A 271,517-nucleotide genomic window follows, 5' to 3' on the forward strand; every position below is an offset into this window, starting at 1 on the left:
ACAGACATGAAAGAATTAACTAACACCACAGGGACTCACTTTCCCTGGGGGAGAAAAAATGGGAGGGAGAGTTACTGACCTCCTTGCTCACTCTAGGTCAACAACTCATAGGTCTGCCACATTTCTTTACCCTGAATTCTAGGCTAACAGTCTCTAAGTATAGTCTGCACTGCCTTTCCTCCTCACCTGCATGGCATCTCCTGAGCTACCTGAGATACTCTCCTTAAGTCCTCAGTTGCTTGACTTAACTGCAATTCCTACCCACCAAGTCCTTTACCAAAGGTTGGGGGAAGGGGAAATAAATTTGGGAATCTGAGTTTTGTCTTTCTAGTGGGTCTCTGCTTTCTAGAAATGAATAAGCTGAGGTTATATTTCTCCCTTCCAGGTCAGAAAACTTTGTATATACTAGCAAAACATCAGATGCAATACATCTGGTATCAGCAAATATACATCACAAGCATCAAAATAAATATCACCATACAAAAAAGAAAAGTGATGATTATCCCAGAATTCCATTTAATCATCTTAGGGTGCCATTCACAGCAAATATGCATCAGTAGTACATGCTTGACACTTACTAGCTGTGTGACCCTGGGCAAGTCACTTAACCCTCATTGCCCCACCAAAAAAAATCCTATACTAGTAGTACATGCAATTAAAAAGTACAGTGCAAAGTTTTGTGTAAGAGGTTGCTTCAATTACTATAGTCTAATTTACATTTCAGACATGTTACAGGCACATAGATTATATGTAGTCCATGAATATCCATAGAATACAAATAAGTATATCAAAACAATGGAAACTACCAATATAATAGCAATAGGCCTATAAAAACAGAATATATTTCATCATTAACATTCAAGCAAATAAACCCATAGCAATACAAATATATTACTAATAAACAAATGTTCCTGAGTACAGATTGAGCCTCAGACTCTTATTAGATGTGTGACCCTGGGCAAGTCACTATTTGCCTTGGTTTGCTCAACTCTAAATTGGAAACAATACGACTACTGTTGAAGGTTGTTGTGAGGATCAAATGAGATCATATTTGTAAAAAGCCTGGCAGATAATAGGAGCTATATAAATGCTTATTTCCTTCCCTCTTCCTTCCTCTCCCCTTCCCCCTCCAATGTAACTATCGTACAAGTATTACACTGGGACAGAAAATAATCATGGTAAAAAAAAAAAACAAAACTGGCCTTATGATGTCACTGGTATAGAAAACTCCCAAGTGATACAACTACCTCTACCAATGCAAGTCAACACCTTTTCTGCACCTTAAGAGTCTTAGTTGCCTGGAGCAATGAGAGAGGTTAAGCCAGTATGTGTCAGAGGAAGGACTTGAAACCAGGTCTTCCTAGCTTTGAAGCTGGCTTCCAAGCCACTATGACATAGTGCCTCTGGGAGGGTGGGGGCAGGATCCCCCAGAAAAATAACAAAATAGCAGTGTAATTTAAGGCATTCAATAACTGGCACAGATCACCAAATCTCTGCAGTTACATGCAAGGCACATATTACATGGTAAACTTTCATTGGGCTACATGTGTAATCCCTTGTCAAGGTTCATCATAGGTTAATCCGGAAACAAGTTGGATAGATAATCCTACTTTGTGGACCTGCCGATCTATCTGTTCTTATACTAGCTAGTTGATGGAATGGGCCAATCATAGTCCTCATCAGGACTATAGGCCCACATTTTTAAACTTGAAGTGGTATGGGAGTGCAAGTTACCCATCAGCATTACTGCCCTCTCTGCGGTATCTTGGTACTCTAGCGGGTCTCCATGACTAAAGTTCTAGGCAAGAAACATGCTGCTTCAGAACAGTGCTGGATCTGGAGTCAGGAAGACCTGAGTTCAAATTTGACCTTAGACACTAGCTGTGTGATCCTGGGGAAGTCACTTAACCCTGTTTGCCTCAATTGCCTCATCTAATGAGCTGGAGAAGGAATGGCAAACCATTCCACTATCTTTGCCAAGAAAACCCCAAATAGGGTCACAAAGAGTGACTGAAATTACTGAACAACAACACTCTCCTTGCCAGAAACAGGCTGCTTGAAGGTGCTGGATTATAGTACACATATATCACACATTTATTCACTGGAAATGTTACTTTATGAGCCAGTGTCTGGTTCAGATACTGTGTGTATAACTGGTACCCACCAGATGTCTTTTGCTGAGGTAAATGATGATCCCCTATCCCCACCAGGGAAATCAGGGAATCCTATGGGCAATAAGTGCTTGTGGTGAATTATCTCTGCAGGGACACTGTTTCTGGGCTATTCTGTAAACAGGCAAGCTGCCCAGTATCTCCAAACTAGGTATGGAGTACCTTTCCATCAGTCGGCTAAACTTACGTATCCCTTGAATACCTAAGTTTCTCAGGAGAACTCTGTCTCCTTGTTGAAGGTCCTAAGGGTGCACTCAAGCATCATACTGTTGTTTGCTTCTTCAGAACTCTCCTGAGCTGAAGTCATGGCTAACTGGTATGCATCTTTCAGCCTCTCTCTCAGCCAAAAAAAAAAGGTACTCACTCATTGTGTTTGTATCCACTTCATCCTTGAAAGCAATGAGAAGCCATGACTCTCTCACACATCAGCAAGTATAGTATAAAACCTGTGGTTATTCTTTGGTGAAGATACACACACATATGCTTATAGGTATATGTGTAGATATGTATAGATACATATTGATATGTGTATGTATTAGAAATAATTAGGAACTAAAGCAAAGGTTTAAGGGAAAAATAGGAAGTAGTTAAGTAGGAATTAACTAGCACCAGAGAGACTACTTCCCCTGGAGGTAGAAAAATGGGAAGGGTAGAAAAGGAAAGTAAGAGGGTTTACTGTTCTCCCTTTTCTCTTGGGTCAGCATTGCCTGTGCTTGCTTTGTCTGGATTCTCAGCAGTCTCTGAGTGAGATCTACCTCAAACTCTCCTTCCACACAATATTGCATCGTCTATGACCCATCCCCTCCTTGTGTTCTCTCCCTTACTTGGCCTCCAGGTCTATTTACCCAGAAACCTCTTTCCAAAAGGTCAGGGGAGCCTAGCTTGGGGTCCATTTAGTGGGTCTAGTCCCTTCCCCAACTCTTTCTGGCCCTTTTCTAAGCATGACTAAGTACACACCTACTATCTGCAAGGCATTATGCTCTGTGTCTTCTTTTGCACTTGATATAGCACTATTTGTACAAAATATAATAGCATATCTGGAAGTGAAACCTTAAGTAATATTAGTCACTCCCACCCTAACCCTACACCCAACACACACACATATATGCTTTAGTTCAGTGACACTGGCCTCCTTGCTGTTCAGGAGGCAACTAGGTGGTACAATGAAGAGAGGAATGGACCTAGATTCAGGAACACCTGATTCCAAAGGTGATCTCAAATACTTACTAGTTGTGTGACCCTGGACAAGTCATTTCATCTGTTTGCCTCAGTTTTTGCATCTGTAAAAAGAGGGAAATAATAGTACTTACTTCCCAGGGTTGTTGTGAGGATCAAAGGAAATAATATTTGTAATGTTAGCTATTATTATTATTATTATTATTATTATTATTTGAACAAGATGCTATAACTCTGGACTCTGGGTGTTTTCACTGGTTATTCCCCATGCCTGGAATCTTCTTCTTTCTTATCTTACCTCCTGTCTTCCTTTAAGTCCAAGCTAAATCCTATCTTCTATCTTTTCCTGACTCCCTCCACCCCCACCTTAATACTAGTGCTTTCCTTCTATAGGTTATCTCCAAGTTATCCCATATATAGCTTGTCTGTACACAATTGTTTATATGTTATTGCTTCTTGTTACACTGTGAGCTCCTTGAAAGCAGAAACTGTCTTTTATTTTTCTTTGTATTCTCAGAGCTTAATATAGTGCCTGGCACATAATAGGTGCTTAATAAGTGTTTGGGGCAGCTGGGTGGTCACAACCCTGTTTGGCTCAGTTTCCTCCTGTGTAAAACGATCTGGAGAAGGAAATGGCAAATCACTCCAGTATCTCTGCCAAGAAAACCCCAAATGGGGTCACAGAGAGTTGGACATGACTGAAAAAATGACAAGAAGAACAATAAATACTTATTAAGTGATTGACTCAAAGAGGCCAGACACCTCTTTGTTCTAGAGGCCTTGGCACCTCCCCTCTTCACAAAACAGCATTATTATGCATAAAGACATAAGGCCTTGGAGATATAATGCATTTGGCAGAATCTTCTTACAGAGGCACAAACTCTAAAATACTAAGTTTCTAAATGATGTCTCAAAGTCTGCAAATCCTTTAATAGTTTAATTCTGCCAAAGGAGAATAATAATCTCCTCCTGTGTACTAACTCCTCCATCCCAGGTATTCAGTCTAAAATGGAAGCTTCATGACCATTCTATTTTCCTTCCCAATTTTTATCCCTATTAGGACCCTAATTCTCCACAGTCCCATTCTCAGCCAAATTCACCACTTTTTGGTGCTACTGTTTTCAGCCAATATTCTTTCTACCTCCTCAATTTAATAGACCTAGAACTCCCCGAGGACATCAAATACCTTGTAGTGACAGTGCTTTTTCCCAATAACAGTTCCAGACTAATCCTCTGCTATCTTTCTTCTTTTGAGATTGATTTAACTCACTGATACCACACTCTCACCACCCTTGTTGCTGCTATTCAACTTTTTCTATGGTTTAGAAACTACTTCACGATTTTTCTCACCATCACATACCCTGACATCATCTTTGAGGACTACTCATCTCCAAAGACCTTTCCTTCTAGATTTTAATTCTAACATGCTAATATGATCACACCTTAGATCTCACTCTCTCAGAATTCGGCTACATTACCAGACCTTTGAAGTTCTACTCTCTAACTACGACCTCCTAACATAGTTCTTCCACTCTCCTACACTAAATCTACTTTTTGTACTGAATGTGACCTTTGGTCCCTTGAATCATAACTAGTCTCTCAGCCTATCTCATCTACTACATCTTTAGTTCCCTGAACCAATTAATTCTTGAGGATGGTTCCAATACCTTTTAAGGAAAATTTAGTCTGATTTCTCTTAACTTGTATGGGGGGGTGGAGATATTGTTCCCATCACATCCCATCAGAAATAATAAAATAATAAATAACAAATAAAGATAAAAAATGAAATTCAGAATAGAGAAAAAGAAAAGGGAAGTGAAGAAACCACAAAAAGGATCAGTAAGAGAAAATTGATCAAAATAAGTGGGTTAAAGGGAGGAGAAGAGGGAAGATTTTGTATTAATCACCTGAGTGGGGGAAAAGAAGTTTAAAAAGATAAGAAATTAATAACTATGTTAATAAATAAACATACATTTACATATATACACATACACATACATGCAATACACATGCATACATATATATAAATTTAAGTTAAATCCAAGAATTTGGGACACAGTAGGAGAGGGTAGAATTGGTAGAAGTTGATGAGAAGCAAAGTAGTTTAAGCAAAGTTAATCATTGGCTTACATGGGAAATGTGATGTTTGATTGATAAAGAGTTCAGGTTTTTTTGGTTTGTTGTTTTTTTTTTTTTGCAGGGCAATGGGGGTTAAGTGACTTGCCCAGGGTCACACAGCTAGTAAGTGTCAAGTGTCTGAGGCCGGATTTGAACTCAGGTACTCCTGAATCCAGGGCCGATGCTTTATCCACTGCGCCACCTAGCCGTCCCCAAGAGTTCAGTTTTAAGAAAAAGTGCCACAAGAAATTGCCTCTATTCTATTGGGTTATTTTTGGCCAATGCATAGCTACTTTTACCTAATTTATCAGAGATAGGAGTGAAAGGATAGGATTTTTAATAAGTGTAGGCAGGTACTTAATGAGGTTTTAAAACTTTTAAAAAGTAAATTATAATTTATGGCATTAATCCGGGTTTTTTTCACAGTGAAATAAAATAGTGCTTTCATTTTTTTCTCCTAAGTAAAGAGTTGGGTAAAAAAAAGAAGAATGAATTTAAATTTAACTGCCCAAATAAGAAAAAAAGAGTATATGAATTGTTCAAGTGGTTATTTTTCTCAAGGAAATCATATTTATCAAATCTCCAATGCTACTAAACTTTAAAGGAGACATAAAGCTAAGTCAGACTAAAGAATAAAAATGCTCCTTGAATAGCCATTTATATCTGAGAATGGCTTCATTTTGCAATACTTTACATGAAATGAAGCAATTTGAACTCTCTAGGGAGGATGAGAGTATCTATCTGGCATAACATGAGCTTTTCCTTTGTTGATGGATATAGGATACCTTTAATCACCAACACAGTAAAAGACATTGGATAGTGCCCAGAAAAGGGAATTTAATACTTATAGACTAATTAATATGAATATTTATGCTTAATGAACATTGGATTAGTAATTTTTTTAAAAAACTGTGGCCCTCCATCATCATTTTTTACAGTTCTCTTTGAAAAGAGAAAACATAGGATTTACATTTCTTTTTATTTTAAAAAATGAGAGGAGAATGAGAACAAAGCGAGACTTTGTCCTTATCACTTTTTGAGCATCTTGAAACGTGTTATAGAAATTAAGTCAATAACCCTTGTGTGGTAGATCTCTCTGAAACAGTATCCCAGCTCTTTAGATAAAAAAATAAAAACCCTGAAGCCAGAGAGATTAAGTAATCTGTCCTACATCAAATATTAAATCAAGTATTGAAAAAAAATAGAGCCATAGAACTTTGAGCATTCAATCCCAGTTTTTTGGGACAAGTATGGCAAGTTTTTTCCCCCAAGACTAGGGAAGCATTTTTCCCTCCAAGTCTAGGGAAGTATTATCTCCAAGATACCAATAATACAGAATTAAATTTAAATATCCTTTGTATGGACATGAAATAGTAAGCTCCTATGCTGCCAAATACTTTAACTCTAGGCCCCATGTGAAATATGTACCCTGTCCCTGTGATATCATTTGGGAATTTTCCCATAATAATAATAGCTAACTATTATATAGAACTTAGTATATGTCACGCTTTGCTTAAGCACTTTATAATTTTATCTCATTTGATCCTCATAGCAACCCTGGAAATAGATGCTATTATTATTCCCATTTTACAGATGAGGAAATTGAGGCAGAGATTACATAACTTGCTCATGGTCATATAGCTAATTAGTGCCTAAGGCCAAATTTGAACTCAGGTCTTCCTGATTCCAGTCCTAGTCCTCTATCTACTATACCATGGAGCTGCCCATCCTTCCCCTGTTGCCTTTAGACATCATGTGGGTATTTTCTCATGTTTTCTGCCTTCTGGGACATCATATGGATATTTTCACTTATCTATTATAACACAGGAGGATTTCTCCACCTTCTGCAATGTTCACGCTTCCCTTGCTAAGCTGTATAAAAGCTGTCTGGAGAGCCAAGCCTTTCCTACTTTGGGAGTACTGTTTGTTTGTTTTTGGCCCACCCTCCAGCAATGGGGAGAGGCCTCCTCAGTTCCAAATTCCAATAAACAGAGTGCTAAACTAAGCCTGCTTTGACACTGTCCCTGCCAATGCCCACTGCTTCTGGGGCCTGCACCACTCCCCATTCACATACTTAGGCCTGTGTTGTCTCTGATGCTGGAGCCTGAATTCTGTGGGCCTGCCATGATACTAATGCTCCCCTGATCCAGGGCAGGCCCTGCCACTTCTGAGATCAGATTCTTCCTCCCTATCCTGGGACAGAACATTACCTCCTCCCCCATCTGAGGTCCTGACCGGACATCTCAGTGCCTGGGAGGAGTGTTCCCTAGCACTTTTGCTTTACTGCTGAGGTGGCTTTGTTCTGCTCCCCTTAGCCCCAAGGTTAGGGCTGACTTCTGGGCTTTGGCCTTAACATTACCCCCTAGTACCAGGTATATAGCACTGCTCCCTGTATGAGGGTGAGTGAAAGAGTACAGTCAACGCTGGGTATTGAATTCTACTCCCTATGCCAGGGTCCAATCATGCCTTTCTGTGCTGGGCTAGTTACTGCCCATGCCAGGGCCCCACTCTCCACTGCTAACAACACAGGCCAGGGCCTCACTGACTGGCTAATGGTCTAACATATTGCTAAGGTCAGGTACAGCCTCACAGGAAGACTCAGGCAACTTCAAGGGGTTCTGGTTAGCCAGGCCAGAGCTTGGATACCTCTTTCTGTCAGTGGTCATCCTCTCTTATGCAGGAAATTTTCCCTACTGCCTTTCATCCCCAATTAAAGGACCAGGGAGCTTCTGATGTCTTGAATGGGACTGCTATGAATATTCAGCTCAAGACCCACCCCACCCCTCAGGGAATAAGACACAAATCAAAAGAGGTGCCAAAGGTGCCTGCTGACCAGGTGAATGTCTGTCCTATATCTGCCATGTGCAAGCCCCTCCCCCATCTATTTCTGAAATAAAGGTGGAGGGGCGGGGAATGATACTTCACAGTTACAAAGCAAGAGCAGAGCATGTCTTTAAGGGTTTACTTAAAGCACATTTGTCCTTATCCTCAATACCTGAAAGGTTTTGGATCTTCCAGAAAGGATAAAGCACTGTCCTTTCAAGTACTTCCCCCAGTGCCTTGGAGTCCTAGCACGTTTGGCCCAGAAAAGAGAAGACCAGAAAGTACATCATAGCTGTCTTCAAGGATTTAAAGGACTATTATATGAAGAAGGGACTGGAGTTGTTCCATTTGACCCCAGAGAACCAAATCAGGGGCAACTGGTGGAAGCTGATAAGAAGCAAAATTAGGCTAGATATGTCAGGAAAAACCTATTAATAATGAGAGCTGTCTAATCATAGCAGAGGCTAGACCAAAGCTTCTTAAACTGTGGATCACGACCCCATATGGGGTTGCATAACTGAATGTGGGGGTCATGAAAAATTTGGGAGTAAATATTTGATTTGTATATCTATTTTATATACCTATATACCTAGGGTTGCATAAAAATTTGTTGGGTGAAAAGGGGTTGCAAGTGGAAAAAATTTAAGAAGCTCTGGGCTAGACAACTACTTGTGAGGTATGCTATAATTAATAATTTAGGTTGGATTAGATTAAGTTCTCTTTCAACTCTCAATTTTTATGATTCTGGGTCCCTTGGGTTTAGAGTTGGAAAGAACTAAGACTATCTAACAGTTAACAAATCAAAGGAAGTAATTTCAGAACAGGGAACGAAAGTCCACTGAGGGTATATAGTTGCCTTAATTGAATCCAGTTTTCCTGTACCACTGTTGGTTGAACAATCTAGTTCAGGAGCTCCACCTCCTCATGCATGGGGGCAGAGAGAAAGCTATATGCTCTAAACCAATTAAATCTTGAGGATAGTTTCAATACTTTTAGGGGAAAACTATCCCTATCTGCTTGAGGCAGAGCCTTAAGATATTACTCCAATACCTTACATGTGCCTCCAGTAATACACCTGGGTCCCTATTACAACTTTCTGAGCAAAAGATAGTTGTGCCTGATGGCAAAGACCTAGGCCTTGGGCAGTCTTTCTTTCTTTTTTTTTAGAATAAAAGTATTTTATTATTTTCCAGTTACATGTAGAGATAGTTTTCAACATTTGTTTTTATAAGATTTCCAATTTCCAATTTTTCTCCCTCCCTCCCCTCCCTCCCTGCCTCCCCTAGACAGCAGGTAATCTGATATAGGTTTTATATATATATATAAAGAATTCCATTACATTCATATACCACAACTTGTTCAGCCATTCCCCAATTTATGGACAGTCCCATAATTTCCAATTACATGCCACCACAAAAAGAACAGCTATAAATATTTTTGTACATGTGGGTCCTTTTCCCTTTTTTATGATCTCTTTGGGGAAAAAGACCCAAAAGTGGTATTGCTGGGTCAAAGGGTATGCACAGCTTTATAGCCCTTTGGGCATAATTCCAAATTGCTCTCCAGAATGGTTGGATTAGTTCACAGCTCCACCAACAATGCATTAGTGTTCCAATTTTTCCACAGCTTCTCCAACACTTAGTATTTTTCCTTTTTTGTCATATTAGCCAATCTGATAGGTGTGAGGTGGTATCTCAGAGTTGTTTTAATTTGCATCTCTCTAATCAATAGTGATTTAGAGCATTTTTTCATATGGCAATAGATAACTTTGATTTCTTCATCATAAAACTGCCTGTTCATATCCTTTGACCATTTCTCAATTGGGGAATGACTTGGATTCTTATAAATTTGATTTAGTTCCCAATATATTTTAGAAATGAGGCCTTTATCTGAAGTACTGGCCATAAAAATTGTTTCCCAGCTTTCTGCCTCCCTTCTAATTTTGGACGCATTGCTTCTGTTTGTACAAAAACTTTTTAATTTAATGTAATCAAAATCATCCATTTTGCATTTCATAATATTCTCTATCTCTTGTTTGGTCACGAACTGTTCTCCTTTCCAAAGATCTGAAAGGTAGACTATTCCTTCCTCTCCTAATTTACCTATGGTATCACCTTTTATGTCTAAATCATGTATCCATTTTGACCTTATTTTAGTATAAGGTGTAAGATGTTGGTCTATGCCTAATTTCTTTGGGCAGTCTTTCTTGAAAGAATGAGGAGATGAGAAATGAGCCCATTTAGGGACAATGACCATTGTAATGAATTAAGGTTAATCAGTTTAAACCTGTAAATAAAGATTTTTTCAGTGTTTTTTAACATACATTCCATATTCTATTTATTTATTTCATGATGGGGATGTGTGATGGAAGGAATCTGTGTGGGGAACTTGCTTTATTGTAAGATTCTTGGTTAGTGGCCTGGTGGGTAAATAAGTAGGGGAATGAGAGTTGGCAAAATATAGGGATTAGAGTGTTATACTTGAAAGATCTAGATCAGAGGTGAAGAAAAAGAGAGGGGAGAGATCTGAGTCATGGTCCTATATGTTTAGTTTTGAATCTGTTTCAGACAGAAAAAAAACAAACAAAATAAAATACCATTTTTGGCTGATGACAATGTTTTGTTATCACTAATGGTAAAATTTTTGGCAAGAGACATGATTCTGCAGAGGATTAAAAACATCCATCCTGTGGAACACTCCAATTTTATCATGTAGTATTCCATTAATAAATTGAATAACTATCTCATTATTTTGACCAACCATCATTTTGTCTTCAGAACAGATTCACAATCTGATCAAAGGACAGCCACTTAAAGTGATAATACATGTAAAATATACAATGGTAACCACAGTTAATGGCCATATTATCTTGGATCTATATATTCTGAAATACAATGCTCTTGGCATTTTTATCAAAGTTAAGGACCTCAAATGATGCTGAACTCAAGAAGATAGGGCATCTTCCAGAGAGTGTTCATAGAAGACAATAAAGATGCCCTACTCCATTTTTAGCCAAGCAAAGGACCATTCAGATGTTGCTAGATTTGGTGTGAGAACAGATATTGACCATAAATGTCAGGGATTTCAAGAATAGCTTTCCTCTCATCAGAACAGCAAAAAGACAGACATCCTAGAAAGTCCCCTTGTGTCTGGGGATGCTTTGATAAAACAATTGCATATTTATATACAGTCAAAGAGCATGTTACATTGCTATGTGATCTCTATTACATTGTCAAGCACATCAACCAGAATCATTGTTAATCCTATTGAAGAGATATGTATCTCCCAATTAAGGAAAAACTACCCCAACCTGCTTGGGGCAATATGGATCTCCAAATTCAGATTCCTGACTTGATTTTGTAATAGTAGACAGAGCATTCCTGGTTAGAGATCAGACCAAAGACAAAAAGAATCTATCCATGTCTGTTCTCTTCATAATTCACCAGGAACACATTATCCTTCATGTGGTATATACCTCCTCTATACCAGGTCCATATCTTTGCTAATATAGGTCCTAGCTTCCAAATCCATCTTCAGAAGTTTTAAGGGTTACCACTCACCTTCCACATACAAAATAAATGTCATAATGTTTGAAATTGAAGTGGTTTTTGGCCCAATCCCCACTAAAGGTATCATTATCCATAAATTGCAGGACAACTATCTTGGGCTGCCGACCCAGGCGCAGGCTCCCTAATTACAGATGATGCTGCCTCTGGGGATACTAAACACTTATTTGAGGTAAACAAGGCCTTAGTGTGACTCAGACAAACGCCAGGTGCTACCTGAAACCTCAAAAAAAGTAAAGAAAGAGACACAGTTTTAACTCCTGGGCCAGTTACACAGTTGTCAGACAGAAGGTACCCTTGGTCCTCATCAGCTTGATTTCTATATGCACACTGTTGAGAAACCATTTTTTACAAAACATATTGTTAGAGACAAGATGTCAGAGTAGCAGGAAAAAGTACAATGAATCTTTCCATCCAAACTACTACAAACGTATCTACAAAAATACTCCAGACTGACAGAATCAATATGGGTTGAATGAGAGAGGGAGCATTAGAATTTAGCTCTCCCAACCCCCAAACATGCCAACTCTTAAAAGATCATGATAATAATATAAATTCTAAATTGGACTACATTCTAATTGGAAAAGCCAAGAGAAGTCAAAGGGAGTCATTTTTCCAGTCTAGGATGGCTTAGGAATATGGATAGAGAGGTCTTTAGACATTAGGGAGGGAAGGGAGATAGAAAGGAGCTAGACAGAGAGGGCTGGCATAAGGCTCTTGACAGAGATCCCAGGAGATCCCAGAGAAATCACTGAGTGTAGTAACATGTGCCATCTGGCAGGGTCTATTGTCTGTACCCAGTGACAGATCATAGATCCAGGGCAGAGAGGGGTGGTTCTAAGCAGTTGTCATCGATGTGAATTTAGCAGCAGTCTACTGGAACTCTGAATGAAACAAGCTTATAGGCCTATTGCTCAAATCCCAACTCAAGTCAGGAACTTACAGCTGTCAGACAAAAGGTACAGAAATTAGACTTTGCCTTGGATGAACCCACTATGGGAGCATTGGAAGTTTGCAGGTCCCCAGCCTGAGTTGTCCCTGAGCTCCTAGAATAACACAACCATTAACACTCCAAGAAAGCAGTAATAAGATGAGGCTAGAATTTCCCTACAGAAGTGTACAGAACCTTATCCTAACAACTCCAAAGTTAGGAATTAAGTTTGGAGAATGAGCAAACAAAAGAAGACTCTTACCATAAAAACTATTGTGACAGGGATGCTCAAGACACAAACCAAGAAGAGAATGATGCATAAGACAGACCCAGAAGAGGAGGATGATTGCAAAACATCTATGAGAAAGACTTCAAAGAAAAACATGGCTTGGGCACAAATTCAAATATAATTTCTAGAAGAAATGAAGCAAGAGTTAAAATAAGAGTTTTTAAATGGTTTTATCAATTAAATGAGAGCTGAAGGGAGGAAATGGAAAACAAATGAGAGTTATAGAAGGATGAGTGAGTTAGCAGTTTGGCACAGGAGATACAAAGTCATACCTGAGCAACAAACTCCCCGAAAATGAGAATGAACCAAATAGAACTTAATGAACTTAATGATGAAACATTAAGACAAAGTCAAAAGACTGAAAAAAATGTGAGGTATCTTATATTAAAAACAACTGACCTAAAAAGGAAATCAATGAGAAAAAACTCAAGAACCTGAAAGCTATTACCAAAAATATAAGCCCAGACATCATGTTTCAAAAAATCATGAAACTTTCTACATCTTCTTAACACCCAAGAGCAAAGTGGAAATTAAATATATTCATCACTCGCTTTCTGAGGGAAAAAAACAACCTCAAAATAAAAACTCCCAGAAACATAGAAAAATCCAGGTTAAAAAAAAAAGATACCATAAGCAGCCCAAATTTTAAAAAAAATCAAGGAGGATGCACTGTTAGAATTTAAAACAATTTAACAATCTAAACAGGAGTAGAGAGCTTATAAAACTATATTCCAAAAGGCAACGGATATAGTCTAACAACCAAGAATAAGTTACCCAGAAAAATTGGGTATAATTCCACCAGGGAAAAGATAGGGGAAATTATCTCACATTATCAGAATGTGCAAGTAGAATGGGTTGGGGGGCGGGGTGTGGAGTGGAGGCAACACCTGAATCTCACTTTCCTCTTGGCCGGTTAAAGGAGGGAAGATACATGCACGCACACAGAATTGGACACAGAAAAACATTTCACTCAATAGGGAAATAGGAGGGAAAGAGAAGGTAGAAGAGAAAATAAGAGGGAATGTAGATTAAGGGAGAGATTAGTCATAAATTACAGTTATTTTCTGCCCTGAAGCACCTGAAGTACTTATTTGCTTTTCTGGTTCAAGGGACACTTATTTTGTCTGGAAGAGCAAAGATGGGGATGGAGAAGTGCATGAAAGCTGTCCTTAAGTATATGAATAGTTGTCACATGGAAGAAGTATCCTACTTTTCTGTTTAGACCAAGAGGACAGAACTAGAAGAAATGAGCAGAAGCTTCAGAGAAGCAGGTTTAGGCTTGGTGTAGGGGAAATTCCTAACAATTAGGCCTATCTAAAACTTAAATAGGCTGCCTTAAGACATGGTGAGTTTTTCTTCACTAAAGATCTTCCAGCAAAGGCTAGATGACCACTTTTCAGGTATTTTGTAGAGGGGATTCTGGGTCAACAAATTGGCCTGGAGAACACCTGAGATTCCTTCCAATTCTAGGATTCAGTCATTCTGTGGAGAAAATTTTTAAAAAGACAACACATCAGGTTGATAATTGTACAATCACACTGAAAAATACTCATTCCCAGGCTATAATACTACTATAATACTAGCTCAATTACCAATTACTAATGCTATTACTAATATGATACTAATTCTTTTGAGACTATTCTAGTCACTCTGAAATAAAAATAAGACAAAGAGAGGAAAAAGTTATTCCTCAGATAACTGAGAATGTCATCTGGAGTTAAGAAGTAGATGGGAGGGGACAATGAAAGAATGCAGAAAACTAGACAGCATTAGGGGTAGTAGCCCTATCATGAGCTATATTCTGGATACAGAGGAAAAGGAAATGACACATTGTGACTCACAACTTTTCCACTCCCTGCTATTCCTATTCAAATGCAAATTTCCCACTAGGATGGGACACATGTTCTCTGGTACCATGGAAAAGAAGTGACTTCACACACCACAGGGGAATAGACTATCTAGCAATCCCAGCACCTTGGAAGCATATGATCTCTCTGAAAATCCAATTGACTCCGGTAGGGCAGGAGGACCCCCAGTGATGGGAAATAGGAAAAAAAAAGACAACTCACCAAAAAAGAAAGTCAGAGAACATTAAACAATGGTTGTCATTAGTTGATTATAGCAGCAAACAAATCAATCAAGTTGGAAAATATGTTTACTCATTAAAATGAATCATAAAAAGTAGCCCTTTTAGGGACATAGATAAGCATTTATAAAAACAAGTTATTCTGTCAACATTATTTAGTTATGAGAAATCTTTCCAATCACAAAGTCTATGGCAGAGCTCAACTTGTGTAATGGAAGGAATACTTGTTAGCTTTCTTCACATCTCTCTCATAACTGAAATTTTTCTTTTTTTACATTTAATTTTGACATCAGTGAATCACCCTTTCAGGTGCCAAGGATATATATACACACTGAAGACAGAAACCTGTTAGGATAGAAGGTTCTATAGCAATTCTCCCTTTGACCCTCAGGGGTTACATGAACTGATTTAAACAACTAATCTCTGTAGCAAATGTCTGGCATTTTAATTAAAGCACTTCATTAGGAAAGGGTCTTTTGGTCTATAAAATCACAGAGGTAGTGAGTGAATCCATTAACACATCTTTTTCATAAGCTATGATCATTTTCATTTTATTACTATTTCTAGAGCAAGAGGTAGAGATCAGGAGTGGGGTAGTATGTGTGCTGAGGTAGTAAGATGGCCTCCAACTGTCCTTGGTGAAGCATAGTTGAGTGTCTGTAGCTAGCTAGATTTGTTATTGTTCTTGTTGTTCAGTCATGATCCCATATGGGGTTTGTTTCAAGTAAAAAAAAAAATTGATTAATCTGCCTTTCCCATTCCCACCCCTCTCCCTGCCAACTAAATAATTTTAAAAAATACATTGTCCAGGGGACAGCTAGGTGGCACAGTGGATAAAGCACTGGCCCTGGATTTAGGAAGACCTGAGTTCAAATCTGGCCTCAGATACTTGACACTTACTAGCTGTGTGATGCTGGGCAAGTCACTTATCCTTCACTGCCCCACAAAAAAATAAAATAAAATACATTGTCCAGCATTCAATAACCTTCTAACTGGTCTCCCAGCCTCAAGTCTCTCTCTACTCCAAACCAACCTCCATTAAGCTGCAAATATGATTTTTCTAAAATATAGGTCTGACCTTTCCCCTCCCCCATCCTCAGTGAACTCTAGTGGCTCACTGTTATCTTGAAAAGTAAATGGATAAAAGAGCAAAGTGCCTCTGTTAGACATTTAAAGTCCTTCTCAACCTGGCCCCTTCTTCCCTTTCCAGTCTTCTCATACTTTATTCTCTTCTATGTACTTTTCAATACCACCACACAGATCTATTTGTAGTTCCTCACAAATGACTTTCCATTTCCCATCTCTGTCCCTTCCCATTAACTAACTGTCCTCTGTGCCTAGAATTCGCTGGCCCCCTCATCTCCACCTCTGGATTTCCCTGGCTGCCTTCAAGACTCAGCTCAAAAATTACCTTCCATAGAAGACCTTACCCACCCCCATCTTCTAATACTTTCCCTTTTAGGATCACCTTAAACTACTCTGTATATATCTTGTATATATCTACTCTGTATATATCTTGTATCTATGTACTTACATGTTGGGGTTCTTTGAGAAGAGGGTTCATTTTGCCTTTCTTCATATATCTGCCACAGTACCTAGTAAGCATTTAATAAATGCATCATGAACATAACAAATGCATTTTGGCTGAAGAACTATTAATTTCTATATAAGTGTGATATGATGGTGGTAACAGCAGCAGCATGTGTGACTTCAGGCAAGAAACTAAACTTCTGTTGAGCATTGGACTTTGAATCAGGAAATCCTAATTTCAAATGTTGCTTCAGAAACTTCCAAGTTCTGGGAACTCTGGACACAATACACCCTCTCTAAGCTTTGGTTTTATCATTGGAAAAATGGAGAAAATAACAGTACCTATGTCACCGGGTTGTTGTAAGAATAAAACAAGAAAATACATGTAAAGTAATTTGCACACTCTACAATGCTATAGAGATATGAACTATTCTCTATTTAAATTTCAACTATAAATAGAAGCTAGTAATATCTGTTTACCTGCCCTACCTGGCATTTATGAAGATCCTAAGAAATATTATATGTAGAAATACTAATCTTTCTCTTCTAATCCAACCTGGACCCCTCTTTCAAATTATTCTTCAGATCCATAAGGTAAAAAGCAGAAAGCCCTGGACTTGGAGTCAGGAGAAAACTGGATATGAATCCTTTCTCCAACAAGCTGTTACCTTAAATAAGTCACTTAAACTTGGGGCAGCTAGGTGGCGCAGTGGATAAAACACCAGCCCTGGATTCAGGAAGACCTGAGTTCAAATCCGACCTCAGACACTTGACACTTACTAGCTGTGTGACCCTGGACAAGTCACTTAACCTTCATAGCCCTGCAAAAAAAAAAAAAAACCAAAAATCAAATAAGTTACTTAAACTCTCTGAACTTCAGTTTTCTCATGAGTAGGTAGCAGGGTTAATCAGAGGACCCCATACCACATACCTGCTAGACTGGGGCTAAGCATGCATCATAGACCTTCCTGGTGGGTGGGTCATTTGCTAATAGACTTGAACAACTAGAGGCTGCTGGTGTACTCTCAGTACCCCCATAACTAGATGTTGTAGAGAGAATGGACTTTCTCCACTCCCTGTCCCTTTCTGTCTCTGTCCATCTTTGACTCTGTCTCAGTTTTCTCTCTGTCTCCTACCACACATAGACCTTTCAAGTGCATTGCAACTCTTCAGTCTTTCCATAAGAATTCCAATGAGGAAGGGAGAAAGCATAAGTCTCCCTTCTCCCCAGCCACTATGGCAGCAAGAGCATGTGATTGTCTAGGTGAGCTAGAGACCAGAAAGTAAGCCAGGCCAGAGGGTTTAGTTCTTTCCCTTGTCAGTAATATCCATAGCAATTCCTCCTGTAACCAAGGAATACACATTCTCCAACTGCTCAAACTCACAGTTATATCTAAGTTCCTACATATCTATCCCAGCAGCAATTTGATCACCTAAGTTTAGAAGAAGAAAAAAACAACTATACAAGACAATCCAAAACCCAAGTTCAGTGTTACCTAAGTTACCTAAACAGGGTATATTCATTAGCTTTCATGTGCTTAAAACTCACTATTTGGGGAAGCTAGGTGGCTCAGTGGATAGAGCACTGGCCCTGGATTCAGGAGGACCTGAGTTCAAATCCGGCCTTAGACACCTGACATTTACTAGCTGTGTGACCCTGGGCAAGTCACTTAACCTTCATTGCTCCACAAAAATAAAATAAAATAAAACCTCACTATTTCTGCTGAAGTCTGGAGAAGGGTAGGCTGTCTTCCCACCTTTCATGGGAATAGTGTTTCCATACTAAGAACTGAAGAAGGAAGAAAGACAAAGAGAAATTACTCCCACTTTAAAGAGCCACAGTCATCAGCTCTGCCTGCTCATCCCTCAAACACCTGAGTCCTTCAGCACTGTATCACACATGACCAACTAGAAATAGTCAATGGCTTTTTCTTTCCTCAAAGTGCCCAAGCTCTGGACTGGTACACATGGTTGCAAACAGATAATTACCAAAGTCCATCTTGGAGTCATTAAAACTCATTATAACATATGTAAACATAAATATACTTATGTATATACATATAAAAGATATCTTATGAAAAGACTGATCCCAAAATATCCTTTTGCTTGATACCATATTTTTAAGGAAACAATTCCATTAGGCACATTATAGACACATATATCTCTTCAATTCTACTCAATTGTAAGCTCCTCTAAAGGCAAGGCAACACAACAACCTTTAATTAAGCATTTACATGGGCCAGGAACTGTGCTAAGTACTGAGGATACAAAGACAAGCAAAAAGAAAGATCCCTGCCCTTAAAAAGCTTACATTGGAATGGAGAAAAACAACACACAAAAAAAAAGGGAGCTGAAAAAATTGTGGAGGGAAGGAGATGGGGATGAAGCACTCATGAAGGAACATGATATAGGAGTCCAAAAAGTCAAAAGCAGAGGCAGAAGGGGAATGAAGTTTAGCCATCCTGGATCCCTCACCAAAATGGAAGTCCTAGGAGGAACTCACCAATGGGAAAAGGAGGCTGGTTTGGTGTTGGGATGAAAAGGTTGAAGGGGAGGATGGGTATTTCAGACTGAGGAGAACTGAGGTGCTAAGGAAAGTTCCAAAGTAAAATGGCAATTGAGGTATGGTAAGAAAGAGGAGCAGAGACATTTCTAAGAGCAGAGCTGAGAGGGAAAAGTAGGGTCCTCATCTTACTTATTTTTGTATCCTCTGACACAAATAACAATTTAGTAAACATAGTAGGCACATAATAAATATATTTAAATGAATGAAAAGCATTATATTATACGAATGCAAGATATGATTAAAAGTAAGTGAAACATGAAAGTACCTATCAATAAATTGAAATATTAAATCTTTGGCAACTGAAAATACATTTACCCCTTTTATTGGCAAATTCTGGCCTTGCTAATAAAGAAAATATGCTCAGAACTTTATTGCTTCAGTTTACCTTAATTTCTATTGTGACACACAGAGATGACAACCTATCTATGCCTTAGCAGATGCCCTGAAAAATTTCATCCTGTACATAGCCTAGTCACTGATGACAGATATATAGATCATCATTAAACCTATATTCAAATCCCTTTCCATTTGCTAGAATCTACAAGAGTTTGTACTCTGCTAAAACAGACTCATAAATGCAAGGATACCTCCATGCTCCAAAAGGTATGCTTCTATTGGGCAATACCTTTTTCATTTTCAAAAAATATATTTTTCATTTTTATATTTAAAGTATACTAAAACTGTTGTAATGGTTGGGAGAAAAGGGTACTAGTTGGAAAATGACATGTGGAAAGAAACAAAATGCATCAGCAAAAACTTTTTTTAAAATATGTTTTGACATTCTTTTTGTTTTCCAGTTCCAAGTTCTCTCCCTTCCTCCCACTACTCCCCCCAGTCAGTGAGAGGCCAAGCAATATGTGAAGTCATGCAAAACATTTCCATATTAGCCATGATGAAAAAGGAATGATAAAACAAAAAAGATAAAGTGGAAGAAAATATGCTTCAAAAATAGATTGACCTATTAGCACTTGTTACCCTCTCTCATCTGTCTAAACTCATGCTTTCCTTCATTCTTGAAATGGAATTGCTCCTCTTTGTTGAAATCCTTCTCTTCCTTCAAGGACAACTTAGAACTAACTTCTTCATAAAATCTTTTCCTGACTCCATACCAGGTGAAAGCACTTTCTCTCTCTCTCTCTCTCTCTCTCTCTCTCTCTCTCTCTCTCTCTCTCTCTCTCTCTCTCTCTCTCTCTCTCTCTTTGTTTTGTTGTGGTTTTTTTTGGGGGGGTGGGGTTTTTTTTTGCAAGACAATGAGGATTAAGTGACTTGCCCAGGGCCACACAGCTAGTAAGTGTCAAGTGTCTGAGGTCGGATTTGAACTCAGGTCCTCCTGAATCCAAGGCCAATGCTTTATCCACTGGGCTACCTAGCTGCCCCTGCAATCTCTCTTTTCTCAAGTTTGCCACAGTGCTTTGCCTTTTTTTAAGCTATAAGTTTTATTTATTATATATATATTTCTAAAAACCTGACAAAGTGGTTCATGTTTGTAATCCTGATACCAGGGAAGCTGATGACTATGGATCACTTGAGCGTGGAAGTTCTGAGTTGCTATGGACTAAGATGATTGAGTATCAACACTGTCTGGCAGCAATATGATAAGCTCCAAGGATGGTGGGGAGAGGGGTCACTAGTCGGCCTAAGGAGGGGCAAATTGGCCCAAGTCAGAAATTAAGCAGATTAAAAGTCCAATGACAGTCATCAAGAAGTTGCTATACCTTGAACCTGAGTAAAATATAGAAACCCAATCTCAAAAAAAAAAAAGGGAAAAAAGAGAATGATGTCTATAAGAGACCTTAAATTTTATGTATTTTTATACTTATCTGATTTTCCCTTGTATCATAGATATTTGTGTCCACTTTTCCCCAGTAGACACTAAGCTTCTTAAGAGCAAGATACCTGTTATACTTTTGAACATAGTGCTATATATATAGGTGAGGCAATGAGGGTTAAGTGACTTGCCCAGGGTCACACAGCTAGTAAGTGTCAAGTGTCTGAGGCCAGATTTGAACTCAGGTACTCCTGAATCCAGGGCTAGTGCTTTATCCACTGCGCCACCTAGCTGCCCCCTGAACATAGTGATTAATATTTTTAATGAATAAATCGGTTTTGATAAATTTGATGATGCATGCCAGCCTAAGCATACACAGTATATTCCTCCCAAATAGTTATGTAAAACAACATGAGTGATCATAACTGGTGTTAGATCTGACTTCACATTCTTCTAATTTACTATTTTTTTAAAAAGGAAGGGTTTAGGGGCAGCTAGGTGGCGCAGTAGCTAAAGCACTGGCCCTGGATTCAGGAGTACCTGAGTTCAAATCCGGCCTCAGACACTTGACACTTACTAGCTGTGTGACCCTGGGCAAGTCACTTAACCCCCATTGCCCCACAAAAAAAAAAAACAAACAAAGAAAAAAAAAAGGAAGGGTTTGTGTTTTAACTTTAGCAAGTATAAATGTTTTCCATTTTATTTGCCTAGAATTTTGCCTTAATATAATGTTGTCTGCATTTAAATAGTCAGTGGAAATGTTCTTTTTGGTTTTGCTTTCTTTACTCTGTAAAACTATATAAAAATCTTCCCATATTTCTTTGAGTTCTTTGTACTTACCTTTCCTTATTGCATTGCAACATTCCATAACATTACTAAGCTTCATTTTGTTCAACCATTCCCTAGTTGTTGGAAACATATAAATAGAGCTACTATGAATATTTCTGAACATATAGAAGTTTCCTTGCTGTCAAAAATCTTCAGTTAAAAACCTTGTAATGGGATATCTAGGTCAAAGCATATGAATAAGCAGTTTTCAAAAGAACAAACAGAAACTGACAAATATAATAAAAGACCTAAATATTCAGGGGTGGGTAAGCTGTGGGCAAACAGGCACACTAAAACACCACTAGGAGAGTGATGAATTGCCCAAATCATTTTGGAAAGCAATTTGGAATTATACAAACAAGTTACAGACTTGTTTATAATCTTTGACCAAGCATCTGAACTGAATTAAATAACCTTTTGCAACCAAGTTATGTAATTAGTATAAAGTAATTCCTTTATTAACAAAATGGATACATTCCAACATACTGAGAAATTCCTCTAAACTGCATATTATGATATGTACAAATTCATGTTTTTATTAAGCAGATCTAAAATGCTTGCCACCATTTGTGACGTGAGTCCAGAGAGTTTGTTTGAGATCCTGATGGACTGCTGGTCTATAGGATAAAGTTAACTTGCTGACTTTGTTTTTATTTTATTATTTTTTTTAGTGAGGCAATTGGGGTTAAGTGACTTGCCCAGGGTCACACAGCAAGTAAGTGTTAAGTGTCTGAGGCCGGATTTGAACTCAGGTAGTCCTGACTCCAAGGCCAGTGCTCTATCCACTGCGCCATCTAGCTGCCCAACTTGCTGACTTTGAAACCCTGCTTAATCTTTTTTATGAGCCCTATAGCTCCTTGAGGTTTCTGTCTATATTTTATTTAAATTGCCCTACTTATCTTAGCAAGAGGCAAGTAACAAATTCCATTTGAATTGCCCTTGTAATGATGGTGATCCATTGGGGGTAAATTGCAGGTATCCTTTGGCATGAGGACCCAGAGGAAATTGAAATGGACTTCCAAGGGAATTGCCTACAGGGACCCCTGGATAAATGTTGATTCTTCCTCTTGTAAGGAACTGCTTTCTTCAATTCAGAAACTCCCCTTGCTCCCAGTCAGCTCTAACCAATGGATCTTGGATCTCCAATGTTTTCAATTCCAGAGGCTGACTCCAAGACCAAGCCTATCAATCTCAAGATTGTTATTTACTCACCCATGATCACACTAAGAACTAAAAAACATAAATCTAAGCCAGGGGCCCAGGATCAAGCTTGCCTAGTTGAATCACCTTGTCTAGCTGTCACTTAGGAGCAACTGTCATATGACCAGGCCCTTCCCCTACCCTTTCATCAAGAAGCTCAAGGGTATTCCAACACTGCAGCCATGAAGAGAAAAACAACTGCAGTTGGTTCACTCTCTTTTAAAGGTCCATTGAGTCATCAGCTCTTCCTACTTAATGGCCAATAAAAAGATTGTTGGGTTTTTTTTTTCATCTACAAAGCACCCTTCATTGGTAAGCTAGCATATATAGTTATATGGAATCTGGCAACAAATGCATGCAACCCCTAGTTACACTCTTGTGTAAAAGGTAAACTCAGGTACATGGTTTTTAACTTATTCAAAATCAAACAGCATTGTGTGATAATGCTAAAGAATATATCTCAAGTCTCCTCATTCACACTTCACATTCACACTTCAGGATTAAAGTATTCTCTCTATATATCATCAGAACATGTCAAGTCAACAAGCATTTATTAAACACCTACTATATGCTAGGCAGCATACTAAGAGATAAGGATAGAAAGGGAGCAAAAAACATTCCTGCTGTCAAGGAGCTCACAATCTAATGGGGGAAGCAACATATATACATATATAAACAAGATATGTACAAGATAAATTGGAGATATTCTCAGAATGAAGGCCCTGGAACTAAGTAGCATCAGGAAAGGTTTATTGAAAGAATGTGAAATTTTAGGTGTTGTTAAGGAATCCAGAGAAGTGAGGAGGCAAAAGTGGAGAGAAACAGACAGAGAGAGACAGAGACAGAGACATGGGCAACAGCCACTTAAAGGCCACAAAGTAGGGAGATGGAGTGTCTTTTGAAGGGCAACAGAAAGGAGGCCAGTGTCACTAAATTATAAAGTATATGAAGGAAAATGAAGTATAAAAATGCTGGAAAGATCATGAAAGACTTTAAAAGACAGAGGATTTTATATTTGATCCTGAAAGTAATAGGGAGAGAGACAATCACTTGCTTTTTATCGCTTATCATATCGCTTACACTTTAGGAAGTCATTTTCATAGCTGAGTAGAGGATAGTGTGAAGTGAAGAAAAACTTGAGACAGGAAGACCAACCAATAGGGTATTGCAAGTAATCCAGCAATGTGGTGGTCAGCCTGCATCAGAGGCTGAATGACTGAAGACAAAGGAAGATATACAAGTGATCATTGTGAAGGTTGAAATGACAGAACTTGGCGATATATTGAAGAGAAAGTAAGGACTCAAGGATGGTGCCTAGATTGCAGTACTTAGTGGAATAATAGCAGGGCTCTTGACAGTAATAGCAAAGTTAGGAAGAAGGGAGGATTTGGGAGGAATAATCATGAGTTGAGTTTTGGACATATTGAGTTTAAGATGTCTATGGGAATCCAGTTCAAGATATTAAATAAGAAACTGGAGATCAGGAGAGGTTAGGGATGCATAAATAGATTTGATATTCATCTGCAAAGAAACGATCATTGAATTCATTGGAGCTGATAAGATTATGAAGTGCAATGATATAGAGGAGGATGAGAAAAGAGCTGAGAACAGGACATCTGAGAACACCCAAAGTTAAGTAGTCATGAACTGGATGAAAATCCAGCAAAGGAGGCTAAGGAAGTTAGACAGGTATGTAAGGGGCTAAAATTCTAGCTAGTCTGTCTAAAATATCTAATGAGTGGTCACCAATAAATTAAAAGCTTTAGCAAGAGTTAGACTTTTAAGCATTTATTAAGAAGAATAAGAATTTGGTGAAGAGAGAGAGAGAAAAGCCTAGATTCATCTATCTATCAAAGGGAGATCACATCTTTAGCTCCTCTCTCCACCAGAGTCCTCACGAAAGAGACCAAGAGTGCCAGCCTCGCCCCCTCTCTTCAAAAACTGCCGATGGAGAGTTCTCCTTCTGACCTCGGTAGCATACGTAACTTCAGAGTGGGCCAGGTGTGGCCCCTCCCAAATGAGTCAGCTAAAACTCCAATAATTTTTACCACAGGTAGAAGAAGCAAGAGAGAAAAGTGTTATGAAAAACTAGAAGAGATTATCAATAAGACAATGTCAAAAGCTGTAGAAAAGTCAAGAAGATGAGGGTAAGAAAGAGCCATTAGAATTGGCAGTTAAAAGATCATTGGGGGCAGCTAGGTAGTGCAGTGGATAGAGCACTGGCCCTGGATTCAGGTGGACCTGAGTTCAAATCCAGCCTCAGACACTTAACACTTACTAGCTGTGTGACCCTGGGCAAGTCACTTAATCCCAATTGCCCCACAAAACAAAAAGAGATCATTGGTCACTTTTGGAGAGAAAAGCATTAGTTGAATGAGAAGGTTGGAAAACCAGACTGCAAGGCATTTAGAAGAGGCTGAAGACAGTGAGAGGAAAAGAAAGCAAAGGTACTGGTTGTAGATGACCTTGAAAGATTTTTCAATGACTACCAAAAAAAACCCCATTTGATCTGACAAAATAGCACATGATAGGCTCTTGATGGCAAGGTATTGATGTATGGCATACATCAAGATGGTTCAGAATTCCTTGGAAGTTGTAACAACAGAAATAACCCTATTCAATGATCCTCTAGTAATAAACATCAGATGAGACATAACACCAAGATAAGTAAGCTTGCCAAAGGTATTTGCCACTATGATGGAGAAGATCCAATGCAGAGTTCAGGTTTCATAAGAGTTCCTTGTGGATGGTAAGCTCCTCCAGGAACTTCTGTGGGCTGAAGTCACTCAGCTGTTTGCATCAAGCCCCAAAACATTGCAAAGACATTGCATTGAAAGGAGTCTTTGAAAGTTCATTACTATTGGGACTGTTTTCTACCTTTGCCAGTCCCATACTTCTAGTTTCATCCTCCTCCCTACATGGATTTTAGGGGGCTAGAGTTGAGAAGGGGTTAGGATTGTCTCCCACAAGAGACTACTGAGCTGGGTGGCTTCAAGAAGCCCCTGCAATTGGGAATTTTCTCCACTTTTCTCTGACTCCTGTTTACTTTTTTCTCCTATGTAATACCAAATAGTTGTAACTAGCTTTGCTCTCCTGAGTCCATCTTTCCTCCAGTCCTTCCTCTTGGGGCTTCACATTACTCCATAGCCATCGATTTTCCTTTCTCCAGGCTAGTCTAATTCATAGGCTTCAAAATGCCCTGGCAATGGCAGTCCCTAGAGACACCAGCAAGGAGTAAACTGTAAAAGTTAGTGCCTAAAACATCAGTAGTCATATGTGTTACAAAAATGTGATGGTATAATACAGCTTTGAAGAAACAAAAACAAAAAGTCTAATTCAGAAAAAAAGCAATATGAGGGAAAATATAAGCCTAACTTTTATAATTTTAAATGTAAATTGATTAAACAATCCGATAAAATGAAATAGCTACAAATTAGATTTTAAAATTGCTGTTACTTATTAGAACACAGCTATAAGGAATAGAAATGCATACACACTCACACAATGAGAAGCAGGAAGAAAATTTACTATCCATTGAGTGAATCTTAAAAAAAGCCAGAATTGCAATCATACTATCAGACAAGGCAAAACCAAAAATACACAGAATAAATAGAGATAAATGAGGCATTATATTATGCTGAAAGGAACCAAAGGCAAAAAACCAAGATCAGAATTAAATTTACATGCTCCAATTGCCTTAGAGTCTAAATTCAAAAAGGAAAAATTAACTAAAGTACAAAAGACACGGATAGTAACCCAACAGAAGTATAACCCAACAGCAGTAATATAGTTTTCAGATTTGGATAAATTTAACAGAAAGATCAAAATGGAAATATTCAGAACTGAATAAACCACTGGAGAAGATAGTTGAAATACTTAAAATGTTTTAAAAGGGACTATTAAAGAACATATATATTTCTCAGCACCACATGGAACTTTTACCAAAAGTTGTACATTTATTAGGGCAAAGATATGTTGCAAATAGATTTTAAAAGGCAAAAATAGTAAAAATGTCTCTTATAAACCATAACACCATAAAAATAGCTATCAGCTAAGAGTACAAATGAAAGACAAAGACAAAATCCTAAAAAAAAAGAGTGGGTTAGAAAACAAATTATAAAAACAATAATTATGTGAAAGGCAATGCTAAAATTTCTGGGATATATCTAAAACAGTGTTGCAGGTGGGGCAAGGGGGTAGAAGAATTATATCCCTAAAAACATAAATTAACAAAATAGAAAAGGAGAGGATTATTGAACTGAATATTCATTTTTAAAAGTTGGAAAACCCAACAAATAAACAAATCTAAAATAAGCACCAAAAAAGAAATATTGAAAATTAGAAACATGGTTAAATTAAAAATCAAAAAGAGTACAGAAATTATAGACCAAACTGAAAAGTTCATTCTTTGCAAAGACTAACAAAATTGATTAAAAAAAATAAAACCTTTAGCCACTCTGATTAAAAACAAGGCAGAAAATCAAATCAACAAAAAGTAAATGAACAAGGTAGAATCACAACAAAACCAGAAGAAATAAAAAATAATTATCTGAACCTTCTATGCATAGGTATATGTTAACTGAGAACATGAAAGGAATAGAGGAATACCTTTAAAAATATGAACTATCCAAACTAACAGGATTACAAATAGAAAACTTAAATTATCCAAAGGAATAGAATGACCTTTCTGTGATATAATAAAAATATATATCTAAAACCAAAAGCAAGAATTATATGCAATGAGGTTATATTAGAAGCTTTCCCAATAAATATAGGGGTAAAATAAGAAAATGTACTTTCCTCACTATTGTTTTATATAATTCTAGAAATGAAAGAATAGCAGTAAAATAAGAGAATGATATTAAAGATATAGACAAAGAGAAGAAACTGTTTGCTGATGACATGATTGCTTATTTAGAAAATCCATGGGAATCAGAAAAAAAATTGAGACAACACATAGCTTTAGCAAAGTTGCAAACTACAAAATAAATCCACAGAAACCAATAGCATTTCTACATAATAATTTTGAAAATCCAAGAGGCAATAATAGAAATTAAAATATTATTCAAAATAACTACAAAATGCAAAAAATTTAGGGGTACTGATCTACAAAAAAACACAAAATTTTTTAGAGATCCAATTAGAAAGTGTTCATTAAAGAAATGAAGAACAACTTAAAGAGTTTATTAAGTGCTAATGGCTGGGCCAGTTCAATATAATAAAAATTATAAAAATGCCGGAGTTAATTGACAGTTTTAATACTACACCAGTCAAGCTAACAAAGGGATACTTTATAGAATACAACAAAATAATATTTATTTGGTAAAACAAAAGATTTTTTAAAAAAAGATTTCAATTATCAAAGGAAATAAGGAAAAATACATGGAATATAGGGGGAAATAGCATTTCCAGACCTCAAATAACATAAAACAGCAGCCATAAAAAAAGATTTGGTATTGTTTTTTAAAATAAGGAAGTAGGTCAATGGAAAAAACTAGACTCAGGAGAATCATAAATACTGAAATCAAAATATCCCTTGCTCAATAAATCCCAAAACATAAATTACTTAGGAAATAACTCCCCATCTGATAAGAATTGTTGCAAAACCTGGAAAGCAGTCTGGCATATATTAAGTCTAGGCCAGCACCTTATACCATATCCACAATATATTCATAATAGATACATGACCTCAGAATTAAAGATCATACTATTAAAAAAATTAGAAGAGAAGCTGCTCATATACCTTTCACAACTATGGGTAGGAGATGTTAACCAAACAAAAGATAGAAGCAATTACAAAAGATAAAATAGATAATTTTGAGTGCATGAAACTGAAAAGCTTTTAAGAAAGAAAAATTAATGCTTCTAGAATAAGAAGGAAAATGGCCAATTTTTATTTTATCATATTTCTCTGATAAGGGCTTGCTCTTTAAGATATATAGACAATTAATAGATACATAAGACTTATTACACACATTTCCCAGGAGATAAGTGGTCAAAAGATATGAACAAAGAGTTCTTTAAAAAGAATTATAAAATATTAACAATATATGAAGGAATGCTCCTAATCACTAATTTTAAGAAAAATGCAAATCTAACCAATCTTGAAGTTTGATATAATAACATCCATTCTCACATCCAGAAAAATATCAGAGATAACAAAAATGGGAATAGGCAAGGTTGGACAGGTTGTGGGAAAATAGACAGTCTAGTACATTATTGGTGGAGCTGTGAATTAGTACAACTATTTTGCAAAACAATTTGGAAAAGTAAAATTCAAATAAAGTTACTAAAATGTCTATACTTTTTGACCCAGAGATTTCACTATGAGGTATATATCCTGAGGAGGTCATTGATAAGAAGAAAGTCCTCATATATATCAAAATATTTTTTGTAGCACTTTCGGCCTTGATTGAATGTAGACAACTGATTTGTAAATGATTGTCACATTGCTAACCAGTCATCTCCTATTAAAATATAATCAGTTACATTTGTTGTGACATTATTTGACACTCTGCATATCCAGGACCTCTCAATTAGCTTTTCAAATAGAATATTCATGATATATAAGTATAGATTTGAATAATCTATAAGCCCTACAGTAAAGGGTAGGGAATACAAAATAGCAAGGAGGAAGTTAATGAACTGAGTGAAGTGGGAAAAGTTAAAATGAATGAAGGTTCTACAGAAGGTAAAGAGATATTTTGGTATGTATGAAAGAAAGAGGCACTAGGTAAGGCCAGTTGTTAAAAGGAGTTCTCAGTTAGAAGTTTCAGAACTCATAACTTATGATGATAAACACCAGAATTTAAGCATGCTGAAATGTGAAACTGATATGGGAATGGCTGTGAAGGTTTGAAGGCTCATGAATGGTACAATGAAAAAAACCACATAAGCCAGAGGACATCAGTAGTTGGCATCCTGGCTGGATGTGGCATGAGGGGAGAGTCAGTAGAGTTAGAGTCAAGACAGACCTGCATATGGATCCTTCCTCAGCTACCTCCTAGTTGTGTGACCTTTGACAGATTATTTAATTTTTCTCAGCTCTCATTTTCTTTTCTGTAAAAATGGGGATAATAATAGCATCTACTTCACAAGATTGTAGTGAAGATCAAGTGAGATAGTATGTATCAGGTACTTTGCAGATCTTAAAGAACTCTATAAATGTTAGCTATTATTGTATTTACCATTACTACCTGTATAACCTTGGGCAATTTACTTTACCTCTCTTCTAGTCCTCAAACTAAAAGAGGGGAGATGCATTTGTACAAGGAACTGGTATCTGGAAAAATCTGTCCAACAAGAATGTAAACTCTAAGAACAAAGACTATCATTTCTTCTTTGGTACACATGATGGGGCCTATTGTGGAGTTAGGTATTACTTTGATAATATTCTAGAATTCACCAGGGAATTGAAATTAGGTTTATAGGTCCACAGATTGAAGAATCTGCCTTTTCAAAATTGGAATATTTCCATTTCTGAAGCCTTGGCGCGCGCGCGCGCGCGCGCGCACACACACACACACACACACACACACACACACACACACACACACACCAATTTTCCATGATTTTTTTTAAAGATCTATGATAGTAACCCACCAATCCTATCCACAAATTCTTTCAGTACTCTGGAATGCTGTTTGTATGGCCTGTTAATTTGAACAAGTTGAGGACAGTTGGGTATTTTCTTCTCAATTATTTTGAATTTTAATTCCTTGCTAACCCTTTTTGTTTGTTTCCTTTTTGCTTCCCATCCTGAAAATATTTTTTTCTTGGTAGAGAAAAAAGAAAGAAAACAGGATTCAAGCAGTTCTATCTTCTCTTCACTATCAATTCTTTGTTTTATCTGGAACAGTGGTACTTTGGGTTACTTTGACCCCTAGTGCCATTCACTGCCAGTCTTAGCTGATACGGAGTTTTAGCATTCCTAATATTCTTGTAGGTATGTGCTACTTTTTAAAAATCCATCCTCATTTACCTATCTTTGCTTCCTTCTTTGGTACGTCTTTCAGAAAATATGAGTACTTTGTTCTTGTTTTGCTACTGTCTCCTTGTGTTTTACCTCCCACCGACCTTTTGTAACTGGATGCCTACCAACTACCAAAGCAACTCAAGGTCGCTCAGAGATCTAGTGGAAGTAGGCCCGAGATATCAGGCTCATTTTGCTACCAGCCTGTTCCCTCCTCCAGAAACAGCTAAGAAACTGTAGAATGGCTATTTTTAGCCTCAGAGCATTTACTCCCTTTGCCTCTGGGAAATGTCAGAGTGAGCATTCAGATACTCAGTTAAAACCATCAGAGGTTGGCACCATAAAGAAGATCAGCAGTTCATATAGTTTCCTTCTGAATCTACAACTGAAAGGTTTGGGATTTTTTTATGGCTCAGTCTTAGGCAAAAGAAGCCTAGAATCTGTCTCATTCATTCCTGGATTTAAATTTATTTAATTACATTAGCTAATTTATATTAATTCTCCAAACCTGCAAAGAAGGTATCAACTCATTTTAGATACTATACAGTGTACCACCACATAGAGTTTGAATGTATACAGAACAAAAACCATGAATAAACAAAAATTAAACTTAGGTTAAGGAACATTCTGTGTGTTTGCTAAGGGCAAGTCTCAAATTAGATCATCTAAATAGCTGTCTTCACTTTGAAGGGGAAAAAAAAGAACCAGAATGTAAGATCATATTGTCCTGTCTTTAGCTAGCTGATGTTTTCATTCAGGACAGGCAATGAATCCAATGAACAAAAGCAAGGTTAATTGGAGATACTTTTAGCTTGAGTCCAATTTGACTTATGATGAATTCTCTGTCCCAAACTATATTTTATCCGAATGTTCTAAAATGTGACAGAAAGGAAGTTTAGTACTGGAGAAGCAGAAAATGCACGTTTCCACAGTAACAAAGCACTCCTCAAAGAGGATTTTTTGTCTACCATTCCACCTCATTCCATAAACTTTTGCAGCTGTTCCTGTCCCTGTTTATATAATAATCAGATGTACCTGAAAACCAGATTATACGTTCAAAGTTTCATCTGCAGTTAGGAACATTGTCATAATCTAGTCAACTGCTTTGGGAGTAGCTAGAGAAAAGTCAAATTCTGTTTTCTCTGTCCCCTACTGCCCACTTTCCCCACCCCACCACCACTGCAAACAAAACAAAACAAAACCCACCAAACTGTTCTAAAGTGTATCTGTCAAGAAGAACATTCGAGGTGTTGAAAAAGGATGTGCTGATAATTGGCTGATCTTTAAATATGTTTTTAAATCACAGCCTCACTCTAGCTACACTTTTATTCACAGCTCTGAAATATCTATGTTGTCAGATAGCAATGTGCCATTTAATTACTTTACTCTGTAAATGCAAATTAATAAACTGGCACTAACTTCCTTAACCAGTGTATTAACAAGGAAAATAATTCATTCTAACTGTTCAGTCTTCTAGGGTGGAGTTTTCTTCAGTGAAACCTGCAAAATTTCACAGATTCTAGTCAAGTCATTTACAACTTTGCAAATGACTTGATGCTAAAATATATTTTTCCCCTCCTGAACCATTCACATTATAACATTCATTTTACACCTGAGATTTTTACTCTATTAGATTAATTCCTTTCTGACACATGAAGAATTTGATAAATGTAGTTACATGAGATTTTTTAAATTGAGATATTAAGAATTTTGCATGACTATATTGCATGATTAAGAAGAAATCTCTAATGGCTCTTCTCACCATAATCTTTTTTGAAAGTTCAAAATTGTGCATCTTTTAGGAAATATACCCTGACATATAGGAAGATAAAAAATTTATTGAAGAAAATGAATGATGTACATGTTTAATTTTCTTGTACTGTGTTAGAATTCATGAAATATAAATTAATTATACTATATGTTTAGTACAGCAATAGGCACCTTAGGGTATACCAAAGAAATAATATAGTTTCTGTTTTTAGAGTTTAGAATATCGTTGGACAGATTTATTCAGATACCAATTCCTTGTAGAAAGACATCTCTTCTTTTTTAGTTTGAGGACTAGAAGAGAGGTAAATTGCCCAAGGTTATACAGGTAGCAATAATAACCACAATAATAGCTAATGTTTATAGAGTGCTTTAAGATCTGCAAAGTACTTGATGCATACTATCTCACTTGATCTTCACTACAATCTTGTGAAGTAGGTGCAATTATTATCCCCATTTTACCGAAAAGAAAACGAGAGCTGAGAAAAATTCAGTCATTTGTCCAGGCTCATAAAGCTAGGAGGTAGCTGAGGAGGGATCTACACCCAGGTCTGTCCTGACTCCAAGTCTACTATCCCTTCATGCCACTTCAAGCCAGAATGCCAACAACCTATGTCCTCTGGCTTATGAGGTCTTTCCATTATACTATTCATGAACTTTCAACTGTTCATGGCCATTCCCATATCAACTTCACATTCCAACATGCTTACATTCTGAAATTGATCATCACAACTTGTGAGTTCTGAGACTTCTGGGAATTGCTCCTTATCTAAATGGCCTTACCTAGTCTCTTTCTCTCATATAGACCAAATCAGCTCTCTACCCTTCATTCATTTAACTTTTTCCACTTCACTCATTCCATTAACTTCCTCCTTGCTATCTTAGATTCCTTCCCTACCCTGCCCTTGACTCCCAGGTTTATAGATTATTCATATCTATGCCTATATATCACAAATATTGTGTGTGAAAAGGAAATTGAGAGGTCCTGGATACATAAAGTGCCAAATAATGTCACCCAACAAATGTAATTGATTATATTTTAATAGGAAATGGTTTGTTAACGACGAGACAGTTATTTCCAAATCACCATCTACCCCAAGGTAGATGGTACCCTTCCTTCTTTGAGGGAAGGGAATATTTTTGGTTTGGCCTTTGAATCTTAGTCTTGCTAGCCCACGGTCTTTTCCAGAATAGGTATTTAATATATTCTTGTTGAATTGAATCTAATTGCTTCTCTTTTCCAGTCATTCCACCATAATCCAAGTCTATCTGCTGGTCCTACACTATCCCTATATTTCTAGATGGCTTCTAGCTATCTTATCTCCAAGGATATCATGAGACTTTGTTGAATAACTCAACTGAAATTGCAGCATTCTACTGATAGAATAACCCTGCCAAAAAGGAAATAACATTAGCTTGGCATGAACTAATTTTGATGAATCCATACAATCTCATAGTGATGACTTTCTATTCTAAATGCTTGCAAGCCTGGAGAATACTTCAGATGATGATGATAGGTAGCATAGATATAGATAGCACTTTAAGGTATTGAAGTGTTTACCTATTATCTCATTTGATTCCACAACCATCCTATGATTTAGGTACCATCATTATCCCTATTTTGAAGATAAGGAAACTGAATCCGAGAGGGGCTAAGTGAATTGCTCAGGTCAGTGACACAGCTATTCAGTGTCAGGGGTAGGATTTGAACTCAAGTCTCCCTGACTCCAAGTCTAGTAGCTCTTATCTACTACACCGCCCAGACACCATTTTTTTTTTTTGGTGAGGCAATTGGGGTTAAGTGACTTGCCCAGGGTCACACAGCTAGTGTTAAATGTCTGAGGCTGGATTTGAACTCAGGTATTCCTGAATCCAGGGCCGGTGCTCTATCCACTGCCCCCCCAGACACCATTTTACCTTGTAATTACCTAATTATCAAATATGCTCTGGGACATCAGGGTTCCCCAGTTTTTAATATAGGAAATTCCCCTACATCATTCCCACATGTCCATGTAAATAAGTGGGCAAGGCATTTTCTCAGCTACCAGTTAAACCATATTCTTGGTCCCTGGATATGCAGATACAACTGTACCATGTCTAAAAGAAACACTGTCCAGCTTGTTACATTGTAATATCTTCAGTCACTAGAGGGAAGCAGGAGAAAAGGTGGAATAATACTGACAAGCTTAGAATAATAGAGGAAGGACATTGAGGAAATTCACATTGGATTGCTTGTCTTCCCAGTGATGCAGAAGGCTTCATCATGATCTCTAAGAGTAAGTGGTGGGACTTCATCTTTACCTGTGGCTGTAAGTAGTGGAACTGCTACTGATGGAAGGATGAGAGGACAAAAGGTTGTGAACAGCCTCTGGGAGAAATGAAATAAAGAGTTCATAAAGTTAGAATGGAAGGTTAAGAATAGGAGCAGTGGTGAGAATCCACCCAAGGTTACAGTGTATGAATCTGTAGTGGGTGAATCACCTCCCTGGATACACAGTAGCTACAGAACCAGAGCAGAAATATAGGAGGGTGAGGATTCACAGGTTGGATAGAGTAAAAACTCAGGAAGGCAAATAATTTGAAATTTTTAAGGTGCTAGACCATGTCTTTACCCAAGACTGAGCTTGGAAATGCGTGATTCTAGGTAGAGAAAATAAACTGGGAAAATGAATTGAAGGACCTTATAATTTCCAGATGAGAAAAGGCAGCTTTAGAGGAATAAAATGACTTTCCCAAGTTCTCACAGTTGGTTTGTAGCAAAATAGTTGGACCTAGAAACCAAATCAATGGGTCATCATTCTTCCTAACCTACCATGTTGCTTTTTGTGGTCTTCTTATACCTTACTCCCCAACATGTACTCTTTGATCCAGTGACACTGGCCTCTTCTTGGCTGTACCATGAACAAGACACTCCATCTCTCTGTTCCAGGCATTTTCTCTGACTGTTCCCTATACCTGGAAAAATCTCCCTCCTCTGCTCCAAATACTGACCTCCCTGGCTCCCTTTAAGTCCCAATTAAAATCCCAATTCTACAGGAAGTCTTCTTCAATCCCTCTTAATTACAGTGCCTTCCCTCTGTTAATTATTTCTTGCTTTTCAGTTGTTTCAGTAGTGCCTGAATCTTTGAGCCCCCCAATTGGGGTTTTCTTGGAAAAGACACTGGAGTGGTTTACCATTTGCTTCTCCAGCTCACTTTACAAATGAGGAAACTGAGGCAAATAATGACTTACCCAGGATCATAGAGCTAGTAAATATCTGAGGCCAGATTTGAACTCAATACTTCTTCACTCCAAAACTAGTTTTCTATCCAGTGTGCTACCTACCTGTCCATAATTATTCCTAATTCTCTATTAGCTATCTTTGCATATATTTCTTTGCATATTGTCTCCTCAGTTATATTTTAAGCTTTTTGAGAGCAGGGACTGTCTTTTGCCTCTTATGTATCCCCAGTACTTAGCATCATTCCTGGCACATAGTAAATGTTTATTGATTGCTTGGTAAGTACTTATTAAGTCTGAATGGGGACAGTTCAGACAAGTCTTGAGGCATGATCTCATTAGTAATTCAGTGCTACTGCTTCCTATAATTAAACATTTTCAGGACAAAAAACCATTCCAGTAGTTCACTTCAGGTCTTCCCTAGTGTCTATACCAGTTTTTAGAATATTCTCTGCCTGTTTCCAATACAGCCACATGGAAACTTGAGGGAATCTATTTCCAACCATGCATTCATGGGAGAGTGGGGTTGTACGGTGCAATATCAAAAAGTTTTCTAATTGTCTAGTGAGCCAAAGAGCTGATGACTCAGGAATTGCTGAGCATGAACTGAGTATGAATACCAAAAGTGGGACCCACCCATCTCTTTCCTTCACGAAGTGAGTGAAACAGGGTTACTTTGAGCTTCCAAGTTGGGGAGGGACAGCTGACCATGTTCCTTTACCTTGCTGTCATGCATTCATTGGCATGTGATGCCTGTCTCTTTATGTTCTCTCCTGATTTTAGTGGACGGATATTTCAAGTGAGGAGTGTCCAAATTTCTTTAGTTACTCTAGATCAAGTTACTATACAGTGAGGCTGAAAGAGTCTGAGGTTTCATCATATTACACTGGTGACCAGGGTTGGTAGCAAAGTCCATTGGAGTAGATAGAAATAGCTACAGGAGTTGATAGTGACTAAGTAATAATTTTGTGATGAACATCTCCAGTGTGGCAGAGAATCTACTGTGATGGGTGAACAGCCTAGTCCAGAGGTAACAGTTCAGTAAGAAGCTAGCACACAGCAACTGAGCAAATTGCTTGACCCAGCCCTGTAGTACCTAAGACATCACACCCTATGAAGAGCAAGACCAGCTGAGCTGCCTTTCCAGTGAAGAACTCAAAGCATGTGGCGAGCCATCCCAGATGAATATTGGAGCAATTCATCTGTCACCAATGCCAAGTCCCACAGCAAATTTTACGAGGACTCCACAAAAAGCCAAAACTCAAGAAGTGCCCCTTTGTTGAATGTTTTCTTTACACAGGTCCCTGACTGCCATTAAACTTTTAAGTTTGAGCTCACTATTGCTGGGGACCTTGTGTTTGCAAAGGGATGGTGAACTCTTAGTTTGGAGAAATACTTTTAAATAAATACAGTGGCTGAATCTAGAAGAAATGACATTGATTATGCCTCTTACACATACAATTTCTTGGAGAACCTTCTAAAATGTTTTGATAACATCCTGTGCTTGGACTATGGTATCTATTTCATAGGATTCTTGTGAGGATCAAAAGAGGTAATATTTGTAGAGTGGCACGGTTCACAGGCACAGTGCCTGCCACATACTGAGCACTTAAGAAAATGTTTGCTCTCTCCCTTTCCCTATGATGCAGTAATGCATTTTATCAATACTAATTTCACTGCCCCTGAATGAACCTCAGAGATCATCTAGAACATTTGCCCCCATTTTAACAATAACAACCACTGTTGGTTCCAGGGTAGCTGATTCACTGACCCTCTCCCTCTCTGTTTAGGAAACCCTCTCAGTTTGGAACCACATACACACACACTCAGACTGTGTTCAATTATGGGAAAACATGACCATCTAAAGGAAGGGTTTAGGATCTTTCTTGAACTCTGGCTCTTTATACCCACTCCTCCTCCCTGGGAAAAATTACTTGAAGTCTAGGTTTGGCTCCTATCTAAGGTCCCCTAGAGAAGGGGGAGTAGAAGGGTACTCAATGTACAATGTAAATCATATATATGATAGCTATTTATTTTCCTTTACACACAAAGAAAATGCTAAATACAAAAAACTCACAAACATATATGGAAAGAAAAACTTAAACAAGTAGCAGTCATTTAAACTACTATTCCATTCTCTTTAAAGGTAAAGACCTAAAAGCATGAAGCAAGATTGCTGAATCAGTATCCCTCATTTCACCTTGGCTCTGACTATCCAAAGAGTCCTCTCCAGATCTCTGTCTTCTGGGAAGCTAGGTCAGGTGTAGTACTCAATGTCCTGCTGATAATCATGTTGTCAAATGTAGAAAGTCCTCTGGCTGTCAGTCAGCTTTGACTGAGGGGGCCAAGGATCTCTGAACCGCTCAAACTCACAGTTACATGCAAGGCTGAAAACATATATCTCAGGATTACTATCCAGTCTAATACTCAGGAGAGAAACAAAAAAGAAGAGGCAGTCCAACCCAGGTTCAGGTTTGCCTAGTCAGGACAAGTACTTTAGCCACCATATGCTTAGTACTACCATGTTACCTGGGGAGGGGGAGAGGATCCGGGGAAGAGAACCAACACCCCTGTCCCTCCTTTCCAGAAAGAGGCTCAAATAATCTTGACAAGCTTGGCCAATGAGGAGAAATACAAACAGAAGATATATTCATTCTTTTTAAAGCCCACTGTCAGTGGTTCTTGCTGTTCAGTGGTCTATAAAGCACCAGGCCTTTCAGTATTGAACCATGTGTGTCCCCAGAAGTTGGTAGGTCAAAGGCTCAGCAACCCTAGACAGTAAAGACCAGGGAGACCTGATTTACCTCCCTTTATATACAGATGAGCACAGGCTGGAAGTGACTTTCCCAAGTTCACACAGGTGGTAAGGTTCAGAGGAAACTGAAGCCAGGGCCAATGACTCCAGAGCCAGTATACTTCCTACTGTATCATGCTGCCTTCCATTGGCATGAACCAGTTCCTTCCTAAAAGATTTTTGTACTTCCTCCATGCCAAGATGAATGGAAACTACTCCACTGAAAAATACTGTACATTTATAATACAGCATCTAAATAATCATTAAAATCTTGAAGAAATTAAGGTGGCCTCAACTATGGCAAAGACTTTATATCAAAATATTGTGGAAGGTTTGTTGTTCAGTAGTTTAGTCATGTCTGATTCTGTGACCCCCATAGACCATAGAATGCCAGGACCTTCTATCCCCCACTATTTCTCAAAGTCTGTCCAAGTTTACATTCACTGTTTCAATGATAGTATATCCCATCCTCTGGCATACCACTTTTCCTTTTGCCTTCAATCTCTCCCAACACCAGTGGCTTTTCCTATGAGTCCCATCTTCTTACTATGTGGCCAAAGTATTTGAGTTTCAGCTTCGGTGTTTGACCTTCCAGTGAATAGCCTGAATTAATTTACTATTGACGAATTTGATCTCCTTGCTGTCCAATGGACTCTCAAAAGTCTTCTCCAGCCCCACAATTCCCAAGTGTCAATTCTGCACACTGTTTTCCTTACAGGCCAGCTCTCACAGTCATATGTTGTTACTGGAAAAACCATAGCTTTGACTATACAGACCTTTGTCGGCAAAGCGATGCCTCTGCTTTTAAGTAACCTGTCCAGATTTGCCATAGCTTTACTTCCAAAGAGCAAGCAGTCATCTGCAGTGATCTGTGAGCCCAAGATTATAGCATCTAACACTGCTTCCATTTCTTCTCTCTCTATTTGCCAGGAAGTGATGGGACCACTTGCCAAGATCTTAGTTTTTTATGTTAAACTTCAGGCCCTTTTACTAATTACTGATATAACTAAGTAGGCTGTGGAAGGCAGCATGGCACTGGGGGAAGAGTTATGTCTCTGGGAACCAGAAGACTGGCTTCAAATCAGGCCTCTGGTGTTTATTAAGTATTTGGCCTTAGACAAGTCGTTTAACTTCCCCGTGCCTCAGATTCTTCATGTGTGAAATAAAGAGGTTGGACTAAATTCTCTGAAGTCTTTCAGCTGTAGATCTATGGTCCTTTAAACATCCACAGTGTGCTCATGGCTTTGCTTGAATAATGCTGCAAACCAAGTGATGTGCCCTTCAATGACACTTCTTTCACTTTCATCTGATGGATTTTGCCCTTTTTCTTACAGAATTTGAACATTAAGTAGGGTGTTGATATAAAGGTCTACAACCTAATCAGCACTGGCTATATCTAAACTGATTTTAAGTGGGGGGCAGAGGGGGGGTGGAAATCCATGATTTTTCCCTAACCTATTTCTAAGAGTCCTTGGTGTTATGAACAGAATTCTTATCAGAAACACTTCTTTTTATTTCTATGATATAAAGTAGTGCAGTCTCACTGACCAGGGCCTTGTCTTCAGCTTTTTAAAAAATATCAGCTTTGCTTTAATAAAGAGGTCTTTAGAGGATTTCACTGTGCATTTCTAAAAACAAGGCAATCCTTCAATATTTCATGTTGAGATAAATGGCGCAGCTCTTCAGTGTAAGTAGTAATGTCTTCATTTTTAATGATTCCAGCTCTGGATTTAATGACAATATCTCTAATCATGACTAAGAGTGAAAATAAGAAGAATGTTTTTAATCATCCCACAAACTTATCTAACATCTCCTTGTTACCGGGCACAAGGGCAGTGAGGCATTTCGTTCTGCTTTTCAGAGGATGCCGCTCAGAGAGTCAGATGTACAATACACTTTTCTTCAGAACTACCTACCTTGTTTTCAGGATACAAGGGAAGTCTCCCCTAAATATTAACCCGAGGAAGTTGGCTTATTAACTTTAAATTCTTTCATATATTTCCAAATAACCATCTTAAGTACAGGGTCTGCTCAGGTGCCAGGCAATAGGCAACTACTGACCAATTTTACTTGAAAACATATCCAAATAGTTTACTTTGGATAGCTTTAAAAGGACCTCACTCTCTTGTTCAGTCCCTTTTAAGTTGTGTCTGACTCTTTGTGACCCCATTTGGGGTTTTCTTGGCAAAAATACTGGAGTGGTTTGCCATTCCTTCCCCAGTTAATTTTACAGATGAGGAAACTGAGGCAGATGGGGTTAAGTGACTTGCCTAGGGTCACACAGGTATTAACTGTCTGATGTCAGATTTGAGCTCAGGAAGATGAGTCTTCCTGATTCCAAGCCTGATGTTCTACTTCACCGCCTAGCTGCTCCATCAGAGACGGTTGTCATTCAATTAGGAGAGTAGTATGTATAGTGTATGTACAGTATGATAGCATTCATACCCTCCATAAACTCTGCAAGATGACTTCCCTGTTGCTGCTTCTCATGACTTCCTCCTTCTCAGAAATCTGCTCAAGTTCAAGGGGCAAGAGGATAGGAAACTTGAAAATTCTAAGTGTCCTATACTGTCCCATAAGATAAGAGTAGTCACAACTTTAGTTGTGAGCCAGGTGACTTTGAGGATTATGGTACCCTCAATAATGATAGGAAAATTGGAAAGAAGGTAAGGTTTTGGAAAAAGATAATAAGTTCAGTTTAAGGTCTCTATGGGACATCTAGTTTGAGATGTCCAATAGGCAGTTGGAAATGCAAGGCTGGAGGTCAGTAAGGATGTTCAGGCTGGACAAACAGAGTCATCTGAATAGCAATGATAATTGAAAATATTGGAGCTAATGAGATCATGGTGTGAAATCATAGAGAGAAGATGGTCCAGGGCAGAGCCTTGGGGGACACCCATGGCTAACAGGTATGACATGATAAAGATTCAATAAAGAAGACAGAGGAGTGGTCAGATAGGTAGAAGAACAAACATAGATCAGTGTCACAAAAACCTGAAGAGAAGAAAGTATCAAAGAAGAAAATATCAATAGCACCAAAACCTGTATAAGAATCAAGAATGATGATTAATCATTTTCTTAATCAGAAAAGACCATTATATTTGGTAACTAAGAGTATGACATTTAAAAAGTCTGAGAGAGGGGGCGGCTAGGTGGCACAGTGGATAAAGCACTGACCCTGGATTCAGGAGTACCTGAATTCAAATCCGGCCTCAGACCCTTGACACTTACTAGCTGTCTGACCCTGGGGAAGTCACTTAACCCCCATTGCCCTGCCAAAAAACAAACAAAACAAAAGTCTGAGAGACATAATTTCTGGGTAATTAATCATTTTATTAATAAAGTCAGCATATTATTAATAAAAGGGGTCAGTGACATTGTCAAATGCCAAAGACCCCTCATGGAACCCACTCAACATTTATAGGCCCTTGGAAGAGTGGGTGTTTCTGAGGGTGGTAATTGATGCTGATTGGTTAACAAGTAATGAGAGAGAATGAATATTATAATGAGAGGTGGACCTATTATAATGAGGGGCAAGGAATGTGACCTCGATCATGCCATTTACTTCCAAACCAACCCCAGTCTTGGGCAATTTAATCAAAGAATTTATCCCGACCCAAACCTGAAAAGAACCGAATGGGCAGGAATTCACCTAGATAAGATGGTATAGGTGGGGCAAATTTTTGGTAGAGGTCAGTAATGTCCTACAAAAATGCTGGCTTGTCCAAATAAGGTTTCAGAAAGGAAAAAATATTGTATCTCCCCAATATTAACCATTAGTTATTTAATAATCATTTCTCTCAGGAGATCATTAGTAACTTTGGAAAGAACAGGAAGAAGGAAAGAAGGTAAGAGAGGAAAGGATCACCATCTCATCCTTCTGACTTATACCTGATTAGAACCAAAGGTTCCTACTTGTATCATCTTCACCATCCATCTACTCTGCTCATTAGTTCTTCTTCAGTTTCACAAACTTCATTCATACCCTCCATAAACTCTGCAAGATGACTTCCCTGTTGCTGCTTCTCATGACTTCCTCCTTCTTCTCAGAAATCTGCTCAAGTTCAAGGGGCAAGAGGATAGGAAACTTGAGAATTCTAAGTGTCCTATACTGTCCCATAAATACCTATGGTCTCAGCAAAGGTGGGTTGCATAATTATAATACAAAGCACATTATTGTCAGAGAAGAGTATGATGAAAGTTCAGAGGAAAAAATTATAAGTTGTTTACTGGAAAGTAATTAGGCAGAACGCTGGGCCTGAAGTCAAGAAGACTGGAGTTCAAATCTAATCCCAGATATTTACTAGCTGTATGACCCTGGGTAAGTCACTTATCCTCTGTTTGCCTCACATGCCTCATCTGAAAAATGGAGATATAATAGCACCTACTCACAGGATTGTTGTGAGGATCAAATGAAATAATGTTTCTGACATACTTAGCACAGTGCCGGACACATAGTAGGCACTATATAAATGCTACTTATTATTATCATTGAGTACTATATTTGGAGGCAGAGGACCTCAGTGTGGATTCTGATTCTTTCACTTTAATGCAGATCTTTAAAAACAGATGGTATTCTAGTAGGTGAAAGTGAAGACTGGGAAAGTCATTTTAAGCATCAAGCAAAGATGATGACCAGACACAGAAATGGGAAAGCACATAAAATGTTCAGGGAATAATAAAAAGGCCAATTTCCACATTCCTGGGATATCCAAAGTCTAACACATGCTATTTCTATACAAACAGCCAGTTATTGACCCATCAGTTAAATCCAAATAATTACATCCATTTTATGAATAAACAGCCACAATCAGTAACTCCTAAATCTGCTGAGCTCCTGTCATGTGCAGTATACTGTATAAAGCCCCATCACAGCTGTCCAGACATTGCGACATCCTCTATAGGTCTAGCTCTTATTCAACTAATTTCCATTACTCCTCTCCCCTGTTCAAAAAAGAGAAATTGAATTTGAGAGGCAGAGAAAAGAAACACCAAATTTCTCAATCAGCATGTTTAAAATTAATATAAAAAAATATAGTGGCCCATTTGGAAACTGATTTTAAAAAAGAATTGTGAAGATGGATCTTTTCCTATTCACAGGGAACTCTCTCATTTACAAAAATAATGCATGTCTAGTCTTTGCATTTACCTGGTGAGTCACCACATATTCTCAAAGAGCCATGAAGTATTAAATTAAAGGAACAGGGCTCCAGCACAAAATTCAGTATCGTGGGGGATTCAGAAAACTTAGCAACCATAATAAAATGCCATAGGATCACCAGGTACTTTACAAAAGATGTACAATTAATTAATAACTGTGATGCAATATGTAGTTCTAAGATGAGTGAAGGCAGAAAAAACACATTATTATAACTATGCAATTGACTTCTATTTTCACAATGATTACAAGGGATTTGCCTTCCTTGGGTATTAGCTGCTTCCTATAGGAATCTATGGGAAGAATGTAGGTGTGGAAATTAACACAGAAGGAACTTTTATATATATTAAAATATGTATGTATATGCTTTAACATTTTACACAAAATCTCAAATAAAGTTTCTTTATCACCTTCTTATATTAATAAAACAAGAATAACACTCTTCTAAATTATTAAAGGTATATACTCTATCATACTATTCTCTATATATTTTTACACTACTACTCTCTATATAAAGCTGCAGCTTTAATATTCTAATACTTTTCTTCTCCCCTACCAGAATCAGGCATGTGCTGGCAAATGTTTAACAACTGACTCTTGATGGGGGGAGGGGGATGGGAAGGAGAGTACACAGAACACATTTTAAATTTAACCCTCATTATTAACATTTTTCTTATGTCAAGATAATAAAAAAAATAATAAATCTACCTCTAATCTGTAGTGTTGAGAGATTTCTGAGGGATAAATACACTAAAAATTTAACAATCAGCTCTCCCTATATGAGCCAGTTCCAATACACCACTGAATAGCTAATGATAAAATTGATGACTCTTTAGTTATGGCTTCTAGTTCACCAGGCCAAAGACGCAATTAAGGAAAGATTTAGTAAAGATAAAATTTTCCTGAAAGTATATATTTTTTCTGGCCTGTTTTACTCCAGGACAGAAATACCATATAAAAACAACAATAGCAAACAAGAAGAATCTACTGCCTGCTAGGTGCCATACTTTTGTTCAGTCCTTTTTCAGTCATGCCCTACTTTTTATGGTCCCATTTGGAATTTTCTTGGCAAAGATACTGGGGTGGTTTGCCATTTCCTTTTCCAGCTAATTTTACATCATATGAGGAACTGAGGCAAACGAAGTTAAATGACTTGCCCAGGGTCACACAGCCAGGAAAGGTCTGAGGCTAGATTTGAACCCGTGAAGATGAGTTTTCCTGATTCCAAGCCCCATGCTCTATCTACTATGCCATTTAGCTGCCCCAAACATTGTACTTGGCATGAGAATACAAACACAAAAGAGAGAGTCCTTTTTTCTCCAGAAACTCACACTATCTTTCTGGTAGCTCCCCGGAAAGACTATCGCCTCCAACACCCTAAACATTCAGTTTGGCCTTAAGAGCTTTGGGCAGGTTGCCACTAAAACATGAATACATCCCTTGAAAAGCTGACAAGGCATCATGGATTTAGAACTGGAGGAGAGAGAACTTGTGAATTATCTAGCTCAATTTCATTGTACAGATGAGTAAACTGAGACTGGGAAAGATTAAGTGATTTGCCCAAGGTCACACAGAGAGTAAATAGCAAAGCTGAGATTTAAAAACAATACCAGATCCAGTGTTCTTTTTCACTGTACCACAATGCCTTAGGAACTGGTAGTCTCTGACTTTCATTGAGAGTTAGGTTTCTTATCTGAGGCAGCTGGTAGCATTGGGCCTGGAGTCAAGAAGGCTTGAGTTCAAATTCAGCCTCAGATACTTAATTAGCTATGTGGCCTTGGGCAAGTCATTTAACCTCTGATGGACTCAGTTTCCTCAACTGTAAAATGGAGATAATAATAGCTCCTACTACCCAGGGTTGTTGAAATTATTAAATGAAATCATATTTGTAAAGCATTCCTTTAACTTCAACCTAGGAACCAAACATAGTATGTTAAACCTGAGGCAATTTCTGAAAATAGGCAAGCCCCATATCTGACATTGGAATGGTGGCCAGTGGTAATATGTATTTTTTAATTTTCTCAGTATTTTATATTCTTAGACTGAAGTGCTCTCATATAGTTAAAGCCTTATCTGCAACAAGAATTTTAAAAAGAAGCTTGAAGAACATTTTAGAGCCACTTTAAATTTATAAGTATGAGAAGGTTTCTTTGTTTATTTTTGCTTCAGAGCTACTTGTTCTCTGAACTTGGTTAATTGAAAATTAGGTTCATTTTGAACTCAAAACTTGGCATGCATGAAGGCTTAAATGAGGTATGTGTTTTTTTTGCGATGGTCAAACCAGTTAATTAATTAAAAATTAAATAAAATAAACATAGGCCTCTCCAGTTTGCCAGTTTAGTGAGTGTAACCATGGCAGCCAAGCTAATTTTTATGGCATTCACAAAACCCATCACATTTACACTCAGAGTTGAAAGAGGGCCCTGGGAAGAAAGAATCTTTGGAAAATCCATCTTATAGAGCTGTAGGAGGAAGAGCAAGAGGGGAATGTTGGGAGACAAAGGAATGCACCTTTTCTCCCCCCCAAAGTCCATCCTTCCACAGTCCTCCCACCTCTACCACGCGACTTGGCTTCTAACTTCATCACACAACTGAAACTATTCTTTCCAATGTTACCAATTGTTCTGGGCTGAGTCTAAATCAGGACAGACTCTAGCAATTCATGTCTGATACCAGATATGAGAACAAAATAAAACATACATTAGTCATTCAATGGTTAGTAAAAGAGCTTTTAATTAGCCGTAGAAGGATATCAACAAGATCAACATTAAGGACATCACAAGTTGATTCAGCTGAGTAAAGCTCCTTTGCCTGAGTTACCCATCCTTTCCCAAAAGGAAAGCACTCACATAGCCATGAAATGATGTCAATTCTTGAATTTTTAAACCCCTCAGACAACCAAGCCTTGAATACGCAATACTTTTTAAAATAATTTAACCTACATGGGGGCAAACGAATATGTATCCTACCATAGTGATTTTGATCAAACCAATAGCCCTTTCCTCAGTCCTCATCCTTCTTGACCTCCATTTTACATTAATCCACCAAAGTGATTTTCCTAAAGCACAGGTCTGACTATGTTATCACCCTCTACCAAAAAACTCCAGGGACTCTCTATCTCTAGGATATAATATAAACTATATTTGTCATTTAAAGTTCTTCACAATCTTCTATCATCCTGCCTTTAAAGCTTTATTACACATTAATCTCATGTATTCTATGGTCCAGCCAAATTTCTCTGTTCCTCAAATATGACATTTCATCTCCCATCATCATGCTTTTGCACTGGCTATCTTCCATGCCTGCAATGCCCTTCATCCTCAATTCTTCTTAGAATTCTCAGTTTTCTTCAAGACTCAGTTCAGATACCACCTTCTTTATACATCTTTCCTCATTTCCCTAGCCTTGGTAGACATCTTGATAGCTGGTCAGAGAGTGGTGACATCTTCTCCTGAAGGGAACTTTGGGTATGGATCCTGAAACATTGAATTGATAGCTGGGTCATGGAGGTGCTAGTAAAGCTATACAGGGACAGCTAGGTGGCACAGTGGATAAAGCACTGGCCCTGGATTCAGGAGGACCTGAGTTCAAATCTGGCCTCAGACACTTGACACTTACTGTGTGACCCTGGGCAAGTCACTTAACCCTCATTGCCCTGCAAAAAAAAACTATACAGAGAAAGTCAGCACCAAGGCACCGGGGGCCTTTCAATCCAACTCAAGTCTGAGACATCCCATAAAGCACCTGCTCCATGTGGATTATTCCAGGAAGGTTACAGAGAGTAGACCATGGAGGGAAGGGGCATCATGAGCACTTGGGAGTAAGAATCTGTAAATACCCTTTGAACAATCTCTATGCAGGTTATTGTGGGCCAGCACAAATGGAAAGCTTGAGAGTTGCTCAAACCATCCCATGTAGTTAACAAGAGGGGTGAAAGATATGGGTAAAGATAGTTTTCCACATTCATTTTTTATAAGATTTTGAGTTCCAAATTTTCCTTCCTCCCTTCCCTCCCTCCCTGAGACAGCAAGCAATCTGATGTAGGTTAAACTTGTAAAATCATGTTAAACACATTTCCACATTAGTCATGTTGTGAAAAAAAGAATCAGGGCAAAAGGAAAAAGCAGAAGGAAAAAGAAACCAAACCAAACAAACAAAAAAACAACAACAACAAAGTCAAAATAGTATGCTTCAATCTGCATTCAGACTCCATATTTCTTTTTCTGGATGTGGAGAGAACTTTCCATCATGAGTCTTTTGGAACTGTCTTGGATCATTTTATGTCTGAGAAAAGCTGTCTTTCACAGTTGATCATCATACAATGTTGGTGTTACTGTATACAATGGTCTCCTGGTTCTGCTCACTTTGTTCAGCATCAATTCATGTAAGTCTTTCCAGGTATTTCTGAAATGTGCCTGCTACTCGTTTTTATAGCACAACAGTATTCCATTACATTCATATACAACAATGTGTTTACCCATTTTCCAATTGATGGGTACCCCTTCAATTTCCAGTTCTTTGCCACCACAAAAAGAGTTGCCATATTTTTGCACATGCGTATCCTTTTCCCTTTTTATGATCTCTTTGGGATATAGACCTAGTAGTGGTATTGCTGGATCAAAGGATATGCACAATTTTATAGTTTTTTGGGCATTGTTCCCAACTTGTTCTCCAGAATGGTTAGTTCAGTTCACAACTGCACTAACAATGCATTAGCGTCCCAATTTTCCTGCATCTTCTCCAACTTTTATCATTTTCCTTTTCTGTAATATTAGCCCATCTGATAGGTGTGAGGTGGTATCTCAGAATTCTTTCAATTTGCATTCCTCTAATCAATAGTGATATAGAGTATTTTTTCATGTGACTATAAATAGCTTTAATTTCTTCATCTTAAAACCACCTGATCATATCTTTTGACCATTTATCAACTGGGGGATGGCTTGTATTCTTATAAATTTGACTAAGTTCTCTATATATTGAAAAACAAGGCCTTTATCAGAAAAAAAATTGATTGCAAAGATTGTTTTCCAGCTTTCAGTTTTCCTTTTAATTTTGGTTGCATTGGTTTTGTTTGTGCTAAAACTTTTAAATTTAATGTAATCAAAATTATCCATTTTGCATTTCATAATGTTCTCTATCTCTTGTTTTGTCATAAATTCTTCCATTCTCCATAGATCTGAAAGATAAACTAGCCCTTACTCTTCTACTTTGTTTATGGTATCACACTCAATGTCTAAATCATGTACCCATTTTGACCTTATCTTGGTATACAGTGTGAGATGTTGTTCTATGCCTAGTTTCTGCCATACTATTTTCCAGTTTTCCCATCAGGTTTTGTCAAATAGCGAGTTCTTATTTCAGATGCTGGAGTCTTTGAATTTATCAAACAGTAGATTACTATAGTCATTTAGTACTGTGTCTTATGTGTGTAACCTATTCCACTAATCTACCACTCTATTTCTTAGTCAGTACTAAATAGTTTTGAAGATTGTTGCTTTATAATATACTTTTAGTTGGGGTAGAGCTAAGCCACCTTCCTTTGCATTTTTTTTCATGAATTTCTTTGATATTCTTGATCTTTTGTTCTTCCAGATGAATTTTGGTATTATTTTTTCTAGCTCTATAAAAATTTTTGGTAGTTTGGTTGATATGGCACTGAATAAGTAAACTAATTTAGGTAGAATTGTCATTTTTATTACATTAGCTTGGCCTACCCATGAGCAACTGATATTTTCCCAATTATTTAGATCTGACTTTATTTGTGTGAAAAGTGTTTTGTAATTGTGTTCATATAGTTCCTAGGCTTATCTTGGTAGGTAGACTCCAAATATTTTATATTGTCTCTAGTTATTTTAAATGGAATTTCTCTTTCTGTTTCTTGCTTCTGGGCTTTGTTGGTAATATATAGAAATACTGATGGTTTCTGTGGGTTTATTTTGTATGCTGCAATTTATCTAAAGTTGTTCTTTATTTCTATTAGTTTTTTAGTTTATTCTCTAGGATTTTCTAAGTATTCTATTATATCATCTGCAAAGAGTGATCATTTTGTTTCCTCATTGCCTAGCCTAATTCCTCTAATTTCTTTTTCTTCTCTCATTGCTAAAGCTAACATTCCTAGTACAATATCAAATAATAGTGATGATAATGGATATCCTTGTGTCACTCCTCATCTTATTAGGGATGCCTCTAACTTATCCCTGTTATATAGAATGTTTGCTGATGATTTTAAGATAGATACTACTTATTATTTTGAGGAAAACTCCATTTGTTCCTATGATCTCTATTGTTTTTAATAGGAATGGGTCAAAATTTTTATTCTTATACTGCCAAATTATAGTGTCAAAAGCTTTTTCTACATCTATTGAGATAATCATCTGATTTCTGTTAGTTTTGCTATTGATATGGTTAATTATTCTGATAGTTTTCCTAATATTGAATAAGCTCAGCATTCCTGGTATAAATCCCACCTGGTCATAGTGTATTATCCTTGTGATAAATTGTTGCAATATCTCTGCTAACATTTTATTTAAAATTTTTGCATCAACATTGATTAGGGAAATTTGGTCTTTGTCTATTTTGGCTCTTCCTGTTTAGGTATCAGCACCATATTTGTCTCATAAAAGGAATTTGGCAGGAGTCCTTTGCCTATTTTCCAGATAGTTTATATAGTATTAGAATTAATTGTTCCTTAAATGTTTGGTAGACTTCACTTGTAAATTCATCTGACCCTGTAGATTTTTTTTCTTAGGGCATTCATTGATGGCTTGTTCAATTCTTTTTCTAAAATGGACTTATTTAAGTATTTTATTTCTTCTGTAAATCTAGGCAATCTATATTTTTGTAAATATTTATTCATTTCAATTAGATTGTCAAATGTATTGACATACAGTTGGGCAAAATAGTTCCTAATTATTGCTTTAATTTCATCTTCATTGGTGGTGAATTCACCCTTCTTTTTTTGCTACTGGTAATTTGGTTTTCTTCTTTCTTTTTTTAAATCAAATTAGCCAAAGGTTTATCTATTTTATTGTTTTTTCATAAACCAGCTCTTAGTTTTATTTATTAGTTAAATAGCTTTCTTCCTTTCAATTTTATTAATCTCTCCTTTGATTTTTCAGAAATTCTAATTTGACATTTAATTGTGGATTTTTAATTTGTTCTTTTTCTAGCTTTTTTAATTGAATGACCAATTCTTTGATCTGCTCTTTCTCTATTTTATGCATGTAAGCATTTAGAGATATAAAATTTTCCCTAAAATCTGATTTGGCTGCATCCCATAAATTTTTATATGTTGTCTCTTTATTGTTGTTCTCTTTGATAAAATTATTGTTTCTACAATTTGCTTTTTGACCTGCTCATTCTTTAAGATAAGATTATTTAGTTTCCAACTGATTTTAATCTACCTTTTCATGGCCCTTTATTACATGTAATTTTTATTGCGTCATGATCTGAAAAAGATGCATTCAATATTTCTGCCTTTCTGAATTTTATTGTGAGGTTTTTATGCCCTGATACATGGTCAATTTTTGTATAGGTGCCATGTACCACATGGTATATTCCTTTCTATCCCCATTCAATTTCCTCCAGAGTTCTATCATATCCAACTTTTATAAAATTCTATTCACCTCTTTAACTTCTTTCTGGTTTATTTTGTGGTTAGATTTACTTAGTTCTAAGAGGGGAATGTTGAGGTATCCCACTCAATAATATTCCTTGGAGTTTTCCTTCTGGGGTCTCTTTCAGGATGTGATTGGTGGATTCTTTCAATGACTATTTTATCCTCTACTTCAACAACATCAGGGCAGTTCTCCTTGATCATTTCCTGGAATATGGTGTCTAGACTCTTTTTTCTGATCATGGCTTTCAGGTAGTCCAATAATTCTTAAATTATCACTCCTGAATCTATTTTCCAGGTCAGTTGTTTTTCCAGTGAGGTATTTTACATTTTCTTCTATTTTTTCATTCTTTTGATTTTGTTTGACTGATTCTTGATGTCTCATGGAGTTATTAGCTTCCACTTGCCCAGTTCTCATTTTTAAAAAATTATTTTCTTCAGTTAGCTTTTGTACCTCCTTTTCCATTTGACTGATTCTACTTTTTTAAGAAATTGTTTTCTTTCCCCCAATTTGGCCAATTGTATATTTTAAGGAATTCTTTTCTTCTATTTTATCCTTTATTTTCCGAGCTATTGATTCTCTCTTACATAACTCTCATTTCTTTTCCCAATTTTTCTTCTATCTCTTTTATTTGATTTTTTTTATAATCCTTTTTGAACTCTTCTAAGACGGTTTTTTGGTATTGAGACCAATTCACTTCCCCTTTGAAGCTTTGCATGTAGGCATTTTGATATTGTTGTCTTCTTCTGAGTTTGTGTTTTGGTTTTCCCTGTCACTGTAGTAGCTTTCTATGGTCAAGGCTCTTTTCAGTTTTTACTCACGTTTTAGCCAATTTCATGACTTTTAAAATTATGCTCCACTCCTGGATCACAGGGGGCATTGTCCCAAGCTTCTTGTGCTGGGGCCAGTGGTCTGGTCATTGACTTTCTGTGCTGGGTCTTTGTACTGACAGCTTGCACACTGTACTGGTGAGGCCCAACCTAGTCACACCTGCTGTGCATGTATTCCCAGGTTGGCAGTTTGCCTTCCATGCTGGTGTTGGAGGCCTCACAGCTGGCTTGCTATGCCACTAACCTGCTGAGCTAGAACCAAGGGACCTCAGTTCCTGATCTGTGCTGTGGCTAAGAGCCTCCTGTTGGCTTACTTGCAAATTGTCTGCACTGGACTGTGTTCCCCTTTTACCCAAGTGAGATATACAATTCCTAAAGTCCTTCAAAATTATCTTAAGCTGGAAAATTGCTTCACTCCATGTTTTTGTGGGTTCTGTAGACTCAGAATTTGTTTAAATGTTTGATTTCATGTTTTTTGTTTGAGGGAAACTGGGGAGAGTTCACGCAATTTCCTGGCTTCTCTTCACTATCTTGGTTCCATCCTCTCTCGGAAATATCTATTAAGAATCTACGGGGCAGCTAGGTGGCACCAGCCCTGGATTCAGGAATACCTGAGTTCAAATCTGGCCTCAGACACTTGACACTTACTAGCTGTGTGGCCCTGGGCAAGTCACTTAACCCTCATTGCCCCTTCAAAAAAAATAATAATAAATTGTCCTATGTTCATTTTATTTTTTTTTGCAGGGCAATTGGGGTTAAGTGACTTGCCCAGGGTGACACAGCTAGTAAGTGTTAAGTGTCTGAGGCCAGATTTGAACTCAGGTACTCCTGAATCCAGGGCCGGTGCTCTATACACTGCACCATCTAGCTGCCCCCTATGTTCATTTAAAAAAAAGAATCTACTATATAGGCCAGCCACTCTACTAAGCACTTTGAGATACAAATAAGGAAAGGAAAAGGAAGAGGAGAAGAGGAAGAGGAAGAAGAAGTGGAAGAAGAGGAAGAAGAAGAAGAGGGAGGAGGAGGAGGAGGAGAAGGAGGAGAAGGAGAAGGAGAAGGAGAAGGAGAAGGAGAAGGAGAAGGAGAAGGAGAAGGAGAAGGAGAAGGAGAAGGAGAAGGAGAAGGAGAAGGAGAAGGAGAAGGAGAAGGAGAAGGAGAAGGAGGAGGAGAAGGAGGAGGAGAAGGAGGAGGAGAAGAAGCACTAGTACCTGCACTCAAGAAGCTCACAATCTAGTCTTTTCCTTACAGAAACAAGGAAGCCTGTATCTAGCCAATCTTAATACTATTTTATACTTGTATATTTTTTTGATATTCAGGTTAACCTTTTTTAACAGTTAAATGACTTATGAGTGCTTCATTTTATCCCAATATGAAACCTGAACTAATAAGGCACTAGCCTAACATGTGACATAGTTGATAACTAAATGGACTGGCCTCAGGGCTTACATTGTGCCTAAGTTGGTGGAAGGTCAGCTATGAATACAAAGGATGGGGAGATTGAATGTATAGCCAAATGTGGCATCATAGCACATGGTAAAGGACCTTCTAGTTTTGTATACTAAGTTGTTGTTTTTATGTAGGATAGAGAGAAATTCCCGTTCACACAAAGTAGTTCAATGGGTACTGGAAGAGGCTACAGGAAGATTAAAGAAAATGCCTTAGCTTCTTCTGGAGCATGCCATGGTTGGTACTGATGGTTCTGGAAAAGTTGGACTGCCAACACAAGACTGAAACTGGCCCAGCATAACTGGTGCAGTGCATTCAGTGACTAAAGGCAGTGTTCTTGGTTTTAAAAACCATACAATGGGGGCAGCTAGGTGGCACAGTGGATAAAGCACCAGCCCTGGATTCAGGAGGACCTGAGTTCAAATTTGGCCTCAGACACTTGACACTAGCTGTGTGACCCCTGGCAAGTCACTTAACCTTCACTGCCCCGCAATTAAAAAAACAAAAACAAAAACAACAACCATACAATGAAGACCCCTTAGTCCTAGCTCAGCAGGCTAGTGATGAATGATCTGATGAATGTGCAAATGAAGACAGTTCTCCTAATAGGCTTCCCAATAAGCCACAGACAAGAACCTACAGGCCTGAGAATGGAAGTATGATTTTTAAATTGAGAGATATTGCTGTATTCTTCTGAGATCAGAGTCATGAGATAGCATAATGAAAGCCGAAGTGAGGAAGAAATTTGGGAAATCTTACCAGTGATTTAAAAAAAAAAAAGTCCTAATCTTATAACCACTACAAAGAGGAAAGTGATTCCTTCTTTTAAGAGAGCAGGGGTGGACCAGCTTTCCTCACAAAAGAACTGGGGAGGTTGCAAGAAATGTTCAAACAGCAATTTGATGAGTCACCGGAGCAGTGCCTCCTAAGGGCATGGTCTAATGAAGACAAAGTTGAGACACTTTCTGCAGCAGAATTCCATGGGCTTGGGGGGCTGGCTCCCTGAAGACTTACTGTTACAAATACAGCTGAATCAATTAGAGGCTCCAGACAAGCACAGCACCTTAGGCCCTTTTAGTTTACTGAGATGCGGGAGAGGCAGGAAGACTTATACCTGACCTCATAAAGATAAATTCTTGTTGGCATTCTGCAAAGGAGAAGGTGATTGGATCTATATGTGCACATTCCCTTTTTCTTAGGTCCTTCTTTATTCCTTTTCTAGTGTAGTCACCTGGATCTCCAAGTACCTTCAGAGGACTCCATACACCTGGAGAGATAACTCCCAGTTGGCTTCCTTCCCCTTGGAGAATCCGGTTAGGACAATTCCTTCCCAAAAAGGGCAGATGACCAAGACATGGTAATTTTGGGAAGTACCTTGTTTTGTAACAGCATGGCAAAGGTCAAATAATTGCTATATAACTATGGTGAATGTGTATTAACTTAAAATTAAAAGGATCCCCTAGCTGACTTTATGGTATTTCTGAGTTCTTGGAAGAAGTTGAGTTAAAGTCCTAATTTAGTCACCTATGGAAGAAAGAAGGGCAGCTAGGTGGTACAGTGGTGTCAGGAAAAAAAAAAACACCTGAGTTCAAATCCAGCATCAGACACTTACTTGACATGACCCTAGGTAAGTCACTTAATCTTGTTTGCCTCAGTTTTCTCATCTGTACAATGAGCCACAGAAGGAAATGGAAAATTACTCCAGTATCTTTGCCAAGAAAATCCCAAATAGAATCACAAAGATTTGGACATGGTTGAAAACAATGAACAACGCCAAGGAAGAAAGAAGCAGCCCCTCCACCAAAGCCTTTGAGAGGAAAAAAGAATATGCCCCTGATGTAGCTCAGGGATGAAGAGATTTTAGTGAGTGAGCCAGGGAGTATTGAGTGGGTGGTACTATTGAAAAAATTTGATATTGTTAGATCCTATGACAGGTTGCATGAAGAAGCTTATGATCTTTTAGCCACTTTCCTACAGATGACCCTGTTGCCTGAGGAAGAATTGATAAATACCTTTGCTGGAAAAGAATACCTCTGCCAGAGGTATCATCATCTATGCTGTCTCACTGATATCCCTGATACTGTTCTTGCTTATCGTAAACACTTTTGATCAGAAGGTCCATTGTGAACTGCAAAGTTTTGGCATCACCTCCTATTTGGATCAGGTCCAAGATCTGAGATTATGATACTTCTAGAAGGAAGAAGAAAAAAGCCCAATATTTCAAGTTTTTGTTCTCTTCCACATGTTTTTTCTTCTTTTTCATTATGGTTACTCATTTAAAACAGCTGTTAAAAATTATTGTTGGAGGGGGGCAGCTAGATGGCACAGTGGTTAAAGCACCGGCCCTGGATGCAGGAGTACCTGAGTTCAAATCCGGCCTCAGACACTTGACACTTACTAGCTGTGTGCCCCTGGGCAAGTCACTTAACCCCCTATTGCCTGCAAAAAAAAAAAAATTATTGTTGGAGCAGCTAGGTGGCACAGTGGATAGAGCACCGGCCCTGGATTCAGGAGGACCTGAGTTCAAATCTGGCCTCAGACCCTTGACACTTACTAGCTGTGTGACCCTGAGCAAGTCACTTAACCCCAATTGCCTCACCTCCCAAAAAAATTTATTGTTAATGTTGTTCTGTGTCTATTTGGGCTTTTTTTTCTTTCCCTTTTTCCATCAGTATTATATATGCCAGGAGGACTGTCTAGCAAGAGCTCTAAAAATCATTTAAATGATGAAAAGTCCTCCAGAAGATCTTTAGGACCTTCACACTATAGGGTGATATGTGATAGGACCAGAATCTACCAAAGTTCCTTCCTACCCCTTGAAGCATTGGTTAGATTAGTTTTTCCCTAAAAGTTGACAAAGCTTCCCCAAGACTTGCATGGTCAAGGTTCAAGGTTCAAAATCTCCCCTTGATGCAATTTTTTAGTAGCTTCTGATCATACTGACATGATTATCTGGTCACCTAAGAGCATAAAAAAGATCACCCATATAGAGTCAGGTCCTTACAGACTTAGAAGATGTCCCAGGACCCCAGGAATCACCACAGCCTGCACTGTTGACCAGGCATATTTCCATGAGGCCAAAGAACGCCTACCCAAGCTAACTTTCTCTTCTGTGTTAACTTCCTTTAGTTAATTGTTGAAGGATTAGAAAGTGACTCATTTCATCCCAACATTGAACCTAAACTAACCAGGTGCCAGCTTGAATTAGACGCACCCTCTGATGATAATTATAATAGTAACTAGAGTATCTTAGAATTAGTCTCTCAGACAAGAGCAGACTTGGTCTAGCCTAAAGTCAGATTTCACTGGTGGCAACTTCCCTTAGTAATCAGACTAGTTCACAGCAGCTAGCGGCAGAATCTCATCTATCTATAAATAGGCATTGGCTAATGAGTCTCCTTCATTCTCCCATGAAAGAATATATACAATATGGATTCCTGGACTCAAACCCAAATAATGTGGAAGACTCAGCAAACAGAATTCAGAGCCATAATTACCTGAAACTAAGCCTGGTATGAATTCATTTAAGCTGGATTGAAAATAGAGGATTTCAATACAGAGCAGCAACTGACAGGACCACTGAGGGTGTAGTTGTTCCAGGAAGGGGAAGCCAATTCCCTCAGAGTATCCAGTCCTCATGTCATAGAGGTTGGGGGAAAATGGAGAAATGGAAGGTCCAGAATGGGGCATCATAAAGACAGTACCTGAGGGTCTACTACTACAGTGGTAATTGATCCAGGTTTAGAAGAAATAGACCTTCTCTGCAAAAACTCTACTTGTGCCCTTAATCTTATCCTCTCTTATTTCCTTTGTGAGCTTGTCCCTTTGATTATCACCTCTCCCTAATTTTTAATATCTCCTTATCCACTAGGCACTTCCTTAATTCTGTATCTTTTTTCTATCATTTGATCCTACCATTTCCTCTATCAACCTATAATGTTCTACCTTTCACATCCAAACTCCTAGAAAAAGTTATCTATCTTTGTTGCCTCTATTTTCTCACCCACCCACCCCCCATTTATGGAAAGGAATGGAAAAATATTAAACACAATGTGCTAAAGGATTCAATGCAAATAGAATACAAATAGTTATACACATTGAAGACAAATAGAAAAGTGAAATTGTTCCTGCTCTTGAAGAATTCAAATTCTAATTAGGGGAGACAACTCATATAGAAGAGTTAGGCTCTAGAGGCCTATTGGTCCTGAGGGTACAGTTGTAGGTGGATTTGGAGAGCAGAAGATAAGGCATTGTGGTCTTCCATCTTGCCAAAAGCATTTTAGCTGGTAACTTTCCTATCACCAATTACCAGTTGGGCACATCCAACTGGACATCCCCAAAATATCTCAAACTCAACATGTCTAAAACAGAACTTCTTTATCTTTCCCCACTAGTCTTCCATTCTTCCTAACTAGCCTATTTTTGTTAAAGGTACCACTAGTCTACCCATCACCCATATTCACAATCTTGGAGTTATCTTCTTTTTCAAGGTTTGTGTCTTGGTCATCTCTAGCAATATAAAAGTATTTTATTTTGTTCTATTTGTTTACTTATTTTCATTGCTGATTTCTTAAGAGTTGAGTTCTACTCCTATCCTCTGAGGATCAGGCCAACTTGAGGACTTTTCCTTTACATTGAGTTTTTTTTTCATCTTCAACTCCCTCTTTTCAAAGGGTCCAGACTAATGAGAGATATGGAGGAAAAACTTGGGAAAAGAATAAACAGCTTAACACAAGAGGTACAAAACCTCACCCTAGTAGTAAACTCCCTAAAAATTAAAGTGAATTGAAAAGAGGTTAGTGACTTTTGTTAGAATTATTAAAACAAAGTCAAAAGATTGAGAAAATAGTGGGAAAGATAAGGTATCACATTAAAAATGAATGACTGAAAAAAAAAGAATGACTGAGAAAACAGATCAAGGAGAGATATTGTAACAATAATTGTATTACCTGAAATCTATGGCAAAAAAGAACAGTTGGGGGCAGCTAGGCGGCACAGTGGATAAAGCACTGGCCCTGGATTCAAAAGGACCTGAGTTCAAATCCAACCTCAGACACTTGACATTTACTAGCTGTGTGACCTTGGGCAAATCATTTAACCCCCATTGCCCCACCAAAAAAAAATATTTCTAAAAAAAAATTTTTGAGGGAAGCTAGGTGGTGCAGTGGATAAAGCACTGGCGCTGGATTCGGGAGGACTTGAGTTCAAATCCAGCCTCAGACATTTGACACTTACTAGCTGTGTGACCCTGAGGAAGTCACTTAACCCTCATTACCCTGCAAAAAAAAAAACAGTTATCATAGTTAAACAAATTATTAAACAAAATTGGATTTTTAGAAAAAGAGTATATAAAAACAAAAATAATTCTTTATCACCTTCTGAAAGAATGCCCCCCTGCCAAAAAAACTTCCAGAAATGTCATTGCCAAAATTCAAAGCCTCCAAATAAAAGAAAAAATACTGCAAACATCCAGAAAGGAAGAATTCAAATATTGAAGACCATATTTGGGGTTGCACAAGATTTAGCAATGACTATTATAAAGTAGAAAGATAGAATGAGATATTTTTAAAACAAAAGATAAAAGCCTACAATCAAGAAAAATTTACCAAGCAAAACTAAGTATATTTCCACAAGGAAAAAAGTAAAATATATCTTTCAATGAAATAGAATACTTTCAAGCATTTCTGATAAAAAAAAAACAGAGCAGAAAAGTAAAGGAAAATGAGGTAAATATAAGTAAACAAAAAGACTGATTATGTTCTAATGGAGAGTAGGTGATAAAAAGAGTACTTTCAGAATTTTAATGTTATAAGGGGTCACAGAGGTAGTCAAATGAGAAAAAAAGATCTAAAAATAGTTTGTTTTTTGTAAACAAAAAAGTTTATATTTGTTTATAAAAATGTTTATTAAAACAAAGACAGTTTTTGTTTATATTTTATGATGTTAAAAGAATAAAGGAAAAAGATACACTGAGGTATATGGAGAATGGGAGAAAGTATGGAGGAACTTATATATCACATAATCAGGGGAAGCAAGTAGAAATATGTATAAATGTGGAAGAGATGAAGGGAGCAGATGTCACATGAACTTTCATTTCATCTAAGCTTGTGAAAAGAAAGCAAAATACACCCATACAAATACAATACAAACACACACATGAAAAGATTTTGGTGTAGGAATACACTCAACTCAAAAAGAATACACAAAAGAACTGTTAGTGGGAAAGAGGAAGTATTAGGAGGAAGGTAGATTTAGGGAAGAAAAAGTCATAAGCAAAACAAATCTTAAGCTTGGAGAGGAGATAGTAAAGAAGAGGTTTACAGGAAAGAAAGAAAGGATAAGAACCTGTAATAAAAAGGGGAATAAGAATAGAAAAGAAAAAGTATAAGAGAACAGGATGGAGGAAAGCATACAATTAACTATCACAACTGTGTATATGAATGGGATGAAATCAGCCATAAAATGAAAGAGCATAGTAGAATGGATTAGAAAGCAAAATCCAACAATATGTTGTTTACAAGAAATATACTTGAAACATACAGATTCATACAGAGTTAAAATAAAAGGTTGAAACAAAATCCATTATGCCTCAGCTGAACACAAAAAGCAACAGTAGCAAGTATGCTGTCAGACCAGGCAAGAGCAAAAAGAGACAATTAAAAAAGATAAAGAGAGAAACTGCATTTTGATGAAAGGTAATAGACAATGAATTGATTTCAATACTTAACATATATGAGCTGAAAGGCATAGCACCTAAATATGGTGGGCCATAAAAATCTAATCCACAACAAAAGGAAACTGAGGCTGAGGTCTGAGGACAATTAATTTATTAAGGATACCAGTAGTCCCTAAGCAATTGGATTCAAGAATTTCCTTATAATGAAGGATGCCTCTGCTCAGCAATTAGACCCTTTTATAGATTTTAACAGGTCACTAATGACATGATTGGTGATCTACAAAAGTATGGGAACTCCTATGATTGGCTAAGGGAGATGTCTGTCAACCACTGGTACTTTGTTGTTAGTATTCTGGGGATCTCCATGGGCTATTCAGAACATTTATACCATAGAACAAGGAAACTAAGGAAGCTGTAATTTTTCAAGCATGGTTCTCATTAGGATGATGGTGGGGGGATAGTGCCAGTACAGCAAATTCCTAACACAAACTAATATAAATCCTTATGACAGCCCTAACTAATATAGTACAAATCTATCTTACAAATCAAATAAAAGTAATACATGGTGGGTTAATTAATTATGACTCATTCTTATAGCATTAACATTAACTAAATCTATTCTACTTAATTCACTAATACAAGCACTGACACCCTTTAAATGATAATAAACTGTATACTAATTAAATTAAGTAGGGATGTCAACATTATTTTTACAATTAAAGTAAAAGCTAAACAAATTACATAGACAAATAACTAACAGAACAAAATAATGAAGTACCTGAATGTATGCCTTTTGGCCCTAGATAAATATAACCAAAAAACATACAAAAAAGAAATCATAGACCAGAATAGAATTTTAGAAAAGTTAGATATGATAGACCTCTTGTGATTATTGAATGGAAATAGAAAAATATGCAAATTATCATCTTTACAAAAACTAACAATGAATAAAAAATCCTCACCCCCAAATGGAGAAAAACAGAAATATTAAGCACATCCTTTACTGACTACAATACAATAAAAAAATATTCATTAAGAGTCACTGGGGGAAGAATTGTTAAAAATCAACTGGAGACTAAATAACTTAATCTTAAAGAATTGATAAAAGAACAAATCATAAAAACAATAGATGTTTCATTAAAGACAATAACAACAGTGAAAAAACACCAAAATTTCTGGAATATAGCCGAAGCATTCTTTAGGGGAAATTTATATCTCTAAAGTCTTTAATTAATAGAAAACATAAAGAACAGATAAATGAATTTGACATGCAATTGAGGGGAAAACTAAAAATAAAAATCTAAAACCTCAATCAAATACTAAAATAGAAATCTCAAAAATCAAGGAAGACATCAACAAAATAGAAAAACTAACAAAAAAACACATTAAATTAATAAATAAAATGAAGGAGTGGGGCTTTGTTGTTTTTTTGTTTTGTTTTGTTTTGTTTTTTTGGAAAGGAAACAATAAAATAGCAAATCATTAGTAAATTTGATTCAAAAAAAGAAAACAGAGGCAAGTAGGTGGCGCAGTGGATAGAGCACTGACCCTGGAGTCAGGAGTACCTGAGTTCAAATCCGACCTCAGACACTTAATACTAGCTATGTGACCCTGGGAAAGTCACTTAACCCCGATTGCCTCACACACACACAAAAAAAAACAAAAACAAAAACAAACCAAAATTTTAATCAAAAGGGATAATTTATAACAAATGAAGAAAACTAAAGGATATTTTGCGGGAGGAGGGGAAGGGCCGGAGGCACAGTGGATTCAGGAGGACTTGAGTTCAGATCCGGCCTTAGACACTTAACACTTACTAGCTGTGTGACCGTGGGCAAGTCACTTAACCCTCATTGCCCCACAAAAAACCAAACAAAAACAAACAAAAAAAAATGATAAACAGCATATATCTAAAATAAAGTTAACATTATATATATATATATAATGTTGATAAGCAGAATCTTTTCTAATAAAATAAGGTGAAACAAGAATGTCCATTGTCATAATCTCTATTTGACCTAGTAATCAAAGTGCTAGCTATGGCAATAAGACAAGAAAAAGAAATTGAGGGAATAATTATAAGTAAAAAAGAAACAAAATTATCACTTTTTGCAGATGAAATGATGATGTACTTAAAGAACTCCAAAGAGTCAACTAAAAATTAATTGAAACAATAACTGCAACAAACGTGTAAGATATAAAATCAATCCACACAAATTATTAGCATTTTGTATAATACCAATAAAACCCAGCAGGAAGAGAAAAAGTGAAAATTCATTTCAAATAACTACAGAATGTATAAAATATTTGGAAGTCTACCTACCAAGTGTCTCTCTCTCACACACACACATTTATAAACCCTGTATGGTTTTCTTCCTTCTTTTAAAGTCAGACTGTTCCTCAATTTTCCAAAAAACTCTCCCCTCTTTCTAATTCCTCTATTACTATCAAGAGAACTATCATCTTCCCTGTCACCTAGGCTCACAATCTAGCTGTCATCCTCTCAACTCCTCATTGGCTCTTACCACCCCCACCCCGTATTCAATCTTTTTTCAAGTCCTTAATATTCTACCTTCATAACATCCTCTCTCCACTCATGAAGCCACCATTCTAGTCCAAATAAGATAATTGTGTCCCTGTACTATCAAAATAGCCTGTTGGTTGGTCAGCCTTGGTATTCACACCTCATCAGTACCCTCAACTCCTCTGAGTAGAGGGAGTAGTAAAGAGCTCCTTTCCTAAATCTCCATTTAATGAGGCTCCCCAGGCCAGCCATCTCTTTATTTCCCACCCTGCTACTCCTTTGGATGTCTTCCTCATGCTCCCATGCTAGGTACTACTCGCCCCTTTTCAGTTTTCTTTTGTGGGTTATCTTCCTCCCATTTGATTGTAAGCTCTATGAGGGCAATGAATCTTTTTCTTTTTCATTTTTGTTTCCCCAGCATTTAGTATAGTTCTTGTTACATAGTATTTGCATAATAAATATGTATTGATTAACTGACATGTCTATTCAGTCCATCTTCTATTCAGACGTCAAATTAATTTTCCTTAAGTTTAAGGAAAATTACCACCCCACCCCACCCCCATTCAATAAACTTTCACCTCCAAGATTAAACATAAAGTCCTCTGTTTGGCTTTTAAAGTCCTTCATAACCTGCCTCCTCCTCCTATCTGCACCCATTTCCACAGATCCAGTGCCACGGGCCTCCTTCATCTTCCTCACATAAAACACTCCATCTCCAGACTCTAGGCATTTTCACTTGTTGTTTCCCATTCCTGGCATGCTCTCCTTCATCTCTGCTTCCTGGCCTCCCTGGCTTCCTAAAGTCCCAGCCTAAACCTCAACTTCTACAGAAAGCTTTTCTGTGTTCCTCGCGATTCGAATGTTTTCCTTTGGTTGACTTTCTCCAATTTGTCCTGCATCTAGCTTGTTTGTACATAGTTATTTGCATGTTGTCTCCCCCATTACATACACTGTGAGCTCCTGGAGAGCAGCAAGTCTTTTACCTTCATAGCAATTGACATTTTCATGTGCAATACTCTCCTGTCCCATAATGGATATGGAAATACTCATTTTATTTAGTGTTCTTTAAGTTCAAAAGGAAAAATGAAAAAAAAAATAGAGAATTAACTTGAAGCTTGTTGGAAGTGAATAGCTACTCACAGATACCTAAAAAGTTAGCAGTCTAGATCATTTAGGTAGAGATGGTTTAAATTATTTAAGTGGATAAATACCTTTATAATTTTCTAAAAATACTCTAATAATAATGATTAGGCCAGAAGTCTCCTTATTTAGTCAGGACCTTTTGGAAACAAAGCAAATAGATCTTTTTGTATATATTAATTCCCAGCTTCTGGCTTCCAACCTCATTATTCAATTATTTTATTCTGAATGTGACAGTGAAGTTTAGTGTTCATCGATCTTGGACTAGTTGTAGTACTGCTCTTCCAATATTATATTCTATATCCCCCCTCAAAAACAACCCAGACTTTTAAGTAGTTTTCAGAAATCATTCAGATTTGAAAAGATTCTTTTTTATCCGCAAAATATATTCTACCTCAGACCAACCCTTATTAACCCCTTTCCCCTCCTTATGTTTCTTTTTTTACCATGCCTCTTTTAGTATATTAAGAATGGAGGGAAGGGGCGCAGCTAGGTGGCGCAGTGGATGAAGTGCCAGCCCTGGATTCAAGAGGACCTGAGTTCAAATCAGGCCTCGGACACTTAACACATACTAGCTGTGTGACCTTGGCCAAGTCACTTGGCCCTACTCTTGCCATTCATAGGGGAGTTGGAAGGAGAGGAAATTTGGTTTTGGGACCTCCAGCCCAGGAAAATTTACATACAAGTTCTGCCTCTGACACACACTGGCTATGTGAACTTCTCAGTGTTATAGTCAGCTTGCTAAAAATATGAATTGCAGGGAAGATGCAGAGTTACCTTGCTACTTTCATCACCTGGGAGTTTCCTATATCATTGAAATCCCCAGTCTGTAACTATCCCTATATTTGAGATATACCCATATGAGATATATCCATAAAAAAAATTATGATAGTTAAAGAAACTAATTCAATTAAGGATCAAAGCAAGATGGAGAGAGACAGACAGAGGCAGAGAGAGAAGCATCTATTAACTAGCAACATTTTCTTGACTGAATGAATAGGATTTGTAGTTCAAAGGTCTTTAAAAGTAAGATTAGCACCTACAGGAAGCTTTCTTAGAGCCAGAAGAACTTCAGGAGCATCTCTTAGAGGAATTAGGGGTTATTTGTTCCTCTCCTTGGATACCTGCAGCATTTGCTGTGTGTATCCTTAAATATACCAACAGGTGAACTAAAAGGATTTCTTGTCCATGGAACTACCCAAAATAGACAAATCCAAAGTTTCCCAGTGAACATAGATTCCCATGAACAACAAAACTCAAAGAGTGAAAGAAAAGGAATGATATTGAATTTTTCTTAGGACTCATGCTTCATTTCTTTTTATACTTGACCTGATTTATTTGAAGAGATGGATAGTCAAATCTCTTATCCACATGACACTTGTAACTCAAAGTGTAATTTCCATTGATCATTTATAAGATTATCTTTTCAGGCAAAACATTCGGGTGTTAACTGAGTTGATTAATATCTCCTATTGCATTTCACTGCTTGGGCTTGACTTATTTATAAGCTCTTTAGATATAAAAAGATAAAATTGTAGTTCCAGTGAACTTGTATTAGGCAAATAACTTTTCTGGCCACTTGAAGTTACTTGTTTGGTCTTGTTTAGGATACAGTCATCACCACATATCCAGATTCTCCTCCCCCCCTCCCCGCCTTGATCAGAAGAAAAGTAAAGGTCACTTATTAAAAATGGTACTGAATACATTGCTTGCTCATAAATGGTTCTCAATATGTACTTGAGTGAATGAATGAATGAATGAATAAATGAAATATCACATTTAACATAACTATAGATTACTAATTTTAACTAAACTCAAAACTGTAAAATGAAGAATGTACAAAATTAGTAGAGAACTAATTTCTTTTCACAGAGGTTGATGCCTGAAACTTAAGGATTTTTCCAGATGGATGCAAAATGTCAGGGTGGTCTGACAGACAGGAGTGCTGTTTTCTCATCTAGGCTGTACCACGAGAAAACAGTATACTCCTGTGTAAAAGCAGAGGGTTGGAATGGATGAGTTTTAAGGTCTCTTCCAGCTCTAGCATCCTGGGATTTTATAAATGTGTTAGAATACCACTCCTACTGGCAAACTTTATCATTTATTTCCAGCTTGAGAAGCATTTTTAATGCCAAGAAAAAGGGAAGCTCAGAACAAAGTTTCAGGAGCAGAAAGTAAGGAATTCCTAGAGTTACGAGGAAAATTCTGATGTCAAGAAAGAGGACAAAAGAGAAACTGGGGCAGGGGAGGGGGGGGATGAGGAAATCTTAAGATTTGCAGAAAAAATTGCAAAGCATCTTCAGAAAACGTAAAACTACTTGTATAATATGTATGTACTGGGGCAGCTAGATGGCGCAGTGGATAGAGCACCGGCCCTGGAGTCAGGAGGCCCTGAGTTCAAATCCAACCTCAGACACTTAACACTTACTAGCTGTGTGACCCTGGGCAAGTCACTTAACCCCAACTGCCTCACCAAAAAAAAAAAACTACTACTAATAATAATATGTATGTACTTATATAAGTGTGTGTGTGTGTGTGTGTGTGTGTGTGTGTGTGTGTGTATGCTACATAGGCTGTTCAGTCATTTTCAATTGTGTCCAACTTTTGGTGACCCCATTTGAGGTTTTCTTGGCAAAGATACTGGAATGATTTGCCATTTCCTTCTCCAGTTCATTTTATGTATGAGGTAACTGAGGCAAATGAGGTTAAGTGACTTGCCTAGTATCAAACAGCTAGTAAGTGTCTGAGGCCAAATTTGAACTCAGGAAGATGAGTCTTCCTGGCTTCGGGCCGGGCAGTCTATACACTGTGTTACCTAACCTAGCTACCTCATGCTACATATTCATATACAAATATATGGAGTTGGGGAGATATATGAAAGCATATATATATATATAATTCTTTAAGGCTTAGGGATGACTCATGCCACCTACCTCCTGGCAGAGAGGTGATGGAATTAAAATTCAGAGTAAAGCATGCAGTTTTGGTTATGGCTAATGCGAAATTTTACTTTGCTAGGCCATATCTATTGGTTATGAGAGCTTTTGTGGGTTTTAAAAATCATTCAACTGGGGAGAAAATAAATGTCTATAAAAATAAAAGGAAAAATGAATGCTGTTAAAAAAAATGAATGCTGTTAGTAGCCACAGTAAATTAAGGTTAATTGACTTATATGAAAATGGATTCTAAGATCTTGTTCTCATTATTACCACATTTCATCCTACTGAATTAACTTTAATCTCATATGTTTTTTCTCTGTCATAGACCATATTTCAAAAACTTTTGGATTGAAGTCAACTTTTTCACTTGGTTTAACACTATTTTCCGGTTTATTTACTATCTTTATACCCTCGGCTTACAGTATAAACATACATATTTTGCATTCTCCTTTTTAATCTATTCCATCAGGGAGTGCTGGGAGGTATTTAGTATCTGAAGATTAAACCCAAGTTATGTGAATGAATTTGAACAATGTTTGTGTTGTATACTAGAGAAATCATCCAGAAAATATAATCTTGGAAAGGACAAACTCTTATTTTTCTCTACTATGCAAGACAAAAATCACCGCATTTCATCAGATATTTACTCATGTCATGTGTGGCTCAGGGGCCCCAACAAAGGAGACTCTGAGTTCACATGGACCCAAGGTTATCCTTGGGATCTGATCACCTAAGATTGCCAATTTTTCTTTGATTGTTAATGTCTACACCTAGATTTTTCCAGGAAAATCCCTAAAACAAAGCTTAGGTATTGATTTTGTTTAGAGTCTTTCCCAAAAACAGGAGTCCCTTTCCAAAAAGGTGTTCAATGTACAATATAGATATCAGGTATAGGTCAGATTTTTAAAAATTTCTGCCACCAGAGAAATTGCATAAAATGCACACACACAGAACATAAACAAAAACAAGAATTATAAAAGTCTCAAGAACCTCATTGTACTCATTACCTCTGAAAGGTAAAGAAGCTTTGTGGGGCTGCTATATATTTTGCATTCCTCTTAGACATGTGCCTATCTGAACATTTCTTAGTCATTTTCATGGGAAATTGGCAAGTTGTAGATCTCCTGGCCAACTAAGGCATGACTTTATTCCTTTAGGTATAAGAATAGCCTCCTTTTGATAGCCTTCTTCTCTGAGAAGCATAGAGTTAAGGGAATTTCCTTCTTAATGGTAATTACCTGACTTAGAACTCAGGATTGCCTATGAGCCAACCACTGAAGTTGGAAATGTACATTTTTCAAGATTGATAGTCACTGTTCTAGGTGTAGAAAAGGAATAAAAAGGCAGAAGCAGCAGCTAGAAATTCGGAAACCTAAGAATTCCAGTCTCAGATGTGCCAATATATTTCCCCCACCATGTAATAATGATAATAATAGCTTACATTTATATAGCACTTACTATGTGCCAGACACTGTGCTAAGCACTTTACAATTATTATCTCATGCTATTTTTATCCCCATTTTATGGATGAGGAAAATAAGACAAACAGAAGTTAAGTGACTTTCCCAAGATCACATGGCTGGTACTAAGTGTCTGAGATGAAATTTGAACTCAGGTTTTCCTGATTCCAGGCCTACCATTCTATCCACTGAGCCACCTACCTGCCTCATAAACTTCTGCTATAAGTTACCATTGTTGCTAGGGTTTAGGGAAATGAAATTCCCACATCCCTTAATGGAAGACCAAGGGAGAGCCACTGACAGGGAAAATACAAAAAGGGGAATAGATATTTCCCTAGTTTATTTATAGAGCAAAGAGGAGAATCCTCCTATAAAAAAAATTAGTTCTGCCTGAGTCTCAGTAGTTAATCATCAGAAGGCAATGCAGTCACTGGGGACCAAGTCATAATTCTTCTCTATGTCAAAGCTTCTTAAGCTGGGGGTCATTACCCCATATGCAATTGTAAGGGCTAAAATTCTAGCTAAACTACTAAAATCTAATGAGTGGTCACGAATAAATTATAAGCTTTAGCAAGAGTATTTAAATGTTTAAGTATTTATTAAAGAACATTAGGATCAGAGAGAAAGGTAAAAATCTAACTATTGCTAAGAGACCCTATCATCCGACCCACCACGCCGAGGTCAAGAACCAAAAAGAGAGCACACCCCTCCCCCAGCGTCCACTTCCTACTTCGTGTCCTCCTCCCAGAAATGGGAGGCTCTGCAAGTTGATTGGCTGGTAGCCTTGACAGACAGTACCCATGAGCAAATGTCACTTCCTGATGCTAAGGACCTTGACCACATGGCTTTCCCTCAGAGGCCTTCTCCTCATGGCGGAGCTTTGCTACAGTAAGTCTCCAGCAGGTGGCGTCATTCCAATCATTATATAATCACATAACTGAATGGGAGAGGAGGTTGTGAACAATTTGGCAGTAAATGTTTGATTTTTATACCTATTTTATAATACCTATATACCCAAAGTCATGCAAAAGTTTCTTGGGCAAAAAGAGGTCATGAGTGGGAAAACTTTAAGAAGCCCTGCACTATCATTCAGCAACATTTGCTAGGGCACAGGGCTAGCTCCACAGGACATGCCTCTTTCTCATCCAGACATTCTTTCAAGTTCATTGGGAGACTCATTACACTGATTAGGGGTTCCCTTTATCACCTGTGGGACACTAAGAAAGGAGACAGTGTTAAAAACCTTTGGTCTCATGGGTTTATACAAAATCATCTGAAGTTTAGTCAATGAGTAATAGAGGTCCAAATGTAAAAAGGCAAAGTTGACTTCATAGATATAACTGTGATTTGGTGGGACAACTGGAATATGGCTCTGGCTGGGTTAGCAGGGGGGGAAAGTGTTTTGTTCTGGCAAAACCTTCCTCCCGGCCGGTTTCTCTTGTACCCCAATAAACCTGTTCTCTTATTCCTAATTAGGTCTTGTGTGAGAGTGTAATTCTTTACAGAGGAATCCTAAGGACCCACGTGCTTTCTCCTATCGGTTCCCCCCCCCCATATCATTTGCCTCTCACCATCACTTCCTTATAAAGACTGAGATGGAGAAAGAAAGGAAAACGTAAGAGGTATGATGATGAGAAACAGACAATTAACCATAGTGGTTATGACAGTGAATGGATTGAAGTTACTCCTTAAACAGAAGAGGATAGCAGAATAGATTAGGAAGCAGAATGCAACAATTTTAGATTTTTATAAGAAACATGAAACAAATATCCACATAGAATTAAAATGAGAGGTTAGAGAAGAATTGATTATGCTTCATATGAACTTAAAGAAACATAAAGATAGCAATAATCACTAAGACAAGGTAATCATAAAAAATAGATATGTGGTCTCTGGTGCCAAGATGGTGGAATGAGGCAGGAACTCCCTGAAATTCCCTTCCAAACAATATGAAACCATCTCAGAACTGATTTAGGAGCAAGGAAGCAGCTTATCACCTCAGGACCTGCAACAAGGTACTGAGTCCCACCTCTCCCCCCCACCCAATCCACCAGACGGGCTCCACCTTCCTGCAAGCCAGCAACCCCAAAGGCAAGCCAGCAGTATAGCAAGGCCCCTCCCCACAGAATCCTCACTCCCAGCACAGACTACCAGCTAGGCCTACCTGTATTACTGATGAGTAGTAAGGGCTGCCCTTGGGGCCAGCCAGCAGTGAGGCCCTGCCTCCATAGCAACCCAGCAGCAAAGACCTATCGCTGGATCAGGCCAGCAGCAGCAAAACCTCATACCTAAGGGAGACCAATAAGGAGGCCCTGCCCCCTAGTATAAGCCAGCAGAGAGCCACCCCCATCCTTACTGCAAGCCAGCAACTAGCCCCTAAGGCCCAACACATGAAGCTTGGGACAGTACAGTAACAGAGCCCAATTCTCACATAAACTTACCAAGTCACAAAATAGGCAGAAAAGAAAAAAGGAAGAAAAAACTCTCAGAAGAGATTAAAAGGACTTTTTAAAAGCAAATTTTAAAAGCAGAAAAAAATTGGGAAAATAAATTAGAATAATGCAAAGGAATCACAAAAAAAGAGCCAACAGATTGGTTAAAGAAATGTAAAACATGGAGAAAAATATACAAAAATTCAACAAAGAAAATAACTCCTTAAAAAAATAGAATTTGCCAAATGAAAAAGGATGTACAAAAGCTTACTGAAGAAAATATTTCCTTTAAAATTAGAATTGGGCGGGGGCAGCTAGGTGGTAGTAGATAAAGCACTGGCCCTGGATTCAGGAGGACCTATAAAAGGAGGTAAAAGGGGATGGGGATAAGAGAAGGGAGAGAGCACTGATAGAAGAAAGAGCAGGCAGATTGGGGAAGGTGGTGATCAGAAGTGAAATGCTGAGGAGGGACAGAGTGAAAATAATAGAGAAACAAGAATGAATAAGGAGAAAACAACAGGGAGGGAAATACATAGTTATCATAAATCTAAATGTGAATGGGATAAACTCACCATAAAACAGATGTAGATAACAGAATGAATTAAAAAGCAGAATCCTACAATATCTTATTTATAAAAAAACACATTTGAAACACAGAGATACACACAGAGTAAAAGTAAGAGGCTAGCACAGAATCTATTATGCTTTAGCTGAAGCAAATAAAGCATGGGTAGCAATCATGATCTCAGACAAAGCAAAAGCAAAAATAGAACTAATTTTAAAAATAAGGAAAGAAATTATATCTTGCTGAAAAGTACCATAGACAATGGAGTAACATCAATTCTAAACATATATGCATCAAATTCTTTTATGACACAAATATGGTGCCAATACCTAAATGAGGAAGAGCTAAAACAGAGAAGGAAAACTGTGGATCAATTTCCCTAATATTGATGGGGAGAAAATTAAAATATGATACTAGCTAAGAGATTACAGCAATATATCATAAGGATCACACACAGTGACCAGGTGAAATTTATCCCAGGAATGAGGGTATAGTTCAATATTAGGGAAATTAACAGAATAATTGACTATATCTATATCAATAACAAAACCAATAGAAACCATATGATTACCTCTATAGATGCAGAGAAAGCCTTTGACAAAGTACAAAACCCATTCCTATAAAAACACTAGAGAACATAGGAATAAATAGAGCTTACTTTAAAATGATAAGTAATAGTTACCCAAAACCATTAGCAAGCATTATCTGTAATGGAGATAATCTAGAAGCCTTCCCAATAAGATCAGGGGTGAAGCAAGGATGCCCATTATCACTTCTATTATTCAATATTGAAACAGAAATGCCAGCTATAGCAATGGAAGAAGAAAACAATGAAGGAATTAGATTAGGCAGTGGAGAAACAAAACTATCACTCTTTGTAGATGATATAGTGGTGTACTTAGAAAATCCTAGAGAATAAACTAAAAAAAAAAGAAAATAATAAGCAACTTTAGTAAAGTTGCAGGATACAAAATAAACCCACATAAATCATCAACATTTCTATATATTATGAACATAGCCAAACAACAATAGGAAGAGCAATTCCATTTAAAACAATTGCAGACAATATAAAATACTTGAGGGTCTACCTGCCAAGACAAACCCAGGAGCTATATGAATACAATTACAAAACACTTTTCACAGAAATAAAGTCATATCTAAACAGTTGGAAAAATAATAGTTGCTCATGGATAGGCCAAGCCAATATAATAAACATGATTATTCTATTTATTCGGTGCCATACCAATCAAACTACCAAAAAGAATTTTATTGAGCTAGAAAAAATAATAACAATTCATCTGAAAGAACAAAAGGTCAAGAATAACAAGGGAATCAATAAAAAATATGAAGAAGTGTGATCTAGCCATAACAGATGTCAAACTGTATTCTAAAACAGTGATTATCAAAACAAGCTTGTACTGTCTAAGAAATAGAATGGTGGATCAGTGGAATAGATTAGGTACACAAGACACAGTAGTAAATGACTATAGAAATCTATTGTTTGACAAACCCAAAGATCTAAACTTTTAGGACAAAAACTCATTATTTGACAAAACTGCTGGGAAAACTAGAAAACAGTATAGCAGAAACTAGGTATAGCCAACAGCTTATATCACATACTAAGACAAGGTCAAAGTGAGTACTGATTTACACACAAAGGGCGATACCATAAGCAAAGAGAACAGTTTACATGTCGGATCTATGGAGAAGGGAAGAATCTGAAACCAAACAAGATACAGAAAGCATTATGAAATGTAAAATAGATCATTTTGATCATATAAAATTGAAAAGGTTTTACACAAACAAAACTAATACAACCAAAATTAGAAGGAAAGCAGAAAACTGGGGGAAATTATGCAGCAAGTATCTCTGATAAATATCTCATTTCTCAAATATATGGAGAATTGATTCAAACTTATAAGAATACAAGTCATCCCCAATTGATAATGGTCAAAGCAAGCAATTTTCAGGCAAAGAAATCAAAGCTATCTATAGTCATATGAAAAAAATGCTCTAAATCACTATTGATTACAGAAATGAAAACAACTCAGAGATACCACCTCACACCTTTCAGATTGGCTAATATGACAAAAAGGGAAAATGATAAGTGTTGGAGGGGATATGGAAAAACTGGGACATTAATGCATTGTTGGTGGAGTTGTGAAGTGATCCAACCATCTACATATAATACAACTAAAAGTTAGCATTATATTTAACGAAGAAATGCTAAAGGTCTTTTCCAATAAGATGAAAAGTAAAGCAAGGATATTTATTATCATAACTGTTATTGGATATAGTTCTAGAAATGTTAGCTATAGCAAAAAGAGAAGTAAAAGAAATTGAGGAAATGATAATAAGCAAAGAGGAGGGGAATTGATATAATTTTCTTCTTAGAAAACTCCAGAGATTTTACTAAAAATTAACACATAATAACTTTAACAAAGCAGTAGAATGTGAATGAAATAAACATGAAGAAATCATCGGCCTTTCTATAATATTGACAATAGAATTAATCAATAAGTGATGGAGAAATTCCATTCAAAATGGAATATACAAAATGTCTAAAATATTTTGGAGTCCACCTACTAAGACAGTCACAGGAATTATAGGAATACAACACTAAAACACTTTTACAGAAACAAAAGTAAGGATAAAATAATTTCAAATGTCAATACTGCCTATATTAATTTACTTGTTCAACACCATACCAGTCAAACTAACAATGGGTAGTTGTAGATAGGGAAAAAATAGAATCCATTTGGAGGAAGAAAAGATCAGGAATCTGATGGAAAATAATGAAAAAAAATGGGGAGGAAAGGGTATCAGATCTCAAGTTATGCTACAAAGAAGTAATTATCAAAATTATTTGTTCCTGGGTTTAAAAAATAGAAAAATCAATCAGAGACAGATTAATAACACAAGATCCATAAGCAAATGAACATAGTAGCATAGTGTTTGGTAAACCCATGGTAAGGACTCATTATTCAACAAAAACTCCTGGGAAAACTGGAAAGCAGAAATTAGGTTTAGACCAAGATATCACGCCACAGAGAACAGTAATCTCCAAATGGAAAAATGACCTAAATACAAAAGGTCACTTTATAGATAAAACAGAGGAACAGGGAAAGAAATATATTATAAAAAACTATGGACAGGGGGAAATTTATCAACCAAATGAGGAGATCACAGAAGAGAAAATGGTTAATTCTGATGATCAAAAAATGAAAAGCTTTTACACAAACAAAATCAATGCAGCTAAAATTAGATCAGTGAACTGAATAACCAAAGCCAGAATCCCAGACCAAAGGGATGTTCACAATTCTGCCACTTTGAACCAACAGTGCTTTCTAGCTGACAAACAAGGGTTAATGAGGGTGGATTCCAGAAACAGTCTTCTCTTGCACAGATACAAACTCAGGTCAGAAACATGCAGAGCTCAGACCAGGAAGGAACAATCAGATTTTGCCCTGGATCAGACCCCTTTGAGAGCACTGAAAGTTTACAAGTCCCTAGTTTGTCCCCGAGATCCTGGATTAAGGAAAGCAGCAACAAGCCTAGTCCAAACCTTCCCCTCCCCACCAAAAAAGTGTGGCAGAACCCAGCCCTGATAAAAAGACTGAAGTCAAGAAGGTAGCTGGAAGAATGGGCAAACAAAAAAAATCTCACTATAAAAATCTATTATGATGGCAAGGACAGTCAAAACACAAACAGAAGAGAATGACTCCAAAGAATCTATAACCAATGTCTCAGAGAAAAACACTGTTTGGGTACAAAGTTAATTAAAATACCTAAAAGAGATAGAATTAAATAAATGATTTTATAAATGGAATGAGAGTGTAAAATTGGACAAGAAATGAGAGGGATGGAAGAAGGAATTGGAAAGGAAATGAAGAACTTGGCAAAGAGGTACAAAGCCTAGCCCAAGCAAAAAACTCTTTGATAATTAGAAGGGACCAAATAGAAACCAGTGACTTCATCAGACAATCAGAAATATTAAAATAAAATCAAAGGGTTAAAATAAATGGAAGAAAATATAAAGTATCACATAGCAAAAACAACTCACCTGAAAAACAAGGGGGGGATTAAGAATCATTGAATTATCTGAACACCACGATGAAAAAAAAAAAAAGAAGAGCTTATTCATCCTATTTCAAGAAATTCTAAAAGAAAACTACTCAAGACTTACATGAATTGATACTGAGTGAAATGAGAAGAACCAGGAGAACATTGTACACAGTATCTATGACATTGTGTGCTGATCAACTGTGATAGACTTGGCTCTTCTCAGCCATACAACGATCCAAGATAATTCCAAAGGACTCATAGTGGAAAATGCTCTCCACATCCAGAAAAAAAGAACTATGGAATCAGGATGCAGATTGAACCATACTGTTTCTACTTTGGGGGGGGGGGTTGGCTTTCTGAGGTTTTCCCCTTTTGTTCTGATTCTTCTTTTACAACATGACTAATGCTGAAATATGTTTAATGTGATCGTACATGCTGTCTTGGGGAGTGGGGAGGAAAGGGAGGAAAAGAGAAAATTTTGAAACTAGAAATCTTATAAAAACAAATGTTGAAAACTATCTTTACATGTAACTGGAAAATAATAAAATACTTTTATGATTAAAAAAAACTACCCAGATCTCTTAGAAACAGAAAGCAAAGTGGAAATAGAAAGAATCCACCAGTCACCTCCTGAAAGAAACCCCAAATAAAAACTTTCAGAACATCCCAGCCAAAATTAAGAGCTTCCAAGCCAAAGGAAAAATACTGCAAGCAGCCAAAAAGAAAGAATTCAATTGCCAAGGAGCCACATTCAGGATCATACATGATTTATCAGCCACCATTATAAATCAGCAAAGAACTTGGAATGCAATATTCCAGAAGGTAAAGGATATGGGCTTACAGTCAAGAATAACTTACCCAGCAAAATTGAATATAATACTGTGATGTTTAAAATCTATATCGTGAAATTGCCTTAAATTAGAAGCTTCAGCACCAGTCTTTGGTCATTAAACATTTACTGGGGCAGCTAGGTGGCGAAGTAAATAGAGCACCGGCCCTGGAGTCAGGAGTACCTGAGTTCAAATCTGGCCTCAGACACATAACACTTACTAGCTGTGTGACCCTGGGCAAGTCACTTAACCCCAATTGCCTCACTAAAAAAAACCCAACACATTTATTAAAACATACAGGTATTAACATGGAGTTCAGAAAGTTAAGAAAAGGCCTGTCTCCAATAGAGTTCCAGCCTGGTTGGGTTCTTCCTCAAGTCCTCCTCCACGAGCCTGTTTTAATCAGGAACTCTTCTGCAAACTGCTTGTGGAAGCTTTTTATAGATCTGGAATAGAGGCGGTCCTTACACACTGCTTCAAGCTGATTGGTTGGCATCCTCCAAATCCATTAAGGGCTAGCCAGGTGTGATTACAATCTAGTTAACTTTGAAGTAGGCTAATCAGTAGTCAATCACTCTCACTTGATTCAATCAGTTTAGATTAATCTCCAGGTGGGTCTTTGAGTATCTGCTAAATCCTATTATTTTATCACAATACCATGGGGTGAGGGGAAGAAGGATTTTTTTTACAAAATAGAGGACTTCCAAGCATTCCTGAGAAGACCAGAACTGTAGAGAAACTTTGAAGGTCAAACATAAGAGTGAAGGGAAGCATAATAAGGTAAACATAAATGAAAAATTATAAAGGACTAAACAAGGATAAATTGCTCATATTCAAATGTGGGGAGATGACACATGTTCCCTCTGAACCTTGTCACTATCAGGATTCACAGAGGGAATTCAATTAGACAAAGCCTGGAAGTAGTTCTGTTACATTTTGATGATCTTAAGCAAAGAAGGGAAGTGGTGAGGGGAGATAAATACAGTGTGGGGGTGGGAGGGAAAGGAAGGTTAGGGAAAATCATCTCACATAATATATAAATATATATAAATATAGAGATACATATTATTATACATGTATATTGTGATGAAATAATGCAATTTAGCAGATACTCAAAGACCCACCTGGAGATTAATCTATACTGATTGAATCAAGTGAGAGTGATTGACTGCTGATTAAGCCTACTTCAAGTTAACTGGATTGTAATCACACCTGGCTATCCCTTAAGAAGGTATTGTTCTCAGAAACTAGACTGTGAACTCAACTCCAGAACACCTTCAAAAACAATGGGTTTGGATGATGCCAACCAATCACCTTGAAGCAGTGTGTAAGGACCACCTCTGTTCCAGATGTATAAAAAAGCTTCCACAAACAGCTTGCTAGGAGTTCCTGATTAAAGCAGGCTTGTGGAGGAGGACTTCAGAAAGAACCCAACCAGGCTGGAACTCTAGGCTAGACTGGAGCTGAAGCTTCTGATTCAAGGTGACCACAATTTAGATTTTAAACATCACAATATATAGATATGACTATATACATTCAGATCGGTCTGTCTGTCTATGTGTTTCTTAGCACATGAGTTACCTTTACAAAAACAGACCATGTGCTAGGGCACAGTGTAATTATAAATGAATATTTTAAGAGATTCTAAACTCTTCCTTACTAAATTATACTTAAATGAATCTGTGCTTTCATCAATCTCAAAACTGCATCTAATGATACAAGTCATAACCCATCCATGCCTTCCAATCCTATGTGACTCATCCATATCCTCCTATATATTTACTATGAGCAACCCAGTCTTCTTGAGGTGGGCTTCTTCAATTTCTCTTACCTTTCTTCAAGGGTACCAACGTATCACTATGGCTGTCCACTTGTCATCCTTCACCCTTGCCACGTGACCATTCTATCTCTTCTTCTTAAAATATAATTTTTCAACAATACCTTTTATTCCTGTTCTTCAAAGATCTTCATAGGTTGTGTATGATGGCCTATAACACATTCCATTGCCTCCTGTGTGATGTCCACTTTTAATTCTTCAGATCCTTTTGTATTCCATATTTCACTATTAAATAACTATATGAGGTAGCTAGGTAGTTCAAAAGAAAGAGCACTACAGCTGGCATTAAAAGACCTGAGTTTAAATTTGAGCTCAGACGCTTTTAGCTATGTGACCCAGGGAATGTTATTTAACTTCTTCTGTCTCAGTTTCCTCATCTGTAATATAGTGATAATAATAGCATCTCCTTCCCTGGGTTGTTATGAGTATAAAATAATATTTGTAAAGTACTTTGCAAACTTTAAATCACTATATAAATGTTAATCATCTTATTGTTATTACAGCAGCACCACTACAGTATTGGTATTTTTTAATGGGCCCTTGCTTTCCAGGGAAATTTAGGGTGATTAAAGAAGCTTTTCAATTTCCCAAAAGCAATCTAGCCTACTCTCTTCCTATGGTTCAATTATGGGGTCAACTCATTATCCATCTGTGCTGTCTCAGCTAGATATACTGATGAAGAAATGCCAGTGGTTATCAAAAAAAAATGTTGTAATATCATGTTGTAATCTGAACAATAAGCATTCTTCATCCACTTGGTCTTTCATGTGTGGCTAGTTAAGCCAAACTATTTTGAGTAAGCACAGATCTCATGTAGGAGGCACTGCCATATTATGGAGCCTGATGCAATCAAGATAATGTCATCCACAAAAAAGAACATTGTAGAGTCCCTCACCATCTGCAGGAAATCCCTCTTTAACTTGAATCCCTCTTCAACGTTCTGCTGGATCTCTTCCATGTTCTGCTGGATCTCTTCCATCATGATGCTAAAAACCCTTGATGAGGACTTAAACCTTTTATCTTTGTAACTCTTGCCCTAGAGTTCTTCTGCACTGATAAAAGAATCCTTCCTATGGACCATATCAGGTCATGCTGGCTTCAGTCATACTTCACTCTACTCCCCAGACTTCTCCTCAGCAACTACTTTACTGCCTCATTTGTCCCCTCTTCTTCCCCTCCCTGCTCTCCAATCCTAGACCATTTTCCAGTTCTAGAAACATATTCGAGCTTTCCTAATAAATACAGGAATAAAGCAAGAATGTCTATTCTCTCTACCATTATGCAAATTATTCAAATATGATGACTAAAATGTCCATCTCTGGAAATGCTAGAAATATCAATAAAACAAAAGAAAGAAAATAAAGGCATTAAGATAGGTGAGAGAGAGGTATTTTTACGTGTTCATGATAGTGATGATTTGCTGAGAAAATCCTAGTGAATCAATCAATAAAGATATTGAGACAGTTTTAGCAAAGTTCCAGACTATATATTAAACCACCAGAGCAGCTAGGAGGTACAATACAGCACTGGCCTTGCAGTCAGGGCTTGTGACCTTGGGCAAGTCACTTAACCGAAACTGCCTCTAAAAGAAAACAAAACAAATTAAACCATCAAAATCACCAGCATTCCTGTATGGTAATTTTAAAAATCCAAGGGGTAATAATACAAAGGGAAATTCCATTCCAATAACTACAAAATACATAAAATACCTGGGCTTCAATTTACTGAGGTACACAGAAGACATAAAGAGATTCAATTACAAAATGTACCTTAAATATAAAATAACTTAAGTAGCTGGGGAAATAGTAATTGTGGCTGGGCTAGGCTAATATAATAAAAATGACCATGCTATCAAAGTTAATTTGCAGGTCTAATACTATACCAATTAAATTATTAAAGATCATATCTTAAAAAATTAGAAGAGAAGCAGATCATATACCTTTCATAGCTATGTGTAAATATTTTCTCAAGCAAACAAGGGATAGAAGCCATTACAGAAGATAAAACAGATAATTTTGATTATCTCAAACTGAAAAGCTGCACAAACAAAATAAATGCAAATAAGTTAATAAGAGAAATGATTGAATGGTAAAAATCTTTGCATTAAATTTCTTTCCTAAGGGTTTGTTATTCAAGGTATATAATTGATTGACCTTTCTATACAAATCCAAAAGTCATTCCTTGATATGTGGTCAAAGAACATGAATAAGCAGTTCTCAAAAGAATTGTAAACTATTAACAACATATTTGAAAGAATAGAAAATTCTTTAGAAAACTATTGAAAAGAATAGAAAATTAGTTGACTAATAACAAAAGAAATACACATCAAAACAATACTGAGGTTTTACCTCAATCCTGAAAATTGGCAAAGATGACAAAAAATGGGAATAGTTAATTTTGGAGAAGTTGGTTGTGGGAAGATAGGCATATGAGTGCATTGCTGGTAGAGCTGTGAATAACTGTTTTGAAGGCAATTTGAATTATGCAAATAAGATGACTAAAATGTCCATATGCTTTGATCTAGAGATTCTATTACTAGGCTACACTGCACAGAGGCCATAGATAAGAAGAAAGTCCCCAAGTACATAAAAATACTTTTAGCAGCACTTTTAGTAATAGCAAAGAATTGGAAACAAAGGGGATGCCTACCAACTGGGGAAAGACTAAATAAATTGTGGTACATTAATGTAATGGAATATTACTGTGCTATAAAAAATAACAAATGTGGTAAATACAGAGAATCATGGAACTAATGAAGAGTGAAGTGAACAAAGCCAAGAAAACAATATACACAAAGACTATTACAATGTAAACAAAATGAACAACCACTCATTCCCCTTCCCTACCCCTCCACCAAGTGTGCAGGAGAGTGCAAGAAAAAGAAAAATAATAGGAAAAAATTCTACCCTTTTACAAAAGTGGGAGATCCATGGGTGTGTTACATTGCACATATTTTTAGATTTTTTTTTTGATTTGTTGATCAGCATTGCAATTTCTCCTCTTCTTTTCTTTTTCTTCTTTAAAAAAAAAAGAGACCAAGGGGCAGCTAGGTGGCACAGTGGATAGAGCACCAGCCTGGAGTCAAGAGGACCCGAGTTCAAATCCAGCCTCAGACACTTGACACTTACTAGCTGTATGACCCTAGGCAAGTCACTTAACCCCAATTGCCTCACACAAAAAAGACCATTAGTTATTTGGGATGGCCCTCATGGAAGGGAGAAGAATATTTCTATAGGGTTCTAAACTATCATGTCAGCACTAAGTTCAGCATTACTATTTTGAGTCCCAGAAGAAGGGAGGGGTGAACTAGCCTTGGTCAAGAATGGAGTAGCTCAAGGCTCCTATGCCAGAGGAGAGGAGAATGAAAAGGAAGAGATGAAAGAGGAGGAGGAGAAAAAGAAAGTGAAGAAGAAAGAAGGGAGAAGAGGAAGAAGAGGAGAAGGAAGAAAAGGAGAAAGAAAAAAAGGAGAGGGAAAATGGAGGAAGAACAGGAGGAGGGGGGAGAAGAGGTAGAGAAAAATAGGAGGAAGAAAAGGTAGAGAAAGAGAAGAAGAAGGAGGAGGAGGAGGGAAGGAGGAAGAAAGGAGGGAGGAAGGAAGGAAGAGAGGGAGAGAGGAAGGGAAGGAGAAAAGGAAAATCAAAGCATAATCTGTCTGGATGGGATTTTGTTTGTTTGTTTTAATATTTTTATTGATGTCTTTTTTAATCCCCATAATTTCCCCTTCATTTGAAGATGGATTGAGGGGTGATTGGGGGTGTCTTCTCATAACTCTTCTTTCAAGCCATACTTGTTCTTCATAATTTTGCAACATTGCTAGTGCCCTAGATGGGGATTTGAATGAACCAAGGCATTTTTACTAATAACAGCAAACCGTAACACTGTTATAATAATTAGTTTGTTTTAAACCTAGGCTTAACTAATGGCTCCTCAGAATCTCATGGTTGCCTGCTTTTTGCCTTTAGTGAGTTTATTTTAGACAAATAGTTACAAATTAAGTCACTCTGAGACCTCAGGAAAATTGCTAATGTTAAGGCAGATGTTAGGCTTTCTACTTAATTTCACATTAATATCTATGTCTAGTTAACCTCTAATCAACCTTGTGGTTAAGGAAAAATTCGGTTTGCTGGAAATGTTTAGGTAATTAAACAGAAGATTATAATATAGTGTCAGCTCTGATTGATTAAATTATCCTCTTTATGCAGATCTAGTTATCCAGCCTTAATCTCTCTTCTACCCTCCAGTCTCACTTCTCCAACTGCTTTTGGACATCTTGAACTAGATATACCATAGATATCTTAAAGTCGACCTGTGCAAAACCGAATTCATCCTTTCCCCAAAATTCCTTCCTTTTCCTGACTTCCCTAGTCACCTAGACTCACAACCTAGAAGTCATCCTTGACTCCTTGGTTTCTCTCACTCTCCATATCCAATGTGTTGCCAAATCCTATTTTACCTTCACAGCATCTCTTTAATTTGACCCCTGCTCTACGCTGATAATGCTACCACTCTGATGCAGTCCTTTATCACCTCACACCTAGACTATTGTGTTTACTTCCCTGACTTAAGTCCCTTCCCATTCCAATTCATCCCCAACTCAGTTGTCAACCTTATTTTTCTAAACCACAAGTATGATTATATAATGGCCATATGGCTCTCCATTGCCTCCAGAATCAATTAGAAAATCCATTGGTAGATTCTAAAACCCTTGATCACCTATCCTTTTCCTACCTGTCCAGTCTTATACTTACCCTCTTCCGTGTATATTACAATCCAGTAACTGGCTTCCTTGTTGTGCCTTGTACAATATACCCCATGTCCTTATTTCATGCATTTTGAGTGGATGTTCCCCATACCTAGAATGCTCTCCTTTACTTCCTATTCAGCACTTCCCTGGCTTACTTCAAGTCTCAGCTAAAGTCTTACCTTCTTCAAGAAGTCTTTTCCTGGTCCTCCTTAATGTTAGGGCCTTCCCTCTAAAATTATCTCTAATTTACCTTGTATATGACTAGTTTGTAAAATTGTTTGCATGTTGTCTCCCCCATTAGATTATGATTTCCTTGTGGGCAGAACTGTTTTCAACTTTTTAAAAACTCTCTACTCTTAGCACAGTGCCTGGTACATAGTGGTCACTTAATAAATGCTTAATGACATGTTAACTTGACTTGAGGTAAGGCTACCCATACTTCTAAGTCTCTTCAAGGCAATTACATTACACATCATCATGACTCTCCCAAAAGCAGACTCCTTAGGCTCTTCCATGTGATGAGACACCATCAGAAATACAGTCCCTGTTGAAGCCTCACCTTTAAAACAGTATTGTAACTTATCAAAATCAAGGGAAAATATTAAATCACCTTAATCAAGACCATTGTCTTGATTGAATTTCCCTTGGCAAAATATAAAATAAAACAAAAAGTGAGCTAAGCAGAGAAAAGGGGGCTTTGTAAGTGGAGAGTTGAAATTACTTCCCTCAAGGGTAGTTCTCTTTGTGATCGGAGGGAAGTCTTTCAATCCCCACAACAGATTCAAGGAGCCCCATCCACCTGGTTCTGCTCTGCATCAATTCATAGGTCTTCCCAGGTTTCACTTAAGCTTACATTACCATTCATCACTACATACTGGCCCAATAAGATTAAATGTTATACCATATCAGCTATTTCTCAATTGATACTTGCTTTGTTTCCAGTTCTTTGTTACAACAAAAACTACTGGTATGAATACTTTTGTACATATGAGTCTTTTGCCTCTGTTTCTTACTTCTTTAGGGTTGATGTTTATTAAATGTATCACTGAATCAGAAGGTAATATAGAATATAATGATTTTTGGGATAGAGTTTTCAATGCTTTCCAAAATTATTGACTGTTTTGTCGCTAAAGTAGTGCATTAATGTGTTTGTCTTCTCATACTCCCTCCAATAATTGCCTTTTTCTTTTTTTTGTCATTTTTGTCAATCCGATGGGTATGAGTTAGAACCTTAGAGTTGTTTTTTTTTGTTGTTTTGTTTTTTGTTTTTTGTTTTTTGCAGGCAATGGGGGTTAAGTGACTTGCCCAGGGTCACACAGCTAGTAAGTGTCAAGTGTCTGAGGCCGGATTTGAACTCAGGTACTCCTGGATTCAGGGCCGGTGCTTTAACCACTGTGCCATCTAGCTGCCCCAGAGTTGTTTTAATTTATGTTTTTCTTATTGTTAGTTATTAAGAGCATTTTTTCATATGGTTGTCGATAGCTTGCAATTCTTTTGAGAAAGACCTATTCATAAATTTATCATTTGGTGGCAAGGTAGCATTGCTTTCTATTTTTGGTATTGCTTTCACATATACCTTGAATATCCAATCTATATCAGAAAAATTTGTTGTGAATTTTTTTCTAAGTTAACTGTTACTGACATGTCTAATTCAGACTGCATTGATTTTGTTTGTGCAATTTTCAATTTTATATTATCAAAATTGTCCATTTTTATTTTATATAATCATCCCTATCCCTTGTTTGGTCAAGAACTGTTCTCCTATCCATAGTTATGAAAAAATTTATCTTTCTTTTCCTATCTAATTTGTTTATAACAAGAATGTTTATATCTAGGTCATGTAGCCATTTCAAGTTTATTTTGGTATGTGGCATGAGAAGTTAGTTTAAACATAATTTCATCCAGAGTGCTCTCCAGTACTCGTAGCAATTTTTGTCAAATAGTGAGTCCATCAGCCAGTACGTGGGCTTCTTGTATTCACTAAATAGGATGTAACTATGTTGGATTGCTTCTGAGTCTTGAGTGTCTAGTCTATTCCTCCAATAAATTTTTCTTTTAAAACAAAACCAAATGGATTTAATGATTATGGCTTAGTAATATAGTTTGAGAACTGGTATTGCTGGACATCATAATCCTTGTATTTTAGATTATTTTCCTTGCAATATTTGCCATTTGTTCCCCTGAATGAGTTTTGTCGTTTAAAATATATATATATATATATATATATTTCTATGAAATGACCTCTTGGGAGATTAAATCGCATGCCACCATAACTGAAACATGTACAATTATTACATCTCTAATCATTTATCTACCATTATTTCAATAAATAAAGCATTATAGTAGCATTTATATAATTCCTGATAAATGGACTCACAAATATTATACATTTAAAAATTTATTCTGACTAAAATAGATTTATTTTTAACTTTCTCTACTCAGTTTAATTGGTGATCTGCAGACAAACTGATGATTAATTGTGAGTTTATTTTATACACTGCTACTCTATTAAAGTCACTTCAATTAATGTTATTTGGCTCTAGGATTTCTCTAAGTAAACCATCATATAAATTCAAGTGATGATCTTGTTTCCTATTTGCTTATGTTTATTTTTGCTATTTGTTTTTCTTTTTCTACAGCTACAGCTAACATTTCTAGAACTATATCAAATTATATTGGTGATAATAGAAATACTTGCTTTATTCGAAATATTATTGAATTTCTTCATTTCAGACAATGCTGGCCCTTCGCTGTTTATCACATATTTCTACTGTTTTAAACATAAATAGATATTGTATTTTGTCTAAAAACTGTGCATCTACTATCATGATCCTGTGATTTTTATTGTTTATGGTCTATTCTTTTCATAGTATCCCTAATTTTGAATCAAGCCTACATTACTGGTTTGATATTGTCTAATCTTTAAAAATAAAACATGTTGTTGTCTCTTTGTTAATATTTTATTCAATATTTTTGCATTGGTAGTCATAAGAATTATCTTGTAGTTTTATCCTTCTGCTTTATCTTCCCTGATTTGTCTCATAAAAGGAGTTTTTTGGGATTCCTTCTTTTTCTATTTTTGCAAACAATTTAAATAATGTTTCAATTAATTGTTCTTTGAATGTTTCTTTGAATTAATTTATAGATATACTGTGCCAGGGATTTTTTCTTATTTGAGAATTTCTTTATAACTTATTCAATTCCTTTTTCTAAGATTGGATTATTTAAATTCTCTAGGGTTTTTGTTTGTCTGTTTAATTAATCTGGACATTTTACTTTTTGATAATTTCCTCTATTTCATCTTCATATGTTGGGAATTTTTTTTCATTTTGACAATTTAGTTTTCTTCTTTTTTATAAAGTTAATCTTGGTTTGTCTATTGTAATGTTATTTTTTTAAACTTGCTCCTTATTTATTTTATTTATCAATCCCATTCAGGCATAATGAGAATTCTACCATATTTAACTTAAAACTCTATTTGTGTTTCTTTGCTCCATTCACATCTGAAGGAGCTGAGTGATTCTTCCTCTCATGGCATCATGTGGGAGACTGGGCAGTAAGAAGAAAGATCTTAGGACCTTCTTCCCCTCTGAAGCCATATCAACCCTGAGAAATAGGCCTAAGTGATTGGCTTTTTTGATCATTAGATTGTGGAATCATGTATCCAACCAAAAGAATCTGATCCACAGGAATCCAGAAATCATGATTCTGACCAGGTTTAATAGTATCAATAGCCCAAAGTTTAAGGAGCAATCATTGGGAGCAAGTCTCAGGATCCTCGAACAGCAAAAAGACTCATCCAGCAGCCATGCCACATCAAGACATGAGTTTGGTGGGGCCGATGCTATGGAGGAACTGAGCTAATTTTTTGGCCTCCTACACCAAAGACTGAGGTGGTCTAGCAGAGAATATGGCCCAGAGGTATGGAGGAAAATGTCTGTACTTTGTCCTTGGGATATCTTTGAAAATATCTTTTTTTTAAAAAGGTTTAAAAAAATCTGTTCATGGCCTTAATTTCTTTCTTGTTTATCTTTTTGCTAGGGTGGTCTAAGTCTCAAAAGTGGTATATTGATGTCCCTAGCTGTTATACTTTTCCCCAGTGATTCAATTAGCTTTTTCTTTAGTACTTAGATGCTATACCATTTGATGCACATATATTTAGTATTGATGCCATTTAGTTATCTAAGTTCTCTTTTAAATAATATTTTATTTTTCCCACTTACATGTAAAAACAATTTTAACATTCTTTTTTCAAATCCTGAGTTTCAAATTCTCTCCTTCCCTTCCTCCTTTCCCCCTCCCATTGAGAAAGCAAGCAATTTGACATAGGTTAGTTATATGTGTATAGTCATGCAAAACATATTTCCATGTAAGTCATGCTGTGAAAGAAAACAAAGACCAAAAAAAAAAAACTAAGAAAAATAAGGAAAGTAAAGAAAAAGTATCTTTTATATGCATTTAGGCTCCATCAGTTATTTCTCTGGAGATGGACAGCACCTTTTACCCTAAGTCCTTCAGAATTGTGTTGGATCGTTGTATTGCTGAGAATAGCTAAGTCGTTTACAGTAGACCATCACACAATATTGCTGTTACTGTGTACAATGTTCTGGTTCTGCACATCCCACTCTGCATCAGTTCTTGTAAGTCTTTTCAGGCTTTTATGAGAGCATCTTGCTCATCATTACTTATAGCACAATAGTATCCCATTACAATTTGATACAACTAGGGGCAGCTAGGTGGTACAGTAGAAAAAGCACCAGCCCTGGATTCAGGAGGACCTGGGTTCAAATCCAGCCTCAGATACTTGACACTTACTAGCTATGTGACCCTGGGCAAGTCACTTAACCTTCGTTTCCCTCCCCCCACAAAAAAAAAAATATATATATATATACAACTTGTTCGGCCATTCCTCAATTAATGGACATCCCCTCAATTTCCAATTCTTTGCCACCACCAAAAGTTGCTATATTTTTGTACCTATAGGTCCATTTCCTTTCTGAGTTTTTTTTAATCTCTTTGGGATACACACCTAGTAGTGGTATTACTTGGTCAAAGGGTATGCATAGTTTTATAGTCCTTTGGGCATAGCTCCAAACTGCTCTCCAGAATGGTTGAATAAGTATACAACTTCACCAACTGCATTAGTGTTTTAACTTTCTCATGTCCCCTCCAACATCTGTCATTTTTTCCTTTTCTTATATATTAACCAATCTGATAGGTGTATGGTGGTAGCTCAGAGTTGTTTTAATTTGCATTTCTCTAATCAATTTAAAGCCTTATTTTGGATAGCTTTGATTACTTTGAAAACTGCCTGTTCACATCCTTTGACAATTTATCAATTAAAGAATGGCTCTTATTTGATACAGTTCTCCATATATTTGATAAATGAGGTCTTTATCAGAAAAACTTGCTGTAAAATTTTTTTCACAGTAATAATTACCAATCATGTATTTTCCTCCATCCTATTTTCCCCCATTTATCCAACTCTCTCTCTCTCCTTTCGTCCTATCCATTCTCAAAAGTGTTTTGCTTTTGACTTTTACCTCCCCCAATATGCCCTTCCTTCTCTTACCATCCCACCCTCTCTTATCCCCTTCTCCCTCCTGCTTTCCTGTATGGTAAGATAGGTGTTGGCACCCAACCAAATATGTATAGTGTTCCCTCTCTAAAGTAATTCCAATAATTGAAAGCTTCAGGATACACCCAGGAAGCTGAGTTCAGGGAGCAACTTGGAAGTCTTGAGTCACAAAGATCTTCCTTACTTCCTTATCAGCACTGACGTCTCTCCTTCTATGAGTTTCTACAGAGGAGGTATGGATGGCCAGGATTTCAAATAGCACATTCTTATTTACTACATATTTTTTCACATCAAACATTCTGAAGAGGATGGACTTTGTCTCAATCAATCAATCAACAAACGTTTTACCAAGCACCTACTATGTTTACTAAGTGCCAAACTCAAGCATCTCTGTCAATGACTTTTATAGTATCCAACTACTCTCTTTATCTATTGACTTCACCTCCGATCAATTTGATCAATTGTGAGTAACTGAGGAGGAGAAGCAGTGGAGCTTGGTCCGTTATAGTTGCCATAGTAATAATTTGGCATCTAAAATGTCCCTCCCAACCCCACATCATTTGGGCCATCCTAATACAGAGTAGCAGCTACATTGTCCTCATTCTAGAACACCTTATCCAGTATTTTACCCACCCAAAACGTTGATAGCAGTCTTTACTTTTTTCATTGGTCTTACTGAAACCTACAGGTATACACACACACACTCAACAGTTCTTTGTAGAGTTTATCCTCATCCCAGTGCTTTTAAAAAACAAACAAACAAAACAAAAACAAAACAAAAAGAATTAGTATTGTTATTTCTCACTCTCCCTTCACCTCAAGAACAAACATTAATTGTTTAATTGTACAATACACATTAAGTGCATAGGTTTTACAAGAGGTGCTCTCTTGACTTACTCTATAAGCTTTCATGAGAGAGACTCCCTCCTGAAACAAAGGACTCAAGTACAGGTGAATAAATTCAACTTCTCTATCTCTTTGCCTTACCTTGCCCCACTCTCTCTCCACTTCTTAATCTGAAAACTTCTGATTCACAGTGATATCTTTCAAATAAAGTTAAGGGGGTGGGGGGCAGCTAGGTGGCGCAGTGGATAGAGAACCAGCCCATGAGTCAGGAAGACCTGAGTTCAAATCCGACCTCAGACACTTACTAGCTGTGTGACCCTAGGCAAGTCACTTAACCCCAATTGCCTCATCAAAATAAATAAATAAAGTTAAGGGGTAAGAGGAATGCACTGGAAGAAAGAGAAAGGGAAAGGTGGGAGGGGATAAAGTAGCTCCCATAAAAGAAACAAGAAAAAGCTTATGGAGTGGAGGGGACGATCAGGAAGAAGTGGGGAAGTGAGTAACCCTTACTTTCATTAGAATTGGCTCAAAGAGGGAATAACATACCCACTCAAGTGGGTATAGTACTATATTTTGCCCTAAGGGAAAGTGGGAGGGGAAGGGGAAAAGGTGGGGGGAGAGGTGAAGGAAGGGAGGGCAGATTGGGATAGGGGACAGTAAAAATCAAAACACTTTCGAGGAGAGATAGGACAAAAGAAAATAGAAAATAGAGTAAATATCAAGGGGAGGGAATAGGATGGAGGATAATACAATTAGCAATAGTAACTGTGAAAGAAATGATGAGCAGAATGCTATCAAAAGGATGTTTGAAAAATACAAACCATCAACAGAGGAAGAATTGATGGTATTTGAATACAGATTGAAGTATAATTTTATTTGTTAGTTCCTCTTTCTATAGTTATTTTGTCTATTTTTTTTATAACCTGACTAATGTGAAGATATTTTGCATAACAGCACATGTATGACTTATATTGAATTGCTTGATTGCATAGGGAGGGTTGAGGAAGGAGGGAGGAAGAAAATTTAGAACACAAAGTTTTAAAAAATCAATGTGAAAAAAATTGTTTTTTTTCTTTTTTTACATGTAACTTGGGGGAAATTCTAAATAAAAAATTAAAATAAAATAAAAATCTCAAAACTTCTTTGACACCACTCAATGGGTTGTTAGCTTCTGGGATTCTTTGGAAATTATGCCATATTCCTGATGAATTCTTTGGTTCTTTCTCTTCCCTAATCTCTTGTAACCTCTTATAAAATTCTAAAGTGAAAGTGCTGTTCAGAAGAAAAAAAAAACAGAACTAGGTGTTTCTGAATGCTTTCTCAGGTCCTTAAGGTAAGAAAGGCTTTGTGAAGGATGGCTACAGAAAGTCAAGCACTATCTGCAATGAAGTTTTCTTAGGAAAAGAATTTTCTGTTATCTGAGCTACATTTATAGTGAGGCTTTTCCCTCACAGAGAAAAGTCATTGTCTTCTTTTACTGGTCTGTAACATTTGATTCGATTCAAATCAATCAACACTTATTGAGGCAGTGAGGTGGCATAATAAGTAGTTCACTAGACTTGGAATCAGGAAGATCTGAATTCAAACCCTGTCCCAGATATTTACTTGCTACATGACCCTGGGCAACCTCTATCAGCCACTGTTTCCTCATTTGTAAAATGAAAGAGTTGAACTAAATGACCTTCAAGGTCCTTCTAGTCCTGACTCTATGACTCCACATGCCAGGTACCATTTGCTAGGCACTGGGGAAACAAAGACAAAAATGAAACCATTCTGGCTCTCAGGGAGCTTTTGTGCTATTGGAGCTATACACCATGTATATAAGTAAGAAATTACAACATATAGAAAAGAGTGTGAAATGTTTTTAGGGGAAGAGTGAATTAACAACTGGGCAAGTATTAGGAAAGGCCTTTTGTAGGAAGGAGCACCTGAACTATGCACTGAGGCTTCTGTATAGCTGAATTCTATTAGTTCTCTGACAGCTGACTGTGCTTTCACCAACCCTCAAAATGTGGGCATCAATATTTCTTCAATGGCACTTGCACATTCTTCCTTTTGGAATTGTTTGAACATTCCTTTTTTCCTTTACTAGGTAGTAAGCATCTAGGGTCTGAGATTCTTATTCATCCTCCACAGTACCCAGTGCAATGGCTCACAAAGAGTGGGTTACTCACTAGACGTTTTCCAATAGCTACAAGGTTTGGATAGGATAACAAAATAGGTGTAGAATGGTACATTTCTAACGTTTTCCTTGACTTAGATTTTGTAAGTCTTATGACTTTTTTACAGGATAAGAATTAAGGTAATATGTATTTGGAGGAAGTAGAACTATTGCTTTAGAGTCAATAACCTTACAAAGCGAGAAACTGCTTCAAAGCCATAAAGTGGAAACTGATAAACTCACTTTAATTTCTATGTATCTACGTTGAATTTTCATGTTGGGGGAATTATCCTTAATTTATATCTAACCACCAGGGGGAGACAGTGAATGAGAACAGGGGTCATCTAGCTCCAAGGGCTGACAGAGACCTCCAACTCAGACCAATGGCAACATAAAGTCTTAACCCTATCAGCCTTGATTACTCTAGGCTGTTGATTCTCATTGTATAGTCTGGGAATATCTGAGAGCCCAAGGATCGTACTGGGCGTCCAAGAGGTCAAAAGTATTTTCAAAATAATACTAATATATTTTCATTTCTAATATGGTAAATATTGATGAATGTAACCCAAATAAACAAAAGCTCTTTAAGGATCCTCCATAATTTTTAAGAGTATAAAGGAGTCCTGAAACCAAAAAATTTGAGAATTCCTAGTCTAAGCTATTCTTGTTTGTTTCTTTGTTTGTTTTTGCAGGGCAATGAGGGTTAAGTGACTTGCCCAGGGTCACACAACTAGTAAGTGTCAAGTGTCTGAGGCCAGATTTAAACTCAGGTCCTCTTGAATCCAAGGCTGTTGCTTTATCCACTGCACCACCTAGCTGCCCCCTAGACTATTCTTTCAAGCAGCGTCACAGAAGGCTTTCTTCATTCCACAGCATGGCTTTTTCTCTGAGTCACTTTTCAAAAGAATAAGAAAGTCAAGAGTTCAAATTAGAACTTAGTTTTGTAAATATAAGATTCACTCCTTTTCTCTTCAGTTCCTCTGTCTCCTTACCAGTTTGCACTAAAGGGAAAAGTACCTCATTCCCTTTAAAAGTATAGCCCCCCCCACCCCTGCCATTTCTGTCCTTTTAGATTATTTGATAAATCAATTCAAAGATCCAGGTTTTATTGGACAACAAATTTTCTGATTTGGGGGGGGGGGGTTGGTGAGGCATTTGGGGTTAAGTGACTTGCCCAGGGTCATACAGCTAGTAAGTGTTAAGTGTCTGAGGCCGAATTTGAACTCAGGTCCTCCTTAATCCAGGGCCAATGCTCTATCTACTGTGCCACCTAGCTGCCCTCATTTTGTTTTTTAATAAATAACAAGTTGACAAATAGCATAAGCATTTAACATAGTAGACAGATGAATCATCTTAAAAAGAGCAATGGAAAAAAGAAAGAGTGAAGGGATGTACTGGTATATGGGTGGAAATGTCCATATACACCCCAAGTATTGTAATCATAGAAGCCCCGGATACTTTGGATTAATCAAAATTAAACTAGGTGTGAATAAGTCTTTAATCAGTTTGAAAGGACCATAGGACTTTGAGTCATTGGATAAAAGCAAAAGATACCATGTAGGAAATATCTTGTGATTGGTTGATTCAGATATAAGTCTGGGCCTATGTATATAACATAGTAGGCCAGTTTAGAATCATTGAGTTGAGTGGTAGTCATAGTCAGTGGTGAAGGACTCCTGGCAAGAAACTACCCTTGGGTTGTGGAGAGAAGATTGAGTCTCTCTCCTCTTTCCTACCCACAATAAGCATGTGATAACCTATATAAAGGGTTAAAAGGTGACCTATAAAGGGTTATAAGGCCTGGAGTGTTCACTAGAGCCAGGTAACAGTTCCCCCAAAGCAACAGTGGGTAGTTGATCTGAGCCACTCATCAAGGACAAACTAGAAACACTTAAGAAAGGCAGCTTCAAGACTATAGGACAAGGGGCAGCTAGGTGGCACAGTGGAAAGAGCACCAGCCCTGGATTCAAGAGGACCTGAGTTCAAATCTGGCCTCAGACACTTGACACTTACTAGCTATGTGACCCTGGGCAAATCACTTAACCCCCATTGCCCAGACAAAAAAAAAAGACTATAGGACAAGTGATATTCAGATACCAGCAGAGAACTATACTTAAGGGCAACATCATGAGAACTCCAAAAGAGAGAAAAGGACTTCCAAGAACCAAGAACTGTGACTTTACCCTTCGGTCACATATACTTTCTAAGTTTGAGCCCAGTCTCCCCAAGGACACCCTTTTGTGTGAGCAAAAGGAGATAACATCTGTAACTTGGAGGGGATATTTCCATAACAACTGTTTTTGCTTAATAAATATCTTTTTTTTTTTAACTAAGTGACTCTGGTTGATAATCAAGAGGCAGCACATTGATAGGGGCTCATGAGCAACAGTACAAGAAATTCTATTCTCTCTCAACAATACCACTGGAGGAAGTGGTCAGCTATCTTCTTTGTAACAAACCTACCGGTTGGGAATTGAGGAATTAGCTAGCCTTCAAGGAGCTGCTATCCTGGCAAAAAGAAAAACTTGACTTCTCCTCACGGAGAGGAAGGGAGGGATAGAGGATCCTGATCTCTGTTTCCAGCATTTTTGGACAATAATACAGGTGCAATCTCTCCTTAACTAAAGGTCTAAACAATTTCTTGATCCCTTTACTCCTTCCCATGATTCTTCACCATTCTCTAAAGACCTACCCTCCAATAGTTCTGCACAGTCAATGCACTGCCAACATTGACTAGTTGAATGTCATAAGCATTTGGGAACTCTTGAAAGTCTGTCACTGATCAAGTATAAGGCCACCAGAACCAGTGGAATTCTAGGTACATTGACCAACCAACAGGAAGTGTCACTAGCTCTCTCCAAGATTTCTGTGGCAATGCTTCTATAAGTATGGCATATAAATTCTATAACAATGGAATTCAGTATATGAGAAGTGTACTCCCAAATGTTATGCTAATTCTGGGTACTATTGGCTTAGGTTATTTTTATTTATTTATTTATTTATTTATTTTTGGTGAGGCAATTGGGGTTAAGTGACTTGCCCAGGGTCACACAGCTAGTAAGTGTTAAGTGCCTGAGGCCGAATTTGAACTCAGGTCCTCCTGAATCCAGGGCCAGTGCTCTATCCACGGCGCCACCTAGCTGCCCCAGCTTAGGTTATTTTAACTTGATATTAACTAGCAAGTCTTCTGTATTACAAAGAAATTGACACTGAATTAACACTTAAGCTTAATTAAGCTTTAGGTTATTTAAGATACATAAACAAGGGAAATGGGGGAGGTAAATAATAAATGCCAATTATGTAAAAAGTTTCAGCATTATGATGCTTTTGGATTTTATGTTTGGCATCTAGGGTCTCCATAAGTTCCTCAGGAATAGAGTTTTAATACCATTTGTATATTAGGTTTCATTTTGCATGATTTCATATACTAGAATAGGAAATATCTTAACCCTATATTTAACGAACATGAAGATAAAAAGATAAATGGCAGTTTAATTATTCTCTCTCTCAAAAGAATCCAATGTTTATTCTAGACTTTATCATGGCTACAAGTTGCTGATACCAAGGCAAATTAGCTTTTAAAAATGAACATTCAGAAAATTTATAGTGGGAATAATATTCAAGTCAAATGCAATTTCTAAATTATGAGGAAAATAAAAATTTTTCCCTGCATAAGTTATTCTGTAGTTTTCCTCTCACTTCAGCAATGTCTGGTCTTTGATAAAAAGTACTTTATATCTCTGAAGCGCTATTTTAATGTCATCTATGATTATGGGTACTGTATCTAATAGTTTTTGGCTTGCAATTAAAGAAAGATTTAGGGCACTTGGAAAGTGTGTGGAGGAAAGTAATAAAAATGATTAAATATTTAGGAATTTAGCTTTAGGAGAGAAGTTGAAGGAAGGAGAATTATCTGGTCTTGAGAGGAAAAACTAAGTATATGAAAATATATTTCAAGAATTATGGTGAATAGATATTCACCTTTTCCACTGGACATTCTCTCTTCTTCCTGTATACACTTTTTTCTCTGATTTTTTTTTTGAGTGGGTGTGTCCCTGCTTTCTTGGTTCTCCTTCTATCTGTTTGATCAATCTTTTTCAATCTCCTCTCTTGAATCATCATCCATGTCCCACTCCCTAACTGGAAGTGTTCTCCTAGGTTCTGTACTGGTCCCTCTTCTCCTCTCTTTATACTCTCTGACTTGGTGATCTTATTAGCTCCCATGGATTTAAATATCTCTGTGCAGGTAACTCAGAGATATGCATATCTAGCCTCTCCCTCTCCTAAACTCCAGTCTAACATCACCAAATGCCTATTGGGCATCTCCAACTTTACATTCTGTAGGCATCTCAAACTCAACATGCCCAAAGCAGAATTCATTATCTTTCCTTAAAAACCCACAATTCTTCTGAATTTCCTGGTTTTTTTTCTTGTGTGGTAATAGATGGGGGGAGGGGGCAATGAGGATAAGTGACTTGCCCAGGGTCACACAGCTAGTGTCAAATGTCTGAGGCCGGATTTGAACTCAGGTCCTCCTGAATCCAGGGCTTGGTTCTTTATCTTCTGCACCACCTAGCTGCCCCCTAAATTTCCTTTTTTCTATAGAGGGTGCAATTATACTTCCAGTCAGAGATTTACAAACATGAAGTTATCTTCAACTCCTCGACTTCACCCTCAATATCTAATCAATTATCAGATCTTCTTGATTCTACTGTCACATCTTTCATATAGTCCCTTCTCTTCACTCATACAACCATCAACCTAATATCCTCATTAATTTTCATCTGCACTATAGTCTAATTGGTGTTCTTTGTTCAACTTATCTTCTGCACAGCTGCTAAAGTGATATTGATGTTCCTAAAGAATAGGTCTGACTCCTTTTCTTAAGAAGCTACTACTGCTCTTAGGACCAGATACAAACTGTGTTAATCTACTTTTCCTGACTTAATGAACACTACTCCTTTTCTTTTCTTTTCTTCTTTTTTTTTTTTTAGGCAATGGGGGTTAAGTGACTTGCCCAGGGTCACACAGCTAGTAAGTGTTAAGTGTCTGAGGTCGGATTTGAACTCAGGTCCTCCTGACTCCAGGGCCTGTGCTTCATCCACTGTGCCACCTAGCCGGCCCCGATATTACTCCTTTTCAATAAGGAGTGCTCCAAAGCTTAGCCAAACTAGACTACTGTTGTCCCTCAGATATATGATTCCAGTACTCATCTCTTTGCCTTTGAAGAGGGTATCCTATATGTCTGGAATGCCCTCAATCTGAACCTCTTACCCTTCTAATCCCTTCAGCCATTTTTCAGTTATGTCTGACTCTTCGTGATCCCATTTGGGGTTTTCTTGGCAAAGATATTGGAATGGTTTGCCATTTCCTTCTCCAGCTCATTTTACAAGTGACTAAATGAGGTAAACGGTTGAGTGATTTGCCCAGTGTCACACTGCTAGTAAATTTCTGAGGCCAAATTTGAAGTCAGGAAGACTCATCTTCTTGACTTCAGGACTAGCACTCTATTTATTAAGCCACCTAGCTGCTCCTCCTAATCCCTTAGCTAGTCTCCATTAAAGCTTAACTTGTAGATGCCTCCTACTACTAATATGTCCATCCCAAGCATCCCAACTGCTAATGCCTCCTCATTTCTACCTCACTAAATTTACCTATGTTTACGGCAGTGTAGTGCAGTAGAAAATGCATTGGCTCTGGAGTCGGAGGACTTGGGTTCAAATCCTACCTGCATGATCTTCAACAAGTCATTTAATCTCCCTGGACCCCCTTTTTCCCCATCTATAAAATGAAGGTATTTGACTAGATGGCCTCGGGGGTCTCTTCTACTTCTCAATATATGATCTTAAATGTTAAGAACTTCCTGAATATAATCAGTCAGTACATATAGAATTTATAATGTGGTCTAAACTGGAAAGTGATAGGGTTTTTTCCCCAAACAATAATCTCATCTTTTGGGATGGTATAAATTGTTTGTTGTTTATCTTTCATTTTCAAAGAGGACCATGACATCAAGGTGATGTCATGTCTTGCACTGAATTGGATTTAAGTGAGGGAGGGCTATACAAAGTTACCAACCTCACTCCCTCCTCCAGAGCCATCTGGGTCCAGTGGCAAGATACATTTCAGGATGATTGGATTGGGGTTAAGTGACTTTCCCAGAGTCACACAGATAGTAAATGTCTGAGGTGAGACTTAAACTCAGATCCTTCCAACTTCAGGGCCAGTGCTCTCTATCCACTGTGCCAGCAAGCTGCCCCACTGTTGATACAAGTACTATACCATTCAAAGGGTAGGTATTTACTATGACAGCCATTTGAGATTCCTTATATCCCTATGATTCCATTATCTTAGGTACAAAGGAAACATTTTGGAATAGCACAATCAGAAGTTTCAAAGATAAATAGCTAATTGTTGTTGTTTGTTCTTCACCAACAGCACTATGACATTGGGGTGATGGTATGACTTGAAATGAATTGGATTTAAATAAGGGAGGGCTGTGCAAGGTCACCAACATCACTCTCTCTTCCAGAGACATCTGTCTGGGTCCAGTAGCAAAATATAAATTAAGACAACTGGAGATGGTCCCAGTTGTTTAAGACAATTGGGGTTAAGTGACTTGCCCAGAGTCATAGTTAGTAAGTGTCTGAGGTGAGATTTGAACTCAGGTCCTCTTGACTCCAGAGCCAGTGCACTATCCACTGAACCACCTAATTGCCCCATATTTCACCTCAGACACTTACTAGCTGTGTGACCCTGGGCAAGTCACTTACCCCCAATTGCTTAAATAGCTTATGGGAAAAAGAAATTAATATTAGCTAAGAGATCAAAACAGAGAATGGAAAAATCGAGTGGTTCAATATAAAATTCAATTAATAGACTAAGAAAGAAAAGAAACATATTTTAAAGTAACAAGGAATAGTACTATGCTTCATTAGTTAAAAGAGTGGAACATTTAGAAATTTTAGTCATGAATGGAGCTGTTACCAGGACTTTTTACACTCAGGGCAAACAACATGAAAGATGCCTTGTGAGGCAAGTGATGAGGGTGGAGTGAATATAGTAGAAATAAGCCAATAAGCCCAGAAAACCACAAGTCCTCTTCTAAGAGAGGTTACCCACCCCTAATCCCCTGAATAGAGGAAGACAACCTTTAGTTAGTTTCATATATACACCTGCCTTAGTACCTAGTTAGTTACCAAGAATAATTAATTCTTTCTTCACACGGCACACAGGAAGTATGATTACTGAAGCTTAGAAAGTAGAGTGGGAATTGTTATAACAATTTTTTATTCAGTGATTCAGTTGTGTCTGCCACTTTATGACCCCACGGACCATAGCATGCCAAGACCTTCTATCCTCCACTTTCTCTTGATGTCTGTCCAAGTTCATTGTCGTTGTTTCCATGATACTATCTATCCATCTCCTCCTCTGTCATCCCCTTTTCCTTTTGCCTTCAGTCCTTCCCAGCAACAAGGTCTTTTCCAATTAGTCCTGTCTTATTATGTGGCCAAAGCATTTAAGCTTCAGATTCAGTATTTGACTTTTCAGTCAATATCCTGAATTAAGTTCTTTAAGTACTGACTCCTTTCTGTCCAGGGCACTCTCAAAAGTTTTCTCCAGCACCATAATTTGAAGGCATCAATTCTGTAGCACTCAGCTCTCTCACAGGCATACATTGCTACTGGAATAACCATAGCTTTGACTATACACACCTTTGTTGGCAAGGTAATATGTGTTTTTTTTTTTTTAGTATGCTGTCCAGACTTGCCATAGCTTTCCTTCCAAGGAGCAAGTGTCTTTTAATTTTAGACTGCAGTCACCATCTGCAATGATCTTTGAACCCAAGAATATAAAATCTGACACTGCTTCCATTTCTTCTCCCCTGATTTGCCAGGAAGTGAATGAGACCAGTTATCAAGATCTTAATTTTTTGAGGGTAAGCTTCAAAAATTTTAAAAGTCTGTTACAGTGAATAGATTTGGGGTAGGGGGTGCTTTAAAAAAAGACTAATCTAAAATCTTCCAAATCCTTAGAGACCATTTAGTATAATGCCTTGTAGAATAAAGACCTGTAGACTAGACCAGACTCAGGTGGGTATCCTGGTAGTTTAGTTTCAATATTGGAATAAAATGAGATGTTCACAAGTCATTCAACAGTTAACAAAAGGAGAAACATGATCAATAAGAACTGACATCAAGGACACCATGAGTTGATGCTGCTGAACAAGCAAAACTGAATTGTTCATAATGGTTGGCCAGGCAAACCTCAGACTGAGGTTGGGGATCTCATCTTGATGAAATCAAAAGTCAAGTACAGTTTTACCATTTAAGGAAAATCTAGATTGTCATGAGGGTGCAGGTTTGGATATTGCTCCCACCATACTCTAATTTTATAGGAGAATAAAATGAGATCCCCAAAAGGCAAATAACTTGTTCACGGTTAGAGAGGAGAATATCATCTTTTACTGAAATTGAGGCTGAACTGAGGTAGAGGCCTAATCTCTTAAACCCCTTCATAATTATGTAACAGGGAGAAAAGAAAGACACGGTGTTGTCAGAACTGGGATCCATAACCTTTTCCTAACTCTCATGTTCCAGGTTTTTCATATTTGGCCTTCCTTAGGAGAATAGCCCTTCTAGAGCAGAAATTACTGGTTCAAGACTCAGGTCAGGCAACTAAGGGAGGAAAGGTCCTCTCAGTCTTTCCAGGAACACCTTGGCATTAGCTGTATCCCACAACTCACTACCCCATCTCTCCCTACAATGAGAAAGTTTAAGCTGGCAAAGCTTATAAAATGTAATGATGGGGGCAGCTAGGTGGCGCAGTGGATAAAGAACTGGCCCCAGATTCAAGAGGACCTGAGTTCAAATCCAGCCTCAGACACTTGACACTAGCTATGTGACCCTGGGCAAGTCACTTAACCCTCATTGCCCCACAAAAAGAAAAAAAAAAAAAAAAGATGTAACGATGGCCTACCCATGGAGCGGACCCTAGTGGCATTATTCTGCTAATAAGTGTCTGGCTAGGATTTTCTTTGATGGACATATGAATGTCCTTCAATGAAGTTCCTCAATACTGAAGAACTTGGGTTTTTGCAACTATGGGTTCCCTCGCCCTGCAACTTGTGTTCCATCTCTAACTGTGGCAAAGGACTGGAGTGATTGGTTGCACAATATTGTGTCAGAGAGGATTGGCCACTGAACTAGAAAAAGTTGCCTACTTAGTATACTTTAGTCTCATTCTAAGACTTCCCATAAGGGGTAGGGAGGGGCTTCCTCCTCTTTCCTGGCAAAAATGATCACTGATCATGTTTATCTGCTTCTGTACTAGTAGCATGCATACAGTATAGTTACATTTGTCTATTAGCTATGGATATAGAAAAAGAGAGGGGCTCTATTCACCTTGATTTGTGTTAACATAGCACTATATACCTCAAATGAAACAATCCCCCTGAAAGTAATAAGAATGTAAAACAGGTTTGGAGGAATGTTCCTAGACCTCCATCTCATGTGTGGATAAGTCCTTAATCAATCTGAGAGGATTATAGGCTTTGTTCATTGAATGAAAGCAGATAATGCCAAGTCCACAAGCACTTATTAAGTACTTGCTATGTGCCCAGCTTTGGGGATATAAAGAAAGGCAAAAGACAATCTGTCCTAAAGATGTTCACGGTCTGAAGAAGGACACAATGTGTAAACAACTATGTATAAACAAGATATATACAGGATAAATTGGAAACAGTTAGCAAGGGGCAGGCTAAGGATTTTACTCATGAAGACAGCTGTTATTAGGACCTTTTTTTGCATTCAGAGCAAATGACATGAAATGTCCTAGTAACACTAGGAGGAAGAAGAATGAAGGTAGCCAGCTCAATGAAGAACAAAAATACATTTTTTTAACATATCACCACATGTAGAAAGAAAGATAAAGGGGTTTTTTGTTGGCCAAAGTATATAACCACAATTATGGGGTTCTGCTGCTTCCAGATATTGATTTTTTTTTTTAAATGTAGGTTGCAGGGGCAGAGAACAATGATGTTGCCTGCTTAGCTTACTTTTTGTTCAGGCTCAGATTCATTTACACGCTAAAACTGTGAGGATTTTGGGAATATCTAACCTTATAAAGAACTAAGAAAAGACAGTCTTTGCCTGGGGGCAATCTGCCAGGCTTTTGTTAGCAGGGTGTGGTGTCAATGAAGCTATCAACCTGTCCTTATCAGGGAGAAGTTGGACCCCATATTGCAGTCAGACTTATGCTCTCAGCCTCCACCATTCACCAAGGGACCAGCTGAGCAATATTCAGCTGAGATGTACCCAGCAGAGGCACAAAGCCCAGGGTGGAGTAGGTCCAATGAGAGCAGTGCCATGAGATCATCAGATGATATCAGTGTTCCTGCAGCACTGGAGGTGTGAACTGCCTTTGTATGAGTGTCCTGGCCACAGGTGATAACTACATGTGAGTCCCTCATATAAAATATGCATTCTTACTCTCCCGACTAATGATGTTTTTATTTATGGAAGTATGCTCTGGGTTTACAATTAGTCAGTGGGTCAGTAAGCATTTATTAAGTGCCAATTATGTGTGGGGCCCTGTACTAAGAACTGGGAATACAAAGAAAGGCCAAAAAACCCCCAAAAAAACAAAACCAAAAAAAAACACCTCTTAGAGCTCACAATCTAATGGAGGAGACAGCATGCAAACAGCTATGTGCTAACAAGATACAGACAATATTAATTGGAAATAATAGAAGGAAGGCATTAGCAGTAAGGAGAATAAGGAAAAGCTTCTCATAGAAGATGGATTTTTTTTCTTACTATGCCATTTCATTAGATGCCTTTGTTTTGAACTAGTTTTGCTCTGGTTCTCAATATTAACTCATTGATGAGGGTTTATGAACTGTAGTTTTGAGTGCATGTGGATCTATGGAGCATCTTGAACCTAAGTAGCTAGTTTGGAGACTCCATGTAAGAGAAATGGGTTGGTCAGATGCAAAATATAGAACTTTAAAGTTGGAAGGATTATGAATTGGGTTGCCTTATTACTGAAATACCCTGCTGGAAGAAGCAAGTCAGAAATGAGAGGGGAAAAAACACACATTCATTTTAAAATACTTATCTTGTGTTTATTATTTGGGTAAAGTAAATACAAAGCTTTCATTTTAAAAAATGTGCCTGGCTTTTAGGAATACAAAATCATAAATACAACATTCTAAAATAAAACTAATATTGTTTATTTAATCTTTATTTCTATGTGCACAGAAAAAATCTTCATATTGGTTTTACCTAAGGAAGAATGTCCCTTGGATATAGATAAGAAATAAAAATTAGAGCAATTACAACAAAAACAAGTTTCTCCAGGGATAACCAATTTCCCCCACCAGGATAGGGTATCAATTTGTTTCCCAAAAGGTCATACTATTGACCTGAATAGTATACCATACTCTAGTCTGAGAAAAAAACAAGGGGCAGCTAGGTGTTGCAGTGGATAGAGCACCGGCCCTGGATTCAGGAGGACCTGACTTCAAATCCAGCCTCAGACACTTAACACTTACTAGTTGTGTGACCCTAGGCAAGTCACTTAAGCCCAATTGCCTCACTAAAAAAAAAAGAAAGAAAGAACCAAAACATGACTTAGTAACAGTATTACTACTAATAATAATAGCTAACATTTATTTATATAACACTTTAAGGTTTGCAAAGCTCTTTACATATGCTATATCATTTGATCTTCAAAACAACTCTATGAAGTAAGTGCTATTCTTCTTCTTCTACAGATGAGGAAACTAAGGCTGAGAGGTTAAGTCCAAAATCACACAGCTGTACATGTTCAAGACGACATGGTCTTCTTAACTCCAAGTCCTGAGCCCTATACACTGGGCCCCTAGCTACCATAGTAAATAATCATGAATATATGTGAAAGTATAACACATAATTAATGTTCACTGTGGAAGCTGGGACTTCTCTCAAAGAGCCTTCAAGTATCTGTGCCACAGGTGAAAAGTCATCTTTTTTTCCCCCATTTTTAGGCTTTAAAATAATTATCTTGAATTTAAGTAGTCCTTTCCATTATAACTTGTAAAAGTGGAGGGTAAATTTAGATGATTTGTAGAATCCATTCTGATTCTATAAGTCTATGATGGGGGGGGCGGGGCAATGGGGGTTAAATGACTTGCCCAGGGTCACACAACTGTGTCAAGTGTCTGAGGACGAATTTGAACTCAGGTCCTCCTGAATCCAGGGCTGGTGCTCTTTCCACTGTGCCACCTAGCTGCCCCCTAATTCTATGATTTTAAATAAGTTCACAATAGGCAGAAATTAAGAAGGAAGTAAGCAAAATGTATATACAGAGACTGACCTGACTTAGATACCTCAGATAGGCTTCCCCATTCTTAGTCCAACCTCTGTTTGGTCTCTCCCTGTTGCCATTGCCATGTTTCCTTCTTGGGCAAAGCTCTCAGTGCTTTTCAAGGTGAGTGTTAATTTGACAAAGTAGTTTGTGTTAAAAGAACACTAGGGGAGATAGATTTCCAAGAGCGCTACTTCCCATGTATAAATTTCAACAGTGAACTGCTTGTTGACTGTGCATTTTTTGTGGGTTAACAAAGGCAGGACTAAATACAGGGCAGAAAGTAATGGCCCAGTGCATAGTATTAGCTGGGCATTGCTTCCCAATACCATCTCATCTATTCAGGGCCACCCTCTGTCCTTTTTTCTCATATAAGAAAATGCTAACTTGCCCGTTCTGAACAACTAACTATATCATGTCCCTTATCTTCACATTATTTCTACCAAAATAGAAACAGGAATCATTACCATTTTAGATATAGCTGTTGTTCAAGCAACTTGGGATAAAAATCAGGTAGATCTGATGCTTTAATAACAAGAATAGTAATAATAACACTTCATTTTAGGGTTTTCAAAGTGCTTTCCTTAATAGCACCAGTGGTTGTGGGTTTTGTTGTGAAGGGTACACTATCCTCTCCTTTTTACCCCTCTTTGTTTCTGGAAATTCAATTAGTTCATTTTTTTAGCCCGGGGCAATAAAATGGTCTCTCAGTTCCAGTGGTCCCCCCCTTCTGCTACTTTACAGATTATACAAGTTAGGATTATAAAAACAATGTCTCAGCCTCCAGTTAGGAAAGTTGCTAACATTTAGGCAGAAGTTTGTCTTTCTGCCCTAATTTAAATTTATTTTTATCTCTAGCTAACCCCTAGCCTTTTTATGGTTGAGGTAAAATTCAGGTTATAAAAAATATTTGGGTAAAAAAGCAAACCCTATTTCTTGGAATTTTTCCTAGGCCTTGAAGATCTGGGTACAGTCAGTACTCACAGGCTTCAGTATGAGTCTTCTTCTCCTTTCTAGCTCTCCTTTCTCTGCATCACCTCAGTCCTGTTTCTTCCTGTCCTTGTATCAACAATTCTTTCTAACTCAACTCATTAAGTGCTAGGCAGAGTGGGAAGGTTGACCTTCATCCATTGAGATGCCCCTCCTTCCTCTTGGTCTGTCTTTTAAAGACTGTATATGTCTTACTTTACAGATGAGGAACTGAGGCAAAGAGTAAGTGACTTGCCCAGGGTCACACAGCTAGTGTCTGAGGCCAAATTTGAACTCAGGAAGATGAGTCTTCCTGACTCCAAACCAAGCACTCTATTTACTGAGCTCCTTATCAGGACGAATAATGGAGGCTCTATCCCTCCAGTTCTAGGGACTACATTGGCAATTCTCTTCTTTCTCTCTTTTTAAAAAAGTTTTATGAAGTTACAGATTTCTTCCACTTCATGAAAGGTACCTTGGAACAAAAGAAAACAGTTAAATAAAACTAATCATATAGTAACCTCATCTGAAAGCAACATTTTACATCTACAGCAACACCCCCTCCCCCAACACACACACAATCTTTTAAAATGAGCAGAAATTTATTTTCTCTCTCCCATCCCCCATACCATTGGGAAACCAAAAAAGAAAAAGGAAAAGGAAAAAAAAGAAAATTTCTTATAAAAAAAGATGAATAGTCCCAAAGACATCCAAAAAGGGGGGCGGGGAGGAAGGACCTATTTGTACAAAAATATTTCTAGCAGCTCTCTTTGTGGTGGCTCAGAATTGGAATCAAAGGGATGCCCATCAATTGGAGAATACCTAAACAAGCTGTGGTATATGATTATAATGGAATATTATTGTGCTATAAGAAATGACAAACAGGATAATTTCAGAAAAACCTGGAAAGACTTACATGAATGAACAGAACCAAGAGAATGTTGTAAGCAGCAACAGTGATATTGTGACTTAGCTATTCACAGCAATATAATGATCCAAGACAATCCTAAAGGACTAATGATGAAGCATACTATTAACCTCCAGAGAAAGAACTGATATTGAAGCATGCTATTTTTAACTTTCTTTCATTCTTTTCTTTTATTCAGGTCTTCTTATACAAAATGACTAGTATGGAAATGTTTTATATAATTGCACATGTATAACCTATAATCTGATTGCTTACTGCCTCGGGGAGCCAGTTGGTAAGGGAGGGAAAGAAGGATAGAATTTGGAATTCAAAACTTTAAATAAAAATATTTTGAATATATGCATAGTAAAGTAAAACAAATTTCCTCAATGGTTCTATGTTGTTTTTTATTTTTAAAAAATCTAGTATTGGTTAAAAATAGAGAGATCAATCAGTGGAACAGTTTGGGTACACAAAATACAGAAGCAAAAATAATGAACACCCTAGTTTTTTATAAATCCAAAGATCCTCATTATTGGGATGTGGATTCACTATTTGATTAAAACTAATAGAAAGGGGCAGCTAGGTGGCGCAGTGGATAGAGCACCAGCCCTGGAGTCAGGAGAACCTGAGTTCAAATCCGGCCTCAGACACTTGACACTTACTAGCTGTGTGACCCTGGGCAAGTCACTTAACCCCAATTGCCTCACTAAAAAAAAAACCAAAAACTAATAGAAAACTTGGACATCAGTATGGAAGAAAGCAGATTTAGACCAATACCTCACATCTTATTCAGGTAAGCTTCAAATAGGTACATGACCTAAATATAAAAGATATGACATAAGAAAGTAGAGAAACACAAAAAACAACGCAACTATCAGATCTATGGATAGGAGAAAAGTTCATGACCACAGAAGGATTAGACAGTATTAAAGAAGATAAAATGGATAATTTTGATTAGATAAAACTTAAAAGGTTTTGCAAAGATAAATCTAATATAGCTAAGATTAAAAGGGAAATAATTAACTGGAGAAAAAAATCTTTGTAGCTCTTTCTCTGATAAGCACCTCTCTGATAAGGTCACCTCCTTCTGTAATAAGCACCTTATTGAGGAAATCTCTCCCTAAGGGACTGGTTCCTGAACTCTGGACATGAAAAATTCTGCACCTGAAATTACCTGCAAGTAACTTCCCAAGTTGGGAAAGCCCACTCTCAGGATATCTCTTCTCGGGCTGTACTCAAGCCCAAGTCTACCTCTGCCATGTGCTTTCGGAGGAACACTGTTCTTAGTTGCTGTCATATTTTGGGCAGGGGAAGTTCATTCGTCTGACATGTGTTAAGAATGGTATGAAACAACTAGTAACTCGAAAAACATTACATTTCTTCTCAGGCTCCCTTGACAACCACATGCACCAAGTGTTTTTTCCTGCAGGTCATCATTAACTGTTGTTATGGGGGTGTGTAGGTGGGAGAAATACTCTCAAATGCTGCACTCTGGAAGGAGCAAGGGAAAAGGTGGAGTCCTAAGAGCAGTTAGCTGTCTGTATTGACTATACTTGGAGGTTCTGATGAGTTTATTTCTCCCGACTCTCAGTTGCCTTGAAGGTAACCCCATTTACTGGGGACCAGCAAGGTACAGGGTGAATGCTTACCCTCCATGAGAGATGCCTTTTGGATATCTCTAAATAAAGGACCATGTTGTTTGACTCATCAAATCCTGATCATTTCCTCTAACATTTCTATAACAAAAATTTATCAAATCATTTATATTTAGAGTTGAAAGAAGTTTCAGATATATTGTTTAACTCTTACATCTTATCAGTTAAGGAAAGTGAGGCTTATAAGTGACTTACCCAAAGTTATATAACTGAGTCCAGGCCTAGGGACAAGGCCCTCTCCCCAATTCTTTCTACTAAATCACATGGCTTCTTCATGTAGTAAATTTCTAAAGGCAATAGATCCATTAATTATTCTCATCTTTTAAAAATAATGTTTTACTGACTTTTGTTTGTTTTTACATTGAAGTCATTTCTGGATATAACCTGCTGGCCAGAAATTATAATTTAACATATTGTTTTGATTTTTGTGTAATTATTGTATATTTTGTTTTCCATAATCCTAATACTCTACTTTTGTACCAGTTTATGTCTTCCCATGTGTCTCTGTATTCTACAGTCATTTTTTTTTTTTTTTTTAGTGAGGCAGTTGGGGTTAAGTGACTTGCCAAGGGTCACACAGCTAGTAAGTGTTAAGTGTCTGAGGCCAGATTTGAACTCAGGTACTCCTGACTCCAGGGCCGGTGCTCTATCCACTGTGCCATCTACAGTCATTTCTTGAAGGACTATTCTATTCATGTACCACAATTTATTTCCATCTCCAATTCTCCATTTGAGAAGCCATTCTCCAATTAAGTAACATTATCTTGTTAAGTAATTTATCTTGTTAGTTCTTTGATAAAACAAAGAGTGGAACTACAAATACTTTGCTATATATTGGACTTTTTGTCTTTGCCCTCCAGAGGGCAAAATAATGAAGATCTCTGGGTCAAAGAGCATGGAGATTTAATTATTTTCTTAATATAAATCCAAGATGGTTCAGCAATCCTTAAATTCCTCCAACATGGAATTTTCAGGGTGGGAGATAAAACTACAAAACTATTTTGATTTACATTTCTTGTTCTAAGTGATTTAGGTTGGGCAAACTTTAATATTTTGTTAACTATTAACTATTTAACTAATTAACTGTTGTAAATAGGTTATAATGTTTCTTTTGAGAATTGTTTCTTCATATCCATTGACCACTTATCTATTAGGGAATAGCTCTTGGTGGTGTTATATATTTATTTTACTTGCTGATATCATAGATATCAGACCATTATTAGCGATATTAGATGTAAATATTTACCTCTCAACAGATTGATTCCCTTATCTTAGTTGCCTTGATTTTGTTTGTGAAATTACTTTTCAATTTTGTGTAATCAAAATTATCTATATATTTTTTTTCTGACCACCTTTATAACTTGTGCAGTTAAGCATTCTTCTGTTAGTCACAGCTATGAAAAGTACCTCATCTGGTTTTCTTCTAATTTCTCTATGATGTAATCTTTAATATTTAAGTTTCAGGTGCATTTTAATCTTATAGTGTAAGACATTGGTTTAAATCTAATTACTGCCATATTTTTCCAGAATTTCCAATTTTTTCAAATATTCCCAGAAATTCCTGTCAGAAAGGAATTTGTTCCCCAAGTGATCGTGTGTTTCGGTTTATCAAATGCTGCATAATATTGAATTCAATTTTTTGATTCTTCCTTATCTAGACTGTTCCAATGATTTCCTTTTCTATTTTTAATCAATCAAAACTAAAGAAGTTTAAATGATTTTAATGATCAATGTATAGTATAATTTGAGGTCTGGGAGTGCTAGTATTCCCCTTCATTCCTATTTTCTTTGGATTATAGATCTTTTATCCTTCCTAATGAATTTTATTTTGTCCAACTTTATGAAATATCCCTTTGAAAGTCTGGCATGGCACCAAACCTGTAAATCAATTTAGATACTATCATCTTTCCTTGGATTTTGGACATTTTCTTGGATTTTGTTTCTGCTATGAAAAGTTATGTTTGTTTAAGTGGATAGGAAAACAAAGTTAAAGAAAATCTCCACTGTGTCTGCAATACTTCATACCAATTAATTTCCTACTATGCCAATTAAACAAGGGAATATTCCCTCACCTCTTGTCTCAGACCAAGACTGCTCAATATAATATATTATATTCATGTTTTTCTGCCTTACATTATTCCATTTTTAAAATTATTTTTTGATTGAACCTGTGATTTCACTGGTGTAAGGGACTTCCATTAAACAAATTCTACCTTTGCTGGTTAGAATGTACCCTTCAACTTAAAAGAGCTGCCTGGGATACATAGAATAGAAGTGACTTTTTCAGCTAAGGTCAAGAGCCATATGTGTCAGAGGTCAACACTTGAATCTCCATCTTCCTGATTTCTAGGTTGGCCATCTAGCCACTAAACCAAGGTGCCCCTCTTTCCCTTTACATTCTGGTGGCCATAATGAACAGTTTTGATGGTTCTACTCTCTTTGCATCACCTCATATGTCTTCCTATTTCTCATACTTCCTCACATTTGTCCTTCTTATAATAATACACAAAAATGTGTATAGCCATTTCTCAATAAATGGGCACTTACACTTTATTTCTAAGGTATCTGTTGCAATAAAAAATGCTTCCAATGGATGTCTCAGTGTGTGACATATATGTCATATATGACCTTTTTTACCCTTTTACCTCCTTGGGATATATTCTTGACTGGGATTTCTGGGTCAAAGGTTATATATAGTTTAGTCCTTATTTCCGCACATAAATTCAAATTGTTTTCCAGAATGTACCAACGCATATATCCTCCAATGGTGCATTAGTTGCAGTCTTCCCACAGTTCTTCCAAGGTATCATTTTTTTTTTTGGTCTTTTGATAACTTTGCCAATCTGATGGTTATGAGGCAACTTAACACATCCACGCCAACTTAAGATTTTTTTTCTTAAATTGTAGGGCCAGGAAAGTTAAGTGACTTGCCCAAGGCCACAGTTCAGACAAACCAAGATTCACACCACGACCCTCAGACTCCAGATCCAATCTTCCACTGGAGAATAGACAAGATGGCCTCTGGGATTCATTCCAATTGTTAAGATTTAGTGAAAGCCGTTTAATTTTTTTTTTACAGATAAGAAAACTAGCGTTTGATCCACTATTACACGACTAAACTCCAGTTAAATTAATCTATTTAAAACATCAATTCAATCGAAGGGCGTTATTGGGAATAGGTTATCCTTTGCTTTGTTCTTAAAATAAACCGGGAGTGGGAGGGAGGAAGTGTGCATTCAATCATATTCTATAAATGACCTCTCCACACCATGGGTGGAAAACTAAACTAAGTGTGAGGCCGGTCGATGCGGCGAGCACCATTGGTCAGAGCTTCGGAGAGCCATTCCCCGGGAAGATGCAGCCCGGGCTGCGGCTCCCCCTCCTCCCGGCCTCCCTTCCTCCTTGGAGACAGTCCTTGGGGCGCCTCGGGGCTCTCGCGAGATTTCGCGAGCGCCGCCGGAGCGAGTCCAGAACTTTGAAAAAGAAAAGAGCGAGAAGAGCGAGCCCCAAGAGCCTCCGCGGTAGCGGGGCCGTCATCCCGAGAGCATCCGCCTCCGCGGCGGCGGCGCGAGTGCTAGCTTGGGGGGGGCGTGCTACCCTGCAGGGAGCTGGCGCGAGGAGAAGCTTGGTCCGGTCCCTTCCCTTCCCTCTGCACCCCCAGGCCTCAGCCACTCAATCAGTTCCATCCCTCCCTCTCTCCGGGGGCCCGTGGCAGGACCGGCTTTTCATCACCAAGTGGAGAGGAGGAGGAAAGAAAGGGTTGGAGGAGGACGGAAGGGAGGTAGCTGCGGGGAGATCGCCTGCGGGCTCTTGCCGCAGTTAGAAGGAGCCTGCGGTGGTGTGGATCCTTTAGTACTCAGGTCTCCGAAGGTGGAGGGAGGGCGGTCTCCCTCCTGGCCCGAGGTGCTTAAACGAATCTCTAGCGAGCCCCGAAGGCAGGAGCCGGAGCGGCTGGAGATCGCAGCTATAGCTGCTCGGGCTCCCATCAGCCGGGTCGGAGCCGGCGCGCGCACGCGGAGGGCCTGGCCGCGTGCGTGGAGAGCAGCGGAGGGGTCGGGGGTCGGGGGGACTAGGAAGGGGCAGGACGGGTGGGTATGTGTGTGTGGGGGGGTGCCTGCGTCACCTCAGTTGGGGTCGCCGGGTTTGAATAGTGGAGGGAGGAAGGCACTGGCTGAGCGAGGGAAGGAAGCTTCCTATGTTCTGCTGGTTACTCGGGCACTGCCGGGCCGGGCCTGGGGCGGCGCTTAGAGACAGCAACTGAGCGAGTGGAAACGAGGGGTGGGTGGGTGCTAGACTGAGGGTACTGCCCGAGGAGGGAGGGGAAAAAGAGCTGAGAGGAGGGAGCTCTGGGCCCCGCCTCCCTCGTGTGGCCAGTGCTGCCGCTGCCCCGGCGGAGGCTTTAAACAGCCCCGACGCTTCCAGCTGGGCCCCACGGCAATTCCTTTCCTCCTCTTCCCCCCCCCCCCCAATCCCCCCAGGCTGGGATTTGGGACCCGCGGTGACCGCTTTGGGAAGCCGGACGACGGGCTAGCTGCAGCACAGCAGCCTCCCCAGGAGGAGGAGGAGGAGGAGGGTTGTGTTTCTAGTGGTTAGCGGGCGGGCAGCGTTCTCCTCACCTGGGATTGCAGCAGCAGCAGCAGCATCACGCCGCTGCAGCTCTTGGTGACTTGGGACGTAGAGGGCGCCGAGCCTGCGGGGTTTGCCTGGGCGGCCGCGCGCTGCTGCGGTTAAGGCGGCAATGGAGGTGGGGCAGAAGCCACAACACCCGGCGCCCTCCTCCAGCGCCCAGAGGCTGCCTGCCCCCGCCGGCGCTGAGGAGGCGCAGCGCGGTTCTGCCGCTGCAACCCGGGTGGACCTTCCCGGGACGGCCTTGCAGGTCCAGGAGGATGCTGTGGCTCCCAGCCTTTCGGGAGGAGCGGACAGGGGCGGGGTGGCTGCGGCGGCAGGAGATGGGTTGGGTAGACCGCTGGGTCCCACCCCAAGCCAGAGCAGGTTTCAGGTAGATCTGGTCACTGAGAACGCTGGGCGGGCGGCGGCGGCGGCAGCGGCAGCGGCGGCTGCTGCCGCTGCTGCCGCGGGGAGCACCACCGAGCCCCCGAGGGATGGGAAAGCCAGCGGCGAGAACGCAGCGGGAAAGAGCAGCGAGGAAGCCAAAGGCCGGTTCCGGGTGAACTTCGTGGATCCGGCCGCCTCGTCGTCTGCGGATGAGAGCCCCTCGGACGCGGCCGGCATCGGAGGAGAGGGGGCCAATGTCAGTTTCCAAAATGGGGGAGATACGGTGCTCAGCGAGGGCAGCAGCCTCCACTCGGGCAGCGGCGGCGGCCACCACCACCACTACTACTACGACACCCACACCAACACCTACTACCTGCGCACCTTTGGCCACAACACCATGGATGCTGTGCCCAGAATCGATCACTATCGGCACACCGCCGCCAACCTGGGCGAGAAGCTGCTCCGGCCCAGCCTGGCTGAGCTCCACGATGAACTGGAAAAGGTGAGAGAGCTCCAAACTCGCGCCACCTCTGCCTCCTTCTGCTTCTGACCCTCTGTCTCTCTTTCCTGACAATTCGTCGTTACCTCTTCCTTCCTCCTTGGTAAGGTGGCATGAATGCATAGTTTCCTTGCTTTCTTTAAGGCCAAACGTCAAGATTGAGATTGCATAGGAATGGAATTTAGTCTACAAAGTTTGCAATCCATTATGCAGTTTACATGGCACTCTCTTTAACAGCCCCATATGGTTTATTTCTGTTAACTCACTAGTCTTGAAATTAGTTCCTAGTCCTCAGAATGACCATAAATCTATTTTTTTTTTATTCCGGAAAAGTAGGGTCAATTGGTCAAAGCTTCAATGCAAAAGGAAAAAGAACACTTTAGAGTTTGTGCCCTATTTATAGTTTTTTATGGATCAAGTAAAGTATTTAGGATTTATCCTGCTTGAGAACGTAGAGGTTAATAAGTCCTAAAAGAGAGTCTGACAGGGTGTGTTAGTGGCATATGAATTATTTTAAAAATCACTTTTTTGAAGCTTGAATGTGCTGAAGATCGCAGAAATCTTAAGCCTTAGAACATGTTGTTCTTGATAAATTAAACACATTTGATGATAAACCTATTTTATTTGGGAAGAGTTTGAATGCAGAACATTTGTCTTCTGTTCTCTCTCTCTTTTTTTTAGTGAATAGAGGAAGATGAACTAGCTTACAGTATGAAAAATATCCAAGAAGCTTTTTGGGGGTGGGGGATAAGGGAGAGGATTAGGATATATGTATATCCTAATATGTATATCCATTGTATGAGCTATTGTGCTCTAAACATAAGTTTCTTGTTCATCAATTCACTTGCATTATTGATTTGTATTCTTAGCACAATGCAATTTATATGGCAACTTTATAGTAATGAATAACAAACTATCCTTTAAGGGCATAAATCTTTATCTTAAAAATCTTTCTATTTATGAGATGATTATTCATGTTTCCTGAATTAAACTTATGTAAAATCCCTTTTTACTTTTAGCCTTAGGAAGAAACCATGGTAGGTTGAAATAAAATTTTTATCAACTTGTGTAAATACGTTAAATCCAAACAATATGAAAGCCCCTTGACTCAAAACATTTCATACATTCAGCATTCTAGGGCAGTGTGGGGCTCCAGTTTTAACAGTGAGTTCATTACAACTATTCCTCCAGTCTGGAGTAGTTATGGAGGACCCAGTTTCTTATTGCTAGTTCTTTAAAAGTCTAAAGACAATTTTGCTTTAAATGACTGTTTCTTTATTGTTGTGACTTTTCTGTATACATCCTTAGTTATTAAGAATTTCTTATAAACCTTTTTGGTTTTCACACTGCTTCCATCTTTTCTCTCATTTTCTATTTTTTAATTTAAAAAAACCAAATCTGCAAATTTAAGATGGACAGGTAACTAAGTCATTTTATTAGTCTGATCCTTTCTCTGCATTGAGTCTTTACTATTGTAGAAGTATCATAAAAGTGAATTTCTAATTCATTGTTGGTGCCTGATAATTTACAAGTCCCAAACTTCCTTTAAAAGTCTGTTCCTTGACAGCAGTTGTGTATCTGGAATGCTTTCAAATTAGAATTTGTGGTGTTTTAACTGAGCCATCAGAATCTTGTCTTTCTGAAGAGATTAAAATGCCCTTTGTGCATTGCTTTTGACATATTTAAGAATTATTTTTTAAAAAATGTTTGAGCTTCTTGTATTTTTTTTTGGGGGGGGGGTGAGGCATTTGTGGTTAAATGACTTGCCCAGAGTCACACAGCCAGTAAGTGTCAAATGTCTGGGGCTGGATTTGAACTCAGATACTCCTGACTCCAGGTCGGGTGCTCTATCCACTGGGCCACCTAGCTGCCCCTGTTGTATGTTTTAAAAAATCTTTTCTTTCCCTCTGTAGGTCAACCTTTTTTTTAAAACAATGATTCTGGCCCAAGTTCAAACAGGTTGTTGAAATTAACTTGGTGTATAAAAAGTTAGTTAACTTTTTGTTTCTTCAAGTAGATTACCTACTTCATTAATTATTTGTGGTTTCCTACTTTCCATCTATGGGTCTAGTTCCAGACTGTTAACAGAAAAGAGATGAGGAGGTGACTTGGTCATAAAACCACAAATTGAAGAAGTCTTTGTGTAGTTAGTCTTAGCAAATCTATTAAATGATAACTAGTGTAGGCTTGGTTCTTCATAGCATTATGTAAATCATTTTCAAATTTGATAGTGCCTGTTTTTAAGCCTTCAAGGTTGTATAAAACTATGACTTTATATATTATGATTGCTTTTGTCCTCTGGGCATTCATAGTGCACAGCACCTAATCTGCTTATTATAGTTTTATCCTCTCTTAACATCCTGTTTACTCTGGAGAGAAACCATTTAAAACCCAAGGATTTAACAATTTTCCCCTGCTCTAGGAATTGTAAAGGGAGAAGACCTTAAATTAGTTTGTGCTCTTTTCCTGATGTAGAGTTGATTGTAGAGATTTGTTTTGTAGATGCCTCCTAAATCAGAACTTCTTAGAATAGTTTCATTTTTTTCTGTAGTTAAATTCAACATTTATTAAGTTACTCTTCAAGGTACTGGGAATACAAAGATGAAAAAACAGTCTAAGATGTTTACAATTTCCTTCCCTTTTCCTTCCTTTTTCTTTCGATTTCTTTCCTTTCCTTTTTTTTTCTTCCCCCTTTCCTTTCCTTTTCCTGCCCTTCCCTTCCCTTCCCTTCCCTTCCCTTCCCTTCCCTTCCCTCCCCTCCCCTTCCCTTCCCTCCCCTCCCCTTCCCTTCCCTTCCCTTCCCTCCCCTCCCCTCCCCTCCCCTCCCCTCCCCTCTCCTCCCCTCCCCTCCCCTCCCCTTAACCCTCTGCTCCTCCCGTCCCTTCCTCATTTTGTTCTCCTTCCCTTCTTCCTGAATCTCTATTTCACCAAACCTGGAAGGGCAAGGCGGTTCGCAGACTTGACTCTAATAATGATCGACACAGAAGCTTTGTCCTGTTTTGTTTTTGTGCCTTAGGTCAGTTCATATTTCCTTAGCTTTGTGCCCTTCTATTCCCAGTTTCACCATGTTGGTGGAGACATCCACTACACTTTAGCCCTATGCATTGGGGGAGTTAGAATACCAAATGGTGGTGGGAATTTGAGTGAACCACAGTGACAACATCTTGTGACTCGATTCTGGAGTTAGCTGAGTTCCATTTCTACACAATTATGGGTCTAGTCCAATTTCTGTTATGTGAGAAAACTTTATTCAGTTGTGGGAATTATGAGAAAACCTTATTGCATTGTTTGAACCTAGGAAACTGGACCACCTCTACCTGCTGCTTAGAGACCCTTGACTAAGGACCTAGGTTATGCTGCATAAACTAGACAGAGCTAAAGATGCAAGGAGTTTTCTCCCTATTAGACATCTCAAGTAACCCATATGTCTTAGCAGAAAACTGACCCTGTACTAGTAAATCAGTTATTGTTTCTTGTTCCTTTTGATTGTTTATAGACACTTGACAAGGAATGGGACACCTCTTTTTCTTATTGCAGGGAATTGTACCTGTTCACTCTCTTCTCCAAGTTTGGAAAGTCCCTGATCTTTCCTCCAATTAGAAATCAGATCGGCTAATTTTGTATCCTGGTTAATTATTTTCTTTTAATTAATAGGTCTTATTTGATGAATCATATATGATGTATAAAAATCTGTCTCTGTATTTGGGGTCCATTGACAAAACTGAGAAGGTCTGGTCCTAATTTGTTAGGCAATTGGTATTTTTGTTGTTTAATAAATCGATATGCTTGGAAGCTTGAGCCTTTGTTTCCTCAGTCATTTCATTGTTCACCTACCACAGAAACGAAGAGCTGCAGAGCTCAGGTGATCTACCAGCCTCAGACTCTCTAACAGCTGGGAGACAGGCATGTGTCACCATGGCAGCACTATTTCTACCTGCTCTCCCTTACCACATGACCCACTCATCTTTTTCTATCTATTTTTCCCTTATGTATGACATCTTTTACTCTTACCATTTCCTGTAGATGGTAAAGTACTCCAGATGCTCTTATTGATACATGATATTGTACTGGTTGCAGCAAGCCCTAGAACTTTGCATGATCTTCTCAAAGCTATCCATAGCTTTTCCTCCATTGGATTTTTCCAGTGTGTATGGTAAGGCCAGACTATAACTGTTGTCCAGATTTTGACATGCAGTTAGACACAGTATATAAATGGATGATAATTAGGCCCAGAATTAAAGAGGGAGAAGAAAGCAGATGTTTTGGGTTGTGCTCAGGAAATTGCAAAGCTCTAATGATCTCACACTTCTCCATGAAAACAAAGGCCAATCATTTTAGTACCAGTAGGTTAACTGAGTTGTATGGCTACAAGACAAAGAGCAAAGTTTCCAAAGAGGTAAAAATGTATAACGTATAAATACAAGTTAAAATATGATGAATTGGATAGGAGAGGTAATGGGGCAATCCCAGGGTTCTGAGAAGGGAGGGATCACAAGGTAGGTCAGGGGGCACCTGAACTGTTCCTTACAAGAGATTTCAAGAGGCATAGCTAGGGAATCTGTTGGGAGACTATATGCACAGAGGAGGAAGTAAACAGGGGAAAATGGGTAGCCCAGTTGGTCTGGAACAGATGTGATATACTAGTATGCAGTAGTGTGAAATAAGGCCAGATAGAAGAAGTTGACGTTAGATTGAGAGAGGGTCTTGAATGTCAGACTAAGTGTACAGTAGGAAGCCAAAGTTTTGATGTATTAGGAAGATGACTTTGGCATGTATGTCTGGCATATAGCAGGCACTTAATAAATGCTTGTTTGTCAGTTGATTGACATCAATAGAAAGGCTGGATTAGAGAGGGGAAGAGGATGAATGCAAGGTGACCAGTTAGGTTGTTGGAATAGTTCAGTTAAGAATTATGAGGATAGGGGCAGCTAGGTGGCGCAGTGGATAGAGCACTGGCCTGAGTGCTCCAATTCAGGAGTACCTGAGTTCAAATCTGGCCTCAGACACATGACACGTAATAGCTGTGTGACCCTGGGCAAGGCACTTAACCCTAATTGCCTTACAAAAAAAAGAAAGAAAGAAGGACATTATGAGGATATGAACTAGTGTAGAGGCAGTGGTCATGGGAAAAGAGGGGACAGATGGGATAGTGCACTCAGAGATAGAACTGACAAAACTTGGCAAGTTAGATGGGTCAGGGATGATTTGAGTTTTTGAGCCTGGGTGGTGCTGTCAACAAAAACATAGCAAAATTAGGAGGAAGGGAAGATTTTGAAGAGGCAGTTAAATTCTGTAGCCATTGTAGAAGAAATACTAAGCTTAAGCAAATCAAGACGAGGTTAATTTTGATTTAAATGGCAAAAGAACTTCTGGAATATGTGGCTTAGTCTCCACTGCCTATAGGAGAATGTTGGAATAGTTGATGATCAGAATGAAGGGTATGAGGCCTTGATAAAACCCTCAGTCACCAAAGAAAGAATACATTCTTTCCAAGGCTTTGTATTGTTTAAGGCACTTAAAATCATGCAATGCTTCTATATCAGAGGTTTCCAGTCACTGCCTTACCTTAAAGATGAAATTATTTTGCATCTCCTAATCAGTTGACAGTAAAGAGGAAGTCAAGAAATATTTAGGTGACAAGACAAAAAGTCAGTCTGGAATTTTAAAAGATAATCTCACACAGGTAATCAAAATTTGAATAATGTCTGCTCATTTCTTCCTCACACACCTGTGTGTATTCTGAATACAATTGTGTCTCATTAAAGTATATATTCTTGTTAAATGCCTTTACGATATATTGGCTTTTGTCCCTATTATTTTATATGTAATGTGTACTTGAAAATGTAAAGCAGCTAGTTGAATTGGCTCCATACTTAATTGAAGTATATCTGAACCTGTAATTAAACTGTAAATTGAAATAACTGTTCTGTTTTATAATGGGAGAAATATGATACAGTGGGGGAAGCTCCTGTTAAAGTAGTTTTTGCCTTTGGCCATGATGCCAAACCCTGGATGGCTGCTTGTTTGCACAAATGTCTTATACAGCTGAACTCCCGTAGCCTATCACCAGCCACTTATTGGACATTTCTAACTGGATATTTAGTTAGTAGGCATCTCTAACTCTGTTCAGCACAGAACTCTTTTTTACCCCTTTCTTCCCAGCTTCCTTATTCCATTTGAGTGTATCTGACATTCTTTTAATCGTATAGATTCACAACCTCCTAGGACAGGAGATTTAGAGTTAGAAGGTACTTTAGAGGACTTCAAATGTAACTCCTCCTCATTTTACAGAAAAGGAAACTGAGGCCTAGAGAGGTTAAGTAACTTGCCCAGGTCATATAAGCTAGTAAGTGTTCAAAGTAGAATTGAGCCCAGATTTTCCTGATTCCAAGTGCAACTCTTTATTTACTATGTACCAAGTTGCCTTTTATTCTCTACTCTTATCTCATCTTATCCATTTACTTGCCAGGTTTTGTTGATTCTACTGCTATTATATCTTGGATCTGCCTCTCTTCTAACACTACTGCCATCCTGGTTCAGGCTCTTAATCACCTCTAATTACTCCTAATTTTTCTCCATGCCTCCAGACTTTTCCTTTGCTAATTCACTCTCCACACAATTACCAAATTGACATTCCTAAAGTTTGAGTTTGACTGTGGCATTCACCTCCGGAAGCTGCCATGGCTCCCTTTTGTTTTTAGAATCAAATGCAAACTTCTCTGTTTGGCATTTTAAAGCCCTTTATAATCTACTTCCAACCTCTTCTAGGCCTATCACACATTATTTTCCTTTGTGCGTTTACTGCCTTCCTTGTTTGCTTCTCTGCCTTTGCATTCCTGGTATATGTTCCTTGCTTTCCTCTGTCTCTTAGAATACCTAAAGTAGCACAAGTCAAAGTGGGACAGGTGCCACTTCCTACAAGAAAAATAAAATGGTCTTCCTAGTTGCTAGTGGCCTCTCACAAGAAACTACTTTAGATTCCTGCAAAAATCCTTGTCCAGCCCTTCTTAATCTTGATGCACCTTTTTTGAGGCTACCCCAAATGTATCCTGTATATATCTTATATTTGTACATAGCTGTTTGTTTGCATGTTATCTTCCCCATTAGACTGATCTCCTAAGGAGCAGGCTATGTTGCCTTTCTTTGAATTCTCGACTTTTAAAACAGTTCCTGGCACTTAGTAGAGAATAAATGCTTGATGACTGACTTCTGAATTTACTTTTCTGTGAATATATTGTTTTCACCTTAATAAACTCCTTGAGGGCGGGTTAGGTACTCTTCCCCACCCCCTCTTTCCAGTCTTTGTATCCCCTTATTCCTAGCACAGTGCCTAGCACTTTTCTGGAGGCTTAAAATATGCTTTTGCCTAGTGGAGTGAAACCAAAGCTTACAAATCCATCAAAATTCAGAGAGAAAGATTAGGGCTTCAAAGAAGTGTAAAGCTATTATCTGAAGCCCCAGATTTACAAATGAACCATACATATAGACATACATAGACTCAATTTCTACTACCCCCTTCATTTCCCTTCACAATATAATATCACATAATGCAATAATTTATTAAGTGTCTGTTAATATGCCAGGCTCTGTGTTAAGCTCTGGGGAATATAAATTTTAAAAAGGGAAGACATCCACTGTCCGCAAGGAGCTTACAGTCTAAAGGGGGAAAACAACACACAAAAGGGAGCAGATGAAAAGGAGGGGGTTACATCAGAGGAGACATATTGGGGGGGGGGGATGGAGTCAAATCCAAGCAGTACAGCTGCTGGTAAATAAAGAATTAGCTGTGTATCGGAACCCTCTTAATTATTTTTTTTAATTAAGTGAAATTTATTTATTTTTTGGTGAGGCAATTGGGGTTAAGTGACTTGCCCCGGGTCACAGAGCCAGTAAGTGTTAAGTGTCTGAGATCAGATTTGAACTCAGGTACTCTTGACTCCAGGGCCAGTGCTCTATCCACTGTGCCACCTAGCTGCCCTGGAGCCCTCTTTAAATGGGGCCTTTGAGAGGACCTTTTTGCTCCTCCCAAAGTCCTCAATTCAGAATATTTGTGTAGTGCTCTTTGTAAAGAGCTATAATTAAATTACTTCATTTTTCATATCTTTTTTTTTTACCTTGTTAGGTAAGAAGCACAAATAACATCTTCATTTTACAGATGAGAACGCCAAGGCCTGGAGAGATTGTATGTCATTCCCAGGGTCACAGGGATAGTAATTATCTCAGCCACAGTTCAGAACCAGGACTTCTGACTCCAAATCAATGCTCTTTCCACTACAACCACCCAAGAAATAGGTACCTGTGTCATAGAGTTCTTTGCATTGTAGGATTGGCTTAAGTGAAATGCAGCAGTAGAAGGGTTAGGACTTCAAAAAAAACCTCTTTAATTTGCTCTCACGAAACTATTATTTGATATATTTTTCTCCCTTTTTACTCTTACTAAGTAAAGAAAGCGTTGGAAGAAAAGATATCACTTTCTCTGTTCTCTCCTCATCCCTTTGCATTGACCGTTATACTTTATAGAAGCTGTTCTCCCAGAAGTCATTAATGGCCATTTAATTACTAAATCCAATTGTTGTTGTTGTTATTAGGCTATATCTTCTTTGACCTTTCTGTTCTGCAACATCTCCCCTTCCTGGATATTCTTTTTCCCTTGGCTTTTATTAACACTTGTTTTCTCCTAACTTCCTTATCATTCCTAAAGTCTCCTTAGATGGATTATTCTTTTCCTGCCCCCTTAAGTGTGTTTCTCCCAAGGCTCATTCTGGGCCCCCTTTTCTTCACTTAGAAATCTTTCACTTGCTGAATTCATTTGTTCCTATGTTATTACCCATATGGAGATAACTTCTGAAGCTGTAAGTTCATATCCAGTTTCTCCTGTAAGCTCTGGCCCAATATCTCAAACTGCCTGCTGGACATTTCCATTTCAAAATCTTGTTGACACTTCAAACTCGACATGTCTAAAACTGGATTCCTCAAACTTCTCCTAAACCTTCCTATTTTCCTATACTATTTTTTGTTGGTGGTACTACAGGCCTTCCAATCACCAAGCCTCTGAGTCATCTTCAGTTCTTTTCTCACCCTTTGGTCAAATCCTGTTAATTCCACAGCCCTTTCACATCTATTCCCTCCTCCCTACTAAACATTATCACCCTAGTTCAGGTCTTCCTTATCTCTTGCTTAGACTTTTAACGTTTTTTCAGTCTTTCAATCCTAGGAATCATCCTGGATTCTTCAGTATCTCTCAACACCTCCCTACCCCCATATCCAAGCTATTGATAAGACCTGTCAGTTTCATTTTTGCAACATCTCTCATATATTCCCCCTTCTCTCCTGTGGCACTGCTTCAGCTCTAGTGCAGGCCTTCATCACCTTCTGCCTTAATTATTGCAGTAGCCTAATTGGGGCGGGGCGCTGCATACCTCAAGTCTTTCCTCACTTTCTTACTTTCCTCACTGTGCTTACAGGAGCAAATACAATTCTCTGGTAGGCATTCAAAGCCCTTTGTAACTCCTATTTTTCCAGTCTTCTTAGACCTTACTCCCAAATATGTACTCTTTGATTCGGTGACACTTGCCTCCCCAGGACCCTCTGGCACTTGGCTCTGGGCATTTTCTCTAGTTGTTCCTCATGCCTGGAATGTTCTCCCTCCTCCACTCCAACTACTGTCCACCTGGCTTCCTTCAAGTCTCTACTAAAATCCCAACTTCTACAGGACCCATTCCCTAACCCCTCTTAATTCCAGTGTGTTACCTGTTAATTATTTCCGATTTATCCTGTATGTTGCTTGCTTTGTATATATATTTTTTGCATGTTGTGTCCACCATTAGATTGTAAGCTCCTTGAGCAGGCAGTGTCTTTTACCTCTTTTTGTATCTCCGGTAAACACAGTAGGTACTTAATAAATGTTTATTGTTTGATCGATTCTAATTCCTAAGTATGTTTTAAAGTGGATATTTTACAGAGTGATGAAGATGCTTAGAAGTTATAGGCTCACATGCACTTTTTTAGCCAGCTGTTTTGGTATAGTCTTAAATAAAAAAATGAGTTCCATCAATAAATATTACCTTGTTTCTAATTTTCAATATGCTCTTTGTATCATCTTGTCTATGGCAATCCTTTTTTTTTAAGCACTGGTTAGCAGGTATTTTTTTTTCCTCACTTTTCTTCTAACTGCTTAGCACATAGCTGGTGCTTGGATAAGTGTTTACTTACTAAATGACTGACTTTAAGAAGCCCATGTGCTGTATTATAGAGGAATTATTAACAACCCCTTCAGCTTCTGTGTTCCTTTGAAAATCTTTGCTTGTTTTCTGAGGATTAATTAGGCTATTTTGCATCAATTCAGTTCCTGGTATTATTTTTTGTTTTCAGCCATACTTAGCTTAGAGCTGTAGTGCAATTGATCCTTTATGATCCTGTGTGCTTTAGTGTGATTGATTCTGTGATTTGGGGCATGAATGAACCTTGAAATACTTGACTTTTCCACACATATAACTACTTCATTATTTCTGAACAGTCATTTAAGTGTAGTCTTTAAGGTGTCATAGCTCTTGCACTATTCCTTGGGGTAATTAACATTAACGCCTAAATACAACAGAAGAAAACAGTGAAACACACACACACACACACACACACACACACATATGACACAAAACTCAGCATTCAAATGATAGAAAACTAAATATTGGGAAACCAGCTCAGTTCAGTTTTATTTGGTCAGACATTGAGTCATACTGTCATTAGAATCACAAACATGTGCCCATTGCTGTCACAAAAATGAATCTATTTCAAAATTATTTATTTGTTCCAAGCAATTTGCATATCATTGTAGGCAGAGATAGAGAGGGAATAAACCTTGATTAAATGCTACATGCCAGGCACTGTGCTAAGCACTTTACAAATATGATCTCATTTGGACCTCACAAGAGTCCTGTGAGATAAGTACTGTTATTATGCCAGTTTTAAAGTTGAGTAAAGTGAGGGATACAGTGGTTTTTAGTGACTTGCCCAGGGTCACACAGCTAGTAAATGTTGAATTAGAACTTGTCTTTCTGCCTCCAAGGCCAGCACTCTATTCAGTGTGCCACCTAGCTGCTTCTGTACTGAACTGGACATAGCAGTATATTTATTTAAACAATCACTTGAAAGATAAAAATATTCAGTACTCCAATGGATCTGTGATTTAATTCATGAGTATTCCCTCCACTTAGTGTAGTTGATAATACCATCCCTTCTCATCCTGCGTTATATTTTTTTCTAAAAGATACTCAAGTGTGCTGTGGGGACTTCCTCGTAAGTCAAACATTCTTAACGTGGGGTCCATGAACTTCTTTTTGTATTTTGGTAACCATTTTAATGTAATTGGTTTCCGTTGTATTTTATTTTGTTTATGCATTTCATAAATACTCTGAGGTGTCTGTAAAGGTTAAGAAGCCCTTGTTTAAGGCCTTTTAAAATTCTGTGGGCCCCAGTTCAGATGACACTCCATGACTATCTCATGTCCTGCATTTCATTCAGTAATATTCCTTATGCCACTTATTTTATATATGTCATCATATGCTACATCATACATATTGTTCCTACTATGTTTTTCTTCATTACCCTTTGGATGATTTGCAGCTGATTCTTTGGAAATTGTAGTATCCAAGAAGCATTCCAAGATACAGCAGAATCTCTGTGCCAACATTTATAGTAAAAAATATTCTTGTGTCATGGAGAAACTTGAGAATATTGCAAGCACTGTGCATTTTACTAAATGAAATTCACCCTAAAGTCTTGTGTTCAATTCTGGACCCAACTAATTATTAATAAATAGATATTAATTTTCTAAATGTTTACTACATCACAAATACCAGGATATGTGTGTGTGTATTTATGGGACAGCTAGGTGGCACAGTGAATAGAATGCCAGGCCTGGAATCAGGAAGACATCTTCCTGAGTTCAGATCTGGCCTCAAGACACTAGCTGTGTAACTCAGGGAAAGTCACTTAACCCTGTTTGCCTCACTATCCTCATCTGTACAATGAGCTGGGGTTACTAAAGAGTTGGACACAACTGAAAATGACAGAGCAACATATCTACACACACACATACAAGATATGTGGAGAGTAAATGAAAGGTAACCTTAGAAGGGGAAAGCACTGGCAGTTGGGAGGACTGGGAAAGACCTGCAGAAGATAGTGTTTACACTGTCTTGAATGGCACAAGGAATTCTTTTTTTTTGAGGTTATACAGTATAATCATGTTAAACATATTTCTACATTAGTCATGTTGTGAACAAAAATCACAACAAAAGGGAAAAACCACTAGAAAGAAAAAATAAAACCAAAAAAGTGAAAATAGTATGCCCCCATCTGCATTCAGATTTCATAGTTCTTTCTCTGGATGTGGAGAACGTTTTCCATCATAAGTTTTTTGGAATTATCTGGGCTCATTGTATTGCTTAAAAGAGCTCAGAATCTCATAGCTGATCATTACACAATGTTGCTGTTACTGTGTCTAATGTTCTGGTTCTGCTCACTTCATTCAGCATCAGTTCATATAAGTCTTTCCAGATTTTTCTGAAATCAGTCTGCTTATCATTTCTTATAGCACAATAGTTTTCCATTGCATTTGTATACTACAACTTGTTCAGCCATTCCCCAGTTGATGGGCATCCCCTTAATTTCCAATTCTTTGCCACCACAAAAAAAGCTGCTATAAATATTTTAGTCTTGTGGGTCCTTTTCCCTTTTTTACGATCTCTTTGGGATACAGATCTAGTAGTGGTATTGTCGGGTTGAAGCTAGGCATTCTAAAAGACAGAGGTGGAAAGTAAGAACATTTTAGGTAAAGGGCACAGCCAGTACAAAAATACAGAACTGAGGATGGAATGTTGTGTGTGAGGAACAGCAAGTAGGCCAGTTTGGTTGGACAGTAAGAACATACAGGTCTTCTTAAGCTTTTTCCACTCGCTACCCCTTTTCGCCCAAGAAATTTTTATGTGACCCTGGGTATATATAATAGTTATACATAACCTTTTACTGTTGCCAAATGTTTTATAACCCCCACATTCAGTTACGTGACCCCATAAGGGGTCACCACCTATAGTTTAAGAAGGTAAGTGCTAGAAGATTTTCTATTCTCCAGGTAGGAAGAATCTAAGTTGTAAAGAGCTTAAAATCCCAAATGGTAGTTCTTATTTGATCCTAGATGTAATAGGGAGCCATTGAAGTTTATTCAGTAGACAGGTAACATGGTTTGTGTTCTAGAAAAATCACTTGGGGAGCTTTGGGGAAAGACTTGAAGGAAGGAGAACCATTGAGAGGCTATTGCAATAGGTGATGGATGCAAGGCCTGAATTATAATGGGGGCTTATATGAGTGGAGAGAAAGGAAAGATTGAGAGATATGAAGAAACTAACACAACATTTGGAAAATGATTTGATATGTGGGCATGCCTGGAGTAGTGTGAATTTGGGTGACTGGAAGGATGGTGATACCCTTGACAATAATAACAAAGTTCATACGAGGAGTGTTTTGGGGGGGACAAATAATGAATTCTTTTGTACAGATTAAATTTGAGGTGCCTATGGGACAGCCAATTCAAAATGTCCAATAGGCAGTTGGTAATAAAAGACTAGAGCTCAGAAGACAGCCTAAGGCTGGATATATAGATTTGAGAATCACTTCTGTTTAAAGATTATAATTGAACCATGGGATCACCAAGTAAGATAGTATAAAGGGAAAAGAGAAGAGGCCACAGGACAGAGTCTTGGAGAATACTCACAGTTAGTGGATGTAAAATGGATGAAGTGCCAGAAAATAAAACTAAGGTGCAGTCAGACTGATAAAGGACCAAAAAAAAGCAGTGTCATGAAAACCCAGAGAGGAAAGAACGCCTAGGAAGCAGAGGATCTACGATGTCAAATGCTCCAGAGAGACAGAGTATTGAGAAATTGGAGAGAGCAATTTGAGGTGAATATTAAGATTGAAAGCCAGATGGCAGAGAGTTTTGAGAAGAGGGAAGGCAGGCATAAAGTATAGACAGTTTTTTCAAAAGGATTAGCCTAGTGGGAGAAGGCACATACAGGACAATAGCTGACAGGTATAGCAGGATTCAGTAACGGTTTCTAGTGATGGGAAAAGTTGGACTTATTTGTAAACTGCAGGAAAGCAACTAGTAAATGGGTTAGGAAGAAAGCAGCGGGGGGGGGGGGGGAGACATAAAGGGGTGGCCTTCCTCATCAGACCAGTATAGTGATAATGTGAGAGGGATGTTGTTCTTAATTTTCAAAGAGGAACAATGACATCACTTTGGGTGATGTCTTGATTTGCACTTGAGTGGAAGTGAGACATATTTAATTGTCAGCCTCACTCTCCTAAGTCTTGGAAGTCCAGTGGCAAGACAAAAGTCAAGATTACTGGTAAAGACCCAGGATACAGTAGTTGATCTTGGCTTTTCTAAATTAAGGTAGTTTTTCTAACCTCAGTTTGTCTGAAGCAATGCCCATTCAAAAACATGGGGAAGTTGGGATTATTTACTTCTTTTCGTGCGTTGTTTCAGTATATTTTCTCCTGAATCTGTCCATTGTGTTTCAAATAGAACTACCACCTTTAAACCTGGCTTTCATTGAATGGCCAATAATAGCCCCCAGCCCAACCCTCTAGGGGTCACATTATTTCGGTTTTGATGGTTTAGAAAGAGAGTGAAGAGAGCTCCATCTTTGGAAGCTTGAGAGGAAAAAAGGATTGGAACTGCTGCTGTGGTGTGAACTAAGGGAACTGATTAGAGGAGAAGAGAGAGTAGAAGGGTTGCCTTGATGCAATAAGGACCAAGTTAAAATTAGATAACATGGATTTTTTTCCCTGAAATTCAATCTTATTTAATTTTCACATGGCCTAATCCATACTGTGAGTATTGCCACTTCATCAGGAAGTGGATAATATGTTTCATTATGAGTCCCCTGGAATTATATTGATCGGAATTCATAAATCTTTAAAAATTGTCTTTACAGTGTTTTTGTATAAATTGTTCCTTTGGTTTTGTTCATGTCACTCTGCATCACTTCATACAAGTCATCCCAAGTTTTTTGGAAATCATCCCCTTCATCATTTCTTATAGCACAATAGTATTTCTTCACATTCACTTAACATAATTTGTTCATCTGTTCCCCAGTTTATTGGTACTCCATCAGTTTCTAATTCTTTGCCACCACAAAAAACAGCTAAGTATTTTGGTACATGAGTCCTTTTCTCTTTCTTTGATCTATATGGATATAGTAGTGGTATTACTAGATCAAAGGATGTACACAATTTAATAAGTTTTGGGGCACGGTTCCAAATTGCTTTCCAGAATGGTTGGACAAGTTCATAGCTCTTCCAATAGTCTATTAATTCACCTGTTTCCCCACAGACATTCTAGCCTTTGTCATTTTCCTTTTTTGTCAGTTTTGCTCATTGCTAGGTATGAGGTAAAACCTTAGAGATGTTTCCATTTGTATTTCTCTAATTATTAGTGATTTAAAGTAGTTTAATACAAATGTTCATATGGCAACTGATAGATTGGATTTCTTCCTCTGAAAACTGCCTATTTGTATCTTTTGTCATATGCTTCATATCAATTGGGGAAATGGTGCTTATTCTTATAAATTTGAATCAGCTCCTATATGATTTAAAAATGACTTTTATCAAGAAACGTTGCAAAGATTTTTTTCCCTCATTTACTTGCTTCCCCCCTCCCCCTTTAGCTGCCTTTGGTTTTGCTTGTACAAAAGCTTTCTAATCTTGTGTAATCAAAATTGCTATTTTTAATCTAATGCTATCTTCTCTATCTCTTTTGGGGCTCAAACTCTTCCCCTTCCATTGATCTGAAAGGTAAGTTGTTTCTTGTTCCTCTGATGTCACCCTTTATGTCTAAGTCAGGTACCCATTTGTAGCTTATCTTGGTATGAGATATGAGTTGTTGGGCTGTATGTAGTTTCTGCTGAACTATTTTCCAGTTTTCCCATCGACTTTTGTTGAATAGTGGATTCTTTTTTCAAACAGTGATTGCTATGCTAATACATTATGCTTGTACATTGCCTACCTGAGCTGTTCCACTGGTCAACCTCTCTTTCTTAACCAGTACCAGATTGTTTCATGGTTACTGCTTTGTAGTATAGGTTGAGATCTGGTACTTCAACAATCCTTTTTTTCTCACTTTTTAAAATGAATTCTGTTGAGATTTAAAAATTTTGTTCTCCAAGATACAGTTGGCCTTTTTTTAAAAGCACTATAAAGTAATCCTTAGGTGGTTTGGTATGGCACTAACAAGTACATTAATTTAGATAGTATTGTCATTTGTATTATTTTGGCTGGACCTATCCATGAATAATTATATAACATGAATTTCTAATGGCTCCAGTCTGTGCCTTTGCTGGGGGGGGGGTTTAAATTTCTCTGGCAAGGCCTGCCTGGGGCTGGATCTGTGTCATTGTGGCACAAAATCAGGGTTGTACTCCATTCCAACTGCAGCACAGCAGCCCCCACATTCTTTTCTTTACTGTCACCAAGAACCTGTATCACCCAAGACCATTCTTCATTATCTTGACCTCAGTTTTCTTATCCAGCAAATTAATTGGGCCAGATGACCTCTAACATCTTTTCTGCTCAAATAGTATGATTTTAGATGACTTCTAAGGTTCTCTCTAGCTCCAGAGATTTAAAATAAAATATAAACAATATTGAGTTGGAAAGATAAATTGTGTTTGTTGTATTTGCTTTCCATGCTTGGATTTGACTAAAGTTGATTTTAGGCTAACACCCATGTGGAGGGGGAAGGTTACCAATAATGGCATTTAGTTCATTCTAAATAAAGGTGAGATGTTTTGACCAATCTCTCTATATAGATATATCTTTATAGATCAATGTATTTCTTATATATTGTAGCTTTTTCTTAAGAATAATTTTTTCTGGGGCAGCTAAATGGCACAGTAGATAGAGCATCAGCCCTGAAGTCAGGAAGACCTGAGTTCAAATCCGGCCTCAGACATTTGATACTTACTAGCTGTGTGACCCTGGGCAAGTCACTTAACGCCAATTGCCTCATCCCCCCCCCCCAAAAAAGAATATTTTTTCTTTGATTTCAAAAAATGCCATAGTAAACTTTTAGATGGCACTTAATTGTGTCAAAAGCTTTCACATGTTATTCCATCTATATAGGTATTATGTGTACTTTGGTAGATTGGCTCCCATATGTTTTGTGCAATTTGCTGCTATTTTCAACAGATTTTCCCTTTCTTTTATTGCCTCTAGGATTTTGTTATTGTATTGTCTACAAATTTGTGAAGCTTTCTCAGTTAGTTTTGTTGATTCCTATGGCTTTTCTAAGCTCTCATGACAGCAGAAGATGAAATAATCTTGTCTTTTCTTTGCCTATATTTATGCTTTTAATTTCTTTCTCTTTTGTTTTCCTGCTATGACTGGCATTTCTAGAATTGTGTCAAATAATAGTGGGGAAAGGGGCATCCTTGCTTTACTGCTGTATATCTTAGAAAGACTTCTACAGTTGCTCCATTGCATATAATTTTAGTTTTTGGTAGATACATTTTATCATTTTAAAAATAGATGCCTCTGTGTTTGAATTTGTGTGATTTATTTGTTTTACTCTATTTTAGCATAAATGTGTGATGTGTGATATATAGATGTTGATTCCTAACCTTCAGGAAGGGAAATTGAGCTTACACAGATGATGACTTGCACCTGGTTGGAGCTTAATAAATGTTAAATTAAACTGACCTGAGTTCATTCAGTCATGGTGTAGTAGAAAGACAATTAACAATTTAGAATTGAGAGGATATTATTAGTTTGTATCCTGGTAATCTCAGGTAAGTCATTTAATCTTTCTTAGATTTATCTTCATTTGTAAAAAACAGTGGTTATATTTTCATAACTTAAAGAAAAACTGTTGTGAAGAAAATATTTTATAAGCTTTAAAACACTTCTAGATGTAAATGATTGTTTTTTGAAGAATTGTCAGGTGGAAGACAGATTAGCTTTGTTCTGCTTGGCCTGAAAGAATAGAACTATGAATTACAGAGACAGAATTCTGATTATATTAGTAAAAACATTCTAACTGAGCTGTGCAAAAATGGTATGGATAGGCTTCTGTCTCATTGGTATATTCCCCCTTATTGGAGGTTTGCCAACAGAAGATGGAGGGTACTTGTTCAGAATATTGTAGAGATTCTTATTCTTTCTTTCACAAGGTCTGTTTTAACTTTTGACCAAAGTTGCATTTTAACAGAGTGAGAGAGACCATATTAGAACTCAGTTTGGTACTAGGATAGAAAAACCGCTTAATTGAGATTTAGATATTCTGGGCTTCAATTCTAGCTATATTATTTACTCCCTATGTGATATTGGGCAAATCCCTTAACTTATCTGTTTCCTCATCCACAGAACAGTTGGATTAGACAATCTTAGGTCTTTTGTGGATTTAAAACCATAATTCCATGATTCCTTATCCCAGTTAGGTAAAATAAGAATAATACATTTGCTTGATGCTGAGTGAGATGAGCAGAACCAGGAGAACATTGTACACAGTATCAACAACATTATGTGTTGACCAATTGTGATATACTTGATTCTTCTCAGTAATACAATGGTCCAAGATAGTTCCAAAAGACTCATGAAAAAAAAAAGAATTGTGGAATCTAGATGCAGATTGAACTATACTATTTCTATTATTTTTGTTGTTGTTGTTTTTCCTTTTTGCTCTGATTCTTCTCGCATAACATTACTAATGCAGAAATATGTTTAATATGATTGTACATAGATAACCTATATCAGATTACTTGCTGTCTTGGGGAGGGGGGGAGGGAGGGAGAAAAATTTGAAACTAGAAATCTTATAAAAACATGTTGAAAACTATCTCTACATGTAACTGGAAAATAATAATACTTTTATGGAAAATTTTTTTTAATTAATACATTTGCAGTTATTGCAAGACAGAGGGAGTAACAGGGGTGGTGGGATGAGGGTTAGTTGACTGGATAATTATCTTTTCATGTCCTTCCAGCTTAACATCTGATTTTGTAACCTTTCCAAGGATATATACCTGGATACTGGGAAAGAGTAAGATGCTACTTCTAACTCAATCTAAAGCCATAGTTTCAGATATTAGGGTGACAAATAGCTGGTTTTATAGTCATGATATTTCTTTTAAAATAAAATTTTATTATAATTATTGATTGTATTCTTTTTATGAGATTAAAAGTATCAAAAATGAAGTTTGATTATTGCCGATTTTAATTTTTTAAAATGAGGCATAATAAATGTTTCTAAAAATGACTTGTCATAAAAAAGTTTCATCTTGTTTCGTACACTGTGCTTAAGAAGTCAGAGAATATTTTTATTTTAAATTATGCTTATCTTATGATTTTCAAAATTTTTATTTTTTGTGTTTATTTGTGCCCTTTTCTGGTTTGCTGCTTTTCTTCTTTCTTTGATTATATGCTTTTAGTTATCTCTTTTGTTGATGAAAGTGTTGAGAGATAAAACTTTTTGTCTAAGGATTGCTTTGACTAGAGCCCCAAACTTTTACCTTGTTGACTTGTTGCTATATTTTGCTTTGATAAAATGATTTATTTCTATGGTTTGTTCTTTGACTTATTCTTTAGAAATTTATTATTCAGTCTCCATTTATGAGGCCTTTCTTAATGTGCCATTTATTTTTTTTTTTAACATTTATTTGTTTTTGTGAGGCAATTGGGGTTAAGTGACTTGCCCAGGGTCACACAGCTAGTAAGTGTCAAGTGGCTGAGGCTGGATTTGAACTCAGGTCCTCCTGAATCCAAGGCCAGTGCTCTATCCACTGCACCACCTAGCTGCCCCAATGTGCCACTTATTGATTATAATTTTTATTTTGTGTTCAGTAAAAGATGTATTTACTATTTGTGTACTTTGCATTTGTTTGAGATTTAAAAATTTTTTTCTAGCAGATGGCTTGTTATTGTAAATGTGCCTTATAAAGCAGAGAAATACATATATCCGTTGTACTTTGCCTTCAGTAATCTCCAAAGATCTATTTTGCCTAACCTTTACTAACTTGCTTATCTTTTTTAAGATTTGTCTAAGTCTGAAAGGGACTTGTTGAAGTCTGCAATTATATTTGTGCTTTAATGCCATGTTATTTGGTTCATGTATATTTAGCATTTATATCATGTGATTATCTATGGTGCCTTTAACCATAATGTAGTTTCACTGCTTCTCTCATAACCATGTCTCTTGTCTTCTATGAAGTCCGCTTGCTTTAACCCCTTATCTTTTTGGATCCATCACAGCAAGATGTGCTGTGGCCTCTTATTCTAACTGTGAATTTTTATGGTTCAAATGTTTGTCTTGTAAATGATATCTTGTTGTGTTCTGCTTCATAATCCACTCTGCTATTCTTCTCAATTTTATGGTTAAGTTCATTCCTTTCACAATTGTGACTATAAGGTATGTTTTTCTTCTTATATAGAAAGGACTAGCCTACACTTTGATGGGCTTTTGGGTGGGTGGGTGGGGCTCCTGTTCTTGCATCTTTCCCTACTGTATTTTAGGATGGGGTTTCTGTCTTCTTCTGCAACTCTGGCCTAGGACAGGGAAGGTAGGTCCAATACTTCATCGACCCATAGATTTTTTACTCCCTCCTCTAGTTGGCTAAAAAGGGCACTGGCTTCTTCCTAGTTTCTCTTCCTTGGTTCATTCACATTGGAGTTAGCTGTGTCTCTAGATATGGTCCTGAGGTGAGATCCTGGACAGCTTCAGGCCTCCTAGAGAGCCCTGGGTGAGAACCAACCTACCTCTTTGTTGTTGAACAATCATTTGCAAAGAGGTGCCTTTGTTCTTTGAGATGTGCTCAGTCCATGAGACAGGATGGTTTCAGATCCCCTGTACTGGAGATTATGCCAACTTCAGGCCTCTTAGATGTTGGGAAGGGTAAGCACAGTACTTAAAATGTCCCCTACTGGAAGCTAGCTTTGCTGTCACTCCCACAGGCCAACACAGGAGATTGATCCCCTAGCTTCAATCCCCATTTATCAGAGAACATACTGGGTTTAGTAATTTTTTCCCCTCCCCCAAATGCCTGTAGGTCTCTGACCACTCTCTTGTGCTGTTCTGGACTGGCCAAAGGAGCTTCCTGGTGTTTCTCTTTAGTTTTTTGAATCTCTACTGCATCTGGTGCTTTTTTTCCCCTCCCGATTTTTGATGAGGTGTTTCTCATTGGAGCTAGGCTTGATTGGAACCTTGCACATTGCCATCTTTGCTGGAAATCATCACTAGTGTGTATATTCTTGAAAGATTGTTAAATTAAAAGAAACTGTTGTGCTTCAGTTATCCAGAAAATTCTTTTCTGAGATATGTAAGCCTTCTGAATAAATCAAATTTTGCTAGACTTTATTTTCAGAATACTTAAACATATATATTTTTAAAATGTAAACCATATACATGTCTTCTGCAGGTAATGCTTAATGTTGTAAACATATAACCAGGTAGTGTTTGGGGATTGAAAGTAGCAAGTTGGGTTGGGTTGGGAAAAAGCATGGTGGATTTATGTTCTTAACACATTCTGGTTTAATTTGTTTGGGTATTTGGCAGACTTCATTTCTAGATATAAAGAACATAATAGGCCAGGTGTCGATTACTGAGCAATTCTCTCAGTTCTGATTTGGTACATTATAAAGTAACATGAATGAATCATCCAATTTTATTTGTAGTGCTTGAGGATTGAGCTTTGCGTTAATGCCTTTGGATATTAATAGAGCATTGTTACCAAGAAGAGGTCAGATTGCTGTAAAACAATACTGTTTTGAATGGGTAGTCTGGTACTGGGAGCACTGCACATAATATGACAAATCGCCGACAGCGCGGATAGGGAGTGTTGGTGACTTTTGAGTGATATAATTGCCTAATATTCAGTTTTTAAAAATTCTGTTGTTACAAATGGAATATTAAACCTGGCCAATTTAACATAAAAATGAGTGTATATACACACACAGTAGATTAATTTAATATAATATTGCATTGTGAAAATTTGGATTTGAGGATTTTAAATGGATATATTTATGGATTAAAAGCACATTTTGGGTGAATTCAAAATAATAAAATATTTTACTTCATTATTCATAAACACTACAATTTCTGCTTTTTAGGTTAAGTAATGAATAATTTATGATCAATAACTATAGATTCACTGATAATATTGGCAATATATGTGTGTGTGTACACACATAAATTTATCTATCATTTTGTAGTAGTACTGTCTTATAACCAAATCTCAGTTTAATGTTTTCTACTTAAGATGCAAATTAGAATACTGTTTTTGTGCAACTAACTTCTCATGCTTTCTTCTAGTAGATTAACTGGTTAGGTAGCATATGCTAACAGTAAGTGTTAGGACCTGTCTTGGCCACAAAATGAAGCATGTGTAGGTCATTCACTAGTTAAAATAGATTCACTTAGCCATAGCATAGGATATTCAACCAGAGTATTATTGCACTTGAACTTAGACCCCTTCATTTCCATATGGAAACATGCCTGGTCCCCTAAGTCAGGGTATAGTGACTCAGCTAGAGCAGGAAGATGCAGCCCAAAAGTCTGAAGGGCCTAGACTCTCTGTGGGAGAGCATCTTAATGCCCTTAAGTGACCAGGAAATTAATATGGTCAGATACTACCAAGAAGCTGTGTCAGGGTGAAACTTAAGCCTTAACCCCATGGCCACTCAAGTCCCAGGGACAGCTTTGTAAGTTTTCAAGGAAAAGAAAAAAACAAAACATCCCAACCCGAATGAGGAAAAGGGCTAGGACATTGTTCTCTTCACAATAAGATCTTTCTAATTTGAATTAATTAGGGAAAGGCTAGCTTCATTTTTGAAGCACATTTAAGAGGACTTAATATTTATGAATTTCAGCTCTTCATTTTACACTTGAGGAAACTAAAATCTCTAAGGTAGCTTAGAGATTGTGACCTGCCCAAGCATCACATAAGTAGAAAATTGCAGAATCAGTATTTTTAACCCCAGATTCTCTGAGTCCAAATTCAATGTTCTTTTCACTGCATCATGAACTGTTCTAACACTATTTCTAAAGACCTGCTTGTCCTCATGAATCACAGACAATTTTTTTTTTAAGTGAGGCAATTGGGGTTAAGTGACTTGCCCAGGGTCACACACACTCAGCTAGTAAGTGTTAAGTGTCTGAGGCCAGATTTGAACTCAGGTTCTCCTGACTCCAGGGTCGGTGCTCTATCCACTGTGCCACCTAGCTGCCCCCACAGACTCAATTTTAAAATTTAACAGAATTTAGAGGCTTAAGTACAATTTGTCCACTCCATAGAGAAGAATATTGGTAGTCTCTACTTACATTCATATGTTAGTTAGCATTCTAAATCATTAAAAAGTTAAGCAATTTTGTTGAAATGATTAGTTTACTTAAAATCCCTGATAATAAGACCAGGATTACCAGTGAGATTTGTCCTTTTATATTCCCATATACTATACTCCTAATCCTATTCAGTTGATAAAGTAAGATTATAGATTGATGAATATAAATTCAGCGGTGTCACTTATATAAAAGTCAGAATTTATGCCCTTGTGATAGTCAAGATCAATACTTTCATATATTAAAATCATGTGTTCATATATTAAAATGTTATTAATTTACTTATTAGAGTCAAAGCCCAGTCAGAGTCATGATGTGGACTCCAAATGACTGGGTTTTTTTATGTTTACCTGTACTAAGACCAACTAATTAAATTCATAAAGTAGGCAGAATAATGGTAGATTGAGTGTTGTCTTTGGTTGTATCTGAAAAAAAAAGTCTTTAATTTTATATGTAATATTTATGCCTGGTTCTTTCTACTAGCAACCTTGCAAATTTGTTATTTTGCCCAAGATAACATAGTAAGTAAGTGACAGAAGCAGAACTGGAACCCAGGTCTAATAACCCAAGTCTGCATCCTTTCCACTCTACTATGGTTTGAAAATGAATTGAAATACACTGTGTGCCACTTTGGTAATCCGAGATGATGGATTTGAAAAGTATTTTTCATTAGTCATTTCAGTAGATTTTAGGATAATGCTACTTAACAAGTCTGCTAAGCTGCCTCCTGCTAATGTTCCATATCCTACCCCCTTGCCTCAGCAGCAGATTAAACATTCCTTAGAGAACTTCCATGCAGGTCCCCTGTTCTTCCTACATTGTAATCTATTTCTTCAGATGTTTTTATCCCCCAGATTGACGTATGTAAGTTTGGTTTTTGGCAAGCATATGGTAAAAAGAAAACTATCCCTATTCCTGTTTCCCTCATATTGATTTCTATAGGAAGAATATAGAAGGTAAATGTTGTTCATTTCTGCTGCTTAACTTTGTAGCAAGCCACCTGCTGATATGGTGCTAGTAGTAACAGTGATAGAACTTTCTTGGCTTTATTAAGAAATGAATGTTCCACATAAGCAGAGTTTCCAGGTAACTGAAGCTTACAACTTTCAGCCCCAATGGAACTTTTTCTAAAAGGTGTTACTGCTTTCTTGCATTTTAACCAAAAGCATATTTGATATATTTTTTCTAAAAACTCAGGATCTTTATGCTTATCATTTGATTTGTAAATTGGAAACTATATAGTCCTGTTCCCTAAGTTCATGGGATGCAAACATCCATAGAATTTGGAGGTGGAAGGGAACTTAGAGCTTATCTTGGCCAACCAACCCACTCATTTCACAGATGAGGAAACTGAAGGCTGGAGAGTGGAAATGAATTGCCTATGGCAGGGTGTTTCTTAAGGAGGGCTATCAACTTGCTTTTTAAAAATATATTGTTCTGGGGCAGCTAGGTGGTGCAGTGGATAGAGCACTGGCCTTGGAGTCGGGAGTACCTGAGTTCAAATCCAGCCTCAGACACTTAACACTTAACTAGCTGTGTGACCCTGGGCAAGTCACTTAACCCCAATTGCCTCACTAAAAAAAATATATATATATATATATATATATATATATATATATTGTTCTTCTCACCAATCCAACGGCACAAAAAAGTTCCAAAGGACTCATGATGGAAAAGGCTCTCCAGATATAGAAAAAAAAAACAACTGTGGCATATGGACGCTGATTGGACCATACTATTATACTATTTCTTTTGTTTTGGGTGCTGTTGTTTTTCTTTTTTGAGGTTTTTCCTTCTTGCTCTGATTCTTCTTGTATAACATGACTAATGCAGAAATATGTTTAATGTTATATATCAGATTACCCACTTTCTAGGGGAGGGAGGGGAGGGAGGGAGAAAAATTTGAAATTGGAAATCTTATCTAAACAAAGGTTGAAAACTTAAATTAATTAATTAGTTAAAAATATATATAGATCTTGGTTGGTGGGGGCAGCTAGGTGGTGCAGTAGATAGAGCACCGGCCTTGGATTCAGGAGGACCTGAGTTCAAATCCAGCCTCAGATACTTGACACTTACTATTTACTAGCTTTGTGACCCTGGGCAAATCACTTAACCCTCATTGCCCCCCCCCCAAAAAATTAGTCAAAAAAAGATATATAGGCAACTATTTTTTAAAAAACCATTTCAATCACATACAATTAAGTTGAAATAATCTATAGAAATATATAAATATCCTTTAGTTGCTTTGGAAGAAAGGAGCCCCTTTTATACAGCATCTTTTGCCTTAGTTTATTTGCAAATATAATATTTATTTAGCATTAGTTGTAAGTTAAGTACAGTATACTTAGTAAACTCTATGTATAGTTGGCAATTTTCACTTGGTTGGCACACAATTTTATCTCATGACACTAATTGAAATTGGGTTCTAGCTAAATTATAAATGAATTTTTGTGGTAACCTTAACCTTTTTATAAACATTGTGCATCAGACAAGAAATTGCATGATTTAACTAAGTTACTCAGAAGCACTAACGTGCAAAAACTGTTTTGCCAAAGCAATAATAATTTCAGGAAGAAAGAAAATCTTGGTAATGATTCTACTAGTGGTGATAGATATTTTAAAACTCTTTTTGCAACTTTTTTATACCAGTTGTAAGAAGTAACATTTATAATTTATAAAGTTATTTTTACCAGAAAACAAGTTCTTTAATATTGGTATTGTACTTGATTTACTGTCCTGTAAATAATATTTTGGTGTTGATAATAAAGCCCAGTGACTCAGTAGAGACTAATTTGTACTAGGAAGGAAAGCAGCTTTGCTTCAGTGTAATTGCTTTCTTTTATTCTCTGTATTTTATTTTATGGATTTTATAACATTCTGAAAAGAGGTCCATGGGGTCTTTACCAGGCTGCCGAAGGGAACCCTGGCCTAAATTTAGCAGATCTGACACTAAGACTGGGGCTAAATTCAGTGTTCTTTCCACTACAGCACATCACTAGTTATTTTTTTTAATTAAGTATTTGTAACTTCACATTTTCTCCATAGAAGCAATAATGATACAAATAATGTTTAGGTTTCCTGGCTAATGGGGGGGGGGGGATTTTAATCTATAGTGTAAAAGAAGAAAAGAAAGCCATTGCCTCTTTTTCTTGGTACAGTTAGATCTAAGGAAAGCTCCATCTTTTTTGCCCTCATACTGCCCATATTGTACCTGTCCCTTCCTTAATGCCATTCTCCTTGGGCTTTTTGTTTCCTCCTGTTAACCTCAAGCCTTTCACTGTGTACTGGAAGATATAGGGAGGAGAAATATTTATAAGGCGAGGTAAGCCTCTGGCTCCAAAATTGCTCACTCTTTGTTTTCCCCCTCCCAAATAAAAATGGTATGAATGACAATGTTTTTAATGTTCCTTCATACCCCAAAAGACAGCTCTAGGCTCTCTCCTGAACTCCAGTCTCATGTCACCCTCCTTTTAGTCTACATTTTGAATTGAATGCCTTTAACATTGTCCATTCATGTCCAAAACAACTCTCATCTTCCCCCCCAAATCCCTTTCTCTTCCAAATTTTCTTGTTACTATTGAGGATACCACTATCCTAACAAGCACTCAGGTTTATGGCTTTGGTTATCATCCTTGATCCCACTCTCACGCACCCTACATATCCAAAATATTGCCAGTTTTGTCTATTTCCCAGACCTTTCCCATAGACCTGCTTCTCCCCATTCACATTGCTAGCACCCTAATTATTGCCCTCACTGCAGCAGCCTCCACTCACCTCTGCCTCAGCTTCTCCCAGCTCTTATGCATCTTTCTGCACACAGCAGCCCAAGCAATTGTCCTAAAGACTTAGGTTACCCTAGTTTCCTTTAAGACTAGGCTCAAGTGCCGCCTCCTCCACCATCTGTCCTACCCTCCCCCACCTGCTAATGCCCTTCTTCCCAAAACAACTTTGTATTTATTGTTACACCTTCTGCGTGTGCTGAGACACATACATGTCCTCTCCTTCTTTAGAGTGCAAGCTCCCTGAGGGTGAAACTCTTTACTTTTGTCTTTGTGTCTCCAGTGCTTAGCTGCAGTGTCTGGCACCTAACAGGTGTTTAATAGATGCTTGTTGTGTAATTGATTTTCGTGTATAGTGTAGCCCTCTAGCAATGTAATCAGTAACTGTTTCACCATTTAATCTTAAACGATATGCTTGGGACACTTGACAACTTAATGATTTGTGCAGGGTCACAAGCTAATATGTTAAAAATAACGTTTGAACCCGGACCCTCCTGACTCAACAGCCAAGATTCTATCCACTACACCATACTGTTTGTTAAACCAAATAAATCTCTATAATTATTAGAAGTTAAGGCAATGCAACAAAGTAAAGTTAAAAAAACCTTTTAGTTCTTGGGAATAAGATTATATTTGAACCAGTAATTCGTATTCTCTGTAGGCATTTCAGCCCCTTCCAATTCCTAAGTTCTTTCTACTTTTTAAAATTTTTATCTAATTCTAAACCTAAATGCTTAAAAGCAGCATTTCTTAGCCCAGTCTGGTAAGGGTAAGAAGTACAGGGTAAGGAGTGATTGTTGTTAGGGCCCATTATTACACTGCAGTGATACTTTAAAGCCTACTAAGGTTTGGAGAGCTACTTATCTCTATGCTAAGTGATAATAGTCTTTTTAAAAAACCTGCCCCAGAAGGCTTTTCTTTATAACAAAGGGTTTTTTTTGTTTTTGTTTTTGTAGGGCAATAGGGGTTAAGTGACTTGTCCAGGGTCACACAGCTAGTAAGTGTCTGAGGCTGGGTTTGAACTCAGGTCCTCCTGAATCCAAGGCTAGTGCCTTATCCACTGTGCCACCTAGCTGCCCCTAACAAAGGGTTTTTTAAAAAAAGAAAACAAAAAGATGGAGGGAAAAAATTAGGGTTACTGCTTTTTGGGCATCTTATATTTTTTTTAATTCTTAGGCTTACTTTCCCTCTCCCCAACTCCTACTCCCATTAATGGTCTTCTGTTGGCTAGGAAACAAGATAACTTAAATGGGTGTTAATTATGTCTAAACTTAGAGGAAATATGCTGTGTGAGGCCTGTATGGGCTCTTGTGATGATGTTTAGTTTTGAGGCCTTTTCCTGTGGTTGGGATGTGTCTTTTAAACCAGTGAGATTGATGGATAGGTCACTTTTTGAAATGAGTTATTAATTATTCTAAACATTTTGGAGTTGTATGTATTGAACTCTAAGGACCTAAAATATGTTGTTTTTTAAAAATCATGTTAGACTCATTTAGTCAGCAAAATAAAATTTGTGTCTTTGGGTAATGCATACCTTCATGCCTTGCAAACATGAAATATTCATTTAAATAGTTTTTTTGACTATTAGAATATAAACCTAGAGCAGTACAGATATTTCTTGTTACATCAACTTGATGATTTTATTTTGCTTAATGGAACTAATAGGGGACACAGTTGTTGTGTATTAGTGTATTAGAATTTTAAAGTTTCTTGCTTTGTTCCATTTATCATATTAATGGATAAAATGCCCCTCTGGGTTTGGTGATTCTGCGATTTACTGGCTGAATGTGGAGGAACTCTTAAACAACCTGTGTCCACCTTGTATCCTCAGTACTCAACCTATCAGTAGAATGTTTGGGAAAGACTCCTACTGCCCTCAACAGCAAAATGTCATTTTAAAATGTGGTATAATACAGAATTTTGGTTTATGTCCATCTTGTTAGAAAGCATTTTGAGAACTATATGTAGTTTTTACACTCTTAATTTTGATAGGCTTCCTAAGAGAAGCTTTATCCCTTTAGGATATGTGTTATGTGTAGTCTGATGGAAGCCTATGGACCCTGGACCCCTTCTCAAAATCATACTTATAAGTGCATAAAATGAAATGCATAGGATTATAAAGGAAACTTATTATTATATTGAAATACAATTATCAATTTTTTTAATGTAAGTTCATGGACCCAAGGTCCTGTTCAAGAGAAACTTAAAAAGTCTAGCAGATGAATAGTTCTGGGGTTTTTTTGTTTTGTTTTGTTTTGTGAGGCAATTGGGGTTAAGTGAGTGACTTGCCCAGGATCACACAGATTGTAAGTGTTAAGTGTCTGAGGCCGGATTTGAACTCAGGTACTCCTGACTCCAGGGCCGGTGCTCTATCCACTGTGCCACCTAGCTGCCCCAATAGTTCTGGTTTTATTTTTCTTAGGTTTGGTAGGAAATAATTTTAACACTTCCTTAGATTTCAGTTATAGCTAATAAAAGTTTTTTGTAAACCGAAATCTTATTACCTACTTTTGTGAGGTAGTTAGTGCACATATTATCCATATTTTACAGGTGAAGAAACTGAGGCGTAGAAGTTAGTTAACCGCCCTGTAGTCATATAATTAATACTCTAACAAGCCTCAACTTTATTCTGTCTTTTGACATTTAGGAAGAGATCTTGCCAGTATACCACATTTTAACCTCATTTTCCCTGTTTCTCTCATGTTATACTTTTGGCCATATTTGGCCATTGAGTGTAGAGAAAAACTTGCATGGCATTAGTGTTAAAAGCTCATTTCTAAAAAACTAATGCCATGCTAAATTTTTTCTATCACCTTTGGTGGTAGTTTGGATTTTATAGGTTTATCTGATTGTATATCAAATTATTCTGTCATCCTAAATGACCTCCCTTTTTGTATTTGCTTTTGTGTCTTGTTTCCCATGCTGATTTAGAAAATAATCAGTGATTTTGAAACTTAACTACTGATTTATCATGTGTCTTTTTTCCTAAAATATTTTCACATATTTTCTAGTGAGATAAAATAGTTTGGTTTATAGTATCAGATTTAAAGGTGGAATTTGGGACTATGCCCAAAGGGTTATAAAACTGTGCATACCCTTTGATCCAGCAATACCACTGCTAGGTTTATATTCCAAGGACATCCCCAAAAAAGAGAAAAAGACCTATTAGTACAAAAATATTTCTAGCATCTTTTTGTCATGGCTAAAAATTGGAAATTAAAAGAATGCCCATTGGTTGGGGAATGACTAAACAAGCTGTGGTATATATGATTGTGATGGAATATTATTCTGCTATAAGAAATGAGAAACAAGATGATTTTAGAAAGGCCTGAGAAGACTCATGTGAACTGATGTATAGTACAGTGAGCAGAACCAGGAGAACGTTGTGCAGTAACAGCAGTATTTTTTGATGAAGAACTTTGAATGATGTAACTATTCTCAGCAGTACAATGATCCAAAACAATCCCAAAAGATGAAGCATACTATCAACCTCCAAAGTAAGAATTGATAATTGATTGAACACAGACTGAAGCATGCTATTTTTCATTTTCTTTGATTTTTTTCTTTTATTCAAGTTTTCTGTTTAATATGGTAATGTTTTACATAATTGCACATGTATAACATATCTGATTGCTTACTGCCTCAGGGAGGTGCGAGGGAAGGGAGGGAAAGAGGGATAGAATTTGAAACTCAACTATAAATAAAAAGAAGGTCTACAGGGAAAAAAAAGATTTAAAGCTGGAAGGGATCTGACACATCTAGCCCACACCCTGATTTACAGGGATGGAGGGGGCAGCTGGGCAATGCAGTAGATAAGAGCACTGTCCTTGAAGTTGGGAGAACCTGAGTTCAAATGTGTCCTCAGACACTTACTAGCTGTGTGACCCTGGACAAGTCACTTAAGCCCAATTGCCTTAAACATCTGGGGCCATCTCCACTCATTCTGATGTCTGTCTTGCCATTGGACCCACATAGCTCTGGAGGAGAGAGTGAGGGTGGTGACTCTACACTGCTCTCCCTCATTTAAGTCCAGTTTATTGCAAGTCATGACATCACCCTGATGTCATGGGCCTCTTTGAAAACAAAGGACTAACAACAACAACAGAGATGGAAACTGAAGCTCAGAGTTATAATTTACCTAACCTCATTCAGTCATTTGCAGAGGTAGAATTTGAACCAAGTCCTTTAACTGCACTGTCCTTTCTATTGTACCATGAAGCCTAATTCTTTGTGAATTATCCATCTTGGTCTCAAGGGAATTTTCTATTTATTTCCTTGATCATCACTCTGAAAATAATAAATTGGTTGGGAAAGAGTACTTAGTGATTATCTAGTCTTGAGTGGGGTGATTTGCTCAAGATCACACAGCCAGTAAATGGCTATCAGGACTTGAATCTGGAACTTCTGGTTCCAAGTCTACTTTCCTGGTTCCAAGTCTACTTTCCTTTCTGCTATATTTATTCTCTTCCCTTTAGTTATTATCCCTTGTAGCCTAACAAGCTCTAGGCTATTTCTTTGGGTCTAATCATTTCATTATGATTTTTTTTTCTAATCTTTCCATTGCTTGATTTGTACCATCCCTTTATTTTGTTTTATTGATGCATTTTGGTGTTTTGTTTCGTTTCGCATTCAAATCCGTAATTTAGAAACCTCCCATTCCTATTAAACCTCCCTTTTATTAAAAAAAAAAGTAGTTATAGACAAAACCAATTGCTGTAGAGATTAAATTTGACATTATAGGTAACTTTCTTTAATCATGATAGGAAGGTAGAGCATTCCTTGTCACTAAATATATTTCCATACTTGGGAATATGTTTGATTCAGTTGTATCTGGGTGATAGGAGCTAGATAGAAAATGGAATCTCTATAGGATGCAAGATGGCTTTGTAGAAAACCAGTGATTTGAGCTAGGTCTTGGAAGGACGGACAGAATTTAGATAAGCCAAGAAAGGAGGGAGGAGGCATTCTATACCTGAACAACAGAATATATTTATGGGGCATATTACAGGACAATTGAGTAGACTAGTCTGGATTCATCTGGTGGTGTAGTGAGAGATTAGAATGTTAAGTAGGGTACTTTGGGATCAGATTATGGTGGACCTTGAATACCAATCTAAGTAATTCTGAGGGAGAATAACATTAAAATGGTGTTTTAAACTAAAGAAAGTTAGCTACAGTAGTTTATAAAGAGCTGATTTGGGTCAGGAAGACCTCGGTTCCTCTGACACAGTGACTGTATAACTCTAGGAAAGTCATTTAACCATTTTGTGTCCCGGACTACTTCCTCAGACTAGAAATTTCAAAGCATGTGCCAGTCTGCATTGGTTGAGGGAGTTAAAGTCCCAGATTAAGTATATAAAATATTATAGAACTGGGGGAGAAGAAGGGAGTGTGAAATTAGTAATAAGGATCCAAGTTAAAATACTGGTATAGCTAATCCAAATTTGAACTAAAGTAGCAATGACTGTATGGTTATGGCATACATAATGACCATGGCGATGATTGTAAGAGAGACAAACTATTTGAGAGCTATTTTGAAAGGATTTTTATATTTGAATGTCTGGTGTAGGAGAATAATTAAAGTGACTTGAAATTTATATATTGGTTGACTGGGATTAGCAAAAATAGAGGAAAGCCAAGAAGGACGTAGTCATTTTGTAGAGGAACACTATTATCTCAAACTAAATTAGTAGCAGGTGAGAGTCCATTATAGGATTTCAAGCTGGAAAAGACCTTTTATGATCTTTATGACCTTAGAACATCTCTACATTCAACCCCTTCCTTAAAAGAAGAAATAAGGTCTTTAGAGATTCAATGATGTGCCCAGAGCCAGGATTTAGTTTAGGTCCTCCAGGGTATTTGGATATATAGTAGTCAGGATCAGAAGTAAAATTTAGGTAGCTATCTACTAAAATAGAGATGCTAAAGTGGATGGAAAAAGAAAAAATGAGAAGTATTTAGAGAGAAGAAATAGCATTGACTAATATGTTCTTAGCTGACAGATGACATTTTATATTACTTGCTTCTCTCCTTAGAACCATAAAAAAGTCTTCTCAGAAGTTCAATAGGCAGCCCAGTAAGTTAGTAAGTAAACTTAGATATATATCCTAGATAGATGATGAACTGGACCCAAAATTGCCACTTAACTGACTTTGGGCAATTTACTTAAATTTTCTGGACTTTAGGTTCCCTTTCAGTAAAATGAGCAAAGTCCAGTGATCTCTTAGAGATTCCTTCTAGCTCTAAGTCTGTCATCCTGTGAATTTGCACTCCTTGGAAACTTGAAGAATCCTTGAAAGAAACTGAAAGCCCTCTTATAATTCCACTCAATTAGCATAAGTGGGTAATCTACTTTTTTTTAGAATATTCTTTAGTATTTGTGATTCCTTTGCCCCCTAGCCTTCTTTCTCCCTCATCCTCATTTTTGCTTAGCACGTGATTTGTCTGGCAAATGGTGAAGATCAAATCACCCTGATACTGAGGGGCTAGGTATGTTGAAAGGATAATTGTGACTTTTCTAATGCCAGAAATAAGTGACTTTTGTGTTTCTGCATCTTCATATGGATAATTGAGTATATTGTTGTCACTTATTGAATCATGGAAAGAAAACAATTTCTAAAAATGCCATTGCTGGGAGCAGCTAGGTAGCACAGTGGATAGAGCACCGGCCCTGGAGTCAGGAAGACCGGAGTTCAAATCCAGCCTCAGACACTTAACACTTACTATCTGTGTGACCCTGGGCAAGTCACTTAACCCCAATTGCCTCACTAAAAAAAAACAAATGCCATTGCTTTCCCAGTTGTTTTCCATAGTTATAAGCAATATTATGTCACAGGATAGAAAATAAAGTTTTGGCCTGAGAAGAACCTTGTTGTTATATTTTTACATATGCTGTTCCCTCTTGCCTTTCATTTATACTATTCATTAATTTGGAATTGTATTTAAGACAGCTTGAATATTCATTCCTTTCTAATTAGGTTTTGTTTAAGTGATAGTGAAATTTTCTCCCAGCATTCTGGTGTTTGGGGGGAAGGTGGGTGTTGTTTGCCTACTTTTAGAATTGATATCTCTATCCTAGTGAAACTCTGGGCTCCTTGAAGAGCCCATTGTGCTATACAGAATCATGAATAAAAAATATGCTGGGGCTGTTTTGGTCATTGGGACAAACCCCTCCATTTACAGATGAGGTAACTGAGACTCAGAGAGGGGATTTGATTTACCCAAGGTTATATAAGTAGCAGAGCTAGGATTTGAATCCAATTTTCTAGACTTAAATTCAGCACTCTCTTTACTATATCACTATGTCTCTTTGTACTATCCATAGCTCCTAGTGCTGTGTCTTGCATGTAGCAAGTACTAAGTGGTTTTTTTAATTCAACAAATATTTATCTGAAGCATCCTGTTTGCCTACCCATAATCTGATTTATCTAAGTTTCAGATTACTTGATTTACTAGTTTTATGTATTAGCTCTTATAATAAGCTGTTAGTGAGTTATTATTGTTGCTTGAGGAAGCTGATGACTTGAGAGATTGTAAGCAATAGGAACAGAATTACCAGAGGTAAAATATGAGAAGACTATAAGAAAAGTGAAAAACAGTTCTGCAACTTCCACATTATGGTAATTCATCATAATTCACCAATCATATGATTCAGTCAAAAGGGAAGTGTAGCATGTTATACTTTTAAAATAAAATTTTACTGATATATTTTGTTTTTGCATCACCTAAATTTCTCCCTGTATCTCATCCCCTTTACTTTCCCAGAGAGCCATCCCCTATAACAAAGACTATTTTTTAAAAAGGAAGAGAGAAAAAAAATCAGCAAAATCAATTAACGTATAAAAAATCTGAAAATATATGCTAAGTTTCACACCCCACTACCTCCTATCTCTGTAAAAGATTAGTTCTTCTCATATCGCTTTTGGAATCATATTTATCTCTTTTGGAATCATACTTGTATTTTGTAATTTACCTTTTAATTATTTTGTAGTGATCTTTCCATTTATATTGTTATAGTCACTGAATATTGTTTTCTTGACTCTGCTTACTTCAGTCTTCATCAATTTATGTAAGTTTTTCTATGCTTCTCTACATTGATCATATTTGTAATTTTGTTTACAGTATATTACATTACATTCATGTACCACAACTTGTTTAGCCAGTTTGTTTGGCCTTTCCCAAATCTGTGGCCATCTACTTTGTAACATTTCTTGTTACTAAAAAAGTGCTACTATAAATATTTTGGTGTATATGAGAACTTTTTTTTCTTTTAAATCAATGACTTCCTTGGAATATGCACCTAGTCTAGATAACATTTAGGTTTTACATCTTACCCTTACTAATACCAAAAGCGGATTGTTTACAAGGGAATTGTAGAAAATTGGGGACATGAGAGGACCTAGAGGAGCCTAGAGCCATAACACTCAAGCTTAAAAAATCCACCTTTCCAAAGAGAAATAAGGAGATAAATCTATAGAATCTTCTGCCCCTGGGGTAACTAGGTAACACAGTGGATAAAGCACCAGCTCTGGATTCAGGAGGACCTCAGTTCAAATCTAGCCTCAGACACTTGATACTTGCTAGCTGTGTGACCCTGGGCAAGTCACTTAATCCTCATTGCTCTGCCCCCCCCCCCCAAATGATTTGGTACTGGCTAACAAATAGAGGGGTTAATATTGAAACTGATTAAGCATATAACAATAGAATCAAACATAGGATGGTGTTTGATAAACCCAGATAATTGGAGAATGACTCAATATTTGACAAAAAATGCTAGGAAAGCAGTTTGGCAGAAATTAGGCATAGATCAACATCTCACCATGTAACAAGATACACTCCAAATGGATATGTGATACAGACATAAAAATGTGACTTCATAAGTAAATTATAGAAGCAAGGAAGAAATTGTCTTTCAGGTCCATGGATAGGAAGAGTTCATGCCTACACAGTCAACAAAGAAAATCATAGAAGATAAAATGGACAGTTTTCATTATATAAAATATTTAAAGTTTTTGCACAAACAAATCTAATACATTATTGGGGGGAAATCTTTGTAGCTATTTTCTCTGACAGAAATCTTAAATGCAAGATATATAAGGAAATGATTCAAATGTCTAAGACTAAAAAACATACCCCTATATATAAATTGTCAATGGATGTAAATAGGCAGTTTTCAAAAGAAGAAATCCAATTTATCACAACTATATAAAAAAATACTCAATCACTACTATAAAAATTGAAGCAACTGAGGTTCCATCTCATATCCATTACATTAGTATTGATACCAAGAGGAAAATAACAAATATTGGAGGTACTGTGGGAAAAGTCATAACTTGTACATTGTTGATAGAGAAGTCAAGTGATCCAGCCATTCTGGAAAGAAATTTGAAACTGTGCCCCCAAAGTTACTGTATTGTGCATGTTTCTTGACCCAGCTTTATTATTTCCTAGGCTTGTCGTTTTAAGTACCTAACTTTTGAAACTGAAAAGGGCAAATTGTGGTATATTCATATGATGGAACATTATTATGCCATAAAATAACAAAACATACGTTTTGGGAGGAAATTTGGAAGACCTCTGAACTAACGCAGGGTGAAGTCAACAGAACTAGAACAATTTATGCAGTGTCAACATTAGAGAGAAAGATAACTTTGAAAGACGAGAAATTTGATCAAAATGTATTTTTTATTTGAAAGGTGAGACAGAAGAGAATATGTTAAATGCTTATAAAACTAAATGAACTAGTAGTAAAAATCTAATAGTATTTATCAATGGAAGTTTGATGAGAATCAAACACAAACTATATATTTTGGGGTTTTTTTCTGATATTTTTGTTTGATACTTCCTCAGTAATAAGTAGTAGATATTTTGTATATCTGCATTCCCGGTCAGACAGAGGTCTGTTCAACGTTTCACGTCTGAGATCCAAAACCAGAGTGAGAGGTAGCACCCTTAGAGACCTGCTTTTCCCCGATGATGCCGCAATTGCCTGTCACTCAGAGCATGAATTGCAGACCTTGATGGATTGCTTCTCCCAAGCTTGCACAGACTTCGGCCTAACCATTAATCTTAAAAAGAAAGTCATGTGTCAGAGTGCTATGTCGCCTTCATTGATACACATTGGTAGCTACCAGTTGGATGTTGTAAGCCAATTCTCATATCTCGACTCTATTGTCAGTGACAATTTGTCGCTTGATTCTGAGATCAATCAGAGGATTGGGAAAGCTACTTCAAACATGTCTAAGCTTGCCAAGTGTGTCTGGGCAAACAGTAAACTGACAAGATGAACCAAATTTGCTGCCCATAGAGCATGCATCCCGAGTACCTTACTGTATGGCAGCCAAACATGGACTACATACACTAGACAAGAAGAGAAGCTTAATAGTTTCCACATGCGCTGCCTTCGGCGCATCCTTGCCATATCTTGGTCAGATAGGATCACCAACACAGAAGTGTTCCAACACGCGCAACTTCCTAGCATCTACACGCTACTGAAACAAAGATAGCTGAGCTGGCTCAGTTATGTGCACCGCATGCAAGTCGGGTGCATTCCTAAAGACCTACTTTATGGCGAGTTAGCCTCAGGCCAAAGACCTGCTGGACGCCCCCAGGTTCACTACAGAGATGTATGCAAGCAAGACTTGAGGGCTCTGGGAATAGACACCAACAGCTGGGAGGAGATGGGCAAGGACCATGCCCCTTGGAGTTCAGTACTCAGGAACAGCTTGCATGCAGCTGAGATGGGCCTCCAAGCTTTGGAGGAAGAAAAACGAATGAGACACAGGAACTGATGGGCAACAGAGAGCGCAGTTTTCCAATGTCCTTGTTGCAGCAGGAGCTGTGGCTCCTTTATCAGACTGCACAGCTACACTGTGGCCTATGGCTCTTTGACGTGCTGATCCATGGTCGTCCGTGACTAGCGGAAGCCTACTGCTACTTTGTATATGACTTATTTTTTATTAGTTGGCACATTCCTTTAAACTTAAATATTTTAATTTAGTGTTTGGTGAAATAATTTTACTTTACTCTACAAAAAAATAAATATACTGTCTCGTCAGAATTCAGATGTTCACTTAAGAGACCACATAATGGAAAACCTTTGGTACAATTCTCAAAGAATGTCATCATGTGGCAGAGTAAATGGATATTTGTGCCTCAAACATTTTGGACTAGAATATAAATAGAACCAGACAGGATAGGCCTATTTTTTCCATTAAAATTTAAGCTTATACTTTGTATGCAAACTTTGTTTTTTCATTTAATAACTTTTCTCAGTGAAGAATTAGCCTTTTGTTGTTGGACTTTTATCATTTAATAATGCAAAAGTATTGAAGCATTTTAGCAAACATAGAGAAAATCACCCATTTCAGATCTTATTAATTTCTTTCCACCCTCACCCTGCAAATATCTCTTGATTTTTTAAAAGTAGGCTAAAGAAGGCAGATTTTATTTAGAAAAGTGCAAGCACAAGTGTTCATAAGTTTAATCTTTCACTTATTGAGTAGATAAAGTCATTAATTTCTTCAAGCTGCTAGTGTTCTCTTCAGATTTCCCTTGCCTTTGTTTTGTATATACTTATTTTGTTCATATTTTTTATATATGTATTGTCTCCCTCTGTAAATGTAAGCTCCTTAAGGGAAGGGACTTTCTTTTTTTTTTTTTTTTTTTTGTTCCTCAAGCTCAGCACAATGACTGGCACATCATAGGTACTTAACAAATATCTAGACTGATTTCTTAGTCATTTAGTCTTTCAGTACCCAGGGTAGCTCCCTAAGACAGTGACTTAAGGGCAGTTTTCTGTAACAATGTAATGACAGATTTGTTCCACCAACTTCCATACAAGCATTCTCATTAAAGCATCACAAGAACTCTATGAGGTGAGTACTGTTAAAGGATTATCTTCATTTTTGCAAATAAGGAAGCTGTGACTCAGAATAAGAAATTATTGTGAAACTGTTAAGAGATTTCAGACAGTAATAATTTGTCAGTAAACTTTTAAGAACTTATACGATGTGTCAGGGCTAAGCACTTCATAAATGAAGAAAGATAAAAGAAAGTCAAAGGGGCAGCTAGGTGGCGCAGTGGATAGAGCACCGGCCCTGGAGTCAGGAGTACCTGAGTTCAGATCCGGCCTCAGACACTTACCACACACTTACTAGCTATGTGACCCTGGGCAAGTCACTTAACCCCAATTGCCTCACAAAAAAAATAAATAAATAAAAAGAAAGTCAAAGCCTCAAGGAGCTCACAATCTAACATAATACTGTACACAAATAAGCTGGAGGATAAATAGGAAATAATCGACATAGGGAAGGAAGGTCCTAGAATTCAAAGGGGTTTTAGTTGGGATTTGAATGAAATCAGCAGGTGTAGATGAGGAAGGAGAAGATTCTACGTATGAAGGACAGCCAGTAAAAATGCCTGGAGTTGGGAAATAAGTGTTTTGTTCAAGGAACAACAAGAAAGCCAGTGTTCGCTGCATCAAAGAGAATGTCAGAGAATGTCGTGGGTTGTATGATTGTGGGGCGGGGAATTGAGGAGGCCTAGGTTATAAAGAATTTTTGAACTTCAGACAGGATTTTATATTTGATTCTGGAGGTTATAAGAAACCATTGGTGTTGATTGCAAATGTAGTCAGACCTGCACGTTAGGAAAATAACTTTAGTGGTTTAGTGGAGGCTGGACTGGAAACTTGTGGCAAGTAGACACCCATAGCAGACTATTACAGTAGTCCAGGCATGAAGAGATGAAGTCCTGTAGTAAGGTGGTGGCAATGTCAGAGGAGAGAGGGGGGCATAATCAAAAGATGTTGCAAAGGTGAAATCAACACGTCTTTAGCAACAGATTGGATATGGGGGTGAGAATAAGGAATCAAGAATAACACAAGGTTTGGGGAGTAATAATTACGAGTTCAGTTTTGGACATGTTGAGTTTAAGACATCTAGGGGTTAGGAGAGAGGTTAGAGCTGGATAAGTAGATCTAAAAATCATCAGCATAGAAATGATAATTGAATAAAGGAACAAAAAAAGGCCCTAGGACAGATCCTTGAGGGACTCCCACAGTTGGTAAATGTAATCTGTATGAAGATCCAGGAGTGGAGATTGAAAAGGTATGGTCAGGCTGATAGGAAAGAGAACTAGGAGAGAACAATGTTGTAAAAACCCAGAGAGAAGAGAGTATCTAGAAAAAGAGTGATCATCAGAGTGAGGGGCTGCAGAGAGGTCAAGCATTTACTATGTACCAACTATGCTAAGTGCTGGGGATGCTAGTAAAAACAAAAGAAAGGGGCAGCTACCAGTGGATAAAGCAGGGGCCCTGGATTCAGGAAGACCTCAGTTCAAATCCAGCCTCAGACACTTGTTGCTTACTAGCTGTGTGACCCTGTGCAAGTCACTTAACCCTCATTGTGAGGGGTGGGGAGAGAGAAGGCAAAAGAAAAACAGTCTCTGCCCTCAAGGAATTTCTATTCTAATGGGTGAAGATTAAAAAAAAAGAGAGCAAAACAAACAACCCAGGGACTGGAGAAATGCTTACCCTGCTGAGAGATGAAGTCAGGTGAAGTCTGAGCATAGCCAGGATGGGAATAAAGTGTGTCTGGCCTTGACCTAGCCACAGAATGGAAACCAGAGGAAGGTATTCTTCATCAATGGAAGAAGGGGGCGGGCTGACTGGCATGGCAGAGGGATGAAGACATCTGAGTCGTGGTGTCAGTTTGATGAGTCAGCATTGCTGAGAAGGGAAAGAAAGATAAGAATTGAGTTCTAATTTTTACTTTTTTCCCCAACCAGTGGTTTTTAGGATATTGAACATTTATTTATTCAGTACACTGTTTTGCTGGATTGAACTTCACTTGCTAATACTAGAGACAGTAGTAGTTAATGAGGTTATGTGAACTTTTAAAGAAATGTTTAACTTGTTAACCATGTAAAAATGATCTCCAATTTGAGAATATGATTTCCAAAAATAACACTAGAAATATAAACCTAGACATTCCTACAGAGAGGATGACATAGATCACAAATTATTAATATGATCATCTACTAATTGGTTTTGTTTGAAATCAGCTCATGTAGCTTTTCTGTTTCAATCTTCAAAATTTCTGGTCAGAAGGCAAAAAGAGAGCTTGAATACTTAAAAAGCATTTCATTTTAACCTAGTGGATAGAGTGCTGGTCTCAGTCAGAAGAGACTTGGTTTCTACACACCCCTGATACAGTTCAGTATCCTTATTCATAAAATGAAAGTAATAATACCTGTACTTCTTACCTCAGGGTTGTTGTGGTTTTCAAATAAGATAGAAAGTGCTGTCCGAATGTCAGGTGGTGGTTTTGATGATGCTAATTATATAAAATGTGAAGGAGTTTAAATTTTAGGAAACTTTATTTTGGGGGTTTTGTTTTTTTCCAGCATTGTTTTGCTTTTTTCTTCTTTGTTCTGCCTGATACGTATTTGTTAATGCATCTGAAATTCAATTACTGGAATCCCTAGGAGCTTGGTAATTATTTGCCTCAATTTTTCTTTAAAGGAAAAGGCCACAGTTGTAGATCACTGATAATTTCCTTTTCTCCTTTGGATATAAAACAGTGAGAAATATGGTGATCTATATAATTCAAAGGAATTTAAATCATTTTTTTAAAAGAGGGATTTGCAAGATTTGGTGGAATCATTATTTCATCCCTGTGGTTAGTTCCACTACTCATGTAGGTTGCAAACTCTTGAGACATCTTGTGGGGTTCATGTCTATATGCTTCTGTAAATACTCTGCAGAGGATCTACTCAAAGGGCTGGAGGCTTTTCTTCTGTTTTTAATATTTGGGGTAGTACTACCTTTCTCCCATTCAGAATATTCTGCAATCCTTTTTTGCAATTTTTGCAATTATAAAACAGACCCTTCCTTTTGGGGTCATATATATAGTAACATGCTATGTATACTTATGTATCTTTCTCATTTTGAGGTTAATAAGACATTTTGAAATACCATTTGTAGATGGTTTCATAGTATGAAATCTGACAACTTTAGAATCTTATAAAATTCTGGTGGAGTCCATTCTTAATTAGCCATGCATAGAAACAGATCTAGCTTTCCAGATTGTTAGTGCATGCTGACCGAGAATCCCTTCAAAATTTTAGGACTTCACATATTCAAGGAAAATTCGGATTTGCCAAATTTGATCACTTTTTCTCAATCCTCATTCTCAACCTCTCTGCAACCTTCAATAGTATTGGTAATCTTCTCCTCCTTGATACTTGCTTCTCTTGGTTTTCAGATATCATTCTTTCATGGTTTTCTTCTACCTATCTGACAGCTCCTGCTCGGTTTACTTTGCTGGATCCTCTCCAGATCATGCTTTCTAACTGTGGGTATTCTTCAGGGATCTTCCCTCCTCCCTCTGTACTACTTCATTTGATGATCTCAGCAGCTCCTGTGGATTTAATTACCATCTCTATGCCACCGATTCTCAAATCTAACTATCCTTCCCTTTTCCTGGATAGGTAGACCTCCAGTCTTGCATCTCCAACTGCCTTCAGACATTTTGAACTGGATGTCCAGTAGACACCTTAAACTCAATATGTCTAAATGGAACTCATTCCCTTTCCCTGTTACTGAGAGGGCAACACTATGCTCCCATTTCCTTGGACTTAACAACCCGGATGTCATCCTCTACTCCTCACTATGTTTGAAATGCATCCCCCCCCCAGTCTGTTTCCAATACCTGTCAATTTCATCTTTACAGTATCTTTTCTTCCCTTGGACATTACCACCACTCTGGTACAGACCTTCATCATTTCATACCTAGGCTCTTATGTACACTTAGAAGTTGAATTTGTGATTTTTATACATTTTACTTATTCCACCTATAAAAGTTGGGAATGAGGTTGTCAACTGATGGGAACCCCATCGTCAAAAAGAACCGGCAAGGAACACAGCTTGAGTTTCTCCCTCACCTCTAGGGAGAGGAGTTTCTGAGTTTGGTTCTACCTGCCTCAGACCTCTCCCCACTTCAGTCTATCTTCCATTCAGCCATCAAAATGATTTTCCTAAAGCTAAGGTCTGACCATGTCACCACCAAGCCTCCCTACTCAGGAAATTTCAATCGCTCCTATTAATTCCAGGATCAAATACAAAATTTCCTGTTTGACCCTCAGAGTCCTTCATAACTTGCCCCCCTCTTACTTTTATAGTCTTCTTGCACCTTTCTCCCTGATTCAGTGACACTGGCCTTCTGGCTGTTACATGAACAAGACACTGCCATCTCTCAGCTTTGGGCATTTTCTTTGACTGTCCCCCATGCCTGGAACACTCTCCCTTCTCCACTCTGCCTACTGACCTCCCTGGCTTGCTTTAAGTCTAAACTAAAAACCCATCTACATGAAGTGGTTCCCAACCCCTCTTAATTCTGGATTCTTCCCTCTGTTAATTATTTCCTTTTTATCTTCTGTGTAGTTTGTTTGTTCGTAGTTGTTTGCTTGTTGTCTCCTCCATTACATTGTGAGCTACATGAGGGCAAGGACTTTCTTTTGCCTCTTTTTGTATCCCCAGTGTTTAGCACAGTGCCTGGCACATAGTAGGTGCTTAATGTTTATTGACTGCCTTTATGACTGAGAAAGCATCTCAAAAAGACCTTTTATCTGGGCTCTACAACCCTACCTTCTGCTGTCAGAACAGTCTGGCCTTGCTGCTCAAAAATATGTAATGCACATGAAATAAAGTTTTAAAGTGTCTTTTTTTTTTGGCCTGGTATTTAAAGCGTTCTGTAATCTACCACCACCCTTTCCAGCATTCTCAAATATACTACCGTCCATGCATTTATGGCTCCAGTCAAACTAATCTCTGTTCTCTGAATGTGCCATGCATTCCTGGTCTTCTGTGCCTTTCCTCAGGATGGTCTTAGTGCCTGGAATGCCCCTCTTTCCTCTTGGACCTTTTTGAATTCCTACCCAACCTTCAAAGCCTAGTTCAGATACCATCGTCACCAAGAAGCCTTCCTATGTTGTGAACAGTTTTCCCCATTAACTTTAACAGTTAATTTTATAATTCTAGTGAGAGATATCAGCACTCTTATTCCTGAATTTTTGGCATGAAAATAAAGAATCAAATTGTGAACTCAATGAAGCCTTTATGAGAATCTGGAAAAGAGAAATGAAGGTGTTTTTAGTGTTATTTTAATTTGAATAAACCTGTGTCTTGCTTTCTTTTTTTTTTCTTTTACCAAGTGAAATTTTAATATTAATCTTTAACATTCACTCTAAATAATTAGCTATAATTCCTCTATGTCTTAACTTCAGTGTTTAGAAGCATGTTCCTCCTCATTCTTTGGAGCAGTTAAGAAATATTCCACTCCAACAGCTAATAAAAATGCTCCAAAACCCCATTTGAATCCTCTTGACAAAGCAGCCCACAAAGTAGCAGGTTTTCCATAATGACCCATGTATCCCTGAGACCTTGCTTAGCCAACCTCTCCTGGATTCGCTGTAGTGGTGTCCCTTCTGTTTTCCACTGTTTGTAATCAGGGAGTTCAGTTTTTCCATGACCATGTCCATGTCCATGCTCATGTCCATGTGCCATGTCTGACAGGAACCTTGACCTCCTGAAGACATGGAAATCTCAACACCGCCCCCCCCCAAACTATAGCCAAGAGGTGTGTCTTGCTTTCTTGATCAATATTTCTTCTCACAGAAAATAGTGAGGGAATTCGATCTTTTATTTTTGTAAAAGAAGCTTAGTTTAAAAAATATCCATCTTATGAATGATAGAGAAAAAATTAATTTTGTTTAATTTTCTATAGACTAGGTCAAATTTAAGATTACTTGCGAATCTTGAACTCAGAAGTGGAATTTCAACACACACCCACAGTAGAAATTTTAGAATGCCTCCTTGTTGTTTCTGCATTGCTAAAAAGGCACCCACTTATGTGGTGAGCACTGACAACAATAGCCTATTAGTAAATCTGTACATATGCCTTGATTTTCTTTTCATAGAGGTATGAGATATGTATCCATACTTTGTTTATTGTTCAGTTGGAACACATGTAAACCATTTTGGATAATCTTATGTTTTAATACATAACAAAATAGTGCTAATCATAGTATAGCAGTATTTAGCTATGGAACAGTCATCAACTTCAGTTATGAATTAATAAATCAAAATTATTTTGATCCCATCTCTTCTCCAGAACAGTTGTATGTGGTTTAAATCATCAGGACAGATTTATTGGTTTATAAACCAAAACTTATATTCTAAATGTCCATTTAAATATCTGTTTAAGTCTTTGGTTTTAATGGGATCTTTTCATTTACCTTTGATCTGTCTGACCATCTTATCTCAAACAGAGCTGAGAACCCAGAAAGTGTAGTGAGGATGAATGTGAATATCCATGCTGTGAAGAAGCTCTTGTACTTTGATAGAAAGACAAACACCTTAACTCTCAGCCAATCCATGCTTCTTTTAAGCATAATTATGAAATACCTGATTTACAAACCCCTTAGAGGCACATTAAAATAGGAAAGATGACCTCTCAACAGGTGTACTAATAGTAGGGCGAAGCAACTGCTGGCAGGATGGAAGGAACACACGACTATAAAAACAGACATAACTCAAAGTACGGTGGTTTGGGGTTATTTAGCTTAGTTGAGTACAGTTTTACATAGCTGAACTGAAATAGATACTACTTTAGTACAAAAAAATTAGTAAAAAAAAAATCATAATTGATGTACGTAATCATGATCTTGAGTCATCAAGAAAAAGTTCAATTTTTGTTCTATACTACAAGAAGACAGAAAAGTATGTTTTTAATATATATGTATTTATGATAATAAACATTTTTATGTAAAGTTTTGAGTTCCAAATTCTATCCCTCCTTCCATCCCTTCTCTTCCTTCCCTCTCCCCTCCCTGAGGCAATAAGCAATCTGATAGAGGTTATACATATGCATGTAATATATTTTTGAAAGACCCGATGATAGCCAAAATAGATATCAAAGTTTTTGTGGAATTAAAGCTGTTCAGAATACCTGAGGCTTTAATAATATTTACATTGAGAATTTTTTCATTATATCACTTACATTACAGAAAGAAAGCCATGACAATAAAAAACAGCAATTTTCTTAAAAGCTGCCTTGGCTATGGTATTATTAAAGTCTAGTCAAGTTAAAAATAATTTGACTTAGATGTAGTCTTTAGAATTTGGAATTTTTTTAAAGTGTAAATATGGATTCTACATTGTATTCTTGTACTTAGCACATTGATAGTTGTTCACAAGGAAGGTATTAAGGGGTTTTTGCTTTCAGATCCCCCCACCCCCCCTTAAAGAGCAATTAAAATTAGACAAAACAAAACAACCCCAGGGCCTAGAGGAGTGGGTAGGGTAAAATAATTTGGTCCTTTGCAGGGTTTGAATGCCTTCGACATTAGGATTTCTGAAACACAACTTTCAGTTTCTTGTTTCTCCTACTATATCCATGTTAGTAGATGTTAGATATAGGTAAGGAGCAGGGTTGGTTGAGGTGTTTAGTAGTGATTGTTTAGACCATGTTCAATCTAGCATCAGTTGCCCATTAAATGTTTGACTTGTATTGCCATGACTTCTAGCTGAAATCAGATTTCACAGACTTTGATTGGTCTTACACAATAACCTGAGACTGGCCAAATAATCCTTGCCCTAAGGAGACTTAGCAGCTAACTTTTTTTTTTGGTATCAATTCAGTTCTCTTGTTATTTGGACTGCTACAAATGGGAATAGATTTACAGGAGGAACCCTGCAGTCTAGTATCATCTAGAACCCTGAATCTTTGAGGAATTGACAGAATTTGGTCAAATTACAGAGGTAGAGGACAAATTTATAAACTTAAGAAAATTCTATGGAAAAGAGTGTGCCTCTTGTGTAATCAGGAACAACACATTTATGCTAATGCATGCCAGTTTGGAGAGGGAGGAAAAGGTTAGAGAACTTTTTAGCATGAGAAAATTTCTAGGATTGGTACTACATCCAAGTAATATATATGTATAAGACAGGTGGGCAGGTCACATATCTGGGATATACATTTGGAAGACATCTGCTTAAACATGGTTGGTAAGATTAGATGAGTTCTCCAAAGGAGTTGACTAGAAGAGGGAAAATAATCACATATTAAAATTGCTGAATTAACCAGTTTAGGCATAGGCAGATCAGATAGATTGACTCTATCAAACTCTCTTACTGGTTTAAAAAAATTGAAATAAAAAATAGTTCTTTTTTTTTTCTTCATTTTCACAATAACTGACTGTGAGAGGCCTTTGTTTTAATATGGCCTTTCTTCATTAAACTTTTCAAAGTGTCTTTTTTTTTTTAAGTGAGGCAATTGGGGTTAAGTGTTAAGAGGTTAAGAGGGGTTAAGAGGGTCACACAGCTAGTAAGTGTTAAGTGTCTGAGGTCGGATTTGAACTCAGGTACTCCTGACTCCAGGGCCAGTGCTCTATTCACTGCACCACCAAAGTGTCTTTTTAAAAAAGACTGCATCTAACCATTGATTAACAAGTATTCCTTGAGCACCTTTGTTTAAGGCATTGTCCTAAGGTTTCTCTCTGCTGACTGCTTTTTTACTTGAGTAACTTAAAAATATTCGTCTCCATTCAAAATTTACTTTCTAAAATCATCTTTTGAAAAAAATTCTTGAATACACAAATTTAAATTTCTTTCTTCTTGTTCTAACCAGGAACCTTTTGAGGATGGCTTTGCAAATGGAGAAGAAGGTACTCCAACCAGAGAAGCTGTAGTCACTTACACTGCAGAAAGTAAAGGTGTGGTGAAGTTTGGCTGGATAAAGGGTGTTTTAGTAAGTACACAAATGATTGATTTTATACTTTCCAGAGTAGCTTCCCACAGAACACAGTTTAGGCACTATGTCATATGTGAGGCTTTACTTCATTCCCTCCAATTATTAGCTCTTGCTCCCTTTTGAGTTTTTTGTATTACTTTATAATTATGTGTACAGTATTTTTATTTACTTTTTGCTTATCTGTAGTATTCCATAAGGACATAAGCTCCTTCCTTGAGGACCAGGGCTATTTTATTTATGTTTTTGTATTCCCAGAACCTAACACAATTTCATGCATATAGTAGGTGCTTTATTAATTTTTAATTGAATTTTAGTTATTTGTAGAATATTATTTATGCATATCATTGGGTTCTCAACAAAGTTCATTGGTTTTGCCAATTTAATTCAGAAACCTTTAGGAAAAGACCATATTAACTTGTACCTAGGCAGTTCTTTCTATTTCTGTTATTAAAATATAATGACCATATAACTGTTTCCATCACTAATTTGATCAGCTCATACAGTATTTAAGTACCTACTATGTGATGGTTGAGAGGTGCTATAGTATAGTCAATAAATGGTCAGGAAGACTTGAGTTTAAGTCTGCTTTGGATGTATTAGCTGGGGGAAGCACTTACCCTGGTCAGTCCCAGGCAACTCTTGAAGACTTTAAGTTCTAAACAATTGCTGATTTGTGTCAGGTGGAGGGAATTGATGCAGTAGGGAGTCCCTCACACCAATGAAATCACAGGTCCAGATCAAAAATGAAAAAGTGTTCAACAGTGTACAAATTGCTATTCGATGTGCCAGTTTACTGCCCAAGTCATATTTCATCTCTTCAGTCTGACATTAAAAGCCCTCCTATTCTATTGCTCCTGCCTGCTTTTCCAGTCTTATTTCACATGACTTCATTTTGGTCAAACTGGCTTACTAAGTGGTTCCCTCTATATAACATGGCATCTCCTGCCTCTTTGTCTCTTCTCAATTTGTCTTATATACCTAAAACCCTTGCTTCTTTCCAAGGCCTTTCCTGATTTACACCTTACCCAGTTGTTTAGTATTTTCAGTCCCTTGAAATTGCTTTATATAACTGTGTGTTTACCTTGTGTTTACGTTTCCATCTTTGTATGTCTTATGTTCTCCCTCCCCAATAGGGCAGGGACAGTTTCATTTATTTTCTTTGTACCTTCAAGGTTTGGCACAGAGCAGTGCCTTGCATGGGGTAGATGCATAATAAACACTTATTGAATTGATGGTAAAATATATATAACATGCAACTAGATCAGTTAGGATCTCATGTGCACTTGGAAGTTGAATTTGTGATTTTTATACATTTTGCCTGTTCTACCTATCAAAGTTGGGAATGAGGATGTCAGGTGGTAGGAACCGTGGAGTCAAAAAGAAGTGGTGAGGAACAGAGCTCAAACTTTGCTTTTTAGGAGCAATTGGTAGGAGAGTTGTAGTTAATAATAATAGTTTATCAGAGTTGGAATAAAGGGGAAAATAATGCCTTTTCCACTTCCCCTAAGTATCAAAAAAATGGAGGATTATAGTATCCCCTTTTTCTAGGAACAAGGTCTGGAGATAGAACTGGTATAGTAAGGTTGAATATATATCCTTCCATCTGCATTATCTGGTTAGAGATCTGGTTGTGAAATTCAGAAGAATGATGCTAATGATATGACTCAATGTCCTTGTGGAAGGAGGTCTTACTGGAATAACCTGGGATCTGTGTTTAGCTCTGTTCTATTTAACATTTTTATTAGTGGCTTGAATAAACCCATTGATGACATGCTCATCAAATTTGCAGATCCAGACACAAGGCTGGGGAGGGATAACTACCACAGTAGATGAAAGAGCCAGGATCCAAAATGATCTTTACTGTCTCTAGAGCATTGGGCTGAATCTAACAAAGTGAAATTAAATAGGTGTATATGTGAAATTCTTATATCTGGGTAGAAAAGATCAGCTTCACAAATCCAAGAAGGGGGAAGCATGGTTAGATAGCCATTGTTGTAAAAGAGATGATTTTAGAGGGCTGAAAATCCAGTGTTGTGGCTTCTTAAAAAGCTGACTGACCCTGGGACATAGCTTCTGGGAGTATTGAGATGATAGTCCCACCTTACTTTTCCGTCAGCAACCCTCATCTGGAGTATTGTGTTCAGTTCTGGTTGACAGAGTTTTTTAAAATCACTTAATAAGCTAGAAAGTATCCACACTGGTGCTTGGCACCATGAGTACCTAGCATATGAAAATCAGTTGAAAGACCTGGCCATGTTTAGCCTGGAGGAGAGGAGATTCCAGGAAATAGGAGATGGGGGTGGGGGGAGTGGTGGTAGCTGTCTTCATATATTTGAAGAGATCTCAAGTAGGGCATGTATTAGATCTTTTTGTTTAGCCCAAACAGGCAGAAACAGAATGTGTGGGAAGTTTTAAGGAGGCAAATTTAGGTTTCGTGTCAGGAACAACTTCCTAACAGTGAAAATTGTCCCAAAGTGTAATGCGCTGCCTTTAAAAATGATGGTTTCCTCCTCATTGGGGGTTTTGAAGCCAAAACTGACTGGACTCATGTGAGACATATATTGTGAGAGGACCTCTATGGATGGGGCAGATTCTATGATTCTGGGAGATGAGGCAGGGTAAATATGAAGTTATACTGGGTAGCATTGCTTTGCCTACCCTTATGTCTTAGGTCCTTGGATTCAAAAATCATTTTTAAAAGGCTTCTTGAAAAGGATAATGTCAGAGGTTTATAATCTTATATTTGGAAAATGGACAGTGGTTAGGGTTAGTCTGTATAAGTTAAAGTCTGTGCAAGGTGAAGGAATGAGAAAAATAGAATTTGGTTGAATGGTTTTTAGAAAAGGAAAAATATTATACCCTTTTTACCATAAAGATATTCAAAATATTCATAGTATCCTTTTTTCTTGACTTCTGGCTTCTGTTAATGTCAGATGTTGGTGATAGGCATTTATTTGTCTTTTTTCTATTCCTTGGATTTCTAGATTTTTTTATTCTTCTCTGTACTAAGCATTTATTTCATCATGTTTAGCCTCTTGACTAAAACAAAAATAGCTTTCTAGCAATTGTTTATGAATCTGCCATTGGCTATTAGTCTTTCACTATATTTTAGATCCCATCTGTGTGTTGCTCCTTTCCCAGGTACGATGTATGTTAAACATTTGGGGTGTGATGCTCTTCATCAGGCTGTCATGGATTGTGGGTCAGGCTGGGATAGGTAGGTACCCTTTTATGCTATTTTATTTAGCTGAAAATTATTTAGGGACTATACAAGAATGGTGGTGCATGTTCATTAGTACTTTGTTTTAACTTGTGACATAAGATTAAAAGGAAACACATTTTGAACAATGTTCTCCTTTATGTCAGTCTTGCTCTAGTGATCCTACAATGCCTTCATCTTCATAAGGGTATTTTTTTTTAAATCCATTTTTAGCTATGAAAATAAATTGGAGGATTTAATCACTTGTGCATATTTATAGAGCTTAATGATTTAAAGAGCACTTTCCCTACAACAACCCTATGAAGTAGATAGAAGCAAGTATAGTTTTTTCCATTTTACAGACGACCAAACTGACGCTCAATTTGTAACTTGCTCAAATGACGTAGGAAAAGACAGAGATTGGCTTGGATAGACTACAGGACTAGCTCTCTTTCTGCCATACCATATTGCCTCTAATCAACTTAATAGATAAGCAGTTCTAGATGTGATAACCAGGAATTGTGGTTTATACATGTTTTCTCTGTTTTAAAATGATTTTTTAATTAACAATTAAAACATCCATTTCTTTTCCTTTAAAGGTCTGTCAGTTGTTGTTATAGCAATGGCCACTGTTGTCACAACCATCACAGGATTGTCTACTTCAGCTATAGCTACCAATGGATTTGTAAGGGGAGGTAAAGTCAATCTTTTTAAAGATAATATTTCTCTCTAGTCTTTTATATCACTGTAATATATTAAATTCACCTTTCAAAAATAAGGTTAAATTTATATTTCTAACTCTTTTGTATTCTTAAATTTTTAATTACTATTATTTATAAAATAAAGGAAATAGTTACTGGATATTTTCTAACATTTTTCTTCTCTAAAATGCTAGTTTGTTTTATGTCGGAGGCAGGGTAGTTCAGAGGAATTATGTTACTAAACTAAAATTTTGTTAGTTGTCCTTTAAACTTAATTAACTTTTCTGTTTTAATGTATATATTATAGAACATATTTTCTCATCTTGAAGGGTGCATATAAGCTCAGCTCCTTCCATGAGATAAAGGTGCTGTAAACCCATCACAAATCATTATTGTGTTTATAGTTTATTACACTTTTGCCTTATATATAGGGTGCCTTTATATACATGGATTTAGAAAATGGTCAAAACAGTTGAATCTGGGGAAATATTACTAAGATTTGTTTAAGAGATATAAGATCAAATTATAACATTTAGAAATGTTAGCTAGGTGGCACAGTGGATAGGGTACTGGGCCTAGAGTCAGGAAGCCTCATCTTCCTGAGTTCAAATATGACCTCAAACACTTACTAGCTGTGTGACTCTGGGCAAGTCACTTTACTCTGTTTACCTAAGTTTCCTCATCTGTAAAATGAGCAGGAAAAGAAAATGGCAAACCCCAAATTAGGGTCAGGAAGAATTGGACATTACTGAAAAGACTGAACAATAACAAATTAAAGGTACAAATAAAATAACAAACAATCATATGCTCACTAGAACTTGATTGGCTTAATTATTTTACTACTAAATCAGTAAATATTTTTGAGCATTTATGAGAATATAAAGAAATACAAGGCAAAGTCCCTACTTTCATGGTGAATACAACTTAGTTGAAGACAGAAAGATATTCAGCCATGGAAATACACAAGACAATATGCTAATATTATATGTTAATATAATATGTTACTATGTTATGCCAGGTGAGTGGTGCTCATAATAAATACTAAGTAAAGTTTTCCAAGCAGCTAGTTGGCAAAGTGGATAGAGTGCCAGGCCTGAAGTCAGGAAGATTTCTCTTCCTAAGTTCAAATCTGGCCTCAGACACTTACTGTTGGACACTGGGAAAGTTACCTAACCCTATTTGCCTTCATTCCTCATCTGTAAAATGAACTGGAGAAGGAAATGGCAAACAACTCCATTGTCTTTGCCAAGAAAATGTCAAATGGGGTCATGAAGATCGGACACAACTGAAATGACTGAGCAACAAAAACAAAGTTTTCCAAGTACTCGATCAAAGGCTGGATAACCACTGGTCTGGAATGTTGCAGAAGAAACTCTTGCTCAGCTACAAGGTGGTCAACTCAGTCTTCTCAAATAAAGCAGGATGAGAATCAGAATTTTTCTGAAAGCTGGTCAGCAATCAAATCTGGAGTTACAGGATATAGAGGTAGAATCTCACTGAGTTGATCCAGCTATGGAATTTAATGGTAATTATAAATCAGTTTGGGAAACAGGTAATTAAGCATTCAGATTCTCCAACCAACTCACTGCCTCTTGATATCTCTTCTGATTCCGAAAGACAAGGGCAAGGGCAAACACTTATCAGTCCCAGTAACTAGGCCTACCCAGGACTTTGCAGAAAGATGCTGAGAGGCCCTGGGGATGAGAACCTGGTTAGGGAGAATGATTAGAGTCCATGAGGTTTTAAATTGTAATAGACAAATAAAGATGAACCTTTTACAAATACACCAACCTATGATGAGCATACTTAAGCCATTTTTGAATGTGTCAATCAATCATTAATATGTTTAAGAAGAATAAACATAGGATAGATAGAATTCCTTTGGTGTCAGACACCAAATGAATAGTTATTTATTTTATTTTTAACTATGTCACATACCTATGTCTTCTCCTACCCCCTCCCCCTGCCCCAATAGAATATAAACTCCTTGATGGCCAGGGCTATTTTTTGTCTTTGTACCTAGCTCACAGTTGGCTCTTATTAAGGATTTTTTGGATGAATTGTCAGTGTTCCTCCTCTCTGGGGGGAGGGGAGGAAAGGGCCATCTTAACTAGTTTGGTAAGCTTTGGGTGGACAGGAGAAGGACATTTTATTTGCCTGATCATGTTCATTTGAATTTTAATATTAGGAAATTGAGAGGGAGAGAGAGTAAGGAGCAAATCTAGCCAATCTTCACTGAAGAAAAAAAACAACAAAAACTTGAGGGAAGAACAATGAAGATGCTTAGATTAGGATTTAGTTAAATTTGTTAATAAACTCCCTAGTGATAATAGTGATAGAAAGGAGCTAATTATCCCCACCAATTTTCTTTGATTCTTAGTGGGACATCACTGTACAAAGTAAATGGAATGACAGTGCAGAGGGACTTTTGTTGATCTGGTTATCTCTTCTCCCTTTGGTCTGATGTAGTCAGGAGACCTCCTTATTAGGTGCTGCAGGCAAAGCAATGCTACATTTTAGTCATCAGTTCTTCATGGTAGTTTGGAATAAAAATGACATGATCCGTGTTTATATCAGTGCCTCATACCTTATATTGCACTTCTCAGATGCTTTTTATCCTCTGATCACTTTTAATCATATTGCTTTTGTATTTTTATGGTTGTCTTAAGAGTTCTAAACCTTTTTGATGATGGCAGAAATACAGTGATGACTAATCTGATGTGGGCAATATAGATGAAAAAACTATTAAAGGGAGTATTTTTCCACTTGAGTTTTGCTTTTGGACCATTTCACTGACTTTTTTTTTAAAGGACTCAGTATATTTTTCAAAAGTGTCTTTCTACATAAAAATTCAGAAGTAGTAGTCAACAGAGAGTTTGTTAAATGTCCATTTGCGTAACAAAAATGAAAAGGTGTTATAAATGCTATAAATTGGGCAGGGAGGTGGTGCAGAAGTTCAAGCTCCATACATGCAAATTGCATTGCCTCAGTTTTCTCATTTGTAAAATGAACTAGAGAAAGAAAGGGCAAAACCACCAGAGTATCTTTGCCAAGAAAACACCAAATGGCATAATGAAAAGTCCAACATGACTGAAAACCAACTGAAATACGTAGTATCTGAAATTTCATTTAGCAAAATAAAATTGACATGGACTTTTGCTATGACTTCTTTTTTAAAGTTTATATCATGACAAAGCAAGTTTACCTTTATTAATTCAGGCTTTTAATTGTCACATTGACCTCAAATTGCCTTTCATATGATTCAAATAAGAAAATGTGCTCATATATAAAAGTGGAGTCAGCTATGGACGCAGCATATTATCATTCTGCATTTTGCTGTTTGTGATGGAAAGTTTATAGTGTCATTTGATCTTATTTCTTCGTGTTTATCTGTCATGCAGGTTTTTTCCAAATTCTGTGTTTAAGCAAAGCATTTTAAATCATAATTCAACTTGAATTTTTAATACATTATTTGATTCCTTGAAATGTTTCCGTTGTCTTAGATGCTGGCTCTCAGGAAAGTTTGTATATATTTTGTATTAATTTTGCATGTTGTTATCCCTCCCCTGAAAGAATTATAAACTCCTTGAGGACAGCAGCTATTTAATTTTCATTTTTTATCTCTAGCATCTAGCTTTGTGCCTAGTAAACTCAATATGTCCAAAACATAGGTTCTTATCTTTCTCCCCAAGCCCTGCCTTTATCTGAACTTCCCTATTGTCATCTCTTCTTGCTCTCACTCCACTTATTTGATCAATCTCTAGATGTCATTTTTTTCTCTATAATATCTCTAGCATAAGTCCCTTTTCTCCACTAGCCACTACCTAGTTCAACCCTCATCACCTTTCACCTGGACAATTGCAATTCAGTTAATATCTCTGCCTCAATTCTTTTCCCATTCCAGTCCACTTTCCATTCAGTTGCCAAAGTTATATTTTTTTCAAAAGTGTCTGTCCTAAAGTATAGATATGATTATATCAGCTCCGTGAGTAAACTTGTACTTCCCTGTTACCTCCAGGATAAAATATAAAGTCCTGTGTTTGTCATTTTAAAGCTCTGCACAACTTAGCTGCTTTCTACTTTTCTAATCTTCTTACCTTCTCCTCCCCTTTTACAGTCTTAGCTGTGTTATCCTCTGCTGTTCCTCAGCATTCTATCTCCCATCTTTGACACAAGTTGTCCCACATTCTTGGAATACTTGTCTTCCCAGCTTCCAACTCTTAGAATTCCTGACTTCCATTAAGATTCAGTTAAAGTGCCACCTTCAAGAGGTCTATCTTAGTTTCCAGCCACTAGTGTTATACCCTCTGGTTGCCTTCCTTCTACTACATATTAACTTGTATGTTCTGATTTGTGTAGTTGTTTTCCCTCATTAGAATTTATGCTCCTTAAGAGCAGGGACAGTTTTTGTTTTTTCCTTTGTATCCCCACAACTTAATGCACTGCCTTAATAGTAAGTACTTAATTAATGTTCATTGTTTGGCATGTAGGTGCTTGTTGATCAAATTTTTATTCAAAATAAATTGGAAATCTATAGTTTTTCAGTCTGTGCTTTACATGGACAAATAGTGAATTTAAACAAAATACTGATTGTACAAATCAGAATAATGATACTTGAATTCTGTTAGCTGACCATATACAATTCCAGCAAGCTGCTTCTTGGCAAAGCTACTAATTGTTCTCTTTCTGATCCAAATTATGAATCATTGGCATGCCTTCAAAATAAAGACAGTTTTGACTAAAATATCAATGTTGCCTGTTTCAGTGTTAAGAATATATTGCTTTGCGTTTGTAAATTAAGGCTTAATTTATGCAAATGATGAGTAATGTTCATGAGCTAGCTGCCAGAGCTAGTCTGTAGGCTCATTGTGTGAAGAAGCACTTTTCTTATCCAAAATTTATTTAATCACATTAATGCAAATATCAGAATGAGATGAAAATTTACTGCACTATAACTAGCAAACATTCCTGTGCATTAGCAAATAAAGATATTTAGGATATTTAGAGTTAATAGTTGGAAAGGATCATAGAAGTCGTATTATCCAACCCCTCATTTTACAAGTTATGGAACTGAGGGTAGAAAGTTTAAACAGTGACTGAAATTGATAGTTAAATCTTAAAATTATCTGTAGAACTAGTCAAAGGAATGTTTATGGTTCCACCAATAGAACTATTTATTCTTGGACAAGAATCTAAATAATACTCTTTTTAAAAAGCATTGCTTTCGGGGCAACTAGGTGGCGCAGTGGAGAAAGCACCGGCCCTGGATTCGGGAAGACCTGAGTTCAAATGTGACCTCAGATACTTGACAGTAGCTGTGTGATCCTGGGCAAGTCACTTGACCCTCATTGCCCTGCGAAAGAAAGAAGGGGGGGGGGGGAGAAAGAGAAAAAGAAAAAGAAAGCATTGCTTTCTAGTGCATGATATAATGAAAATTTAGAAGCAGGCATTTATCTTTTCTGGTAAACGTAAGGAATCTGTTGTACTAACCATTTATACCATCTAAATGTGAAGATTCAAATATCTATCTTGCTTTTTTTACGTCATTGTCATATTAACAATCAAGTCAAAAACATGAAGTCACTTCTCTCTGCTAGGTACTGTGCTAAGTCCTAAGGATACAAAGAAAAGTTAAACGAAAAACACCTCTCATGTAGCTTCAGTCTAATGGGAGAGACAGCATGAAACCACCACGTACAATTAAAACTATATGGGATAAATTGGGGATAATTCCAGAGGAAAGGCACTAAGATTAAGAAGGCTTCTTGCATCTAAGACTAGAAGGAAGCCAGAGAATTCTGGAGGAAGAGATGAAGAGGAAGAGAGAGTGCCAAGTATGGGGGGGTAGGGGACCACCTGTGAGAATGTCTGGAGTCAGGAGATAGTACCATGCTGTTATGACTTGAGTAATTGCATGTCCTGGTTAAAGAACATCAGAGTTGTCATGACTTTAGGGGTCTTGTTTAATTATCCAGGGAACATCAGCATATCTCTTCAATCTAACTTCCATTTATCCAGGACTAGCTTCTTCTCTCCATTTACAAGGTCACAAACTTTTCAGACTTTTACCTAGGCTTTTACAATTGCTTTCCTCATTGGTGTTAAAAGGCAATCACAACTTCTTGAAATTTATGTGAAAACTAGGTTTCTTTTTTTTCATATAAATATTTTATTATTTTCCAGTTACATGTAGAGATGGTTTTCAACATTTGTTTATATAAGATTTCTTGTTTCAAATTTTTCTCCCTCCCCGCTCCTCCCCAAGACAACAAGTAATCTGATATAGGTTATATGTGTACAATCACATTAAACATATTTCTGCATTAGTCATGTAATGAGAGAAGAATCAGAGCAAAAAGGAAAAAAACCTCAAAAAAGGAAAACAACAAGAACAATAGAAATAGTATGGTTCAATCTGCATCTATATTCCACAGTTCTTTTTTTTTTCCTGGATTTGGAGAGCATTTTCCATCATGAGTCCTTTGGAACTATCTTGGACCGTTGGATTGCTGAGAAGAATCAAGTCTATCACAGTTGATCAACACACAATGTTGTTGATACTGTATACAATGTTCTCCTGGTTCTGTTCATCTCACTCATAATCAGTTCATTCAGGTATTTCCAGGTTTCTCTGAACTCTGCCTGTTCATCGTTTCTTACAGCACAATAGTATTCCATTACATTCATATACCACAACTTGTTTAGCCATTCCCCAATTGGTGGGCATCCCCTCAATTTCCAATTCCTTGCCACCACAAAAAGAGCAGCTATAAATATTTTTGTACATGTGGGTCCTTTTCCCTTTTTTATGATCTCTTTGGGGAAAAGTCCTAATAGTGGTATTGCTGGGTCAAAGGGTGTGCAAAGCTTTTATAGCCCTTTGGGTGTAGTTCCAAACTGCTCTCCATAATGGTTGGATCAGAAAAACCAGGTTTCTTACAAGAGAAATGAACATGCATGTGGAATCCAAAGAGTTCACAGTCCGTACAGAAGTTTGGATACTTAAGACATCAGGACAAAGAAAGGAGGTGGAAATAAAACTCCACCTAACAGGACACAGCATGGGAGGGAGAAAGGTGCAGTAAAGGTGGAAAAAAGGATAAAACCCCTCCCAAAGGGGAGGAGCAAGATGATGATATAAGCTACATTGTTTTCCCTTGGTAATCCTTTCCAATATCTATTCAATCAACACAATTCACACTGGATCTCAGATGTCTCATGTAGTCATCAGGTCTCTGGCACATCTTTACTTGGGTCAGTCTGAAAAATTTCATGTCCTCAAGGGCACTCCTCCATTGGATTTTCCATTCTGGTTCCAAGTTACTTACAGAGGCTCCTCGTGTTCCTGCTCGAACCCCTAACAAAATAGATCTCAATACAAGTTGGCACAAACTTTCAAAATAACAAGTTCATGTTGTGAAAACCAGCTCAAACCTTGCAGTACTAATCTAATCAATAACAGAGCTTAAGGAGGCTAGAGAAACACCAAAAGTAGGAAGCCAGAGTTTACCTGAAACTTTAGAAAAATTAGGTGGCAAATACCCTATGCCATTTCTATCTTAAACACTGTTCACAAAAAACTAAAGGGTTACTGATACATTGGTATATGTAAGACATCCAAATACAAATGAAATATTTTAAATACCTCAGAGGGCAGAACTCTCAAAACCTCCCAAATTACATATAAGTTTATTTAATCTTATTGGTTCCTCAAAATTTTTACTCAAATCTCTTTTTTAAACTTCACAATATTTACCAATTAACTGTTAATTATTTTAGAACTCCAAATTTAAACACCATTCAATTTAAATTCATTCTGATCTAATTCAGTTATCCAATATCCTTCCTTGTATCTCCTTAGGAGGAACAGAAACAGATAAGAATTTTAACAATCACACAAAAACATAGGTTGTAGAACACTTTTTACAAGACTTATAATACACAAATGAAATCACATATAACCAAGTTAACATTAATTTATACTGAAAGAGTTGGGATGACATTCAAATAATCAAGTCCAAAACAGTGCATATCAAATATATTACAGTAAAACATGTTTGACCATAGGACATGTTTCACAAACAGGTATTATTTCCACATTAGTAATAAATGAATAAAATTGACTTCTCCATTGATATTACATCAAAAATTCCATAAGTTACTCCCTTCTAAGGAAATTGTTTACACTAAAATTCTCTTTTTCAAACCAAAGTGATGATGTTTCTGATTTTGTTTCAAAAGTTAATAGAATAACAGCTAGGTCCCACAAGCATTTATATTACTACCCAGTTATTCTTAACATCATTTTGAAACAGTTAAGGATCCTGTTTTATACAGAAGTATTTATCTAGTAACAGGCAGATGATTAGGCCAAATATTAATTTACTAAATTGTTTAGGATATAGAAAGGACTATAATTCTAGGCTGAGTAGCTCAGATCTTAACATACATGCATTTTTTTATTACAGTAGCTGAGATGTCCTTAGCCCAGGACTTAATGATACAACATCGTGTTTGTATCTTTGTTTCACAAATTTCTTTAACCTTTGTCCAATTATTCCCATATTATTCAGAAAGAATGAGTTATTTCAGGCTTTTTCCCCCCAGGGCAATGAAGGTTAAGTGACTTGCCCAGGGTCACACAGCTAGTAAGTGTCAAGTTTCTGAGACTGGATTTGAATTCAGGTCTTCCTGAATCCAGGGTCAGTGTTTTATCCATTGAGCCACCTAGCTGCCCCCCCATTTCAGGGATTTAATCTTATACATGACTATGTAAACAGCCAGCAGATGACGAACCCAAGTATTAATTTGCCTAGTTGTTTGGGATATTGAATGACTGTACTTACAGACTGAAAACAGTAAGATTTTACATATTTGCATTGTGCTTATAAGTTCTGCTGACCATTCGATCATATAATAGAAATGTGTTGTAAAAAGGAAAAATAGGGACATAATTATAATAGCATCAACTGTTTAACTTCAGGTAAGAGTCACATTTGACAATCAATCATGGAATAACAATTCCACCTCATAGCCAGGTGGGAACCATTCCTGTTTAAAAGGAAATACACAGTGGGGAAACTGAGCCAAGAGGCTCCTACCTTAGGCTATGCCAAGGTCATCCTCATGGCTTTTTCCCAGCTACAAAGCTCCACCTGTGACAGTTCAGGATCACATCCTCTCTGAGAGGCTTGTGGAATTTCTCTGGAATGGTGGATTACTGACTTAATGATCCATCAGACAACTATACTTGAATTCAAAACTCAAAACAGTATCAGTTACAGTTCCAAGAACTTTGATCTCAAATGGCAAGTTTCACTACTCACAGCTTAGAGTTGAACGGTTGTTTTTCCTTTTAATATTTCTTTGTATCTCCAGAGCTTAGTATAAATAACATCTTGAACATAGTATGTACCCGATAAAATATTTGTTGAATTGATTTGCTTTGAATCAGAACTGGGATTATCAGGGAGTGTTTTTAATAGGGCTTTGGAAAGGCAAATAGCACTTATCAGACATTTCAGCTTTATTGGGAGGAGCTAGAGAATGCAGCTATGATAATTATAGTTCTGTTTGTGATATTTCCTTGAACTCTTATTCCACAGCTACTCCCCACCCCACCATATATGAACTATTACCTCATTATTACTGTGTATCTCAGATGGAAAGTGCTTAAAAATTGTTCTCTTTAATGACACCACAAAACTTGGATATTTTGGAGACTGAACAGAAAACTACTTCCATAAGCTAAAATGTTCAAATTAAATCATTTAAAAAAATATTATCTGACCTTTTCACACACAGGTTAGAAAGCAATTTATGCTGAATAAATAGGGGATATTTTAATATTCCTTCATTTTCATATTATGCTTATTTGAGGAGTGGCAAGTTTATTAGAAACAATACAGAAACTATTATCTTATTTTTTTAATTAGCTTAAAATACCTAGGCCCTAATAAATTAGTACTATATTTATACTGTGCTTAGAAAATCTCTATACTCTGCTACTTCTAGGCCCAACAGTATCGTTTCATTTTCACTTATCTCCTTAATCAGACATGTTTGCTCATTTCATATTCAGTGGTTCAGTGCAAAAATTAATATATGGAATCTGGAGCCATCTGCATTCAAATCTATTTTTTTATTTATTTGCTCTGTGACCATGGGCAAGTCTTTTAACTTGTTTCCCTATCTGTAAAATGGGGATAATGAATTGTTTACCTCAGGGTTTGTGGTGAAGATCAAATGAAATGGTGTCAGTAAAAGATGCTTTTTAAACCTTAAATGCTATATAAATATTATTTTTACAAAATTCTGTGGAACCAATGACTTTTATACCCTCTTGCAGCAGTCCTGAACAGAGAATTAACTTTGTTTTTAGGAAAGCTTTGTGACCAATTATGTCAATATCACTGATCTGCTGGTTGTTTTTCTTCAAAGCTCCATCCTTTGACCTTTTTTTACTCTGAAGCCTCCCTTACGATACTATCCATTCCTATGACTTAAAGTGACTGTTAAATCTGTAGCCCTTACCCTTTCTCCCAAGATGTAGACTCCCATTCCCAACAGCTTATTATAATTTCTACCTGTTCTTCAAACAATAAAAGAACTTCTTCTAGTCCTACCTTGCCCCCAGAACAGTTCTGGATCCTTCTGACTTTGCTCTCTTAGGACTGCTGAGGGATGATAGAAAGGGTCCTGCTATTTCCTATTCTCACTGTTGAAAATGAAAATGATAATATTTGGACTGCCTACCTTGCAAAGCTTTTGTGTTATTTAAATAAGATCAGTTATTTAAAATGTATTATAAAACATAAAACTTGTATAAATATCAGCTATTTCTGTCAATGGTACCTTATTTTACTAGTTACTTAAGTTCCAAATCTAAATTACATATTGTCTTTTCTGATACTAAAATTCAGTGTCTTCTATCTTTGATTTGCATATTGAATTACTGAGACACTTAACATATCTGTAATATCATTCCCAACTGAATTTCTCCTTAGCATTCTTACTGGTACCATCCTAGATGAGATTTACACTACTACTGCTGAAAATTAGGCAGCTAGGTCATATAGTAGTTAGAGTGCTGGGCTTGCGATCAGGAAGACCTATGTTCAAATCCAAACTCGGGTTTACTATCTGGGTACTCTTGGGCAAGTTACTTAACAAAATCTCCAAAATCAATTAGTGTCTCTGTCTCCCCCTCTCTCTCCCTCTCTCTCTCTCTCTCTCTCTCTCTCTCTCTCTCTCTCTCTCTCTCTCTCTCTCTCTCCCCCCCCTCCCCCTCCCCCTCCTTCCCCCCTTACCTGTAATAGTTATCTACTGCCCAGGGTTGTTATGAGGATTGAATGAGATATTTTTAAAGCACTTTGCAAAACTCAAAGCATTATATACATACAAGCTACTATTATTGTTACTAGGATTATTTGAATAGTGTTTCAGCCTGTTGCCTCCCTGCCTCTACCTCTCCTAAAAAATTGACAGATTAATCTTCATGAAGTGACTCCCTTTTTCTTACCATTGCCTGCAGAATACAATACAGAATTTCTATCCTGGCTTCAAATAGGCTTTGTATCTGTCCCTCTTCTCTCTCCTCCCTGTCCTTCTGCAAATATCTATGTGTTGAAACCCTACAAATACTGCAAAAGCCTAGCTTTAAGATGATATTTCTTGTTGTTTTGTTGTTGGGATTTTTTTTTTTTTGCAGGGCAATGAAGATTAAATGACTTGCACAGGGTCACATAGCTAGTAAGTATCAAGTGTCTGAATCTGAATTTGAACTCGGGTCCTCCTGAATCCAGGGCTAGTACTTTATCCACTGCACCCCCTAGCTGCCCCCAAGATGGTATTTCTTCATGGCATTTTCTAAGAAATGTCTGCCCTAGTTATATTTTGGTGAATGAACTTTATTTACACAGTAAGTGTTATTAAATGCTTTCTATATGCCAGCAATTGTACTAATCACCAGGGATACAAAGAAAGGCAAAAAACAATCCCTGTTCTCAAGGAACTCACAGTCTAATACTGGAGACAACATGAAAACAACTATATACAAAAAGATATCTACATTATAAAGTAGAAATAATCAGTAGAAGGAAGGGACTGACATTAAGGGGGATCAAGAAAGGTTTCTTTTTTTTTTTTTTTTTGCGGGGCAATGGGAGTTAAGTGACTTGCCCAGGGTCACACAGCTAGTAAGTATCAAGTGTCTGAGGCCAGATTTGAACTCAGGTACTCCTGAATCCAGGGCTGGTGCTTTATCCACTGCGCCACCTAGCTGCCCCCTAAAGAAAGGTTTCTTTTTGAAGATGGGATTTTACCTGAAGCTTGAAGGAAGCCAGGAGGCAGAAATGATGAGGGAGAGTATTCCAAGCAACAGGCAGTAAGGATGCCCAGAGTCTGGAAATGGAGCATCTTATTCAGGAACAGTAAGGAGGCCAGAGTCACTGCATAGATTTGAAGGGAGGAGGAATTAGGTGTAAAGAGACTCGGAAGATAGGAAAGGACCAGGTTGTAAAGGGCTTTAAATACAGATGATTCTATGAGTTGTCCATCTATCTGCATATTATAATCTTCACAGTAGGCATTTTTCATCTTCTTTCCCCTGAGTTTATCATTAGCTATAATTACAACAAACTCTTAATCATAGATCTTATTTAGGAAATTTTGTAGTGTTGTGAGGCTCGATTAAATTAACACAAAGTCATCTTCACAAGGGAGCATTAGGAGAACATCATTCTCTATAAGAGAGCCCTTTTCTTTTTGGAGTCTGTATTGCATATGATCTAAGACACCAACACTTTGGAAAATGTATCTCCTTGTTTTATACATTTTACTTGCTGTTAATAGCTAGCGCGTTATTGAACCTAAGTTATGTTACATTTTGCAGAGAATATTGTATGATTTTTGACACACATGAGAGACATTCTTCATGTAATTTCATTGCTTGTTAAATCCCAATATGTAAGAAATAGAAGAATATGGTGAGGAAAGATGACAGTTCAGATTTTTTTTTTAATTTTTAGTGAGGCAATTGGGGTTAAGTGACTTGCCCAGGGTCACACAGCTAGTAAGTGTTAAGTGTCTGAGGCCGGATTTGAACTCAGGTCCTCCTGACTCCAGGGCTGGTGCTCTATCCACTGCGCCACCTAGCTGCCCTGACAGTTCAAATTTAAAAAGGAATCACATGAATAAGAAAAAGGCTGTTAAGGCTTTTAAGCATTGTAGGAAAAAATAAGAGAATTTAATGAAATTAATTTTGTTAATGAAGGCTAACAATAGCACAAGTTTTCAACCAGGTCACCTATTTTGACTTTCAAAAATAATTACAGTTCTTAGAATTATGGAGGAGGAAAGAGAGTGGTAGAAAAGACAATTACGGGATGTATCTGCCATTTGCAGTTCGAAATAATTTCAGTGTGTCATGCCATCCCACTCCTGATGCTACTTTGTTTTTACATGGAGTTGCATGCTGCTTACTAAGGAAAGAGAAGGGTAAAGAAATGATGTGTTGGACAGTGCTGCTACTTGCTATTTTATTCCATGATGAACTAGTTAAATTATCAGAGTTACTTCAGAGAGCCACAAACCTATCCCCCCTCCTCCAAATAATTCTCCACTTTGGTTTTTGCTGTGATTTTTTGGGGGGACTACTTAAAAATTTTGGTTGGCGCAGTGGATAAAGCACTGACTCTGGATTCAGGAGGAACTGAGACACTTGACACTTACTAGCTGTGTGACCTTGGGCAAGTCACAACCCTCATTGCCCTGTCCAAAAAAAAAAAAAGAGTAATGCATGTATAACTTATATTGAATTGCTTGAGTTCTTGCGGGGGTGGGGGGGAAGGAAGGGAGGTAGGGAAGTTGGAAACCAAAGTTTTTTTAAATTGCAAAATTTGTTTTTACATGTAATTTGGAAAATAAATTCTAAACAGAAAAAAATAAAGCATTCTGTTTGCAAAAAATAGAGTAATGATGATTTTCAAGCTTATGCTCTCTGTATCATGTATCATAAAATAAAGTTTGGAATAATAGAAAAGATAGTCTTAAGGGCTGCTTTGGTATGCAGAGAGAGGTTTACTAATTTTAGTGTTCTGCATATACATATATGCATATATGTCTACATATATATGAATAGTTAAGTGTGAAATCTTTTCATCACTTTTGTTTTCAGTGATTTACAGTCTCCTACTCCCCCTATTTGAGTTTTTCATAATTTAATCCATGTCGAGTGACAGCATGAAACAGTCAGAAGAGTACTGGGCCTGTACTACCCTTAATTTGTATGATTCTCTCGGCTTATGGTGCTCAAGTGGTAAAATGCTTCCAGACATATCCTCATTTTATTCTTAAAAGAATTCTGGGGGATAGACAGTAGGACTATAGATTTAGAACTGAAGGGGACTTAGTGTAGCTCAGCCTTACCCTTTCTTTTTACAGATAAGGGAACTGAGGCCCGGTTAGACAAAGTGATATGTCCAAAATCCCAAGTGTGGGAAGAGGCAGAACCAGGATGTAATCCAAACCCTACAAACCAGCATGGTTTGTGTCGCCGACAAAGGATGGCTTGAAAGGCTGAGACTTAGAGGGGCTAAGTAACTTTCAAGGTCACCCGGCAGCATAGCAGTGCCATGCTTGGGCTTCTGGTGCCAAGTTCAGGCCTCTTTATTGGAGAGAAGCAATGGGGCATGGTGGAAAAGAGGACTGGATTTGGAATCACAAGAGACTGGGTTTGAATTCTACTTGTCTGTCACCTGAGCAAGCCACCTCTGAACCACAGTTTCTTCATCTGTAAAATGGGGATTATATCTGCAGTTGTTAAAAGGACCAGATGAGATAATGTAAATAAAATGCTTTGTAACTTTGAAGTGATATATAAATGTTATGATATATTGCATATGATATTTTGGTAATATTAATATTTAAAACCCTAAGAAAAATATTAAATCAGTTTTCCTATTTAATTCATTTTAATGTTATGTTTTTCTCCCCTTATCACTATGTTAGAGGTAATTACAATTATTCTACCAAGTACATTACAAACTCAAGTCAAAGTTGTGGTAAACATAGGAAAACAAGGAGAATTATATATATACATATATATATTTGAATTGGAACATAATAATAACAATCCCCTTGCATATGCCACTATATTTCATGTTGTGAATAAAAACTAAAAATTAACATGGAAAAAACCTCTGTTATCACATACCCAAATTTACAACTAGCCTGATGTTTTTATCTTATGTCAAGCCAGTTGATTTATCTCTATAATAATTCTGCATTCATCATTGCTTTTCTTTTCTTTGGTCAGTACTTGCAACTTTGTAAACAGGATACCTCATCACACCAATTCCTCTCTATGCCTCCTGGTTAGCTTGGGGGCTTCATTGGAGTCTAAGCATTTTTAATAAAGCACTAATGTATCTTAGGGTTGGTAGAGAGAACAGCATGTGAACCTGGGCTGTGACAAATGGCTGGCTGTAGGCCAATGCACCCAATGGTTTTGCAGGGGGTGGGGATTTTTTTTTTTTTTTTTAGTATTGCATTACTTTGCTATTTTGCTTCACAATTCTTGATATTTTTATTTGCTGAATATCCTAAATTTTGATGATGAAACCATAATAATTATGAAAAAGTATTGAGAAAAAATAACAAGTAAAACATTTGAATAATTTTTATAATGGTGAAGTTATTTATCCAGTAATTTCCATGACCTATATTGCATGTGACTAAAGAATATGCTTAATTTTCTGTCTTTAGAATAGCATTACACTAGTTTTCACAGGAAAGCTTTATTTCATGACTAAGCCTTAAGGAATTGTAGACTTGAAAATACCTACTAATTTTTGCCAAGTGTTAGACAGAGAAGATTAGTCACTCAGGTGATGGTTTTCCTTAAGAAATAAAAATAGAAACTAATAATGAATGGGCAAAAAAATCGAAAACAAAACCAAGCCATTTTTTCATTTTGAAGGTGCTTATGAAAATAAAACTGCCAAATAACATTTCTCATAAAAGGTGATACTCTGTAAAATACAGTGGGGTTTTTTTGTTTTCTGTGTTTTTACGTTTCTTTTGTTAATATTTTATTGTCAAATTACCTAAAAATACCCTATAAACTATAATTGAACAGGAGACTTTAACATTCAAGAAACTGAATAACAAACATCTTATGTGTTGCTTGTCAAATAAATACTGAAGATTTTAAAATTATTTATTGGTGAGTAGGTTAAAGGTTACTTTGTGTTATATTCCTTAATAAAGGCATATAATATAAAGAATCTTAATTGGCTCCTTTTTTTTTTTACCAAGGATAGTATAAGAGGAAATGGGAAATTAATTTCAGCAGGACAGTTTTATATTGAGTGTGGGGAGAATTCTTGGCTGTGAAAATTGTTAATTACTTAAATTTATTATCAAAGAAATTACATTTTCTCTTTCTCTGAATAAATGTTTCCCCAAAGGATAAAGACCTCAAATTATAATAATACTTATACTTCCTACTGTGTAAGTGTGATGAAAATTAAAAGACATATTTCAACAAGCATTTAATTCAACAACCACTTATTAAAATTGCTACTAATTTGTAAAATGTATAGTCTGTTGTAATGTGAAACTTTTGGAAACCATAAAGTGCTATGTAAATGTAAACGTGTTTTCATTCATTCTAATTTGATTATTTTTCTCTCTCTTTTTAGGAGGAGCATACTATTTAATATCTCGAAGTCTAGGACCAGAATTTGGTGGTGCAATAGGACTAATCTTTGCTTTTGCTAATGCCGTTGCAGTGGCTATGTATGTGGTTGGATTTGCAGAAACAGTTGTAGAGTTGCTTAAGGTAATTTGGTTTCCAGTTTCTTTGGTTGTGACTTCGTTCTTACAGCAAATACATATGTTAAATACAGAAGACCAAACGTTCAGTCTAAAATTTTTGAAATTTAAAATTTGAACTTCCAAGCAGAAGGCAACCAGGTAGCATAATGGATGGAGTCCATTGGAGTCAATAAAGACCTGAGGTGGCATCCTGGGCAAATCACTTAAGTTCTTTCTGCTTCAGTTTCCTTACCTGTAGAATGGGAATTATAATAGCACCTACCTCACTGGGTTGGGGGGATCAAAGGACAAAACATATATAAAGAGCTTCATAAATCTTTAAATTGGGGGGGGGGTGAGCTTTAAGTGACTTGCCCAGGGTCACACAGCTAGTAAGTGTCAAGTGTCTGAGGCCAGATTTGAACTCATGTCCTCCTGAATCCAGGGCTGGTGCTTTATCCACTGCGCCACCTAGGTGTCCCCTAGAGCTTCATAAATCTTGAAAGTGCTATATACATGTTAGCTATGATGATGATAAAGCTGTCCAGCTTTCCAGTTGCCTATTATAGCTATAATACTCAATTAGTTTGTTACTTTTTATACTTAAATTTTTTTGTTGTTTTGTAATATTGATATTAACACTGGTTTTTATTATATCTCAAAGAATATCTAATTATTTTATATGATAGCATAACATTGCTTTTAGATTTTCATAATTTTTAAAATTTAATAAATCATCTCAATTCTTGTGTGCAAAAAAACCAGAACATTGTGATTTTACAAAGGCTGAGAAATTTTTTTGTTGTTGTTGTTTTGGTTTTGGTTTTTTTTTTGGTGAGGCAGTTGGGGTTAAGTGACTTGCCCAGGATCACACAGCTAGTGTCAAGTGTCTGAGGCCGGATTTGAACTCAGGTCCTCCTGACCATCGGGGCCAATGCTTTATCCACTGCACCACCTAGCTGCCCCATGCTGAGAAATTATTAATCCCTATCCTATTATAGACAAAACACTAGCATATTAATATCTCCTTATGCTGGCCATTTGTCTATTCATGAACATACTCATTTTTCAATTAGTATTTATAGTAAATTCTTATTCATCTGTAAGCCAATTTGAAAATTACAGTAACTATGTTATTAGCATTCAACTTTTAAATTAATTTTTTTAAAGCAAGCATTTGTTTCATCTTCTTCCCATCCCACTCTACCCCCTACCTTCAGGGAAATAAAACAAAATAAAACTTGCAGCATATGTCTAATCATGCAAAACACCCTTTTTGGCCATGTCCAAAACTGTGTCTCATTCTGCATGTTTATTTTATCACTTCTTTGTCAGGAGTTAAGTAGCATTCTCTGTCACTGATTCTCTCAAATCATATTTATTCATTGAATTGATCAGAGTTCTCAGATCTTTTGAAATTACTCAATTTTACAACTCAACATTCAGCTTATATGAAAGTGAGAAGTGACAAGTGAATGAATATCAGGAATTTATTTTTCAAATTCAAAAACTTAAGTAGTGTTTGAGAAAAATTTATGCTGAACCCATAAAACCATCAAAGAAACATTAAGTCATATTCACCATGGTTTCATTACTTGAAAAGTAATTCAAGTGGTGTGATGGTGAGAAGTTTGGATGTGCGCGCATACACACATATAAAGGAATACTGTGGTTTGACTTCTGGAAATGAAAAATACAGCATTTGAAGTCATTAAAATCATAGAAAAACTTAGAGGTTTGTTAAAAGTAGAGGTTGATTTTTCTTATGCTACATTAATACAGCATTCGAAAGTTAATTCATTAATCATATTTTACTTTACATTTCTCTTTTGCGTGAAATTCTTGATATGTTTTTGCATTGAACTTTAAATAACAGCCTCTGTTCTAGCTAGTCGTTCATGTTAATATTAAGTGAATACTACCATTACATATGAATATATCATCTTTTTATAGGAGCATTCTATACTTATGGTGGATGAAATCAATGATATCAGAATTATTGGAGCCATTACAGTGGTAATACTTTTGGGTATCTCAGTAGCTGGAATGGAATGGGAAGCAAAAGTAAGCAATTATATGTGAAAATACAAACAAAAAGTATGTAAAATATTGATAACAAGTCATTGATGGAAACGAATGATACTTTTGTCACTTTTCTTCTAATGGGTTCCAATGATGTGTTTTAAAGGCAAACTGTTGTATATGGTTGCTTTTTTTTTTTTAATCTGGCAAGAATACATGCGAGAAATCTCTCAGGACACTTGAGTGGTGCCACATCATTACTGTCACTCTAAGTCATTACTCCCTGCTGGTGTCTCCCCAATCCTCTAACCGTCGTTAAGCCCTGTCACCGTCCCTTCTCTAGTTCTGGGTTTCCTTTAACTATGTTTCTATATTTCCTTTTATCCTGCAGCTGCCTTTCTAATAAGCCCAGAGCCCTAACCAGAGACAGGCATTTCCGTCAGATGCTGGAGGATCTGGATTTCAGTCCTCCCTGCCACAACAATGATGCCTGTGTAGCCAACTTCTCAGCTTCCCCAGGCAATTTCCTAAGATTTTTAAATTGCAGAAGAGTTGTTTGTCTTTCCTAATAAAGGAAGTTTACTTCCCTTTTGTTTCCTAAACCAGTGAAACCCCAGGTCTAGACTAGAAGTTATTTCTAGTACTGTAACCAACCACTGAACAAATCACATATAGACTTAACTTTACAAAATACAATTGAAACTCCAGTACTACATGCAAATGTAGAAGCCTTAATTAGTTCTCACCTGGAGTTCAGTCAGCCTTTATTCTGTTTGAGCTGAGCACTTATTGAAACTATTATTAGCTTGAGATAGGTTACATGTGGCAAGGCTTGGAGTTTTCTTGGCCTTTCTACAACCCAGTCCCTGATCTTGTGGAAAGCATTTCTCATCTGGACCCCTAACTAGCCCTCCCATTATCATCTGTCAGAAACCTTATAGATAGATACTTCTTTGAAACTTTAATAGCTGTAAGCCATCATGAAATCCAAATTGGCCATCAGAATAAGTATCTCATTCACTATTTGGCCTGCAAAGATTCCTCCTGTGATTCTTAGGTTATCTAGCCTTAAAGATAGCCAGTCTTTTTTCCCATTTGATTTTATTTAATCAATCATTTATTATCTGGCTTTTAATGTTCTTATTTTTTAATGAAGCACACCTGCTTCACCCCTTATCCTAGTATATAAGCCTAGCCTTGTCCAGCATCTATAGTCCTGCTTGCTTTGTGTTTGGTAGCACTGTCAAAATGAGTTTTGGGGCAGGGGGAGAAAAGAGGAATTCCTGATTGATTGCTGTAAAAACTCATCCTTCTGATTAAGCTTCCCACTAAATTCTTGTTTCTTGTCACAGCTAACCAATCCAATCTACTTCCCTAGGTAGTCTTTTCATCAGATCTTTCTCCTCCCCCTTCCTCTCCCCCTCCCCCAACCTAAATTATACTTTCTAAAATCCACATTTTCAATGGAAAAATAAAATTACACATATAATAATAATAACAATAACTGTTTTCACCAACAGTAAAGAAATGTGTCATTCTTCCATAATCTATTAGCGTATGTTCCAATTAAGCATAATAATTGCACACTTTTTTCCCATTTTTCTTTGGGTAGAAATATTCAGGTTAGTGACAGTAGATAAATAACATTACTTATGAATGTATACATTGTTATTTTAAATAATAGAGAAGAAAAGTTGATTATTTACTCCCAATCTAGGCTAAAAAAACAAGCCATTGTTATTTTCTACCACTTCTTTTTTTTTTTTTTTTTTGGTGAGGCAATTGGGGTTAAGTGACTTGCCCAGGGTCACACAGCTAGTAAGTGTTAAGTGTCTGAGGCCGGATTTGAACTCAGGTCCTCCTGAATCCAGGGCCGGTGCTCTATCCACTGCGCCACCTAGCTGCCCCCTCTACCACTTCTTAAGTCTTTGAAACCAAAGACCTTGCTAATCCCAACCTTATTTCTGAAAAATAAAAATTAGAGAAAATAGTAGAGAAATTGTGATGAGACCAGAAGTCAACTTAAAGAAACTAAATAAAGGATAAGGCTAGTTTTATTTTTATGTACATGGAAATGTCTAATGAAATTGAAAGGAATTATGTAAACTGAGTTTCTTAATACCCGCAAAGCCATTATCAATGCACTCATTTCCTAGTTCAGCAATAAACACTGATTCTTTTCACACTTTACTAGAATGATTCCTGTCCCCACACACTGCATTATATTTTGATGCGCATCCCCTCAAATAAATTTGGAAATGAACAAGAAAGAGGAAGGGGTAGTCTTAAATAAAACTCTTTCTCCTTGAAAGTCTTCATAATAATTTAGATTAATGCCTTCTCTTGAGTCTTACCTATTCAACATCCCTTTTTTCTTCTGACAATCCAGTACCTTTTCTTTTCCTATTTTATTTGTAAATAGTGTACCATTTGTGTCCATGGTCCCACCTTTGCCAGCAAGATAATGGATAGAAGATAAAGGGAATGTATGGCAAAGGGTCAAGAATGAATAGTGGAATACTCTATATCAGAATTTAAATTTTTTTCCACTGGCGACCTCTTTTCATCTGAGAAATTCTTATGTGACCCCGCATATATAGGTAGATAAAATAAGTATATGTAGCCTTTTACTGTTGCCAGATTTTTCTCAACCCCCCACATTCAGTTATGTGACCCAGGGTCACAACCCACAATTTAAGAAGCTTTGGTCTGTATCAGGATTGTTTAGAGTTTGCAGCACTTTTTTACTTGTGGGAAGCAGATACATTCTGAAAGCGGGGAACCATGCAGTAAAGTTCTTTAGCAAATAGGCTTTGCTTAGGATTAGTTTATTTATTTTCATATTTCTACTAGAAGTGTATTAAACATGTGGAATAGAAGCAATTTTTCCTACTAGGAATTTATTGAATACTTTTGTGTAATCTTTTGTCCTACTTAGAGAGACTTTTATCTGTTATATTGCATGAATGTTGTTTAAGCAGAAATTAATTTTAGAAAATTCTGGGTACTTTGTAATTTATCAACTATGTTCACAAAAATGATAATTGATTCTGGTTTTTAATGACAATATTTTAAATTGCAGGCGCAGATCGTTCTTTTGGTGATATTACTATTAGCTATCGTTGATTTTGTCATAGGAACATTTATCCCATTGGAAAACAAGAAGCCTAAAGGTTTTTTTAGCTATCAAAGTAAGTTTTAAAAACCCTAGAAGTGAAAATATCAAAATTTTAATATAAGATAAAATTACTGGTGCATTTAGAGAATTTTGATAATGTATTAATGAGGTAGGCAATCTTCTTTTATTTTAATTGATCTAATTCATTTTGGATCTCTATGTAGTACAGTAGGATTTAGTCATCTTTTTTTAGCATCCTTCATTTTTATCATTACAAAATAATAGAATTTAGGATATGTGTTACAGCTCTTCAGAATTTAATTGGACCTCTCTCCTGCTTTTGAAAAAGAAGAAATATTCATAAAATTTTCACTTATGTATTGAACTGGTTATAACATGATTTGTTTTGAATTTTTTGGATTATATTTCTATATATTTCAAATCATTGTGAAAGCAAGTAAAATATTTTTCTAGCTTTTAAATAAAAAGCTTCTTTCTCTAACTACTCAAGTTTTCATCCAATTTATTCTCTTGTGGTACTCTCAGATTTCCTATATTGTACTATTTCTCCCCCCAAATGTCAAAATTTCCAATTGCATCTTTTCCCGGAAATAACCTGATTACAGAGAGAGGTATGGCTAAATTCTTGCTATTTCTTATGTTATATATATATATATATATATATATATATATATATATATATATATATATATATATATATATGCAAAAACATGAGAAGTAAAAAGACCACTTCCATTAGCCCTTGAGATCTGACAAGGGACAATAAGTGGTGTTGTCCAGTAAAAGTAAGAAACCATAAGTGAAGTCAGGTGAGAGCAATAGAAAGGTAATATGAACTTGGAGTCAGGAAAACCTGGTTCAAATATGACTTCAGGGGCAGCTAGGTGGCACAGTGGATAGAGCACCGGCCCTGGAGTCAGGAGTACCTGAGTTCAAATCCAGCCTCAGACACTTAACATTTACTAGCTGTGTGACCCTGGGCAAGTCACTTAACCCCAATTGCCTCACTAAAAAAAAAAAACAAAACCAAAAACAAATATGACTTCAGACTGTGTGACTGTGTAACCCTGAGCTAGTCACTTAATTTCTCTGTGCATCAGTTTCTTTATTTGTAAAATGAGGGATTTGGACTGTGTGGACTCTAAGGGTCCTTCCAGCTCTTAATATATGAGCCCATGAAGGCTGCAGAAGAATATTCTATTAATTCAAGTCATTTCTTTGCTTATCCACAGTAATATTGACTACAGTCACATCCATGCTAGTAGATATGTGCAAAATTGGGGCAGCATTGTTTTTAAAAAGATTTCTGGGGCAGCTGGGTGGCACAGTAGATGAAGCACCAGCCCCGGAGTCGGGAGGACCTGAGTTCAAGTCTGGCCTCAGACACTTGACACTTACTAGCTGTGTGACCCTGGGCAAGTCACTTAACTCCAATTGCCTCACACACACACACACACAAAAAAAAAAGATTTCTGACTTTGACTTTGCAAGCTACAGGTTTGATAAAGACATTTGCCTCCTTCACTCGTTTATTGGAAAGAAGGAGCTAACTTCTAAGTACCTGTACTGTTTGTAACACTGCACAGTTATATGTAGTTTCACTTTTTATTTGGACAGTGGTTAGTTGGGCTGAAATAGCTCCAGTCCCTCTCCCTCTGAAACATTGTTCTCAGATTGTTTTGGCTCCTGGATTTGAGCAAGTCGAAACCTTTAAAAAATCAAATATAAGATTATTATGTTTAGAAGGGAGCAAGGAAAGACTGAAGGAGAAAAAGCTCCATGAGGAATTTTACTGTATAATTCAGAGGACCCCAAGCAAGTCTGATTTCAGGCTAATACAGTATTCAGTAGGTCATTGTTTCTCATTGTCTTGAGAGCCACCTTTTTGTAAAATATACAACTTCCTTTTTTCTACCTGACCCCACAGTGAAGGTTTTCTTCATGCTTATAAAAAAATCTACACTATATATTTTTGCTTATCATATATTTGGCTCATTGACAAATACTAGGTAAAATGTGCATGCCGCTCTTGGAAATAAAATGGGGATAAGTCCTCAAACTTGTCTGTCATTTTGGTTCTAAACTCTACTCTTCCTTCTTTTCAGCCCTTGTAGGAAATGCCCTGTTTGTATTTATTTCATTGGGATGATCCAGTTTTGTCATTAAAGAACCACTTTTTATATTGGCATCAACCAGATCTCTCCTAAATTTATAAGTCCTGTGTATCATTGAAAATATGACTTTTCAAAGACTCCTCTTCAATACAAACTGAAAAATATTTGTTCATTGACAGGTGAAATATTTACAGAAAATTTTGGACCAGATTTTCGAGATGAGGAGACTTTCTTTTCTGTATTTGCTATCTTTTTCCCTGCTGCAACTGGTATTCTAGCAGGGGCAAATATCTCAGGTGATCTTGCGGTAAGTCGAAAATTAGGATATCAATTACATGAAAAACACCTTTTCCCTTTGTTGTTAATCATTTTATCTGGTTTCTTTCAGGATCCTCAATCAGCTATACCCAAAGGAACGCTGTTAGCCATTTTAATTACTACTCTGGTTTACATAGGAATTGCAGTATCTGTAGGTAAAAAGCCTTTATTTTAAAATTTATTACTTATTCTAGAAACTTCTTATATATTACATTGTAGATTATAGTCATAACATGGTCAGCTAATCAGCAAGCAATTTAAGCTCCAGATAGTGTGCAAGATACTGTGCTAATCACTGGGATATCAATACAAAAATGAAACAGTCTTTGTTCTCAATTTATATCCAGTCGGTGAGAGACAATATATACATCTTTAAGTATAAGTTTGTGGGGGTGGGGGTGAAATATAAGAGGACACTAGCAGTAGCAACAGATTCAGGAAGAGCATCATGGGGGAAGTGGCACAAGCTGAACTTTGAAGAGAACTAGTTTCAGAATTTGATTAATTTAAAAGTTTTAAATCTTAAAAGTACAGTTTGAAATTGAACATCATTATCTGTAACTATAAATAACCCTTTAAATTAAAAGAATGTGGAAAATCCTAGTGGAGTAGTTCTAGGTATTAGAAAAACCTGTTGAAACCATCACATGCTCTGTTTCATTAATTCTTAGCAAAGAATGTATCCACAAATTAGTAAAGGCCAAGAGTTTCCTAAAATATGAATTTTCATATCTTCAGTTTTCCTTAAAATGCAGATTTCTGGCCAGAATCCAAATGATCTTTTACTGATTCTGTATATATATTTGTGTATAAGGTTTTACATGGAGCATTGGACTTGTCAAGAGGACTTAGGTCTGAAGCTTAGTTCTGCCTCTTGATTTGGGGCATATTACTTAACTAGGTTTCATTTGCTCACCTATAAAATGACTAGACCAGGTAATTTCTGTATACCTTCCCCCTCCAAGTCTAAGCTCCTATAAACTAAACCTACTAGAAATAACAAGCACATCACTCCCATAGGTAATAGCAATAATACAGTAAACGCAACAATACAAATTTTTTTAAAGAAAGAATTTCATGTTTGATTTGTCATGTTTCCACTAAAGGGACTGTGGCAAGGGGAATATTATTTTCAGATGAAGCAGATATGTAGTCTAGGGATAAAGACTCTGGCTCATAGCCTGCATCTGGCTTTCTCCATAATTTCATTCTGTCTAGCACAGGTATGAAGAGATTGCAATTAAAACTCAGGGAATAATCTTTTTCTCCCTAACAAATGGCTAGGTTGACCTATTCAGAGTGGTGTCTCAAAAATAATATCTGATACTTTTATAGTACCTTAAGGTTTACAGTGTGTTTTTATGGATATTATCTCCTCTGATTCTCACAAAGGAGGATAGAGGATCTTTGACATATTGTAGGTACTCCAGTTATTACTTGTCTGCAGGTCACATTTTAGGATTGTGAAACCTTAAAGAGGCTAAATGACATGATCTCACAACTCAATTAAGTGAGGGAGGCAGAATTCAAATCCAGTTCTCCTCTGACTCTTGAGCCCAACATTCTTCCATGATACCTCCTTTAAAAAGGCTTGATAAGAAAATTTCAGAGCTATGCATAATTTCTAAAGGGATTTTGAAAAAGTTTTATTGATGCCTTTTATTTTGACTTCACAGAAATTTCCTCATACCCACCACCTCAACTAACTGAACTTTTCTTGTAACAGAAAAAACTCACTGAGTTTTCCTCTGCAGATTTCCTATACGAGTTCATTTTCCACTTTGATACTTACCTCCCTGGTTGGTTGTCAGAATCTGATGAACCAATAGATAGAAATATGATTTAGAAAAAAATGTTATCAATTTATCTCTTGGGAGAGAGAGATGGGGAAATACGTTCCCTTTTTTTAAGCCCATTCAAAATCCCATCTCATCTATGACCATGTTTCATCAGTCTTTTCATCTCATGCACCTTCAGCTTATGCCTCTTTACTTTCCCATGGATTATATAGTCCTAACAAAAGATGCTTTCCCTTGATCCTGCTACTCCTTCAGGATATCATTCTATCTTTCCCCTCCCCTTCACAAAAAAGATAGTCTGTATTTATTGTCTGTGCTTGCTCATCAACCACTTAGACTCATCAACCCTTTGAAACTTACATCCCTATCATTACTGAACAAGCTATTTCCTATGCTCATGATTCTCTGTCTTACCTGGCCAGCCCTAACCTCTCTCCTAACTTCTAGACTCCCATCTCCAGTTGATTATTTCAAATGAGATGTCCTGTAGACATCTTAGACTCAAGATGTCCAAAACTAAACTAATTATTTTCCCTCCCAACATTTTCCCCTCTTCCTAATGTGTTATTACTGTTGAAGGTACTACCATCCTTCAGTCACCCTTGGCAACCTAGATGTCATCCTTGCTGACCCATCAATCATATTGTTGGCATATCCTGTTGATTTTACCTTCATAACAACTCTTTTGCATGCCTTCTTCTCTTTTCCTACACTTCCATCACTTGGTGCAAGCTGTCATCTCCTCACACCTAGACTGTTACAGTAACCTCATGGTTGGTCTTCGTGTGTCAAGTCTCTCCCATCATCACTTCCAATATAAATTCTTTGCTTAGCGTTCAAAGCCCTTCTTATCTCACCTGTTCCTACCTTTATAGTCTTACATCTTAATATATTCCCTCCTACTTTACCATCCAGTGGTACTGGCCTCCTTACTGTTCCTCAGTCACAAGACTCACATCTCCCAACTCCATATATTTTGCTTGCCCCATACCTAGAATTCTCCCACCTTCTCTCTTGGCTTCTTTGGTTTTCTTCAAGTCCCAGCTCCTCTGTAGATTATCTTCAATGTCTACTGCATATATCTGGTTTGTACAGAGTTGTTTGGCTATTGTGACCCCCTTTAGACTGTGAGCACCTTGAGAACAGGGACTATTGCCTCTCTTTGTGCCCCAGAGCTCAGCATAGTGCCTGACACTTAATAGTTGCTTAATAATTGGTTGTTGACTGACTGGCTCAAAATCACTAATCATTAAATCAAATGAACTTTTTTCCTTTCCTTATCTTCCTTGATTTAAAACATTTGGCCACCCCTTCCTTGATAACCTTTCCTCTTTGGGTTTTTACAACCCTGCACTATTATGGTTTCTTCCTGTGTCTATTATCACTGTTCTGTTTTGCTAATTTCCTCACCTTTATCTCCTTAACAGTGGATTCTGTCTTTACTCCTCTTTTGGTCTCTATGCTCTCTCCCTAGGGAAATCACATCCATTCTCTTAAACTCAAGTTATCATGTCTCTACAGAGTCTACACCTCTGATCCCAACCTCCTCTCCAACTTCTAATTATCCATTGGATGTCTAACCAACGACCTATTTAACCCATTATTGAAATCACCATTGTCCTTATCTTTTGTTCTTCCTCTAAGTGGTCTATTTCTTTTGATTGTACCACCATCCTCCCAGTCACCCATGCTTATAAAACCTGAAATCTTCCTTTAATTAGGTTCAAGTGCTACTTGTTCCATGAAGTCTTTTCTGATCTTTTCCATTATTAATGTTCTCTCCCTCCTCAAATCACTTTGTATTTATCTGTGCACATGTTATATGAGTTCACCCATTGAATCTAAGCGTCCTGAGAGGCAGGTATTCTTTTTTATCTTTATGTACTGTACTTGGGACAGTACCTTGCACCTAGTAGGCACTTAAGAAATATTTATAGTAAGAAAATTAACTAAATTACTTATTTCTTATACAAAGTATTACTTGTGCTTCAGGTTCTTGTGTTGTTCGGGATGCTACTGGAAATATCAATGACACTATCACCATGGAGCTAACAAACTGCACTTCTGCAGCCTGCAAATTAAATTTTGATTTTTCAGCATGTGAAACCACAACTTGTGATTATGGCCTGATGAACAACTTCCAGGTGAGTGTGGCCTTCATATTTTAGTAGCAGTCGAACAGTTTTAGCATTGTTTAACAAAACCAGGCACCACAACTTCTTATGTGGGAGTCTCCTTCACTCCATTCATACAGCCACTGTTCTAGTTCAGGCTCCTACCACCTCCTTCTTGGACTTTTGCAGTCCCTGCTAATTGACCTCCCTACCTCAAGTTTCTCCCTACTCCAGTCTGTCCTCCACCCAGCTACCAAAATGATTTTCCTTAAGCACAGGTCTGAGGATATTGCTCCCCTACTTGGTAAAACCCAGTGACTGTTGCTTCTAGAATCAAATAGAAACTTCGGTTTGACCTTTAAAACCCTTCACAACTTGGCCTCAAATATATCTTTGTGGACCTTTACCTTACTGTCCTTTGGGGCAAACTAGCCTTCTTCTGTTCTTACACCTTAGACTTTATCTCCCTTTAAGTTGGCTATCCCCAGTGCCTGTAATGCATACTCTTCCCTCTGCCACCTCATAGTACTTTTTATTTCCTTCAAGACACAGCTCATGTTCCACTTTCTACATGAAGCCTTTTCCAGAACACTGTGAACTGCTAATCCTCCTCCTCCCAAAATATCTTGTGTTTTGTTGTTATTGTTCAGTCATTTCAGTTGGGTCTGACTTTTTGTGACCCCTTTTGAGTATTTTTGGCAAAGATACTGGAGTGGTTTGCCATTTCCTTTTCCACTTCATTTTACAGATGAGGAACTGAGGCAAACAGGATTAAATGACTTGCCCAGGGTCACATAGCTACTAAGTGTCTGAGGCAAGATTTGAACTCAGGTCTTCCTGACTCCAGGCCCAGCACTCTATGCAATGACCTGTGTAACTGCCTTTACCTTGTATTTAATCTGTGTATATATTTGTATATGTACATGCTACTTCCTTTGATAGAATGAAGCTCCTCAAGGACAGGGACTGTTCCGTTTTTATCTTTTTATCCATAAAACTTAGCATAGTACCCGGCATGGATAGGCTCTCCCTCAATGCTTATTGATTGAACTTGGATGAAGTGGACAGAATGTTCTCTCAAATGACAAAGTGCCTACCCTAATATCTATGACCAACCCATGGAAGTGAGTAGTTGACTACAAAATAAGATAGGCTAGAAGCAGTGCAGAACATAGAAAAGTGGGTTTATAGCATATGCTTAATTATAAAATCTCAGTAGTCTGTAGCATTTATGTGCTAATAACTCTAAGTACCTCAGCCCTTGAGGGGATCCTGGTATTATGGTGCAGAGGAGTAAGTGATCGTTGATAACTTTGAGTCTTCAAGAAAATATTAGATTCTGTTTAGCATACTCTAAGAAGGTAGGGGGAAGCATGCCATAGGTTTTAGTGAGATTTCTGTGGGAAACAGTTAAATATAATTTTAATTTTGATGGTAAAAAGAATGTTTCAGTTGGCTGAAAAGCTCACTTATCTAGAATATTTCTCCTTGAGGTTTTGGGTTTGTTTTAATCACTGCTGAAATGGCTTTTTCCTCCTATAACTAAAAATGGAGAACCTGCCTAATTCTAATTATCTTGTTGTCTAATTGTCTGTCTTACCACTATTACTGCTACTTCTGAGTTTACTTTGGTAATCAGTAATGCTCTTTAATCAGACATGCCCGTATAAAGTTGTGTTGTTTTGGAGGGTGCAAACCTAAAATGTGAAATTCTCTCTTCAATGCAGCTTTAGAACTGGTCTGTATTTTAGAGTATTATAGCGTTGCTTGGGGAACTGAGAGGTTAAATGACTTAGATCTGGTCAAGCAGCCAGTGTAGGTGAGAAGCAGGATTTGAGCCCAGGTCTTCTTAACTCCAAGACTAGTCTTCTTTTCACTGTCCTTTTAAAAAGCCTTACCCTGACCTATCTTTCCAGACTTTTTGTATATTGCTCCTCCTCCTATACTCAGTAGTCCAGCTTTGTTTCTCAGTGTTCATTATCACCTCCAAAAGATAATTTGGTAAGTCTTGTTGGAGAGGACATTAATGACTAAAAAAGAAGGATTGGTAATTAACTGAAATCATATTCCTCTGGCCTACGTCTATGTTAAATATAAACCCCAAATAATCCAAGAATTAAATATATTTTTCAGAATTGTTTTTAAAGAAAATTTATTTAATAGAGATCAAATAATATAGCTTTAATTTTGCTTTCATCTCATTCTTCCATTGTATATCTCTAACAAAGAAATGGATTTTTTGTTATAAAATTTCAAGCAATTTAAGAATAATTGTTGCTTCATTGAGTGGTATAAATATTAAAACATTACATAATCGTTTGTTTTTCTAGTCACAAGACTAGGTAAAATTTCTAGAATGAAAGAAAGTATTCATGCACAGTTAGTGATTCAGGGCTATTCTGACATTGATATTGTGTTTGAAAGGCACAAATGTTGGTTTCAGCCCAATGTCTGAAAATGCCAGATTCTTGTGATGTTGCTTTAAAATACAAAAGTTTGTTGTCTTCATCAAGTCTAGTGCGTATTCATGCATGAACTGGGAAGCATAGTATTGGGACAGTTGGCATAATGGAAAGAAAACTATATTAAGAATCAGAAGACCTGGATTTAAAGTCCTGCTTCTCTACCTATTTACTCACCCAGTTCATTGTCCATATAGCTGTGTGACTCTGTAAAATTAGGATTTTGGTCATAAGCCATAGTTATCATACTTGTTGTTCTCAGGACCCCTGTATGCTCTCAAAAATTGAGGACGCTTACCCAAGATCTTTTGTTTATATGGGTAATATAAATATCTACCGATATTTACCATATTCGAATTTTAAATATCTTAGTATTGTTGTGAAAGTAGTTTTGATCTTGTGGACATCCTAGAAGGGTCCACAAGGAACTTTCAGGAGTGCACTTTGAGAACTCATAGGCTGGATCAAGGGCTCTCAGCCTAGTCTGTGAAATTAGGGGTGTGTGTGTGTGTGTGTGTAGGCAAATGTGTATACATATACATACATATATGTTCCTTTTAAATTTTATGTATTTGAGCTTATGCATTTAAAAACCTTATTCTGAGAAGAGGTCCATAGGCCTCAGTAAACTGAAATCCCAAAGGGGTCCATGACCCAAAAAGAGGAATAGTTTGAGATCATTTCTAAAATCCCCTCAGCTCTAACACTGTATAGTTCTTTATATTACTTAAATTTTTTCCATATGTGTTCTTATAAAGATATAAAACAGAGGGGTGGAGGATACTAAAATCCTTGGATCTTTTTCAAACTACAGGCTTATTCTAATTTGCATTTGTAAAACTGATTTTTTTCAACCCAAGTATACAACATCCTTCTAAGATTGAGCTCACTGATTTGTGCTGTAGAGAGAATCTTTCTGGATCCTGACTGTATTCAGTGGGTTAGCTAACTTTATGTTATGTACAAAACATTTCTATTATGAATATAATAAAATTTTCATATGAACTAATCCTACAGATAATCAAGAAATTTCTAACTTAAAAACTAGATCTGATGCTGATATACCCAAATATTAGTCTTGTATATGTCTTGATTATCCATAAGATTATTGTCATCTTAACATCTGTGTTTAGTAAATGCAAAATAATTTTAATATTATCCAAAGTGACAAATAATTGGGAAGGTAAATCTTCAAAGAATGCAGTAATAACTAGCATTTAAATAATACTTAAAGATTTTGCAAAGCATTTTACACATGTCATCTCATCTCATTTTAACCTCATAACAACCCTGGGAGGTATGTGCTATTTTCGACTATTTTACAGATGAAGAAACTGAGACAGACAGGTTAGGTGACTTGCCCAGGAAACCCCAGCTAGTAAATGTCTGAGGCTGGATTTGAACTTGGGTCTTCCTTATTCCAGGTCCAGTGCTCTATCCACTCTGCCATTTAACTGCCACTTTATAATGCCATAAGACATTATGAAACCAAAAACAAGTGCCATTGACTTTGCCCCTTTTATTAAAATAATCTAGAGATAACTAGTATTTTGCTTCTGATAATACTTTTGGTATTGGTTTTTAGTTCATCTACTTGTTGATAAGATTGCTTTTGTTTTATTTTATTGCTTTTAGGTAATGAGTATGGTGTCAGGATTTGCACCCCTGATTTCAGCAGGTATCTTTTCTGCTACTTTGTCTTCTGCCTTGGCATCTCTTGTGAGTGCTCCCAAAATCTTTCAAGTAAGTACATTACAATCAGGTTATTCAAGTTATTGCCATAAGATATTATTTTGAACTCATTTATATAAAGTGTGCTAATACAGACAATAAGAATACATATTATCTTTCCTACTTGAAGATGCCCTCTGTCATGGCATATAGTCTTAGTTATTTTCCATATTAGTGGAAAATAGATTAATAGAAAAGTGATGTATTGGCAGTGATATGTGCATCCTTTCCCATTACTTCTTTGTGACCAATGGTGAGTATATATGAGATAGTTGGCAAGACTTAGGAGTAGTCTGCTTATACAACAGAGGAAAACAAATGGGCTTTTTCCTGATTTAAATATTATTTTAATCAACTTAACTAACCAGTTATAAATATGATTTAGAGTATTACCCTTGTTTAAACTATATTGATAGCCAAGCAGCTATTAATTGTTGAATAAGGACTGTTTTTAACCAACACTATTTCCTAATAGCATTAAAAGGGAATTAACTTTCCTCGTAATTGTGCTGGTTGATTTTTTTTTTTAAGAAAATGTATTGGTTCAATAACCTAAGATTTTTATTTGCATCATAAGCTTTGTTTTTAATATATAGGTGTATGTGTGTATATTTGTATATATACATATACACATATGAATGTATGTATGTGTGTACATCTGTGTATGTATACACACACAGAGATAATTTTCTTAAAGGAAAAATACCTTTATTTTGTGCTTACAGTGTTCTTGAAGGAACTATTGACCTTATTTGATAGCCTTATAACCGATCTTTTAAGAAAATATCACATCCTTAATTCTTAAAATAAATGATAGATCTTTGACATTGAATTTTTATTAACTCTTTAATTAGAAAAAGTATGTGGAGCAAAATATTAGCTCTTAAACTAAGAACTAATTTTTTAAAAGCTGCTTCTGTTTTTTTAATATTATATTTAACCAATTTGACTCTTACCACAATGATGTTATAGACTATTTTCATCTGTAATTTGCCAGTTCTGGTGGTAGTATATGTACATTGGTGGTGATAGTAAACAGAATGAGTGACTTTTTCTGGTATAAATGACATAAGAGCTACATACAACTCTTACAGCCAGGGGTACAGTTTTCTTTCTGAAAGAACCTCTTAACATTTGACTAGATCAGTTATTTACCCTGAAAGTATTTTAAGCACTCCTCTTATTTACTTTTGAGAATAAAAGATTGTTTATACCTAACTATATTGTACATTAAAGGGCCTTTCACTGTTACAAGTATAAAGTAAGAGGGAAAAATATGTCAATAAAGTAGGTTAATATGAGCCTTTTTTATTTGAGGAAATGCCTTTGGCACAACCTATCTTTTACTTTAATGTTTCCCTTTTTTTTTTTTTAATTAGGCATTGTGTAAGGACAATATCTACCCAGCTTTCCAGATGTTTGCTAAAGGTTACGGGAAGAATAATGAACCACTTCGTGGCTATCTCCTGACATTCCTAATTGCACTTGGGTTCATCTTAATTGGTTAGTTATTTAAATCGATATAAATGTGAGTTTTGAGGTCTTACATTTTAACTCATAATTATTTTGTTTCTGACCTCAGATTTAAACAAGGGTCTCAGTTCACTATAACTGGTTTCAACTTAACTAAGTCCCCTTTGCTTTCAGAAGAGATTGTCAGGAAGGAAGTACTTAAAACCCATTTAGTTATAGGATTCACCAAAATAATTCATATCCTAATTCTGGAAATGTAGAGTCCTTAATTCAGCTCCAGAACTCTGAGTTATTAAAAAATGCTAATTCTTACCCTGTTATGAACCATGTGACCTCATTTGTTATATGGGAATAGAACAGAATTAATACAGAGGGGTAATGGAGTCTCTCTCAAATAGTAACCTTTAATTTGAATCTGTAAATAATTTAACCTCTTTATGTGATCTTTGCAGCTGAATTGAATGTTATTGCTCCAATAATCTCCAACTTCTTCCTTGCCTCATATGCACTGATTAATTTTTCAGTGTTTCATGCCTCACTTGCAAAATCTCCAGGTAATAATTGTCCACTTGAAGTTTTAAAGTTTGTTAATGTAGAGTTTGGTTATTAAAGTATTGTTTGGTGATTTTAGAAAAGACACTTAACCTGCCAACTGGATTTATGTATGCATGTGTATTACTATATAATTTTTATGTAACTGTAACATATACTAATAGAAAAGATAACATTCAAAACTTTGTACTATAACAATTGAGAATGCTATAAACCAGTTCTAGGCATTTAGCAAAAGGATTATTATGGACCAGAAAGAGGATTAAATTTATGTAATAGATGCTTTTGTAATTTTTTAAGATAATGACAGTAATTAGAACTGGAAGTCACCTTAGAGATCCTCTAAACCAATGCCTCTCAATTTACAGATGACAAAACCTGTTCAGAGAACATAAGACTTGCTCAGAATTACACGTAACGTACTTAGGATTTTAATCCAGGGTGTCTCTCTCCCAATTCCACTATATCAAAATTTAATAATTGGTATATTTAAAAAATAAATATATTTAATTTTTACTTTTAAAATATAGCTTAAACTACTGTGGCAACTTCATATCTTTGTCATCTTTTAAACCTAAATAGCTACATATAGTTTGTATGTATATACCTATATATAGCTATGTTATAAAACAGATACTAGTTTTATAGAGTTAAATTATAAATTTGTGATATTTTCCAAATTTAAATTAAATTTCCAAATGAAAGATTTTGTATATAAATAGCCTACCATTTCATTAACATGGGTGTTGAGGCTATTTGGATTATCCATTTTTATAGTTTACTTTGAAATATATATTTTGTATGTTGGGTTACATATGTGTATGACATGAATATTTCCATCAGTTAAAACAAAGTAACAAAATCAACAATGTTCACAACAGCATTGGAAATGTAGAAGGTAGACCTCTATATGTTTTTCATGTTGTAATAAGTGTTTTTTGAATTGTTGACTCTTCTTTCAGTTTGAAAACTTTTTTCCAGGTGAGGGAAGTGAATGTACTTGTTGTTCCATAGTTTCTTGTGATAGTTTACTTGCTAATACATTTATAAATGACTCCAGAGGTGGCACAGTAGACAGTGCTCTGGTCCTGGAGTAAAGAAAACCCAAGTTCAAATCTAGCCTTGGACACTTATTGCTATTTGAGCAAATTGCTGAACTTGTGTTTGCCTCAGTTTTCTCAACTATAAAATGGATATAATAACACCGACTTCTCAGAGTTGTTGTGAGAATGAAATGAGAAATTTGTTAAAAGTGCTTAGCATAGGGGGCAGCTAGGTGGCACAGTGGATAGAGCACTGGCCCTGGATTCAGGAGGACCTAAGTTCAAATGTGGCCTCAGACACACCAGTTGTGTGACCCTGGGCAAGTCACTTAACCCCAATTGCCTCACACCAAAAAAAAAAAATTGCTTAGCACAAAACCTGACACATAGTAGGTGCTATATAAATACTTATTCCCTTCCCTGCCCCTTGCCAACCCTAAGTGGTGAAATATATAACCCTCCTTTAAAAAGAAAAGAAGGGGGCAGCTAGGTGGCACAGTGGGTAAAGCACCAGCCCTGGATTCAGGAGGACCTGGGTTCAAATCCAGCCTCAGACACTTGACACTAGCTGTGTGACGTTGGCCAAGTCACTTAACCCTCATTGCCCTACCAAAAAAAAAGAAAGAAAAAAAGGAAGAAAAGAAATGAATGGGACATAAGTTAAATATTCTTTGGCTTTTTTATTGGGAGGGCAGAGTGAGTTATTGGAAAGTAAAAGTGATATAAAAAGCACAGTTTTTTTGAGTAATCATTACAAAATGTGAAGGTTATGTAAATGTGCAGTAACATGATCTTAATTTTTTTTATGGTTAGGTTGGCGTCCTGCTTTCAAATATTACAACATGTGGATTTCACTTATTGGAGCAATTCTCTGTTGTATAGTGATGTTTGTCATTAATTGGTGGGCTGCATTGTTAACATATGTCATAGTTCTTGGATTGTACATTTATGTCACCTACAAAAAACCAGGTCAGTAGATTATGTAATGTATACTTTTAGACTAAAATATTGTTCTAAGTATTGTTATTTTATGCTTAGGATCATCATTTACATTTATTTGCTTTGCATTGAAAGGCAAGTTTATGCTTAATATACAAATAAGAAAATGTATGACCATCTTGTTAAAGAAAGCTACTTTAAATTCAATTATTGATGCTCTCATTTTATTTACTCATAATGACATTTAAGCTTATCTTATTTCTAGAAGATAGTAATACAATCTGATAATATTTTAGCTTGTCAAAATCAGTTATTAAAAAGTTTCTTTTTAAGGTTTAAAACTGCAAGCAGTGTAATAGCCACAGCACATATGTAAACTGACTGTGATTCAGTTGAACAGGCATTTATTGAGTCCCTACTTTGTGCCTATTACTGCATTAGATATTATTGGATTCCCAAAGCCAGCCACAGCCTCTTTGAGCTTAGTAATCGAGGGGATGCGCGCGCGCACACACACACACACACACACACACTTATAAGAGCATATTTAAAAATCAAGTAGTTTAAACTTTTTAATTAAATTCTAAAGGCACACAACTTAGAAATCCTTCAAAAGGGATGTAGTTACTGACTGGGAAAAGATAATAATAAATCAAATGTCAAAAACCATGATCAGTATCTATTGGTGAAGAAGCAGCAGGTTGGAATTTCAAATGAGAACATTGGGAACAAAAGGATAGAACCAAATCTCTGGAGAGGGAGAATCTAACCTGGTTAGAGTGAAGGGACTGAACTGGGTAATAAACGATAGGTTTGAAGGCTTTCATTGATCTAGGTCTTTTGATACTATATATTTGCTCATAGCTAGTACAAGTGTTTCAAAAGAAATTAATGTGTTAATGAATATTCACATTTTTAACATTTATTTGGCAGCAGCAAAGGCAGATGTCATATAGCAAGAGGACTGGCCTGGATTCCAGTCCTAACTCTGATTCACACTGGTTTTGTGGCCCTGGGTAACACAATTACCCTCTGAGTGGTCTATGCAGCACCCTAAAACTATAGGTTAGAAGATGCTGGTCTGCATTGAGAGAAGGCATTTCCTCACCTAGTTTTCTTGAATTCACAGATCTAGTTGCTATCCCTGTTGGACAATTGTTTTGGCAATTATGTAAAGAAGTGAGTAGATGGGAAGGAGAGTCAAGAGGCAGAAGTAGAACTGAGAGGCTGTTCCAGAAATCCAAATATAAAATTGAAATCTAGATTGGGATATTGACTCTGAAATATGAGACTATGCCTTTATAATCAGTTCTTCTAGGTCTACTTTCTTTGCTTGTTAATCTTTAAAATATTTGTCAGTTATACAGTTTAACTTACCAAACCATGATATTTTTCACAGAAATATCTTTAAAATCCCATTATAAAAACAGGAGAAAGGAATGAACATCTAGATCAGGACTTCTTAAATTTTTTCCACTCACAACCCCTTTTTGCCCAAGAAATTTTCGTGCCACCCTGGGCATATAAGTATATAAAATAGGTGTATGTATCCTTTTACTGTGGCCAAATTTTTCATGACCCTCACATTCACTTGTAACTTCATATGTGGTCACACCCCACAGTTTAAGAAGCTAGGGTCGGGGCAGCTAGGTAGCACAGTGGATAAAGCACCGGCCCTGGAGTCAGGAGTACCTGGGTTCAGATCCGGCCTCAGACACTTAACACTTACTAGCTGTGTGACCCTGGGCAAGTCACTTGACCACAATTGCCTCACTTAAAAAAAAAAAAGAAGAAGCTAGGGTCTAGAACATTTGCTAATTTACTAAGAAATCCAAATTGCCAATGTAACCAATCTAAATGTCTGAAAAGCACAAATTTCTTCTGTGCTGTGTACAGTAACTGTGTTATGGACGGGAGTTCTGTCTAGAGTTTAAGGCTTGACATCTCTTACTATTTTTAGTTAGATAGTTAGTTAGTTGTGTTGGTGGGGCAATGAGGGTTAAGTGATTTGCCCAGAGTCACACAGCTAGTGTTAAGTATCTGAGGCCAGATTTGAATTCAGGTCCTCCTGAATCCAGAGCCAGTGCTTTATCCACTGCATCACCTAGCTGCCCCTTGACATCTCTTTAAAACGATGTTAAGATATTCTTTTATGGAAGCGAAAATATCTTTTTTGAGTTGATGTCACCACACACTTACAACTATATGCATGTGCATATATGCTCATGAACACATAAGTATATGTATATACACAGCACATATACCTGCACTACACATGTGTATACACACACACATATGAACATGTATGTCTGTGGTTTCATGAGTGTGACGTTACCCCCAAAAAAATACAGTCTCTGATGGCCAGCCATCTGGTTGTGAACCTCAGATAGCTTACCTGAGATGGTAGGCCACCAACAGGATACAATCTTTCACTAAATCCATACTTGAATACTTTCCAGTGTGGTAGGACTTGAGAGCTTAAATTTGGTGAGCATACAGTAGATATGGGTTACCTCCGCATAACAGTGAGGCATCCAAATAGGATTTTAGTGAAAGATTTAAATAAATAACAGTCAAAATTTGAAAAAGCTCCCCCCCACAAATTTAAATTGGTAACAATTAGCAATGTTATATCTTCCCACAGATGTGAATTGGGGATCTTCCACACAAGCCCTGACTTATCTGAGTGCACTGCAGCACTCAATTCGTCTTTCTGGTGTAGAAGACCATGTGAAGAACTTCAGGTAAACTAACAAGATGTCACATAGAGACTTCTTTAATACCCAACAACTCTTTGCTATTACTACAATAGAAGTGGCTGATTTTATATATATGTGTATGTATATATATATATATATATATATATATATATCTCCTTTGGATATCCTCATTTCTTGTGAGCCAGCAATATAGTTTTCGGTCAAAAGTCTTAGGGCTAGAGTCAACTAATCTAGCAATAATTACAGATTAAATCAGAAGTTAACCTAAGTTTTTTATTACTTCTCTATGAAATGTTAGTAATTGTTACCTACCTCATAAGCATATATCGTAAGGATCACCATCTCTATCGTTTGAAGACTTCCTAAAGATAGGAACTTGAAAATAATTTATAAACAGTTCTTTTATTATAACTTTAATTATCACCCACTACTAAGTTTATAATGCCTTTGTTACTACATTTATTTTTTGTTATTTCTTACTTTTAGGTGTGAGCAAAACTTTTCTTGAGACATCCGGGTAGCACAATTGATAGAATACTAGGCTGGAGTCAGGAAGACTTACATTCCTGATTTTCAAAATCTGATCTCAAATACTTATTAGCTGTGTGACCCTGGGCCAAGTCACTTAACCCTGTTTGCCTCAGTTTCCTCAGCTGTAAAGTGAGATGGAAGTGGCAAACCACTCCAGTAACTTTGCCAAGAAAAACCAAAAAGAGGTTAAGAAGAATCTGACACAACTGAAAACAACTGAACAAAACTTTTCTTGTGTAATTGTTTTTATCACAACAGTGTAACTGTAATTTGGGGGCTATATAAGTAGGCAGGGATAAGTATTAGTTGCCTTAACATTCTAATTTAGAGCCATAGGATTGGAAGGGAGTATGTACTTTATTTGTTTTTTGTTGATTAATAATCCTTATTAAGTACATTTCTTTTTGGTAGGAGTTTATTATATACTATTTACTGGTGTCAGATTTTAAGTCTATTCATATCTTTATTTAGCACTGTTCTAGTTTGCTGCTTCTAATAATTGTTTAGATTTAATTACAGAAGCATTATAAAGAAATAATGCTAAAAATACAATATTGACTTCTACATTCGTCTCAAATTAGGCTTATGACTTTCTTTTTTTTAAAGTCACATTACAGAATAGTTATTTTTAAAATTATTTTATTTAATATAAGATTTATTTATTTAATAATAAGATTTCTACTTTTCGCGGTTGAAATCTTATAATCTTGTTATATTTTAAAATCTCAGGTGAATTAAGTCTTTTTAAAAATGTATAGGACAGGGGTAGCCAGGTGGCGCAGTGGATAAAGCACTGGCCCTGGATTCAGGAGGACCTAAGTTCAAATCCAACCTCAGACACTTGACACTTACTAGCTGTATGGCCCTGGGCAAGTCACTTAACCCCAATAGCTTCACCCCCCCCAAAACAAATATATTTTATATATTTTATATACTTATATATTTTTTCATTCTTTTCCTTAGCTGTCTTCTGGAAATGTCTACATTTTCATAATTCATTATTTTATTTCTTTCCTTCAGCAACTTTCTTTGATTTACTATTAAATGCTGCTTAATATTAAAATCTGTTATTTTACACTTAAACAGATGATGGAATCACACATACTTTTCATGAAAGGTTCCTATTGATTTAGAAATAGATGTCACAATATGATAAATATGTTTTTTAAAAAATCTTTTAAATAATATTTACTCCTCTTAAAAATATTTTCCACCTATTAAAACTATAAAACCCATTACAGAAACAGCCTATTGGTATTAGGAATTTTAAAAAATAATTTTAAGGGTATGTTGCAAAGTCTGTACAGACTTGACCATATCTTTTATAGCTTCTTTAGTACTGCTTTGGTTCAGTACCACAAATACCAATGATTGATCATAATGATCCTGAAATACTGATGATCGGTTCCAATGATACAGAATTCTGAAGTATCTTCTTAACATTAAACTAGGTTCAGATGGAATGCAGTCTGATGAGGAAATGGATAGATGCCCATAGAGGTCAAGTGACTTTGCCAAGGTCACACAAGTAGTCAGTGGCAAAGCCCAGGTTCAGATCCAGGTACTCATTAAAATCACTTCTTTTTCCACTGAAACTAAAAATTGGTAATACTGGGGCAGCTAGGTGGCGCAGTGGATAAAGCACCGGCCCTGGATTCAGGAGGACCTGAGTTCAAATCCTGCCCCAGACACTTGACACTTACTAGCTGTGTGACCCTGGACAAGTCACTTAACCCCAATTGCCCTGAAAAAAAAAATTGGTAATACCGTATTTTGGTGCAACTGTGAAGTAGAAGACCTGGGTTCTAGTTGCTCCATGGCAATAGGAACTATTTTTTTTGCCAGATAGCACAGTGCCATGGATGTAATAGTGCTTATTTTTTGTTTGTGATATGAATTAATCACAGAGCTACATGTCAGCAAAGATACAAAGATTAAATAAAACAAAATAAGACAGAGCTTGTGATGCAGTAAAAGGAAGTGACACATACACACATAATTTTAATATAAAAGAAATTCATTAAAGAAGTATAAACAAAGTCTTTTGGGGATGACAGTTGACTGCCAATATTGGGAAAGGTTTGAATTTTCAAGAATGTAAGTTCCTTTGAAAGTAGGGACCCTGGCAACCGAATGTTGTAGTTCAAGGCACAGTGTAAACAACAAGCACATAATAAAAGGAAGTTATTGTTGCCTGAGGATGTGAGATAGAATTCCTGACCCTTTACAAGTAGGATAATGTCTCATGCTAAAAAGAAAGCAAAGTACTCCTGATGAAGAATTTTTAAATGAATACTAATATATTTATATGTTTCTATTGTAACTTTACTGCTACAAACTCGAATTTGATTATTTGAAATTTATGAGTAGAATGAAGTTGCTCTGTAGTGTTTACATCTATTTCTGAGAGAAGATAAGCATTGGTGTTGGAATGGGGCTTATTTACCCAAAAAAAGGTACTGCTTTTTTAGAGTGAGGAAGGATTTGAGCCAGCAATATTACCACAGCTACCAGAAAACACTGTTATATTAAGGGTTGACAGCTGATAATGGTTGCTATTCGGGGAAATAGGAAAATTGAATTTTTTTGAGATAAATATAGATCATGGTTAAAATACAGATAATGAAGTTAGGTCTACCCATTTTCTTCTGCTATCAAATTGCTCTTATCTGTTAGAAGCTTAGAAGTTGCACCCATAAAATGATTTTTCTTAAGAATTAATGCTGTGATAATGCTGACCTACCAGTTACTAAACTGTGTTTGATACCGTACCAAATGGCATTTTAATTTGTATCATTAAACAAGTAAATGTGGTGTAATGTTCTAACAATGGATCAAACCTGACATTAATTACTAATTTTGTTTTCCATAATTGGACAGTATTTTCTATAATTCTACGATTTGAAAGGGATTTAAGTAATTTTATTATTTAACAAACTTTATATATCTTCTTTAAATCATTATGCTTATAAACCTAGTCGTTTGCTTAAAAACTACCAGGTTAAAAAAGTTAAATGTGTCAGTTCATTTGGAATGGTACCTACCTTTATTCATAAATATTAATCAAGTGGAAAATTCTCTTTTTCTGTTTTGAAAACTTTGTTCTTCCTGAGTATCATAGAATTACATAACTTTAGAGTTGGAAGGGACCATCAAGTCCAATATCAGAAATCAGTCACTAAGCATGAAACACCTACTGTGTGCCAGCTACTCGGAGATTTGCATTGGGGGTGCAAATGAAAGCATTAAATAATCTTTGCCCTGAAGGTACTTAGATTCTGTTGGGGGAGGTGTATACATATATAAGCTTATACAGAATAAATATAAATAAATGTATAATGAGGTTAGGGTAGTAGCACTTAGGAGGGAGGCATCAAGAAAGATTGTGTTGAAAGTACTCTTAAGGGGCAGCTAGGTGGCGCAGTGGATAAAGCACCAGCCCTGGATTCAGGAGGACCTGAGTTCAAATCCGGCCTCAGACGCTTGACACTTACTAGCTGTGTGACTGTGGGCAAGTCACTTAACCCCTATTGCCCTAAAAACAAAACAAAACAAAACAAAACAAAACAAAAAAAAAGAAAGTACTTTTAAAAAGCCCAAGCTGCTTAAAGGAAGAAAGAGATTTTACACATTGAAAGAGAGAGAACATTAAAGGTCTGGGAGATGACCAGTGCAGAAGCAGAGACAAGAAGTGTATTGCAGTGTTTAAGTAATGATAAAAGACCATTTTGGCTAGATCATAGAGTGTGGAAGGAGAATAATGTATAATGAGGCTAGAAAGATAGATTTGGGTGAGGTTGTAAAGGACTTTAAAGTGTAGTTCTTTATATTTTCTCCTTGAGGCATTAAGAAACCATAAGAGTTGGTCAGATCTGTACTTAAGGCAGGTCACTTTGCTAGCTGTGGTGAGAGGCTTGAGGTAGGGAGTTTGTTGTAATTTTTAGGTGAAAGGTGATCAGGTGGTAGTTGTATAAATAGACAGGAGTTAGATGTAGGAGGTCTTTTAAAGGGAGAAATGTCAAGATTTAGCAACTCATTGGATATATGCAGTGAAGGATACAAGATAATGCCCAGGCTATGAATGTTGGAAACAGGAAATGTGATGGTGCCTTTGACAGAACTGGGGAGTTTCAGAGGAAAGGTGTTTTTCTATTTTGCACATGTTGAGATTGAGAAGTCTCCATCACAACTATTTTGAGTTTGAAATCTCCAGTAGGTAATTGGGTGTATGGGAGATGTCTGTGAGTTACCTGCCAAGAGTTGAAAATTAAGCCCATAAGATGAGGTGCAAGGAGAAAGAGGAAGAAGTGGAAAAAAGGAGGTCCAGGCCATCATCTTGGAGAACGATCACAGTTAAGGGTTTCATCTAGCCGCAAATGACACTGGAATGGAGTGGTCCAGTAGAGAGGAGAACCAGGAGAAAGTAATGCCACAGAAAACTGGAGAGAGAAGAATATCCTGGAGAAGGGCGGTCAGTAGTGTTAAATACAGCAGAGAGACAAAGGATAAGAACTGGGGCTTGGGGTTGTTGGGCTTTTTTGGAGTTGGGGGGAGGGGCTTACGTTTGGGAAAGACTTTGGCAAGGAATCAGTAGAAAGGGAGAAGTTGAAGATGAAGGGTGGGGCAGATAATTGATGGAGCAGTCTGTTAGAGAAGATACAGGAAGGGATGGAATCAAGGGTTCCTATGAAGTGGTTGATTTTGACAAGGGGAAGACCCCCTTCAGTATGAGAGATTAGGGAAAAGGAGGAGAGAATGGATTCATGTAAGACAGTTTGGGGATAAAGAGAAAGGGAAAAGAGGAAACTCAGTAAGTGGCCTCAATTTTTGTCAGTAAAGCAGGAAGCTTGAGGGAAAAATTAAAAGATTGCCTTTTTGCAGTGGGGATCCAGTATAAGTTAGATAAACTGAATATATAGTACCCATTCCCCACAGTTGTATGACTTCCTCCTTATACATTCAGTAGAACATGGGGAGGTAAATGGTGGCTGTGATTTTCCAAGGGATGAGTGGTAATAGGACAAAGTAATAAGGGATTCAGTGATCAAGGAGGACAAAATCGAAATGAATTGGTTAACTTTTGGGTCCAGGTTAGGAAGAGAGGAAAGTCAACAAGTCAAATAAATAAGCATTTATTACTTACTATTTTCCAGGTACAAGGCTAAGTGCAAGTAAAAAGAAAAACAGGCATTGTCCTGAAGGAGCTTCTATTCTAATGGGGAAAGACTGCACATCAAAGGAAGCTGAAGGGGGGGTAGGGGAATGGAGAAAGAAGTCCAGAGAGTCAGGAGTTGGAACCCGTCATGGTATGAACATGGCTGCTCTGAGCACTTTCCTTAAGATGGACGTTTGAGGGGGAAGTGACCTACAGAGCCAAAGGAGCAGAGCAGTCTTGTGGGATGAAGGCTGAGCGCAGGAAATATTGAGGTGATTTTGCCTGAGAAGTGAATTCAGAATAGGTGACAGGATGACAGGGGACTAGTGCACATCTACTGGTATGTTGACACAATGAGCTGCCACCACACCTAGGATTTCATCACTTTAGGGAATCTCAGACTTCTCCCAGTGCCAGCTGATACCTTCTCTGCAACCTTGAGTCTCTGAGAGGTGGCTGGAGCACTGGTGTCAAGCTCATTAAGAAACATCCCTCCAGGTCATATATTGACTTAGAAAACCACAAATTAACATTATGTCCAGTCTGTGTTTGTTTTCTTAAACATTTCCCAATTACATTTGCATCTGGTTGTTGCCACCATGAGTTTGACACCTGGGTTAGAGCACTGAGAGGTTAGGTATCCTGCCCAGGTCACAAGGCCAGTATGTGGCCAAGGCAAGACTTGAGGCTACAAGTTCAGTTTTCCATCCGCTGTGCCACATCTGCCTCTCTTAGTCTCCATAGAAGGCAAAACGTTAATAGAGTAAGCTTCAAAGGAGGAGAGAGGTGGGTGATAGAGGCAGAAACAGACCCAAGTACTTGTTAAAGGGGGGGGGGAAGGGGAAGGTTATTGTGGGGGTGTGAAGAGAATGGCCAGGAATACAGCATCATCTGAGGAAAACTAGGCCTGTTTGGTCAAGTAGATGGAAGGCTTAGGAGAGCCAGAATATGAAGGCCAGAATAAAGGGGAGTTTGTCCATTATGGTATGGGAATTTAAAAGGGAATGATGAAAGGAGCCGGATTGGAGTTGGACATAGGTAGGGCAGAGTTGTAGAGGACTGTAGGAAAGAACAAGATGTAGGGTTCAGAACAGTTTGCTCCCAGATAGATAATGATGAAGTGATACAGGGAGTGTTTAAAATAGAGAGATTAACAGGTGGTGGTTGTTTGCTAGCCATGTGGGTAGTCATGGAAAGATAAATTAATTATAATGCTCATGGTCTGAATGGGGTATTATAAAACAAAATCCAGGGGCACTAGGCCTTGTTCACCCGTTGGTGCATGGTGCTGCATCCTGGTCCTGCTGAAAAGGAATTCCTACTATAACACACTGGACAAATGGTTATCTAGTATGTGCCACCCTTTGAGACATCCCATTGCACTTAGGAATAGCTATTTATTGGGAAGTTTCTGCCATAAACTTTGCCTTTGTGCAACTTTCTGTTACTCCTGGTTCTGACCTCAGGGGCCAGATCTGACAAATCTTAATTCTTCTTTCACTTTACATTCCTTTAAATCCTTGAAGAAAGTCTTGGTGTTCCCCCTGAGTCATAAGTAGCAGCCAAACTTAACTGAGTTTATTTTAAAAACAAAAGGACAAAAACCTACACAATCTGAAATGTTTGGTGTTTGCTACTTTGTTTAACTGAAGGATGGTTGAAAATAACCATGACACTTTAAAATGTTTCTTGTCACCTTAAAATACCAGAAAGTGTTCTTTCTCATTTGCTTTAAATATCTTTGTACTTGTTGTCTATAGCTTCTATGGAAAATCTGATACATTAGATCTACACGATGCTTCAAAGAATTCATTATTTGGTGTTCTTTTTTAGCTGATGATCTAAGTGAAAAATATGGCTTATTTTGTTTGACTTGGAGCTTGAATCCTGTGATGCATACATGGTATAGATAGATGCATCTTTTGTCATATAGACTGAGGAAATTAGATATACAAGGCATTGATAAAAGTGTGAAGATCACTTTTATGCTTGAACTGGTTATCATTTCAAATGAATAAAGAATTAAATGAAGAATGAAATAATTGGTTGTGTTAAGAATCAGGCCACTTATATTGATCTAGCCAGGCAGGAGACTAGACTAGAAAGCTTCTGGGGTGATATAGGAGACCCAAGCCAAACTGGATCAAAAGAGAGAGAATCCTGGCTCTTGTACTCGATAGTTGTATGACCTTCGGCTAACAGTCAGGAAGCATTTATTAAGCATAGTGATGTGCTAGGCACTGTGCTAAGGACTGGGGCTATAAAGAGAGGCAAAATAAAATATTCTCTGCTCTCAGGGAGCTCACAGTCAAATAGGGTTAACAACAAGAAAACAACTGTACAATCAAGATAACAGGAGAAATTGGAGATAAACACAGGGAGGAGGTTTGGGAACGGCTTCTTTATAGGGTGGAATTTTAACTGTGACTTAAAGGAAGCTAGGAGATGGACATGAAGTAGGGAGAGAGTTCCAGGAATAAGGGCAACCACTGAAAATATACAGTCTGGAGAGACAGAGAGTGTCTTGTTCAGGAAATAGCAAGGAGTCCCACATTACTGGATCTGTAGGTGAGATCCTAGGAGATGGTGGTAAGTAAGGGGTAGGAAGACTGGAACAGTAGTGAGAATTGGTGCTGGGCAAGGTTATTACGGGATTTGAATGCCAATAGAGGATTGTATATTTGATCCTGGAACTGATAAAGAGCAACTAGAATTTATTAATTAGGTGGGAAACAGGAGGGGGAATATGGTCAGACCTGTGTTTTAGGAAGCTCAGTATCAGTTTGACACGGGAATGGAAGATGGATTGGAATAAGGAGAGACTTGAGGAAGGAAGGCTAACAAGCAGAGTATTGTCCAGGTGCGAGGTGATGAGGGCCTACACCAGGATAGTGGCACTGGGTATTTGGTGTCCTCATAGGTAAAATTAGGCGTTTGGGCTAGTAGTTCTCTAAAGTCCTTCCAGCATTATAGTTAAGAGGACTTTCAAATGTACAACATAAAATTTTATATAGTAGTTGCATTTAAAAGACCTGTTTTAGTTACTGTTTTTCCTCTTAAAGAACCTCCTTTTAACTTAATATAATGATGTTATGTCACAAGGGCCAAAGGGGTCTCTGGCCATGAGAGCAAAGAGTGAGGAGAGTTCTGGGCAAGGAAAGAAGAGGGGGCAGGATTCATAATATGTTTTAAGGGCACTGTTTTGAGTCTATTTCCAAGCAGAACAAGGAAAAGAGCTCTAAGACCAGTTTCTAAGATAATATCTAAGAACTGGTGCTTGAGCAATAGAAGGAACTAGAAGCCAGTATAATTTTAAAAGCCATCTGTACTCTGTGCCTTCACTTCTTTCCTCTAACTCTTTTCAGATCTTTGTGGGCTGTTCCAACCTTATCTTTAACTGAAACTGCCCTTTTCAAATATACCAACAATGTCTTAATTGCATAATCCAAATGCCTCTTCTTAATGATGATCCTTTACTTTTTGCTGCACTACTCTCTCTTGATTCTCCTGTCTGACCACTCTTTCCTACTCTTCTTTATTAGAGCTTTGTCCACATCACCCACTAATTCGGTATATTCCCCCAAGACTGTCCAGAATTCTCCCCTCTCTTCCTATTCCCACCTCATCAGCTCTCGTGGATTCAGTTATGCAGAAAACTCAGATATACTTAGCCCCTTTCTCTCTCCTGGACTCCTGTTCCACATCAAAAGGTGCCTATTGTTACTTTGAAAATGGACATCTCAAACTCAACCTCTCCAAAACAGAACTCTTCACACCCATCCCCAGGCCACACCCCTCTTCCAAACTTCTGTATTATTGCCCCATATCCTTCTAGTCATTCAGGTTCACCACTGTAGTGTCACCCTTGACTCCTCACTCTCAGTCACTACACATATCCAATCAATGGCCCAGTCTTATCTCTGTCTCCATACCATTTTCCCACACTTCTACCATCGCCCTAATATTCAGGCCTTCATCACTCCTCACCCTGGACTACTGCAATAATCTTATTCGATCTTTCTCAAATAAGTAAGTCACTATCTCTACATGTAACTAGAAAATAATAAAATACTCTTATGATTAAAAAAAGTCACTCTAAAGAGGCTTTCTTAAAGTTCTGTGTTTTACCCCCTTATTCAGTAAATGCCAGTGGCTCCCTATTATTTCTAAAATCAAGTGTGATCTACTTTGGCACTTAAGTCTCTTCAGAACCTGGCCCCTTCCTGCTTCTTCAGTCTTTATACATTACTGCCTTCCCCACACTTCATGGTCCAATAATATTGGTTTCCTTGCTGTTCTCATATATGACACTTCATTTCCTTTCTGTGCCTTTGTCATTTGTGCCTGGTAGGCTCTTCTGTCTCACGTCTACCTCTTGGAATCATTGATTTCTTTTAAATCTCATCTCAAGAACTACCTCATGCTACATAAAACCTTTCCTTACATATCCCCTACCCCATTGTCTCACCTTGATAAAATGTAAGTAATTTTGAGGCTAAATTGCTTTTATCTTTATATTCTCAGAACTCAGCATACTGCTTTACATATAGTAAGTGCTTAATAAACGCTTGTTGATTAATGTATTGGCTATCAATAAGAAATATGTTGCCACAGCATGTTGTGATAAGAAGATTACTGGAGTTTGAGTCAAATGAAACCTGAATTCATATCCCCTCTTAGTAGCTTTGTGACCTTGGGCAAATCACTCAGCTTCCCAAACCTGTTTTTTTCATCTGTAAAATAAGAATTTTACCACCCGAAGTACTTCGGATTTTTTTTTTAAGAATAAATGAGACAGAATTTGCAGAGTAAAACAAGTTTACAATATAAATATAATTTATTATTACTGTACCTTCCTAGACATTGTGTATATATGTGTATGTGTATGTGTGTGTGTATGTATTTGTGTGTATATGTATCCATAAAGGATTGGAAGCCCTACCAGCACTACACTTAGTGATGTTCCATGTACAAAAATTAGCCTTTAGTAAATTTACCCATTCAACAAATTTGCTAGGAAACCAGAATAACACTTGTACTAAATTTATGTTTGTACTTAGCATGTACTTAAATGTAAAGGTAATTCTTCTTTTTCATATATTAATCAATTTAGTTCCTAAGTCAGATTTGTTAGTTTACCTCCATTTAATTCCAGATCTTAAAGTTACTAATAAACAGTCACCTAGGCGTTTTCACTGAAAATGCAAAAAAAAAAAATTTTTTTTGGATGAGTTAGAAGAAATCCACATTTAGGAATATTTTTACAAGTTAGGTTTCTGAACCTTTTCTTCCATTTGTTTTTATAGACAGAAAATAATATTTAATTTTAGTACTTAATATATTGTCAGAATTGGAAATTAAAGTTGAAATAGAAAATTATTCTTTCTCTGAGCCTTAGGCAGCACTGTGCTTATGGTATAGTCAATGTGCCTCCTTTTGATTTGATCAGAATTGTTCCCAGTCTGAGAAGTAGAAAAACCTAGTTTGAGCATAAAGTGGCAACAATTACACTCTATCAAAAGGAATTTCCATAAGACCTTGTTATAAAGTGATCACACTAGACCTAGTCCCATGATGTGGCCCTTGGGATGACAATGCAGAGATGTTGTTACATCTTAGGGAAGACAACTAAAAATAAGATCATGCCATTAATCAGTACAGAAAACCCAAGATTTTCTAATTTTTGTTTTTCTTTTTTAATCTTACATTAGGCCTCAGTGTCTTGTTATGACAGGTTCTCCAAACTCACGTCCAGCTTTGCTTCATCTTGTTCATGCTTTTACAAAAAATGTTGGTTTGATGGTCTGTGGTCATGTACACATGGTAAGTGTTTATTTTTTTTTTCTGTGTTACAAATTTTTCCCCATTGTTTATCGTGATATTGTATAATATGACTTATTAGAAGTGAAGTGTTGGGGCAGCTAGGTGGCACAGTGGATAAAGCACCGGCCCTGAATTCAGGAGTACCTGAGTTCAAATCCGGCCTCAGACACTTAACACTTACTAGCTGTGTGACCCTGGGCAAGTCACTTAACCCCAATTGCTTCACTTTAAAAAAAAAAAAAGAAGTGAAGTGTCCTGATAAGGTAAATGTGTTTCATAGATGTTACTTCTTTAAAGTAAAATTTGTTGGGCAGCTAGGTGGCACAGTGGATAGAGCACTGGCCCTGGATTCAGGAGGACCTGAGTTCAAATTTGGCCTCAGATACTTAACACTTACTAGCTGTGTGACCCTGGGCAAGTCACTTAACCCCAATTGCCTCACCAAAAAAAAAAAAAGTAAAATTTGTTGCTTTAAATTCTCTCTCTTCCTTTATTTCAGAATGTTTAGGGCTCCCCTCTTTGGGAAGAGCTTCATGTCTGTTATTTAGCTCCAAAGTGTTCAGGCCTTCTTACTGCTTTTCTTTTCCGGTTACTGTTTTCTACTCCCCTGTCTTTCTGTATAGACAAGGATTCTCTTTTAACCCCTTTAGTTATTTTTCTTCTTAGTTTTTACATTGAAGTCATTATTTTCCAACAGAACACTTCATTCTCCCTTATGCAAAGTGGAGAGGCTTTCCTTAGGCATCTTCACCTCCCCTTCTAGGAAGGTAACTACCTCAGTAAACATTTACCAAGCACCAGTATGTGCCAGACACTGTGCTAAGCACTGGGGACACATACAAAATTAAAAGGAAAGTCAGTCCCTGCCCTCAAGGAGCTTACAGTCATTTTGCAACACACAAAAGGAAGCTAAAAAGGAGCAGTGGAAAGAAGTGGTTACTCCTGAGCAAGGGCATGATAGAGAAATCCAAAAGCAGTGCATTTGGGGGGAAATGGGGAGAAGACTGTGCTGGGCCCCCTCCTTAAATGGAAATTTGTATGCCTCTGATCTCTAGTCAGATCTCAGTACCAAGTCTAATTCAGTCTTGCAGGGTAACAATGAATTTTCTGGGGCATGAAGGCATGATGGAGAAATCCAAAAACAAAAGTCATTCACTCCATGAAGGTCACTGCAAAATAATGGAAACTCTTGTTTCCATTATTTGTTAAAAATAAGAGCCTCAGTCCTTTGTTATTTTTGCTAGTATCTCTTATTGCCAACTTCCTTATGAAACTGCTGGGGCAAACCTGAGTCTCCTGATGCCTAAGTCTTGCAATGGCACAATACCGTGCCTCAGATTTTTTTTAACTATTTGATAATAGCATCTAGCAGCTTCAACTACCACCTCATTCACTGAAACAATTCTCCTTGATATTTGAACTGCAGCTAAGCATCTGATAAATTGCCTCCAATTCCAAATCTGAAGTAGTTGTAGTGAAACAGACCCCAGTTATGACTGAAATAATTATTGGTACTAGTGTTACTTCTGGAGGCTGACAGATTTTCAGAGTGCCATGGTCCTGTCAAAGCCCAAAGAAAAGAATCAAGAGACATTAATTGTTAAATATTGGAGACTAGGCAGGAACAGGGAAGTGCTAGGTACCAATAGATTGAGGTGCTCTCAGTCAGTTAGTTTCAGCTACTGTATTGTTCCTAAATCAGTTATAAAAAGAATCAAATTAAAGAAATGTCAACAACTCATTAAACACAATAAACTAATAATAAACCTCTTAGCATTTTGTAGGATGATATATTCTGAATATCTTATTATAATACCTTAAATGTGACTTTGAATGAGTGAGCCCATTTTCCACTAATATAATTTATGGTTAATGTAACATTAAAATTAGAGTTTTTTCATTTCAGTTTGAGACAGAAAGTAAGGAAATATTCTGCAAAAGAAAGTTCTGTAGAATCTCCATGCATAGGAAATCTTTTGAGGATTTTTTTATTGTTATTGGCCATAGATAATTGCTATGGAAGAATTCTCAGTTTTGGTTTGGTTTTGCTTTTTCAGATAGTGTAGAACTAATTTCTTGTTTGTTTCTCAAATTGTTTGGGGAGCAAGGTTGCCTAACTTTAGGAACAAAAGAATTGGTAAGAACTGCCACTGTGTATGAGGATAAACCTAAGATGAAGGTCAAAACCTGATTTTTTTGGTAAAAATTTAATTTTGCTCACAAGCCATTCATTATCTTTTATCACATGATATAAGTTATATCTGTTTTTCTGCCTGGGTGAAATAAAGGTGCCCTCCTCTCCCTCTTTCCCCTCTCCCGCTCCCTCCCTCTCTCTTCCTTCTTAAACTTTTTACACTCCCAACCCCTTTTTGGCCGAAAAATTTTTACATGATAGGTATACAAATCAAATGTCTGTTTACTATAAATTATCCCCAAGCATCACAATAGTTGAGAATAGTTTTTTATTTGAGAACAATTATTTAGAAAAGCTAATTTCCTTCCTATCCCATTCCTTATATCATTTGAAGGAAATTCTGAAGAAGAAAAAGAAGAGGTATAGTTCATGACAGTTTAGACCTAAGGTTTTGTTGATTATTAACCAGAAATTCACACATTCCTCTTTGTTACATTCGCATCTGTTTCACCCTCATTATTAAGTAATTCAACTTCCTTCTGTCCACTCTTTAACATTTAAACTTCTTAGTCATCAATTCAGTTTTTTCCCCCATACTTCTTATGTTCATCCTTGTCTTCATTTTACTTATACTAGTAGCATGGAAGACAGCATGGAAGCTTCATCCTTTCCCTTCAATTCATTTTAGCCTCAACTTGTCATATTTTCTTTGGATATTTTGCTGCAAATCTAGGCTTTTCATAGTAGATTTGTGATGGATTTAAATTTTCATAAAAATTTAACCCTGAAGTTTTTTGAAAATCTAATTTCTTTATAAAAATGCAAATTTTGAAAAATATTTGATTAAAGGTATTCATGATGGTTTTTTTTTTATTTTAAAGGGTCCTCGCCGACAAGCCATGAAGGAGATATCTATTGATCAAGCAAAATACCAACGATGGCTTATTAAAAATAAGATGAAGGCTTTTTATGCCCCAGTACATGCTGATGATTTGAGAGATGGAGCACAATACTTAATGCAGGTAAATTATGTTATGACTTTTACAAAAGAAATTAAACAGCAACCACAGTTCTTTGCTCAGAGTGTGGCTTACTGGTAGTTACAGCCATCTTATTCAAAGTGATCAACGTCATCTCCTAGAATTTGAGACCAATAATGGACCTTAAAGATAGTCTAGTCCAGTCTCATCCCTTTTTAAATAAAGAAATTGCAATCCAGGAGAGAGTTAATTAAGTACTTCCCTGAAAATCCCATAGCTGCTTAGTCGCAGTGCTGGTACAAAAATTCAAGCACATGATTCTAAATCTTGAACCTTTCATTACAATATTCATTACCAGGTGACTCAGAAGGTGAAGTCAGGATCACTCATTGAGGATGATAAGAGTCCAGTGAAACCTACAATGGCATAGTTCACCTTATGTAACTAAGGTGAACTTCTCTCTTAAATGACCCAGAATACCAACCAGTTTCATATTTATCATTATTACTTCTTCAAACTACATTTTACAAAATATTCCTTCTTCTGACAAGATTAGAACTGGTCTTTGCCAGCACTGTCCCTATGAGAGCTCTCTTCACTTTCTTTTTCCTGTTTGCTGTGCCTGTCAAATCAGCCAACCCTTTGTCTACCATTAAAGTCAGTCCCCACCCTTAGTTGCTTTAGATTTGTTTGTTTGTTCATTCCATATTGCTAAATTTTAAAGTACTGTTTCAGTTTTTGAATGACCCTTTGTTTGTGGGCGTGATACTGAGCACTCGATCCAGTAATAAGGGAGTTAGCATTGCTTCTGCTTTTTTTTGAAGAGTCAATAGAATCGTTTCAAAAGCCTCTACTTGCTACAGGAAAATATATAAAGAGAAAAGAAAGGCATATATGTTCATGTTTATCTAGACAGCCTCTAAAAAAATATGTGCGTTAAATCATTCCAAAAATCCCATTCTTATTATCTAGAAGAGTGGCTGTTCATAAGGTGAGTACCAGGAGGAGAAGGCAGAATTTATAATATAGTATAATATTTGAGATAGAAATTACAGAGGTGGGGCAGCTAGGTGGCACAGTGGATAAAAGCACCGGCCCTGGAGTCAGGAGGACCTGAGTTCAGATCCAGCCTCAGACACTTAACACTTACTAGCTGTGTGACCCTGGGCAAGTCACTTAACCCCAATTGCCACACTAAAATTCAAAAAAAAATGAAATTACACAGGCATACTAAACTGTATGTAGGAAAGGCTAAATAAAAATTATGCAACTGTACTAACCGGGTCCACTGCAAATTTATCTTTGCTGGGTCCTTACTGAAACATCCTTCCATTCTTCTTTAATTGATTATTTGTCCCACTCAATACAGCAGACCACTGCTTGTACTTATTAGCAGAAAATGGTAAAAAATACAAGATAACCCTGTTTAATTAAAATATACTTCATAAAGGCCTTCCTCTGATAAGGTGTTATTCAAGCATATGTTGAGATCATACAGAATTAGATCTCTTTCTTCGTTGATGATCATAAGTATTAATATCACGGTAGACTTTGACCTGTGTCATGGAGTACAGGACACTGCAGCATCCAAAGGGAGGAGGTAAGGTTTTCTAGATGTTTCAGTTTTCAGATGATATTTTAAGGATTTAAATCAAGCCCTGAAGCTACCAGGCTTCCTCATGAAAGCCCTGGCTAATCATGAAATCAGCCTAGCAGCTTGCACAGGAAAGATTCAGTGGATAAAGCCAGGATTTGCCCAGATGGTGGCAGAGGCAGTGCAGGGGACAGCCCGTGACATCACTGCAGCTCTTTAGAACAGGCAGGTATTTCAAAGTGCCAACTAGACTTTGTTGTTTTGCAACAAGCCTTTTAAAGAGATCTGACAGATATTTTGGCCACTTTCCAGATGTACTCAAAATCTATAACATTTCTTGAACATATGCTATGTGCAATGCTATCTTTTTATCACAATAATCTCCACTAGAATAGAGATTAGAGTATAGAACACAAAACTTAAGTAATGCAAAATATCCTGCCTTCCATTTTGAAAGTTGAAAGAACTATACAGAAGGCTCTCCTGTTTAATATTTCATCTGTTCCATACACCACCACTATGAAGCAGGGTAGAAATAATATTGCCATTTGACAGGTGAGGAAACTATGAGATAAGAATAGCTAAGATTATATAGGTATCTATTGAAAGATCCAGGAATAGACCCAAGATCATCCATCTTTTAGCACTTTGCTCTTTTCATCATGATAAAGGAACAGCCAAATTGAGAAGGGGTTCATTAGGGTACGCTTACTAGAATAAGAGAGTTTTCAACTACATTTTGAAGGAAGTGTGAAATATGAAAGAGCATTGAGTAAGGAAGGTATGCAAGTGAAAATGCTAACAAATAGGAGAATGAGAAAGTCATGTTAATAGAACAAGTAACAAGCACGTTTGGTTGACTGTAACAAAGTCATTCTGGGGAATAATGAGAAATGGAATTAATTTTTTTTTAAGGTGTGGGGTGGGGAGGGGTAAGGTATATTTTGTGAAATATAATTAATTCTTCTGAGAATTAACTGGAATAGGAAGAGATTCGAGGTTGCCTCACTAGAATCCATGTGATTTTAACTTGAAATTTTGCAGTAAATGTAGGACTATAAAGGAAGGATAAAAAATTGAGAGTGCAAAAACAAACTGACCATTTTTCAGGTGAGATGGAAAGCAAAGAAGACAAAATAATATAATTTTTCATTTATATAAATAAAAATTAAGATATATTTCCTTCTATTTTATCTTGTATTTTATAGGCTGCTGGTCTAGGCCGAATGAAACCAAACACACTTGTCCTTGGATTTAAGAAAGATTGGCTACAAACCGATATGAGGGATGTGGATACATATATTAATATATTTCAGTGAGTATAAGATTCTGTGTAGACAGATTTCTAATCATTCATTGTCTTCTTTTTACCCAACTCATTAATTAGTTTCCCATGTTCTAGTTCACATCTGAGAAATCTGCTTGCAAGACTTAAAGGTTAAGTGACTTGTTGGAGGACATATAACTAGTTTATGTCAGAGGCAAGATCTAAACCCAGGTCTTCCTGACTGAAGCTAGCTCTTTGGAGGCAGCTAGTGGTGTAGTTCCTGGGATCAGGAAGACCTGAATTTAAATCTGTCCCCAGACAGATTTAGGGGCCTAAAAAGGTTGGGAGGAATAAAATTGCTAATTTATGTCCACCAGCCTAGATATCAAAGATAGAAGCTACTACATAGGAATAATAGCATTAGAGATACCCAGAAATCCAAGAAAGGAGCTAATTATAAAACTTTTAACATCACATGTCAAATTTTACCTCACTTTAACTGAAATTTAGAAAGACAACTTGGAGAAGTTGAAAGCTAGCCTCAAAGCCAGAAAGACCTAGGTTTGAGTACTACCTCCAACAACTTGTGTAACCCTAGGCCAATAATTTAATTTTTCAAAGTTCTGGCCAACTTTTTATCAGTCACACAACAAATTATACCAATGCACAGAATAAAATAATCTCTACTTGAGAGAGAGAGAGAGAGAGAGAGAGCGAGAGCAAGGGAGCTTACATTCTAAAAACTCTTACAACTGAATAAAAAGTACTGACCTGTACTAGTGCCAAAGAAAGGAGTATGTATCTGTAGAATTATAGGGAGTCACTTAGTTGTTGAGTAGAAGGATTACATGGTCGGACATCAGTTTTAGGAAAGTCACTTTGGCAGCTGAGTGGAAGATGGATTGGAGTAGGAAAAGAAGAGGCAGAAAGACCAAATAGGAGATAAATAACCTGTATCAGATTGCTTGCTGTCTCAGGAAGGGAGGGAGAAAATTTTGGAACTCAAAATCTTAGAGAAATGAATGTTGAAAATTGTCTTTACATGTAATTGGACAAAAAAATACAATACTATTAAGTGAAGACCAAATAGGAGGCAATTATAGTATTAGGGGGGTGCTGGGTGGGAGGCCAAATCTCAAGTGGTGGCTGTGTGAGTGACAAGAAGGGATTGTATGTGAGCAATCTTATGGAGATAGAAATAACTAAGATTCAGCAAATGATTTGGATATGTGCACTAAGAAACCAAGGATGACTCCAAAATTGTAATCTTGGTTGACTGAAAGGATAATGGTGCTTCCACAAGAGTGGAGAAGTAGATTACACATGTACTCACATGAGTCCAAATTTTTGTAACTAAAGAGAACTCTGGAGAACATCCAGCCCAGATTTGTGATTTAACAGATCAGGAAACCATCCCAGTATTTTATTTTTGTAACTTTGCCCTATTTGCAGTGATGCCTTTGACATCCAGTATGGAGTAGTGGTTATTCGCTTAAAGGAAGGCCTGGATATTTCTCATCTTCAAGGACAAGGTAAATCTTATGTGAAAGTTTTTCATTGTGAAGAAATACATAAGTTAAAAAGATAATTTTTATAGCAGTGCTTATAAATGCAAGTGTTTTCTAGCAATGTTTATAAACATAGTATGGTGAGAATTTTCTAAAAGAAAAGCAGACATATTAGTAATCTCTTAAATTTCATAGTAACAGGAGCAGCTAGGTGGTGCAGTGGACAGATCACCGGCCCTGGATTCAGGAGGACCTGAGTTCAAATCCAGCCTCATACACTTGACACTTACTAGCTGTGTGACCCTGGGCAAGTCACTTAACCCCAATTGCCTCACTTTAAAAAAAAATCTACAGGGGGCATACATTTTAAGTTTTTCACACGCGTAAACTTGCTGATAAAATTTATGGCATGGGCTTGTTTTTATGTTCAAGGAATCCCATTGATTATTACAAAACAAATATCTAACCCATATTTTATTATGTAAAAAAATTTATCAAAATTATATCTTAAGTTCACTAAAATATGTATCCTTTAAGACGACCTGAAAAACGTAACTTGTTTTGGCCCCTGAAGTGAGATTTGAATTAAAATAACTTTTTTGGATATTTTGTATATTCACAGAAGAGTTACTGTCATCTCAGGAAAAATCTCCAGGTTCTAAAGATGTTGTACTAAGTGTAGAATATAGCAGAAAAACTGATGCTGACACTTCAAAACCATCTGATGAGAAAAGTCCTGTTATGCATAAAGGTAATTTCTCAAACACTGTTCACTATTAATAGTAATTGTAGATGACCTTCATTTCTGCTTAATTTTAAATTTCTCCAAACAAGTGTGTTCATAATAATTTATCTCTTATGACCAACATACTATCTTTTTTAGGAACCTTTGCTCAATATTGTGTTCTTTGTTTCTTAAATAATTGAAATTAGGCCGTATTCCCTGTCTTTAGTACAGTCTTTCCATTTTGTACTTTCAATTCCAGGTGTTAATTTACCCTTAACAATTATTCTAGGTATATAGGAACCATCCCACAAAATTGCAAATACTTAAAGCTATTATAATATAGAACATTAGAATTTAGATTAAATTGGAAGGAAGTTGGTGATTCAGAATTTGAACACTGAACTTACAAATCCTATGTCTTTGGATTCTGATTCCAGTTGTGCTACATTGTGCATTTGGGAAAGTCACTGAACCTCTTAAAGGTTTAGTTTTCCAAGCTGAAAATGTGGTGGTTAGGGTATTATGGTCCCTTTTAAGCACTAGCATTATCTGATTATTTCTATATGTATGGCATTGATTATTCTGAAGTGACATGCTATTTATTTAAGTTTTATCAAATTAAAAAGTTCTTGTTACATTGTTTTTATTTGTAGAATGTGAAAATTTTTAAATGGTCTTTCTTTATAGAATCTTCAAAAATTAATATTAAGGTATATCTAGAGAGGAACAATAGTGTAGGGAATAGAATGCCAGCCACAGAATTAGGAAGACTTTTTGTGATACATACCAGTTGTATAACCCTAAAAAAGTCACTTAATTTCTCAGTCCCTAGGCATGCCCCTAAAAAACTATTGGCTACAGTTAAAGTATGTATTTGCCATTAGTGAATGAAGGTTGTTCCCTATACTCATAATTACAGGTTGAAGAGCAACAACAAAAGGAAAACTAAGTAATAAATTATTGTTTCCCCTAGAATAATCCCCCCAGTATCCCTTTCCAAAAAAGCAGCTCTGATTTTGACCCTTAGCACCGACTGATAAGTTTAACCACCAAGTATTACCCTGCAGTATGTGTCTACACATATACCTAGTATATTATTTTTTCCTATCCAGTAGGAAGAACTTAAAGACTGGTAAGGATTTTTAGTTTTTTTCTTGCATTATAGGAAAGTTTTAGATAACTGATTCCACAAATTTACACTTTCTGTTTTCATTTTCAAGGATGAAAAAGCTATGAATGACTTCCAAATCTGACTCTCCACCCTGACTCTTCCACCTCTACTCAATCTAGTATCTCCATCTGTCATGCTGCCAGCTTAACTAAGCTAAACATGAGAGTACTTTGTATATCATCCATCTATATCATATATATATATATATACCCTTACTTTTCATCCCTATTAATAATCACTTTCCTCCCAAATCACAAACCTTAATATGTTATTTTACCACCTACTCTCCACATTTTTACATGGCTAATATTTCTACATTTGTGAAATTCATCTCTTCTTCTCCAATCTCTATTAATCTTCTGCTGAAATTTTACTGTTAGCTTTTTTCTCCATCTTAATTATTTTTTTCTCATTAAAAATATTAAATTTCCTTCTAATTTAGACTGTTATTCTCCCTTTGGGTTCTTTGCTTACAATCTGTTCACTTCTTGGTTAATTTATTTCTTCTCCTTATCTTTCATTTAGAAATTCTTTACTTGGTCGTCTCTGCTAGACTTCTAGACACATTTTCTCTTGCCAAAATACTTGTATTTTTGTCTTTGATACAAAATAAGTTTCTCTCATTTCCATTCATTATTGGCTTTTTTCTTACGTGTAAAATATCTTTTCCAGTCATTCTGCAAAATCCTTTAGTAATAAGGCATTTTTCAATTTTTAGAATCCAGCAACTTCATATTTATTTAGGTGTGCCTCAGTTCTAATCATTATAAACATCAACCTTCTTTTGATTATAAATCTTTAAAGGCTGGGTTCATGTGTTTTCCTCTTCTAATATGAAAGTATATACCCAAGCCACTAACTATTCTATGTGAGTCCTTATACTTTTTATCTATGTAGTCAGTGGTTTCAAAAAGTAGTGTACAGGGGCAGCTAGGTGGTGCAGTGGATAGAGCACCAGCCCTGGATTCAGGAGGACCTGAGTTCAAATCTGCCCTCAGACACTTAACACTTACTAGCTGTGTGACCCTGGGCAAGTCACTTAACCTCAATTGCCTCACTAAAAACAAACAAAAAAAAGTAGTGTACATACTTCAATAAGAATTAAGTTAATGAAATGGCCTTTATTTCAATTTATAAAAGTTTAAAACATTATCCAGTCATATATATTTAAAATGTAGTTGTACTTATACTGGAAGGTTTTGCTTCTGCTTACTTATGTGAGTTTTCTCAAAGCAACAAGCTTAACTGCTATTTCTATTTAAAGCAATAACGAAATGCAAGTTTAAAAATATTTAATTGGAATTTTCAAATTTTGGTTAATTTAAATTTAAATATTTGAGTCATTAAAAATGATTTATAATTACCTTCAAGTATAAAAAAAAGCTATTTGAAAAATCATATCCCATCTCTTCAACTTCCCAATTCTTTCTTTTCTTTCTTTTTTTTTTTTTTTTTTTTTTTGGTGAGGCAATTGGGGTTAAGTGACTTGCCCAGGGTCACACAGCTAGTAAATGTTAAGTGTCTGAGGCCGGATTTGAACTCAGGTACTCCTGACTCCAGGGCCGGTGCTCTATCCACTGCGCCACCTAGCTGCCCCCCAATTCTTTCTTTACATCATATTTGGGGATTTATTTGGTATTTAAAAAGTGCTCCCCTGCCATCAATATTACCTTTTAGTCATCAGGATGGTAGTATGTACAACAGCACATTTGTAATTGTGTGATTTACTTACACATGTACTTAATTTCAACAATTTTGCTGTAGCTTAACTTGTACAGTATAAAGTTATCTCTTCTGCTGATTTTAGCTAGATTTTTTTACTCCCCAATAGAAACTTTTGGCATTTTGCAGGGAAAAATTTAAGGAGATTATTTTCAGAAGTCTTAAAGTTGTTGTCCATGATATACCTGCTTTTAAAACCTTAACCCCTCAGTACAAAAAAAAAAATGGTTCTTCAATCATGACTTATTTTCTCATGGACTAGTTTCATACTATGTTTTGTTTAAATATATGCTGTTAGTTTTTCATTATTTCATTAATAAGGAAATTAACCTCTATTTTGTATTTTTTAAACAAAATCTAGATGAGGAAGAGGATGGCAAGACTCCAACACAACCACTGTTGAAAAAAGGCAGGCATTTTCCATCTTTTTGTTTCAATCCATTTTTTTCCATGCTGTTAACGCCAAATTTTTTTTAAAGTCTTTATCTCCATGGTGAGGTTGTAATATAGTTATTTGTGAATTACAGATTCAAGAAATGATCACTGATTATTCCAACTACATAAAGCAGTGCCACCCAGCAAAAATGAAATCATATAAACAAAATTGTAAAATAATGTTATTGGAAGTGTTCAGGTCCTAAAAGTTAAGATTTTACTGATTGAATGTTTTTATTTTGGCCCATGTGTTAGATAATTAGGAATAGAAAATGAAGAGTTTCATTCATGACCATAAATTGCATCCATCTAAATCTTTTTATAATAAAATTTTATTTAACTTTTATAATATTTTTCATATTTTTCATAGTTCTGCTGAGCCTTGGGAGATACATAATAATTTCTTGAATTAGAGGGTAGAGGTGAGAGTTTGGAGGAGTGTGGTTTGGTAGCCATATTATTTCATCATGAATAAATTTGTACTCTGCATACATGCCATGACACTTTGTGGTAGATATTATGATTGGAATGACAATAATTCTGCATTGGTAACCAGATTTCCTCCTGTGGATTTCTGTTTTATAAAACTGGGTAGTATTTTCATGAGTATAGTTATTGACCTACTCTCAGAGCTCATTTTTTCTTTGTTTTGGGTGAAAGATCCTAGAGAACATAGTTATTCACCTGTGGTATATAGTTCATTTTAACCATGCTGTAAGTGGGTTCTTTCCTAACTACTTGCATATATATTCTAATAATCAGGTATTCCCAAACCTCTTACCTACCACAAATTTCAAGATATCAAATGCCAAAGCAAACAATGAATAGAATGTTTCTCAGTGGGTAATATTGACTGTAAATTATTTTTTATAGATACTTTCATTTAGTTCTTCAATTTATAGCATACTCTTAAAAATGTTCTTGTGAGCATCAAGTCATTGACAGGCCAGATTATGAGTCAAAGATAACTAGTCTAAAAGATTAAACAGTTTTTCAAGAACTGTGTTTAGAATTTCTGGGCCAGTTATTAAAGAAATTTAGCATTTTTGTTGGTACTTTCAGAACACTAAAATGTTTGGTTTTATATAACTCATTTTTAAATGTTTAAAGTTGATCTATAAGAAACTATATTTATTATGGTTGACACATTGGAAGAGGAAGCAATATAATTTTTTGCACAAAAGTGAGGAAATGGTAAGGAAGGTGATTAAATAAAGGGAAGCTTAAATTTTTTTATGTATGCATGTTTCCATCCTTTAGAACCTAAAGGTCCTGCTGCCCCATTAAATTTGGCTGACCAAAGACTTCTTGAAGCTAGTACACAATTTCAGAAAAAACAAGGCAAAAATACTATTGATGTCTGGTGGCTTTTTGATGATGGAGGTGAGGTTGCTTTTAATTTTGTTATCGATGCTTTTCACTAAAAATATTTTCAGTAATTGGCATAGAATGAATTATTAAATTAAAATTAAGTCATAAAGAGTTGAACATACTTAGTGACTTGTATTTTATTGTTTAATCAGGTTTGACCTTATTGATACCTTATCTTCTGACTACTAAGAAAAAGTGGAAAGACTGTAAGATCAGAGTATTTATTGGTGGAAAAATAAACAGAATAGATCATGATCGGAGAGCGTAAGTTACTCTAAATGAACATGAATTTTGCTTATTCAGTGGTGTGTCAGTGTTTTAATTTAACTTGAAAAGATATACGTAAGATAAAAACTAAAGAGAAAATTCATAAAACTCAGTTCAGATTAATTGTATACTTTAAACTTTTGTGATATTATATTTAGCACTGTAATTTAAATATTTAAGTCTGAAAAAATTTATTTAAAGGATTTATCATAAAATTTGGGTATACCTATCTGTATGTATCTCTGTCTATAATTTAGTCAACTAATTATATATACATCCATATACACAGTACATATAAAGAAAGAGAGGTACACATATATAATTTGTATTTATACTTTGATTAAGATTTAGGACCTATAAACACTAGTTATAAGATAGTACTTCTAGATTATACAACTACTTTGTCAGTATCTTTGTCAGTTGTCCTTTGTAGTCCCACTGATTCTGTCCTTTCTCCAGACTCAGTTCCAGGATTAGAGATTGCCACAGCCACCTACTGTGTTTCTTCATATAAGAGTAGAATTTTAAGTGTTTCAGAAACAGTAGATCTTCAGCACTTACTGAATGAGATTAGAAAGGAAGATACAGGGAGCAGCTAGGTGACACAGTGGATAAAGCACTGGCCCTAGATTTGGGAGGATCTGAGTTCAAATGTGGCATCAGACACTTGATACTCACTAGCTGTGTGACCCTGGGCAAGTTGCTTAACCCTCATTGCCCTGCAAAAAAAAAAAAAAAAAAAAGGAAGATACATAATTCTCAGTTATATATGACACCTTCACACAAATAACCATATGATTCTGTCAATAGATTAAAAAAACTTTTGAAATAATACAATACCCATTATGTTCAAAACATTGAAAGGCTTGAGAATAAATGGATTGGTCTTAAAGTGGTAAATAGTTTCTATAACTGAGAGCTAACATGATTTGTAATGCTTAAAACAGCCATTTCCAATCAGATCAGTGTTAAACCTATTGGGGTCACTGTTGTTTGATATAATCTAGTATCACCAAGACAAGAAAACCAATTCAAAGAAATAAGCTTAAGCAAAGAGGAAGGAAAATTACCTCATTTAAAGATATGATGTGTTTACTTAGAAAACTATGGGTTCAAGTAAAACATTAATTGAAATAATTACGACCTTCATCAAATAGACTAGAAATCCACAAAATTATCACCTTTCTATATATTACCAAAAAACCCCAGTCAGAAGCAATTTTTAAAAGATGGTCCATTCAGTTTAGTTATAGAATGTATAAAATATCTGGGAATCTACTTACTAAGACACAATAATTATGTGAATACAGGCATAAAAATCTTTATAGAAATAAAGGAAATCATAATTGATCAGAGAATGATTAGTTGCTCATGGATGGGCTGTATAAAATGATAAAAATAACAAGACTACCAGGATTAATTTACTGATTCAGTATCTTACCTATCATACCACCCGTAGATTGTTTTATGGAACTAGACAAAATGATAAAAATTCATCTGGAGCATCAAACTCCAGGAAACTAGGAAACCAATAGAGAGAATTTTTTTTGAAGTGGGAACAAAGGGAGTCTTGCAGAACTAGATGTTAAAATATTCTTCAAAAAAAAAAATATTCTTCAAAGCAGTAATCATCAAAACTGTTTGGTACTTCTTAAATAGTCAAAAAGTCAGTCAGTAGTAATTAGGGTACACAAAGGCCCAAGAACACCAAGGACTGCAGAAAACAGTCATGATTCAACAAAAACTAGTGGAAAAATTGGAAAGCAGTCTGAGAGAAATTAGCTTTAGTGGACAAATTAAACATGTAGGGAATCTCAAATATGAAAAACATGGTAAGTTCTTGGCCAAATACAGGATAGAGAGAATGGATCATAAAAGATACATAATTTTGATCACAACAGTTTTTATGAAAAACAACAGCAATACAGTTGGAATTAGAAGGGAAACAACGGGGGCAGCTAGGTGGCACAGTGGATAAAGCACCGGCCCTGGATTCAGGAGGACCTGAGTTCAAATCCAGCCTCAGACACTTGACATTTACTAGCTGTGTGACCCTGGGCAAGTCATTTAACCCCCATTGCCCCGCAAAAAAAAAAAGGGAAACAGCAAATTTTTTGGATAAAAGTCTAACGTGTAAGATACAGACAATATATACAAACATGAACAAGAACCATATGCCAGTAGATAAAAGGTCACCAAAAGAAATGTAAACTAAACCAAAATAAAAATGCTTCAATTCACTAATAAAACAAATGAAAATTGAAATAATTATGATTCCTCCTTGCTCCCATCAGATTGGGAAAATGAGGCAAAAAAAAACACGACAGTTCTTAGAGGGACTTTGAGAGTATACACATACTACTGCTTATAGGTGGCTGCTGTAAATTGGACTAACCTTTCTGGGAAGCAATTTGGAAATAATGGCCAAAAAGTCAATAAACAAAAAAAAAGTCACTTACCTTTTGACCCAGTGATAAAACTGACTGGTATATATCTAAAATAAATGAAAATACTTATACCAGCCTTTTTCATTGTAACAAAAAAGTGGAAACAAGTTGGGTTTGACTGAATAAATTGTGGCATACAATATGATTGTTCTGTAAGAAATGATGAAAGGGATGGATTGTGAGAAACCTGGAAAAACATGTGTGAACTGATGCTCAGTGAATAGGAGAACTAGAATAACTTGTCCAGTAACTACAGTGTTTAAAAAAACAAGCTTTGAAAAACATCGGAACTCCACTAAGTTCATTGCTAAGTCACAACTGCAAAAAGCCTCATGACACATTCTTCCTACCTCTGAGCAGATCAAATCCATAATTTTAAAAAGTTATTTAAAAAACAAAACAGCCCTACCTAGCTCGCAAAGCATTTTGCAGTCTACTTAAGGAAACAACAAGAACACAGTAATTATCAGGAGGTTGGAAGAGCAGTCCATGCTGCATAAATCAACAAAAGGGAGTAGAAATAAAATGTCCTATCCTCAGAACCGAAGCACACATCATAAGGCTCTAATAATTAAATTTAGAAAGACTCGTTCTTGTCTTTCAGATCAACTAGTTTCACCCTTAATGTGAAAATTGAAACATCTTTTAAATCTACAACTTTGTGTCTGTTTTAGGATGGCGACTTTACTTAGCAAATTTCGGATAGACTTCTCAGACATCATGGTCCTGGGAGACATTAACACAAAGCCTAAGAAAGAAAAGTAAGTCACATAAATGTATTCTTGAACTGAATAGGTCATGAATGTGATATAAATACTTGCTTAAAGGCACTCAGAATTCCTCTATAAAATCAGAATTATCTTCTTATTTTTTCTGCCCCTCACTGAAAATGTGGGCTCTGATTTATTTTGATAGAGATATTATAAAATTGAAGTATTTGTTCAGGGTTTCTTTTAGAACTGTACGAAGCTATTATTATTTCTCTAATAAGTTACCTGACTTCATGAAGCAATAACGTGTATCTTCTGGATTGTCAAATGTTTTAAATCATTTAAGGAAGTATGCTGTGTGTATATGAGACAGAGAGAGATCGAGATCGAGAGAGATCATCAGTGTGGATGCTTACTTTTCTCATCTTGTGATGTTTTGTGTGTGTGTAGTTTTTTGTTCTGTTTTGTTTGAGGCAATAAATGACTTGCCCGGGGTCACACAGCTATTAAAGTGTCTGGCTTTTTTTTTTGTTTTTTTTTGCGGGGCAATGGGGATTAAGTGACTTGCCCAGGGTCACACAGCTAGTAAGTGTCAAGGGTCTGAGGCTGGATTTGAACTCAGGTACTCCTGAATCCAGGGCCCGTGCTTTATCCACTGTGCCACCTAGCTGTCTCTCCCCCTCCCACCCTGTGCTACTCTTGACCATGGCATCCCCTAAACTTTTTTTGTCTGGGGATACAGATAGAAGAAAGAAGGAAGCAAGCTTTCCTTGAGATCTCTTGACATTGTGTGGATGCCAGTGGAGTAAATGAGTTGTCCTTTTCCCCTTGCTCTTGATAAATAACTAACCTATTTCATTAGCTAGTCATATTGCTTTTATGCCACATAGTCTATTCACATCCACCATGTGCCTCTCCTTTGTTTTTTGGATAACTCCTGTTGTGACGAGATAACTCATGTTATTGCGATTTAGAATACAACTAAGTAAAAGGCTTTATTTCATATATTGTCACAAATTGCAAGGAGGAACAGTTAAAATACAGAGAAGTATAATTTCCCACGGGTTCTTATATTATACAGAAAACATAATTATGCTGGTGGCCTCGGGAACAATTTGTTGTATTTCAGGGGAGGTAAGGGATACAGAGAATGTCTAATCTGCTAGTCTGATATTAGCCTGAGAATTCAAGATAGTACAGACTCCTTTTGGTTAACCTTGCACAAGAATTGAAGGAGGACAGGGATTAGCTCATTTAACAATGGAGGCTTATTCTAAAATGGCATTATTCTTGTCAAGAAAAGGAAAATAGGGGCAGCCAGGTGGCACAGTGGATAAAGCACGGGCCCTGGATTCAGGAGATTCAAATCTGGCCTCAGACACTTGACACTTAATAGCTGTGTGACTCTGGGCAAGTCACTTAACCCTCATTGTCCTGAAAAAAGAAAAGGAAAATAGTCAGTCTCTTTTTCTGCTATCAAATCTGTACCTTTAAATCTTCAGATTGGTTTTCCAGACTGCCTTAGCTCTCCACTTAGCAAGATCAAGTGGTTTGGTTTGGTTTGGTTTTTTTTTTTTTTTTGACTGCAGTGATTTCTAGGCTTTTTTGGCCTCATTGTAGCTGTTGATATACAATGATTACTTCCTTAGAAAATGGTGATAGTGATAGCCGCTCAGATAACCACCATATTTTCTCATGTTTATTTTTCTAATTTTGTTTTTTTCTATAAATCATTGTTCTATCATAACAAATCAGTTGCCTAATTGCAGAGACAGGTGGGAACCACTTCTGAATAAGCTAAGTAACCAGTCACTCATTTTCTGTGATGTTATTTGGTTCTCATTGTGTCCAGTGCCTCCAACTCGGCTTCTTTTTTTTTTCCATAAAAGTATTTTATTATTTTCCACTTACATGTAAAGATAGTTTTCAACATTTGTTTTTATAAGATTTCTAGTTACAAATTTTTCTCCGCTCCTCCCTCCCCAAGACAGCAAGTAATCTGATATAGGTTATATATGTACAATCACATTAAACACATTTCTGCATTAGTCATGCTGTGAAAGAAGAATCAGCAAAAAGATAAAACCTCAAATAAGAAAAACAACAAGAACAAAACCAATAGAAATAGTATGGTTCAATCTGCATCTAGATTCCACAGTTCTTTTTTTTTCTGGATTTGAAGAGCATTTTCCATCATGAGCCCTTTGGAACTATCTTGGACCATTGTATTGCTGAGAATTAAGTCTATCACACCAACTCTCTTCTTTAAGAAGATATTCCTATTTCTATCAGCATGAGTCTCCTGTGCCTCCTTGGCATCTTTTGTTTCTTAAACCTGAACCATATTTTTTGTCATTCTTTTCCATGCCCACCTTTGCATTGAAGTTACCAAGTTTAAAGTATGTCTCCACTTGATTTGGACAGTCTTATCAGATTATTTGTGGAATTATTTGATTTCCTCATTGTCTGCAACAGATGTTGGTGTATAGACTGTAATTTTTTCCATCACGGTCTTTCTGCTAATGTTTGAGTCCTATAATTCAAGATTTAACAAATTAAGTATTAATAATTCAGCATCTGTTTGTGCAAGGAATGGAGATATAAATAGCACTTAGTACAGTGTCTGGCACGTAATAGGTGCTTAATGTTTGTTGACTATTGAAATTCAGAAATCAAACATTCCTCGAGGAGTTTACATTCATTTGTTAGTCAGCAAGCATTTATTAAGGTCCTACTATGTGGCAGGCAGTGGGGATACAAGAAAGAAGCAAGCAAGCTCTGTTCTCAGAGAACCAATAGGCCTCACAGCCTCACACGAGCATAGATTCAGAGCTAAAGGGACCTCAGAGACCATCGCATCCATCTCTGTCACTTTATAGCTGAGGACAAGTAGGAAGAGGCATCAGAGGGATTTGACTCTATGTCTTCTGATTCCAGAATTACTGCTTTTTCCAGTGTACCAGGTCTTGAAGTCACATTTATCCCAAGAAAGCATAGTGGTTAGCTTGCTGGCCACAAAGCCAGGAAAGATCTAGGTTCAAGTCCTGACTAACATGTATGGGCTGCATAACCCTGGGAAGGTCACTTACCTTTTTAGTGGTTAGCCAGCTCTTCTACTCTCTGAGCTCCAGGAAAAAGGTACCAAATAAAATCGTAGAAAATAAGTGATTTGGTAATGGTAGTTAGTTCCTTTCTGGGTAGCCTTGGAAAGTCAACCTCTCTTTTCATCAGTTTGTTTTAAGGGGGGGGGGGGGTTGGCCTGCCTGCCTCTAAGGTACCTTCTCACTCTAAGTCTATAATCTAGGACTACTTAACTAAGCATATAATTCAATAAAAATATAAAAGTGCTGTGGGGACAGCTAGGTGGTGCAGTAGATAAAGCACCGGCCCTGGATTCAGAAGGACCTGAGTTCAAATCTGGCCTCAGACACTTGACCCTAGCTGTGTGACCCTGGGCAAGTCACTTAACCCTCATTGCCCCGCAAAAAACAAAACAAACCAAAAAAAAATTATATATATATATATATAAAAGTGCTGCTCTTGTATACACACAGAAGGTACTTAAAAGGTTATAATACTAACATTTTGGTCTAATATATTCATCCCACCACTACCACCACCACTGAACAAAGAATCATTGCCAAAGATATTTCTACCTAAGTTTTATTTATACTGTTTCTAGTATAATTTAAATATACATATAAGACACTAACTGTACAATTAGAAGAACAACCTCTGTGAAAAGAATATAGGATAACAGTGTCACAAAATAATCCAACAGCCTACTTAATACTCTTTAAGTTTAAGCATTTCAGTGACATTCCATTAAGGGGGGAAATGATCAGTAAAAAAAAAAAAAAAGTTTCTTGCTTTTCCCCACATAAAAATGGTAGGAACTAACAGGAAGGATGATTCCATTTTTCTGAGATAATCATTTCACTACAAAGAGTTCAACAGATATTCAGTATTTATTAAATTACTATGAGTAAAGCACTGTGCCAGTTGTTCAGAGACAATGGATTGAAAGAAAAAGCAATGAATGTGAAAGAACATGGATTGCTTGGTTGGTTGATGAACGTACCTCTTTCCAATTATCTCTAAATAAACTTTTTTCTTTCCAGCAATCCAGTTCAAATGCATAGTGATGCTGTTTGACATGGTTTCAAAGATATGTTCTTCAATCCAGCTATTATTTGCAAACAACCTAACATAAACCTATATTTCTGCTTTCCAACCTTATTTTCTAATCTCATTCCACCAAATTTATTCTAACTATTGTTGCCATATTTTTCCCTTTCCGTTTTTTTCTCCTACATAAGCATATCATTCTTCAGTTATTCAAAAAACATTTTTGGAAGAAGTCCATAGGCTTCAGCAGAACACCAAAATTAACGCAAAAAAAAAGATTAAGAACCCCTGCTCTAGGGGCAACAGTGTGTGAACCCAAGTCAAAAGCAGCAGCATCATATCCATGGAGATATGTACATAGAGAATAAATGCAAGGACGTTAGGGAGAAATGGTAGTATATTCTATTAGAGATGGCCAAGTATCCTATGAAATAATTATTGCCTTTAAATGCACAATAAAATAAACTTTTCAAACTCCTTATTTATCTCTCCAAGGAAAACCTGTGAGCCATCTTTCCAACTAACTGAAACTTTCTTTTGTCTTCTCATTTTACTTATAGCAAGAATTTATAGTTTGAAATGATTTGCTTCCTCCACTAATGTAGCCACTCTTTGGTCAATGGACAAGTATCTCACATACAGAGTCTGAACAATATATTAATGTTTATCCTGTAATTCCTAGCATCTTCTGTCCTTTTCTACCACTGTGCCAGCATCATTTGGAAAGCTGAAAAGGCAGCACAGGACTCAAAGCAATTTTGTAATTTTCTGTTGTTTCATGGGATATAGCTAAAAAATTATCATCTAATGGCTAGTCTTCTTGTGATGAGCCACTGTACATTTAGTTATGCTGGTCCTAAGAAGGCAATCTTAGCACCACTATGCTCAGAGCTCTTCCAGAATGATAGGACTTTCTAGAGTCTGAACTCTACTGGTCTAGCCAGAGCCCCCTCTAGGCCACAAAAAACATCACAGAATTCTTTTACCTAGGGGCAAACATTAATTAGAGGTAGACAGCAGCGATGTAAAGGACAGTCCATTGTCAGGGGGTGGGAGAAGTGGCACAAAGGATGGTGCATTATAGGCATAGTTATAACACAAGAGGAAACAATGTGCCCCCCCCGAAAGTCTAGTCTATGCCCCTTTGGGGGAATTATAGAGAGATAGGCCCCAGAACAGTGGAATATGTGGGGGAGGGTTGGCAGACATTGCCAGGCCAACATGAAACTTCAAGGTAGAAGAATGACAGGGAAGAATCCACTGCCACCTCATTCTTCTGGGTGGTGCCTATACACTGGGACAGAGCTTGCCTAAGATAGAGCATCAAAGTAGGATTTTATGGAAGAGTTATGGGAAAAAGTGTTTAGAAATGGTTTTTGCCTTATAGAAACATTAAAAATGATAATTAATTTTAAATGCTGTCTGTTTCTTTGAAGTATTATGGCTTTTGAAGAAATGATTGAGCCGTTCAGGCTTCATGAAGATGACAAAGAACAAGATATTGCAGATAAAATGAAAGAAGATGAACCTTGGAGAATCACAGATAATGAGCTTGAACTTTACAAAACAAAGGTATTCTTTCTCCTCCATTACATAGTCTTCCCATGTGGGTTTTTTTTTTTAGTGGGGCAATTGGGGTTAAGTGACTTGCCCAAGGTCACACAGCTAGTAAGTGTTAAGTGTCTGAGGCCGGATTTGAACTCAGGTCCTCCTGACTCCAGGGCCGGTGCTCTATCCACTGCGCCACCTAGCTGCCCCCTACCATATGTTTTAAAATGTATTTTTTTAAAATAAATTTTACAGACAAATTTCTAAAGTCTGTTTGTCTTGCAGAATCTTAATTTACCATTGATCATTTGTTCATATATTCTTTTATATTTTAACTTTCTTTTGCCATTTCTAGAATTATTAACCATGATAGATGGTAATTTTCCAAACGAGGACTAACTTTTTTCCTTCACCTTTTAGACATACCGTCAGATAAGATTAAATGAGTTATTAAAGGAGCACTCAAGTACAGCCAATGTAATTGTCATGTAAGTAAAATGTACAGTATACCGTTGTTTGATATACTTTTTCTGGTAAAGTGTTAATGTTTTCATGTATTCCAGTTTAGATTTTTGATAGCATGTGCTAACATACATTTTAAGTTAAATGAATTTTTAAAGACTGCCTATTAAACACTTATACTGACTTTTATAGTGATGAAAAATGGATATCTGCTGCCTAACTTTAATTACAAAAAATTTTTTATATCAAATATAATGTTGAGTCAGTTGTAGCATTCTCTCTCTTGCTTTAAATCCAGTGCCATTTTAGTCAGATTCCTTGTTTTCCTACTTTGGGGAATTTTTTGGACATTTCATTGCTTATTAGAAACAACCTTCACTGTGTGAACAAGTAAGGTAAAATATCCCTTAACTCTGATGTCTTCAAGTTTTGCTGGTTTCTACACCTACTAATGGGAGCAATTAGGTGGCACAGTAAATAAAGTGCCAAGCCTAAAATCATTGTCTTGAGTTCAGATCCAGCCTCAGGCACTTCATTAGCCATGCAACCCTGAGCAAATCACTTAACTCTATTGTTTGCCTTAGTTTCCTCACACAGCAAATGAATTGGAGAAGGAAATGGCAAATCATTCCAGTATCTCTGTTAAGAAAACCACAAATGGGATCACAAAGAGTTGAACACAACTGAACAACAAGATCTGTGAACGTATCCAACAAACCCTTTTGCTTACTTGCTCTTTTTACTCTCTCCTGATAGAAATTATGAGGCTCAACTCAAATTTGGTGATTTGTCACTTATTTTCATTTGCCAGGAGCAGGGGTCACCTAGTTTTCGCTTTACTTGTATTTCCACTTCTTTTTAACCGTTTTGGAACTTTTGTTGTCCAGACAAACAAAGGAAAAATTAAATATAAAAGAAAAAAAGAAGCAAAAGCATTAGTGAATTGAAGCAGAGATTTTCTTTTACTGAATACCACAAGATGATAATTTTTTAATTAAAACAATGTCTTTAAGTTTAAGTTGTTCAAATAGTTTTTTTTTTAACTACTATTGTTAGTAGTCAGTGAAAGATTTGCAGGGTGGGAGATAGTCATAGAGTTCTAGAGCTGGGAAAGACCTGAGAATCCATCAGTCCAATGCCTACATTTTACAAGTAATGCAGTGGAGGCCCAAAGAGCCTATGAAGATGAAAATGAAGAAAGACTGGCTCTCTCTCAATGGTCATGTGCTGTCTCTTTCTTGCCTTAGTTTAAGTAGATGACTAAACTACATAGGTTTCTTTACCTGTTTGAAATAGAAGTATCCTTTTTAAAAAGATTCCTTTTCTGAGAGAGTGAGGTGTTTATATACCAATGTAAAATGTGTTTGGCATTAAGGGAGAATATTGTTACTATCTTTTCTTGGTCCAATTGAAAACATTAGAATAGTAGGGTTATTGTTGATGCAATAGAATGAAGTAGTTGGTAAGTTTTTCTAGAATTTCTGTGTACTTTTGGTTAAATATATTTCTTGTTTTACTGATAATTATGGTACTTATTAATTAGGAAGTATGGTTTCTTAACATTAAAAATTTTTTAGTTATGTGCTGTTGTTATTTTTCTTACCATTAGGAGTCTCCCAGTTGCAAGAAAAGGTGGCGTGTCTAGTGCCCTCTACATGGCATGGTTAGAAGTTTTATCTAGAGACTTGCCACCAATCCTTCTTGTCCGTGGGAATCATCAGAGTGTCCTTACCTTCTATTCCTAAACACCACATCATGGACAGCCCTAGGGAAATGGAACTTCAGTCCCTAGTAAAGTGACTTGAAATCTTCTAAGAGACTGCAATACGGTGGCAAAACAGTGACTTTTCTTCCACAGTTTCACTGATTTGAAAGCACACGGGGAAGTCGCTCCATTTGCATGGTTGTGGAGACTTCAGTTTTATTCCTTATTGTTGGACATAAGATTTTTTTCTTTGCTACTTGAATAGCAATAAAAGTGTGTTTTTATTTTCAATTGGTGAAAGAAATATAGATTTATAAAAGCCTTTTAGCCTTGAGGTGCCTTCTGAGATTAACCAAATTTCATCCATATATACCCTTTTATAAATTTATATAGAATATCAAACTTTGCCTTCAACTAAAACTGTAGCTCAAATGTAAGTTGGTTTCTAGTCTCTTCCACCTTAAAATGAATGCTGCTTTTCTGTCTTCCATTGAGCAATTAATTAGTTTTTAGTACTGTATGTTTTCTATTATTGTACTTTTTTTTATGGTCTCTGTTAGATGTTAATGGGGTAAGAATTAGGGCAGGTCTTGTCATTTGAGATAAAACACAAGAATCAGAATGTCCAAAAGTTTAATCCATTTAAGTATGCATGTATAAATGTAAACCTTAAGAAAAGAGTTGTTCTACCTTTTAAGAAGCTTTGTATTACTGATGTCATAATTTCCAGTTAACTTTAGAAATGTCAAAAGATTTCTTCTCAGTAGTTTTATATGACATACTGAAAATCATATTCCATTCTACAGCCTAAAATACCCATAACTTTAAATTATCAGAGGGGACCTGTCCATGTTTGTCCTTCAAATCTGAGTGAATTTTCAGTAAGAACTTAGGTTTCCTGTAGGAAATTTGGGTTAAGTGATGCCATCTTACAGAGTATTTCAGTAAACACTATGTGGCATTCTACCATCCTTTTAAAATTATACAGTTGCTTTAGCTTATCATCAAAATGGTTAAATGGACCACTGGTTACTTAGTGAAATGTTTTTAGGCTAATTCATTTGTCAGATACACACTCAGTCTTAATATACTCAGGTTTGAACATTTAAATTTAATCCATTCTTAATATGTAAAGTCCATTTTTAAAACTGCCAGGTTGTGCTTTTTGAACATTTGTTTTGACATCATCGTCTACCAGTATATAGATGTGATAATGCATAAGTATTATCACTGAAAGCTTTCTATACAAATTATTAATGTGAATTTTTTCATTCTTTTATATTCAAGAAAAGATTGCCTAAAAACATTTCAAGTTTTAAACACACACACACACACACACACGTATATCATATATATGGTATATATATATTTTATATGTATGCATTATATATTTTATATACACATACACAACTACATGTTACTAGGCCATATTGCTGGTTGTTCAGCAGTGTTGAGTGATCAAAATTCATTAGCTAACAATTTTGTTAAACATAAGATCAAAGTAAATTATCATATGGTTTTCTTAATGAACAAAGTTTTAGTCATTTGTAAGATATGTTATAACTACAAATGACTATAATTTGTGATAGTGAAATGTTCTATAATTCATCCATATTGTTATTCAGTCCAGTTATTTATAAGTTTAAAAATAGTTTAAAAAATATTTTGCTGCTGGTTCTCCAGATCTTTGAAATTTTTCTCCTTTCAAAACTACAGTTTCATTTGATTTTTGCTGCATGAATATGAAGTTAATTAGTTTCAGAATGGACCTGGTAATTTTTTAATGCAAAATATTAGTAAAATTGAAATCTTTTGTTTTCTAAATTTGTTTTCCTAGCTTATAACTCACATCTTTATTGCATTTATTACAGGATTTGCAGTAATTGTGGGGGAGAATAGTAGGAATGTAAAATTACTTAATACGCATGGAATTATTACCATGTTTGAATTTTTTTTTCTTTAAACAGATGGACAGTAGGGCATTGATTTAGTGCTGCTATCTTGAAACATGCACAGGTACACTTATTCTAAAAGTTTTGCCCATTCAGGAAACCATCACTTACAATCTGTACCACAGGAACCAAATGAAGTGTGTATTCATACATGTGTAAAAAGTATATTTAAATATGCATACTTGGTTGGGGAAGGGAATTGTAGTGAATGAAATAATGTAAGATGCTTTTCACTTATGGATTCTTTACTTTAACTAACACTAGATACCAGGTCAAAAAGGTTCAAAGTTATTGTAGCTCTCCAATAAATTTCAGCAGTTAATTGTTAGAAACAGATACTAGCTAGTGATGAAGTTATTCTATTTTGTTTATATTGAATTTTGATTGTTTTGATGCCAAATTTTTTTAGTTCTAATCATTGGTGATGACTTGAAATAAGCAATTGTGCATTGGCATTTGGCAGTTCATTATTTCTGTAGACAAAAATTTATGAGGGTTTAGCTAAAATAGCTCATAAGTTGACAAATAACAATAGCTGATAAAATCAATTATTTATTTGTTACATTTCATATTTGTATTTTAGGTTTCCTTTTACATAAATTCTTTTATGCTTTTATGACATTACATATTTAAAGAAAATGAGGAAATAACTTAAATAATTGTGCTTTGGTGGATAATTATCAGCTAAGTTTGAAATTGTAATATTTTGATAAACCCGTAACTGTCACATGAATGCTTTTCTAATGTTTTAACACTGAATATTGCAGTTTCAACTTTGTATAAAGATTACTGCAATAAAGGAAGTGAATCCGATAAAATTATTTGTCTACTATTTGTTTCATAAATACTATTCTCTACCCTTATCCTTTGTAAATATCTAAAAATGATAGCATCACCAGCCCCATTTTGATACAATTTGGCCAAATCTTTATAAAGCAGCACACAGTTTGTGTTAACAAAGTTATTAATGGCTTTCTGTTACTGGTAAATATGTCACCTGAGCCAGAGGAGGAATGACATTAATGTTTTATGAGTAAATTCTGCTAAATCTTGGACTATTAGAATTGAGATCTTATAGACCAGCCACTTCATTTAACATGTGAGGAAACAGACTATATTTAGTTTATATCCCCTGAACTGAAAATAGCATCCAAGGGAACCTAGGTGGCACAGTGGACAGAGCACCACCGGCCCTGGATTTAGGAGGACCTGAGTTCAAATCCGACCTCAGACACTTAACACTTTCTAGCTGTGTGACACCCTGGGCAAGTCACTTAACCCCAATTGCCTCACCAAAAAAAAAAGAAAGAAAGAAAACAGCATCCAAATTCTTTCATTGTGATAAAAACAAAATAAGTGTTTAAGAAACTTTATAAATCTTGGTTTTCAGTGAATTAACTTTGTAAGTGAATTTTTTCACTTTTTTCAGTGAATTGCTTTGGGAGCCCTCAAGTACATATAAATGCTAGTTAATACTTTTTATTATTCCATGGAAACTTTAGGAGGAACTAAGAACAGTTGGACCAATCATTAATTCAGTCTTTCTTAGTCAACACTTACTCAGTACTTAGTATGTGCCAGACCCTGCTAAATACTATCTAGTTCTTTTCCCCAGAATCCATCTGGGACCAAGCTCTCTGATTTGAGAATTGAAGTAGTTTTTGGTTGGCAAGGTTGATGATTCTTGGCTTATCTATAAAGGGTTAAATATCTGGCCTCCCTAGAAGGGAAATGGACAAGTATTTATACAGTACCTACTGTGTGCTAATCACTGTGCTAAGTGCTTTTTTTATAAATATTATCTCATTTGATATGAGAATCTACTGGACTGACCCTATGTATGATCTGCATTCTTCTGAGCCTCTCAGCCCTGACTTGGTTCTGTCCTTTTTGGTTGGACAAAAGCAGATATGCTAGTTCATATACCAAGGTGAGTCTCACCTATATGATAAAGCTTGATTTTTTTTTCCCCCTGGGCTTAGGCTAACATCTGGACCTATTTCTATTAAATGCAGTGTGCCTTAATGGCTTGGTTTCACTCCCTTGAAACCTTTCTTCTTAGCTGAGATGCCCCTTAACACCTTCAATACTTCCTGGCCCATCAGCTAATGATCTTCCCATTTCAAATGTTTGGTTCTTGCTTGGATGGTTTTCTAAATTCCTTTCTCCTCTCCGAAGGGTCTCAGAGAAAAACTGTATTGAGGGGCATGTATATCTTTTTTTTTTTTAGTGAGGCTATTGGGGTTAAGTGACTTGCCCAGGGTCACACAGCAAGTAAGTGTTAAGTGTCTGAGGCCGGATTTGAACTCAGGTACTCCAGGGCCGGTGCTCTATCCACTGTGCCACCTAGCTGCTCCTGGGGCATGTATATCTTGATAAGCAAAAAAAGAATTCCTATCTCGGTTCTCATAGTACCTCCTCACCTCATTGTCCAGAGATGGATCTTCCAATACTTCTTAATTAATTCAGTTCCTCTGAAACATCTTCAAATCTTTTTTCTCAAACTTGTGATTTTTTTTTTTTTGCTATAGGGAACTTTCCATGAGGTACCTGCGATAACACATGCAAACCAATGAATTTTCTGCTATGTAATAAGTCTTGAAAGTTTCCCAGGGCGCTGAGACAGTACTGGTCAGTAAATGTCAGAGTTGGGACTTGAACCTAGTTGGTTCTGATTTTAGGTTCAAGGTTCTGATTTAAATTTTTAACAAAGCCTATGTGTCTTTTTTTTTCTAATTCATCTTGGCATTGAAAGCTTTTTAAAAATCAAGTTCCACTCAACAATCCAATGATCCAAAACAATCCCAAAGGACTACTGATGAAACATACTATCTCCCTCCAAAGAAAGAACTGATATTGAAGGAACACAGACTGAAGCATGCTATTTTTCACTTTGTTTTTTTACTTTATTCAAGTTTTCTTATACAAAATGACTAATATGGTAATGCTTTACATAATTATACATCTATAATCTATATCTGATTGCTTACCACCTTAGGCTTGATGGGAGGGAAGGAAGGAGGGATAAAAATTGGAATCCAAAACTATAAATAAAAATGGTTATTTTTTTTTAATCCTGAAAAAAAAAATCAAGTTCCAGCTTACTTTCCCCCGGCCCTGCTTGTTTTATCTTTCTCCTGAGCACATGTATTACGTTCCAGAATTCTGTATCCTACTACCCTGCCTTTACAACCCAAGCTTGAAATTCACTCTTCTTACCTTTACTGGAATCTAGAATCCCTAATATAATTATTGAAGTCTCAAATCATATTATCTCCTATTCCTGTCCTCCCTTTCAGTCATTAAGTGCCCTCTTCATCCTCAACTTATCTCCCATATACATGAATCTGAGGCCCCAGTAGACTATAAGTTCCTAGAGAGCAAAGATTGTTTTTCATATTTTGTTCATGTATTCCCAATACTTAGCAGTTTAGCACTTAGATTAAAGAATGGCAGCAATATAGCTCTGGATTATTTTGTTACTTGTGTGCCAAAGTGGATTAAATAATGATGTAATTCACTGTGAACAGTGAAATGCTAGTGGCTCCGTCTAGAAACATTCTACTGGAGCTCCAACCACAATTGTGTTTCTCAGACACTTAAGCTCCAAACTTGCACTTTGGGCACAGTGAAAACTTGTCCAACCTTCAGTATCTTGACAAAGCATCAGAAGAACCCAAGAGGACACAAAACAGGACCAAAGCATAGACTAGCCATTCCCTCCAAAGTGTGCAGAGTCCTAACAGCAAGTCCTAAGGCTGGAAGAATAATGAAAGAAAAAAAAATAACATCATAAATAATTATTAGGGTGACACAGATGCTCAAGACACAAATCCAGAATAAGAGTACAACTCCAAAACACCTACAAGCAGAGCATCAAAGAAAAACACAGCCTGGTGCTGAGCATACTCTATCACCACTCTCTTCTGGGTGACAAGAAACAGAGAAGGAAAAGTATAGAATAATATGGTGGAAGGAAATACAAATTAATGATCATAACCATGAATATGAATGGGATGAATTTGTCAATAAAACGAAAAGGCATAACAATAGATCAGAAAACAAGGATCCAATAATATGTTGTTTACAAGAAATATATTTGTCTCAACACTGTATTTAGGCCTTTCATCTCAGCTTTTGTCTTCCCACTGGACTTTTCATGACTGGAAGAGAAAGTGCAGCTGACAACTTGGCCCAGCTATGCCTCACTAAAATCCAGTTCATAGACAAATCAAGACATCACCCTTACGATGTCATTAGACCTTTTCGAGAATGAAGGACAAACAACAATATGAAACATAAAGACTTACACAGTTAAAATAAGGGACCAGAACAAAATCTATTACACTTCTGCTAGAGTAAAATAGTCAGGGGTAGGAATCATGATCTTTAATTAAGTCAATTCTCACAATTCCTATATCAAAGGAGATAAATGGGGAAACTACATTTTGTTGAAAGATGAAATAAAGAATAACATCAATATTAAACATGTGAACCAAATGGTGTAACATCTAAATGCTTAAAGAAAAGTTAAGTGAATTACATCAAAGACATGATAACAGTAGGGTACCTGTATCCCTTTTTAAAAATAAACAAGAGAGACTTTAAGGACATGAATAAAATTTTAGAAAAGTTAATTATGATAGAACTCTGGTGATTACTGACTGGGAATGAAACGGAGCATACACATTTCTAAGCTATGACACCTTTACAAAATTGACCATGTATTAGGGCATTAAAAACTGCACATATGCAGAAAAGAAAAAACATTAAATTTCTCTTTTACAGACCACAACATTGTATTTAAAAGGGCCACCAAAGAATTTTAAAATCTATTGGAGACTAAATAATTTAATTCTAAATAATTAGTGCGTCAAAGAACAAATCAATTACAATAAACAATTTCACTCAAAGTAATGACAACAACGAGACAACATATCAGAATTTTGTGGATGAAGCCAAAGCAGTCCTAAAGGGCAAATTGATATCTCCAAATATTTGTCAAGTCAACAAGCATTTATTAAGCTATACAGTGTGTGTCATCGTGCTCAAATAAGTATTCAACTAAAAAACTAGAAAACCAACAAACTTTAAAAAAAAAAAAACTAAGCCCCAACATAGGCATTCTGGAATTCAAAGAAGAGATAACAAAATTGAAAACAAAAAAAAAAAATTACTGAATTAATAGATGAAACTAGGAGCTGGTTGGGGGTGGGGGGTGGTTAGGGGGAGAAAAATATAGATAATTTTATTTTCCAAACAGAAGAAAACCAAATCCCCAGTGTCAAAAAATGAAGAGTGAATTCACAACAAATGAAGAAATAAATGATTTTGCCCAATTAAATGCCAATAAGCCTGTCACTCTGAATGAAATGGGTGTGTATTCACAAAAAATGTAAAATTCCCAGATTAACAGAAGAAGAAATAGAATTAACTAAATACCAATCTTAGAAAAAGAAATTGAACAAACCATGAATGAGCTCCCAAAGGTAAATAAGGCAGGACCAGAAAATTTGAATTATATCAGACCTTTAAAGAACCGCTAGATGGCGCAGTGGTTAAGCACTGGCCCTGGATTCAGGAATACCCGAGTTCAAATCTGGCCTCAGACACTTGACACTTATTAGCTGTGTAACCCCCGGCAAGTCACTTTACCCCCATTGCCTGCAAAAAAAAAAAATAGTATCATTAAAGAACAAAGAACTCCATTATTTTTTAAAAATTAAAAAATAGAGAAAGAAAAGGTCCTATAAATTCTATGATACAAATATAGTCCAGAGAGAATCAAAACAAAGAAAACTATAAATCAGTATTACCAATGAATCCTGATGAAAACATTTTGAATAAAATATAAGGAAGAGGACTACAGCTACATCATAAAGATCAAGCAGTCTGACAAGGCTGGATTTGTATGAAGAATGCAAAATTGGGGGGCAGCTAGGTAGCGCAGTGGATAGAGCACCGGCCCTGGAGTCAGGAGTACCTGAGTACAAATCTGGCCTCAGACACTTAACACTAGCTGTGTGACCTTGGGCAAGTCACTTAACCCCAATTGCCTCACTAAAAAAAAAAAATGCAGAATCGGCTCAATATTAAGTAAACTATAATTGACCATATTATTAATAAGAACAAGAAAATCAAATTGTATCAAGAGATATTTGAAAATCTTTTTACAAGATACAGTACCCATTCCTGTTTTAAATAAACAGTAAAAAACAGGAATAAATAGATCATTCCTTAATATGATATGTACTACCCATCTAAAAACAAGAGCCTGCATTTTATGTAATGGGGATAAAATACAGTCCTTTTCCATAAGATCAGGATTAAAGCAAGGATGTCCATTTTGACCATCACTGCTTTGCCAAGAAAACCTCAAATGGGGTCATAAAGAATTGAAAACAACTGAAATGACCAAACAAAAGCAAAAATTTTTCATAATGGTAGAAGTACACTATCAAAATATCAGTAAGAAAAATAGAAGGAATAAGTATAAGCAAAGAGAAAACAAAATAATCACTTTTTCCAGGTGATATAATGACTTATCAAAAGAACTTAGAGAATCAACTAAAAATTAATTGAAATACCTGACAACTTCAACAAAGTTACAAGATATAAACCAAACCCACATAAATCATTGGAGTCTCTGCATATTACCAACAAAATTCAGCAGGAAGACATAGGAGGAAAAATTCCATTTAAATCAACTACAGGGGGCAGCTAGGTGGCACAGTGGATAAAGCACCAGCCCTGGATTCAGGAGGACCCAAGTTCACATCCGGCCTCAGACACTTGACACTTATTAGCTGTGTGACCTTGGGCAAGTCACTCAACCCTCATTGCCCCACCAAAAACAAAAACAAAAAACTACAGAAAAAAGAAAGAAAACAACTACAGAATGTATCTAATACTCAGGAGTCTGCTTGCCAAGCTACAAAGTCAAAGTAACAAGAATAACTTTATAAAGCTAGAAAAAAACATAATAACATGTATCTGAAGGGGAAAAAAGGTCAAGAATCTCAAGTAATAATGAGAAATAGTGGGAAAGAAAACTCACAAGAAATACTCAAAACTATATTACAACTGTATCATCTCAAACTATATTGCAAAGCAATGATCATCAAAACAATTTGGTACTGGTCAAGAACTAGGTTGATCAGGGGAACAAATTAGGTATACAAGATACGGAAGCAAACAATCACAGTAGCCTGATATTTAATAAACCCAAACTGGGAGTCTGACCAGCTTTTTAGGGTAAGACCTACTATTTGACAAAAAATGCTGCCTAAAAACTGGAAAGTAGTGTGGCAAAAACCAAATGGAGATCGGCAACACACAAAGAATTATTTGTAAATGACACCAGGAGTACGATGTATATGTATTATTAGGAAGTTGGATCCCTTTTCACGTTAGTGCTTTGAAAGACTTATGAATTGGAGTTACCACGTGGGCTTGTTGTATTGGTACCAGACTTGATGCAGGCAACGTGCCTGGCTTTAATCCTATTGCAACCCAGAACTGCCAGTTCAAGTGATCCACCAGCCTCAGTCTCCCCTAGTAGCAGAATCAAAAGCATGAACAACCATTCCCTCTAAGCAAGCCCCACAATAAATAAGGTCGTGTCCCAATTTCCAAAAGAAGATATAGCCTTCATGGTTAGTAATTCATAACTATATTTTTATTTCTCAGATTTCTCCATTGTATTTTTCTTTATTGTTCAATTTATTTATTTTTAACAATCTTTTTTTTTGAATTCCAAATTATCTCCCTCATTCCCACCCACTGTGAAGACAAAAGATGTGATCTCAATTATAATGTGAAATTATGCAAAACGTTTCCATGCATAACTATATTCTAATAAAGATAACAATGCACATTAACAGTGCAGAGCCTTATTTTTTTGTGAAATACCAAATAAGTTTAGGAGATGATGAAGGGGGCTTTGGCAAAAAAGAAAAGAAAAAAATGGTGGAATATATGGGAGGAAAGTCTCGTGGAGAACGAGAGAGGAGCAACTTCTGTTTATGTCTTCCAAATTATTACATCCATGTTACCTTTTGAAAAAACTGAAGGTATTTTCTTCACCAAGTCAGATTTTCAAACACAGGCATCAGCCTTCATGATGCTCCTTCCTGCTTTCAAAAGCAAAGGCTCTGGTTTTTCTTTTGACTTTCACCATGAATGGTAATCATTTGTTTAGTGTCCATGCACCTGGGCATGTTTTACATTGTTTACTTTACTCTTGTACTTTTCCTGATTTTCAAGGTGTTGCTATTAGGTAAATACAGGTGTATTATGTGATGGCAGATTTAATCAGGAATTGCCCAGCTCCCTCCCCTGTTAGGTACTCTGAGAACTCTCTTGCATAGTCTCTCTCAGTCATACAACACCGTTATCATAAGTTTTGTCCTCAACCTGAACTACTCCCCTCTAGCCAAACCCACCTAATGCTACCTACTTCCTCCTTATTACATACCCTATGCCACTCCTCAATCTGACCCTCATCTTGAACCAGCCCTTACCTGCCCTAAGTAACCAAACTTCTTAGTGTTTCTGTCAGGCCTGATGTCCATGCTATATAACACAAATCACCACTTTCTTTTTTGCAATTCCTCTTTTATCAACATTTGCTTCTGATGGTTGTCATGTCCTCTTTGGTAGCTATCAAAATAGGTTCACCCAGACCAGAATTTTTTATCTCTTATAAGAAATATTTATAACTAGATCTTCATTCATTTATCAACAGATTAGTCCAGACTGGGGTTCCTTAATCTTTTTAATGTCATTTACCTTTGGACCCCTTCTCAGAATAGTGTTTTTAAATGCATAAAATATGTAGTTGCAAAGGAAATCAAAGGTTAATAAAAATAAAATAAAGATGTAATTTTTTTCTTACCAAAGTCACTGATGCCCTAAAATCCATCCACAGACCATAGACCCCAAGTTAAGAATTCCTATTCTATATCCCTTATCTTCCTCAAATATGTAGTATTTTGTTCTTTAAATACCCTTAGATTCTTGCTGATATGCATAGGGAAATTTTTCATCAGGCCCAGAGTTTTATTCTTATAATTCTCTGCCCCCAATATCCCCTTCATTCTTCTAACCATATCTAAGTTTATATGTACAGAATGAAAATAATACTATCAAGTCACTGGTTCACTGATTTTAACTTTTGGTTCACTGATTTTTATCTTTTTTCTTTCTCTATGAAAAAAGGTTTGATTCTGGTTTATTTGATAGTAAAAATAGCTGAAGAACATACTTTCAAGTTGACTCCTGGACACCCTGCAGCTTCTCTGTTAAAATCTGAGGGAAGGGGAGCAGCTAGGTGGCACAGTGGATAAAGCACTGGCCCTGGATTCAGGAGGACCTGAGTTCAAATCCAGCCTCAGACACTTGACACTTACTAGCTGTGTGACCCTGGGCAAGTCATTTAACCCTCATTGCCCCGCAAAAAAAAACAAAAAAAAAAAACAAAAATCTGATGGAAAGGGGCAGCTAGATGACATAGTGGATAAAGCACCGGCCTTGGATTCAGGAGGACCCGAGTTCAAAAGACCTTGGGGATTTGTGCTTGTCCTTTTACTAACTTGGATAAAGCCATAGATATTATGTTCATCAGGTGTGCAGATTACATAAAGCTTGCAAAGGGAGCAGAGAGTCATCCAAAATTTCTTGACAGACTAGAACACTGAGCTAAATCTAAAAAGATGATAGTCATTAGGGATAAATTTAAAGCTTTACACTTGGGTTCACAAAATCAACTCTACAATTACATACAACAAGGCAGAAAAAGATATTTGAGATTATTGACTTATGGGAATTTTTTAAATGATAGGTAGGTTAATTATTCATTTTTTTATTTTAAAAAATATAACTTGGGGCATCTAGATAGCGCAGTGGATAAAGCACTGACCCTGGATTCAGGAGGACCTGAGTTCAAATGTGACCTCAGACACTTGACACTAGCTGTGTGACCCCTGGGCAAGTCACTTAACCCTCATTGCCCTGCAAAACCAAACAGAAATATATATATAGATATAGATATATCTTGATACCTAATTCCTAGGTATAGGGAAATGTGCTTTGGGGGATACGGCAATGTATAAGGCTTTTAAATGGTTTATAAAATATTTGGAGAGAAAGAAAATATATGGAAAGCTGGAAAAGGATAAATAATAGTACAATGTAGATTATGAATACAGCAATCCATGTCACCTTCAAATTCTTATCTCTGAAGCCTGATCTGTCAGTCAAAAAACATTTATTAATAATATACTAGGGGGAAGCTAGATGGCGCAGTGGATAAAGCACCGGCCCTGGATTCAGGAGTACCTGAGTTCAAATCCGGCCTCAGACACTTGACACTTACTAGCTGTGTGACCGTGGGCAAGTCACTTAACCCCCATTGCCCCACAAAAACAAACAAACAAAAAAATAAATAAATAACATACTAGGTACAATATGCTAGGCACTGTGCTAAATGCTGAGAATACAAAAAAAAAGGCGGGGGGAAGCAGTCGAAAATCAAGAAGTCTAATTAGGGAGATGATATTCAAAAAATCTATGTACAAACAAGATATATACAGGATAGATTTCTGCTGTTGTTGTTTGTCCTTTGTTCTCAAAGAGGACCATGACAGTGCCTTGCACTGAACTGGATTTAAGTGAGGAAGGGCTGTGCAAAGTCACCAGTCTCACTCTCTCCTCCAGAGCCATCTGAGTCCAGTGGCAAAATATGTTATCAAGACAACTGGAGATGGCCCTGATGTTTAAGGCAATTGGGGTTAAGTGACTTGCCCAGGGTCACACAGCTAGTAAGTATCTGAGGTGATATTTAAACTCAGCTCCTCCCAAATTCAGGACCAGTGTTCTATCCACTGTGCCACCTAGCTGCCCAGGATAAATTACAAATAATCAAGACAGAGAAGTGATCAGCCCTAAGGGGAATCAGGAAAAGCTTCATATAGAAGATAAGATTAACTGAGATTTGAAAGAAGCCAGAAGACAGAAAGGAAGTGAGATCAGAGACAGATAAAGAAGATGCCCATAGGCAGGAGATGTGTCTTGTGAGAGGAACAGCAGGGAGGCCAGAGTATGTGGAGGATGGGGGGAGAGAGGAGTGGAGTGGTTAAGGTGTAAGAAGTCTAGAAAGGTAGAGGAGGGCCAGGTTGTGAAGGGGTTTGAATGCCAAACGATTTTATAATTGATCCCAGGGGTGATAAGAAACCAATGGAGTTTACTGAATAAAGGGTGATATGGTCAGCTCTTCACTTTGAAAAGATTAATCTGACAGAAATTTAAGAGAGAAAGAGATTTAAGGCAGAGAGATCCACAAACTATTGCAAGAGCCCACACATAAGGTGATGAGGGTCTGAACCAAGGTGGTTGGTAGTACCAAAGCAGAGAAGGGGATGGGTATATATATATGAGAGACAGAGAACCAAAAGATCCTAGAGAAGAGATTATCAAGGAGAAGAGGGCGATAAATAAGAGTCAAAGTGTAGAGAGGTCAAGGATAAGGAAGGCTGGAAAAAAAGGCTGTTAGATTCAGAAATTAGGAGATCAATTTGGAAAGAGCAATTTCAGTTAACAATGAGGTGAGAAGCTAGACTGCAGTTAGGAGAATGAGAGAAGAGAGAGCAGAGATATTGATGGCAAATGGCCTTCTCAAGGAGTTTTGCCTCAAAAGGTAAGAAATACTGGATGATAGTGGGGATAGACATACTAACAGCTGGCTTTTCTAGAATGAGGGAGTCATGAGCATCTTCATGGTCATTAAAGAAGCAGCCAGTAGAAAGGGAGAGATCGAAAAGTGAGAGAGCGGGGATGACATTGGGCAATCTAATGGAAAAGATAGGATGGGGGTGCAGTTAGGTGGCTCAGTGGATAAACCACCAGCCCTGGATTCAGGAGGACCTGAGTTCAAATCTGACCTCAGACACTTGACACTTACTAGCTGTGTGACCCTAAGCAAGTCACTTAACCCTCATTGCCCCACAAAAAAAAAATCAAAATTAAATTTAAAAAAAAGATAGGATGGAATGGGATCATTCATGCCTTCCCAATAAGATAGGACATCTCTTTAGGAGTGAGGACAAAGAGACAGAGGTGAAGGTGGAGACAGTAACAGGTGATTGAATGATACAAAATGAGGAGAGGAGAAAAAGGAGTTTTTGGTGAATTGCCTCATTTGTTTTACAGTGAAATGTGAAGGAAAGTTTTCAGCTGAGAAGTTGGAGATGGGGAAAGCCATAGGCGGCTTGAGGAGGGATGGAAAGATTTGTAAAGTGTCCAGTGATGACTGGGATAGGGAATTAATTAGGGAGGTATAAAATTTACACAGTGAGGTATCCATTCTGTGATATAAATTTGTAGTGGCTTAGCAGAGTCCTTTGCACACAGTAGGCTCTTAGCACAATTCCCAGCACATACTAGGACCTTAATAAATGTTTATTGAATTGATGTTAATAATTAACATTAATAAATGTTTGCTGAACACAGTGGGCAAGTGTTGCCAATGGTTATCGTTACAATAGTACAAAGGAAAAATGAGGCCTGAGGAGTGACTGAAGCACAAGGGGAAAGGTTGTTGCTGAAGGACTGCTTCTTCAGAGCCTTGAAGGAAGTTCGAAGGTACTAGAAAGAACACTGAAGGGCTTGGAGGGCAGTAGACCAATTTTTTGGATCTGAGAGTTTGTTCAGGGCAGAAGTTGGAAATAAAGTAGATCTAGGGGGCAAATTGTTAAGATCCTTGAATTGGTCATTACTTTCACTGCCCAAATCCCTAAGGAAAATAGGAAATGAGAAAGAAGTAAGTCGTCCTACAAGTGCTGCTAAAAATACTTTGAAACTTAAATGGGTACATACAATATCTCACCACCATCACACTTGTCTTTTGTGCCTGTGTACCGACAAGGTGCCTTGCTTCAGGCCCCCACTCCTCACTGAGGATTAATTACCCTAAGAGTAGATTTCAGGTTGATTTTCCAGCAGTACTTCAGAGAGTTAATAATCACATTTGAAATGCTGGCTTAAGTGGCCAGTTTTTTAGAAGTGTTTACTTGTGGCATTAGTCAGCCTACTCAAAACTAATACAAATAGCCAGTTGTTGAGCTCTCATCTTAACTTCTCTTTGAAATTCCCGGTCCCAGATTTGGTTGCTTGCCCCAGTAGAACTCAACTCTACTGCCGTTGGCTGTGTCGATAAAGCGTTAAACTAAAAGAGCACATAAATAGAAACAGATCCTTACTTAGTGCTAAATTTCCAGTTATTAGGGAGTTATGTTTCAAGGAGAGTTCCCTTAACAATAAACAGAAGGCGAAAACCCAAATTCCTTCAAAGATAAGTTAAAGGTAGAAAAGCACTTGAAGATCAAGGTATCAATCAAAATACTGTTTTCTCCCTCTTTTCCTCCTTCCTTCCCTTTCACCTTCCCTCTCTCTCTCTCTCCTTCCCTCTCTCCTTAGAATTGTAAGTTAGTAAGAAACATTAGAAGTCTTTCCCCTCCCTGTTGTCTCTCACTCCCCCCAAACTTCACCATGATTCAGCTCCTTCTAATAATGCTGGGACTTCCCTCAGTGCCTGAGTAGGACCTCCATCTGGGGGACAGGCCCAGGGCTTTCATTCTCCTCTCTGTGCTTCTGACTCTCTAGACTTTGCCAACATGGGTACCTTCTCCTCTTCCTCCTCCCCCACACTCCTCCCCTGCTTTTCAGTTCCCTTTAATATGTTGTCCTCCCCTATCTGAATGTGTGTTCCTTGAAGGCAAGAACCTCCTTTGTTTGTATTTCTTTCTTTCTTTCTTTCTTTCTTTTTTTTTGGGGGGGGGGACAGGGCAATTGGGGTTAAGTGGCTTGCCCAGGGTCACACAGCTGGTACGTGTCAAGTGTCTGAGGCTGGCTTTGAAGTCAGGTCCTCCTGAATCCAGGACCACTGCTTTATCCACTGCGCCACCTATCTGCCCCTGTTTGTATTTCTACCCTCAGCATTTAGCACAATGTCAGCCACATAGTAAGCACTTAAATCAGTGCTTGTTGCCCTCCTACCTTTCCAGTAAAATTGGGATGAAAGCAAAGCTTTCTGTTTTCACCACTGTTCAATATTTGTTAGGGGAACGATAAGACAAAGAGATTTATGGAGGAAGCATAAGGAAACAGGAAATAATGGTATTACTTTCTGAAGATATGATGATCTACTTAGAGAATTCTAGAGTCAACTAAAAAAGTAATTGAAACAATTAACGACTGCCTCTGCATTTGGCTGGGAGATAAAATGTTGCTAGATAATGTCAGCAAAGTATCAAGACATAAAATTAAACAAATAAATTATCAGCTTTTTTATATTTCTATGTATTTTACTCAATAAAAAGAAAGAGAAATACAAATTCCATTCAAAATAACTATGAAAGGGCAGCTAGGTTGCCCAGAGGATAAAGCACCAGCTTTGAATTCAGGAGGACCCGAGTTCAAAACCGGCCTCAGACACTTGACACTTACTGGCTGTGTGACCCTAGCCAAGTCACTTAACTCTCATTACCCCACAAAAAGAAAAAAAAGAAGAGAAAAGGAGACTACCATGCCCAGTTGAAGGCATATTTTAAAAAGTGCTTTAGCTAAATTAATAGTATCTTAAATAATGGGAATTTATATGGTATAATCAGAAACAAATAAGTAAAATAAAACATCCATTAAAATGATGTTTTTTTCATCTTATTCTTGTTGAGCAGTGATTTCTGTTTTAATCTGGTCCGAGAAATGAAAATCCTACCTAATAACAAAAACAGCAAATTTTGTCACCTCCCACAAAGATTCCAATATCTTGAAGAGAATTACTGACAGAGATTTTTGTAAAATAGCTTTGGAAAAGCTATATATATATATATATATATATATATATATATATATATATTCAGTACTACATGTATTATGTATATAGTTATTAAAATAAAAATATATGCCTTTGGTAACTATTTTAGTTATATTTGGCTATGTGACTAAACTCTATTACTTAGTCATACTTGATTTAAAAAGTAAATTGAGGGGGCAGCTAGGTGACGCAGTGGATAAAGCACCGGCCCTGGATTCAGGAGTACCTGAGTTCAAATCCGGCCTCAGACACTTGACACTTACTAGCTGTGTGACCGTGGGGAAATCACTTAACCCCCATTGCCCTGCCAAAAAAAAAAAAAAGTAAATTGAGCTGTCTCTCTCAGAAACTGATTTATTAAGAATAAAGTCTTATTAACTACATTATATTTATGTGTACATATATACGCATATGTGTTTGACATATATGACAAAAGTACCCATTTTAATGTCCTAGTAACTCAAGGACATGTAGACATCTATAGGCACATGGAGTCTGCACTATATGATACATCATTAGGTTTAGTTTCTGTCTTGACTACAAAGAATGACACATCACTGGTTACATAAAATCAGAAATTAGCAACAAATAATTTTTTTTTTTGCTAATAAAAGGGTTCTTTCTTTCCATTCACATTGTTGGACTGTGTCTCCAAAATGTGACTGACTACTATTCCCAGAATCCTAGGTACAGAATAGAATTGTAAGCCAGGGCTGCCCAGGCCATCAGATTTGATATTAAAATAAAATAAAAAACTCATAGAAGATCTGACAACAAAAGGAGATCTATTTAGCTATAGAAGGGGAATTTCAACAGAAATATTCATGGATGATCCTAAGTTAAGACATCTAAGAACAGCGCCCCTGCTTGTGTGTTGCCTGTGGCATCCAGTTGAGTCTGGAGTTGTCTTTTTTTTTTAATTCAGGGACCAGAAAACCATAGCAACAGATCAATCCTTAGTTTTGTGAGCCAGTTAAATTTTGAGGATTCTTTCCTTATCTTTTTTTTTTTTTGTGGGGCAATGAGGGTTAAGTGACTTGTCCAGGGTCACACAGCTAGTGTCAAGTGTCTAAGGCTGAATTTGAACTCAAGTACTCCTGAATCCAGGGCCAGTGCTTTATCCACTACGCCACCTAGCTACCCCCTTTCCTTATCTCTTTTTTTTTTTGGTGGGGCAATGGGGGTTAAGTGACTTGCCCAGGGTCACACAGCTAGTAAGTGTCAAGTGTCTGAGGCCGGATTTGAACTCAGGTCCTCCTGAATCCAGGGCTGGTGCTTTATCCACTGCACCACCTAGCCGCCCCTTTCCTTATCTTTTAAGGAAAAACCAGTCCTACCTGCATGGGATGAGTCCTTAGGAAACTGATCTCCTCATAGTCTGGGTTTCTAGTAATGTTGCTTACAATTTCCCACCAGTGTTCTTCCCTCTAACAATCATCTGGACATGGGGGCAGCTAGGTAGCACAGTGGATAAAGCACTGGTCCTGGATTCAGGAGGACTTGAGTTCAAATGTGACCTCAGACACTTGACACTTACTAGCTGTGTATCCCTGGGGAAGTCACTTTACCTTCACTGCCCCGAAAAACAAAATAAATAAAAACAACCAATCAGCAGGACAATTGGCTTTTTAGCAAAAAAAAAAAAAAATGTACTAAGTTTGTCTAGCAAGAACAGTAGGTTCTTCTCTGTGTCCAAGAATGATTCCCTCACAGGGCCTTGGTGCCAAGTTTTGATCTAGAATCTTCTAAGCTAGAACTCTTCTACCACCAGATCAGGTTCATGGATTCAGTCTCACCATTGAACTGGATGCTATTTTAGACACTGGCTCAGGAAATTATCTTATTGTTTTGACCTGTTACAAGATGGTTCTTATGTGGCATCATCTACCTTCCTCAAAGGATAAAAAAAGTACAAGCATGCTCTCAAACTAATTAAGGACTTACTCATACCTGATTTACACTTTTGATTGATAAGTTAACTGGGCCTTCTGTGATTTTATTTATATATTTTGGGGGGGGGGCAGGGCAATGAAGTTTAAGTGATTTGTCCAGGGTCACACAGCTAGTTAAGCGTCAAGTGTATGAGGCTGGATTAGAACTCAGGTCCTCCTGAGTCCAGGGCCTTTATCCACGGAGCCACCTAGCTACTCCCCTTCTATGATTCTATTAATTAAGGCAGGGTTGGAATCCCATCCTAACACAAGAAACCAATAATCTCAGCATAAGGCCCCAGTGGGAAGTTCAAGGTAGCAAATTAGCAGTTCCACCAGGAAACAAAATATATACAGCAAAAAAAAAAAAAAAAAAAAAGAAACTACAAGCAGCTTTTAAAAGTTTTAAAATAAGAACTAATATTCCTCAGACATAGACAGGGATACTAATAATTTAGATTTCTGTTAAATTTTATACTAAGGGACCAGAGAAACAATTTTATAAGCCCATTGGTTCATATTCTATGTTGTGCTTAGCTTATACTGACACCTGCTGGTGCTTTAAAAACACTGAAGAAAGACATTGTATACAATTTCTTATGATTCCCTTAGGAATCTCTTGGCAGTGTCATTTTCTAGGATGTACTTCCTGTAAGAATTTTATAATATCGAGTTGTCACTGAAGAAAACAGATTTTGAATCAGTTCTAATCCACCTATAACTTACTTGCTATCTAAGTCTATTTGTATATGAATACACTTTGCAGGGATGGGGGGGGCGGAACATAATGCTAGTAAATTCCTAAATTATAAAAAGGAATACATTTCATGCATCAGAATATAGCTCAAAAAGGATAAGCCAATCCTTCTTCTCTTCCGCCGCTTTCGAGTTTGTACTCGGTTCCCTCAGCGGCCGACATGCAGAAAGACGCTGGCGAGTTCGTGGACCTGTACGTGCCGCGGGGCCAAGGACCACGCGTCCATCCAGATGAACGTGGCCGAGGTTGACAAGGTCACAGGGAGATTCAATGGCCAATTTAAAACTTATGCAATTTGTGGAGCAATTCGTAGAATGGGAGAATCTGATGACTCTATTCTCCGGCTGGCAAAAAATGATGGTATTGTTTCAAAGAATTTCTAATTGAAGAAACCTTGTGGAATATGTCTTAATAAATCAGAAAAACGGAAAAAAAAAAAAAAAAAGGATAAGCCAAAAAGCTGTAAGCAGGTCTGCTCTAAGAATGACTGCCATTAACATCAGAATTACAAAAAGATAAAAGTGGAGGTTGAATAGTCTCATCTTTTTGTTTTTGAAGTGGAAAAAGGGAGTTTTGTAGAAATAGTACACAGACAAAAAAAAAACAATGTCAAGAACTTAATGAATGACTTCTTGGCTCTAGCACTGATCTCCATATAGGTTAAGTGTCCCTAGGGTCTTAGTGACTGTACTGGCCATGAAAAAATAGATAAGATGAAAAATGTAATAAATACTTTTGCCCAAACTCATTCATACATTATAGATGTTTTCCTTTTTTCCATGACCACAGCCCTGAAAATTTGTGTGAAAATTTTCATTTCAAAAATAAAATCATTTTAAAATTAAGAGCTATTATGGAGACAATGACACTCAATACATAAAACCAGGAGTAAATGACTCAAAAACATCTTTGAAGCTTTGCTTCAAAGAAGAACACTGGTTGTGCACAAATTTAACAAGCATTCCTGAAATAGATGAAGCAAGAGTAAAAAAAAAAGGTAAAAATGATTTTATAAATGAAATGGGAGAAGTAGAGGAAATAATTGGGAAAAATGAGAGTGGCAGGTGAAGAAAATTGGAAAAAAAATTAGGGTAGAAAGAATTGGAAAGAGAATTAACAGCTTATACAAGAGATATATAAAAACCTACCCAAGCAATAGATTCCTTGAAAATTCGAATGGATTAAACAGAAGTCAATGGATCCATAAGAAAACAACTTAAAACAACTGAAGAAATAAAGGAAATTATAGAAACTATTTTGCCCAAGTACATGTTAATAAAATGGATAACTTAGAATAAATACTTTAAAAAATATCAAATACCCAGACTAACAAATAACACAGAATTTTAAAATAACTCAATATCAGAAAAAGAAACTGAAAAAGATTTAAATGAACTCAAAGAAAAAACTCCAGGACCAGGTGGATCATAAGTGAATTATATCAAATATTCAAAAAACAACTAGTTACAATACTATATAAACTGCAAAAATTAGAAAAGGTGGTACCCTCCCAAATCTTTTTCTATGCTATAAATACAGTCTTTATATCTAAATCAGATAGAGACAAAGCAGAGAATGAAAACTACAGACCAAGATAATGAACATTAATGCAAAAAAAAAATTAAATAAAATACTAAAAAGTAGGCCACAACAACATATTATAAAGATATGTTCTGGTTCAATCTACATCAGGTTGGTTCAGCATAAGATTATAACAAACGGGGGGGGGGGGGGGGGGGGGGGGGGGGGGGGGGCCGGGGGGCCGTGGCGCGGCGGCGAAGTGGATAAAGCATCGGCCCTGGAGTCAGGAGGACCTGAGTTCAAATCCGGCCTCAGACACTTAACACTTACTAGCTGTGTGACCCTGGGCAAGTCACTTAACCCCAATTGCCTCACTACGAAAAAAAAATGTTGTTGTGGCCTACTCTGTAACCTGACTTAGTTTACCTATAAAGTTAGTTTGATGAAGTTTGTTTCCTTAGGGGATATATATGATTATAACTCTAAATTTGCTCAACTTTTATGACATAAAAGGAAGTAATATGGAAAATTTTTATTGCTTTTTATTATTTGGGACTCAGGGCCATTCCTCATAAATTTTGGCTAACTCAAAATCTGTCTTAATATTAACCTCATCTGACATCATACACAGTAATAATAACATTATGTGATAATCAATGATGATACATTTAGCTCTTCTTGGGAATACAGTGATCCAAGATAATCCCCAAAAGACTCATGATGGAAAAGAACTCCACATCTAAAGAAAGAACTATGGAGTCTGAATGCAGATCAAAGCATACTATTTTTACTTTTTTTATTTTTTTTTCTTTTGTTTTATTCCTTCTTTCACATCATGACTAATGTGGAAATATGTTTAATATAGTTGTACATGTATAACCCATATCAGATTGCTTGCTGTTTTGGGGAGGAAGGAGAAGACAGAAGGGGAAAAATTTGGAACTTAAAATCTTGTAAAAAATGAATGTTGAAAAATATCTTTACATGTTATCAGAAAAAAATATAAAAAAACATAAAATATTAACCTCCTCTGACCAAAATCTGTCCCGTGAGGGGGTAGTTAGGTGGCACAGTGGATAAAGCACTGGCCCTGGATTCAGGAGGACCTGAGTTCAAATCCGGCCTCAGACACTTGTCACTTACTAGCTGCATGACCCTGGGCAAGTCACTTAACCCTCACTGCCCTGAAAAAAAAAATCTGTCCCGTGGGCTGTGAAAATTTAGGTAGCACCTTAAAAATTCCTTATATTGTCCCTGACTCCTTGGAGACATGTAAATCCTATTTGTGAATCCTCTAAATGTAGTTTAATCTGTAATCTGATTTAGAATATCTATAGATTTTGTTTAACTATGTTTGTTTCCTGAGGGGATGTATGAGATTATGACTTTATTTAAGCTAAATTTGTCAACTTTTATGACACTGAAGGAAATATGGGACTACAGGATCTATCTTCTCTTTAACTTTTATATTCCTAAGAGGAATGTACAAGATTGCAATATCTAAATGAATTATTTCTCTGTCACTCTTGATGTAATATTGTCTATGAGAAGCCTTGTTAAGAGTCCTAATACGGGTTTGTGGTTTGTTTGGGGTTTTTTCTGAGGTATGAAGCTATGCTCAAACAAAATAATAAAAACCTATGCTTTAACCACTATAATTTCTGTGTTGTGCAGCAATTATCCACCACATGAACTCAGAGAGGAGATATTTCTCCCATAACAGAACACATTATCTTTCACATCTTTGGGTAGAAGAGATCATGACTAAACAAGGGATAAAGATCACAGAAGGTAAAATGGACAGTTTTGTTTAAATGATTTTGCTTACAATGTTTTTTGCACAGACAAAACTAATGCAGTTAAAATTAGAAGAAAACCAGATAAATGAGGAAAAAATCTTTGTAGCAATTTTCTCTGCTAAAGGTCTCATTTCTAAGATATATTAGAACTCATTCAAATTTATTAGAATAAGAACCATTCCACAATTCATATATTGAAAGTTTTGTTGACTCAGTATCCCATTGTTCCCAGTCCTGCTTATCAATGTTGGGGAAGTGTTACTCAGTCCCCATATGTTGGTCATTTAGCTAAGTTGCCCCCTGCCTGTGACCTTTGTACCTTTCCCTGCAAATTGTCAAGTTCTTGCTGTCTTAAGGAGTAACTGAGATTCAAGGGCCCACCTCTTTTACTAAGGTGGACCTATTTGAATTATCTTAAAGTTATATATAAAAGTTGTCCCCATCTTGAAACCATTGCTGATCTTCAATTGGGCTTTTCACCCTAATTAATGAAACAAAACTCAGGACAATGAGAATCAAGATAATTTTATTATAACGTTATGGGCCTAACACTCCAGAAGTTTTTGGGGGTACATCAAAGACCCTTCTCCTTGAGAAACTAAACGAAAGGACAGACACACCTAAAGAGTTAAGTGGCACTGGATCGGGACTGAGCTAGCTCCAGGACCACCACCTTCCAGTCTCCCCCACCCCTGGGGAGATAAGATTGGGTGTGGCTGCTGCCTTTGTGGCAGGAGGAGAAAGATGGCTTGAGAGATCAGCAGCCACCCTTCACCCAGCTCCCCCAGCCACCACCAGTGGGGGATGGTCCTCCCTCAATAAGGGAACTTTCCACAGTCAGATGATCACCCCCATCTGTCCTCTATAAAAGTACCTGCCTGCCTCCTGCTGGAGGAGAGAGGTATCTCAGAGCCACGCCTCTGGGCTATGCCTTCTCCCCCATGAGATGTCCAAGGATTTCTCTCTTGGTTTCCCTTCCCTATCCTCTAAATAAACTATTATTTTATTCTAATTGGTTTTGTGTGCAAGAGGGTGTAATTCTTTAAAGAGGAATTCCTAAGAACCCCTACCCCAAACCCCTATCCCAAACCCCAACTTGATTTCCCCATAACAATAAGTTCTTCAATTCAACAGGTTGACTGGTTGATCACTGGAAACAGCTTCAAGGTAGGGCCAACTTTTGTAGGTAACTTTAAGACAATTCTGCTAGGTCCACCTCAGCAAAAGTGGTTGGGTCCTTGAATCTCAGTTCCTTCCCAAAGTAGCAAGAACTTGACAATTTGCAAGGAGAGGTATGTGGCAAAGCGCAGGTGATAGAAAAAACTGCAGACATGGTATCTGCTTCCCCACCAGAACCTCCCCCAACACTGATCTATGAGCAGGGTTGGGAATAATAGGTAATTGTGATGTAGGAGGCAAAAAAGGGTTAATAGAAAAACCTAAGACCCAAGTTTTAATTCAGATATTAGCTCCAAAAGGGAGTGAGACCCCAGTTAATGGATAATTTATACTAGGTTCTTGTAACCACAGAAATCAGTGCCCATAACGGGAACAGAGGGAGAGAGGCCATGATGACCTTAGACTAAACAACAAGGCTATAGAAATTCTAAAGAAAAATGATTATATTTTGAAAGTTGCAATGGGAATCAGAAAGAGACATGCGCAGAAAAGGCCAAATTTGTCCCCAGATCCACCTTTTGACGTGTAAAGCCCCAAAACACACCTCCACTGAAAAAGGTACCCGCCCCTTGGGGGTTGGCTTAGGACCCCAGGAACTCCAAATTAGGATAAGCCCTCCCCCATAACACCCCTAGGTGGAGAATATTATAATGAGGACAGGCCCTCCCCTGTACCTCCCCAAGGTAGAGATTATTACAATGAAACGGATAATCAATTTATCCATACTATAAATAGAACTGGTCTTTCCTTTCCTTATTGGAGAGATACCTTTCTACTTTTCTGGTTCTCTCCCTGTGATCACTCACAGTATTGCAATAAAACTTGGGAAACTGAGTCACTGAATCTTGTAATTCTTTTGGGACGACTAACAATTAATCTGACTCCAAATTCTATCCCACATCAATTGTGTCACCTTAACTTTCAACACAATGATCAGCTCCTTAACCTACTTATATAATGAATAAGTTCCTTTTAATTCTCTTTGTCTTAAGTTTTGCCTCCTTAATCAGAGTGAAAGCCCAAATGAAGAATCCTTTCAAAACATAAATGGTCAAATGATATAAAGAGGCAGTTTTCAGAAAAAGAAATCCATGCTATGAATACCCATATTTTAAAAGCCCCAAATCACTAATAATTAGATAAATGAAAATTAAAAGAATTGTGAGGTTCTACCTCATACCCATTAGATTGGCAAAGCTGTCAAAAAAAAAAAAGGAAAATGTCAAAGGTTGGAGGGGCTTTGGGAAAACAGGAATTTTAACACTGCTGGTGGAACTGTGAATTGGTGTAGCCATTCTGGAAGGCAATTTGGTACCAAACCCCTAAAGATTTTAAACCATGCAAACCCTCTTACCTACTGATACTACTATGTCTATATTCAAAAAAGATCAAAGAAAGAGAAAAGGGATCCACATACACAAAAATTTAATATTAGTTCTTTCTGTGGTGACAAAGAATTGGAAACTGAGTTGGTACCCTTTAAGTGGGTAATAGCAGAACAAATTATGATATATAAATGTGATGAATATTATTAGGCTGTAAAAAATGACTAAAGGAATGGTTTCAGAAAAACCTGGGAAGATTTGTATGAACGGAAGAAAAATAAAGTGATTAGTAAACCAAGAGAACAATTTCTGCAATGATAATATAAAAAACAACTTTGATAGTCTTAACTCTACCCAACAACATGACCAGTGTTACAAGAATTTTCAGGCTCTTTGCTAGCCACTCCACCAAAACGCCAGCACAGATTACAAACAAATAAGGACACTGCAGTTTATTTCTCCATTCAAGAGCATAACACAGCAATAATAGGTAATGGACATGTGTCTCACTATTCCACAAGTGGCACATGTTTGTCTCTCTACTGAGCAGTTTGAGCTAAGATCACTTGGACAGGAAAAAATACATTTTAAGCAAAAGAAAAAGGAAACTTGAATTGTTATCTCAGCATTGCCTTTTACACCAGACAAAAGAAAAGAGCAGCTTTTTTTATCAGTTAGTTAATTAACATTTGTTAAGCTCCAAACTGTGCCTAATTAGATAGGATAAAGAGAAGTGGATGAATTTCTTAGAACCATTCAAAGAATTGGGGCCCCTAGGTGGCCCATAGATGGAGTGCTGGGCCTGGAGTCAGGAAGACTCTTCTGAGTTCAAATCTGGTCTTAGACACTTACTAACTGTGTGATCCTGGGAAAGTCACTTAACCCTGTTTGCCTCATTTCCTCAGCTGAAAATGAGCTGGAGAAGGAAATGGCAAACCACTCCAGTATCTATGCCAAGAAAACCCCAAGTTGGGTCAGAAGACATGACAGAATAACAACAACAACATTTAAACTCCTATGAGTTCTTTTGTAATTGTAAAGTGATAGGGGCAGAGTTGCTGAAGGAGACATTCTGTAGGAGCAGTATTTTTCTATAATAAACACAAATATAGCACAAAATGGAGTCAGTTATATTTGACAGAAAATTGTTAATTTAACTGCTACTTCTCTTAATGATGCTAGTAAAGGCAGAATTTCAGTAATGTCTTTACTTCTTCCAAAAATCCACTTTTGATACTGTCAAGTCCTGAAATAAATCAAAGCGATGAGTTGAGGAATAAAGCATCTTTAACTGAGATAACAGGGTAGCAAACCTGCCACCCTGGGGGGATGTCCAGTGGATTTCCCAACCAAAGAGACTTATGAAAACTTTTTATAGTTTTAGGAGGAGAGGAAGAGGAGGCAGTGTGAGGTAGCAAGGTCTGGTCATGAGACCTCAGTGGCCCTTGGCAATCCAGGCAAGGAAAGTCACTTTATTCTAGCTGTTTTGCCCTTCATGCCATGGATTCCAGTGGAAGGGGCAAGGACACTAGAAGCTGAATCCAGCTTGAGCTAGGCTCCCCAACAAGGCAAAATCCCTGGGTGGAAGAACCTACAGTGTAGTTCGGCTCAACCTAAAACAGAGTAAATAGGAATAGGAATGTAAGGACATTACTGGAATTCTGACATTACAAGGATCATTTCAAGAAGTGGCAGTCCACAGGGCATTTGGTATTAACAATTTCTGTCATTATATTAACAATTTTCTGTCAACACCAACCATCATTCCTGAGGTATGATGAAACATGCAACCCATGCTAAGCAGTGCGGTAGATAGAGAGTTGGGTCTCAAGGACAATCTGAGTTCAAATTCTACTGAGCAATTTCCATAGCTGAAAAATGGAAATCATAAGTGCACTTCCCAGGGTTGCTGTGAAGATCATATGCAAACTGCTTAGTGCATCATCTGTCACATTTGTTGTTGTTCAGTCCTGTTCAACTCATGACCCCATTTGGGGTTTTCTTGGCAAAGAGCAGTATCTTTGCCACTTTCTTTTCCAGTTCATTTTACAGAAGAGGAAACCAAGGAAAACAGGGTTAAGTGACTTTCCCAGGGTCTCACAGATGGTAACTGTCTGAGGCCAGATTTGAGCTTAGAAAAATGAGTCTTCCTGACTCCAGGTCAGGTACTCTGTACCACCCAGGGGCCCACCCAACCCTAAATAAAGACTTATTATCTGTTTCCTCCACCCCCTCCTCTCACCTTCTGACTGATGTGTTGGATTCAGGGTGAAGATTTTTGTTTTTTTCTGGATATGATCAATATGTGAATTTGTTTTGCTTGACTATACATACCTAATATAAGAATTTTTTTTTCATTTTTCAATGGGAGAGTCAGGTGGGAAGGAGAGAAGATGGATTTTTGTGCATTAAAAGTTAAGCAAAAATATAATAGCAGTGTTGTTGCCTTTCAATTAAGCGTTGATTCAGAAAAAGTTCTATAACTAGGGTGAGAATCTAGTTCATTTTCTCTTTCAGGAATAAGACATGATAAAGAAGAAAATTACTCTAAGTCCAGAGAAGTAACTGTCCTTTCCATTCGGAGGAATTACCAGTTGTGCTTAACTCATCATCTACTTCAGTCTTTCTTTTTTTTCTTATTTCTTTTTTTTTTTTTTTGGTGAAGCATTTGGGGTTAAGTGACTTGCCCAGGGTCACACAGTAAGTATCAAGTGTATGAGGCTGGATTTGAACTCAGGTCCTCCTGAATCCAGGAAGATGGTGCTTTATCCACTGCACCACCTAGCTGTCCCTTAGTGTTTCATTTTTAAAAAGTAACTCCCGACTTCCAGTGCCAAGATGGCAGAGTAAGGAAGGAATTCCCTGGGCTCCTCCCAAATTTCCCTCCAAACACTTCAGAACCAATTCAGGAACAGGGAAGGTCCACCTCCCTGGGATGGGAGGGGAGTTCACTCGGCTAGCAGCAGCAGCAGAAGAAGCAGCAACAGCTGCAGGCCACACAATAGGGGGCCTGCAGCAAGACTCAGAGCCCTGGGGCAAGCCAGCAGTCCCACACAAGCAGCACAGGGAGGCCCCACCCCCAATACAGGCCACCTGTAAGGTCCCATCTCCATTGCTGATGAGCATCAAGACCTCCACCCCTGGGACCAGGCAGCAGTGAAGCCCCCTAACTCAAGAGAGACCAGCAGGGAAGCCCCCTTCCAGTGCAAGTCAACAGCAGGGGCAGCTAGGTGGTGCAGTGGATAGAGCACCGGTCCTGGATTCAGGAGTACCTGAGTTCAAATCCCGCCTCAGACACTTGACATTTACTAGCTGTGTGACCCTGGGCAAGTCACTTAACCCCCATTGCCCTGCAAAAAAACCAAAAACAAAACAAAAACAAAAAGCAAGTCAACAGCAAGGAGCTAAGACCCAGTAAAAGCCAGCAGCAAGTCCATGAACCCCAATATAAGGAGCTTGGGACAGTGCAGGAGCAGAACCCAACTCTTACATAAAAGCACAATCATAAAATAGGCAGAATGAGCAAAAAAATTAAAAAAATAAAAGAACTTGACTATAGAAAGTTACTATGCCAACAGGGAGAATCAACACATAAATTTAGGAGAGGGTAACAGTGTCAAAAAGTTACTTTCAAAGCCTCAAAGAAAAAAATATAAATTGGTCTCAGGCCCCAAAATACTACTGAAAGAGCTTAGAAAGGATTTTAAAAGCAAATAAGAGAAGAAAAACTGGGAAAAGAAATGAGAATAATGCAAGAGAATCATGAAAAAAAGAGTTAACAGCATAGCAAAGAAAAACAAAAATTGGAAAAAGATATACAAAAATTCACCAAAGAAAATAATTCTTTAAAAACTAGAACTGAGCAAATGGAAAACTAGGTTAAAAAGCTCACTGAAGAAAATAATTCCTTTGAAATTAGAATTGGGAAAGTGGAAGCTAACTACTCCATGAGACTTCAAAAAAAAAGAGAATAAAACAAAATCAAAATAATAAAAAAATGAAAACAATGGGAAATTTCTCATTGGAAAAACCACTGACCTGGAAAATAGATCCAGGAGACATAATTTAAGAATTATTGGACTACCTGATAGCCATGATTAAAAAAAGAGCCTAGATTGCATCTTTCAAGATATTATCAAGTAAAACTGCCCTGATATCCTAGAACCAGAGGGCAACATAGAAATGGAAATAATTGACCAATCACCTTCTGAAAGAGATCCCAAAATGAAAACTCCCAGGAATATTATAACCAAATTCCAGAGCTCCCAGGCCAAGAAGAAAATACTGCAAATAGCCAGAAAGAAACAATTCAAATAATGTGGAGCCAGAGTCAGGATTACATAGGATTTAGTAGTCTCTACATAAAAGAACTGGAGATCTTGGAATATAATATGCCAGAAGGCAAAGGTGTTAGGATTACAACAAAGAATCATGTACTCAGCAAAACTGAGTATAATCCCTTGGTTGGGGTGGGTGGGAAGAGATAAATATTTAATGAAATAAAGGACTTCAAAGCATTCCTAATTAAAAGATGAGAGCTTAATTTTAAAAATTGATGTTCAAGTACAAGACTTAAGAGAAACATAAAAAGGTAAAAAAGAAATAAGAAAGAAAAAGCATAAGGGAATCAATAAGGTTAAACTGTTTATATTCCTACACCGCATGATATTTGTAATGCTTAAGAACTTTATCACTAAAAGGGCTATTAGAAGAAGTATATACATAAACAGAGTGCAAGTGTGATATGACTATAATGGGATAATATTAAAAGTTAAGGGGTCAGAAAGAATATTGCATTAGGAGAAGAGGAAAGGAGAAAATAAAATAGGGCAAATTATCTTACATAAAAGAGGCCTAAAAAAGGTATTACAGTGGAGGGAAAGATGGAAGGGGAGGTGGGCACCATATGAACCTTACTCTCATCAGAATTGGCTCCAAAATGGAATAACATACACTCTGTTGGATAGAGAAATCCATCTTACCCTATAGGGAACTTAAAAAGGTATGGAATTGGAGGGGGGATTGATACAAGGGAGGGCAGATTAGAGGAGGTGGTGATCAGAAGTAAACCACTGGTGAGGTAGGACAGGGTGAGAAAACTATAAATGGGAGGGGAGGAGGGATAGGATTTAGGGGAATACAAAGTCAGGAATTCTAACTGTGAATGGGAATGGGAAGAACGCTCCCACAAATGGAAGCAGATAGCAGAGTGGATTAAAAACCAGAATCCTACAATATGTTGTTTATTAGGAACACATTTGAAACAGGGATACATACAAAGAGTAAAAGGTAAGGGCTGGAGCAAAATCTATTATGCTTTAGCTGAAGTTAAAAAAAAAAAAGCAGGGGTAGCAATCATGATCTCAGACAAAGCATAAGCAAAAATAGGTCTAATTTCTTTTTTCTTTTCTTTTCTTTTCTTTTTTTTTTTTGTAAGGCAATTGGGGTTAAATGACCTGCCCAGGGTCACACAGCTAGTAAGTGTCAAGTGTCTGAGGCCGGATTTGAACTCAGGTCCTCCTGAATCCAGGGCCAGTGCTTTGTCCACTGCATCATATAGCTGCCCCCAAAATAGGTCTAATTAAAAGAGATTTTAAAAGGAAAATATATCTTGCTGAAAGTTACCATAGACAATGAAGTCATATCAATATTTAACATGTATGCACCAAATGGTATAACATCTAAATTTCTTTCTTTCTTCTTTTTTTTTTTTTTTTTTGTGGGGCAATGGGGGTTAAGTGACTTGCCCATGGTCACACAGCCAGTAAGTGTCAAATGTCTGAGGCCGGATTTGAACTCAGGAACTCCTGAATCCAGGGCCGGTGCTTTATCCACTGCGCCACCTAGCCGCCCCCACATCTAAATTTCTGAAGAAGAAGTTGAATGAGTTACAGGAGGAAATAAACAGTAAAACTAAACTAGCAGGGTACTTCAACTTTCCCTCTCAGAACTCAATGGATCTAACCAAAAAATAAACAAGAAAGAAGTTAAAGAGGTAAACAGAATTTTAGAAAAGTTTTATCTGATAGAACTCTGGAGATAACTAAATGGGAATAAAGAAGACTATACCTTTATCTCCGTGGCATAAGGCATTTACACAAAAATTGACCATGTAGGGGGCAGCTAGCTAGGTGGTGCAGTGGATAAAGCACCAGCCCTGGATTCAGAAGGACCTGAGTTCAAATCCGGCCTCAGACACTTGACACTTACTAGCTGTGTGACCTTGGGCAAGTCACTTAACCCTTATTGCCCTGAAAAAAAAATTGACCATGTATTAGGGCATAAAAACCTCACAAATGCAGAAAAGCAGAAATATTAAATGCATCATTTTCAGATCATAATGCAAC

General features: G+C 37.0%; 1 protein-coding gene and 1 pseudogene across 2 annotated transcripts; both read left to right on the forward strand.

Annotated features, from left to right (window-relative positions):
- The first annotated feature begins 111,646 nt into the window (after positions 1-111,646).
- SLC12A2 (solute carrier family 12 member 2) lies at positions 111,647-242,390 on the forward strand. Of its 2 annotated transcripts, XM_043969701.1 has the most exons (27): positions 111,647-113,031; positions 160,883-161,002; positions 164,147-164,222; positions 164,804-164,899; positions 181,609-181,748; positions 183,677-183,787; positions 186,828-186,936; positions 189,178-189,305; positions 189,387-189,471; positions 193,108-193,259; positions 197,327-197,434; positions 198,802-198,925; positions 199,348-199,449; positions 201,304-201,459; positions 204,074-204,173; positions 215,547-215,658; positions 218,674-218,814; positions 221,575-221,681; positions 223,086-223,165; positions 223,764-223,892; positions 227,123-227,170; positions 228,457-228,579; positions 228,720-228,831; positions 231,956-232,042; positions 237,556-237,691; positions 238,088-238,155; positions 239,739-242,390. In XM_043969701.1, exons 1-27 carry the CDS (start codon positions 112,273-112,275, stop codon positions 239,872-239,874), a joined length of 3,645 nt encoding a protein of 1,214 aa, XP_043825636.1. In that variant the 5' UTR covers positions 111,647-112,272; the 3' UTR covers positions 239,875-242,390. The 2 variants fall into 2 exon arrangements, with proteins under 2 accessions (XP_043825636.1, XP_043825645.1); XM_043969710.1 differs by lacking the exon at positions 227,123-227,170.
- Positions 242,391-259,506: 17,116 nt separating this feature from the next.
- LOC122736349 lies at positions 259,507-259,791 on the forward strand (annotated as a pseudogene).
- The last annotated feature ends 11,726 nt before the right edge of the window (positions 259,792-271,517 follow it).

The sequence above is a fragment of the Dromiciops gliroides genome, chromosome 1, assembly GCF_019393635.1.
Source record: "Dromiciops gliroides isolate mDroGli1 chromosome 1, mDroGli1.pri, whole genome shotgun sequence".
Lineage (NCBI taxonomy): Eukaryota > Metazoa > Chordata > Mammalia > Microbiotheria > Microbiotheriidae > Dromiciops > Dromiciops gliroides.

What these genes read in the sequence shown, in the direction of transcription:
- SLC12A2 (XM_043969701.1), top strand. Translation starts at nt 112,273, where the DNA reads ATGGAGGTGGGGCAGAAGCCACAACACCCGGCGCCCTCCTCCAGCGCC. An exon ending in CAATGGATTTGTAAGGGGAG is followed by an intron (nt 164,900 to 181,608) that starts GTAAAGTCAATC and finishes CTCTCTTTTTAG; the next exon opens with GAGGAGCATACTATTTAATA. An exon ending in ATATCTCAGGTGATCTTGCG is followed by an intron (nt 189,306 to 189,386) that starts GTAAGTCGAAAA and finishes GGTTTCTTTCAG; the next exon opens with GATCCTCAATCAGCTATACC.